The following is a 235,274-nucleotide window of genomic DNA, read 5'->3' as shown; positions in this document are numbered from 1 at the left end:
ATGGAATATTCATATGAGCAGAGGTTGAGTGAACTTTGCTTCCAAGTGAACAATCCCAATAGTCCCTTTCCCACTATTTTTTTGTAACCCTTATTCTTTCTCTCTTGTGCCCATCTCCTCTTTGATTCTTTTTGTCATAAACCCCTTCTGTGGTGGTCTTTACAGAAGCCAATTAACCTAACAGCATGTCTTTTGGATGTGGAAGGAAACCGGATTACCTTAGGTAAATCTCCACGGTCATGGGGAGAATGTGAAAACTGCACACAGCGGCATCGAAGGTCAGATTGAACCCAAGTCTCTGGAGTCATGAGGCATCAACTGACTGGCACCAATCTATTCAAGGCAATGATTAATAAAGTTATGTATTTTAGGTGATTAAGAGATTATGGGTGGAGTTGAGGGCAGAATGGAAGAGCAACTTGAAGGAATGAACTTCCCACATTTAATATATTGTTATGTATTTCTTTTTAATGCAAACTATGAACAGCCACAGAAATGAAATTGTAGCTTGTGGCCAGAAATAAGTTTACTCCAAGTAATTTAACATACACGTAACAAATTAATTGCAATTTACACAAAAATATTATATCTTTATTGCGAGTGCAAAACTGGTAGCGCAAAAAATCTGTACATTTATATATGGGCAGGTCAATTAAAAGCATCAAAGCCATAGAGTATTCCAGGAATATTTCACAAATATTCAGAAATCCATAAAACACAAGGTAACAAAAAACAAAAGTAAAACAAATCTTTCTTTGGTGTTGTTTGTAACAATTCCGAAAAAGGTGCAAGATTAATTCCATGCTGTCAAAAAAGCTGTTGCAGCTTAATGGTACCAAATTATTTTGTAGCCCAGACATTAATGTATATCATTATGAAACCCTTATCACAACTCCAAATGGTTTTGGTTTTACTTATCACTCAAGATCTGTGTGTAAATTTAGAAACTCTTAATGTACTAATATATGTTATTTAAATAATATTTATTATTTTCTTTTGCATCCAATTCATTTGGTACTTTGATTGAACCTTAAATAGTTATTTGCTAAAAATGAATATTTTTGCAACTGCAAACTCTTTACCACATTCATAATTTAGTATGGCAATTTAGGACTGGTTCTAAGTCACATCTGTTTGTATTTCAAAAATAAAATTACACTGATTGTGACCTTGAAATGCCACAGAGGGATCTCACTGCTGCAACTAATTTTTACTGATGATTAGCAAAATATTGAAGCGGAGCCAGGAATTACACAAAGCTCTTTCACGCTCGGTATTTGATAAAACTCTGGTTACATGCATTTTCCTTGTGATTTTTATTGGGCATTTCTCCCATTGAAAGTGCTTTAACAAGAAAATTTCAGTTACAATTTGCAGAATAATCAGATATATTAAAACAAAAATAGCATTGAAAACAGAATGAACTTTCTCTAAATGAATATTGTGCTTAGCAAAGTAAGTGAAGTTTTAGAATACAGCATTTTCTAATTTCAGGCGTTGTTTTGATAATAGAACACTCTTCAGTAGAGCAAAGCGCAGAATGAAACTTCCTTGCATTTCCACCAAAACGACTCACAATTGGAACTGCAAAAGATTAATCACCTTTTCCATTTCTGGGTCAGCTTTCCTCGTGACAGAATTTACACTGTTAGTTTCAATGCTAAGTTGTACATTTTACAGTAGTAAGGCTCTCCCATGAGTTTGAACTCATCGGAAATAATCTATTTATTAACCCGTTATAGCATGTTAAAATTTAGCTCACTATTCTGAAAGATCGCAACTAAATGTTGCTATGTTTTTAATACCTTAATAGTTGGCTGTTGTTATTTATTTAAAAATTGAAGGGAAGGTCCACTGTTGAAATTATTTCTTCACATGTGCTAGAAAATTCTAACGGTTGTTTAAATGAGATTCCTTTCATTTGACATTTTTTGTCATTATTACAAAAATAGAGGCACACGTCGATTGATAACACAAGTTCATTTGTCTGCACTTGTGCTGGAACCACAAAGACGATTTCATTCTCCAGATTAACAATTTCTCCATCGATCTTCTGGCCCACAAAGAGCCACTCATGGTCTGCAAATAAAAAAAACATAAAATAGAAATTAGATGCCGTATTTGAAGTTAATATCAATATAATTAACTTTATAAGATAGATAAAATATTCAAAATAAAAAATTCTGCCTCAATTAATCACCACTCAAGACCAAACTCTAAAATGCGCATGAAGTTCCCAAGGGAATAAATTCTAGGATGTTGCAACCCTTTCATTCCTTTGCTTCATTCATTATTTTTCTACATGTATTGTCTTTTTTACATTAGTTTCATTTGTTCAAGACTGTAATGCTGAAGTGCAGCACAGTAAAAATAAAATATAGGTCGAGCATCAGGTGAAAATGTAGAAGCAGAATTGACCAGTACACATCATTCAAACAGATGTGGCCGGTTCTGATGCTAGGTCAACCATCTCATCTTTTCCCTTTCTACAAACACTGTCTTATCTTCGGGGTATTTCCAGTATTTGCTTTTAGGTTTCAGGTTTCAGCAAGTGCTCTCCACTGCACGTCACACGTCACACTGTCTATTTTCTCCTTTTCTCTCTTTCTCTGTCTCACTGCCGTCATTAATCTGTTAATAAGATGACTCCGTAACTAGGGCAACACTGTCCTTACACTGACAGAAATAGTTCCTAGTATTTACTCTCGCCCCTGTCCTAAAATTCACTTTGCCAGTTCTTAGGAACAGTCTTGACTTGAAATGTAAACCATTTCTCTTTCCACATACGCTGTCTGAGCAGATGAGTTTTATTGTTCCATTTTTATTTCAAAGTTCCAGCATCTGCAGTATTTTTATTAAAAAAATATATCTTAGTCTATTATTCTGTTCTAAACCCCAACGGATATTAAACTTGAAGAAAATGTTTCTCTTGAAAAGATAAAACCTTACTGCCATTTGTGTAGGATCCGACAGATATGTCTAGGCATTTGAGATTGCTTGATAATTGATGCAGATATTTTGCCACCATTAAATATATTAAGTGCCCTGTTTACCTGCTGAGGTTGATATGGATAAACACTGTGGTGAGAAACCCAATCCCTTCTTTTCATAAACTGTGTTAAACACCTACTTTGATCACTTGAAATAGAATGCCTCCGATACTGGAGACAATCTTGTTCCACTGAGGGATAAAAGGCTTCTATTTATGTCTGGGAAAGAACTGCAGATGCTGTTTTAAATTGAAGGTAGACACAAAATGCTGGAGTAACTCAGCAAAACGTCACCCATTCCTTCTCTCCAGAGATGCTGCCTGTCAATAACAAGAGGAGTTGAGTATAGGAGCAAATAGGTCTTTCTGCAGTTGTATAGGGCCCTAGTGAGACCACACCTGGAGTACTGTGTGCAGTTTTGGTCCCCTAATTTGAGGAAGGACATTCTTACTATTGAGGGAATGCAGTGTAGGTTTACAAGGTTAATTCCCGGGATGGTGGGACTGTCATATGCTGAGAGAATGGAGCGGCTGAGCTTGTATACTCTGGAGTTTAGAAGGATGAGAGGATATCTTATTGAAACACAAAAATATTAAGGGTTTGGACACGCTAGAGGCAGGAAACATGTTCCCGATGTTGGGGGAGTCCAGAACCAGGGGCCACAGTTTAAGAAAAGGGGTAAGCCATTTAGAACGGAGACGAGGAAACACTTTTTCACACAGAGAGATGTGAGTCTGTGGAATTCTCTGCCTCAGTGGAATTCTCTGTGGAGGCCGGTTCTCTGGATACTTTCAAGAGAGAGCTAGATAGGGCTCTTAAAGATAGCGGAGTTAGGCGATATGGGGAGAAGGCAGTCTCGGGGTACTGATTGGGGATGATCAGCCATGAACACATTGAATGGCAGTGCTGGCTCGAAGGGCCAAATTGTCTATTGTCCTGCTGAGTTAGTCAGCATTTTGTGTCTATCTTCTATTTATGTCTGCTCTGTAGACCAGTAAACACATACATTATTTTACATATGCAAAATACTTGAAAGGAGAAACAAATAAATAAGTTTAACTAATTTTATCAAAGTGAATAATAACTTCATTCTCTTAAGGGGTTTACAAACCCCCCTGAAAGTTTGGACAGAAATTATATACCTAATTACACCCTTACAATCTATTATACCTGGGAACTAAGACATGCAATATTTAACATTATAACTAAACAACTATATCTTGTACACGGAAGATTGCTTATTTGCAAAATTATTGTTGTAATTAGTTTGATTGTGTGGCATAAATAACTATGATGTACTATAATGAAAACATTAAAGCATTACCTTCTGCCCAGAGAGCCCAGAAACTTGGTGCCCCCTCAGTGAGCTTTGCTCCTTCTGGAAGTTCAATTTTCAAATGGAACTGCAGTGTTTGACAAGGTCTTACAACTAATGGTGTCTGTTGCACTGAAACTGCAGATTTTGGCAACCTAGAACCTTTCTTAGGTTTTATAGATTGGGAAGAATCTACAGCATCGACGAAAGTGACTGGTAGCTATAGAAAATGAAAGATAATGAAAATTACAACCATTGCTAAGATCATCTGGGAATTTATAATACTGTTTTTAGGATAATATGACTTTAAATTCAACATTTAGTTCTTCGTATAGAAAATTGATTTATGGTTTGCCAAAAACAGTTTTGATATTCACAGAATTGTGAAAGTCTGGAACAAATAGAGCTCAGTGAGTATGGAAAGTGGGGAAAGAAAAATGTGCTGGTGAATTAAATATAAAACAAATGGCAAAAGGGGTCAAGAACTGTATGTCGGATTAGAAATTGGCAAATTACACCCCCTAGACAGGGAATCAAAGGATGCTAAACCTAGTTTCAAATATTAGTATAAATCTGATTTACGATAGTGGAATATACCAAGAATGGGTTCGGAGAGAGAGATGTGTTGGAACAAATCTATTGGTGCACGAAGAATGATGATACACAAATTCCAGAGGTAAAAAATGTTACTAAGCAAATATCTTGGTCTGATGGTTGAGGCAATAAAAAGACCTGAAGTGAAGGCATGGCTGTGGTGAAACTGGATATTGAATTTTAAGGAGAATTAGTGTTGGCCACTTTTTGCCTCCTTGAAACTAGAAGAGGGAAACAATGATTTTCAAGGCCAGGTGGTAAAGGACTGCAAACTCCTTCTCTAACAATGAGACAGCTACATCTTTGGAGATAATGGTGAAGTATTTACCACTAACCAACTACACACAATGAAAATGTATAAAGCTTTTTTCTTTGGGTCATTCAAAAGTCATTATGTGATCGTCCTTTCCTCTTCGCCTGTTGCAACTAAACTTTATGATACTTTAAACTTACGCACATCCTCAAAAATGTTAAAGGATGTTTCCTATATGTTAGGCATATTTAATGCAAGATATGAAATAATTTGGTGAGAAATATCTTACCTTGGCTGAGAAATGTAACTTACCACAGACACTGTCTCCCTTTCCAAATCCAGTACTTTAATTTGATGATTGTTGGTATCGGCTACATATAGGACATTACCATTTTCTCCAACACACACATCTCCAGGCTCATTAAATGTGGCTTGTTTGAAATTAGGACCAATTACATTACTGGCTTTGCCAGTTCCTGCCAGTGTAGTACAGTGTTTTGTTTTTGGATTTATTACTTTGATCTGTACAAAAGAAATAAATATTTATAAGTGCCCCATAAAAGGGAAACAGTGTAAAAACATTTTTTCACTGATCAACTTGATATTTTAAAAATACTTTAAGAAGTATGTGAATTGCTGTGTCCCTTGACATTCACAAAAATACATTTCTTGATCATTTTGTTTACAGGGTCTCAAACCATAAACGTCAAGATTAATAATCATTGAGACATGCAAATTTGCAGTTTTAATTTCCTTTCTGTTGATGGTAGTCTTAATTGCAATTATACCTGAAGTGGTTGCAATAAATGCAGATTTTTAAATACCAATGAAAACAAAGAAAATAATTAAAAACAAATTAAATGGTTTGGCAATAAAAACTTACCTTGTGATTGTAGGAATCAGCAACATACAGTAGTTTTGTTTTTTCATTCCAAGCCACACCAAGAGGATGCTGTAACTTTGCATTCATACCAATACCATCACGATCTCCAAAAGCAAACAGATTCTGAAAATTAACAAAAACGTGATATACTTTATTAAAATCGGCTTAAAAAATATTTAGGATCAAAATTGGATCTAGTTCTACCCGATTTACATGCCTGACAAGTTTAAGTTATCTATTTTTCAGGCAGCAGTCGAAAATCAACTTTGGCTCCTTGTATTTGGCACTGAGGGGTTTAATGCTGATTTTAAGGACCTGGCCAACTCTGAGCATTGTGAACATGCATCTCAAGATTTTCCAGGCATAAGTGCAGAGATCATTACTGAAAAGGTGAGTGTTTTTCTTTTTTTTCATGTGGAGGGAGGAGGAGAACTTGAGCTCCTTCCGACTGCAGGGCACACTTGATCATCGCTACCAACAAAATGATTGGCTTGGCATCTCCTCATCTCGATCCTTTTTCAAGTCTTTTTCATTAACTGGTTACAGTTTGGGCTTTGAAGTGGAATACCATAAAGAGTGAGGTGTCTGGAGTTACTTCAAATTATGTCTTTACTGCTACAAAATAAGTGGATTCAACTTATCACACCATTTACATGAATAGATTGTTTAAAGCTTATGAAGGAAATGCTCTTCAAAAGTATTTACTTACAAAATTGTCCACTGAGAATGCATTAGCGGGCTTGCTATCTAGGTGATATATATTTAACATAATTTTCTGTCCATTAACTCAAATACAGCTGAGCAATAATCTTCCATTACCCGATGTATGACTGGGAACAGTTCTAAATGGAGTCATGCTGGAAGATAAACTTTTCACACCACTTTAGCTTGACAGAATAGAAGATAGCGGTGAAACTCCCCTTTTCACTGTGATCAAGATGCAGTGAGCTAGCAATTGTAATCACATCAGGTCATTTTAAGCATTGATTCGGAAACCATGGTAAAATGACACTTTTACCGATCTTAGGGATATGATTAAGGCTTTCCAAACAATTTGTCCTTGGGTAGCTCACTAAAAGGGAATGTACCTTCACTATGTACCTTCACTAAAAGGGTACTTGCTCTTAAACTTAAAAGATATTCAGACTATTTCAAAAATGGTAGTAGATAATTTCTGCCCATTAAGCTTCAAAAGTTTCTTGAATAAATTTTACTAACACCATAAACAAGTTAGAAATATTGGAACTTACCAAATATATGACTTTGCATTATAGTTAAAATACATAACAGACCAAAATTGAAAGAGCTAAATAAAAATATTTTATTAATCACTAAACATACTTCTTTTCTGTCATTTTACAATTTAACAATTAAGGACGTTAAAGGAACCATCTTGTGTGAATGCACTTGTTTAACCATTTACCTAATACAGATTAATTGGATCATATCTTTGATCCAATGGTCAGAAGCCCAGAACCTTGTAAAAACCTGCCCACAAAGATTAGATGGATCTTGGTGTGAATATTCCCAATTCTAAATCAAACTGGAACAAAATCGATTTTGTAGGGTATCAGTACTATCCAGCAACAATAATGTTATTCAGCAGGCTGCTGCCAAAAGGATTGAAGAATTCTTATAAATTAAAGTCAACAATTATATTTAATGTCTTAAAACATTTTAGGAAAAAATGAAATTAAGATTAAGACAATAAACGTGGGATTACGGCTAATGGAGATACAACAAAACAGCAGAAACTGGAATCTTGCGAAACACACAGAGTTGGAGGAATCGAGCAAGTCATGAATTGAGTGGGCTTGAATTCATGTGCCACTGGTGCCTGTAATGTAGAATAGTAAGATTAAACGAGAACTTACCAGTTTGAAGTTTGATCTTTATTTTATGAGGAGGAACGTTGAGGGAATACGTGAAGAACCCCGCCTACGGCGCATGCGTGTCATTCTTCAAAGCAGCGGTGTGAGGTCACAGATAGAAAATAATGACCTAAGATAGTAAGATTATTAAAGAGATACCAGTTTAAGATATGACCATATAAGGGTGGGAGCGGAGGGCACGTATTCCCTCAACGTTCCTCCTCATAAAATAAAGATCAAACTTCAAACTGGTAAGTTCTCGTTTAATCTTACTATTTTACTTCGGAGTCACGTGAGTGACTTCGTGAAGACTTCAAAGCTCTGTGACCTCATGCCGTGGAACGAGTCCAATCTTCACAACTGCCTTGGTAGTTTGGGAGAAATTGTTACTGGTATTTAAAAAAAAAAAAAAAACACAATGATACCAACATTTTTAAGCAAAAATTGTAAATAATATTTATTAAATCAATTTATAAACCTTATAAGCTTCAGGTGTAAATTAAATAGAACTCAAAATTTTGCCCGAAAACGTTTCTTCTTTTCTAACTGGTTTGTTGTAATATGTGCGAAACGTTTTCTCTGATGACCATCCTGCAGTTCTGAGGATATTGTCCATCGGTACCTCCAGGCGATTAGCTGCTGATGTAGATGCAGCCCTGGTGGAGTGAGATTTGAATACATTAGTGTCCACTCCTGCCTGAACTAAGCAATATCTCAGCCACCGTGAAATGGTCTGAGTCGAGACTTTATGGTATGGCTTCTTATGGCTAATTAAAAGAGCCTTTTCATTGCCTCTGATAGCCTTCGTTCTGTCCATATATAACATGATGTGTTTTACTACACAGAGACGTTCATCCTGTGGATAGGCTATGAACTCTATCACCTGACCCGCTGATCCTGGTCTATTTTGCTTAATAAGGCCCTGGATCACGAAAATCAGCCTTCCTGTCGCCTCCGTCAAGTTATCCAATCTTAACTTCTGTAATGACTGGACCCTTTGCGCTGTGACCAGCGCCATAAGCATAACCATTTTCATAGTTAGATAGTTTAGCGGTAATGCCGTAGCCGGTGACCAATTCCGTAACATTTTTAGGACTACGCTCACATCCCAGATTTGGCTATATCTAGCCCTTGGTGGGTTAGTGTTAAAGATGCCTCGTAGCAGTTTTATTACTAGAGGATGTGAGCCGACACCCTGTCTTTCTGTGCCTTCCCATAAATAACTGGACAAGGCACTCCTAGCACTATTGACCGTGCTGTAACTGAGTCCTTCAAAGTGCAGGCTTGTGAGGAATTCTAGGACAGCTGGAATATCCACCTTTCTGTGGTCTAGATTGTTGTCCAGGCAGTATTTAGTCCATTTCTTGACATGACATAAATATTGTTTTTGAGTGGAAAGTCTCTGTGCTGCTGTGATCATGTCCACAGTTCTATCAGATAAACCCATATGCCGAAATGGTTCCTTCAGAGTCTACAAACCAATAAATTTAGATAATTATGGCAAGGATGGCTGTCCCCAGTCACCGGATGCACCAGCAACTGAGGACTATGTTTTAAAGTAATATATGGTGTAAGCACCAAATCCTGCAGCACCGAGAACCATGGTTGGGTAGGCCAATCAGGTACTATGAGAATCCCAGATGCCGAGTCTAGCTGAATTTTCCGTAGTACCCGATTGATGAGGCAGAAAGGAGGAAATGCATAAATGAACCATTTCCCCCAGTGCAAAGAGAATGCATCTGTAGCTTCTGCCTCAGGATCTGGTTCCCATGATATATACCTAGGTAACTGATGATTTAACCTGGATGCAAAAAGATCAATATCCGGCCTTCCGTACTTTGCTGTGATATCAGCAAATATCTTTCTGTCTAACATCCATTCCGTATTTTCATTAAATTTTCGTGACCTGGCGTCTGCCACTGAATTAAGTATCCCTGGTAGATACGTAGCCGATAACCAAATATTCCTTTGGATACACCATTCCCAAATATGGTTTGCCAATTCATCACAGGATATTGATATATTTCCACCCATATGATTTATATATGCCACCACCGTGGTATTGTCTATCTGCAATCTAACATGCTGGTTAATCATTCCCGAGCAATAAGATTTTAAACCATAAAAAGCACTCAACATTTCTAAGTAATTTATACCCTTTGTGGTAAGTAGGTTAGTTTCCTGTACATTCCATCTCCCTCCAGAGCTCGAGATGGTATCCGTTGCTCCCCAACCCAGTGCACTGGCATCTGTTTGTAATACCACAGATGGGTTTGGAATAACTATTGGGTTGGAGCTATATATAACATTTTGTTCCCACCATTGTAGTTCTTTTATAGCTCTAATTGTTAGCTCCATAGGCCTATCAAAATGGCCTCTATTAATTTTTAGTGCTCTAATTTTTTCTCTCTGTAAATTTTGGTAATGCAATCGTCCAAATTGAATGGCAGGAAACGTGGCTATAATTATCCCAATAATCCTGGCTACCCGTCTAATGGATGGTTTAACGGTATTAATAAGCTCTGTGCAATCCTTTTGGAACTCAGTGGCTTTCCCTATAGGTAAAGTCACTAACATATCAAGTGTGTTAATAGTGAACCCCAAGTAATCAATATTAGTTGCAGGTGTTAATCTTGACTTAATTGGATGGATAATGAATCCCAGCTGTTCCATCAATTTTCTTGTGGCAACCACTGCTCTACTAGCCAATTCATAAGTTTTCCCCACAATCAAGATATCATCCAAATATGCCATCACTCTATAGTTTTGTTGTCTAAGAAATGCCAAAGCTGGTTTAAGAATTTTTGTGAATAATCTAGGGGCTGACGTTAGCCCGTTTGGTAGCGCCTTGTATTGCCAAAGCTGACCCATCCAATTAAATTTCAAAAACCGTCTGTGTTCTGCTCTGATGGGTACCGTATAGTAAGCATCTTGCAGATCAATACTTGCCATAAAGTAGCCTGCCGACACTAGCTCTGTAGCAGTACTAAAAGTATCCATTTTAAAATGAGCATATTGTACAAACTTATTAAGTGTTGATAAATCAATAATTATCCGGCAACCCCCATCTTTCTTATGTCTAATGAATATATTTGAGACAAATTCCTGTTGTTCATGTTTGGTTTTTTCAATTACTCCTTTCGTGAACAACCTTTGTATTTCAATTTTTGCTTTAGCTCTGTCTAATTTGGTAAGCATATAAGTTCTGTCCGGTGTATGTTGTACTGGAGGTTCTTGTATGTGTATAAACTCTATAAGATATCCCTTAATACTGCTAAGGATATACCTATCCACAGTTAACTTACACCATGCTTCCAAATGAAATTGCAACCTCCCTCCAAGTTCTGTGCTCCTTATTAATTTTTGAGGCACAGACCCACCTACCTCCATGGTTATCGGTGGTGTTACTTTCTTGGTCTTAACCGAGGTTGCGGAGGGCCTTGAGGTTGAAAGTGGGGTAAATGTTGAAGTGGAGGCTTCCGCATTTTCCATTGTGGGCGTCCCGGGCCAACCCCTAAAAAAGGACGTTGTTGCTGGTTTCCTCTGGCCTCTCTCCAATTTTTCGTACTATACATACTAGTACTTGCTTTTTTAGTCGTCCCATAAGGATGATACCGTTTTCCGACATATCCTTTGGTCGCTTTTATTAGGCCCAACGTTTTGGCCTCTTCCTCCAAATCTTTGACCTGTTTTGATAGGTCACCCCCAAACAACAAATTTTGAGGTTTTATGGCTTTCTGTTTGCACAGGATTGCAAATTTTGGGTCTAACGTTGGCTGAATAGCCCCTTTCCTGATGTTGTTCAGTTCAAATTGAACATTGCAAAACAGTGCTAAAGCGTCTTTCATGTCATTGGACATATCCACATTTTCCAGCGTACGGGCCAAAGCTGTTATACCCGCCGAGAGTCCTTTACTAGCATTCTGTATTTTTATATCCAGACTCCGAATATCCTGCCCCACGTGTCTCCAAATGCTTCGGTTCACCTTGGGTACATTCAGAGCCGCACAATTTCGCGGAGGTAAATGTCTTGCCCATACCTCAGCTAAGGTATCAGTTTTGAGGTGATGGGTCGTCATATAATCAATGCTGGCCGCCATCCTGGCCTCTAGGTCTTTTCCAGTTTCTTCTTGCTGGAAATATGTGTGCACCATGTCCAGCAACTGTGTTCCCTCATCCTCCATATGGGAACGTGGCTCTGACTCTTGTTCAGAGTCCGAGTCAGGCAGCCCTTGAACACCCTCTTCAGATGAGGATGATATGTCCAGCAGCCTTTTCTGGCCATGCTCTGAGGGACTTACACCTGTATGTGTGCGGCTTTTATCCATTTTCTGGAGCCTGACACTATGGAGATGTTCCTCCCACAACCGCTCCAGCCGACTTTCGTGCTCTCCCGCACTAGTCGCTCGCGGGTGTTTCTTTTTAGCCCACCGCTCCTGCCGACTTTCGTGCCCTCGGGCACTAGTCGCACGCGGTTTAAATCGCAACTCGTCGCCATGCCTACCGGCTCTGGTTGCTCCCGGCCGCTGCAAACGCCGTTTTTCGCCGTCCCGGTACTCCTCCAAACAGATAGATGACGGCCCCACATGCTGCAGCCACTCGTACTGTTTTCCGAGCTCTGCAGATGCGATCGCTGCCGGCTGCTCTATGCCCTGCAGCTGGTCATCATCACTGCTATACAAGTAAGTATTTACCGGCGATTTTTCGGGCTCACTTTCCCCGCGGTTCGTTTTGCGTTTCGCCTTCCCGCCCGGTCTAGAATTAGTTTTTCCCGGCGCGGGGTTTGAATCTGGCACAGCTGGCTCAACGCAAACTGCCTGTGCCGTCGGCTGCTGCTGCGGGTCCCCGGCACCTTTACCGCCGACATCCTGCAGCTTCTTCACAGCCTTTCTGCGTCCTCTATCCATTCCTAAAAAACGGTGAAAATGCAGAATCACTTACCTGCCGTCGACCGGCTTTTTAACTCTCCCGTTCAAGGGGACGTCCTCCCCAGGTCCGACACGTTCAATGCGTGTATGCGATATGACACGCATGCGCCGTAGGCGGGGTTCTTCACGAAGTCACTCACGTGACTCCGAAGTAAAATAGGCTACAGTTTAATCAGTCTGAGACCAGCATCCTAGTGAATTGAATAATTGATTCCTGAGGTAGTAGATTGGTTGTATGAGGAGAGATTATGCATGCAATGTTTACATTCTCCTTAGTTTAGAAAAATGAGAGGTGATCTCATTAAAATGTATAAAATCTTTACAGTCCTTTACAGAATAGACACGGAGATGTTGCTTCCGCTGGCAGTAGTATTTTGGACCAAACGTCAGTCTCAAAATAAGGAGAAATGTTGTCACCAGTGATAGTGAATCTTTGATTTTCACAACCCAATTGTACTATGGCATCTCATTGCTCAGGATATTCAAGATAGAATGGCACGGATTTTTAGGTATTAAAAGTGGAGGGGAGGTGAAAGTTGCACTGCAATCTTAATGAAGAGCAGACCAGGCACGAGAGGCAAAGCTTCTGTCTCTTGTATTATTATATAGTTAAGATAGTGCTTTGAACATTCAGGTGAACTGACAACAAGCTAGAGGGATTAAATTTGATTACTAAAGTGAAAAATGACATAAGCATAGGCCCCATAGGTCAATTAGCCAACTTATTTTGTAACAACATATTGGTTATAATAATGACCCAATTGTGACTTCGTAAACAGAATCTTAAAACCCTTGCTAAAATGTGGAGGCACATTCTTGGCTTGATCTACTATTGCTTATGCGAACTGTATTAACAGAAACACACAAACATCTCGACAAACTCCAACCTTACTAATCTCTAGTTTGTACATCCCTGCTACTAAATAAAGTCAGGAAATGTGATCATTTCAAGCACAAGTTGTTAATCACTAATTTATTAGTTGAATGCATTGACACAAAGATGTGCATGGCCAAATTCAAATACCAAGTTAGAATTAATGGATGAATGGAAGGATGAACAATAAAAGTCATACACTTTATTTTCTCCAAATGGCTTTTCCACTGATGAAAGTAAAATGTCCAGTCTTAAATATAGATCAACACATAACCCATGAATTTAATCATGGTTTCAACATATATGCGCGAGAGGATTTGATTTAACTTTGCGAGCTTTGAACTTTCTCAGATGCCATTATTTTTTTCAGTTAATTAAAATCGAGCTGTTTGCTTCATCTGACAGTTATAGTACCAGACCAAAACATCTTGGGTATCATGCTTTGTTTGGCCAGTATTTTACTTTGGAGCATTATAAAAGAATGAATGTTTAAAACAAGATAAACAACACATTTTTAGTTGCCTTTCAGGGTTTATACAATCAAGATTGTTTCAGGGAAATGATGCAAAAATCTATCTCTAGAGAAAAAGAGGCCATGATTTTGCAGACAGTGATGAAACAATAGTGTTCACAACTGACCTTGAGAAAGCTGCTCACAAAGATCCAGCTAGCACTTTTCCTCTTTTCTTGTATGTTGCTTAGATTCGGTCATACAGCGTTGAAACAGGCCCTTCGACTCAACTTGCCCACGCCGACCAACATGCCCCATCTACAACAATCCCACCAGCATGCGTTTGTCCCATATCCCTCTAAACCTATCCTATCCATGTGCCTGTCTAAATGTTTCTTAAACATTGTAATAATACCTACCTCCTCCTGAAGCCCATCACATACACCCTTTGTGTAAAAAAGTTGCCCCTCAGGTTCCTATTGAATCTCCCTCCCCACCTATGGTTATAAACCTATGTCCTCTGGTTCTTGATTCCCCTACTCTGGGTAAAAGACTGTGCATTTACCCTATCTATTCTTCTCATGATCTTATACACCTCTATAAGATCACCCCTCATCCCCCTGTGCTCAGAGGAATAAAGTCCTAGTCCAAGTAATAAAGTCCTAAAGTACTTCCCAAGCTAGGAAAGATCAGGAAGTATCGCTATAAAAAAGTAAACCTGCTTGTTAAGAAGCAAAATGAATCAGGAAGCTACACTGCCCTCCATAATATTTGGGACAAATACCCATCATTTATTTATTTGCATTGTACACTGCACATTGTACATTGTACACTGCACAATGACAATAAAGTTTGAATCTGAATCTGATTTGCCTCTGCACTACAATTTGAGATTTGTAATTGAAAAAAATCACATGTGAGTGAAGTCCACATTGTCACATTTTAATAAAGTCCGTTTCTATATATTTTGGTTTCACCATGTAGAAATTACAGCAGTGTTTATACATAGTCCCCCCATTTCAGGGCACCATAATGTTTGGGACACAGCAATGTCATGTAAATGAAAGTAGTCATGTTTAGTATTTTGTTGCATATCCTTTGCATGCAATGACAGCTTGAAGTCTGCGATTCATGGACATCACCAGTTGCTGGGTGTCTTCTCTGGTGATGCTCTGCCAAGCCTGTATTGCAGCCATCTTTAGCTTATGCTTGTTTTGGGGGCTAGTCCCCTTCAGTTTTCTCTTCAGCATTCAAAAGGCATGCTCAATTGGGTTCAGATCAGGTGATTGACTTGGTCACTCAAGAATTTACCATTTTTTAGCTTTGAAAAACTCCTTTGTTGATTTAACAGTATGTTTGGGATCATTGTCTTGCTGTAGAATGAACCGCCGGCCAATGAGTTTTGAGGCATTTGTTTGAACTTGAGCAGATAGGATGTGTTTATATACTTCAGAATTCATTATTCTACTACCATCAGCAGTTGTATTATCAATGATGATAAGTGAGCCAGTACCTTCAGCAGTCATACATGCCCAGGCCATAACACCCTCACCACCGTGTTTCACAGATGAGGTGGTATGCTTTGGATTTTGGGCAGTTCCTTCTCTCCTCCATACTTTGCTCTTGCCATCACTCTTATATAAGTTAATCTTCGTCTCATCTGTCCACAAGACCTTTTTCCAGAACACTGGTTGCTCTTTTAAGTACTTCTTGGCAAACTGTAACCTGGCCATCCTATTTTTGCAGCTAACCAGTGGTTTGCTTCTTGCAGTGTAGCATCTGTATTTCTGTTCATGAAGTCTTCTGCGGACAGTGGTCATTGACAAATCCACACCCGACTCCTGAAGCGTGTTTCTGATCTGTCGGACAGATATTTGGGGATTTTTCTTTATTATAGAAAAAATTATTCTGTCATCAGCTGTGGAGGTCTTCCTTGGCCTGCCAGTCGCTTTGCGATTAGTAAGCTCACCAGTGCTCTCTTTCTTCTTAAAGATGTTCCAAAAAGTTGATTTTGGTAAGCCTAAGGTTTGGCTGATGTCGCTAACAGTATTATTCTTGTTTCTCAGTCTCATAATGGCTTCTTTGACTTTCATTTACACAACTTTGGTCCTCATGTTGATAAACAGCAATAAAAGTTTCCAAAGATGATGGAAAGACTGGAGGAAAGACTATATGCTGAGAGCTCTCTTATACCTGCATTAAGGAGGCATTTAAGCACACCTGAGCAATTACAAACACTGTCAAGCCATGTGTCCCAAACATTATGGTGCCCTGAAATGGGGGGGGGGGGGGGGGGGGGGGGGACACACTACGTATAAACACAGCTGTAATTTCTACATGGTGAAACCAAAATGTATAAAAATATCCTTTAATAAAATCTGACAATGTGCACTTTAACCATGTGATTTTTTTTCTATTACAAAACTCAAACTGTGGAGTACAGAGGTTAATAAATAAATGATGGGTCTTTGTCTCAAAGATTATGGAGAGCGCTGCAGAAATATCAGGCTGTGGAAGTAAACTTGTTTAAAAATATAATGGAATTTTTAATAGTCATCGGAAGAAATTACAACACACACAATTCTGGTGAAGTTACCACAGTATGTTGCCATTATAATTGACAGCAAATTTGAGATTTCCTCTCCTGTGTAATTTAGTATTGAAATCCCAAAGTTGCTATCACCGGCTCATCTCCGTGCTACAGGCCCCACTTCGGCGGATTACCCCAGCATGAGAAAGGGAATTCAGTGAAAATCACTTTTTTTTTTGCAAATTATTCCAACTAGGGAACTGTAGATATCCTGCGTATGTCATACTTTGGCTGCTCTGTTAGCTTGATGACATAGTCATGGAGCTAAACATCATGGCAACAGACCCGCCTTGACCATGCCAAAATAAATGACATTCTGGGCTAGTCCCGTTTCCCTGCATTTGGCACACATCACTCCAGTAATTTCTAATCCATATATCAAGGGGGTGCTTAGAGACACAAGGTTCTGTATCGGTGACGACCCTATACCAACAGTGTCTGAACAGCCAGTTAAAAGCCTGGGCAGATGGTACAATGCAAGTCTCAAGGATAAAGAGCAGGTGGAACAACTAAGGCAAGAAATTGTCAATGGCCTGGAGAACATCAATCAGACCCTACTGCCTTGGAAACTGAAGCTCTGGTGCCTACAGTTTGGACTCCTTCCTCGGACAATGTGGCCACTGACCATTTATGAAGCCCCAATAACAACTGTGGAGAAGATGGAGCGAACCATAACTTCATACGCGAAGAAATGGCTCGGGGTCCCACGATGTCTAACTAACATCGGCCTATATGGCAAAGGGGTCCTGGAACTACCTCTCACTAGTCTAACAGAGGAATACAAGTGTTCTAAAGTAAGACTTCAGATGACACTGAGGGACTCTAGAGACAAGACCATCAGTGCTGTTGCGCCGCCCCTAGTAACTGGCCGGAAGTGGACGCCATCTGATGCAGTACAGCAAGCTTCATCAGCCCTGAGATACAAAGACATCGTGGGGCAAGTCCAGCAGGGAAGAGGAGGCTTGGCCTTACGACAAGTAAACCAACTTGGCGAAAGGCCACAACATCAGAGCGGAGGACATTGGTGGTCGAGGAGGTGCGGCGACAAGAGGAGGCCGCAAGAAGTGCAAAGGCGGTCTCTCTTGCCAAACAGGGGCAATGGATGCAGTGGGAAGGTGTGGAGCGGAGGAAGATCAGCTGGAAAGAACTATGGGAAATGGAAGCAAGCAAGATCAGCTTCATCATCAGAGCGACTTATGACGTGCTTCCATCACCAAAGAACCTCCATCAGTGGTACGGCGAGGATCCAACCTGTGCCCTCTGCCCAACTCCAGCGACCCTCAAACACATCATGGTAGGCTGCAAGACCAGCCTCACGCAAGGGAGATACACGTGGCGGCATAATCAGGTACTAAAAAGCCTGGCATCAGCCCTTGAGAACAGGCGGTGTGCGACCAACTCCTTGCCTCCGAGAGCAAGCAACCCCCTCCCCCTAAGGGCAACAACCTTTGTCCGAGAAGGACAGAAAACATCTAAACATCCTTCCACCAGATCAGAAGAAGGAAACCTATGCAGGGCCCGCGACTGGAGGATGCTGGCGGACATCGGCCGACAACTAGTTTTTCCACCTGAAATTGCTTCCACCAACCTCAGGCCAGACTTGGTGTTCTGGTCCCCTTCACAGAAGACTGCTTACATCATAGAGCTCACAGTTCCATGGGAGAACTCTGTTGAGGAGGCCTATGAGCGTAAGAAGCTGCGTTACGCAGAGCTTGCAGCAGAGGCAACGCAGCGTGGCTGGAACACCAAAGTCTATCCAGTTGAAGTGGGATGCAGAGGATTTGTTGCGTCATCTACCATCAGACTGCTGAAGGAGCTTGGAATCCACGGTCAGGCTCTGCGGAAGACCATAAGATCACTCTCAGAGGCGGCTGAAAGAAGCAGCCGGTGGATTTGGCTCAAGCGGAAAGACCCATGCTGGGCCCCAAGTATTTCAGGGTGAATCTTTGGGACGGTTTGACACGGGACACGCGCTGAGGGCTGATCATCCTGCAGCGGGCCGCCCTTGTGGAGGGTGTATAGTGTTAAAAGGCCGAAACACCCAGTGATGCAAGGGTACACTACTGATGATGTGTCCTGTGCCCAACTGTCCTGAAGGTTACCCAGGCCAAGATATACGTATCCACTCCCCCACCCCCCCCCCCCCCCCCCGCCCCCCCCCCCACAGATGTTGAGCGTCTACCACTCTCAACAATCAACGAATGTCGTGAAATGCTCCCCACCTATTGGCACAAGGGACTTCTTAACATCTTGTCCTGTGTATTTGATTCTTCACAAATGTCTTTTGAAATTCATAGTTGTGTCTGCTTCTATAGCTTCCTCTGGGAACTCGTTCCAGAAATACTCTGTGTGAATCAGATGCTCTTAAGGTCCCTCTTAAATCTCTCCCCTTTCACCTTAGAGCTATGCCCTCCAGTTTTAAAATCCTCTACCCTGGGAAAAATACAGTGAGCAGTCATTTTATCCATGCACCTCATTTTTGCATACCTCAATATGGTCACTCCTCATCCTACTATGCTACAAAGATAAAAATCCAAGCCTATCCAGATTCTCCTTTTAACTCAAGCCTGCATGCTCTGGTGGTTTTCTGCGGAAACTCTTCTGCACCATCTCCAACTTAATTGTATAATTCCTGTAGCTAGTTGACCAGAACTGTACAAATACTCCAAATGTGGTCTTGCCAACAATTTGTAAAACTAACATGTTGTCCCAACATTTGTACTCAATGCCCTTTCCAGTGAAGGTAAGAATGCCAAATGCCTTCTTCACCACTCTGTCTAGCTCAATCATCACTTTTAGGGAACTATGCACCTGTACTTTTAGATCTCTTTGTGCTGCATAACTCTCCAGAGCTCTACCATTTACTCTGCAAGTCCTACCCTAGTTTAACATACCAAAGTGCAACACCTCACATTTGTCAGAGTTAAATTTTATTTTCCATTCCTTGCCCCACATTCTCAACTAATCTAGATTCTGCTATAAACTTAGATATCCTTGCTCACTGTCTACTATAGCATCAATGTTGGTGTAATTTGTAATTTTTCTCACATGAAAATTGTTAAATGTAGAGAAGAAACAAAAGTGGACTGAACACCAACCCCCTGTGGCACACTACCTGTCACAGGTCTCCAATCAGAAACACAACCTGACATCAGGGCTGTTAAGTGCCATCAGTCTCTTTGTTTTGACATTTGACTGAAACAGATATCTGTAAACATCTGATTCCCCACCTTCCCATTAAAATAACACCAAAATCCAGGCACTTCTTTTGTTGTAATCTCAGTTAATTAGGCCGGCACAGAGGCGCCAACTATTGAAGGTGATGGATGGTGGGATGGCGATGTTAATATTGGCTAAATTAAAGACACCATAAAATGGAGGATCCTGCACTTGTCAGAATTGCGTAACCCTTGTCAGCTGAACTTTACAGGCTTTGATTGGCGTCAGTCAGTCTAGGCTCAGACTGATATGCAGGATGGCAAGGGGTCCAGGTGTTCTCCCTGTTTCTCTTAAATTGATAACATGTATAGCGGTTTTGCAAACTAACCTTAAATACATCATTACTATTGGATCGCTGCAAAAGCATTATAAACTGTATACATAATGTTGCAAGATGGTCATCCTGTTAATTGATGTTTGGTCGAACTGTTGAGCCTTGGAGAAATTGTTTGAATCTCAGGGCACATGTTTCAATGTTTGTTCTTGTTAACTTCCTTCGAGAGCTTTCTTTCTTATACAATGTATTGAGCTGCTGTATTATTGGGCTAGGGAAATGTCTGTTATGTATGGGATTAATCGATATCTGTAATTGGGTTATTACGAGACCACCCCCATGTGGTTCGGCCCCTCGAGGCCCAGGGACATATAAAAGTCCGCTACCACGAGGTCCAGCGTCGATCTTCTGGGAGAGCGGATGGGAATGCGTGAACATCTGGAGTGTCTCTGTCTGAGCGATGCCTAGAGGGCTTGAACAGGCAAATACGAGGATCGAACCCGCGGTGGGATAGGTACAGTAGTTGAACTGTAATGCGTTTTGTTAAAATAAAATTTAGTTGTTTCAAATGCTTGATTCATTGCTTTTATTGAAACTAGACTGGGGGGATGCTTAGAAACGAGCAATTTACAGCGGGATTGTCATATGTTGATAGATTGGAGCGGCTGGGCATGTATACTCTGAAATTTAGAAGGATGAGAGGGCATCTTATTGAAACATATAAGATTAATAAGGGTTTGGACATGCTAGAGGCAGGAAACATGTTCCCAATGTTGGGGGAGTCCAGAACCAGGGGCTAGTTTAAGAACTAGTTTAAGAATATACTTTGCCGTGGATTGTCACCTTGTCGTGGTGGAGAAGCTTGTGTGGTCCTGATTCTGAGAGCGATGCTGTCTGGAGCTATGTTCCTGGTAGGGTCACCCATGGCGGTAAGGTCGAGGGGGAGGTCTCTGACAAAGAGCAATCCAACCAAGGCCTCAACGGTGGAACAGGTGGAGGATGATGGCTGACTTTAGTGGAACATCACAATGGCTGGGAAGGCAGATGAAGGCTGCAGCAGAAAAGGGTCACAGGTCGTCTTGGACTCCATGCCACTGGATCCTGACCCAGATCTGTAAAGGACGGTGTGGTGGCTGTCTGTGCACCAGTCTCCCCATGTTAAACAAAGTCACGCACAGTCGTCCACTGTGAGAGGACATTCATACTCGTATCGAGTGATCGCCGATGATCATGAGTTTAAGAATAAGTGGTAAGCCATTTAGAATGGAGAGGAGGAAAAACTTTTTCACACAGAGAGTTGTGAGTGTGTGGAATTCTCTGCCTCAGAGTGTTCTCTGGATGCTTTAAAGAGAGAATATCTAACTTAGGGATAGCAGAGTAAAGGGATATGGAGAGAAGGCAGGAATGGGGTACTGATTGTGGATGATTAGCCATGATCACATTGAATGGCGGTGCTGGCTCGAATGGCCGAATGGCCTACTCCTACACTTATTGTCTATTGTCTATTGAGTTGGCAAGTGATAGGTGGATCCATGTAAGGAGGGATTGATTGACAGATGAGTCAGTGGGGGAAGAGGAAGGTGCAGATAGTCACAAAAGCTGGAGGTAATCCCAAAATCAGTCTGTACATCAAAGTTGTTAAGAGTTTTATTGTGTGCAGTCTACCATTAACTGAATCATTTCCCTTCACATTTGTCCTCCCAAAGTGCAACACTTCATACTTTTCCAGATTAAAATCCATCTGCCATTTGTCTGTGTGTATCTGTGACTTTACATCCTTCTTCACTGTCCGTCAATCCACTCATTTTTTTGTGTGTCATCTGCAAATTTACTAACCAATCTATCTACATTTTCGACCAAGTCATTTATATATAATCACAAACAACAGAGGTTGTAGCACTGATTTTCGTCAATGCCCCAGCAAACTCCTTTCTTGCCTATCTCAGTAAAATGCCCAAGCATGTTAGTATAACCCACCCTGGGCTCACTATCCTCCATGACATGCTCCGTGACAAATGTTGATGCAAAGTACTTGTTTAGTACCTTGACTATGTCCTCCAACTCCAAGTATGAATTTGCTCCTTTATCATTGAGTGGTCCTACTCTTTCATCCCACTTGCCAGACATTTCAGAGCCCTTTTTAATTTAAAGATCGAGTGTGACTTAATCATCCTAAACCTTACACATGCTTCCTTTCTCTTTTTAACCAAATTTACAACTTCTCTCATCGTCCAAGATTCCCTTACCTTGCCATTCCTATCCTTCCTCCTAACCCAGAATATGCCAGTCCTGAACGCTGATCTGCTCGTCTTTAAATGATTCCCAAATGTCAGACAAAATTAACTGCAGGTGCTGGAATCTTGAACAATGAATCCTGCACTTTGTGTTATGCTCCCAGACGTCAGATGAAGACCCAATAAAAACTGCTCCCTATTGTCCCCAGCTCCTACCTAATAATTTTCCCTTCCCTAGCCTGCTACTTAACTCCCTGAACTCTCTTTGCAGCATTTAATTTTGCTTCCGGCCTGTGTCATTGGTATTAATAATGGACCACGATCGCTGGCTGCTTATCCCCCCCACCTCTCAGAATGTCTTGTGCCACTCAGTAAACATCCTTGACCTTAGCATCAGGGAATCAATACACAATCTTGGAGACTTGCTCACAGCCATAGAAATGTGTGCCTGTACCCTTAACTACAGAGTCACTTATCACTATTGCTCGCCTAGACTCAGACCTACGCTGCTGTTCAACAAAACCAGCTGAGGTGCCACTGTTCTGGCTGCTGCTGCTCTTTGCCCCGATCATTCAACAAACAATTCAGATAGAGCAGGTGGTAAAATATAGCTGCTGACATCAGACCAAAAATACATTACTCTGGGGTGGCATCTTTGAATTTTATGACCCTGAAATGTACTGACGGGATAAAAATGATGTACCTTAAGCAATCAAAAAGCTGGCAGTTATGAATAATTATTACCGATACATGGATTTATCTTCATGTATGAAGTCAAACTTCTCTTTATATCAGGTTTCAAGAATGTGATAATGATAAATTTGAAATAATGATATAACCTATTGAAAGCCTACAGATCAATCCACCAGATCAAAACATTCACTGTTTTTTAACTTTGTGATGAAAGATATACAGTGCGATACAGCATTCCTGTCTGTGGAGACTAGAGACATACATATGCAGCTTCCTGACAACAGGCTCCGATTAGCCAATTGTCCAAATATGGGTAGACGTGCAAATGCCTCAGCATATAAGTGTGCAGTGACAGTCAATAACTCCGCTGATGACTGAAAAGAAATAAGGGGAATGAGTTCAGAGCAATATATTAAATAAAGCAGAAAGAAAGATTGTTACTATGGCAATCCACAGAAGGGCCCTTTTAAACAGTTTCCTTTTTGGGTGATGAAACACCTAAAACCGTTTTGAAAATGTTCTATATTTATTCCCTCAAAGAATGAATGTCCAGCTCCTGTCCTGTCCAGGTCCTGTCAGTTTTAGGCAGCAACCAGTGCATTGAGTTTATGTCTGAATGCTAAACACCTGGAGTTTAGCTTATCAAAGATAATTTATGGAAAACCCATATTGAGCCTGGTACTTAGAGATTACCAAGCTAATACTGTAGAGGAAAGTAGTAGTTCAGATATAAATTTTGTCAAGCATTTATAAACACTATGTAGTAGACTTTAAATATTAGAGATAGCTATAATGGGAGATCCAAGCATTCAAATTTCGAAAATGGCTGGCAGCTTGTAACTGTAAATGTACCCTGGGATAGCAGCCCAGAGGCATGGTCGTCTTCAGTCCAGTAATAGGTCTGTTCTTGGTGTGAAGTGTGGAAAGCTGAGGTAACTGACATAAAGGCAACTCAGGTCGCTTCTGAGTCCCAATCCACAAAAGTGACGATAACTGTACATTCTGGACTTCCCCTTATCTAGACGATCAGAGCATAATAGGGGAAGCACAAACAACTCATGATCTTTACAGAATTGGCCTGAAATTACAAGATGGGCTACGTTTGATTGATATGGTTGAACAGCCTGTGGCTTGAACAAGTTTGTCACACCACCTCTGCTGAAGCCGTTCTTGATTGGAATGGGATGATTAAAATGTTTCTCCTTGATCCTTTTTCCACATAGTAATCCCAGTGAATGTCTACCATTATTTATTGCTTAAATAATGTAAAATCCTCTCAAAAGCTGCAATGCATTCAACATTATAGCTAGAGTCAGGCAAACATAATCTGATGCCAAGTGTAGGGCTCTGTGGTACCAGGTTCTATTTGTTGGTTGGTGAATTGGATGATCCACATATCTCTCATTCCAGTCAATACAAGCATACAAAAAGTAGGAATGCCTATCTGATTTACGCAATAGGCTCTTCCATGATTTAGGAATTGGAATTTTGGGACATGACTGAGAAGAGCAGGAGTGAAGCGGGAATCCTGCCTGGTATTCTATTGTACTTTTCCCAGAAGTCAATAATGCAGCTTACTAGGAACAAGGCAACAGCCAAGGTCAAAACTATGTATACTATGTATACTATCTAAAAGACCCGATGAAAGTTAACAAAGACGAGGACAAACGTTAAGAAAGTTGCCATATTAGAGATCTATTTTGGTTGTGAATGATAATGGATCAAAAAGTAAGCATGACTGCACTTTTCAGTGAAAAGCAGCTGTACGGCACATCAGCGCGTAGTAGAAACAAAGAACTGCAGATGCTGGTTAATACACAAATGGACACAAAGTGCTGGAATAACTATGTGGGTTAGGCAGCATCTCTGGAGAACATTTCAGGTCTGAAGAAGGATCTAGACCCGAAACGTCACCTATCCGTGTTCTCCAGAGATGTTGCCTGACCTGCTGAGTTAAGCCCCTGTCCCACTTACGTATCCTTGGCACGCTAATTACGCAACCTCGTGGTTGCGTTGAGGCGCGACGGTCCCGCGAAGGTCGTGCGCGACTTCATGCGTCCGCACAGCCGTCTGGAGCGCGTGACGTCATTTGAAGATGGACACAAAATGCAGGAGTAACTCAGCGGAACCAACAGCATCTCTGGAGAGAAGCAATGGGTGATGTTTCGGATCGAGACCCTTCTTCAGTCTGAAAGCAGGGTCTTGACCCGAAACGGCATCCATTCCTTCTCTCCAGAGATGCTGCCTGTCCAGCTGAATTACTCCAGCATTTTGTGTCTATCTTCAATCTTCTTGGCCCCGTTCTGGGAGTAGGAGTGGGGGCGGATCTGGACCGCAACGGCCGTGAGCCCCAGGCCGAGCTCAACGATCGTTTCCTTGCTTCTGTTGCTGTTGGAGGTGAGACGTTGCGTCGCGCCATGGTCTTGGGCCTGTCCCACTTTGGCTGTCAGTTACGCGACAGGCCGGTGGCGTGCGAAGATTTCGTTCGCTACAAAATTTCGGAGCGCCGCACAACTCCATACCTCTCCGCGCTTCTCAGTGGGACCGGCCCCGCGCGGCCACACGATACCCGTGCGCCTTAACGCGACGACAAGGTCGCGTAATTTGCATGCCAAGGGCACATAAGTGGGACAGGGCCTTAACTCCATCACCTTGCGTCCTTTATCAGTACATTGTGTTTTTCTTTCCAGTGTCATTTGATTGAAATTTGTTTTTTGTTTTATCTTGATAATAATCATTTTCAGATCATGTTGCATCACTCTGGAAAATCAGTAGGAAAATAGGACACTTCTAAGCATGTGACAATCGGGCCCTTGACAATATTTCTGTATCGAAAGTGCCAAGGACAGTATAATAGCTTACACAATGCCTCTTTTGCAGCACTGCAATAAAACTCTGACCATGTTTTTCTGCTTCGAACCTCTCCCCATACATCCCATAGAACAGAGCCAGAGTACATCACCCCACCCTTCCTCCTTTAATCTCCATCAACCGTAGCACAAGGCTCTTCCCCAATCAAACCCAATCCGGGTCCATGTTCACCAGCCATCCCTGACCCACACACTCCTATCTGTGATCCAATACCAAAGCAGCACATTTTTGATTGAGGAAGTATGCAATACTCATCCAAGGGCAGAACTGAAGTTTGAAGCAGGGGTTGGGGTTGCCAGAACCAGAGCAGTCTTTGGTCTCCAGGAATGCTTACTTACTCAGATTCAGATTCAGATTCAACTTTAATTGTCATTGTCAGTGTACAATACAGAGACAACGAAATGCAGTTAGCATCTCCCTGGAAGAGCGACATAGAATATGATTTCAATAAATAAATCTATTTACATGCATACAGTCATAGTGTTTTTCCTGTGGGAGGAGTGTCCGGGGGGGGGGGGGGGATTGGCAGTCACCGAGGTACAGTGTTGAGTAGTGTGACAGCCACAGGGAAGAAGCTGTTCCTAGACCTACTGGTCCGGCAACGGAGAGACCTGTAGCGCCTCCCGGATGGTAGGAGGGTAAACAGTCCATGGTTGGGGTGAGAGCAGTCCTTGGCGATGCTGAGCGCCCTTCGCAGACAACGCTTGCTTTGGACAGACTCAATGGAGGGGAGCGAGGAACCGGTGAAGCGTTGGGTAATTTTCACCACCCTCTGCAGTGCTTTCCGGTCGGAGACAGAGCAGTTGCCATACCATACTGTGATACAGTTGGTAAGGATGCTCTCGGTGGTGCAGCAGTAGAAGTTCACCAGAATCTGAGGAGACAGATGGACCTTCTTCAGTCTCCTCAGGAAGAAGAGACGCTGGTGAGCCTTCTTGACCAGTGTTGAGGTATTGTGGGTCCAAGAGAGGTCATCGGAGATGTTGACCCCCAGGAACCTGAAGCTGGAAACACGTTCCACCTCCGTCCCGTTGATGTGGATGGGGGTGTGCGCGCTGCCCCTAGACTTCCTGAAGTCTACAATGAGCTCCTTGGTCTTCTTGGAGTTAAGGGCCAGGTTGTTGTCAGCGCACCATGCTGCTAGGAGCTGGACCTCCTCCCTATAGGCCGACTCATCATTGTTGCTGATGAGGCCAATCACCGTTGTATCATCTGCATACTTGATGATGGTGTTAGTACCATGTACAGGTGTGCAGTCGTAGGTGAAGAGGGAGTAGAGGAGGGGGCTCAGCACACAGGGTTCTTTAGTAACTTGTCAGTTTCTTTGTTGAACTAAATTAAGGCGCATGTTGCAATCAAAAGCGCTTGAACAATTGGTTGGGAAGAAAGCCAAACTGGGGTGAGGGTTGAAGAAGTGTGCTTGTCTAACCTAACAGACTGGGGTCTGTTGGTTAGAAAGTCCAGTATCCAGTTGCAGAGGGAGGGGTCGATGCCCAGATCACCGAGTTTGGTGATCAGTTTAGAGGGTATAATGGTGTTGAATGCTGAGCTGTAATCGATGAACAGCATTCTTACGTAAGTGTCTCTGTTGTCGAGGTGGGAGAGGTACTCCTGTTCTTGCGGTAGGCAAACTGATAGGGATCCAATGTGGGGGGTAGGCAGCCTTTGAGGTGCGCCAGGACCAGCCTCTCGAAGCACTTGGTGATGATGGGAGTAAGTGCAACTGGGCGGAAGTCGTTGAGGCTTGCCGCAGTGGAATGTTTTGGCACCGGCACGATGGAGGCGGTTTTAAGGCACGTGGGGACAACTGCTTGGGCAAGTGACAGGTTGACGTGGGGACAACTGCTTGGGCAAGTGACAGGTTGTTCTGTTCTTTTGGGTGTACAATACATTTCTTGAGTTATTTAGTTGTGAAATGGCTTTCTCGATTTCTTGTTAGGACTAGTGGCAAAACAGAACCAAACTGGCTTTTGAGAAAAAGAGAACAGGACTTTCATGTCAAGATCTGAATTGTGGCTGAGGAGGTCTTCGAACTGTTCTTTCCTGTAGATGTTGACTGATCTCTTTGTGGTAAGTTCTTGGCTCTCAGCAGAGTGGAGTCTGTCTATAGATGACCTTGACAGTATTGAAGAATCCATGCATTTCATAGCTTCCAGTGATTTACAGGGCCTACTGTGCTCTTTCCACCCACCATTGTTTAGGTCTCTGGATGGTGGGAAAGCACAAGGTAAAATGTTATGGCAGAGTCTTGCAAATGGCAGGTGGAGTTTGATCCGAGCAAGCGAGGAGTTGTACTTTGGGAGATAAAATGTTAGGCAAAAATATACAATTGATGGAAAGACCCTTAACAGCATTGATGTACAGAGGGATTTGGGGGGCCAAGTCTATTACTCCCTTAAAATGGCAACACAAGTAGATAAATTGGTAAAGAAGGCATATGGTATGTTTGCCTTAATTGGATGGGGCCTTGAGAATAAGAGTCAGGAAGCCATGGTGTAGATTTATGGGACTTCCGTTGGGCCATATTTAGAGCATGTACTTCTGATCACCCCAAAACAGGAAGAATGATGCCTACATTAGGCATTAGGTATAGGGTGAGGTTGAATTGTTTTCTCTGGATGCCGGAGGTTGATGGGAGAACATAGATAGGATAGACACAGAACCCTTTTCCCAGGATGGAAACATCAAATACTTGAGGGCATTGTTTTAAGGTGCAAGGGGCAAAATTTAAAGATGCGCAGAGCAAGTTTTGTTTTACACAGTTGATGGTGTGTGCCTGGAACATACTGCCAGGGGTCGTGGTAGAGGCAGATATGATAGGTACACAAAAAGGCTGGAGAAACTCAGCGGGTGCAGCAGCATCTATGGAGCAAAGGAAATAGGCAACGTTTCGGGCCGAAACCTTTCTTCCTGAAGGCAGATATGATAGTGGCTTTTAAGAGACCTTTGCATGGGTACATGGATACGAAGGGAATGGAGGGATATTGGCATCATGTTCGGCATGGACTTGGTGGGCCGAAGAGCCTGTTCTTGTGCTGTATCATTCTATGATACATATTGAATTACCTGCAGGAAGTGCCCTGAGAAGGGAACTGGTTAATGGAGATGGAAGAACAAATTAGGGAGTGATGGAGAATCATTGAAATTGGCTCTGCTGTAGGTTAGGATCATTTCTTACTTGCCAACATGAACCATAAATAAAGTGGAGATGAATTTCTACAGCTAACTGAATTTGAGATGAATGGCCCACTGTTCCCTCCTATGATGGTGTAAAAGACTTTAGTAGGGATGAACATCCTCACGGTGCTGTTGTCTTCCTTTCATTTGAACTTAGTATGTGGTGGAGATCCTATCTGCTGCATCTATAAATGAATGCACTCCTTACTACAATTTGGGGATAACTCTTCAGCCACCAGGAGAAGATGGTTGAGGATCCTTGCAGTGGCACACACCAAGGAGATGTCTCAGTGGTTATCACAATCAAATTTGAATCCTTTCTTGATCCTGATTGCTGCATCACTCAGATCCTCTGATATATCCTCTTCCCAGATGTTGGTAATGAAATTCTGCATCTGTGACTGTTTTTGGTTGTGGCCAAATTTTAGATCAGCAGGGATACCATTTGCTCCCCATATTAAAAGAAACCAGGCACAGGTAACTTTCATTCTACAATCTGAAGTGTGAGACTTGGAAATATCAGAATCCTCATGGACTATACCAACCGTGACTGACCCAAAAACTCCTCTACTGTCAAAGTATAGTAATTCGGAACTTCTACATCAACATTACCAAGTTGTGTGAGGCACACTCAATGTGAGACTATCAGTTTAAAGAATAATGTGCTTTAATGTGGAGAATCACACCAGAGAACGTGAGAATCACACCAGTTTACCAATAATGCCTTAGGTCATATGATAGTAGAATTAGGCCATTCGGCCTATCAAGTCCACTCCACCATTCAATCATGGCTGATCTATCGTTCCCTCCTAACCCCATTCTCCTGCCTTCTCCCCATAACCTTTGACACCTGTACTAATCAAAAATCTATCTGTCTTGAAAATATCCACTGACTTTGTCTCCACAGCCTTCTGTGGCAAAGAATTCCACAGAATCACCACCCTCTGACTAAAGACATTTCTCATCTCCTTCCTGAAATCACGTCCTTTAATGCTGAGGTTATGACATCTAGTCCTACACGCTCCCACTAGTGGAAACATCCTCTCCACATCCACTCTATCCAAGCCTTTCACTATTTTGTACGTTTCAATGAGATCCCCCCTCAATCTTCTAAACTCCAGCACCTTAGAAAAAAAGGAGCAGCACAGTGACGCAGTGGTAATTGCTGCCTTACAGCACCAGAGACCCAAGTTCGATCCTGACTACGGGTGCCATCTGTACGGGTTTTGTAAGTTCTCCCTGTGACCGCGTAGGTTTTCTCCCACACCCCAAATACGTATAGGTTTGTAGGTTAATTGACTTCGGTAAAAGTGTAAATTGTTCCTAGTGTGTAGGATAGTGCTGGTGTACGGGGATCGCTGGACAACGCGGACCCGGTGGGCCGAAGGACCTATTTTCGCTCAAGATCTCTAAAGTCTAAAAGTCTAAAGAAGGGACGGTACCTTCAAAGAGTGAACTTTACATTGAGATTCCAGTTGCCTGTCACTTTAAATCTTCATTCCACTCCTGTATTGACTCATAAAGAGTTTTCTCATTTTACTACCTTGCAGATTTTTACGTGTAATTTATGTACAAGTTATGTATGATTTATGTTTTTGTATGTTTGTCTGAGTCTATGTGCCTGTAATGCTGCTTCAGGTAAGATTTTCATTGTACCTATATCCCACCGTACTTGTGAATTTGATAATAAACTTGACTTGATGTTTCAGATTTTTCTGAATCCATCCTTTCTGCAGCAAAAGCTAAGTCACAACTTATGAAGTTTATGATGATAATTGCTTTTTGCTTCCTATTCTCATAATTAGGATGGAGGACCTAAACATTCTAAATGTGCGAGATTTTGTCTGTTGTTTTATTTTGGTATTTTTGTAAACTATACAATTTCAGACTCAGTGGCATTATTATAGAGAACACTTTTGTTAACTTGAAATCCATGTGCATTCCAGCCAGAAATATAATGATATGTGACAATTTAGTTCACTATATGTGGTAATTGAAATATATAACCTGGGTTGCAGTGGTTAAAGTGAAATTTCTTGCTTGTTTCCTTTTTCTGAAAGATTGATAATAATTGGCTCCGACAATCAATCTCTCCCAACAATTCCTGCAAGTTATTTAATGGAATTACCTATAGTGTCTGCTAAACTGTGTAGATAGTATTGTTTCCATGCTCAAGTGTGGCATAGTCCATGCTCCAACAGACTATTATAAGGAGACTCCAGGTTGAACAATTCATCGAAAACAGCAAATCGCAAATCTGAAACATGCACTCCAAATGCGGCTGCAATCTTGCTTGCCACGTACAAGGTCCTCAGATTCTCAACATCACAAGGACAAAACTAATACTCAGTATTAAGTACTAATTAGTACTAATTAGTATTAGTACTAATACTAATTAGTACTAATACATCAACACTGACGCTAGCATATTTATTGCTGAAGTTAAAATCATTTTGATAAGAAAATCCTGATTTGAGAAAGTATTTGTTCAGAACTGTTGGGGTTTCTTCTGTTATCAATATTACTTCGACCAATAATAAAACAAAAACTGGACTTTTATGAATTAGTAAGGAAAAAAAGGTCCTACATACGTTATAGCAGTGTTCCGTTCCTGAAACCTGTTTGTAAACCCAGTGTGCAAGTCGAAAATGCAGCATTCCCACATGGCAGAAGATGCATGCTCCTCAGCAGCCAGCAAATTCATACCCAATATTCACCCCAATGTACAGGCAATGTACAATGTACAGATCGTAAGCTGGGGAGGATATGTAGGCCATTCTGTCCTTCATACGCAGTCTGCTCAATTAATGATAACAAGTGCACTTTGCCTCAGCGCCACTTTCCAGCACTCACTCATATTCTATTAATATCTTCCTGTCCAATTAAACCTATAATGGCACCATAAAGAAAAATGTGGCAAAATCATCTTATTTTGGCGATGTAGCCGCTATCCGTTCCATCCATTTGAATATTTTTGTATTTCTTTGATTGTAAGTCAAAATACCACAAGAAAATAATTGATGCAGCTGAACCTGTCTCAGATCTTGTATGTTACAGGACTTTGCTTCATCATTTTATGTACAAAATATATGTAAACTTCACTTTAAAATGTTGAACTTACTTACCATAGGATCCCTTTCTCCTCCCACCAGTTTTTTTACGGCACCATCCTTTAGTGATACAGAACGGATTGTGCTGCTCTCACTGTCTGCAACAAAAAGGCAATTCCACTCCCGGGGAGCTACACACAAGCCTGATGGCTGAGCAAATCCTGCTTTGCGAGGATAGGAATTGTTTCTATTTTCCTCATGACCATTTCCAGCAAAACGAACGCAAGTTCCCTTCTTGTACTCACTGGGAGGCACAGGTAAATTGATATGCACATTAATAAAACAAATATAAATATATAAGCTGCATTACATCATTTTAGATGTGTTTACTTAGAATGAAAATGTAAATATTTTCTTTTTTTACGAGGCTATGTAGTTAAACACAAGTTATACACAAATTACTGCAATATTTGAATTAGATCAACAGTTTAGACGATTTAAAATTTCTGTATGTGATCCAATTCAAATAATGAACAACATGTTCTCTAAAAAATAATTGGTACCTATTCATAGTGAACAACATAGCAATTTCTTTCTTCTGCATATTCCCCACTATTTTGGAAAGCACATTAACCAAGTGACACTGCCTGGAATGCATCTGAACAGACTGGCAGCAGCCACAGAGGTATGTGAATGCTTTTAGATTTTATTTTTGGTTTGGACTCCCTGGTGGATCACAGGGATACAGAAAAGCTGCATCTAAATTTCCCAGTGCTGTTCTTTGGCCTAAACCAATAGCAGAAATTTGCTGTTTAACGACATGAGGCCATGATACTGTGTTATTTGCGCATAAACTATGCAGTAACTTGCAATAGGAGTATTGTGTTCCGATTTGGTCATCCTGCTACAGGAAGGATGCTGTTCAGCTGGAAAGAGCATAGAGAAGATTTACAAAGATGTTGCCAGGACTTGAGGGACTAAGCTATAGGGAGAGGTTGAGCAGGATAGGACTGTTTTCCTTGGAATGCAGGAGGATGAGAGATGATCATATCGAGGCATACAAGATTGTTTAGTAGGGGAATCAAGAACCAGAGGACATAGGTTTAAGGTAAGATAGGAATAGTTTAATAAGAACCTGAGGTGCAACCTATTCACACAGAGGGTGGTGCGTATTTGGAATGCACTGCCAGAGAAGGTAGTTGAGGTAGTTGTAGGTACTATAACAACATTTAAAAGACATTTGGATAGGTACATGGACAGGAACGGTTTAGAGGTATATGGTCCAACACAGGCATGTGGGAGTAGTGTCGATGGAACACATTGGTTGGCATGGGTAAGTTGGGCCAAATGGCCTGTTTCCATTCTGTTTGACTCCACAACTTCAGGCGAGCTTTTTGAGATGTGTCATCTTCCTGTTAGCTACAGGAAAATGGCATCTTACTGTCTGCTTTGACATGAACTGTATTGAATGGCAGAAAGTTCCCACATGGTAGCAATGAACTAAACATAGCAGAGAAAGTCATGTCAATTTTAGTAACTACCCTTTCAGAATGTGTACGAATTACTGCCCAATCAAGTTTGCTAGCTGCGAAATCAGCGGCAACAAGTCTAAATTCCCATATATGTTAATTTTGGGTGGTGATTTAAAAATATATAACATTTAAAACTTTACACGCCCCACTGTTCTTTTCCGCTCTAATTCAGTCTCATTTTCCTTCTCATTCTCTACCATATTTTATGCCCATCATTCACTCCAACATTCTCAAGTCCGTTCACTGTTAATTTCATGATCGTTTAATCTGTCTGGTTAACTTTCCCAAATCACTCATGTCCCAAATTTCCATATTCCCTTGCAGCAACTAGGATCAGGCTAGGATTCTATTCCTTGGAGTGCAGGAAGATGAGGGGTGATCTTATAGAGGTGCACTAAATTGGGTAGATGCACTGAGTCTCTTGCCCAGAGTAGGGGAATCAAGAACCGGAGGTGATAGATTTAAGGCGGGGGCGGGGGTAGATGAGACAATTTAAAGGGAACCCGAGAGGTAACTTTTTCACACAAAGGGTGGTAGCTGTGTGGAATCAGCTGTTGGAGGAGATAGTTGAGGCAGGTACTATTGCAACGTTTATGAAACATTTAGACAGGTACATGGATAGGGCAGGTTTAGAGGGATATCGGTCAAACGTGGGCAGTTAGGACTAGAATAGTTGGGACATGTTGGCTGGTGTGGACAAGTTGGACCAATGGGCCTGTTTCCACGCTATAAGATTCTGCCTCTATAACGTGTACTTTTTGCATTAATAAAACAAGTGATTCTGGAAGCTCTCAGCAGGTGAAGCATCATCTGTGGAAAGTGAAACAGGTCCGAAAGCTTTTTTCATGCTGTGTAAGAGAGAAAACCAATTTGTTTTTAGTGGTCAATAAGATGGGAGGAATTATGAGAATTTGCCTCGCAAAAAAAAGTTTAAAAAGTCAAATATGCAAAGGAAAATTGAATTAATAGCAGACAGCATTTCAATTCACTCTCGGAACAAATTATGGCAACTAGCTTAGGCTGTGGATTGTTTCCATTAGATTGTTTCCATTCTCAAGCTTTGTTTACATTTACTGATATTTAGCAGATATAAATAGACAGCTCCACCAATTAAACCATTCCTGATATAATAGCTGAAATACTCTAGGTAAAACTATTCCTTCGCAGTCTTCCTGGTTTTTTTCGAACCAAAAAAAAAATATTTGAAAATTAGTTTCAACCTCAAAATATTTCAAAGTTTTACTCGAGCAACAATTAAAACAAGTAAAATCATGTCATTTTGATTGGATATTTAGGATACATGAACCTAATGATCAATTCTTGAGCCATATCCTTTTTGTACCGTTCCATTGAGAGGCATGATTTTTGAAAAACTCAGTTTACATTGCACCACTTCTTTTAATTACATAATCTGAATACATTACAATGCAATTAATAATTTGGCGAAACGCAGATATTTTTCTTAATGAACATTTTAATGTAGACAGAAGAAAAAATGATAACGCAATGAAAAACTGAAACCAAATATCACTACCTAAACGAGCATTCTTGGAGACTTTGGAATTCCAGCCACATCATCGCACAGTTTGTACTGGAATTTAAATCATGCAGCTTCTATAAAGAGTGTGCAATTACCACTTGACAGAAAACTATCAATGCCAATCTGTTAATTTTAACTCCAAATGAAGGTTATGTAAGTTAACTCAGTTCAATACTGCTGCAGGGTGACTTTCAGAAATTACTAAAATATTATCTTTAATGACTTACGTTCCACCTGGAAGTTTTCCATCTTCTAAAAAAATGACCCATATTTGATGAGTGCCGGCCATTGCAATAAACAAAAGATTGTGTTCAGCATGACCTGGATATAGAACAATTAAAAGTTTGGGAATTAATTTCAAAGTATAATTTTTTTGAGAGAGTTTGATAAGGTAGATTGTGAAAGATGTGAGAGTCTAGAACTAGGGATCATAACTCAGAAGAAGAGATTGATTGTTTAGGACTGAGATGAGGAAGATTACTTCAATGAGAAGAATGTAAATCTTTGAAACAGTTAATCTAGTCATGCACAAGGATATTCAAGACTGAAATCTAAATATTTTTGGGGGACTAAAGGAAGGGAAATGAGGATAACATGGGACAGCAGAATTTATGCAGGTATTCAGCCTTGATTTTATTGAATAGAAAAGCAGGTTCAACAGGCTGCACAATTTATCTACCTATACATTTAAAGAAATATGGGCATTACTTGCAAGACCAGCATTTATTATCCATCCTTAAAAAAACAGAGTTTTACAGCATTTTAAATGTTAAATACTTTTATATTCTGCCAAAGGCATTAAGATCAGTTAAGCCCACTGCGGCGACCTAATTGGCGAGTTTAGAAGAATTTAGGAGAGTTTGAAAAAGTGTCATGTTGAAGACCTCATCAGACTATATAGAAGACTTCATTTGACTATGATGAAGACTAGCTTCGACTAGCTTCGGGAAAATTGGACACCGAATAGTGGAGAGTGAAGACGACCTCCTTCGATCTTCTTCGACTATGTTGAAGACCTCCTTCGACCTCTTTCGACTATGTTGAAGACTATCTACGACTACCTTCAACTACCTTCGACTACCCTCGATTACCTACGAATAACATGCCGACCTACTACAACCTATATCGACTAAACCTATGAGTAAAAAAAATATAGATTTTTTTAATGGTGACCTTTTTTTACTCGTGTTGAAAAATACGCCGCAACCTAGCTGAGGCCTCGAGTATGCGGGGACTACTCTCAAGCATGGAGAAGAGTTACAAACACCTCCTAGGATCTCGTGTCGACCACGCTGCGAGTATGAGTCGAGGGCAAACTCTTCTAAATTCTCCAATTAGGTTGCCGCAGTGGGACAGGGGCTTTATTTTCAACATGTTTATTAAAGATCTAGAAGAGGATCATGCACTAACCTTGATTTAAAATTAGTATAATTAATCTTAAAAATAATTTGTGCAAGCATGGTTGTTGTTAATGGTTTAAACAATCTCTATCTTTGCAGGGACTTTAAAAGCATTGCATTGTAGCATTATCAAACAAATATTGACATCAAGCCACGGATAATAGGATGGATGAACATAAGCTTTAAAAGAGTTTATTAAACATTAAGAGAGAGGGTATGGTTTAGATAGATAATTCAAGAGCACAGGCCCTCAGCTGCCAGTGCACAGCCACCAAGAGTGAAGTGAATAAATTACAGCAGGAGGCTTGAATTAGAGAGCAGATATTTTAGCCAGGACTTAAAAAGATTACATATTGCGTTGAGGCGAGTTATGAATACAAGATTGAGAACGTAAAATTGAGGTATTGTTTAAATGAGCACCATATAGGTCAGAAATGAAATACAAGTAAAATGTAATCCAAGTAAAAATAAGCAGAAGAGTTTTGAGTAAAGTTTACCGAGAATAGAATAAGAAAGAGTGTGTTGCAATAGTCAAGTCCAGAGGGAAAAAAAAGTCATAGATGAGGTTTCAGCAAGAGATGAACATCCACTTGCATAATTAACTGAAATGCTGCTTCAGCGTTGAATTATAAACAAGGTAGCTGTATGAAAATATTATACAATAAGAAAGACTTGCATTTAGGTTAAGCGCAAATATTGTCAAGTTCTCCAGGAAAAAGATTGCTTTTCCTCAAAAAATAGTGCAAATCAATCTCATATCGCCGCTTTAGATGGCAAATTCACAGAAATAGCTCTTTTGGCCTAACTAATGCTACACTTAGGCTTTCTCTCTTACGTCTGAACCAATGTAATATCCTATTCCAGGACCATCAAATACCTATGTGCTTTACCCTTAAATGCGTCTTTACTATTTGCCTCAGCTACTCTGTGAGGAAGTGTGCTCCACATTCTCACCACTTTGGTTCTTCAAAATAGTTCTTCTGAATTTCCCATTTGATTTTGTAATTAGTATGTTACATTGATAAATTCTAGTTTACCACATTCCTAACTAAATATTTGTGGCATTTGACAAATATTTCATAATGTTAAAGATTTATGTATTCTCTTTTTACAAGAGAGAAGAAATGCAAATCTGTTTATCCTTTTCTGAAATACAGTATCACTGCCATTGCAGGACTTTAAATTCCTCACTGACACTTCAGTTCGGATTCTGTGCTTCAAGTCTCTGAGTGGAATTTGTAACCACGACTTGTGTCTCAGAGATATGAGCCACCACTAAACCATTACTAATTATGGGGAAATATACCGTGATATTGCTAATCCATTTGCATTAAATTTGTTGAGTTTCTTGTTTAATAATCTTTTATGTGCTGAAAAGTGCCATTGAATACTAACTTTGAATTGAACTTTTCCTGACCATAACGCCCACATAGAATTTGTATACATTCCTAAATTCAATAAATTCTGCAATAGAACCATTATAAACACAGAAACAGATCTTCAGCCCACCACGTCTGTCTTAACCAGCAATCATGCATTTTACCTGAATTCCATTTTTTTCTCTCACATCCCCATCAACTCTCCCACAAATTGTACCACTCACCAAAATGATAAGAGCAAATTAGAATGACCAGTTAGGAATCTGCATGTCTTTGGGATGAAGTAGAAAAATAGGGTACCTTAGAGATGTCTATACAAACATATGAAGAACATGCATAGTCCACACAGCCAGGGCCAAGTGTCAGGATTGAACATGGGTTGTGGTAGAGTTATGACATAACTCTACCACAGCACCTCCCTGTATCCCTTGAAATTGGCATATTTAACATGGTACATCTAAATGTAAGCTTGGCAAATCTATTTATTTACTTACATAGAAGTCCACTCAGTTCAGTGGGTCCATGCAGTTTGCAGCAAAGTCATCCCATTATTTCCACTGCCCCATTCTACTTCCTTGCACCCCGGCAACTTATTTTCTTCTAGTGCCTATCAACTTCCCTCCAAGTCCTTTAAAGTTTATCAGTACTAAGAGTTAATTTACAGAATTAACCTACCAGCACATCTTTAGGATGCGAGAAGAAACCGGATCACCTGGAGGAAACCCACACAGACGTGGGGGAAAAGAGTGCAGACTCCACACAGGCAACATGAATGAATCAGGAATGAAGCAGGTCTCTGTGGCCGTGAGGCAGTGGAGCTACTGTTGCACCACCGTACTTACTGCTGTCACAATTTGTTGTGCTCCCTGAATCACTTGCTGCATGATGTTGTGAACTATACACAACCAAAACTATTATCTGATAGAACACATGTAGTAGCAAAATAATATTATCTTCAGGAGGAAAACAATCACACACTGACACAATTAGGTTATGGTTTGAGTAGAGATTTGGTTCTCACAAGGGAATACTTCAAATACAAAACGTACAAAATTGCAAAGATGAATTAAATGCAGCACATATTGAAAAGATTAAATGGGTAGCTGTTGTCAGTGACTATTCTCCAAAATACCATCTTACAAAATAATTCCTACTAAATTCAATATTTTAGCTTTTAGGAATATCAGACTCCTGCATTAATATCCTGGATAAGTTTAACCTCTTTAATTCAGTTCCAAATCTGATGATTGTTAAAATAATAAAGTTAAATGGGACAAATCTCCTGTGGAGATCCACAATGGATCACCTGGTGGATATTGTTGGCAATATCCATATAGATTGTGGGTTGCCATTGAGGATGTCTAGGATACAATTGTATTGGGACGAGCAAAGAGCCAGTTCCTTGAGTTTGACGGTGAGTTTGGAAAGAACTGTAGTGTTGAACACAGAGCTGTGGTCAGTGAACAACAACATGACAAATGTGTTCCAGAGCTGAGGAGAAAACCAGTAAAGTCGCATCCACTGTTAATCTGTTGAGGTGGTAGACAAATTGAAGTAACTGGTGCAGGAGTTGTTTTGTATCTTAACCAACCTCTCGCAGCACTTCATCACAATGGACGTGAATGCCACCGGTTGGTAGTCACTGAAGCATGACACATTGCTCTCCTTGGGCACTGGCATTATGGATGTCCTTTTAAAATAGGTGGTGTCCTCAGATGGTAGTAGTGAGAGGTCAAAGATGTTTGTGAAAACTCCAGTTAGTTGGTCTGTGCAGGTTTTGAGAACATGGCTAGGTACACAACCAGGCCTGACGCTTTCCAAAGGTTCACCTTCCAGAAGGATCTTCAGACATTGGCCTTAAAGGCTGAGATTACAGGGTCATCAGATGCTGAGGTGGCCCATGAAGATGCATTATTATTCTCCCTTTCTAAGTGAACATAAAAAGCATTGATGTCTGAGAGTGATGTATCACTGTCACTTGAGCTACACCTCCTTTGTAAGAAATGCTGGTGTGCAAATGTCTAGCTAACTGCATAGTGGAAGATCTACCTGAATATTTTAATTGTTCAAACATTCGTCAAACTATTTTAGGATGCTCTTTGTAAAGTAAATATTTCTATTCAGCAGGTAAAAATATCAAAGGTAAAGTCAGTTCTAGTTTTGTTCTGATCTATAACAGTTAATGAAAAAATATTATTAACTCAATTGAAGTTTTGAACTAATAAAAATAGAAACGTACAAAACAAAATATAATGTTATCAAATTATTTCTGTGCTTACAATTCATCCATGAAATCAGTGCGTTTCACATCAAGAGTCAAACACAACATCCGCTTAAAAATTAAATGAGAAGGCATAACAAACTAGATTTGCCCCGTTATCTTCACAGACAGTACTAAGTGGCCATGGCTAAATAACACCTCATTATCCAATCAAACATATACACAGCTAATTTTAGACAAATTATTAGTTTCACTAAACATGATGATTATTAGATTATACTAAATTTAATCTTCAAATTGTAAAATAAATACCTCTTTCAGATGGTTCTACAATCTCATATGATCGAATGATCCAAGAAAATACAGACAGGTGTAAGTGGCACTTTGTCACTTCTTGACAGGTTGAGTAAAAGTCGTAAGTACAAAGCATCCCATTAAAGTTGTTTATCTTTAAATGGGTTGAAACCAAACAATAACAATGCCTAACAGTAGCATCCAAAAGTGTAAGAATAGAGATCTATAACTCATACCAACCCCTATTTCAAGAAAATAAATAGCAAGCATGTCATATGAATACATGCATTAGTTATTGTGTCCCTATCATGGATAACCTTAGCTTCCCCTGGAAATATTTTTCAATGTTGATTAAATAATTTAAAAATAGCCGATAAGCTTGATTTCTAATGCAGAGATTTTCAGATTTCCACAATGTTCTGCTGTCGTACTTGTATTCCTTTTATAAACAAGTGGTAAGACTTTGTGAAATTATTTAGGAATTGGGAAAATGGAGGTCATCTGAAAATGAAGGTAGTATAAAATGTATAATTAAGAGGAAATGTTTGTGAGTCTAAGTCACCGTTTTTTCCTCTACTTTCCTCCTCTTATCATACATTCCTACAATGCCAGGACTGATCAACGCTTAGCTCAGAGGCATAACTGGTGTGGAATGAGAGAGAGGTTTTGTTTAATCAGTTCAACTGCCTCCTTACAGATGTTCCTTCGCCGTGAAGCTGTTCAGTCAACTTTTAAAGCTCTTTAAAATAGATCAAGAAGCTTTTTTGGTGAACAATAAACTAATTCTAATTGTTAAAAGAGCATCAGTCAGCTTGCCTCTTCCGGCATGGTCCAGACTCAGCCTAATGCTCGGAGCCTGACTCTCTGTTTATCAGTGGGGCATAAGGTGTGGCTGGCCAATCTCATGAGACCCCACACTAGGTTATTGCCAGTTAAATTAAAGTTAAAAATGTTAAATAAATTAAAGTGTTACAAAATCAAAAACATATTAAAAAATTGAAATTATCAATGACATCAAATAAAAAGCTTAATTTACCTTTCCTGCAACAACTAATTTTGCCAATTCATTTTGATTGCTAATATCAAAGACCCATACCAACCTGGCCACATTCACTTTTCACTGTGATCATCAGGAGCCTGAGAACTATTACCTCTAAGTTCAAGAACAGCTACTGTCCATCAACTGTCAGATTCTTGAACCACTCTGTACAACCCTAATAACAACCCTACCACAGCAGCGAACCACTACCGATATTGCACTTCTATGTTGCTCTACATATTTTGTTTTTTGCACTATGAGGATCTTTTTTAAAGAATAACGGATAATTTATTATATATTCATTGTTGTTGTTGCATCTAATGTGCCTGTAAAGTTGTCACAAGCAAGAAGTTAATTGTTCTGCTTCATATCTATTGTGTATGCCTGATAATCATTCTCTTGAAGTGGCCCACTATACCTATGTTAGGTTAATGTGTAAAAACAAAGAACTGCAGATGCTGGTGTATACCATAGATAGTCACAAAGTACTGGAGTAACTCAGCAGGTCAAGCAGATTCTCTGGAGAATAAGGATAGGTGATGTTTTGCGTCGGGACCCTTCTTCAGACTTGACGTTTCGGGTCGGGGCATCTTTTGCTCCAAGATGCTGCCTGATCTGCTGAGTTACTCCAACACTTTGCCTATTTTAGGATAATGTGGTACAGGTTTGGCAGGCTTCTTTTCCAGCCAAATACCTGGGAAATCAGTATATGTTCATGCAGCTGTGGTGGATTCCACAAGGACTCCTCCAATGTGTTGCAGGTGCCTTATTGGGAATAATAAGTCATGAGCAGATCTGGGCGTAAGAATCAGCCAGTTATATTTTGGTTCTTAACTAAATAAATTGTTTCCTATTTAATCACAAGATAGAAATTAATATCCAATCATAGAACGATACAACATAGAATAAGCCTTTCAGCTAACTGTGCCCCTACTGTATTTTGAAAGAGCAATTCAATTAGTCAGTGCTCTTTTCCCTTAACTCTGCAGATCTTTCCCTTTCAAGTATTTAGCTAATTCCTTTTTGAAAGTTATCATTGAATCTACATCCACCCTTTCAAGTTTTCCTTTCCAGATCATAAACATTTAAAACTGTTTTTCCCTTAAAGCTTCTGGTTCTTTTGCCAATCAGCTTAAATCTATGTCCTCTAGTTACCGAGCCTTTTGCCACAGGAATATTAGCTTTTGTTACTCTATCATAGTCTTACATTATTTTGAACATGTGCTGGGAGGAACTGCAAATGCTGGTTTAAACCAAAGGCAGACACAAAAGGCTAAACTCAGCTGGTTAGACAGCATCTCTGGAGAAAAGGAATAAGTGACATTTCGGGTCGAGACCCTTCTACAGATGCATGTTCTGGTTAATCTTTTTCACTTGTTGGGGGGAAGTTTCTCTAGCCTTTGTTCGTAACTGCTGTGGTATTTTTCACTGTCCCGCAGCCATATTCCAGGCAGAATCTAGAGAATTATTAGTCAATTCTTCGAGTAGTTTACCACAATGATAAGTAACTAATGGTTACAAAATATATAGGACAGTGCAACATTGGTCATATATAACAAGCACACACGTCCTTCAATCAATGTGGTGGTTAGGATAGCCTGTTTTTTCAGAATTCTCACAACCACTGAATGATAGTGTGATTGGAATGGAAAATATGTTGGCCAGAATTGAGTGAGATAAACGGGCAGCATGTGAAATATTAATGTGTTTATAATTTTTGTCTTTTTTTTTGCTGATCTTGAATTCTTTAATTTCAGGTAACCTGTTATCTGTTTTTTTCTCTCCTTCTGATCTAGCTTGGATCTCTCACACAAACCCTTTTTTCCCCAATTCCATTCTAGCCCACTACAACCCAGTTTCTTTCCCCTTCCCCACCCACTTCATTTATCCACATCAACATTTCTCATTGGGCCCCCTCTCCCACCATTCCTATTTGCCCGCACTGCCTTCCTGTGTTGATTCCTTGCTTCACCTTCCTTATCTATCAGATCCCATCATCTGCAGCCTGTCATTATTTCCACCCTTCCCTCTGCATCTGTCCGCATCTGTCAAGCAACACCTCCTCGCCTGGATCCACCTATAATTTTCCAGTTCTTGCCCTACTCCCCTACCTCATCTCTTTATACTGGCTAGCTCCCCTCTATTCTTTCAAAACTGATAAAAGGATCCTGCAAAACATTGACTTTCCATTTTTTCCTCGGAGATGCTGTTTGACCCGCCAAGTTCCTCCAACAGATTGTTGGTTACTCCAGTTTCCAGCATTTGTAGCTCTTGTGTCTAAAGACACAATTCTGATGTGGCTGTCGTACTTGTCAAATTTTAAGTTGAATTTGTTGGTAACATTGTAAAAGAAGGCTATGTAATATATTTGATATGTTAATTGCTAAGGGATTAACAATTTCTGAAAGGAAGGCATCGGCTTTTTTCTGGGGGTGGTCTACACAGTGGCCTTTTCCAATGTACAGTATATTAGCCATGACATTCCATACTGAAGCCCGAGCAATTTTACTACAGTAAATAAAAATTCACACAATCATAGATTTAAGGTGATGGTGGTGGGTGTATGGAATGAGCTGCCAGAGAAGGTAGTTGAAGAAGGTACTATCGCAACATTTAAGAAACATTTAGACAGGTACATGGATAGGATAAGTTTAGAGGGATATGGGCTAAACGCAAGCAGGTGGGATGAGTGTACATGGGACATTTGGGTGGTGTGGAAGAGTTGATCATTCAAGCATCTGCAAAGCAATAATAAACCAATGATCTATATGAAATACTTAAGCTTAAATGATTTCACAAACCACAATGTGCACACAAGGAAATAATCAGAGTGGATACACAATTAAAACCATAATCAGGCCAGATTGGTGAGCTGCTTCAAGTTTGCAGGTTGCCTGGAATGAATTTATGGGCACTATCTTCTACTGGCAAGCAAATTGCATACACATTTTTTCTCGCAGAGGGTACCTGAATCACTGGAAATCACTACCCCAGAGATACAAAGGCTATTTCATTAGAAACATTTAAAGTAGAGATGGATATATTTATAAAAGACTGGTGGACTGAGGACTATGGGGGTCTGGTAGAAGAAGATCTGAGCTTTGGGGTAGAATTTCATAGTTCTGTTTGGGTTGCATATGACAATTAAACACTCTTGATTCTTGATCAGCCATGATCAGATTGTATGGAAGCAGGCTAGAAGGGCTTGGTGGTCTGTCCTGTTTCAAATTTCTTCTGGGTTCCAGCATAATGGCAATTCCCAGCATAACACACAGCCTCTGTAAGCTTGACTGGAGAATGGCGATTATAACCAGTGATGCACTAAAATATCATTAAAAACTATGAAATGTGCCCAATTTATTCAAATAATAAATAAGGTATGTTTTACTTACTTTTCTGTACACAGCCATTTCTACTTATTTGAAATTAATGGGACAGTGGATTTGTACCTAATTAATCTGGCAAAGGTTCTGTAGTCAATTTCCCCGTTTAAATACTAGGAAGTATTTGTGAGGAATCCAATAATGTTTAAGTGTCCCATGACTAGCAATTACACAAGCAGAAGTTCAGAATATCTAGCTTAATTTCAGTCCCAAATGTCTGCCCAGTTAAGTGGGTAAAAATTGGTACTTCCATCATGTTTTTAACATCATGATTAATCTGGATCACATACGCATGAGGAAATATATTTTTCCATTCACCACTTTTCCAATCCCCACATTTTAGTTAATTTTTTAATATATATTCCAAGCGTTTATCATTGTTTATTATGGTGTTCACAGAGAACTATATTTACATATCTGTTGTGCTGCTGCAAGGAAGAATTTCATTGCTCTGTTTTGGGACATATGACAATAAACCACTCTTGACCAGTCCCGTTGTGACCAGGGTTGTACCTCCTAGAGAATTTTAGTTCCCTTATCCTTAGACATAATTTCCGCTAGTCAAAATTGACCTTGGAATTTCTTTCGCTCACTGCCTACATACAGAAGTACACTCCAGCATGATTCTTCCACCTAATCTGGTGCCAACTACAAGTGTTGAAGTGAAGGCCTGTGTATTGGTTTGATATATACTCAAAGGCGTGCCACTCAGAACTACCGAGAAAACCTTAACATTTAACGTGGCCCCACTTAGCTACTAAATTGCCAGCTTTAAACAATATTGTCAGTAGAGTTTCAGAAAAATAACCTTCATTTGAAAAAGTAAATTAGTACTGAACGGAGCTAGAATCTACACTCTTGGACTGGCTTAATCACTCACTAAGGTCCCATGTATTAAGATCTTCCATGCTGTTAAATTGCCAAGTAGGTGGGATCATATAGTGATTGATTGGTAATTTGTATTTGGTTTAAGGTATTACAACTCCTATGCCTCAATTTGTTAGTTTCCATGATCTTTTCCTCAGTAAAAACGGATAAGTAATCATTTAATATCTATCCCACTTCTTGTGTTCCATAGTCGGCAATTTTTCCCTAGTTCTTGCCACATTCATAGCCTTTTTTTTTAAACTCAATTTTAAGTCTATTACTTTCAAGCCTATTAATTTAATACTCTTTTAAACTGCTCTCATTTTGAGATTCTGTGTGTTCTGATTTAGAAAGACAACAATACTAAAAGAAAGATTTTAAAATTCTATTAAGACTCATTCAGAGAATAAGTAATGTTAGGCTAATAGAATTACTCCAGGTTGCTATGGCTATGGTGTTCTATGTTGGACAAGATTTTTGACATAAACCTTTGTCTTAATCTAAATTAGTTATTACTCTACATTCCAAACACTTTACAAATGCTTCCGTTAACGATACAAACAAAAAATCAAATATTCCTTGATGTTCATGCATGCAAGATATAGAGATAAATATGCCTTCAAAAGCGAAAAACCAGAAGCCTGCCGCAGATAATAAACTAGAAGGAAACATTCAGTCTTCCTGACCCTGTGGCGTCTTTGTTCTTGTTCACACGCAATTAAAACTTTAGAGTAACAGGGTTTCAGTAGAGACAAATTCCTAATCTCTGGAAAGTTAACAACATGCATTCTAACAGTAGCAATTCAAGGGCCACTATCCACAAAACAAATCAGTGCTGAAGAGCCTCACCCCGAGTCACTTCCTGCTTTCTCTCCCATCCTGATTGATAATGCTGTACACTGTGGACTAGGATTCTATTAAAGAGGGGAAATTGCTGTTCACAGCCACTGCTCTCAAGAGAACTGCAAAATGTTGTAACATGAGAGCAACAGTCTTTCGATAAAGAGTAGAACAAGGCAAGGAAAATATTTTGGAGGAGACAAAAGAGGGAAGTAGAGTCGTGGAGATGTACAGCATACAAACAGCGGTCGGCGCACCTTGCCTATGCCAACCAAGTTGTCATTCTGGTCTAGTCCCATTTGTCTGTATTTGGTCCATAGCCCTTCCTGTTCATGCATCTATCCAAATGTCTTTCAATAAAGATATTTTAAATAAAAGAGAATGGAAATTAAATCTAGCAGTAATTTCAATTATTAAATCAGTACCAGAATTAACTCATTGCTCTCATTCCTTCAAGGAAAAGTAATATCTAATTCACTAAAGTGTTTTCCACGGAGACGTGGCATTTATTCACTAACGGTGCTAAAGTACAGATTCTCAGATTGGCTTTTAATTCTCAAATACTTATCTCTAATAATGACCTACAAATTGATATAAAAAGAGATTAAACAGCTTTGCTGACATTATCACAAATCTATGGGACAACTTACTCTTAGACACACCTATTCACATTTTGGGCTATGTTTTGAGTAATTAATTGGCATTGGAGATACTTCAGTAATCCACAAAGCCACTGCAGAAGCAATGATAGTTTGTGCAAGGATGGCTTTCATCGAATACACAAAAATGAGTTTGAGCTGGCATATGTTTTGTGGATTTATAAGCTTTCTGAACTTCCTCCACATGTGTTTTGCTTTATGTCTACAAATAGATATGATAACTTGCCATTTATTTTAGGTGCGTAGGAGCCTGGATGACATGAAAATGATAACTGATAAATAGGAACATGTATGCATATCCTGTGCTATTATACAAGATACACTTACTAATCTCTTTCTAGCATGAGTCTTGGATTGCTTTTCTTGTTTATTATTCCACTAATTAATTATTTACCTCCACTTCCATGGAACACAGTAACGTACAGCAGGGGAACATGGAACAATGTCTACACTGACTATGATGCAAACTTAAACTAATTCAATCTGTCTGCACATGAACTGTATCTCTTTATTCCCTGCCTGTTCATGTGTTTGTCTAAATGTCTCTAAGAGAAGGCTGACGTATTTACTTCTGCCACCTCTCCTGGCAGCGTGTTCTAGGCACCTACCACTCTGCAAAAAACACATCTATTCAAAGCATTAAAACAAAGTTAACATTTTTATCCTGGGAAAAATATTCTGATTATCTACCTTATCTATGTCTCTCATAATTTTCTGGATTTCATCAGATAACCCCTCAGCCTCTGATACTCAAGAGAAACCAACCCTAGTTTGTCCAACCTCTCCCTAGATCTAATATACTCCAATCAAGGTAACATCCTTGTGAACCTCTTCTCCACTACTTCCAAATCCTACACATCCTTTTTATGGTGTAGTAACCGGCAATGCTCATAGTACTCAAAAAATGTCATTTCCATTGGATTGGATTCAATTTTATTGTCATTGCACTTTTCAGTGCAACAAAATGGTTTAGCCTGCAGTCATAACATAGAATAATAACAAAACAAACACTCAACACAGTTTAAAGTCCCAAAGTCATTGTCTCTTCCCTCCTCGCTCTCCTCTGCGCCGAGGCAATCCAAGCCTCCGATGTTGCGACCCCGCCGGGTGATGGTGTGCAAGTCCCGCGGCTGAATCCGAGCTCCGCAAACAGGCCGGTTCAAACTCCGCGGCCCGGGGCGGTTGAAGTTGCCGAAGCTGCCGCCCTCCAGTACAGCTGCAGTTGCGGGAGCACCGGAAAAACAGGTCACCAACCTGTGAGCTCCCGACGATGTCGTCCACTGGCCCACGGCCAATCCTCCGAGGCTCCAAAGTCGGGTCAGAAGTCGGGTCGCACCGCAACCACAGCCCTGAAGTCGGCCAGCCTCGCGTTGGTAAGTCCTGGCTCTGCCTCTGGAGCCTCGAGGTCGGTCCCAGTTGGAGGCCGCCAGCTCCGCAATAGGCCTCAGCGCAGACGGACACGGAGATGGGAGATACGGCAAGAAAGGTCGCATCCCCCCCGAAGGAAGAGTCAAAAAACATGTTACACCCACCCCCCCACAAATACACAACTAAATAAACCGAAATAAACTGTAAAATCGGGACAAAAAGAAAACAAAAAAAAAGACAAACGGACTGCAGGCGAGCCGCAGCTGCAAGGCAGAACCGCCACTTCCGGAAAGCTTTAGACAAATGCAACATGACTTGACAACTTTTATACTCAATGGCTCGAGCAATTAAGTCAAGCGTGCCGTACGCCTCCCTTACCACCTTGTACACTTGTCTTGCTACTTTCAGGGAGGTACACACTGCACCCCAAGGTCCTTCTGTGCATCCTCCTGACATTCATTGTATACTTTCCTTTTTCATTTGACCTCCCAAAATACTGAACTTCACACTTGTCTGCCATTCCTCTGTCCAAATTTTCAACTGGTCTATATTCTATTATTTCTTTTGACAACCTTCCCTACTTTCCACAACTCCACCAATTTTCACTACATCTGCAAACTTACCGATCAGACCAAATACATTTTCAGCAAGATCATTACTATGTATTACAAATAACAGAGGCCCCAGCACTGATCCTGTTCATGAGCCTCCAGTCAGAACCACCCATAGCTACAGACGATACCAATATATTTTTAATTGAATGGCGCTGTTTTTCCTTTGTATTGCTTCTCACGTGCAAAGGAACAAGATGCTAATATGGATTTAAGAGAGAGTTAGATAGAGCTCTAGGGGCAAGTGGAATCAAGGGATATGGGGAGAAGGCAGGCACGGGTTATTGATTGGGGATGATCAGCCATGATCACAATGAATGGCGGTGCTGGCTCGAAGGGCCAAATGGCCTCCTCCTGCACCTATTTTCTATGTTTCTATGTGATTTTAAGGGAAGGAATCCTCAATGAATTATAGCTGATGATGAATTAATTAAAAAAGGGATAAAGATAAGGAGTGAATTGTTTGTTTCTGTGAATTGATAACATTCACTTATGACAGCTGTGATTCAGTGAAATGTTAAAATATATAGTGCTGTCCATAATGTTTGGGACAAAGACCCATCATTTATTTATTTGCCTCTGTACTCCACAATTTGAGATTTGTAATAGAAAAAAAAATCACATGTGGTTAACGTGCACAGTCAGATTTTATTAAAGGGTATTTTTATACATTTTGGTTTCACCATGTAGAAATTACAGCCCACTCCCCCTTTTCAGGGCACCATAATGTTTGGGACACATGGCTTCACAGGTGTTTGTAATTGCTCAGGTGTGTTTAATTGCCTCCTTAATGCGGGTATAAGAGAGCTCTCAGCATCTAGTCTTTCCTCAAGTCTTTCTATCACCTTTGAAAACTGTTATTGCTGTTTATCAACATGAGTACCAAAGTTGTGCCAATGAAGTCAAAGAAACCATTATGAGACTGAGACACAGGAACAAAACTGTTAGAGACATCTGCCAAACCTTAGGCTTACCAAAATCAACTGTTTGGAACATCATTAAGAAGAAAGAGAGCACTGGTGAGCTTACTAATCGCAAAGGGACTGGCAGGCCAAGGAAGACCTCCACAGCTGATGACAGAAGAATTCTCTCTATAGTAAGAAAAAATCCTCAAACACCTGACCGACAGATCAGAAACACTCTTCATGAGTCAGGTGTGAATTTGTCAATGACCACTGTCCACAGAAGACCTCATGAACATAAATACAGAGGCTGCACTGCAAGATGCAAACCACTGGTTAACTAAAAAAAATAGGATGGTCAAGTTACAGTTTGTCAAGAAGTACTTCAAAGAGCAACCACGGTTCTGGTAAAATGTCTTTTGCGACAGATGAGATGAAGATTAACTTATATCAGAGTGATGGCATGGGCAAAATATGGAGGGGAGAAGGAACTACCCAAGATCCAAAGCATACCACCTCATCTATGAAACATGGTGGTAGGGGTGTTATGGCCTGGGCAGGTATGGCTGCTAATGGTACTGGCTCACTTAACTTCATTGATGATACAACTGCTGATGGTACTAGCATAATGAATTCTGAAGTGTATAGACAAATCCTATTTGCTCAAGTACAAACAAATGCCTCAAAACTCATTGGCCGTGGTTCATTCTACAGCAAGACAATGATCCCAAACATATTGCTAAAGCAACAAAGGAGTTTTTCAATGCTAAAAAATGGTCAATTCTTGAGTGGCCAAGTCAATCACCTGATCTGAACACAATTGAGCATGCCCTTTATATGCTGAAGAGAAAACTGAAGGGGACTAACCACCAAAATAAGCATAAGCTAAAGATGGCTGGAATACAGGCCTGGAAAAGCATAAACCAGAGAAGACACCCAACAACTGGTGATGTCCATGAATCGCTGACTTCAAGCAGTCATTGCATGCAAAGGATATGCAACAAAATACTAAACATGATTACTTTCATTTACATGACATTGCTGTGTCCCAAACATTATGGTGCCCTGAAATGGGGGAACTATGTATAAATACTGCTGTAATTTATACATGGTGAAACCAAAATGTATAAAAATGGCCTTTATTAAAATCATGTGTTTTTTTTCTATTACAAATCTCAAATTGTGGAGGACGGAGGCAAATAAATAAACAACGGGTCTTTGTCCCAAACATTATGGAGGGCACTGTGCTGATTAAATAAAACAGGAAATAGCTTTGTTTACTCAACACAATAATGATTACATGAAATACAAAGAAGCAAATAATACTCATAATTAATTGCAGTACATAATGCTTGTAAAGAAGTAACAATCTCACCAATAGAGCCAAAAGCTAGATCCCACGGTGAACTTATCGATTGTTTGACTCCCATTTTGCCGCCTTCCTTGTCAGTTCCCTGAACTCCTGTTCCTGCTATGGTGCTCACCTTTTCAGTTGTAAGGTCAATCTAAACCAGGAAATAATGTCAGTCAAAATCCATATCTTCAGCGAGTCTACGTACAAATTAGAGACAATTGACTCTGCCCATTACATTTCACACTTAGAGGGGACATTTTAATAATTGTGCAATTGCTTTTTTAAAAGGTACTTGACAGAACGTTACAGCAGGTTGCGTAAATCTGAGGATACTATAAATGAGTGAATCAGCATGAGAGTAAGTGCATGAATAACACCGTGTGTGCATATGATAATAAACACGTCACTTGTTCACAGGATGGAAGCCCTTATGCATCAGAACACAATGCATAAATTTCAGCCCCTATTGTCCACTGTATTCCTTTTGGATTTCAGGTCAAGTAAGAGTTTAGTTCTGCTGGCCAGGGACCGTTGTCTTTGACATACTGGGTGCAAGAATTAGTGCTATTGCTGAATAGTTCCAATAATCTTAGTTCAATCCACACCTCAGGTAATCTCAGGGGAGATTCCCTGGGCTGAGTTCCTCCAACATCCCAAAGATATGTTTGTAGATTAACTGACTGCTGTATATGTAAGAAGGAATGCAGATGCTGGTTTAAACTGAAGATAAACACAAAAAGCTGCAGTAACTCAGCGGGACAGGCAGAATCTCTGGATAGAATGAATAGGTGACATTTCGGGTCGGGACCCTTCTTCAGACTGGTTAGGGATAAGGGAAACAAGAGAAATAGATGGTTATGTGGAGAGATAAAGAACAATGAATTAAAGATATGCAAAAAAGTAACGATGATAAAGGAAACAGGCCATTGTAAGCTGTTAGCAGGGTGAAAACGGGAAGCTAGTGCGACTTGGGTGGGGGAGGGATAGAGAGATGGAGGGAATGCCGGGGCTACCTGAAGTGAGAGAAATCAATATTCATACCACTGGCACTGAGATGCTGTTCCTCCAATTTGCATTTAGCCTCACTCTGGCAATGGAGGAGACCGAGAACAGAAAGGTCTTTGTAGGAATGGGAAAGAGAATTAAAGTGTCCAGCAACCGGGAGATCAGGTTGGTTCACGCGGGCTGAGCGAAGGTGTTCCGCGAAATGATCGTCCAGCCTGCGTTTTGTCTCGTCGATGTATAAGAGTCCACATCTTGAACAACGGATACAGTAGATGAGGTTGGAGGAAGTGCAAGTGAACCTCTGCCTAACCTGAAAGGACTGTCGGGGTCCTTGGACAGTTGAGTGAGGAGGTATAGTGACAGGAGTTGCATCTTCTGTAGTTGCAAGGGAAGGTACCTGGCAGGGGGTGGTTTGGGTGGGAAGGGATGAGTTAACCAGAGAGTATTGTAAATGGCCCCTGGTATAGATGAGTGGCAGGAAAAGCAGAGGGATCTTGATGGCTCATGTGAGAGTGAACAGGTTTGCAGAGAGATAAGTGAGGAATGTGATTAGAACCTAGCTTTGACATGGGGCCAAATGGTCTCTTTCAGTAATGTAAGGAAATATGAAAAATGAGATAGTTAACTATAGCTAGGAGAGACAGAAGTTCTGTCCCAAGCAGCATACTAGGTGTAATGGCAATTTCAATCCTTTCCATTGTCATTACTACACAGGCAGGGAGCGAGTGCCCAAATTTACGCAGTTGATAACAAAAACGAATTTTCCAGTCGTTATTTCCAGTTTAATTGATTCTTAATTAAAGTTGCTGTAAAAACAAAGAAGTGAACATACCACATCCTCTTTATTCTTATACAAATTGTAGCTTTCCGTTTTAAAGGGCCTGTCCCAATATACGAGTTTACCCAAGTGCTCTCCCGAGTTAAAAAAAAAAATCAAACTCGTGGTAAGTACCTAGAATGTACGTAGCGGGTACGTCGGAGCTCGGGACGTTTCTTAGCGGCTCGTAACGCTAACGGTCAGGTACTCGGGAAACGCGGTAATCTCGTGAAGTTTTTTCAACATGTTGAAAAATGTCCACGAGAGTCCCGAGTACCTACGAGCGGCTATTACTGTAATTCTCCGAGTTCAAGTCAGGGTAAACTCGGGAGAACTCTTGAATTACCTTGTGCAGTGGGACAGGCCCTTTACTATCTGAACTGGTAAAAACTGCATTATTTCTCTCCTGCTGGCTCCAGTCGATCTGACCACTCCCTGCGGCTTTGCTAGCCTAATCCGATGTTTGTCACGACCATCTACATATCAAAAGCCCACCCCAAGGGTACAAAATAATTCTTCAAGAAATATCTAGATAAAATAAAATATGCTAACAGTAACTAGCCTAACCAAAAATGGCACCGACACTAGGAAAACTTACCTGATGCCAGAATCCTGCATAATAGCATGTAAGGAGTGTAAATTAAAGAATACAAATTTCAGGCATTGTGAATTCTTTGGCAGATTAATATTTCTAAAACAATATTGAAGTTAACATACTAGGCAAAATTGGTTGGCTTTTAGAAATATATTTACCCTTTCTGAGTTAATTAATCTCAATTGGGGTGGCTATCGGAGTACATGAGTTAATCCCAAAGGGAAAAAAAATTGAGGCGCCACTAAAAATGAAATACTTCAAAAACATATTTCAGAACAATCAATCACAGAGGTTAAGTTTTAGTTTATTATTATCACGTGTACCGAGGGACAGTGAAAAGTTTCATTTTGCATACTATCCAATCAATAATACAATGCATAAATACAATCAAACCAAGTTCAAGTTCAATAGGTAGAGCAAAGGGGGAGATACGTAGTGCAAAATATAGTTCTCAGCATTGTACTACACCAGTTCCAGTGACAAAGTCCACCGTCCACAATGGGGTAGAGGTGAATTGACCAGAACACTAGCTTATGGAAGGGCCATTCCGAAGCCTGATAACAGAGAGGAAGAAGCTGTTTCTGATTCTGGTGGTGCTTCAATTTTTTTCCATTTGGGATTAACTCATATACTCTTTAACCACCCTAGTTGAGATGTATTAACTCAGAAAGGGTACAAATAGTATCATTATGCATTACTGGACAAATACCATTATCTTAAGTTGAGCTCGCACTGCAGGAATAGCTACACTACTCCAGTTCCTCCGTCATTTCTAGCTACAAGTTCACCTTAAGGATACAAGCCCCATTGTTCTCTCCATAAACTTCCCATCTCACTTCCTTTAAGAATGGGCTGATACCTACCTCTCAGATAAAGCTTTTTGTCAACTCTCCTAACACTTCTACATGTAGTTTTGATGTGAACTTTTGTATGAAATATTTACTACTACATTTTACTATACGGTACTATATCATTATAATACTAGTTTAACTATAAAAACAAACTACTGTTCTTGATAGATCTATATTGTATGCCATAAGGCTAAGTAGACTACAGGCAGTTTGCATGTGTATTAATTTATGGTATAAATTTATATTTATGTAAATGTTTTAAAACGTTTTTATCTTTCTGCAATGGGCTGGAATGACATTTCCTTCTATTATTAAAATTAATTCAAAATAATGATTATAGAAAGCAACAGAAATAATTTATACACTACCACTAGATCCATTTACATTTTTAATGTCAAGTTATGCAGTTAAACTAAATGAAACAAATAAACAATGTTACTCCATAGAAAGTAAACAGCATAAGCCCAGCACTAAAGCTTTATTTAAATATTTTTTTCCCCTTACCTTTCTAATTGCATGGTTCTCAGTATCTGCCACGTAGATTATATTATCTTTCATCAATATCCCCTGAGGCGAATTAAAAGTGGCTTCTAAAATACTCCCATCTTTCCATCCGCTCTTTTTTCCTGGTTGTTAAAAGAAAAATCTTACATACTTGATTCTTCAACAATAACATTATAAACATCTATCTGCATATATAAAGGTTATCACAAGCTTCAGAATAAGGAGCTGAAGAGAGTCGATGGAACAGATATATGAGCAGAAATGAGCCATATGGCCTCTTTGCACATTTCTGTCATCCAACATGGATACAGATTGATTTTCTACTCATTAAAACTTCTTGTTCAATTCCCATAATCCTGAATATAAAAAGAGTACTGACAGCCATCAGGGAGAAAATATTTAAGATTCACACTTTCTGATAATAGGAATTCCCAGACTTTTGTCCTCAAATCTGACAGAAGGAGAACACGTTTATGGTCGGGACCCTTCTTCAGACTGGTATCATTATCTTTATTTGTGCAGAACTCGTTGATTTCATTAATTTTAGAGGTGCAGGACTCATTGATTTAATTAACTTTACTTCTTGTTCCAAACATACATTGGCACCACCATCCCTGAACTCTTTCCCTGCTCCATCGGTGACAGCATTGGGGCTGCCTCCTGCAACCGTGCAGAACTTGTTGACTTCATTAACATTATTTCTTGTTCCAAACTTACACTGGCACCATTCCCCAACTCTTTCTCTGCTACATCGACAACTGCATCGGGGTTGCTTCCTGCACCCGTATGGAACCCGTTGACTTAATTAACTTTACATACATGCTCTTAAACTCTACAATAACTTTCAATTCCTAGGCCCCCATTGCCTCATCTTTACCATGGACATCCAGTCCCTTTACACCTCCATCTCCCATCAGGAAGTTCTCAAGACCATCCGATTCCTTCTTGAACAAAGACACGATCAGTTTTCCTCTACTAAAACTACCTAGCGGGACTTGCCCTCAAACTGAACAACTTCTCTTTTGACTCTTATTACTTTCTTCAAGTTAAAGGTGTGGCCATGTTATGCCTCCCTTTCTGTTGGTTACGTTGAACAGTCCTTGTTACAATTGTACACGGGCACCGTCCCCCAACTCTTTCTCTGCCACATCGACGACTAAATCAGAGCTACCCCAGCACCTGTGCAGAACATGTGATTAAATTGATATAACTTGAGTCTGAAGAGGAGTTCCAACCCAAAACCTATCCATGTTCTCCAGAGTTGCTGCTTGGCCTGCTGAGTTACTTCAGCACTTTATGTCTTTTTGTAAACTAGCATCTGCATTTCCTTGTAACTTTCTTCAAGTCTGATCCCTCAATGTGAGACTTTGGATCCTAGCTGAAGAATTTGTAATATTCAGACACCAAAACAGCAGGGTTGTAACTCATTCCAAGTTCAAAGTTCCACAGTATGACTGTGCTAATATAAATAATTAAACTCATAAGGAATGCTCATCGTTCTTTATCAGTTTTGTTTAGTGTAATTTTACCATCAGTAGAAATTCCTGCTTATTTTCTATCTAAAAAGACACAAATCTACTTACTGTTGGAAGGGTATCAGAGCCAGATTACTATTTTGTACTCAAGTGGAAACAATATTTTCAAATTTTTGATAAGCATTTACTGCTGAGATAATTTTCCAGAACTATTGCTTACAAGGGTGTGGTTAGTCGCAATGAATTAGGCATGAAGATATATATACTAAGAAAATAACAAATATCACTTACATTGTATTTTGTATTTAATAATATGTACCAAAAGGTGAAGGAGAATTATTATATGAAACCTTTTCTCTTTTAATATGTTCCACAAAAACTTCAATCTTTGACCAAGATTTCCTGAGTGGTGTCTTTTATAAATTAGTTTCAGTTACAATTTTATTTGAAGGGATATGCTTAGAAAAATCAATTTTGATGTTGTTAATATTTATTTCGGTAATCTTTACAATTCACATAAAAATGAACATATTAAGAGCTTATGAATTCTCATTATTAGGTATTAATAAAAAGTGATGGTTTGCAGAATTAGTTTTACATATTATGTGTAAAATAGCTGAGAAGATGAAATATTTTCTCACAAAACAGATACTTTCCTGTTGAGCTTCAAGTTAATCCAGTACAAACTACAATATTAGAATTGGCGACAGCACCTTTAGTTCTCTCTGCCTGTACATCAACCTACAAGTCTTTGGTTTTGCTTTAGTTTAGGTATAGCCTGATTATGAAGGAAAACTGTATAGTTTTGTAACTACAGCTAATTGTTTTTGCATGAAAGGATCCATCAAACTTATGTGTAAAGGTACACTAATTATTGGCCACTGAATATTGAAGTGATTGTTTTCCCATTCATTGTTAGTACAAACCCTATAATGTAAACCATATAATTTTAGTTTTATCAGCTTGATTTTCACTCAATTGATCCTCCACTGTACCATTAAAGGTGGAATGATAGGGATAAAAATATAGTTATAGATACATACAGCACAGAGACAGGCCCTTTGGCCCAACTAATCCATGCAATCAAGATGCTTATCTGTGATAGTCCCATTTACCAGTTGTTAACCCTCTATCCCTCCAAAACTTTCCTATCTATAAGAAATTAAAAAAAAACACATGTTATGGGAATCTGAAGTATTAAAAGTGCACAGTAGGATAGTTAGCTACCAAACAAATCCATTCTCACCATAACTGTTCATTGCTTGTTAATCTACCAACTCTTTTATATGTTCATCAACCTCTGGTGTATTTACAGAATTTATTTGATTTCATATCTAATAATTGTATTTCCACAAGCATGTATTATCATTTGATTATTGAATAATAATTTATCTACTCTGCTTAAAAGTGGTATATTTACTAGTATGCTTGATCAATGAAAATATATATTTACTTTAAATGTAGAAATCAGATTATAGTCTTACCTCCAATGGAGTAACGAACTTGTCCATGTTTTTCTATTACCAAAATCCTATGATGGCCAGAGTCAGCAATTGCTAGGTTACCCGTGGAATTGTCCACTGCAATTTTACCCAAAAAAAGCAAAGAAGAAGGTGGCAAAGAGTCTTTGTATAATTTCAGTTTGATTCCTTGATCCTTAATTTTGCCCTTTTCTTTGTAATATTTCAATGTCACCGAAATGAAGGAAAAAAGCTTTTCTCTGTGTCCTTCTCCAACCAGGGTGAACAGTCTATTTCCCCTTGGACCTAGAATTACAAGTGTTGGCCAACATGTCACCTGAAGTTCATGCCACAGGTTTGCATCAGCATCATTTACAACTGGATGTGTAATATTATAACGAAGAATAGCACTCTGAATGTTTTCAAGAACTTTTTCATTCGGAAACTTTGCTGAATGGACACCAACAACTACCAGTCCATCTGGAACAGATATAAACAGAAGAATTATAATAGTAAAATACAATTAGTTGAAAAAATAAGTTAAAAAAAATAAAAGTAATCAATATAAAGTGATTGAAAGAATATCAAAAATAATTGTTGTAGTCCTGCTATAATGTGATGGTTGCATTCCTCAGAAATCTTTGCATTATAGAAAACAGTCGAGTCGAAGGGGAAAAGAGGGTTGGGGCTGGAGAGTTTTAGACTCGCAATAACAAAATTTTATTTTCCTACGGACATTAAAAAAAATTTTTTTAATAGCTATACATTTATTTTTGTTACTGCAAGCTAGATACTAGAGGCTGTATGTTTGTTACATTATTGAATATCAATAGAAGTGATTGCTTGTCAATTTCTATGACCGCGTGCTAAGAGACAATGATGTCCAATTGCTGCAAGGAGGTTACAAGGAAACAGTTTATTTCTATATAAAAAATTTAAAAAAAATTTAAGATGAACTACCAATTAGTCAATGAGAAGATTCAAGACAAACAAAAAAGCTGATCACATGCATTACATCCACAAAAATAAATTAATCTGCAGGATACATAGTTATTTACTTGGCATGGTTGGCATATTAAGGTGCGTTAAGATAGCGTAATCTTGTGTTACTGAAAGCAGTGTTGATGGATCATACTCAGTACTACTTGATTGAAAAAAATCAACCCTGGAGCCTTTTCTTAATTTAGCAGTTCCCTTCTGCTATCCTACAGAAGCAGATAGGATCTGCGGGAATTTAGACACATGCAAAACCTCCTACAAAAAAAGAGCAAAACAATAGGGTATTTGAAAAAAAAAGATTTATCCGATTTAAAGTAGAAACTGCAAATTAAGTATTTTTGTGCAGCATTCTATTAGAACACTTTGTTATCCTACACATACATCCAAGTCAAAATAGCGTTTCAGTAGCAAATTTGCCTGGCCATTGAGATTTGGGTGGGATTTTCCATGCAAGAATATTGCCACCTTATTATATACTCATAAATTCAATACTTAAGATTTGGTTAAAAATAATTATATGTTCCAATATTAATTACAAACATGCACAGACAAGCACTCTCTTAGTCCGACGTAAAATTAGAGCAATGACATTTCTTCTCCATCTTTTCATATATTTCTTTATACTTTGCTATGCAATTTTCCTTACAATTCATGACCATGCACTTGGTTTCCCTACTTAACAGGTTATCCTACTTTCAAATATCTTCAGTTGACTACAAAATGCTTTCTGTCTATTTTTAGTGTTTTGGGCACCGTTGAGATAAAGTTGCAAGCAACTTGGGTGGTCAGCAGTCCCTCTTCTGATATTTTACTGTCTCACGTATTAATGTTTGCTGAGTCACCTAACCTGATCAGTTTGATTACTTTATAGGCTTTATGGAAATAAGTTATACAATTATTTTGGCAATGACAAATCTTTTGCTTGTTATGTGTCGTGAAGTCCTTTTATTCTACCATTATGCACCTTTTATGGAAATTCAAGCACGTCAGGAACATGTTTATATTTAAAAACTACCACTACATTTGAATTGTTATTCAAGAACTCATAATCTGCAATGCCTCCACTTTTAAGATTGAATTTCTTACTAGCAATTAATATCAACATATTTTTTAAATGATAATTAAGCATGAAATTAAGCTCCGTATAATTTTGGAATTGATTGTCAATTTGCGTAGTGATAAAATATATCATTTTATATGCGTCACAGTTGTTAAAAAAATTAATAATATTCTATAAGGGGAAAACTGTTAGTGAAAGGAAATATATGAAGATTTTGTCTGACAATGCATTATATATTATTACCAAGTCGGGAATGTGTTTCACTGAAAACTCATTAGACCTGCAACTGTACAACTCCTCCCCCTCTGTCGTGGGGTAGACTAGACTCCCCTTCCCCCCCTCCTCCCCCATCTTTGCACATCCCCTAAACCTGTCACTTTAATTTCATGTTTCATGTATCTTGTTGTGTTTTATGACTGTTGGCAGACCAATTTCCCTCGTGGGATAAATAAAGTACTATTATAACATATCCTATTGTAATATTTGATATTTGTGAATGTGTTGCTGGAAGGTACTTTTGATTTTAATACTACCCGGCTTTCCCTTGTTAACTACACAAAAGGTGGTATTTTGTAGTGAGAAAGCGCCACTCTGGGAATACACACACTAATTATCATGTTGTTCATAAGATTTTGAATGTTTTCTACAATGTTTTAAAATTTCAATACTTTTCCCTCAAGAATTGTGACCAAATAAAGAGTTTAAACTAATAGACGAAAAAAATCCATTGGCATGTTTAATGGTGCACCGAAGAGCTATACCATAGCTATTATGATTGTGGGGCTGTGGAGAATGCAAATGTAGATATGTGAAATCTGCAGTAGACACAAAATGCTGGAGTAACTCAGCGGGTCAGGCAGCATCTCTAGATGTATGTGAAATCTGCAATCAATGGTGGGGTCAGGGCACCACTGAGAGGAGGTTACAAGTTAAAAGATTAAAAGGGTGAGTTGAGGAATATCTACTGCTGTAATAAAAATGGAAATCACAACAGACATCCTATACAAGGGTGATTAATGACAGAAAGTACCCAGTCAGGTCCTGAGACAACGTGTAGTAATAAAAGTTCTTCCACTGAGGCAATATAGGTAGAGATCAAAAATAAGAAATCTGCATTGGGTCTGATGGGATTATATTATAGACCTCCCAATAGGCAATGGGAGATAGAGGAACCACTATGTCGAGAGATTAAATATGTAAAAGCAACCGGGTTGTCATAGTGGTTGATACTAACTTTGTCAATACTGACTGAGAGTTCATTAGTGCAAGATGCTAATGAGGCAGTTTGTTTGGTGCATTCAAGAGAGTTTCTTGATATAGCATGTGGATAGAGGAGAGACCATACTGTAGGTATGTTACAATACTTACCTTCAGCGGTGCTGCAGTTCTGCCACTGGCCGTGTGCGCGACTTTGAGGGGGGGGGGGGGGGGGGGGGGGGGTTAAAATGCAGTTTTTTCCAGCCTGTCCGAGATATATATTCTCGGGCTGCTAGCTGATGCTGCAAAATTGTTCCGACTTGCGTTCTCTGAAGTTTGTTTTTTTTAAATCGTGGGACAATTTAATCACTGGAGTAAAATAAAAAAGCGACTTCTAATGTCGTCAAAGGGACGGATCTCACATAGGGGACAAAACATAAGGTAAGTCGTTTATTTTACATATAAATTTGCTTCTTAGGATGACTTTAATCAAAATGTCATTGGCGAAAACATGATTATGTGAATATACGAACCGGCAGTGTTTTTCCTGCCGATATGGGGTTAAAATTCACCGCAAACCGCAATGTTCCAATCGATCGCGTTCCACATAAATCCACTCGCAAGATGATTAAAATGGCCATTAATTTACAGGAATTAAACATTAAATCCCTTCCATTTGGCCTATAAATTCATGACAATGAGATTTAAAAATCATGTTATATTGTGAATTCTTGTGTGAATGTTATTTGAACACTTAGGCTATTTAAAAATGTTAATCTTTTCTTAAGAAATGGATAGATGTTTAGACCTAGTAATTGAATTTTGTAATTAGCTACAATTAGGTAACTAACTAATTATATGCTTTAATTTCAGGTCATCCAAGTAAGATTGTTTCATATTTGTTTCAGAATGCTTCAATCTAAAATAACTGAAAATTACTTTCAGTTCTCTTAATTTTTAAGAAAGTTATGGGCTTTTGACTGTCCTCGATCACAGCTTTTGTGTTAAGTCAATGGAAAAGCAATAGGAAACAAGATGCTAATTTCCAAGTATGAAAATGACCATAACTTGTTTAATACTGAAGATATGAAAGTGAATTAGGTGTCAAATTAAGCTTCTTTTTATGCTTTATCTGATGGGATAAATTGCAGGCTTGATTTTAAAAATCTCAAAATTTTGTAACATTGCTACATACTGGATCTTGTATTGGGAAACTGGCCAAGTGATTGGTATTTCAGTGGAAGAGTATTTTGGGAACAGAAATTTACCTTGTACATATTTAACTTGAGGGAGTCTTTCAAAGGCCAGCTGATCGAAGTTCTGGACTGATATGTTCCAGTAAGGAGGACGGACAAGGGTGGGAAGGTTAGAAATAAGGTTAGAGATCCTTGGATCACGTGAGAGTATATAAATCTGGTCGAAAAAAGAAAAGAAATATAATGTTTGGCAAAATGAAATCTGTCAGGATCTTTGAGGAAACTAAAGCAAGAAATAACTCAAACGGGGAATTAGCAAGGCCAAACAGATCAATATATGTCATTGGCAAGTGGGATTAAAATAAATAAAATGAACATAGTTGGCCGAATGGCTTGTTTCCATGCTCTGTAGCTCTATAACTATGTATAACTCACCAGGGCCTGATGGGGGGGGGGGGGGGGGGGGGGGGGGGGGAGGGGGGGGAATCCAAGTTATTGAGAGAGGCAAGAGAGGAGATTACTGTGGTCTTCACAAATATATTTGTATCCTTTCTCTAGCCACTGGCAAGGTCCTGGAGACTTGAGAGGAACTAATGCTGTTCCTTGGTTTAAGAAAGGAAATAAAGATAACTAATTATAGGCAAGTAAACCTCACATCTGTACTATGGAAGCCTCGGAAGAGGATTAATAATAATAATACGATGTAATATATAATATTTATAATAATACAATGTAATTGCATTTGGAGGAAAATGAGCTAATCAGGGACAGTCAAGCATGGTTTTGTGTGGGGCAGATCTTGTCTTGCAAACTTGTTGAGCTTTGTTGAAGAACTGACAAAGGTGGTTGATGAAGCTATGACAGTAAATGTTAGATACCTGGAATTTAGTAAGGTTTTTGACAATGACCCTCATTGCAGGCTGATCCAGAAGATTAAGATGCATAGGATCCATGGTGAGTTGGTAGTTTTGATTCAGAACTTACAGGAAGCAGGGTGGGAAGATGTGTAGTCCAGATGGCCATGGGTGTCAGTGGGTTTGCAGTAGATGTCGGTCAGTAATCTGTTACCTGTGATGGATATAGTGAGGTATAGAAACGGTAGGGAAATATCAGAAATGGTCCAGGTGAATTTGAGTGCCGGATGAAAGTTGAGTGCCGGTGAAATGGATGAAGCCAGTGAATTCAGCATGGGTGCAGGAGGTGGCACCAATTGCAGTCGTCAATGTAGCGGAGGTAGAGTTCGGGGATAGGGCCTTGGTACGATGTCAGGGAGAAGTATGCAATAATTGTAGGACCTTTAGCAGCACTGATGTAGGGAGGGTTCGAGGTCTAAGTCTAAGACTCTAAGACTCAGAACTGCTGTAGATTTGGGAGCAACAGCAGCAGGAGTTTAGCAAGAGATACGACTGATTGGCTCTAGCCCAAGTGGGAGGAGAGAAGTGAGTCAGTGCCGGGAAAACAGTTGAAAATGAGGAATTTGGTTTGTAAATTGGTAAATCAGGCAATTTATCAGTCAATTTAAGCAAGACTGCTCTTGGGGAGCGGCAGTGAGGAAGTGCCCTGTGAGAAAAGTGTGAGTCTTTGGCTCGAGAGTCTTCGAGGAGGCTGCTGAGGAGAGGAGACCACGCAATACGCTTGAGAGGTAGAGACGAAAGAAGGAGATGTCAGGCAAGCTGATTCAGTGTGATGCTTGCAGTATGTGGGAGGTCAAGGACACCGCTGGTGCCTCTGGCTGCTACAAATGCGCGAAGTGCATCCAGGTAGAGCTCCTGAAGGGCCGTGTTGGGGAACTGGAGAAGCAAGTGGATGACCTCCGGTTCGTCCGAGAAACTGAGTCGTTCCTCGACAAGTCCTACAGTACGATTGTTACACCTAAGGTACTGGAAGAGAGAAGGTGGGAGACAGTGAGAAAGGGAGGACCTCCAGGGTTGTTATCTCCGGTTTGATTCCAGTTCCTCGTGCTGGCGAGAGCAGGAACAGGGAGATACGGGACCTGAACGTGTGGCTGAGGAACTGGTGCACGGGGCAGGGATTTAGATTCTTAAATCACTGGGATCTGTTTTGGGGTAAGGGGGAACTGTACAAAAGGGACGGATTGCATTTAACAGGTGTGGGACCAGCATTCTGGCAGGCAGGTTTGCCACTGCTACACGGGTGGTAAACTGAATAAGGGGGGTGGGGTGTCGAATGGGATAGTGGAGGATGGAGTTAAAGGGAAAGGGTTTCTTAAATGTGTGAGCGTAGAGACAGAGGGGTGTAAAATGAGGGTAGAAGCAATAGGTAGCAAGGTGAAAAGTAAAAGTGGCAGGCAGACAAAACCAGGGCAAAAATCAAAAAGGGCCACTTTTCAAAATAATTTTATAAGGGGTAAGAGTGTTGTAAAAACAAGCCTGAAGGCTTTGTGTCTCAATGCAAGGAGCTTTCGTAATAAGGTGGATGAGTTGAATGTGCAGATAGCTATTAATGACTATGATATAGTTGGGATCACGGAGACATGGCTCCAGGGTGACCAAGGCTGGGAGCTGAACATCCAGGGATATTCAATATTCAGGAGGGATAGAGAGAAAGGAAAAGGAGGTGGGGTAGCATTGCTGATTAGAGGAGCTTAACGCAATGGAAAGGAAGGACATTAGTTTGGAGGATGTGGAATCGGTATGGGTAGAGCTGCGAAACACTAAGGGGCAGAAAACGCTGGTGGGTATTGTGTACAGGCCACCTAACAGTAGTAGTGAAGTTGGAGATGGTATCAAACAGGAAATTAGAAATGCGTGCGACAAAGGCAAAACCGTTATAATGGGTGACTTCAATCTACATATAGATTGGGTGAATCAAATTGGCAGGGGTGCTGAGGAAGAGGATTTTTTGGAATGTATGCGGGATAGTTATCTAAATCAACATGTAGAGGAACCAACGAGAGAGCAGGCTATTTTAGACTGGGTATTGAGTAATGAGGAAGGGTTAGTTAGCAGTCTTGTTGTACGTGCCCCCTTGGGCAAGAGTGACCATAATATGGTTGAGTTCTTCATTAGGATGGAGAGTGACATTGTTAATTCAGAAACAATGGTTCTGAACTTAAAGAAAGGTAACTTTGAGGGTATGAGACGTGAATTGGCCAAGATTGACTGGCAATTAATTCTAAAAGGGTTGACGGTGGATATGCAATGGAAGACATTTAAAGACTGCATGGATGAACTACAAAAATTGTTCATCCCAGTTTGGCAAAAGAATAAATCAGGGAAGGTAGTGCATCCGTGGATAACAAGGGAAATCAGGGATAGTATCAAAACGAAGGATGATACAATTTAGCCAGAAAAAGCAGCATACCGGAGGACTGGGAGAAATTCAGAGACCAGCAGAGGAGTACAAAGGGCTTAATTAGGAAAGGAAAAATAGATTATGAAAGAAAACTGGCAGGGAACATAAAAACTGACTGCAAAAGTTTTTATAGATATGTGAAAAGAGATTAGTTAAAACAAATGTAGGTCCCTTGCAGTCAGAAACAGGTGAGTTGATCATGGGGAACAAGGATATGGCGGACCAATTGAATAACTACTTTGGTTCCGTCTTCACTAAGGAAGACATAAATAATCTGCCGGAAATAGCAGGGGACCGCGGGTCAAAGGAGTTGGAGGAATTGAGTGAAATCCAGGTTAGCCGGGAAGTGGTGTTGGGTAAATTGAATGGATTAAAGGCCGATAAATCCCCAGGGCCAGATAGGCTGCATCCCAGAGTACTTAAGGAAGTAGCTCCAGAAATAGTGGATGCATTAGTAATAATCTTTCAAAACTCTTTAGATTCTGGAGTAGTTCCTGAGGATTGAACGTAACCCCACTTTTTAAGAAGGGAGGGAGAGAGAAAACGGGGAATTACAGACCAGTTAGTCTAACATCGGTAGTGGGGAAACTGCTAGTCAGTTATTAAAGATGGGATAGCAGCACATTTGGAAAGTGGTGAAATTATTGGACAAAGTCAGCATGGATTTACAAAAGGTAAATCATGTCTGACGAATCTTATAGAATTTTTCGAGGATGTAACTAGTAGCGTGGATAGGGGAGAACCAGTGGATGTGGTGTATCTGGACTTCCAGAAGGCTTTCGACAAGGTCCCACATAAGAGATTAGTATACAAACTTAAAGCACATGGCATTGGGGGTTCAGTATTGATGTGGATAGAGAACTGGCTGGCAAACAGGAAGCAAAGAGTAGGAGTAAACGGGTCCTTTTCACAATGGCAGGCAGTGACTAGTGGGGTACCGCAAGGCTTAGTGCTGGGACCCCAGCTATTTACAATATATATTAATGATCTGGATGAGGGAATTGAAGGCAATATCTCCAAGTTTGCAGATGACACTAAGCTGGGGGGCAGTGTTAGCTGTGAGGAGGATGCTAGGAGACTGCAAGGTGACTTGGATAGGCTGGGTGAGTGGGCAAATGTTTGGCAGATGCAGTATAATGTGGATAAATGTGAGGTTATCCATTTTGGTGGCAAAAACAGGAAAGCAGACTATTATCTAAATGGTGGCCGACTAGGAAAAGGGGAGATGCAGCGAGACCTGGGTGTCATGGTACACCAGTCATTGAAAGTAGGCATGCAGGTGCAGCAGGCAGTGAAGAAAGCAAATGGTATGTTAGCTTTCATTGCAAAAGGATTTGAGTATAGGAGCAGGGAGGTTCTACTGCAGTTGTACAGGGTCTTGGTGAGACCACACCTGGAGTATTGTGTACAGTTTTGGTCTCCAAATCTGAGGAAGGACATTATTGCCATAGAGGGCGTGCAGAGAAGGTTCACCAGACTGATTCCTGGGATGTCAGGACTGCCTTATGAAGAAAGACTGGATAGACTTGGTTTATACTCTCTAGAATTTAGGAGATTGAGAGGGATCTTATAGAAACTTACAAAATTCTCAAGGGGTTGGACAGGCTAGATGCAGGAAGATTGCTCCCGATGTTGGGGAGGTCCAGGACAAGGGGTCACAGCTTAAGGATAAGGGGGAAATCCTTTAAAACCGAGATGAGAAGAACTTTTTTCACACAGAGAGTGGTGAATCTCTGGAACTCTCTGCCACAGAGAGTAGTCGAGGCCAGTTCATTGGCTATATTTAAGAGGGAGTTAGATGTACCCTCTTGTTCTAAGTTATTTCAATGCTACCTGACAGAAACTGATTGATCTTTCTTTTCAGATCAATTTTTGTTGTTGCAGTTAAATGTTGTATACTTTATAAAATCCAATGAATGTATGCATATCTGTGAGAAACTAAAACTAAGTATTTTATTTATCTACAATTCAAACGTAAGCATGAGGTTCAGCAATTCAACAATAAATTTTTAGTAAAATATCTAATACATTTGCACCTCGTCGAGAATTCAAAGCCAATAGGGTCCTAATGGTGGAGGTATTATTTTTAAGTTTGATATTTCACACCATCATATTTTATGTTTTACCAAAATGTAAGATGTGGTGAGAGCCATTAATTTTAAAGACTATTTCCAGAGAGCTATAAAACATTAAACTGCCGATCAAGAATACTGGGGCCATTAGTCGAGGTGTGGGTGAATCAGTCAAACACACAAAACTGCAATTATAAATAGTAAAACTATTCCATTTGTAAATTAATTTCCATTTAAATTATAGACATGTGGCGACAACAATCACAATAACTGTAAAAACATATTAGTCCTTGTACAGCCCCCTTAACTTTACTTATATGACAGATTAATTCATGTATCGCTAGGGAAGATCCATTGTGAATGATACCTTCATGAGAATATTTCTGCTCCAAAGCATGAAGATCTGGCAGCAAGTGCATGCAGTTGATACAGCAGTAAGTAAAGAAATCTAGCACCACCACTTTACCACTCAGGTCAGTGTGCAAGCGGAGAGGACCATCAGTGTTTATCCATTCCAAACCTGACAATAAAAGACACAAAATATACTATTTAACATTTGCTGACACTGAAAATAGCAAGGTGATGAAAATATACCAAAAAACATTATCCAGGAAAGATTATACCCCATGTAACACTGGTCAGGTATACAAACATAGAGTGTAGAACACAGAAACAATCCCATTTTTGCCTGTCTAGTACTGTATCTTTCTATGTCTTGCCTATTTAAGTGTCTGTCTAAATACCTCTTAAACATAGTAATTCTGTCTGATTCCACCACCTCCCCTGGCAGCATGGTCCAATATTAACCAATTACCTCCAAGTGAAAAACTTGGGTCATTCACGATTCCAAGCAAATTTATGAATGTATCTGAAGGACGCTATATTGTGCCGATGTATTCTTTACTAAAGCACGTTAGTTAATGTTACCCCATAAACAAGTAAGTAGAACAGTGCAGCACAGGAACATGCCCTTCAGCTCACAATGTCTGTTCTGAACATGATGCCAATTCTTATCTGCCTGCACATAATCCATATCCCTCTATTCCCATATTCACGTGCCTATAAAAATGTCTCTAAATGCCACTATCGTTTCTGGCTCCACCATCACCCCGTGCAATGCATTCTAGGCACTCACCACCTTCTGTGCGAAAAACTTGCCATGCACATCTCCTTTAAACTTTGCCTCTCTCACCATAAAGCTATGTGCGCTAGTATTTTATATGTCCATCCTGGAAAAAAAAGTTCTGACTGTCTACCCTATCTGTGCCTCTCATAATTTTATATACTACTATGAGGTCACCCCTTAACCACTGGCATTCCAGAGAAAACAATCAACATCTGTCCAATCTCTTCCTGTAACTAAAACCCCCATATCCAGGCATCATTCTGGTAAACCTCTTCTGCACCCTGTTCAATACCTCCACATTATACCTATATTGGGGAAACCAGAACTGTTCGCAATACTCCAAATACGGCCTAACTAAAGTCCTATAAAGCTGCATCATGACTTCCTGACTCTTATACTCAATGCCCTGACCAATGAAGGCAAGCTATACTATATTATTTACCACTTGGTCTACTTATGTTGCCATATTCAGGGAGTTAGTGACATGGGCCCCAGGATCCATCTGTATTGATTTATAGTTTCCATTACACTGAATAAGCATTATACAATTACAGTAAATGTATACTAAAATACTTAAAGGAAATGATCAGCATCTTCAGAATTATTGTTATGATTATCCTTACATAAAGCATTCATGTATTTCATTTCACAACTATCATATATTTGCTCTGTCCGAGTTACTAGGAAGTCCTGGCAGCGTCCTGGAGGCGGGGAGGGCTTGAGGCGGGGGCTATCGGGGGGGGGGGGGCAAGCATCCAGGAGCCGGGGAGGGGGAGGGAGAGGCCGAAGGTACCCAGCACAGCGGGTCCCCGCACCGGCTCCAACCCTAACCCATGGCCGGGGGGGGGGGTCAGAAATTTAAATAGAAGGAAACTTACCCGTGGAGCCGTCGGCTCGCCGTTGTGACGGGGAAAAAAAATGACCGTCTGAAATTTTGTTTCCCATTATTAATTTGTCAGCCTCATCCTCCAGAGACGATTGTTTTCCTTAGTTACTCTCATCGTATTTATACACTACTAGCTCTTGCTGTGTTTTTACATTCCTTGCTTGCAAACTCTCATTTTGTCCCTGTTTGATGTCAAATTTTAGAAACGGGTGACAATCCTTTGGCCTACCATTAATTTTTGCGGCATGATATGCCTTCTTTTCCCCATTTTGATATTATTGTTTACTTCCTTGGTTAGCTGCAATTGATTATCCTTCTCATTAAATTCTTATTTCTCAAAGAATAATCTTTGTTGAAAATCATGAAATATTATTTTTAAAGTCTGCCATTGTTGTTGGTATCTTTTACTTACATTTTTAGACACTAGATCTAAAATAGCTTGTTTACTAGTTGGCTCTACAGATTTGATGTCAAGGTTATATTGACTTTGAATTCCCTCACTAGGGGATTACTTCAAGTGGTCATACCATACCTCTGTCATGTATCGCAATTTGCTGCTCACTGTAGTATGAGAGAGGTCACCAAATGGTCTATTTGCAAAGTTAATTTTATATACTTCAGTTTTGGTGAGATACGGGTGTTATCTTGGCAGTGGGATTTGTTAACATTGCTGCGAGTGCAATTGACAACATTCATAATAACCATAAGAATCCTACTTAATTATGTGACCTCCTCAACAGAGAAGGGTTTCACTCGATCAACACATAGATGATGTATGACTATTGGAAGATGTTCTCATGTTCAAAGTCATATTTTCTGGCAGAGTCCATGGTACATACATTTTTATGGGGAGTGAGCTGTCAGATATATTCAGTGGCTATCAACGTTTAAGGTTTGGATGTTGAGTCAGAAAGGGCACACTCTCCTTCCCATCACCTCTGTGTGATTACCTAACACAGCTAAACTTTTCTCTGCAACTTCGGAGATTGACGGTAGACTCGATAGAAGTATATAAAATTAAGAGAGGCATAGATTGGGAAAGTCAGAACCTTTTTCCCATGGTGGAATGTCCAACACTAGAGGATATAGCTATAAGGTGAGAGGGGGAAAGTTGAATGGAGATGTGTGGGGCAAGTTTTTTTATTAAGATAGAGAGTGGTGGGGAAGACATTGCCACGGGTTGCGATGGAGGCAGATACGATAGTGGCATTTTAGAAGCTTTTAGATAGGAACATGGAAGTGCAACGAATGGAGGGATATGGATAAATTACAGGCAGATGAGATCAGTTTAACTTAGCATCATGTCCGACACAAACATTGTGAGCCAAAGGGCCTATTCCTGTGCTGTACTGTTCAATGTACTATGCTCGACATACACGGTGTCACTTACGCACTAGGACTTGGGACGACCCAGTGGTAGAGTGGCACCAGAGACCAGGGTTTGATCCTGACCTTGAATGCTGTCTGCATGGAATTTGTACATTCTCCCTGTGAACCGCATGAGTTTTCTCTAAGTTTCCTCCTACATCCCAAATACATGCAGGTTTGTAGGTTAATTGGCTTCCATAAATTGTAAATTGTCCCTAGTGTGTAGGATGGTGCCAGTGTACGGGATGATTGCTAGTCAGCGCGGACCCGGTGTCCAAAGGGCGTGTTTCTGTGCTGTATCTTTAACGCGTAATCCTTTTGGAGAATGAGACTGACATGCTCAAAATGTAATTCCAGTCTTTCCATCAGAAAAAAATTCCCACACTGGCATGAACAGTGTTGAACAATATTTCTCATTTAAATATGTGTTTAAAAGGTAGGATTGAGGGCAAATTTCGTGTTTTTCATTTTAAATGTGCCATAACAATGAACAATGGATAATAAGCAGTACAATTAATAACATAAATTTATGACTGTCATGGTGCCGTATAAGAAGTATTACATTTGAATTGAAATGCACTTGTGCTTTTTAAATTTTGTACGAAATACAGGAATTCTACATGGAACTGCAGGTATTTCTCTTCATCAATGTCACAAATATGGAAGTACCATTCTTGCATCAACACGTAACCGCGTAAACACGTCCGAACGAAGAGTCCTTGACCCACCCGGAAGAACATACAGGAACCCGCGACGAGGAGGCTGGGCCACCCGAACCGGCTCCAAATGGGCCGGCTTAAGGCGCGCCACGGACACAGTCTCTTGCCGGCCCCCCATGTCCAGTACAAATGTCGCTGTCCCATGCTGCAGCACCCGACAAAGGACTTTTATAGGGCCGTTGCAAGGGCGACCGGTGGGCGTCGCAGTGCAAAAAGACGAAAGGGCAGACCGCCAGCGCCGGTTGCACATGGAAAGGGCCCGAGAAGTCCGGACGGGAGACGGTGCCGACCCTCTCCTACAAGTACAGCAGCACAGAGGACGGCGGTTCCCGGGACCCATCAGTGGCCTGGATAAGTCTCCCGGGACGGTGAGCGGAGTGCCACACACCAACTCCGCCGAGGATTAGGGGCAGTATGAATCCCCAACAACACCATGGCAGCTCATCCATCCACTCCGCGCCCGTAAGGCGAGCTTTCAGGGCAGCCTTGAGACGGCGGTGGAACCACTCCACCAACCTATTCGACTGGGGATGGTATGCTGTCGAATGGTGGAGCTGCGTCCCCAGCAGGCGGGCCATCGTGGACCACAGCTCTGATGTGAACTGGGCACCCCTGTCCGGTGATAACCAGGGGAACCCCGAAGCGGGCAATCCAGTTTGCCACAAGGGGCCAAACGCACGACTGGGCAAAAGTGTCTATGAGCGGAATGGTCTCTGGTCACCGCGTAAAACGATCTACCACCGTCAGTTGATGCGACACACCTGGGGATGACGGCAGCGGCCCCACGATGTGCACATGGTCGAACCGCCGGTGTGGCACCGAGAAATCCTGTATCGGTGCACGGATGTGCCGATGTCTCTTGGACGACTGGCACGAGACGCCCGTGCCCAGCGACCGACCTGCTTCCGCAGACCGTGCCAGATGAATCTTGCCACCACCATGGCGACCGTGCCCCGGATCGATGGGTGGGCCAGGCCATGGATCACCTCGAAAACACAACGGCGCCAGGCCAACCGGCCGCGGCTGTCCCGTACACACGTCACATAAAATGGAACCACCCAACGGCACATCTTCCAGCACCAATCCGGAGTTTGAGATGGGGTAAGCTGGCATTTCCTCGTCCAAGGCGGAGTAGTCTATCCCGACAGCCGGGCATGGCCGCGATCTCCGTGCGGGGCAAGGCGTCCACCACCAGGTTGCATTTACTGGCGATATGCCGGACGTCGGTGGTGTATTCCGATATGGCTGTGAGCTGGCGCTGCTGACCAAGGATCCGAGACGTTGGCGGACACGAAGTGCCGGCCCTCCAAGAAGTACCAGAAATGCCGCACCGCGAGTTGTAAGGCGAGCAACTCCCGGTCAAAGACACTGTAGCGACACTCCGCTGGGTTCAGCTGTCGGCTGAAGAAGGTGAGAGGCCGCCATTGACCGTCGAAACACTGCTCCAGGACCCCGCCGACTGCGGAGTCCGAGGCATCCACTTTAAGAGCAGTGGGGGCATCTGTTCACGGGTGCGCCAGCATGACCGCTCGAGCCAGGACATCCTTTGCCCCTTCTAACACTGCCACAGCAACGGCGTCCCAATGGACCTCCCGCCGCTTGCCAGACAGCAATTAGAACAGCGGCCGCATGATCTTAGCCGCCGCCGGAACGAAACGGTGATAGAATGTCACCATGCCCACGAACTCCTGAAGTCCTCGCACCGCGGAAGGCCACGGGAACCGGCGTATGGCCTCATCCCTGTAGGGCAGAGACACTGCTCCGTGCCGCGTCACCCGGTGCCCTAGAAAGTCAATGGCCCGGAGGCTGAACTGGCACTTACTGAGGTTGACCGCCAGGCCATGCTCGCTAAGGCGCTGCACAACAAACAAAGGTGGGCGCAGTGCTCCTGCCGTGTGCAACTTGCCACCAGGATGTCGTCCAAGTAGGTAACGGTGAAATCCAACCCCCGACCCACAGTGTCCATGAAGCGCTGGAAAGCCTGCGCGGTGTTTTTGAAGCCGAAGGCCATCCGCAGGAATTCAAACCACCCAAAAATGGTGATGATCGCAGTTTTGGGGACATCCTCCGATCGCACAGGGATTTGGTGGTACCCGCGGACTATGTCAATCTTTGAGAAAAACTTAGCCCCGGCCAAATGGGCTGTGAAGTCCTGAATGCAGGGAATCAGGTTCCGGTCGCAGTTGTATCCTCATTAAGGCAGCGATAGTCCCCACAAGGCCGCCAGTCGCAGGAAGCCTTTGGCACCATGTGAAGCGGGGAGGCTCATGGGCTGTTGGAGTGCTGGACGATGCCCATGGCCTCCAAGTTGCGAAATTCCACCTTGGCAATTTGAAGCTTGTCAGGGGCAAGCCTGCGGGCGTGGAGCGGTGGGCCCAAGGTGAGAATCTGGTGCTCAACCCCGTGTTTCGGGCTGGCCAAGCCGAACTCCGGGGTAACAATGTCTGGAAACTCGGCCAGAAGTTGGGCGTAGACTTGTCCACCGCAAGGAAAGCGCCTCCAATGATTTCGCGTGGACGAGGCGCTGGCCCTTCACATCCACTAGGAGCTCTTGCACCCACAAGAAGTCTGCGCCCAGCAGCGGCTGGGCCACGTCTGCGACCACAAAAGGCCAGGTGAAATGGCACGCGCCCAATATAATGGGGATGGTACGGACGCCGTAGGTGCGGATGGGACTCCCTTTTGCCGCGGTCAAGAGGGGTCCCCGTTTACTGGCCCGGGTGTCCGCTCCGGAGGGAGGTAAAACACTAACGTCCGCTCCAGTGTCCACCAGGAACCTACCCCCCCCGAGTACCCGTCCCAGGCGTACAAACGATGGATTTTGCTGACCACCATGGAAACTACCGGTGGCCGGCTTCGTAGTTTCCCTGGAACGCACAGGGTTGGCGGCACTGGTAGGCCGCTGCCCCCCTGCATTGGTGGTAAAAGCACCGCATTTTTCTTTCCTGTGCCACTTGTCTGGTCTGTGGTTCTTGTGGGCACCACATCTTTCTTTCCTGTGCCACTTGTCTGGTCTGTGGCTCTTGTGGGCGTGGTCCTGGGCCACTGTGCCTTCCACGGCGCTGAATCGATCTGGTCTAGGGATTCCAGCACACCCACTTCCTGCTGGTTGGACAGTCACTGCTCGCTAGCCTGAGCGGATCTTCGAAACTCTCCCCCGAGAGCTGCCGGCGGATATCTCGCAGCAACTGCTGCAGGTAAGTGTATTCAAATAGAAGGCAGGGCCAGTGGTCACCCATGAGCGTGAGCATCTCGCTCATGAGGGCCGAAGGCTTCCGGTCACCGAGCCCGCCCGTGTTGAGGACTTGCGCCACTCGCTCCATGTGGCTCGGCCCGTAGCTCCGGAGCAGCTGCTCCTTGAGGCCTACGTACTTCCCCGCCGCCAGCGGGTTATCGAGGCACAGCACGACCCGACCGGCAGTTTCCTGGTCGAGAGCCACTACCACGTAATGGTACCAGGTCTCGTCGACCGTTACGTCGCGGACATGGAACTGTGATTTCACCTGACGGAACCATACCCCCGGATGCGAGGTCCAAAAGGTAGGCAGCTTCAGGGCTACAGGGCTACCGTGTGGAGCTCGGCCTCGTAGGTGGCAGCGGCGGGTTGAGCGCTGTACATTTTTGCATGAACTTTGTCCAGGATGCCACTCCTGGTCGTCGGGGTCACCAGTGTGGCGGGGACTCCGAGTCCAGCCAAGAATGAGGCGAAAACAAAGTTATGTGAATGAAATGGTGCTTATTACTGTCACTGTGCTGCTTCCAACTCCAACACCCGTGACCGGGCGTGACCCGACCTTAAATAACCCGGGTCAGACCCCATGACCAAACGTCTCCCACTCCGAGACGCTCAACTCCTCCCCCCTGAGCCGAGGGTTCGCTACCCAATACAATACAATACAATACAATTCAATTTATTGTCATTTGGACCCCTTGAGGTCCAAACGAAATGCCGTTTCTGCAGCCATACATTACAAACAAATAGACCCAAGACACAACATAATTTACATAAACATCCATCACATTGCTGTGATGGAAGGCCAAAAAACTTATCTCTCCCCTGCACCCCCCCCCCCCCCCCCCGATGTCAGAGTCAAAGTCAAAGCCCTCGGCGGGCGATGGCGAATTGTCCCGTGGCCATTAAAGCCACGCCGGGTGATGCAAGGTCGCACACCGGGTTCTTGGTGTTAGAGCCCCCGGCGTGCGCTCGCAGTCCGCAACCATTCCAAGCCGCGCGGGGCGGTGATGTAGGCCCCGCTCCAGGAGCTCTTCAACCCCGCAACTCGGGCGGGAGAAGTCGCCGTTGCGGAAGCCCCGAAAAGCGGTCTCCCTCCAGGGACCCGCGGGCTCCCGGTGCCGCCCGCCAAACCCGCAGTTACAGCCACCGAATCTCCGGGGGTCGGGTCGCAGCAGCGTCCACCACAGCTCCACCCGCTCTGGACTCGGCCAGCTCCGAGACGGTGAGGTGAGTAGTCGGCACCACAGTCCCCGGTCTTCCTGTTGGAGGCTGCTCCTCGTTGCAGCCCCAACGACAACGGAGACCCGACAAAGAAAAGGTCGGGTCTCCCGTGCAGGGAGAGATTTAAAAGTTACCCCCTCCCCCCCACACCACCCCCCACACACACACACATACCCCAACAAAAAATTGTGGTTAACCATCAGGTACCGCCACGTTTGGAACATTTCTGGTGATTTACATATTTCTGAATTAAACAAATTAAATTAATAGTATTTAAAATTAATTAAATAATTTGAAATGAGATTGTTTTTGTTTGTTTGTTTACATGTACTTTAAAAATTTTAAGCCTTTTATGGGGATATTAATTATTGAATATATTTTTTTATTGGTTATTGGGAAGAGGCTATTTTTTTATTTTATTTTGGAGCCAGCTTTGTCCAGAAAGTTGCTTCCTAAAGGTCTATTCTAGGATAACGCAGTTAGGAGTGGCGAGTCTATTCCGGGCATCTGTTTTCTGTAGTAACACCAGCAGCGTCTAAACCATTACAGAATTGCCACTTGTGCTTTTAAAGATTATTCGTTTTAAATTTCAATCATGTAATAAGTATTTTGTTGTGCAGGTATAAATATTAATCACTTCAAAAACCAACGATCCTGATAATTTGTGTCTGTCACCAGACTATGTTGTGCTTGACTTAAGATATTCTTGAACCTATTACCGTCAATTGAGTTTTGCTCATTTACCATGCAAAAACTTTCCAAATCAATTTGACAAACTTTTAAGTGATTTTTGTTTATTCATAAATGAATGACTTTCATACTCAATGTAATTAATTACAGCTCAGTAAAGCTTAACCATAATTTCATCAAAACTTTCAACCACAACATTTTGTGAAAGCAAAATATGGGGTTCTTAGTCAGATCCAAATTCTCTGAGCACAGCAATTTAAAATTACTCAAAATTATAAAGCTACCTTTATAAATAGTCACTGCGAGAGGCAAATACATTCTAAAGGTCAGAAAATTACTTGACACCATACTCAATTTAGTGTAGGAGGTAAAGTACATAAAGTGTAGGAGAGAGACTGGATGGTGCCATAACAACAACCTTGTTCTCAATATCAGTAAAACCAAGCAACTGATTTCAGAAAAGGGTCTGGGTATCCACAAACGTGTCTTCATCGACCGGACGGTCAAAAACTTTAAATTCCTGGGCTCTGAAGATCTGTCCTGGAATCCAGCACATTGATGCAATTATAATGAAAGACTATCAAAGCCTTTACTTCCTTAGAAGATTGTGAAGATTCGGTATGTTGACAAGTACTCTCTTGAACTTCTGCAGGTGTACAGTAGAGAGCATATTGACTGGTTACATCACAGCCTGATTCGAAAACTCAAAAATCCAGGAACAAAGATGATTGGAAAAAGTGGTGAACACTGCCCAGTCCATCACGGGCACTGCCCTCCCCACCATCGAAGGGATCTACAGGAGTTACTATGTCAAAAAGACAGTCGGCATCATCAGGAACCCACACCACCGAGGCCACGCAATAATTTCACTACTGCCATCGGGAAGGTAATATAGGAGCTTCAAAACTGTAATGGCCAGATTCAGGAACAGCCTCTTCCCAATAACCATCAGGACATTCAACATCTTTGGAATGTGGGTGGAAACCCGAGCACCCGAAGGAAACCCACGCGGTCATAGGGAGAACGTACAAACTCCGTACAGACAGCACCTGTAGTCAGGATTGAACCCGGGTCTCTGCCACTGTAAGGCAGTAACTCTACCACTGCGCCACTTTGCCATCCCCCTTAATAGGAAGCATTTTATCAAAAAGTTGGAAATATGTTAAACAATAAGGGGCCTAGCTGTGGACGAGCATGCAGAAACTCGGAAGAACGTCAAAATGTATTTTGAGTTATATAAGCTGAACAGTTTTAAAGGAGAAGCGTTTGTAAAGGTGGCTTACTTATAAATCATAATGTTACAAAAAATTAAAAAAATTGAGATCCTTGGCTTTAAGAATTTATGTACTGAATCCATTAGCAGGGAAATCATGCAAAATGTTAATTTACTGGTTGAGCCTTAGCCTTGGATCAGTATAATTTCTTGCCCTGCTATCGACACGACACCAAGGCCTTGGAGAGGGTGTATAGAAAATTCATCAGAATAGTATCAGGGATGAGGAACCTATTTAGATAGTGAAAATAGAAAAGTAGGAAAAGGAAATTTCAAACGATTTCAAACTTATGAAGGGCTTTGATATGTTTTGATACAAGAAGGGTCTTGAAATAAGAAGTTTCCATGAGTGACTGAACCTGGAATCGGAGGGCATTCATTTGATTTATTGACAGAGTGAAGAAAAGAATCAATCCTGTATGCAATGAGCAACGACAGAAGAAACCACAGATGCACTGCAGATAGCCTACTATCAGTTTACAACACAGTTTGGTTTTCGAACAGTTCCGCTCAAGACCACAATAAATTGTAGTGTTGTGGATGTAGCCCAGTCCATCACGCAGACCACACTCCCAACCTCCAGAAAGCAGCCAACATAATCAAGGAACTTTCTCACTCCGGTCACTCCCACTTCTCCCCGCTCCCGTCACGCAGAAGATACAGAAGCTTGAAAGCACATACTACCAGACTCAGGTACAGTTTCTTCCCCTCTGCTAGCAGACTTCCAAATGGTCCTTCCATGTTCTCGGATACAGTCCCAATTTTCCAACCTAGCTCATTGCAGGCATTGAACCTTTTCTCTGGAGCTGTAACACTACAATGCTGAAAACTATATTCTGTGCTCTTGTATTTTTAGAAAATACAAAAAACATCCAGCTATTTGAAAAATTAAAACTGCAAGGTCTTGACCCAAGATATCAACCATCCATTTTGCCTCCATAGATGCTGCTTGACCAGTTGAGTTCTTTCAGCAGTTATTTGTTAATTAGAGTACCAATGCTTTTCATCCTACACTTTCCTATCAGTCAATATATTTGGTGTTTTTAATAATCGAGGGATAACTTCTGATCAAAGGTCATTGACTGAAGCATTAACTCTATTTCTCATTTCTCTTCCCGCGAGTATGGTATGTGCTGCAGAGGATTTGTAGCAGTTTGTACTTTAAAATTTATAAACTATACAAATTTATTTTACAATCAGATAGTAAAGCCACAGGAGATTATTTAAATGGCTACTATTGTAAACCTCAGCAATAATTTTGGGATATCTGCTAGATGTGCTGGTAAAGCCAAACATCTATGTTATTCGTTATGGATTAAAATACAACTAGATAGTAAACTAGCAGTTAGGGCGATATATGCATACTTTTTAAACTGTAAGATAATTTGAAACCATTGCAAGATGTCAAAACAGATAAGTTGAATGACTCAAATTAATGATCATATTGAGGGAGCAATCGTGGCCTGAAAGAACCACCCACTGAAATGCCATCCCCTTCTGTGTGCATTTCACCTTTTATGGCCATTTCAATACAAGTCGTCATCACGACATTTTCAGCTGTTACTGTGTTTTCTCTCCTTTAACGACTACTTTTTCAGCAGATATTTGCAGATTCTGTGCACATCGCCATATAATTGACCCCTATATAACTTTTTATAGATGCCATAACAGTGCTAATGGACAATCCAATACTGAACACTGAATGTACAAAATGTTACGCCTGAACAGGGAATGTACTGTACTGTAAGTCTTCATTACCCCATAATTTCACTATGTTTGACTGGGCAGAAAACTGCTAACGCAATTAATTATCTTCTGGTGTTTGCCTTTTAAAAATAGATCTCAACCGGATTGCAGGCAAGAGAGCTGGTGGCTGTTTAGTCTCAGGAAGCTGAAAACCAGCACTTCATTCTCTTGCCAAAGTAGCAGCACACCCTAAATTGTCTCAACATGTTACTTCCTCCGTGCTGCCACGCCTCTTGTCCAGCCCCTGCTCTACACCAAAGATCCTATAGCGATCTTTGCTCTAAACCCTAGCCAGGGACGAATTTGTGGCATATTTATCCATCTATTCGGCTTTTCGCCTGCTGGCAGGGGGGGGTTTATTGGTCTCTACGTTATTCGAGAAGGTTGCCAGTCCAATTAAATTATTGTATTAATTTAATTATTGTATTAATGTCTGAAGGGTCCCGATCCGAAACGTCAAAACCATTCCTTCTCTCCAGAGATGCCGTCTGTCTCTGCCACAGAGGGAAGTTGAGGCCAGTTCATTGGCTATATTTAAGAGGGAGTTAGATGTGACCCTTGTGGCTAAAGGGATCAGGGGGTATGGAGAGAAGGCAGGTACAGGATACTGAGTTGGATGATCAGCCATGATCATATTGAATGGCGGTGCAGGCTCGAAGGGCCGAAGGGCCTACTCCTGCACCTATGTTCTATGTATCTATGTCACACCAGCTTTTTATGTCCATCTTCGGTGTGAGCGAGCATCTGCGGTTCCTCCCTCCCTACACTTTAATTCCCAGATCAGAACCACAGAGCCTTTCCTTACACCCTATACCTCCTCACCTTCGTCAAACTCGGGGACTGTGAAGCCGGCGCCGTCTACCTGCTCGACGTGCTGGCGGATGAGCCGCTCTGTGTGCTGCAGGTTGTGGGCGGTGAGCAGCGCGGCCTCCAGCTCGGCCTGAGCCTGAGCCTGAGCGCCCATCGCGGCAGCCATGGCGACGGACGGACGGACGGACGGACGGCGGGTGAGTGAGTGAGTGAGCGAGTGAGCGCCCGGCCCGGCCGCTGCTTCCCACATTCGCCACTGCAAACCACAATTCACAACCCGACACATTTCACAACCCCACACTTTATAACACGAATTTCCCCCCCAACACATACCGATCAGTTAGAATACTTTTTTTTTAGATTTGTTATGTTGTGGATTCGTGTACGAGATCGTGTCGAATATGCGGATTTCTTTTAGCTAATTAGTTTTTTTTTTGAACGCCCGCCGCTCTGGAGAGAGAGAGAGAGAGAGAGAGAGCGGCGCGATGGAGATTGAGGAGGATATTTGGGATTATAAATGTGTGGGCCAACTAAAGAGTCCTGGGAATAACAGAGAGGACGGCAGTCTCCCGACGGCGGTGTCTACCAGGCGGGGGAAAGCCGAGCGGAGAGGGGGGTGCAGAAGGGCGGCTGATCCGGCGCTGCGGTCCAGGAGGATTAGGAGCAGGAGGAAGAGAGGCAGCAACCGCCACACTGGGGCTGAGGACCAAGATTCTCTCTCCCCCCGGCTCCTCAGCCCCTCCGCATCAAATGCACACGATCAAGCCACCCCCAGCACCACTGCTCCTTCAACCCCACTCAAGCAATCTAAAAACTCTGATGGAAAATATACTCCCAGGAACTCTAAGCCGGTCCACGCTGGCCACTGCCCAATCTGTCAAATGCCATTTTCCTTGCTGCTGATAGAAACGCCTCGGTGGCATGTAGCAGAATGTCTGGAAACACCAGGTTGCACAGATAACGGTAAGCTGATGAATTGATGCAGGGTTTTTTTCCCACAGAATCATGACATTTAAAAAAAAATCATAGGATGTGAATGTTGATGACAAGGCCAACAAATAACTAGCATTGTAAAAGTGGTAGTGAGCAATTGCAATACATTTGGTGAATATATTCTCTCGGTGAAGTTGGCTGGAGTACCAGGATTTGATCCAGATATGAGGATTGAATAAATATAGTTGCTTAAATCAGGATGGTATGTGATTTAGGAGATACTGTGAGTGTGAGTACGTGAGGACATCTGCCTGAAGTCCTTGTTCCCTAGGGCGAATGAGATCTTGTATCAGGAGACGCTGCAGTGCATTCTGTAGATCCTACATACTGTGGTGGATGGAGTGTATATTTAAGGTTTGAATGATGTGCCACGTAAGCAGGCAGCTTATGAATGGTGCTGAGTTGCTTGTGTACTTTTCAAGCTGCACTCCTCCAGATGAGTGGAGAACATTGAATCCACTCCCACTCTTGGTTTATGCATTATGGATAGAGAAAGAGGTTTGGAGAAGAAATTAAATCACTGTCCCAGAATGCTGCCCTTTTCTTATAATCTCAGTAATAAATATAGCTAGTCCTGGTGAATTTACAACATCCTTCCAGGAAGTTGATTTTAAGGGACAATGGCGATGCCAATGGCAATGACATTGAATTCAAGAAGAGGTGCTTAGCCACCTCCTTGTTGCAGATATAAGGTATTGTTGGGGATGATCAATACCTGGCATCTGTACTGCAAACACATTCACTGCCATGTATTAGTTTGATCCTGAGATTTGTCCAAGTGCTGCTGCATGCAGGCAGAGACTGCTTCATTATCTCCTTGAATCTTCAACAGTTTCCTCAAGAGAAGAAGAGAGTCAAACTGAACAGTGTGCAAACATACCCCACTTCTGATTTTTATAGTGGTGGGAAGGTCATTGATGAAGCTGTTAAACATGGTGGGTTTGGGAGATTGGGCAGAAGATCTTCTGCATTAGTATGCATTAGTATCTTAGTGCTGAGATTGGTATCCAATGGCGACAACAATTTAAATTTATTTTATATATGACTCCAGTCAGTGCAGGTACCAAGGCATCCATTCTCACTCCTGTTAAATTCAACTCCTTCGTCCATCTTAGTTGTTTGCATTATTTTATTCACAGACATGCAAATCCCATACCATACATCCACAAAATAAGCTTGTGCTTCTCTTTCTCCAACAAAAATTGATACGTTCCCACTTGATATGCACAGCCTGCATACAATTATCAGTAATTGCTATAATTCATAATTAACAGTAAGTGGCATTTAATAATACTATTAACTCCTTCCATCACTTTGCTGTTAATGGAAAGGAGGTTTTCAAGCAGCAATTGGCTCACTTGGATTAGTGCTGTTTCAACACATGAGTATTTTTTTCTATTTTGACAAGTAGATCAAGTGTATACTAGAACCGTTGGCAAAGGATATGACAAGTTCTTGTGGAATTGGCTTCAGGAATAAACTGAATTATTGTCAGGGCCCATTGCATTTCCAGGATTCAGTGTGTTTTAACGGTTTCTGGTTACCATGATATCGTGGAATTCAGCAGTAGGCTAAAATGGGTTATCCAATTGACAGTTCCAACATAAAATGTTTACAAATGCTTCAGCTCTGAAGTTTCATACTAATGTTTCATCACTATTGGCCACAAGGATGCCATGAAGCCACCTTTTTTCATTAGTTAAAATTAAAAATTATAGCACGTGGGGGTTGAATGATTTATTACTTCTTACTCTGCAATTAGTAAGATGATAGAAAATGATCTGATAAAATAATATAAAGTGTAGGTGAGAGATAAAGAGTGGAAACAGGCCCTTTGGCCCACAGAGTCTACGCTGACCAGCAATCACTAGTTCCATCCTAGACACTAGGGACAATTTACAAAAGCCAATAAACCTACAAAATAAACCTACAAAACCTGCAAGTCATTGGGATGTGGGAGTAAATTGGAGCACCCAGAAAAAACCCACGTAAGCCGAGGCGAACTGAGCATTGTTCAGAGATCAAGCGCAGATTGGGTGACTGTGTCACTGAACACCTGTACTCAGTCCACCTATACTCAGTCCACTTGGCCTACCCAATCTCCCAGTTGCCAAACATTTTAACTTCTCTTCCCACTCCCATACTGACCTTTCTGTGCAGGGCCTCCTCCATTGTTAGAGTAAGGACACTTGCAAATTGGAGGAACAGCACCTCATTTTTTGCTTGGGCCAGGTTACAACCCAGTGGCATCAATATTGATTTCTCCAACTTCAAGTAACCTTGCATTCCCTCTCTCTACATCCCTTTCCCACCCTAGTCCTCATGCTAATTGTTTGTATTCCTTCGTTATCACCTTGTCCCCAGCCAACAATGGACCTTTGTTGGCTCCACCTTTCCTGGGTCATTGATGCAGGCTCTGCTTTGTTCTTGGCCTCCAGTTTCCCCCTCCCTGACTCTCAGTCTGATGAAGGGTCGCGACCCAAAAAGTCATCTTTTTCTTATCTCCAGCGATGCAGCCTGACCCGCTGAGTTACTCCAGCATTTTGTGTCTATCTTCAGTGTAAACCCGCATCTGCAGTTCCTCCTTACACCTCTACCACCACCCTTTTGTTCGTTCCTTAAAGCCATTTGGTATCCAATTGGCTTGCTCACCCTGGAACCCATGTGATTTAACCTTCCAGAAAAGCCTACCATGTGGTTCCTTGTTAAACATCTTGCTAAAAACCATGTAGTGAATGTCTACCGCATTGCCCTCATCAATACCTTTGGTCATCGTTTCAAAGAACTCAATCAAATTGGTGAGACACGGTTTCCCATAGAAACATAGACATAGAAACATAGAAAATAGGTGCAGGAGTAGGCCATACGGCCCTTCGAGCCTGCACCGCCATTCAATATGATCATGGCTGATCATCCAACTCAATATCCTGTACCTGCCTTCTCTCCATACCCCCTGATCCCTTTAGCCACAAGGGCCACATCTAACTCCCTCTTAAATATAGCCAATGAACTGGCCTCAACTACCTTCTGTGGCAGAGAATTCCAGAGATTCACCACTCTCTGTGTGAAAAATGTTTTCCTCATCTCGGTCCTAAAAGATTTCCCCCTAATCCTTAAACTGTGACCCCTTGTTCTGGACTTCCCCAACATCGGGAACAATCTTCCTGCATCTAGCCTGTCCAACCCCTTAAGAATTTTGTAAGTTTCTATAAGATCCCCCCTCAATCTTCTAAATTCTAGCGAGTACAAGCCGAGTCTATCCAGTCTTTCTTCATATGAAAGTCCTGACATCCCTGGAATCAGTCTGGTGAACCTTCTCTGCACTCCCTCTATGGCAAGAATGTCTTTCCTCAGATTAGGAGACCAAAACTGCACGCAATACTCCAGGTGTGGTCTCACCAAGACCCTGTACAACTGCAGTAGAACCTCCCTGCTCCTATACTCAAATCCTTTTGCTATGAATGCTAACATACCATTCGCTTTCTTCACTGCCTGCTGCACCTGCATGCCTACGTTCAATGACTGGTGTACCATGACACCCAGGTCTCGTTGCATCTTTTATGCATAAAGCCATGCTGACTGTCTCTAATTAATCCTTGCCTTTCCAAATGCACTTAGATCCTGTTTCGATATAGGCTTAACTTTAGCCACCCTCCAGTCTTCTCACATGTGGCTATCAATAATACAAATATTTCTCCCACGAGCCTGGAATTTCCTAACTTCCCACAATGTCATGGATAATCTTGATCAGGTCCCAGGAATTTAACAACCTTAATACATTTTACGATCTCTACCACCTTTTCTGTAATGTGAATTATCTTCAAGGGCATCACTATTAACTCACTCAAGTTTCCTAGCATCCATGTCTTTTTCCACAGTAAATATAGTAAACCCTCATCATAACGAACCATTGGGGGGGATGGTGTCCGTTATTACCGATTGTCCGCGACAACCGAGTAAGGGATTCACTCCAACCACCTAGTGGTCTTTCCGTGAAACAACAAGCTGTTTTCAGATACAAAGTTCTTTTTAACAGCTAAAAATGGATTTTGTTACTGCAAGCTGAAAATACTAAAGGCTGTTTGTTACATTGTTGAGTGTCAATCAGAGGGATTGCTCGTCAATTTCAATCAAAGATACTAGAGGAGCGATTTCAATAGCCTCCGCATTGTAACTAGCAACCTGTGTTCTTAAAGAGACAGTCCGCTATAACCAAAATCCGTTGTAAAGAGGTCTTTAATAATTGTACGGAAGAGAAATGTAGATTTAATACATCACCCATCTCTTGTGGCCTTGCTGGTCTTTAATGAGCCTAATTCGCTTCTGGGTTACTCTTTTCTCCTTAATATACATAAATTATCTTTGGATTCTTCTTTACCCTATCTGTCAAAGATAACACATGTCCCCTTTCTGCCCTCCTCCAATCCTCCAACTGCCCTACTCCTCAAAAGTACTCCTACACTCACATTACCTCTCGAGGGTAGATAAAAATGCTGGAGAAACACAGCGGGTGAGGCAGCATCTATGGAGCGAAGGAAATAGGCGACGTTTCGGGTCGAGACTCTTCTTCAGACTGATGTAGGGGTGGGGGCTGGGGGGGGGGTGGGAAGAAGAAAGGAAGAGGCGGAGACAGTGGGCTGTGGGAGAGCTGGGGAGGGGAAAGAAGTAGAAAGTAGGGACTATCTAAAATTGGAGAAGTCAATGTTCATACCGCTGGGCTGTAAACTACCCAAGTGAAATATGAGGTGCTGCTCCTCCAATTTAAGGTGGGCCTCACTCTGGCCATAGAGGAGGCCCAGGACAGAAAGGTCGGATTCGGAATGGGAGGGGGAGTTGAAGTGCTGAGCCACCGGGAGATCAGGTTGGTTATTGCGAACCGAGCGGAGGTGGGAATCAATTCCCTGTCAGGTCTGGAGTCAGGCAGGGTTGCCCTCTCTCTCCTGTCTTGTTTGTCTGCTGTATTGAACCTTTTGCCGAGTCCATCAGGAAGGAAGTGAGCATAAGAGTGATATTGCCAAGCAGTGTTGGCACTCAAGTCAAAACCTCCCTGTACATGGACGATGTCGCTGTCTTCTGCTCGGATCCAGGGTCGGTCCGCAGACAGATTAGTATCTGTGACCAGTTTGAGTCGGCCACGGGAGCCAGGGTGAACCGCAGGAAGAGCGAGGCCCTGCTCTTTGGCAACTGGCCCGACCGATCTTCCGTCCCCTTCACCATCAAGCCTGACTTCTTGAAGGTGCTGGGGATCTGGTTTGGGGGGGCTGAGGCGTGTAACAAGAATTGGCTGGAGCGGATAGCCAAGATGGGGAAGAAGCTGGAGCTGTGGAGGCAACGGTCCCTCTCCATAACCAGAAAAAAATTGGTCATCAGGTGTGAGGTGCTCGCGGGGCTGCTGTACTTGGCACAAGTGTGGCCTGTCCCTCCCTCCTACGCCACAGGGATCACCCGGGCCGTCTTCCAGTTCATCTGGGGTTCGAGGATAGACTGGGTGCGACGGGCCACAATGTACAAGTCAGCAGATAACGGGGGTAAATGCGTGCCCAACGCTGCCCTCACCATGATGGCTACCTTCGTGTGTTGCTGCATCAGGCGGAGCGCAGAGCCAAGGCACGTGGGCACAAAGTGTCACTACCTGCTGAGGTTCTACCTGTCCCCGGTGTTGCGAAAGATGGGCCTGGCGCAGATGCCACACAATGTGCCAGTCTGCTGGACATTGCCGCCCCATCTGTCGTTTGTGGAAAGGTTCTTCCGGACCAACACCTTTGACCACATGTCCATTGGGCAGTGGTCAGCACAGAACGTCCTGCAGGCACTGCAGGGAAAGGACTCGATGGATCCGGTGGCGTGGTTCCCAGAGCAGACTGCCCAGCTTGTCTGGCAAAATGCCTCATCGCCAGAACTCACCAACAAGCACCAAGACCTGGCTTGGCTGGCGGTGAGGGGAGCCCTCCCAGTCAGATCCTTCCTGCACCGTCGGAACCTCACTACCAGCGCACGCTGCCCACGGGACGGCTGCTATGGAGAGGAGACGGTTGCCCACCTCTTCGCAGGGTGTGGATTTGCAACAAGAGTCTGGAGAAGTATGCAAGGGTCCCTGGCACGCTTTAGCCCGAACAGCTCCGTCACAGAGGACTCTGTGATTTACGGACTGTTCCCAGGGACACATTCAGAGACTGACATTGAGTGCTGCTGGAAGGTCATCAACTCAGTGAAAGACGCCCTTTGGTCTGCCCGAGCGTTGTTCAACACCCAGCAGAGCGAGATGTCCGTCAGGGAATGTTGCCGACTGGCCCGCTGCAGACTGCAGGAGTATGTGCTGAGGGACGCACTGAAGCTCGGTGCAGCCAACGCCAAGGCTCGGTGGAGGAGGACCACAGTCTAGGGTCCTTCCGCTGCTGTACATGGGGGGCACGGTATGGTGGAGACGCCCCTCAAATGTCGGAGGATTATTTGTTGTATGTGACGGCTGGTAGCGTGGAAGGTGAGGACAAGGGGGACTCTGCCCTTGTTACGAGTGGTGGGATGGGGAGTGAGAGCAGAGTTACGGGGTATAGAAGAGACCCTGGTGAGAGCTTCATCTATAGTAGAAGAGGGGAACTCCCGTTCCCTAAAGAATGCTCCATGGCCAGAGTGAGGCCCACTAAATTGGAGGAGCAGCACCTCATTTTTCGCTTGGGTAGTATACACCCCAGTGGTATGAACATTGACCTCCAATTTTAAGTAGTCCCTGCTTTATCCATCTCTACCCTCCCCAGCACTCCACAGCCCACTGTCTCCGCCTCTTCCTTTCTTCTTCCCGCCCCCCTCACCCTCACATCAGTCTGAATAAGGGTCTCGACCCGAAACGTCGCCTATTTCCTTCGCTCCATATAGGTATGTTGCAAAGCCTACCTGAAGCGTCGCTGAAAATCTGTCGCTGCGGGTGTGCGCGATTTTGGCGCCGTTTAGAGGGGGGTGGGTTTAAAACGCGATTTTCTCTAGGCTGTTCAAATCGAAGATGTTCAGCCTTGTTAATTATTAATGAAAAATCGCTGAAAGACCCCGTCGCAAAAGCTATTATTAGTTTTGAAGGCCTTGGATAATAGTTATAGTAGTTTAAAAATCAATCTCTAAACCCGCGACCACCGACAGCCGTCAGGGTCTCATAGAGCAAACCACAGAAGGTATGTAGCTTATTTTTACATTAAAAAGGGCTTCTTAAGATCCCTTTATACAAAGTTTAATATTGCGAGTAGCTCATTTTGGGCCCATTATATCCCGCAGTATTTTTCTGGGCATTTGAGGGCACAAATCTACCGCAATGTGAATGTTCTAAACCAGCGCGTTCACAGGATCCCACTAGAAAGCTGATTTAAAATGGACTTTAATTTACAGCAATTGAACACTAAATTCCTTCCATTTGGCCTATAAATTAATGTAAATGAGATTTAAAAATCATGTTTTATTGTGAATTATTTATGAATATTATTTGCACACTTGGGCTATTTAAAAATGTTAATCATCTATCATTATAATGATAGATGTTTAGATCTAGTAATTGAAGTTTGAAATTAGCTACACTTGGGTAACTAACTAATTATATGCTTTAATTTCAGGTAATCCAAGTAAGATTATTTTATATTTGTTTCAGAATGGTTCAATCTATGATAACTGAAAATTTCATTCAGTTCTCTTAATTTTTAAGAAAGTTATGGGCTTTTGACTGTCCACGATCACAGCTTTTTTGTTACGTCCATAGAAAATCAATAGGGAACAAGATGCTAATTTCCGAGTATGAAAATGGCCATAACCTTTTTAATACATGAGATATGAAAGTGAATTAGGTGTCAAATTAAACTTCTTTTTATGCTTTATCTGATGGGATAAATTACAGACTTGATTTTTTAAATCTCAAAATTTTGTAACATTGCTACTCCATAGATGCTGCCTCACCCACTGAGTTTTCTCCAGCATTTTTGTCTACCTTCGATTTTCCAGCATCTACAGTTCCTTCTTAAACATTACCCCTCAAGCAGGGATTCATCTCACTCTAGCTGCCTGTACCTTTTTCTTGACTCTTGTCATCCAGTGTTCCCAACTCCTGCCAGCACTCTGACAGGAACATGCTCGTAGTGAACATTCACGATCACACTCTTAAAAGCTTCCTATTTGCCAGACGTCTCTTTACTTGCAAATGCTCCCCAATCAATTTTAAATTATCATGATTATCAAATTATTAGGAAAGCTACCCCAATCAAATTTAAGTTTAAGCAGTGTCCCGAAAATCTTCAGTGTTTTTTAAAGACAAGTACAAAGCAGTTTATCGCTGCAAACATGAATATGGCAATGAAATAGGTCCAAGAGGCAGGTCTAAACTTTAGCAGAAATGACTGAAGGAAGCATATTTTAAACCCAGAACAATTGTCCTACAATTTTGAGTTGTATTGGCATTCTTAGTGTATTTCTGTGCTATAGTTGTTCCAAAGAAAACAGAAGGAAAGCTGTCAAAGCTTTGAAGCTACTTGGTACTAAAAATTGAAAGCGCACCTAAGTTTTTTGAATTCTAATATGTTCCACCCAACCTTATTATGAGGCTTCAATTTACAACACTAAGTCAAGTTGACTTTGGCATTTTGACTTCTTCATGCCGCATTCCGTATGTTAAGCTAGCAACCTCGCATAAAAGATAGCGTCCAGAAATGAGTTGCCATGAGGATAGAGTGTATTTGGAATTAAAATTTGACAGCTATTACTTTATACGGTAGAATTTTCAACCCACTCACAAAAATGCTGATACTCCCTATTCATACTTAATGCATTCTTTTCTAGGGCTCAAATCACAGCTGATGTTTTTCAAAGTTAAGTGTCATAGCTTCGTAGAGCCATTGTATTACTAATGTTCTGCGTCATATTCCATGCTCGTTTAACTGATAAATGGAAGGTGTATACAAAAATGACCCAGTGACATATACCTAGTTTGCTATACTCTCTTTTAAATTGTATATTATATATTTCAATATTTTTATTTGTAATTCAGATAGTTCCTAATAGTTGCATACCAAATAAATGTTAAGCTAAAGATTTGTGATACTTGGATCAAATATCAGGCCAATTTTATCTATTCTGTGAAACAAATATTTGAGATCTAGAATTTTACCATTTGCCATGTTTGTGCATGTTCCACCTAATTCATGGCAACACAAAGCATTTTCATTGATTAAGGTAACTTATTGCCTTACCTATTCAAAGAATTAAATGATGAGACGCATTACATGAGCCGAAGCTTCAGTAAGAAATTTGCTATTGTTTAGCAGGGTTAAACATGAAGTTTAAAAAAAATCATTCAAAGTTAAAGAAGATAAATCTTAATCCTTATGTATTTCAGATATTGTCATAAATGGCAGGCTGAGTTTTGGATGACTTGACAAAAATGTAGGAGAATTAGATAAATTCTTTCCAGGCTTAGGAACAAAATATTGTAGGCTACACGATTGGGGAAATAAGTGATTAGTTTTAGTTTAGAGATACAGCGTGGAAACAGGCCCTTCGGCCCACCAAGTCTGTACCGACCAGCGATCCCCTCGCATTAATACTATTGTAAACACACTAGGAACATATTTACATATATACCTAGCCAATTAACCGTCAAACATATATGTCTTTGGAGTGTGGGGAAAAAAACGAAGATCTCGGAGAAAACCCACGCAGGTCATGGGGAGAACGTACAAACTCCGTACAAACACCCAAAGTCAGGATCGAACCTGGGTCTCTGGCCTTATAAGGCAGTAGCTCTACCGCTGCCCCGCTATGCCGCCCTACGTCCTATGTTCTTTATATGCATAACTCCATTTGTCCATGATGAGACTTTAAAGTTTTTCAAAGCCATACAAAGTGTATTAGATTTTCTGGGCATATTTTGTAATTGTCTCTTTCCTTATTCTGACAAAGAGCCTTCAATCTGAAATATGAGACCTTTGTTTCCACAGATGCAGCCTGACCTGTTGAATGTTTGCAACATTTTCTGTTTTTCTTTCAGATTTCCACATCTGCAGATATTTTTTTGATATGCAATTTGTACTTTGTTTCCAGAAATTATTTTAACTTTATTCGACAAGGTTCCGCATGATAGGCTGCTATGGAAGGTTAGATTGCATGGGATCCAAGGAGAGATAGCTGAATGGATATCAAATTGGCTCCATGGAAGGAAGCAGAGGGTGATGGTGGAAGGTTGCTTCTCGGACTAGAGGCCTGTGACTAGTGGTGTGCCTCAGGGTTCGGTGCTGGGCCCGTTACTGTTTGTCAGCTACATCAATGAATTGGATGAGAACATACAGGGCAAGATTAGCAAGTTTGCTGATGATACAAAACTGAGTGGTTTTGCAGATAGTGAAGATGGTTGCGAAAGATCATAGCAGGGTCTGGATCGACTGGCCAGATGGGTGGAGGAATGGTTGATGGAATTTAATTCAGAGTAGTGCGAGGTGTTGTATTTTGGGACAATAGAACAACATTTTGGAAAGTGAATTCAACCTGCATATTTTGCAACAAATTGTAGAAGATATAATGATTTCTATATCATTAAGGTAAAAGATCAGCTGTAATTTTATTGAATACCAAAACAGTCAAAAGGGGCCAAATGCCCTACATCTGTTTCTACAAATTGCCACCTCTGGTCTAGACACCACAACCGTCCATCAATTTTGTACATTTTGTACAATTGTCATTCTTGTCATCCTGAGATTTAAATTTAGTTTTACAAAACTCATGTCTTAAACAAAAGAAATAAAGCTCTTGTTATGGTAATCTATGGTATAACTTTTTACTTTCAATCCAAACCACTGATTGATATTCATATTTTCCAACTTTACAGGGAGAGCGTTCTTGATTTTAGCACAGGGCAATTAATGTCTGCACTTGTAGCTTTTGCAACAGATCTCATTTACAAGTTATTTTTATGATCATCAGTTGTTTTTATGATCATCAGTTTTATTTTTCCTACATTATTAAGCCACACAACTTTCGTTTTTCTTAACCTAATATAGAATTGATAATGTAGTCAAAAGGCAATGCATTCAAATAAGAGAGAACTTGAGTCTATCGTTGTAATCAGGCCTGGCTCATATTTGAATATGTTCTGAGTTCAAGTCAAAGAAACACATACAAATGTCTACGTCAGGCACGGCCCAACTAAGACAAATGGGTCAAATTTTGTTCATGAAAACTCTTGGTATGTTCTTCTGAATAACTCCCAGGATTAAACATCCTACCACAAAAGGCCCAGGTTCTTGCAATATGGAAACATTTCCTGCCATCTCCTGCTGTGTAAAGTGTGAATCGTCAAAAGAATTTTGGGCAGAGTACTCTAAAGGTCAAAGAGGGATTTGCTGCTTGGGTTTGGGATTGTGGAGGCTGCGAGGATGGGGTTGGCGAGCCATTGCAAGAGGATGAAAACCACAAATGGAGGGGATCAGTGGGTTAGCAAGAATAGAGTGAAAAGAAATTATGTTGGAAATATCAGCAGGTTGTGGAGACAGCATTTCAGGTTAAGACCCTTCAACAAGGATCTTTACCTGTGAAGAATTTAAGATAAGATGGAAAGACTTGATCTGTTTCAATATTCAAGGCATGTGCCTTACAGGCCTCATACACACTTAACATTTACATACAATTCTATCTACATGGTTTTGTATCACTGTGCATTTCGAGACGACTCCATTCACCAATAAATTCTTGCAAGTATAAAGCTTTGGGAAGGTACACAAAAATGCTGGAGAAACTCAGCGGGTGCAGCAGCATCTATGGAGCGAAGGAAATAGGCAACGTTTCGGGCCGAAACCCTTCTTCAGACTGATAGGGGGTGGCGGGGAGAAGGAAGGAAAAAGGAGGAGGAGGAGCCCGAGGGCTGAGGGATGGGAGGAGACAGCCCGAGGGCTGAGGAAGGGGAGGAGACAGCAAGGGCTAACAAAATTGGGAGAATTCAATGTTCATGCCCGCAGGATGCAGATTCCCCAAGCGGAATATGAGGTGCTGTTCCTCCAATTTCTGGTGTTGCTCACTCTGGCCATGGAGGAGACCCAGGACAGAGAGGTCGGACGGGGAATGGGAGGGGGAGTTGAAGTGCTGAGCCACCGGGAGGTCAGGTAGGTTCTTGTGGACCGAGCGCAGGTGTTCGGCGAAACGATCGCCCAACCTCCGCATGGTCTCACCGATGTAGATCAGCTGACATCTAGAGCAGCGGATGCAGTAGATGAGGTTGGAGGAGATACAGGTGAACCTCTGTCGCACCTGGAATGACTGTTTGGGTCCTTGAATGGAGTCGAGGGGGTAGGTAAAGGGACAGGTGCTGCATTTCTTACGGTTGCAACGGAAAGTGCCCGGGGAGGGGGTGGTACGGGAGGGAAGGGAAGAATTGACAAGGGAGTTGCGGAGGGAGCGGTCTTTGCGGAAGGCAGACATGAGGGGAGATGGGAAGATGTGGCGAGTGGTGGGGTCACGTTGGAGGTGGCGAAACTGACGGAGGATTACTTGTTGTATGTGACGGCTGGTGGGGTGAAAGGTGAGGACTAGGGGGACTCTGCCCTTGTTGCGAGTGCGGGGATGGGGAGAGAGAGCAGTGTTGCGGGGTATGGAAGAGACCCTGGTGCGAGCCTCATCTATGGTGGAGGAGGGGAACCCCCGTTCACAGAAGAATGAGGAGATTTCAGATGCCCTGGTGTGGAACGCCTCATCCTGGGAGCAGATGCGGCGTAGACGGAGGAATTGGTAGTAGGGGATGGAGTCCTTACAGGAAGCAGGGTGGGAAGAAGTGTAGTCCAGATAGCCATGGGAGTCAGTGGGTTTATAGTGGATGTCGGTCAGAAGTCTATCACCTGCGATGGAGATAGTGAGGTCAAGGAATGGTAGGGAAGTGTCGGAAATAGTCCAGGTGTATTTGAGTGCCGGATGGAAGTTGGTGGTGAAGTGGATGAAGTCAGTCATGTGTGTGTGGGTGCAGGAGGTGGCACCAAAGCAGTCGTCGATGTAACAGAGGTAGAGGTCGGGGATGGGGCCCTGGTACGTATTGAACAAGGATTCCCAAAGCTTTGGGAACTCCAGCTACAAGGTGACTTTCCAATGCCACATAGGTGAAGATGCTGTCAGTTGATCAAGAGTTGAAACTAATGGTTTTCAAATTTCCTTTTTTCATGTAGCCCACTTTAACCAAATGGTTCACCCTGCGTTATTGAAAGGAACAGAGATTGTGGCCCTTTATTTAAATATTTTGTATCCCCGCTTTGAAAACCAATGCTTTAAACCAAGGTTCCACAAGCCTTTACAGGTATTAAAGGGTCTCATGTAGCGGCACCAAACGTGGTGAATAAACAGTTGCTTTATTCAGGTGTTACATGCAAGTTTGATCCACTAACATAATTGTCATTGCTGCTGTACCTGAGCGAGGGTGTTGTGTCGAGCTCAGCTACCTGTTGACTCGGCTCATCTCAAGGTGAGATATGCTTATGTAGCAGGACACTCCCCTTAACCCCATGACATCACGTGACAGCCCTCGTAACCACTGACGAGGGTTCGACCATAAGTGGTCTGTCTATCAGCTGACGCCATAGGACCCTCCCAGAACCGGAGGAAGGAATAGAACGCGCTAACCTTCTACAAGAAGGTGCGCAAGCATGGTCGAGGGCGGCTCTTGCTGTGGCCCGGAGGCACCCCGGCCGTGGGTTGGGCCCGCGGGCGCAGTCGACGCTCCGGCTGTGGGCCATCCCGGCAGTATGCCGAGGGGTGCGAGGAGGCCAATGCAAAAGCCGTCGGTTGGACGAGTCAGTCGCATCTCCTCGACCAGCAGGGGATCATCCAGAGAAATACGGCACCCAGCAACGGCTGGGAGACGTCGGCAACAATGCAACCAAAGAAGAAATAAATGAATAAAAATAAATAAATAAACTGATTGCTAAACCCGGCGTGGTGATACAGTGTAAACAAAGTGAAAACAAACAAAACAAACTACAGTGGGCAATCAAGTGCAAAGTGGTAGGAAAGTTCAAATTGTCCAGTGTCCATGGTGCAGGATGGGAAGCTGTGTTGGGAAACTGGAGGTTGCAGTGACAGCCTCCGACCTGATAGTGGCACTGTTGCCGGCAGTCAGGCTGCAGGGACGGCATCCGGCCGGTAGATGGCGCTGTGGACGGCGGTCAGGCTGCAGTGATGGCAGCCGACCTGAAGGTGGCGTCTCTTCCGGCCGGCCGCGGCGGCCATTTTTGCAATCGGGGTGGCGGCCATGTGTCAGTAGGCCGCGGCGGCCATTTTAGCGGCCGGCTGAGGTGGTCTGTCTATAAGTGGTCTGTCTATCAGCTGACGTCACACTCATGACAATCTTCAAAGGGCAGCAGCTTTGCATATCTTTCATTCATTGTTCTTGATCTCTCTACATCATCCTCTATATAACTTGTTTCTCTTATCTCTAACCTTGTCCCACGGCCCGAAAATATCACCCATTCCTTCTCCCCAGAGTTGCCGCCTGTCCCGCTGAGTTACTCCAGCTTTTTGTGTCTATCAGCAGTTTTCCTTGATGGCCTAGACAGAATGTTTCATAAAACAATATTATTAATCCTTGGATATTAATCTATATTAATATATACAACCTACTTCCTGCCCCCCCCCCCCCCCCCCCACCACATCAATCTGAAGAAGGGTCTCAACCCGAAACTTTGCCTATTTCCTTCACTCCATAGATGCTGCCTCACCCACTGAGTTTCTCCAGCATTTCTGTCTACCTTCGATTTTACAGCATCTGCAGTTCCTTCTTAAACATTATTAATCTAAATGATCATTACCTTGTTGAAATTTGAGATAATTCTGCATGCAAGTTAGTAGCTGTTTTATATTACAATTATGGACAGTGCTTTAGAAGTATGTAATTGGCGGTAAATAACTAGGAATGTTATAAAGTCATGCAAAAGAAATCTCCCTTTGCAGCAGGAATTCCTAATAGCTACACAGCCTGTATATATTCAATAATCAGTGGCTGAGACAATAGATGCAGGAGTAGGCCATTCGGCCCTTCGAGGCAGCATCGCCATTCAATGTGATCTTAGCTGATCATCCACAATCTGTACCCCGTTCCTGCCTTCTCCCCATATTCCCTGACTCCGCTATCTTTAAGAGCCCTATCAAATTCTCTTGAAAGTATCCAGAGAACCGACCTCCACAGAGAATGCCACAGACTCACAACTCTATGTGAAAAAGCGTTTCTTCATCTCCGTTCTAAATGCCTTACCCCTTATTCTTAAACTGTGGCCCCTGGTTCTGGATTCCCCCAACATCGGGAACATGTTTCCTGCCTCGAGCATGTCCAAACCCTTAATAATCTTATATGTTTCAATAAGATGCCCTGTCATCCTTCTAAATACCAGAGTATACATGCCCAGCCGCTCCATTCTCTCAGCATGCGACAGTCCCGTCATCCAGGGAATTAACCTTGTGAACCTATGCTGCACTCCCTCAATAGCAAGACATGGAAAGAGTTGCTGGAGTCCTTCTTCCGCCAATAATTATGATAAATTATTGCCCTAAAACATCCAATAAACCTCCCATTTGAGAAGGAAACGCTAATCAAATCTCATATTGTTGAGCATTTGGACTATAAGGACTATAACAATGGAGGACCCAACATGGAGAGACCGCCGTGAGAGGGGATGGGACCGCCGCAAGGGAGGTGGTTAAGAAAAATTGACAATTGGGAAGGGTGGGAGAACAAAGGACAATGGGGACTCGGCGAGGAAGAACCACGGGGTGGGGGGGGGGGGGGGGCTGTGGCCTCCTGCACTGTCACAATGAAGTCAAATGCAAGCTTGAGGAGCAGCACCTCAAGTTCCTTCTGGATTTGTTGCATTCTTCCAAACTCTTCCAACAGGCAGGGTGATGGTGCGAGGGAGGAGGGGGCAGGCAGATCGAACCGGGGTGCGGTGTACTGGCTGAGATCCCATCATTTTTTTATTTTATTTTTTTTAAAGGGCTTTTAGTGTATATCAGCCTGATGTGCGTGCATGTGGTTCTCCTCAGGATTAGGTAACTGGCCAGAATGATGAGGACGAAACTCATGAAAGATAATTAAAGTTCATCTGGAACATCTCTCCCATCCTTGGGTTCATTGCAGAAACATCCAGTTTCTTAGTTACCCTGAAACAAGAATTTTTTAAAGCAAAGTTTAGCAAAATACCAAGTAAAAAAAAATTGATGTCATTAATTGATTAAATAAATTGATTTTTTTTGGATTTTTTTTTAAATTACACAAGAAAAAATTGTTGATTTCATATATTTTTTAAACTAACAGATCTCTAATAATTGTATTTTATTTTCAGAATGTCCAGATGGCTTGCTTTGTAACAATACAATTCCAAGACACTACAAACGTTATTCCCACTTTCTGCTTGCTGAAAACAGAGCTTTGAGCCAAAATGACACTCAATCTACATTTTGCAGTGCCTTGGAGAAAGACACCCTTACCACTTCACCTGACTTTAACAATAATGACCAATCCTTACAAGGTAGTCAATCTCTCCAGATTAAAGAAAGTCTTACAAGCAAAAAGCAAAATGCCCTACTGCTGCTAAAATCACCTAATAGCAAAGTAGTTACACAAAACTCAAGTAAATTCAAATTTGTAAAAGGAGCATCAGAGATTCTTGCTTCTGGAAGTGTTTCAAAGGAAATAGTATCTGCGTCATCATCTAGTAACCTTCACAGAAGATTACATCGTTCTGCATCACAATTAACAACAGAAGTAAAACCTGGGAATAATATAGATGGATTGTTTAAAGAGGCAACAATCAACAATACACCAAAGGAACTGAAGAGCTTGTCAGAGGATGAGTCTGCTTTTGCCCTTCCATCAAAAACCAATTGTGATGATAATATCAGTTACTCTCCACTTAGTAGTGATGATGAAATTCCTAACCAAAACTCCAGATGTTATCCAAGGAAGCAGTTGTTTCAAGATCAGACTATTAATCATTGTTATAACAGTGAAAATGCTATGTTTTTTGACTTAAAGCAGCTGCAGAGCATTAAACAAGAGTTAAGGTGCAAATCTGGTGTCACCAAGGACATCGTTATGCCTGATGTTTATGCTCTTGGCATTGGCCCAGATTCTGCTCTATTAACTGATAGTGTTAATACTTCAACAGCAAATGGAAAAGAGGGTGAAACACAATTACCACAGTCAAAATCTGAACCATCAGCATATAAGTGGTTTCCATTAGACAATGGAAACAATAAAGAGCTGTATAATCAGTTTGAATCTAATTTAATAGGATCAGCCTTAATTGAATTGAAAACAGAAGACTCAAATTCTAACAGTTTATTAGCACCTCCACAAATTAAAGAGGAACCAAGTGCTTCATCCTATTTTACTCAGTGTGTTGCTGCAGAAGAACCTTTTGATTATCAGAATAGAAAAGAAAAGAAAGGTAATTCTAGATGCCCTATGGAGACTTCATTGGCTGATACTCAGGACTTTGTTTTGCCCATGTTGAATATGGAGAAACAGGGAAGTATTTTTAAAAATGTAAATAGTCCAAAAAGCAGAACAAAGTCTTTTGCAATGGAATCACGAAGTTTATTGGGAAAAGGTTCCATAAACACCCCCAAGAGGACTGCTATTAAAAAGGAATTGAAACAAACTGATATTGGAGTTTTCTTTGGACTGCCACCAAAAGTTGAAGAGGAAAAACAATCTCAGAAAAATACACCTCCAGGAAAAGCAATAGAATTATTTTCAGAGGTTTCATATGTTGCCAAAAGACAAAGGAAGAGGAAGATAGATAGCTCTGTCAGTGATGAAGCTTGCCTAGGAAATGTAGAAAAAAAACAAATGGAGGCGATTGATGAGCAACAAAGGAGAACTAAAAGACAAAGAGAAATAAACCCGTATCGCAAAAATAAGCAATGCCCTTTTTACAAGAAAATCCCAGGTAAGTTATCAATCATTTGAATATTGCTCAAGACAATTTTTTTCCTATAGATGTTAGTTAGGGGTCAAATTCTAAGCAGTTCTGTGGTGGTATGCTGTTATAATGTAGAAGAATGTCTAGCCAGGATCTATTAGTTATGTTTCTGAGCTGGCCAGTAAATCAAGACCAGCCAGTCTTGTACATCTTCCCATGATAATGTGCAAATGCAAAAAACAGGAGTAAGTTTTCAAATGCTGATGAAACTAAATGTGCTTAACTGTTGTCCATCAGACAACAAGGAGCAGATGTAAATTGTGCAGCTGGCCAATACGTAATATTGCTGCTATGAAATTGTAGCTTTTTGATTAAGTACATGGAAATTACAAAACAAAAATAAATATTAAGCCCAGCCACTTCAACACCATTTTTCTTCTTTTCATGGAAATACTCCAAATTATGTTTACTCATCCTTCCTTGTATCTCCTCATACTCAACCCTTTATGTATATTTTAATATGCTTTTATGGTGCGAATCTTTGGAATTCTGTATGCCTGAATATTATGGAGGCCTGATCAATGGGGTATTTAAAATAAAATAGATACACTTTTGAAAAATAAGGGACTTGGAGACTATGGGGGAATTGGCAGAAAAGAGTTGTGGGCCATTTCAACTTGAAGGATTAAGTTGCTGAGCCTGCTATTTTTTAACATTCTAATGAATGCTGGAGTCTCAACACCTAGAGTCATACAGCGTGGAAACAGGCCATTCGGCCCAACTTGCCCACGCTGGCCCAATATGTCCCATCTACACTAGTCCCACCTGCCTGCGTTTGGCCCATATTCCTCTAAATCTGTCCTATCCATGTACCTGTCTAAATGTTGCAATAGTACCTGCCTCAACCACCTCCTCCGACAGCTTGTTCCATACACCCACCACTCTTTGTGTGAAAAAGTTACCTCGCAGATTCCCACTAAATCTTTTCCCCTTCACCTTAAATCTATGTCCTCTGGTCCTCGATTCACCTACTCTGGGCAAGAGACTCTGAGTCTTATCTGATCTATTCCTCTCATAATTTTGCACACTTCTATAAGATGACTCCTCATTCTCCTCCGCTCCTAGCCTGCTCCACCTCTCCCTTTCGCTCGAGCCCTCGGGTCTTGGTAACATGAAACAATTTTTTTAATTGAATCTTTTTCTGAGTTACTTCTACCTAACTTTTGTCGATGGCCTATGAAAACTGTCTTCTATTCTTTCTCCTCCTATTCGCTCACTAGTCTGCATTGTAATAAAAATCAATACTTGCCTTTGTTTACACTTCCTCAAACTAAGTACATTACAATGGCTGTTTTCTAATTTTAATCACTTGCATGTTGTGAAGCCCAATAGTCACGGTTTTAAATGCCCTCTACAGACTCTGTTCAGTCAAGCTTTAAGAGGAGGCTGTAAGAGAAGAAAAGCTTACAACATTATTTGCTTTGTAGAAATCTGTCCGAAATAACAAACTAAAGAGAGAAAGAGCAAAAACTGAAATGATGAGAGAAAGAACAAGGACAGAAGTGATGAGAGAACAGAAAATTAACTTGGCACTGACCTCCCAAATGTCTTATTTTCCCCAATTGGCTACTTAAGTGCCTACTATTTTGAAACATTTGTAATATTTGTGTTGCACCACAGCAAGTAATCTGCTGTCATGAATTATCTTGTGCTTTCAGGAACTAATTTCACAGTGGATGCCTTCCAGTATGATGTTATTGAGGGATGCACTGGCTACTTTCTTACTCATTTCCATTCGGATCATTATGGAGGTCTTACCAAGAAATTTGGATGCCTCATTTACTGCAACACAGTAAGTTTGTAAAAGTCTGTTTAAGAAAGCCAATAAAAAACAAGTAATAGACTATAATAACGGCTTTGATTGCAAGATTGAACCTTTGGCTTGATCTATTCATAGTAGCACGGAATAATGTTAATTATTTGTCGCATGGTTTATGGACATTGCAGATGTGGATCACTGTATTTCTGATTAGTAATTAACATTACTTTTGGCAGTGACCCTTGGATCAAACATTTATTACAATTCCATATTTTCATGCCTTTTTTAGCCCTTTTTATGAAAACTCAAGGTGATCAAGAGTTTTGTTAACCAACCTGGTATGGGTTTGGTATAGGATTGGAAGTGGGAGCACCAGCATAGTCTCAATGGCCTAATGATATTCTACATTATTTCTACAATTTTGTTTTAGTAGCATTACTACTATTCAATCTGGACTAAAGTTTATACAATCTGATTTTGCCGTTGTGTAGAATATCAACAAGTTCAGATACAATCAAAATTTAAGATAATGTACAGATGGATATGCATTATCTGATGGATGCCAGTTTTTGTGTGGCAATACGCGTTTGCTCTGTCAGTTTTTCTGTGAACACAATCCTGTTGATTAAAATGTTCCTATTTTACTCAAGCCCGAAGCTCGTGGCTCTCCATTTTAAAATTTCCATTACTCTAGGTAATTCAACTGGGTGTAGTTAACTTTTGATTCTGACCTGAGATGTCACCTATGCCTTTTCTCCAGAGATACTGCTTGACCGGCTGAGTTACTTAAGCATTTTGTTTCCATCATCAGTATAAACCAGCATCTGCAGTTCCTTCGTATGTAGTTAACTTTAAAAATCGGTCTCCCATTTGCACTCTGGGAACCTGATTTGAATGCTAATTACATGTGTACAGTGAAATAGATCCTATCACCCATGTACAAAGTTTGAAAACACTTCCCCCATTTTGAAATTTTTAACTCTGGCTCCATCCTATCTGTTGAGGTGGTATCTATCTTGTATGGAGGAAATTGCATTTGTCGCGGGATTAACATTAGAGTGATGTTTGCTCAGCTAGCTAGTGATACTCAACATTCTAAGAATTTGCTGCAAAATAGTTGTAAAGATTACTGGGAATTCTGCAGTCCCAGTGACAATTAGGTTGGTGATTCAAATCTAATTTCCCCTTTGAATTGCAGATAACACGCAATTTGGTGATATCTAAACTTAAAGTACAGGACCAATGTGTTATAAGTTTACCGATGAACACTGAATGTATTGTGGATGGAGTTAAGGTCGTACTTTTGGATGCAAATCAGTAAGTGTTTTACCACGTCCTGTTTCAATGTACTGACTTTACCATCAGTTACTATCTTACTTTCCACCTCATGTCTCCTTTAACTTTAGGTCGGGTTGAAAATGATTTTAGTCTCTCATAAGAACTCTTGACACTTTGTGTTGCAGATTCATTCTGGATGCCAATAAGAAAATTTATTGGCAAAACTTGAAATTTCTACAATCAGTAATTGAATGATTGCATGCAATATTAAATAATACATTAATCATGAATCCAAATAATGCATTAATCCATTTATAATTATATTACCCTGCTGAAGGTTATTTATTGCCATAATAGTTTTTTTTTATTACATGAATTTTTTTTAAGTTGATATGGTGCCTTTTAAACAAAAGTTAAAAATCAAAGGTGATAGTATGAAGTTCAGGCACTGTGTCGGTAGTTTACCGATTTCTTCAGAAGTCTTGGTATATTCATATGTCAACTTTTACGCAATAGTGACGCTTTTGACTGGGTTTTGGATTTGCGTGCCTTTTTAGAACTGATCTAATTTAAACAGCCAGTGCAACATTTAAAGATACTATTTAATTAAAAAGATACTGTTTGAGAAATGTAAAAATAAACTCATGGCACCTCAAAGATGAGAAGAGGCCTACTTCAGATATTCTGGCAGCATTTAGCTAACTAGTCATTCATCCCATAACTATTCATGTCATTTTACTATGCACTGATCAGTTGCTTAATTTTCCTTTAAAGCAGTGTTCAGTGGAAAAAAGATAATTAGAAAGCATCTGGATCACCTGAGATCTGAGTGTTTGAAAGCAAATATTGGAAAAGTCTTTCCTGTCTATGCCACTCTTTCTTCAATGAAATCTTAATCCACAAAAAAACTACTTGTATGAAATGAGTGAGATTCATACTCCTCATCTAATGAGATGAGTATAGAAGTCGGGATGTTATGTTACAGTTGTATAAGTCGTTGGTGAGGCTGCATTTGGAGTATTGTGTTCTGTTCTGGTCACCCTGCTATGAGAAGGATATTGAGGGGTAATCTTATAGCGGTTTGTGGGGTGAATGCAGTCTTTTACCCAGTGTAGGGGAATTAAGAACCAGAGGACATGGGTTTATGGTGAGAGGGGAAAGAATCTGAAGGGCATCTTTTTCACACAGGAAGTGGTCAGTATATGGAAATAACTGCCGGAGGTGGTGGTTGAGGCAAGATCTATAACATTTAAAAGACATTTGGACAGATTTATGGATGGGAAAGGTTTTGAAAGATATAGACCAAATGTGGGCAGGGAGCACAGGTGTATAAAGGGGCATCTTGGCTGGCTTGGACAGATAGGCCTGTGTTCTCTGACTATGACCTATTTTGGGTAGGATTTCCCCCTGTGTATGTACAAAAACCACAGGAAGTCTTTGTGCTTCTGCAGCATCTGAGGCTAGGTTTAAAGTTCAATTACATACATTTCCTCCTTCATTGGACAAATTTATGTTTCCATAGTCAAGAAAATTTCTGAAATCTCAACAATCAAAATAATCATTTAATGTTTCAATGCAATAAATTACTTCAGCATTAATGCTTATGATACAAAGACATGTTGATGCAGATTCTATCCTTGCTTTGGTCAGCAATTTTTATTTTTGTATCTTGAATTCCAGTTGATTCAGTGGTGACCAATTTGACTTGTAGGTCTAACAAAACACTGAATGAAGAAAATTAAATAGTGCTTTTCAGCGACTATAATAAGTTAGTTGTAATGAATAATATAAGCAAATTATTTTTTTGTAACATTAGTACATCTCATCATCATTGTATATGTGATGGTGTTCCTGTCTCTGCCACCCAAACCACTTTTGCTGAAACCTTGAGGTTAAGAATTGTACGCTTTATTAATAGAAAAGTGTTTTTAAATTTTAAATGAGTGCTACTACATTTACTACTCATCCAAAGACACCTAAAAATCATGTTGGTGAAATCTGATTTTTAGTCCTCGTGGTTGTGTTTCCCCCTATACTATTGGGTGAAGAACAGCAGGATTTTGCTACGTTGATGAAAAAACAGATGGACATCTTAGTGAAGCTGATGCATAACTTAGTTGGTAGTAATGGCCGGTTCTCACGGTGCGACCTGACGCAAGATGTCACCAGAGTGAAGTGGTCGTGGTCCAGCACGAGTTCCGCACGATATAACGGGGGGTAGATAAAGAGTTCCCACGGTACTCGGCAATTCTGTCATTTGTGCGAGTGACTTGTCCGTCTCCCGATCTTTCCCGTTAATCGTGAATGAACGTCGTGGACTGTAGTGTAGTTAATCACGTGGCACAAATGATGTCACTTTTTTTCACACACTATATAAATATCCTCCGTTCGTAGAATTGGCTCATTTGCAGACATGCCTATACAAAGTTGGTTTGAGTACAGGCTGGTTGTTATTTTCATTGACGCGCTGTATGCATTAGCGCAACGTGCATCGAAAACGCTTGCGTGAAGGCAGAAGGGTGAGATTAATTCAAAAGAGAATTAAGAGGAAGTCTCACTGGGTTAAGCCCATGTTTCAACGGAGACCTCAATTTGGACAATATGAGCAACTGCTTAATGTGCTGTGCGAAGAGGATAAAAGTGCATTCAAAAACTTTGTCAGAATTTCACCCGAGCTCTTTAATGAGTTAAAGAATAATTTGGGACCTCTGCTGAAGAAGACTGACACTGTAATGAGAAAGGCACTGGAACCAGGGTTGCGCATAGCAATCACCCTCCGCTACTTGGCCTCAGGCGATTCTTATAAAAGTCTATCTTACAACTTTCTTGTCGCCACCAACAGCATCTGTGGTATTGTCCGAGAAACCTGTGAGGCGATCATCCAATTTTATTCAGCTGAAGTGATGGAATGCCCCAGTACACCAGATGCGTGGAAGAGAGTTGCACTGGGGTTTGAAAACAGGTGGAACTTTGCTCACACATGTGGGGCTTTGGATGGCAAGCATGTGGCAATTCGTAAACCACCCGGAGGTGGCTCAAATTATTTCAATTACAAGAAATTCCACTCAATTGTACTCATGGCGGTGGTTGATTATAACTACAACTTCCTGTATGTGGATGTGGGCACATCTGGAAGTGTTGGTGATGGCCGGATTTGGAAAGAAACCTGGCTTGGAAAGACAATGGAAGGTGGAACAGCAGGCATGCCTGATCCAGAACCTCTGTCAGGAGAAGACAGCCCGGACATCCCATATGCGATGGTTGCTGATGAAGCCTTTGTACTACGGCCCTGGATTATGAAGCCATATCCACAGAGGAATCTAACTTGGGAACAGAGGATCTTCAATTACAGGCTGTCATGGGCCAGGAGGGTAGTAGAAAATTCTTTTGGCATCTTGGCAAACAGATTTAGATGCTTGCTCAAGACAATGGAGCAGAGGCCCAAGAATGTGGAGAGTATAGTATATGCAGCATGTGTTCTGCACAACCTGATCCGAATGAGAGGTGCAGCTGCTGGATCAGCAACATCCATCCAGGACGGTGACATAGTGGACAGTGACACAGGGGAAGTAACACTAGGTGCTTGGAGAAGTGGTGCGAACAAGTTGAAAATGGTCTCACTGCAGCGTTTGAAAGGTAACTCGGGCACATCCAGTGTGAAAGAGCAAAGAGACCATCTCTGCGCTTACTACAATTCACAATTGGGGAGTGTGCCGTGGCAGAACAGCTATATTGATGGGTAGCTGACCACAGGAACACTACTGCATGTTATAAGCTGACTTCCTAGTGTTGTCCTCTGAAAAATGCTTCCTATAAGATGTTCGTCCGCAAAACCTGCCGTTTAGAACATTGCATTGTCCCTTTAAATGCCTGAGTTCACGCTTGTAGCGGAGGTTGATGGATATAATGTGTTTTAAATAATCTCGCGTGCCTCATTTGTTGTATTTCGTGTTTGCGAGGCCCTTTTACAGACAAATGTTTTGTGTGATGCATCTCCTCTCAATATGTGACAGAATTCGTCGTCTTATATTGTCAAATAGGAATAAAGACTTTGTATCACATTTACCGTGCTGATTGTCTTATTTCATTTTCTACCAAGAGGTGAAGAACACGTTTAAATAGCTGAACATTTCAGGGTCCTGCACACTCAAAAATGTAAATGAGTGAAAATGTGATTATATCACCTTCATTAAGGTTTTTTGTGTTTCAGCATGAGAGGGATTATAACATTAGAGACATTCATCTTGTAGTGATTTATTAATGACGATTTGCAGACATCAAGCTGATAGTCAAAAATAAATTTATTTAGCAGTGGGGTAAACAAGCAATGACAATCAAAATGCTGAGGTAAAAGCTTTATCACACTTCAGGATATAATAAAATGTGGAGCCACCAACAGAAAAAAAAAATGCACAAGATTAAAGGACACATAAATTAACATACAGACATTTACAAAGGACTATAGATGTCACACCAAATGGTGAGTGGCCAAGAAATAAAATAAACTAAAACTCAAACTGTTATTTGAAACACCACAAAAAATATTCTCAGCTTCCGAGGGTTAACTGGGGTAGTTGACGTCAGCGCAACCTTCTGCCCTTTCTTGAAAAGGACTTTGTGCACGGACCTCTCCGTAAACAACAGGCAAAGGTGGATTTCGAGCAGGCTGCAGCTCTGCAAACATCAGAGGTGATGGTGAGTGTCTCTAGAAGGAAATTAAGAAGTACACGTGAAAAATTTCTCACGGACCTTACAATTGCGGGACCTTTCATTAAAGTTCCCTTTGAAGATCAGAGTTCTTCTCTTGAATCTCATTAACACAACTCATGAATAAGTTGTTGTCCATATGCAGATGCTAATGTTTATTTTTTAATTTATATCGCACTAAACACAATAGTTTACCTGTTCAGCACGGAATGGTGGATGTCCCCCCATTGCACGCGGCAATCCATAGGGCCTGTCTGTGTACTTTAGAATCACAGAGTTATGTATTAGTCAATGTATTAAAAAAAACACAGATTATGAATCAAGTTAGGGAAGCGTACATATATTTGTTAATACCTGGTCATAGAAGTGAGGCGGGCGAGGCTGAGGAACCAGTGGACGCTGCACCTCAGATGCACGTGCTTCCATTAACTGTACAGACAACACCACACATTAAAACTATGTTGCTTTATGATGTGAGAAATAAAGAGTTTTAACAGAGACGCTGAATGAAGGGAAGAATTTTAAGAATAGATCTATACCTTGTTATTTCTATAAGTGATCGCCCCATTTATCATATGCCATGCAAAATCCCATTGACCATCACTAATTTCATCTTCCATCATTGAGTGACAGAAGTCGAATGTCCTGTGCGTGAAGCCCATTGGTGTCACGCGTCCTTCCTCCAACAATCTTTCGCAGTCTCGAATAGTTTTATGGAGCTGAAAATTCAGAGCGTAAATATAAAAATCAGCAAAATGCTGGGTGGGTGCATTGTCCAATAAGCATCAAGTTTATATACTCACACTACTAATGCTGTCTACATCTGTCCCTTCTTCAGCGCCTCCGGGTGTGGTGAGGTCGATGCTTGCACTGTGCCTACTACGGTGCTGTTGGATGGTGGATGGGCTCGGTGTGGAAGTCCCTTCCAGAGGATCATCCAACGCCTGTTCAATTATGTGTTTTTCCTGTAGGAATTACATGAAGTCATTTACACATAGTGTCCAGAGCCTCAAGACCTCAAATATTTGTTGTAATAAAAGTACCTTGGGTGCGCTAGTCCTGGTCACTGCACGCACAATATGCCCTGATAGGAAACGCCACCTCTCCTCTATCCACCTATTCCTCTCTGTCTGTCTGTTTCCAGCTGACCCTGATCTGGTCCCAAGTGCGGTGATTTTTCCGTAAATGGTCCTCTGGTTAGCGAACCATTGCAAAAGTTGGTCATCTGCATTAAAGTAGAGTGCTGGAATTAAATAGAACTTCAAGCATTGGATCTATTCCGTTAAATTAAAGTTTTGGTCAGTAAAGAGAGGCCTGTTTAAGAGCATGCCCTCCGCATTTAATGTGCTATTTCTTGTTCTTCTTGGATAACAAGCGCACGTTGGTAAATACAGATGGCCTTTTTGAAGACAAGCATTACAAGTGAAAATTGCCTGCCCTCATGCATAATTTATTTTATAGCTCTTAGAGACATGATTCCTACTTCAAACAAAGAGGGTGTAAAAGCTGTCTGCCACTACTTTTACATTGCAGCTGCAGGGAACAGACAGACTTATAAGATAAATTAAATGTAACTGCAAAAACAGCACTTTTACATCTGTAGCATTGTATGTTTTTAAATCATGGATAACATTAAATTGTTCTCCTGTACATAAACTAATATATTGTTATAGATACTCACATGAGCACCCGGGATACTCCGCAGCCTTCGTCTCCAGCAGGTTGCGCTTTCTCTCCCTATTTCTATAATCCTCTCTGGATTTGTCATAGAGAATCTCATTGCATTGGTACCACTCCACCAGTTCCCCCTCTTGTTCCCTGTTGATGTTATATGGCCTTACCTTCTGCCATCTTCCCTTTATGTTATCGTCTGCTGAGGCTATTGGGGGGGCAACAGCTACTGGGGAGGCAATCTCAAATCCACCTTGATCACCCTCTCCCTGCTCCAAGGAGCCCACAGGCAGTGGTATCTCTGGCATCTCCTCTTGCCTCTCTACCTGTCTCTCTTGCTGAGTCTCCTCCTCATTTACCTGCATGGCTAAAAACTTTCTGACTTTCTTTGACCCCTTTCTTTGCGCTTTTCTGAGAGGCATCTCTGCAAGTCTTACTGTGAAAAAGATTCTCAAACAATGACAATTAGGTGGGACGTCCTCGATGGACACATGGTCCATTGGCGATATTGAGACCACCTTTTTTACTCACCTTATGTCCCCTCTGTCAAGCTTCCGGGTTTACCGTTCGCAGGAGTTCCCATGGTACCCGCAAGAGTCATTACGGATATCGCACGGATATCGCACTGGCGTCTGCATTCATACAATGTTGCAACGCTCACCAAAAAGTGCTCAAGTCACTCTTGGAGAAATTCAAAAATGTTTGAATTTTCTCCCGACCTTACAAAGTTACACGACTACCTGCCGTTAGCGCCACGGAGGTCCTCGGTGGTCCACGAATGCCGTACTGCTATCGCAGAAGGTTCCCACAATGTTAAATTCTTGTTAAGTCTTGCGTCAGGTCGCATCGTGAGAAAGCCCTTTAAAGCATTAACTTTTGTATATGGTTATAGCATTGCATCAAATTAGTTATGATTATTGCTCGTGTTTAACAGGCATAATTAAATAATAGTTACACCTATTTTTAAAATCGCTCTAAACATCTATTCTTCAGCTGTCCGGGAGCTGCAATGCTGCTGTTCCAACTTCCAAATGGCAAGACCATATTGCATACTGGTGATTTTCGAGCTAATTCCTCAATGGAGCGTTATTCCCATCTAATGGATCAAAAAATTCACATTCTTTATCTTGATACCACGTAAGGAAAGTTGCTTGTATATATTTGTGTGATAGTATCTTCATTTCAAATCGGTATTGTGCAATGTCTTTCTCACTGGCTTTGGGAATAGTAAATCAACTGCTGTCATTTTGTATATGGTTGTAGCATTCCATATTTGCTTGTTTAAGTGTCATTAATTGAAATATAGAACTTGCAATGATTGTATAGAGAGGGGAGCTGGGCCATACAGCATAGGACAGCTGGGTGACCCCATAAGACAATGAACGGTTCCTTGGAGCACACGATAGCAAAGGGTATCCACAGATATTTCCAGATAGTTTTACCATAATCTAATTCAAAATCCCTAGAGCTTGCATTTTGTCAAACAATGTAGTGCAGATTTCCAAACTTTGACAAAAAGACCAACCTATGTGCTGACCAGCCATAGATTCCTATTGTATATTTGTGTGCATGGTATTTTCTAGTAGAATTAGTATGTGGTTAAAGAGATGTTTCTGTCGCCATTGGATAAATGAGTTTAAACAAAATTAATGTGATCTGATTTGCATCAAATAATAGAATTGCATTTTACTGCAAATCAGGCAATGTGCTGATTTTGATGTCTGTTCAGTGGATGCTGGGTAATATCTACTCAGAATAATACATTGTTGATCTAGAACTGCTGTCCACTTGTGTCTGGAATATCCTTCAAAATAACAGTAATGAGAATAGAGGGCTTATATAAATTAATGTAGATATTTGGGATATTCATGTTGACCACATTGATTAAATATCTGTAATGCATTTTTTAAACTTGGTAGATATTGCAGTCCAGAATACACCTTTCCTTCTCAACAAGAAGCTATCCAATTTGTGGGAAATATTGCTTTTGAAACTGTTGCAATGAACCCTAGGACATTGATTGTCTGTGGTACATACTCAATTGGAAAAGAGAAGGTTTTCCTCGGTAAGGATTTTATCTATAATCATTGTATCCATACATGCATGTAAATGTTTTTCATTTCTCTTGCGTCCCAATACCCAAAAAACTGTTTGTATCAATCTGAAGTGAGTTAATTATATGCATTTGCAATGCAGTTTAATAGAACTCTGTATAATTTATGCTAAAGTAATAGTCAGTGCGTCTAATAAAGTTTGTTTCCATGTAAAAATAAGTAACTATTACTATACAATAAAGCCTAAATATGATTCTAGCCACATATCTGAAAATGGTGAGAGTTTGGAGACTCTGATATGCAGATCCTAATGCATAATACTAAAAAGGCCAGTATGCAGACATGGCAAATAATTAGGAAAGTTTATTATTAGGAATGTTATTCTTTGCAGAGAAGAGAAATGAATGCAAAAGTGGAGAGATTGTTTCAATTGTATAGGTCACTGATGAGATCACAGTGTAAGGTATTAGTCTTTTGTTTCATGAAGAATGTTAATATGCTGGAAGACATTTTTACTAGACTAAGAGCCCTGTCCCACTGTACAAGTTCATTCAAGAGTTCTCCCCGAGTTTGCCCTGATTCGAACTCACAGATTTACGGTAATGGCCGCTCGTAAGTACTCGGGGCTCTCGTGGACATTTTTCAACATGTTGAAAAGTCTTCCCGAGCTTACCTGCCATTAGCGAGTCTTCCCGAGTACCTGCCGTTAGCGTTACGAGCCGCTAAGAGACGTCCCCGAGCTCCGACGTACCCGCTACGTTCATTCTACGTGCTTACCACGAGTTTGATTGGTTTTTTTTTAAACTCTGGAGAGCTCTTGAATGAACTCATACAGTGGGACAGAGCCATAATGCCTAGAATGGACATTTGGTCATACAGGAAAGGTTGCGCAGGCTGACCTTGTATCGAGCTCAGAATAGTGAAAGGAGACCTGGCTGATACATCAAGATCTGTATAGGGTGAAAACAGAGGCTTTGTTTCATCTTGTGAAATAATTTAGAATTGAGACTCATTGGTTTAAACTGAGTTGCCATTTAAGAGGTTTTATTTGCATTTGACAGTTGTGTCTTTGGAACCTTTTCTCAAAGGGTGGTGGAGGTAGAGTCCTTAAATATTTTTAAGGTAGAGCTAAATTGATTTTCTATAACTAAGATGCGAAAGGTCATCGCTGATGACAGAGAATGCTGAGCTCAGTTTGCAGTGCGATAACTGTGATCTTGTTACATGCTGGAGCAGACACATTAAATTTATGAATTTTAAAATAATAAAGGAAATAATTTTGCATTTCTCTGAAATGCTTTAAGTGTTTGGGTGCATTAATTAAGTTTGATGCTCTACGCCAGTTATGCAGGAGGAAATAAAGGGATAACTGGAATAAAAAGGAAAATTGAGAGATGACAATGCAGTGAAAACTGATTTTTTTTTTTTCTTTCAAAAGTAATGATTTTATGGAAATTTAGAACGTAGTGCAAAACATGCCAATATGCTTATTCTTCCATTTTTCTAGTCCCATATCCCTCTCAACCTTTCCTGTCCATTTGCTTGTCTAAATGTATTTTAAGCGTGTGAGACATGATTTCCCACACACCACTGATTATCCCCAATCTGTTCTTGCTTATCCACATGCTGGTAGATCCTGTCTAGGTTCAGAATCCTGTTTATTACTTTGCCTATCAGAAATGTCAGGCTCATTGACTTGTCATTCTCTGGCTTGTCCCTGTAGCCTTTCTTAAGTAGAGATGAAATGTTAGCCATCCTCCAATTTTATGGCATCTCCCCCTGTGGCTAAAAATTATATTGATAGCTCTGCCAGGGGCCCCAGCAATTTCATCCTGAGCTTCCCACAATGTCTGAGGATGCACGTGTTAGCCCCAGGAGATTTACCCACTTTAATATTCTTTAAGTTTACTGGCACCTATTTTGTAATTCTGATGTGGTCCAAAAGCAATACTGCAGCAAATAATCTTGGGTCAGTTATAGCATAGATTAAATATGGAGCAACTACATTCCCTCTTCTTCCCTGTGCATTCCCCTCCATTCACCACCTCCAGTTTAAATTCCATTTGGAATATTTTGGAGGACCAAGAAACCAAGAAACACATGACTACTCATTTTCCTCATTTGTTTTGCTTCCATTACCTTCTGGGTAAGAAGTATTCATTTAGCACTCTCCTGCTGCTCGTCATATTAACAACCACATTGATCTTTAAGGGAACCTCTTTCCTCCCTTGTTACCCTTTTTCTCATAATATACCTGTAAAATCTCTTAGGATTTTCCTCTATCTGCCAGAAGAATCTCATGTCCTCTTGATGCACTCCTGACTTCCCTCTTAAGCGTTCTCTACATTCCTTGTATTACTCAAGGGATTTGTTGCCTCTTCTGACATGAGCCTCAATATTCCTCATCATCCAGGGTTCCCAAAACCTGCCGGACTCACCCTTCATTTTAACAGCAACATACTGTCCTTGAACTCTCCCAATCTCACCTTTTAAAAGCTTATGATTTGTTAGATACACCTTCACCTGGTAAACAGCATCTCCAAAACAACCTCTGCCAGTTCCTGTCTAATATTTTCAAAGTTGGCCTTGCCCCAGTTTGGAGATTACACTTGTGGATCAGTCCTATCTTTTTCCATAACTATTTTGAAACTCCTACATTTTGAAACTGTTCCCTATTGGCACATGGGTTATTTGTCTTACTTTGTTCCCTCATGGGACATCTAATGTGGAATCCTCTCCTGTAGAGCCCTGTATATCTTGTTTAAGAAAACTTTCATGGATAGACATAAGAAATTCCACACCATCCTTTTCAAGATGAGATTCCCACAATATGTCTGCTATTATGATCCTATTGTTCTTGCAGCCATCTGCAATCTCGGTAATTCTTGCTTACTATTGGGTGCTTTACAATATGGTTCCATCAAAGTTACCATCCCCTTGATATCTCTAATTTCTGGACATCCTTATGAAACCGAATGGATAAATGTGACCAAAATATCTAAATTTCTAAAGAGTGATATTTCTCTAAAATAATCTTGAGATCTGTAGGTGTGTAAAATGTGTTTACATGTGTAAATATTAGCTTGGCTAATTTGCTCTGTTTTGTAATTACTCGGTAAATAAATTCATAATTGTAACCTGCATATTTCCAAGGAATGGGGGAGGGGGGGGGGTTATTAAAGAAGCCTTACTAATTCTTGTCTGTCATTTTTCTTAAAGCCATAGCACAGGTGCTTGGATGTAAAGTCTGTATTACTAAAAATAAGCTTGACATTCTACGGTGCTTGAACTCGGAACAGATAGATTCTGTGGTCACTTTGGACTGGCAAAGCACTCAAGTTCATTTATTGCCAATGATGCAGATTACTTTTAAGGTAAGTTGCCTTGAATTTATTTTTTCTCCAAAGAATCATGGACTTTTGCCATTAAGCATTGACTGTGATTGGTTTCAATAACTGGCGACTTTAACTAGAAATTGCAACAAAAGCATGTTTGATAATTATGCAAGTGTGAGATGTTGCTCTCTAAGAAGTTGAATAAAGGGGAAAGTGTGCAAGTAATAACCTGTAACTTCCTGGTTCAGGAGTAGCTACTTCCCTAAAACTATCGGGCTATTAAATACTATAACCACTACAACTACATAGACTTGGGAGCATTATTTTTGTCTTTGAACTATTTTTGTTTATTTGTTTTTTTTATATAAGTGTGTGTATGTATAGTAGAGGCACAAACGTTGTGAATAAATGGATTCTTTATTCAGGCATTGTAGGTTGGATATACATGCACGATTAGCACTCTAACATAATAGTCATTGTTGCTGAGAGGCTAATGCCTTGTGGGCTCGGTTGAGCTCCTGCTGAGGTGGCAGAACACTCATGAAGAGATAGGAAGAGAAAGAAGCGTGAGCGGGAAGGTCGGTTCTTATATACTAGGGCACACCCTGTGACTTCTTCCCATGACTGCTGAGGATTCGCATTGCAAGAGTGACCTAACAACTAGGTGCCGTTGAATATGATAATATGTATATTGAGCTATTTTGTTTAGAACGGGTCTTGGAGTACTTTGTAACATTTAATGGAGATGGGTGGGTCAAGATTTTTAAATTGAGTGGTGGGTACCTGGAACGTTGCCACGGTTGGTGATGGAGGCATACGATGGTGGAATTGAGACTTTTGGATAGGCACATGATGCAGAAGTGGAGATATATGGACAATGTGCAGGCAGAAGAGATTAGTTTAACCTGGCATCATCATGTTTAGTGTGGACATTGTAGGCTGATGGGCCTATTTATGTGCTGTAGTGTTTTATGTTATATTGTGAACAAATAAAACTCTGTGCACAAATTAATCAGCAAGAGAATGTGAAAAAATCGAAATAAAATGTTGTTTTGTGCATGCAAATAGTTTATTTTTGTGCCAGATAACAATAGAACATGGAGCAGTTCTGCACAATGCCAGGCCCTTCGGCCACAATGTCTGTGCTGACATGATGCCAAGGCAAACTGTAATCTGCCTCCACTTAATCCTTATCCTCAATTCCCTGCATATCCAAATTCCTATCCAAAAGTCTCTTAAATGCCATTATCATATCTGCCTTAACCACATGGCCAGCAGTGTGTTCCAGACACTCGCCACACACTGTGGAAACAAAACTGCCACAGAATCTCCTGTCTGTCCTTCTCAATCGCACTGGCTGGCTTCACCCTTCCCCGCAGCATCTCAGAGACTGGCTCTGCCACAGGCCTGACTGCTGCAGCCCTCCCTGACTGGACTATTTACCCCCCCCCCCCCCACAGTCACGAGTTATATTTGATGATACGTACTGTGACTTTGCTTCTGAACTCTTGTTTAAACAAAATCTTCTGAGGGCTGTTCACTCTGCTGAAGGTGGTAGCAGATGCTTTCCTGATGATTCAACGTGCATCTGCAAGAGAAAGGCATTTGAGCAAGTCAACACAAAGATAGTTCCGTTGGCATATTTTAACTATTTGAATCCACAGATATATGCAATTAATCATTGCAAAGGTTGGAAGGATGGCACAGTGATAAAGTTGCTGCTTTACTGGGCCAGAGTCCTGGGTTCAATCCTGACTACGTGTACTGTCTGTATAGAATCTGTTCATTCTCCCCAGGACTGCGTGGGTTTACCCCAGGTTTCATCTTGCATTCCAAAGACATATGGGTTTGTAGGTTAATTGGCTTCAGTAAAGATTGTAAATTGTCCCGAGAGTGCAGTGTAGTTCTAATGTACGGAGATCACTGGTCGGTGCCGATCTGGTTGATCTGCCTGTTTCCATGCATCTCTAAACTAAACTATAAAATCTGGTTGACGTTGGTAGAAAAATGCAATGTACTACAATTATGTATGTGATAAGACTGCAGTCTAGCTGGAGCAGCCAATCTAACAACTCTGTTTAATTTGCCTGTTTAATTTTGGATGACTTTTGTCTTCAACTTTGCTGTTTGGGAGGCAGCTATCATTTCATACTGGAATCCTCTTCCTTCCTGATAATACTTATTTCTTTGTTGTCGGTAATTTGAGATATGAGTGTGTATAGGGAGGTTGCACGGCAGTCGGGTCATGACCCATGACCCGTACTGTTGCTACGCTACGCCAACTGGAGTACATGCGATGAACTATAGGTAAGCACTGACCATTGTTTCCAGCATAGTGGGCCCGTCAAAACCCACCGAAATTATAAATTTTTGCACTGTAAATAATTATGGAAATTTGGATAAGCGTGAGAGGCATTTAGCCTACTTCAGAATTCCAAAAATGAGGAGAAATGACGGTAGATAGAAGCGAGAGCTGAAGGGACAACAACCGCCAAAGTGCCTGGCGAACATTGGCTGTTTGCTCACTGCATTTCATCAACAGTAAGGCATTATTTGTGTTTTTTCTTGATTCCTTTGGCATCTAAAAAGTTTCAGAAGTGATAAATCTGGCTGTAAAATTTTAAAATCGCCCATGGTTCTCAAGTGGGTTTTTACATACAAAAAGAAAACGCCTCTGAAGCAAAATTTACAGCCAGATTTATCACTTCTGAGACTTTTTAGATACCAAAGGAATCAAGAAAAAACACAAATAATGCCTTACTGTTGATAAAATGCAGTGAGCAAACGCGATAATTCCCAATATTTTCAATTTCGATATCTGCACTGCCAATATTTGCCAAGCACTTTAAATGGTGTTATCCCTTCAGTTCTCGCTTCTCTTTACCTTCATTTCGCTTCACTTTTGGAATTCTGAAGTTGGGTACATGTCTCTCACGCTTACCCTGATTTCCACAATTTTTTACAGTGCAAAAATTCAACATTTTGGCGGTTTTTAACAGGCAAGAAAGTACGCGTTTCGTGTATTAACAACATATACCGGAAGCTGCGATGTCCTCTAGATGGATTGAGCGGCTCCGTGCGTCAAGCCCTATGACCCAGTGACATTGCGTATAACCCTTCTATAGCAAATGTAAACTGATGACTTTGCCCCTCTCTTTTCAAATTTCACACTGGATTGCATTTGTAAAATAGGAGGATCACATTTAGAGTCAAATGTGCATTTGAACCCCAAGCCTGACTGTAGCATCATTGAAACACTTTTAAAGAAAAGGTGTTTTTTTCTCTCCATACTGACTGTCCTGCCTTTCTTGCTGTCCACTATCTGTATTTATTGCACATATTTGCAAGTACATCTGGCAGTTGCCTTTTATTTTGAATATGATTGTAGCATGAGTTTCCACTTATGGCTTTTTGCTTTCCAAGAGATTAATACATTTTGATGTTTGATCCAAGTTATTTTAAGTAAGTTATTTGCATTGGATGTTTCACAAGCAACTGGGGGAATGTAGTGGATCATGATTGTTAATCAGTAATTTAGAGGTCTGGATAATGATCCAAAGATCCAATTCAGATGAAAACACTGAGGCTGTAGAATTTAAATTGGAGTTTGCTTTTCAAAATAAAAGTGTCAGTTGTGATGGTGGGGCTACAGTAAAATCCTATTTGGATTGCTAGTATCCTTTTATGGAAGGAAATCTGCTACCTTTCTCATTTTGGCTGATGTGTCCTTGTACTCCAGCACTGGGATTGGTTTTGAAATGTCCACTGGGAGCAATGACAGGCAGACATTAAATGTAAGTATGGTCAATTCTGCCCATTTATTTCTAATAAATGTTAAAGAACTGACCAGTAAATGGAAAATAATAACGTAAATAGATATTATTTAACTTCATTGAAATGTAGCCTGAGAGGATGCCAACCTTTTTTTTGCTTTGATTGTAAATATTTTTCAATTGCATTTAATAATCATCATGTTTAATTGTTTAAATCGTTGTCTTTCCCTGAATACTTAAAGAACAATAAAATATTCTAACTTTACTTTGGTCAGTGTTGTGTACATTTACATAAAGTGCTTTCTATGTAAAAGCTCTTAATTGTAATTTGTCTCCTATTTTCTATCAATATGTAACTTTGAACTAGTTCCATACCACATTTGATAAACTGCAAAAACTTATTTGACTGGGTCATTTATTTCAATTAAAAAGCATGGGCTGCATTAAATAACACATGACCAGCATTTTCCAAAATCTTCATTCTTTTATGTTTATGTGCATTTGTTATGATGACATTAATGTAAAATAAACGCATTTTGCTTTTAAAGTAGTTTTCCGTACAATCTATCCATTGCTCCGCCTCTGTAGATTGGCAACTAAGAAGGCATATATGTAATTAACTTTAGCTGTTTTTCTCAATTTATTAACTTATGGTAATATTTACTACCCGGTTCTGAAGAAAAGGATAAAGGCATCAACATTTCATTAAAATTGTTTGCTTCAGTTGAAACATTAGCACATCAAGATTGTTCATTGTATCTGGTTGCAACAGTTTGCGTGGAGTTTATTCAAAAGGTATATTTCCAAATGTGTCATTTTCTGTAACAATGAAAGATCTACAGTATCGGTATGGACAGAAACAGTAAGTGCTAAATTAGGGCCTATCAAAGTTTAAAATCAATACAATAAATGGGAAAGCTCCCACTGACAGAAAGATTGGAAGTGAAATCATAGAGCATGGAAATCTTTCAGCCCAATTCATCCATGCCAACCACTGAGAACCTTCTATATTAACTGTGCACCTCACCTGAACTCCAATACATGTACAAGGATGGCTTGAAATAGTACCATAGACTTTGCCATATACAGCTATTGCATTGATGACCATTCCTTCATATTGTCAAAATTGAGTGTCTGGTGATTGAAATGTTCTATTTTTGCACTTGCTCCAATAATGAAGCTGTCCATAACATGCAACAAGATCTGTGTATCCACAAAGCGTGGACTGATAAGTGGCAAGTAACATTATCCCCACCAAAGTTCCAGACATTGACCATATCCAGTAAATTCTCTTGGATATCAATGCGATCATATTGCTAATTGTCCTACCATCAACATTCTGGAGGGGGGTGTCTTTGACCAGAAGTATGGATGGATCATCCGCATAGTTCAATGGGTTGAGGTGGAATACTCTGTAGAAGAGAACGACCCATGTATAACTTCAAATTTTAAAATAAAACTTTAAGCACAACAATCGCACCTCACTTATTCCTACACAAGACCTAAAACGAATACCACACACTTTTTTTAATTGCTTGTATCAGTTGGGAAATGTGAACATAAAACATGATTTCACATTTTCTTTCCTAACTGATAGACAGACAGTTTGAGTGGTTGTGAAGTTGGGGCTTGTGAAGGAGGTTTGTATGGGGAGACATTTCCTATTGACTTTCAAGAATTGCCTGAAGCACGCTTGCTCTCTGGTTCAGTTGTTAATTTTTATCCGGCTTTATAAACCTAGCTCACTGCTGTTAACTGTAAAAGTGTCTTGATATCTGAGGGACAAGGATCTATTTTCATGTGTAACCAACTGAACCATGTCAAAGCAGCTAAAATGCTCCAATTAAACTTGAAGCATGTGGCACTGGTGTGATGGTTCAAATATTGTGGAATGTTATCTTTCCGCTTCCATCCTGAGAGTAAACATTCACGCCCTTTGCCCTTCAACCTTTTCACACCCTTCCCACTCCACAACCAACTTCATTCATCTTCCCTAGGAATTCGCAAGTTACCACCCTAGTTGCCTCCCTTTATTCTTATTCGGCTCTTCCTCTATGATCTTAATTCTCTGATGCGATGCGTCGTGATAATTCAGTGATTTTTTTTGTGCATAAATTGCCCAATAACAAAATATAAAGTTGAAAATTAATGACTAAATAGTTATTTTAAGGGTAAACTAATTTGTCCATCTTGCATTGTGACTATAACAGCATACACTTATGCCAGACTTAAGGGAGGAAGAGTACTGGGTGGTTGGATTTAAAGGTAATTCACTAAAGGCCATTCACCCCATAATATCCATGCTATCTAAAAATGCACATCAGTGAATTCTACTCCTGGCTCTTGTTCCATAGCACCTCAGTTTATAAATCTTCTATTGTTTATTCGTATTTTTTAGACATAATGAGGTTATAGCTTCACCACTTCCAGGGCACCACAATTTGTTGAGTGAGTTTTATTTTCTGAACTTCTCTACTTTTCAACCGATCAACTTAAATCTTTGTTTTCTGATTACTGACCAACATATTAAAGGAAATGGGTTCATTTAATTAGTTAAATTGGAAATGTGTTATTTGAAACTGCCTCTTTTCATAATTATTAAACTATTATTGTTTTCACTGAGCAGCATCCAACATGGTACTTTGACTTGAATCACAGGAGTCTTACTTGTTCAGAGAACCATGTCCGAAAGACTCACTAAAATTGTCTGTTTAAATCTAGAGGGAGAGATAATGGATTCAGAAAAAGAATCTTACAATTTGGGATGAGGCAGCTAAAAACACAGCTATCCTTGATTGAGCCGTGATATCTAGATTCCCTCTACAATGACATTTTATACTCTATTGCTGCTGTTAACTACATGGACAGTAATGAATACTTGGACTAGGCTGATATTGTGAGAAATATTTGAGTGCTAAATTAGTGTTGCCTAAATTCTGCATGAATGGGCACAATTTTCAAAGTGTTTTCTTGCAACATTTGTATTTGTATTGAAGAGGTTAAAAAGTACAGGCTGGGAATCTTGTCTCATTTGAAACAGTCTTTAGCTGGGCAAAATACTCAAGTTATTTGAATCTCCTCACGTGAGAGAGAACTTCAAATTTTACTAGTCTCTGTGGGATATCCTCCATTTACTTCCTGAGTTTGTTTTCCTGAAATAGTTGATTGTGGCTAATTAAGTTGTTTTAACAAAATAGGATATTTCTCCTATACAAAAAGGTTTTAAAAATGAAATATTAAATTATTGTTTACAATATAATTGACATTGCAAAGATGTTTGTTCAGGTTAAATGTGAAACAAATATCACTGATTTCTTCTGTAATATATTTAGGTTTTGGAAAATAGAATGCAGTTGTACAACAGGAAAAATCCTTTTGATCTGCATGATAATTAATCCAGCAGAAAAGCAGTGTAGCTGATATAAATGTTGATGGTATTTTTACAATTTATTTTATGGCGTATTTGAATCCTGCTTAAAGTTAAGTATCCCTCATTGACTCAAACTTTGACGACTATTTAAGTAAATGTGTTGTCAGTGTGCTAATTATTCCTACTTAAAAAAAACTGCAGAATTTATATTTGTATGAATCTAGACAACATGACCATATTGTCTGGAATTTGAGCATTAGCCATGTAAGGTAGCAAATAATATTTTAAATTATTTAATGAGTCATTTTATAATATGATATTGTGTTCTTTAATTGGATATCAATAGTTTTTTCTATAGTTTTTTCTATAGTTTTTTGAATATTTCACTCATTTTTAATATTGTTGATTCAGTAATTGTAAGCAGTTTGTAGATTTTAGTGTGGAATTGCTCTTTGGTAATCTAGATAATTATGGTGGACTGTACTTTATAAAGTATTGACCTCAATTTTATGATATGCATTGATCAGATCAGCTTCCCTAATTGATGGCAGCAAATATTCGTGGAATTTTCCACATTTTGATTTTTTAAAATTTATTTTGATAAGAAACAAACGATACAGCACAGCTGGTAAACCTGCTGTCTCATTGAGCCAGAGACCCAGATTCGATCCCGATGTCAGGTGCTGCGTGTGAGGAGTTTGCATGTGCTTGTAGCTTAATTGTTGAGTATAAGAGCAAAGAGGGCCTTCTGCAGTTGTACAGGGCCCTAGTGAGACCACACCTGGAGTATTGTGTGCAATTTTGGTCTCCAAATTTGAGGAAGGACATTCTTGCTATTGAAGGAGTGCAGCGTAGGTTCATAAGGTTAATTCCCGGGATGGCGGGACGGTCATATGTTGATAGAATGGAGTGACTGGGTTTGTATACTCTGGAATTTAGAAGGATGAGAGGGTATCTTATTGAAACATATAAGTTTATTAAGGGTTTGGACATGCTAGAGGCAGGAAACGTGTTCATGATGTTGGGGGAGTCCAGAACCAGGGGCTACAGTTTCAGAATAAGGTGTAAGCCATTTAGAACAGAGTCAAGGAAACACTTTTTCTCACAGAGTTGTGAGTGTGTGGAATTATCTGCCTCGGAGGGTGGTGGAGACCGGTTCTCTGGATGCTTTCAAGAGAGTTAGACAGTTAGAGAGTTAGACAGCTCTTAAAGATAGCGGAGTCAAGGGATATGAGGAGAAGGCAGGAACGGGGTACTGATTGTGGATGATCAGCCATGATCACATTGAATGGCGGTGCTGGCTCAAAGGGCGGAATGGCCTACTCCTGCGTCTGTCGTCTGTGTCGCACCTTGTGTGTGGGCAGTGGATGTGAAAATGGGATAACGTAGAATAATGAGAATGGGTGATCAATGGTGGGCTGAAGGGCCAATTTCTATGCTGTATCTCTAAACTAAATAAGTCTTTATTAATGTTTGCTGATGTTTAAAGTAGTTTTTACTGAATCAAATAGCTGTGGATTCAAGAACACTTACATTTAGAAGTCTAGATTTCCAGTCCAGTACTGTGCTGAGAGAGTACTGCAGTTTCAAAAATACAATTTTACAGGTCAAACTTTGTGTTAAAGTCCCCCTGGTATTACTTTGAAGTATAGTGGGCAAGTTATCCCAGGGCTCTAAACCAGTTCTTCAGTCAACAACCCTAAAATCAGATTGATCATTATCACTAAACTGTTGATGGAAATTTGCTGTGCACATAAACTGTGCAAAATGTATCAGTGATGATGATGCTGCAGAAGTTACAGGAAACTCTTTTGGAACATTGAGATTAGGAAAGGTGCTAAAACAATGAAAATCTTGCTGCATATTTGCACCAATTAATAGCCCACTAATAAAGAAGAAATATAGAATTTTTGTCTTTTCCTGGATTTGCAATATTTTGAAAGTTTATTCATTGAGATTTTCAATATAATGTATAAATGTACATTTGGACTATCAATAAGGGTGCTATTTTATTTTACAATGCAATACCTTTCTTTGCAATTCAACTAATTGACGCATGCTAAATCATTTGGAAAAAGTGCTTGTATTTCCATGGTTCTTACAGATGTCCTAAATTGCTACAAAGCAATTGAATTATGAAACTTTAGTTTGTAGAGAGATACTAGACTAAGTGGGACCCGTTGGGTCCTAGCATCACACAGGAGGGCTAGTCATCCAACGCAATATTCCACCTCTCCACCAATTATAATATTGGTGGCCAGTTGGGGGGGGGGCTTTCTGGAGCGCTAGTATGGGTGTTGTGGGCTGAAGGGACTGGTTTCCAGAGGGCTAGTATGCAAATTGTGCGCCAGATGGATTCTTGGGCTGGCGTCTCAGTCAATTAAGCCTGTTGTGCTGGCAACTCACTCACGGCTGGTGGGCTGGTAGTTGACTCATGGCTAATCCTTGAAATTCTATTTCAAGCAGGGTATAAGGCCACCAAATTCAAGTGCAGTTTCTTACCACTTCTAGCAGGGTGGAAGGCCACCAAATTCAAGTGCAGTTTCATACCATTTGAAGTAGGGTGCAAAGCCACTAAAGACAGCGAGTCGTGACCTCTCCCTCCTTCATCTTGCAGAGACTGAGCCACACCCACATTTCTGGGTTTTATAACCCCTCCCCCCCCCCCCCCCCCCCCCCACCGGAAAAGGTGTGGCTTTCATGGAGTGATTGACAGGAGAGAGATTCTCAACATTTAAAAAAAAACTAATAACACTTTTATTTTTCATTGATGGGAAGAATTCTCTGCACCTGCTCAGCGGAGGGGGACTGAGTAAGATGGCCAAAAATCACAGCCATAAGTGGTAGCGTTTTATCTAAAATCAATATACAGTGCAAACAGGAAGTAAGTGCATTTGCAGTAGTGCCTTTTAACTTCAAGCCAAAGCTCCCAATCCACCATTTGCAGTAAGTAGTGCCTTTCAACTTCATGCCACCATTTGCAGTAAGTGGTGTCTTTCAACTTAAAGCCACACCCAAGCCATCATTTGCAGTAAGTAGTGCCTTTCAACTTCAAGCCAAAGCAACCAAGCCGCCATTTGCAGTAATAGTGCCTTTCAACTTCAAGCCAAAGCTCCCAAGCCACCATTTGCAGTAAGTAGTGCCTTTCAACTTCAATTCAAAGCTCCCAATCCACCATTTACAGTAAGTAGTGCCTTTCAACTTCATGCCACCATTTGCAGTAAGTAGTGTCTTTCAACTTCAAGCCAAAGCTCCCAAGCCACCATTTGCAGTAAGTAGTGCCTTTCAACTTCAAGCCAAAGCTCCCAATCCACCATTTGCAGTAAGTAGTGCCTTTCAACTTCATGCCACCAATTGCAGTAAGTAGTGCCTTTCAATTTCAAGGCACACCCAAGCCAAGCAGGGGAGGGGGGGGGCGCTTTCTGGAGTGCTAGTATGAACCATTTTAGAACCAATAGACATTTTTTTGCAAGATTTAGAACCAATAGACACTTTTTGCAAGCTTTAGAACCAATAGACATTTTTTGCAAGCTTTAGAAGCAATAGACATTTTTTTTGCAAGCTTTAGAAGCAATAGACATTTTTTTTGCAAGCTTTAGAAGCAACAAAGGCACTTTTTGCCAGCTTTAGAAGCAATAGAGACACTTTTTGCAAGCTTTAGAAGCAATAGAGACACTTTTTGCCAGCTTTAGAACCAATAGACATATTTTTGCCAGCTTTAGAACCAATAGACATATTTTTGCCAGCTTTAGAACCAATAGACATATTTTTTGTTTTTGTTTAGTTTTTTTGTTTTTGTTTATTTTATTAGAAGTTAATACAATACAAAACAATACAGTGGGACCTAATTTTAGGTGCCAACTATGTCATACCGTAATCCATTCTATGTACAACCTCTAGTTTTATGTTATGAGTAAGCAAGACAAGAAAAAGAAAACAATAGAAAGGGGAAAGAGTGGAAAAATAGATGGTAGAGTGTGGTGTGGATATAAAAAAAAAAATAAAAAAGAAAAGGTGGAAAGTAGAAATAGAAGAAAAGGCCCCTTAAAAGAGAATTTTTCAAATCTATATTCGGAGATGTAGATCTATCCACGTCATGAACTGAAATCAGCAATCCTTATGGTACTGCTGCATCACATGATTCCAAAAAGTCGATGAAAGGAGACCAATTCTTAAGGAGTTGGTCATATTTATCTATTAGTCGGAGTCTCATTTCTTCAAGGCGTGCTATGTCCATCATATTCCTAATCCACATTTTAACAGTTGGTATGGTTGTATTTTTCCAAAATTTAAGTATCAATTTCTTTCCAATTATTAACCCATAATTAAAAAAAACATTTTGGTCTTTATTTAAATTGGTATCTTCTCCTATTATTCCAAATATAATCCATTCCATTTTGGGTTCTATTCTTGACTTGAAGAGCTTTGTAAATATATCAAATATATCACTCCAAAATGTATTCAACTTTGTACATCCTACAAATGAATGTGTTAAATTAGCGTTTTGAAACAAACATTTATCGCATCTGGGAGAGACGTTTGGATAAAATTTATTCAACCTCGTTTTTGAATAATATAGTCTATGTAATAATTTGAATTGAATTAAATTATCTTGTATTAATAGAACAGTTATGTGTATTCATCAAATACTTTTCCCATCTATCCTTCGAGATCTTTATCATTAGCTCATGTTCCCAATCTTCCCTTAGTGCTTCTGTTGAGGGTGATTCTCTATATAATATATTATTATAAAAGTATGATATTAATTTTTGTGAATCAGCCTTAATATTCATTGCTTCTTCTAAAGGGTCTAAAAATATAGTTTGAAATCTATGTATATATTTCTTCATAAAGTCACATACCTGTATATATTTAAAATATTGATTATCCTTCAATTTAAATTTAAATTTAAATTGTTGAAATGATAACAGTTTGCCCAATTCATACATATCCCCTACTTTCCTAATCCCCAGTCTATCCCATTGTTGATATGTGTTGTCGATGAGAGAAGGTTTGAATGCGGGGTTGTTCAATAGTGGGGTTAGTACTGATAAATTATTTAATTTCAAGGATACTTTTATTTGTTTCCAAATTCTTATTATATTGTGAATAATTGGCTTCTTCTTATATATTATACTATTCAATTTTATCGGTGAGAGCAGGATCGTTCCTATATCGTGTGGATAGCACTCCTCTTTCTCCATTCTTATCCACTCCAACTGCTGAGTGGAACTATCCAGCCAGTACATTATGTTCTTAATATGCACTGCCCAGTAGTAATACATAAAGTTAGGTAATGATAAACCCCCAACTTCTTTAGATTTGCACAATGCTTTCGTTGAATTCTATGTGTTCTGTAATCCCATATAAAATTAGTGATAGTGGAATCTAGTTTTTTGAAAAAATATTTTGGAATATATATTGGGATCGCTTGAAACAAATATATTAATTGTGGTAAGAAAGTCATTTTTATAGCGTTAATTCTACCTATCAATGAGAGCGGAAGTGTTTTCCAAAATTTAATCATATCATTCAGTTTATTTAATAGTGGTATAAAATTGGCACTAAATAATGATTTGTGTCTTCTCGTAATTTGAATACCCAGATACTTGAATTTTTCTGTTGCAATTTTGAAGGGGAATTTTAGTAAGTGTCTCGAATCCTGTGGTTTTAAAGACATAATTTCGTTTTTATTCCAATTTATTCTATATCCTGAAAAAGAGCCGAATTCCTCAATTAGTGTTAATAAGGTGGGTATACTCGTTTGTGTATTAGTAATATATAAAAGAATATCATCAGCATATAGTGAAATTTTATTCTTTAAATCCTTAGTGTTATATCCGTGAATATTCGGGTGATTTCTAATCCTTTCGGCCAACGGTTCTATCATAAGGGCAAATAGCAATGGTGATAAGGCACACCCTTGCCTATTACCCCTTGATAAGTAAAAATAGACATTTTTTTTTGCAAGCTTTAGAAGCAATAGACATTTTTTTGCAAGCTTTAGAAGCAATAAAGGCACTTTTTGCAAGCATTAGAAGCAATCGAGACACTTTTTGCAAGCTTTAGAAGCAATAGAGACACTTTTTGCCAGCTTTAGAACCAATAGACATATTTTTGCCAGCTTTAGAACCAATAGACATATTTTTGCCAGCTTTAGAACCAATAGACATATTTTTGCCAGCTTTAGGACCAATAGACATATTTTTGCCAGCTTTAGGACCAATAGAGACATTTTTTTGCCAGCTTTAGAACCAATAGACATTTTTTTGCAAGCTTTACAACCAATAGACATTTTTTTGCCAGCTTTAGAACCAATAGACATTTTTTGAAAGCTTTGGAACCAATAGACATTTTTTTTGCAAGCTTTAGAACCAATAGACACATTCTGCAAGCATTTTAGAACCACTAAGGGCACTTACATTTGAGCAGACATGTGTTCAGTGTTATTCACAGCTCAGAGAAACGTGACCCTCTGCCTTCCTCCAGCTTGCAGACACTGATTGAGGCACACCACTTCCTGGTTTTATAGTCCCTCCCCCCTGCCGCCAGCGGGAGCAGCAGAGAGAATGGGGAATTTTGTAAAAACATTAATATCTGTCATTTTTAATCGACGGGAAAAACCCTCGGCACACATGCGGCGGAGGGGGGCTCTGAGCAAGGTGGCCAAAAATGACAGCCGTAGGTGGCGGCGTTCTCTCGGAAATCGCAGCACAGATGGCCAAAACCGGTCAAGAACAGACTTTTAGTAATATAGATAGATGACAGCGCTTTCCTCACAACATGTTTTGATGGTGTTTGTTGACAGATGAATGTTGGCCAGAATATCAGAAGAACTTCCTGCTTTTCAAAGAAAGTTGTCTTTTGGAATATTATTGGCTAGACCCTGAAGTGGCATACTTAACTGAATTATGTGGGAATACTATTAGAAAACCAGGCTTGTGTCTGTGCTTTTCCATTGTAATAAAAGGACGCTCCAAGTGTGGTTAAATCTGTAATTTCAAATTTAAAGTGAAATATGCTATTTTCAGTTAGTTTCCCCCCCAGCTCCTATTGAACAAATTAGCAATGCTTTCTCAATGGAAAAAAAGCTGGTAAATGAAAAACAAAAAAACTGCAGATCCTGGAAATTTGAGCGCAGTAGAAGTAGAACAGAATCTTCCTTGTCGATGGGTTTAATAGCCATGTTAGGATTGCTGCTGAGTGAACGGAGGGCTGTGTGTTCAAATGGGATGAGATTGGAGTGGGTAAGGGGAATGGAGGTCAAAAATGTTGATGATAGTTGGAAATAAAAAGGTCCAAAAAACATAGAGGGGTGGCAGGGACGGTCCAGCAGGAAGAGAAATGTTGGGGACTAACATTGCAGGTCAGATGATTGCTTTGCGGAGCATCTGCATTTAGTTCAGAGGAACAACCTGAGCTTTGATTGCCAGCCCCTTTAATTCTCCATCTCACTTCCACCCTGACCTCTCTCTGTGGCCAATTGCACTGTTACAATGATATCCAACTGGAGCTTGAGAAACATTTTCCACCCGGGCACGTTGCAGCCTTCCAGACTTTATTGAATTCTCCTTTTTTATGGAACTTGCTATTTCTGTCTCAGACCAAACTGGCCATTTCTGCATGTCGCCCATTTGATTTGTGGCTGTTCCTTGTCCATTTTTATAGCCTGACTTGCTGAGCATGTCCCACATCCCTGGCTATTAATAATGCACGAAATGGACAAATAAGCAAAATCTGCTTTTAATTTTATATATTAACTCTCTTTGTGTCACTCCATTAGAGTTAATGCCTTTATCCTTTACACTCTTCCTCCATCTTCTCTGCATCCTGGGAGTCAACATCTCCGATGACCTCTCTTGGACCCACAATACCTCAACTCTGATCAAGAAGGCTCACCAGCGTCTCTTCTTCCTGAGGAGACTGAAGAAGGTCCATCTGTCTCCTCAGATCCTGGTGAACTTCTACCGCTGCACCATCGAGAGCATCCTTACCAACTGCATCACAGTATGGTATGGCAACTGCTCTGTCTCCGACCGGAAGGCATTGCAGAGGGTGGTGAAAATTGCCCAACGCATCACCGGTTCCTCGCTCCCCTCCATTGAGTCTGTCCAAAGCAAGCGTTATCTGCGGAGGGCGCTCAGCATCGCCAAGGACTGCTCTCACCCCAACCATGGACTGTTTACCCTCCTACCCTCCGGGAGGCGCTACAGGTCTCTCCGTTGCCGAACCAGCAGGTCCAGGAACAGCTTCTTCCCGGCGGCTGTCACTCTACTCAACAACGTACCTCGGTGACTGCCAATCACCCCCCCACCCCCCGGACACTTATTATCACTTATTATTATTTATTTAAATCATTTGCTATGTCGCTCTTCCAGGGAGATGCTAAATGCATTTCGTTGTCTCTGTATTGTACACTGACAATGACAATTAAAATTGAATCTGAATCTGAATCTGAATCTAAAACTAACATTTGTTTTCCACCCGTTCTGTTGAATAGTCTTGAACCTGAAATGTTGGGAAGTAAAAATATTTTCTGTTTTTATGGGTGTGTTGCAGTCAGATTCAAATCTTACTTTTAGATATTATAGATTTCATACTATCATGATGTATGAAGGAGTGCACAATAATCAATGAGCTGATAAAGGTCCTCGTCATGATGGCTCTGATCAGAGGTTCTGAAGGGAACTGTGAACTTCCATTTGCTCCCAGTTAATCAAATTGCAATTGAAGACCATTTATCTTTCTAATAATTGTCATCCTTAAAGCAATTATAATTTTTAAACTACTCTGAATCTCAGTGAGATTTTAAAAGCTCTAATCTATAACGTTTGACAGTAGGAAAGGCAACATTTAAAAGGACACCAAGTGCTGGAGTAACTCAGCAGGTCAGGCAGGTTCTCAAGAACATAGGGAAGTGACGTTTTGGTGAAATGTCACCTATCCATGTTCTCCAGAGATACTACCTGACCCGCTGAGATTAGTTTTGTTTATTATTGTCATGTGTGTGCTATCCAGTCAGTGAAAAGAGTATAACTGATTACAATCAAGCTGTCTGCAGTCTACAGATACAGGATTAAGTTCTTTCATTTAAGAGGCTTTCGTTTCTGTGGTACCTTAATTCATGTCAGAAAATCCCAAGACTTCATGCGGTCAATAAAGTCCTAGTCATACAGCATGGAAACGGGGCTTTCAGCTCAACTCGTCCTTGCCAACCAAGATACCCCATTTAAGCTAATCACATCTCCTGTATTGGGTTCCGACCCCTTTAAACCGTATCAATTTACATGTCTAAGTAAATGTTGTAATACCTGCCTCAACTACCTCCTCTGGCAGCTCGTTCCATATACCGATCGCCATCTGATCGGATAAAAACCCTCTCGGGTTCCCATTAAATCTATTCCCCTCTCGTCTTAAGCCTGTGTTTCCCCGGTTCTCAATTCTCCTATCCTGGGTAAATGACTGTGCATTCACCCAATCTATTCTCTGATTTTATACTCTTAAGATCACCCCTCAATCTCCTGCTCTCCAAGGAATAACCTGCCCAACCTTTCCCAATAGCTCAGGCCCTCGAGCCCAGGCAACATCCAGCTTCATGACATCCATCCTATAGCAAGGTGACCAAATTTGAACCCGATAATCCAAATGCTACATCACCAATGTTTATACAACTGTAATATAAATGTTGTACATATGAAGTGTAATCAGTAATGTGATATAAAACGTAGCGACCAATTTACTTCCACAATAAGTGTTTTTGATGATTGGATGATCTGCATTATTGTTTTGGTTGAGAATGAAATAATAAATTTAAAGCTTGAAAAACGTAGGTTCTCTCTCAAAGGTTCTACCAAGACATTCCTACATACATGGAACCCTTTCTTGGAACTTGTTAACTCTCTCAACTTGTCCCCGGACTCGAAAGAGGACTGAGTGCTCTCCACCATTGTTCTGCTCTACTGCAGCTGCTCTCCCCTTACCCCCCCCCCCTCCTCCCCACACTTATTTATTTAATTACTTACTTATTTACTGTTATTAGTGACCCCTTTTTTTTTTTAAGTACGTTTTGTTTTGTTTATCTTACCATATTTGTGTGGATGTGTACGTATGTGAGTGTTGTTTGTCCCCGTTTGGTTCCGACCTGATTCGGGTGGGTTGAAGGTGGGTAAGGGTAAGGGCTTTGAGGGTCGCTTACATACTGTTGCACAATTATGCCTTGACTGTCACTGTCTGTTATCATTGTATGTATGCAAATTGCTGTGAAATTCAAATAAAAAGATTTAAATCAGAGAATGAAATAATGGCCAGTGTACCAGAGATAACTGGCTGTCTTTTCAGTAAAATTTCAAAAATATGCACTAACGATGCAGAAATCCTGACAGTTCGGCATCTGACTCGTGATTGATATTTCCTTTGCACCCCTGGAACCTAATGAAGCACTGCTCCCTATTCACCCTTTAATCTTACTGGGACCTGGATTCTCGCACACATTTAAAACATTCCAGGGAAGTATTTGTGATTCGTAACATCTTAAACAAAGAAAAACTAATTATACGTGCATTGGGATATCAAGAGGAATAATATGCAATAGTCTAGCAAACCTGATTCTGGTACTGACAAAGTCTTGAGATGCCATTTTACTGTAATCTTTTTTTTCAGGCCCACTTGAGTAAGGCAGTCACAACTTGCTAAAGTTAGCAGCCTAGATTTTACAATCAGATGTTTGGAGTGAAGCTTTGAACTACCACATTCTGGCTTTAGGTAGTTCTTCTAACATCATTGCAATAAATAACCAAGAAAAATAAAGGAACTGTTGCAAAATAATCATTAGGGGCCAATACAGATGAAAAGCATTGCACAACAAACTTTAAATGAAACCAACAGCATTTACTTGTGTTTAAATTTTTTTGCAGGAAGGCACACTTTGTGAAAATGCTGTTGCTGGAAATTGTCTTTAGAAAATCAGTTTTAACATGCTTTCAACTTTCTAACTTTTTAATTTGCTCTTGATAATGTGTGTAAATTAACTTCCTATCAAAAATGATTAGCATGTTAATACATTTTTAATTACATTGGACAGATAATATTTGTTAATGATCAACTTCTGATCGTTTTACCATTTTGTTTCATCTGTTTTTTTCTGTTTAGAGTTTACAAGCACATATGAATAAATTTCCAGGACAGTATGACCAAATTGTAGCATTCAAACCAACTGGATGGACATACTCGAGCCAGCATGGTCCAGTTCTTAACATCAAGCCTCGTGTCCAAGGAAGGATTGCTATATATGGTTGGTACATTAGTAGTAAGCCATGTGGAAGTATTCTGTGTTATTTAAGAATTTTGAGTTTAGTAAAAGTGCAGGAGTATAGTTTTCTGTTCAGTTACAATCTACTTTTGCAATAAGCAACGTGCCAAAATATGGAAAATTAGACCCTATTTATGTTTGAATTAAGTAATGGTATAAACAGTTTCAATTTTGTCTGAAGAAGGGTTTCGGCCCGAAACGTCGCCTATTTCCTTCGCTCCATAGATGCTGCTGCACCCGCTGAGTTTCCCCAGCAATTTTGTGTACCTTCAATTTTGTTAAATTCTTGTAATTTGTTGCTCAATCTCTCTTTCTAAAAATAAGCATTACTTAATCTATGTTACAATTTCTGTGAGAAAATAAGCCAGGGTAGAGTTAAGAAACCACAATTAAACCATGGTTTACACAATTAATATGTATTGAGTGGTGTGGGGTTATCTACTATTAGTCTCTTATTAATTTGCCTTTTCCTTTTTGAAATTCCAATTTCTTGTAGGTGTACCTTATAGTGAACACAGCAGCTACCTTGAGATGAAGAGATTTGTACAATGGGTCAAACCAGATAAAATTATTCCTACAGTTAATAATGGTAGTTGGCAAGAAAGAAATGTGATGGAGAAAATATTTAATGAATGGATGATTGAATCCGTGCAAAAGAATACTGCGTGATAATTAAAAATGTGTTAATGATTTTATAAATGGCTATTTTTGAATTAAGCAAAATCTTTTCGAAAGATGTTTTGCGATTATTGAATGTACATTGAAATGTAAGAATGTAAATGTAAAGTAATTATACCATAATATTTAAAACTACACAGATTATTTGGATAAAATATTGACTGCATTGGATTGCCTTATGATCTGCTGCGAGTGAGTATGAATATCACCATGTAGGAAGATTTTAGGGTTGTTATTTTGTGAGTAGTTGTACTGTACTTGCACATGAATTATGAAAACAGACTAGATTTGGTTCAAGGTGCAATACATTTATGCAGGTGCAATACAGGTGCAAGTTCATTTATTTTAATATGATTTGATGAATAAAGACATGTGACCTTGAACTTGGTTTTTAGTTTGACTATTTCAATTACACAGGAATAGGAACCATGAAAAATAGCTATTAGCTTTTTTTTCAGCAAAGGCAAAACCTCCACATGAAGCTGAGATATTTACCACACTGGACCATTATCCTGCAGTTATAGTGTGTCTCATGCTGGTACATTTTGTTTTGCCTACAGATATTGTCTGTGGGGAAGTCTGGTATTTCAAACTGATATTAAGGATAATCCCATGAGATTTTGTAAGTACATCAAGAGGAACCAAAGAGTATGGGATGTAAAAGTAGACACAAAATGACAGAGTAACTCAGCGGGTCAGGCAGCATCTCTGGAGAAAAGAAATAGGTGATGTTTTGGGTTGGAGCCCTTCTTCAGACACCATCTGTCTGAAGGGTTCTAACCTGAAATGTCACCTATTCCTTTTCTCCAGAGATGCTGCCTGTCCCGCTGAGTTACTCCAGCATTTTGTCTTTATCTTTTGTATAAACCGGCATCGGGAGTTCCTTCCTACAGAGTAAGAGAACCCTCTGGAATGAAAGTGGGTAGCTCTGGAGCCACAGGAGATGGGCAAGGTCCTTAATGAGTATCTCTGCTCTGCTTTTATTGTGGAGAAAGACCTGCGGACTGGGGAACTTGAGGCAGTCAATTGATGCGTCTTAAGGGCAATCAGTATTACGGTCGAGTGGGTGCTGACGATCCTGATGTGTATTAAGCTGGACAAATCTCCTGGGCCTGATCAGATGTATCCGAAGATGCTGTGGAAAGCTATAGAGGAAATTATTGGCTGAGATTTGAGTCTTCATTAAATATGGGTGAGGTGCTGAAGACTGAAGGGTGGCAAATGTTGTGCCTTTATTTAAGAAGGGCTGCAGAGAAAAGCTTGGGCACGACAGGCCAGTGAGCAACATCTGTAGTCAGAAAGTTACTAGAGAGTATTCTGAGGGATAAGATATGCATGCATTTAGATGGACAATGGCTGATAAGGCATAGTCGGCACAATTTAGTACATGGGAGATCGTGTCTCATGAATCAGTTTTTTTTTGAAGATGTGACGAAAAAGGTGGTTGAGGGCGGAGTTGTGGACATATGGATTTCAGTTAGACATTTGACATGGTTCTGCATAGTAGGCAACTTCTGGAAGGCTAAATCGAATGGGATCCAAAGGGTGGGGGGGGGGGAGAGAGCTGACTGGATAGAAAATTGTCCATGGATGTATGGTGAGGATGATGGTGGAAGGTTGCTTTTCAGACCAGAGGCCTATGCCTCAGGGTTTGGTGCTGGGGGCCCCAATGCTGTTTGTCATCTATATCAAAGATTTGGATGAGAATGTACAAGGCATGATTAGCAAGTTTGCAGATGTCACAAAAGTCCTTTTGGAACTTTGGCCTTCATCAGTCAGAGCATTAAGTATAGACTTTGAGAAGTCGTGTTTCAATTGTATAAGATATTCGTGAAGCCACATTTAGTTTATTGTGTTCAGTTTTGGTCACCCTGTTATAGGAAAGATGTTAAGATGGAAAAGATTTGCGAGGATGTTGCCGGGACTCGAGGGATTTGCGAGGATGTTGCCGGGACTCGAGGGCCTGAACTATAGGGAGAGGTTGAGTAGGCTAGGAGTTTATTCCTTGGAATGTACGTGGATAGGTTTAGAGAGATATAGGCCAAGCACGGCAGGTGGCAATAGTGTAGATTGGGCATGTTGGTTGGCGTGGGCGAGTTGGGATGAAGGGTCTGTTTCCACACTCTATGACTATCATCTCTATGGCTTATTTTTCATTCCAGTAGCTGCACCTTATACCAAAGTAGTACCTAAACTGAGAAGATTTTGTTTATAAAGGATCTTAGAGGAATATTAGTATGGGTGAAGGATGAAAAGTATGGTAAAACCCATGACAGGAATTAACAACACACATAAGAGCTGGACCTCTACAGGCAGGCAAAGTACAAGCTGAGAAGAAGAATCAGAGCTGCCAAGGAAAGGTACTGAAAAGTTGAGGAGCAAGTTCTCAGCTAGTGACTCTTCAATTTGGAAGGGCTTGCAAGAAATCACCAGCTGCAAGAGGAAAGCCCCCCACAAGAGGAAAGCCCCCCCCCCTCTCTTTGGACAAACGTAAGCTGACCAACAACCTGAATGAGTTCTACTGCAGGATTGACAAGCAGAAACGTAACCCTGGTTACCACCACCCCCTTCCCCAATCAACACAGCCAGACCCCAGTCTGCAAAGACTGGACCCTAACCTATGCGAGGATTTTTGTTGATTTTAGCTCTGCATTCAACACCATTGTGCCAGAGCTACTACACTCCAAACTTTCCGAGTTGACTGCAGCATGTGAGGCTGGGAAAGCACATCTCGGACCTGCAAACCCTCAGCATAGGAGCACCACAAGGCTGTGTACTCTCCCCTCTCCTCTACTCTCTCTACATCAATGACTGCACCTCCACTGACTCCTCTGTCAAGCTTCTCAAATTTGCGGACGACACAACCCTGATTGGACTGATCTAGGATGGGTAGGAATCTGCCTACAGACAGGAAGTGACACAAAATGATAGAGTAACTCCTGGTGGTGTCCTGGTGCAATTGCAACGACCTGGAGCTCAATGCTCTTAAGACAGTGGAATTGATTGTAGACTTTAGGAGAGCATCCCCTACCCTCACCCCACTCGCCATCAACAATACCACAGTCACATCTGTGGAGTCTTAAGTTCCTGGGAACCATAATCTCCAAGGACCTTAAATGGGGGGCGGGGGGGGGGGGGCGACCATCAACCACAGTCAAAGGCACAACAGAGGATGTACTTCCTGCGGCAGCTGAGGAAGCACAATCTGCCACAGGCAATGAAGGTTCAATTCTATACGGCCATCGTAGAGTCTGTCCTAGCCTTCTCCATCATGGTCTGGTTTGGCTCAGCCACCAAGCACGACAGCCGGAGGCTGCAGCGGATCATCCGATCAGCTGAGAAGATTATTGGCTGCATCCTTCCCTCCATTGATGAACTGTACACTGCAAGGGCCAGGAAGCGGGCGGGTAAGATAATCTCTCACCCCTCTCACCCTGGCCACAAACTCTTTGAACCACTTCCCTCTGGAAGGCGACTCCGGACTGTCAAAGCTGCCACAGCCAAACATAAAAACAGCTTTTTTCCCACGAGTAGTAACTACTCAATAACCAAAAATCTGTAGCCTCCTTTTGCACTGATATTTTATTTAATTCACATGTTTAACCAATGTTTTATTATTGATGTTTAATGTTTTATGTGTCATTCTTAACTGTCACTGTATGTCATGTCACTTGCGGGCAGAGCACCAAGGCAAATTCCTTGTATGTGAATGCTTGGCCCATAAACGTATTCATTCATAAACGTATTCATTCATTCACATAAGAACTTTGAAATCTAGATGTTGTCAAATGAAATTAAATTGAAAAACATGAACTGGGGAATGCAGTGCTGAACACAAGTTAATGTATTTTGGACGTTGATTATATAGGTTGGATGAATGAACATTTAGAATAGTCCAAGCATTTTGAAAGCAGTTGACCTGATGTAGAGGAAGCATTATACACTGATACAGGAGGAAAAGCCAGCAGTCTTGGTGATCATTTGTGATCAGAAACTCGTCACTGTCAAGCTTGGGGATAGACTAGTTCAGTCTTTTGACAAGATTATGAATGACCCTTAATATTGCAGCAGGCCACCAACATGTTGTATGTATAGATTTTTTGTGCCATCTGCGCTCCACAAATAGACAAAATAGTCACCTAAGAACCAAAATGATAGATTCAGTGGCTCAAACTGTAAAGTAAAATATACAGCCTATCAGTAATTGATAAACTGCCAAGGATCGTGCTATATTCTGAGATTATTATGAATGGTGGCAGTAAGAAGCACACTAAAGTGATAAACAACCCTAAAAAACACACACAAGATGTGCACTTTATGATATATTCCGATTACATAGCATTCTTGTCCTGTGGTCAAATAATGGTTATAAATCCATGAGCATTGTCCTGGAGAAATTGTTGGAGACTGATTTTTGAGCGCTCCACCGTGGGGAGCCTACGGGACTTTAACATTGCTGAGCCTGCGATCCCTTTGCCAAGGATAGACCTCGGAGCTCCAACTGTGGGTGCTTGCGGACTTTAACATTGTGTAGCTCGCGGTCTCTGGTCAGAGAACAACTTTGGGAACTCCAAGCTGTGGGAGCTTCGACCGCCGTGACTGCGGGAGAATAAAGAGGAAGAAGATTGGACTTTTTTGCCTTCCATCACAGTGAGGAATGTGGGGAATCCTCTGTGGTGGATGTTTATGGTAACTTTCATGTAGTTGTGTGTCTTGTTGCTTTTTTTGTTCGTATAATTTTGGTAATTCGCATATCACTGTACCTTAATTGACAATAAAAGACTTTTGAAACCTTTGCACAGTGGCTTTTTATTCCTACTGGCTAACTCTGTTCAAGAGTTTACGTCATAACTTCCAGCTCCTGGCTATTCCATTGACCGATCCGATTTCTGTAACACTCCAGTTATGTCCTGAATAGATATTATCGAAATTGAAAGGATAGATCCCAATTTGTATTGTATTGTATTGTATTGTATTGTAATTGAGAATGGAACAATCTACTCTTACTCTTGCAAGACAAGATAGCGGGAAGAGAGACAATGATAAAATTACAAATAAAAGACATTTTAGAAGCAAGATAATTAGAAATTTGATTCAATCCTTCATTTCAGCTTGGTTCATCATTTACTTAAACTAAAATTCAATATTTATTTACCACCCATTTGCTGCTGTGGTTATTTGATTCCTTAATGTATTTAGATTTAAATTACTCAATGATGAAAGGATATCAAGTAACCAATAGTTGCCCTAGTAACTACCTTAGACAAACATGTTTAATTACTGATTAGGCTCAAAAGACTCAGTTGAAATTTCTTGATAAAGCAATTCTAGCCAACAGTCAACATTAATTCTTATTACTCAGGTGACACTCTTATCATTGTCTAGAAGACTCGAACAAATGCAAAGTATTCAGTGTAGTTTTATTTTCTGGACTTTAATTTTCTTCTAATAATAATAATAATAATAATAATATATTTTATTGTCATTGCACATAAGCGCAATGAGATTTGGTATGCAGCTTCCATCCGATGTCATACATAAATAACTAATAAAATTTAGATTAAGATACCCTGAGAACATGGATTGTAAAAAGAACAGTAAAATAGTCAAAACAGTTCAAACAGACTAAAGTGCAGATGTGTCTGTGCGACATGACCATCCGAGGGAGACAGTCCAGGGGGGGGGGGGGGGCACTCAGCAGGGCCGGTTCAGAGCCGCTATAGCTCTGGGAATTAAGCTGTTCCTGAGTCTGGAGGTTCGGGCGAAGAAGGCCTTGTAACGTCTGCCGGAGGAAAGTAGTTCGAACAGTCCATTGCAAGGGTGTGAGGAGTCTTTATGGATGCTGACGGCCTTCCTGAGGCACTGTGTGTGGTAGATGCCCTCCAAGTCTGGTAGCGGTGTCCCAATAATCTTCTGCGCTCTGTGAACAACGCGCTGAAGAGCTCTCCTCTCCACCTCCGTGCAGCTGAGATACCACACAGAGATGCCATACATTAATATGCTCTCTGTGGTGCAGCTGTAGAAGGTTGTCAGCAGCTGTTGGGGCAGACCAGTCTTTTTTAATGTCCTCAGGAATAACAGTCGTTGCTGTGCCTTCTTGACCAGCGCAGCGATGTTGGTGATTCTTCTCACACTCTGCAATTGTCTGTTGATAGACAAAATTAAAAAATCTATTGTGCCAATTTTCTAGTCTGGAATAGAAAGGAAAAAAACAGGAAGACTGATTTTCTCTTTGAGATATTTTTACTTTAATCAGTGCTCCAAAGAATGGATAAAATTAATCCTTGAATTTAATAAGGAACATACAATTCTCATTTAACACATAAATATTTTTTAGCTCCACTGAGTTCTTTATAAAATAAGGCTAGTCATTACATAACTGTCTGATTTAACCTAATAATTTGTTAGAAATCAATAATCATCATTTAATTTATATGGTGGCTGTTTTGAGTTCCTTTGTAGCAATGTTGCTGATGCTTTAAGTGGCACAGAAATATTAAAAAGTTATTTGATTTTTTTTAATGGTTTTCTTTGTAGATGATCAATTATAATCATTACATTGGTTTGTGTTTTTTATTACACTATTAATTTCTAAAGTGTATCCCATACATTAATATAATAATTAGACAGCATCATTATTGTCAAAGTTTGTAGTAAAAAGATCACACTAGAATAGCTGAGCTATGGAGAGAGGTTGGGCAGGCTTTACTCCTGGACACCTTGGAGGCTGAGGGGTGATCGTATAGAGGTTCAGAAAATCATGAGGGGAATAGATGGGGTGAATGCACTGAATCTTTTACCCAGCCAAACATGATGCCATAGTGCTTTGATGCCTTGGGTAATCGAAAACCAGACGGCTCACTATTTACGCACCGATTAAAAATGGCCATTAATTGCTGGTCTTGACAGTGACATGCACATTCCATACATGAGTAACAAAATGTTGTGTGGTGCTTACTCTCTTTTCCTTTAACTAAATGTGCCCTCAATAATTAACAAGTGATGAGATGACAAGAACCTGGAAATAATGTGAAAGGGAACAAAGACACAATTGCATGGTAAGTTCCTGGTGGGTATTGTTGAACCGAGGGACCTCAGAGTGTAGGGTCATATTTTCTTGAAAGTGGCAACACAGGTAGGCAGGGCAGAGAAGAAGGCATTTGGCACGTTTGCCTTCATTAGTCAGAATGTTGGACACAGGAGTTGGGATTTGTGTTCCAGCTGTACCAGATGTTGGTAAGGCCAAATTTAGAGTGCTGGTCATTTCTAGTGTCACCCTGCTACAGAATGGTTGTCATGGTTGGAAAGGGTACAAAAATAGAAGAGGTAGACAGAATTGCTGGAGAAACTCAGCGGGTGCGGCAACATGATGGCCTGTTTCCGTGCTGTAATTGTTATATGGTTATATGGTTATATCTATGGAGCGAAGGAAATAGGCAACGTTTTGGGCTGAAACCCTTCTTCAGACTGATGCAGGGTGGGAGGGGGACACGGGAAGTAGAAAGGAAGAGGAGGAGCCAGAGGGCTGAGGGAGAGCTGAGAAGGAGAGGAGACAGCAAGGAGTACCGGAAATTGGAGAAGTCAATGTTCAGGCCACTGGGATGAAGACTGCCCAAGCGGAATATGAGGTTCTGCTCCTCCAGTTTCCAGTGGTGCTCACTGGCAATGGAGGAGGCCCAGGACAGAAGGGTTGGATTCGGAATGGGAGGGGGAGTTGAAGTGCTGAGCCACAGGGAGATCAGGTTGGTTAATGCGGACCAAGCGGAGGTGTTCGGCGAAACGATCACCAAGCCTACGCTTGGTCTCAACGATGTAGATCAGCTGACATCTAGAGCAGTGGATGCAATAGATGAGGTTGGAATAGAAGGTTGGATGAGGTTGGAATAGAAGAGTGTAACCGGGACTGGAGGTTTTAAGTTATAAGGAGAGGCTGAATAAGAGTGGATAATTTTCCCTGCAGAACAAGAGGTTTCGAACTGAAGGGTCCCAATGCAAAATATCGCTTTTTCATGTTCCCCCCCAAAAAATAAACAAGATCAGAGAAACCAGATGATATAAAGTTATGAAGGGAAACAAAGGTTAAATTGTACCTTTTCTCGCACACACTATAAGACGTTAATTGCGCCAAACTTGAAGTACTTTGTGCAGTCTGATCGCCCCATTACTGGAAAGATGTGGAGGCTTTGGAGAGGGTGCAGAGGAGGCTCATTAAAATGCTGCCTGCATTTGAGATTAATATTTCAGATATAGGGAGAGGTTGGATACACTTGGATTGTTTTCTCTGAAACGTCGGAGGTTGAGGGGAGACTTGATAGTAGTATATAAAATTTTTGAGGCATATATTAGGTAGACACGCAGAACCTTTCTCCCAGGGTGGAAATGTCAATCACTAGCGGGCATAGCTGTAAGATGAGAGGGGAAAGGTTTAATGGAGATGTGCTGGATATGTTTTCTACACAGGGAGTAGTGGAGGCTTGGAATACAGTGCAGGGGTGGTGGTGGAGATGGATACAATAATGGCGTTTTAAGAGGCTTTTATATAAGCACGCGGAATTGCAGGGAATAGAGTGTTACAGATCATTATAGGTAGATCAGTTTGGCTTGGCATCATATTCTGCACAAGGGGTCGTTCCTGTACTTTACTGTTCCATGTTCAAACATATGTTTACCTCGTCCAACCCAACTGCTTCCTTTGAGCATGCATGCCTTCATCAGTCAGGATATAGGGTGCATAACATTTTCTGTACATGTTTACATTGTGGTCTGACAGTAATCTGGCATCATTTCTCAATTCTAACTTTTGTCCCTTTGCCCTTAAGGTGCAGCAGGTGATGTGCACATCCTAGCACACTGGCATAGAATTCAATAGATTGCATGCTTTGGATTGTTATTTTGAAGGGATGTGTCAGAAAAATCCTTCAACACAAGCAAGCAGGAAGACGTGAAAATAACAAGGAAGGCCAAGTGAGTTGTCCTAAGCATCAGCTCATCAGCAAGCTCTGCTGAGGAAAAGGGAAATGTAGATCATTACAAAATTTGATGCATGTACACCAGGAATTATTAGAGGCCTTGGATTGCCTGCCAAGGGATTTAAAGGTAATGTTGATTATAATAGTGAATTCTTCACAAGAAATTGCAGAGAAATGTGGACGCACTATAAACCATCACACAAACCAACCTCCCTTCCACTAACTCCATGCTGCCTTAGCAAGGCCAACAGCATAATCATGGACGCGTCTCTCTCCAGTCACTCTCTCTTCTCCCCTCCCCCATCAGGCAAGTTTTTTTATTTCAGAATAGACTTTATTCAAGAAATAAATATATACAATACATGATCCTTTCAAAACTTCATCCGACATTCTCGGAGGCTATACATACATACAATACAGTTTCCCCAAATCACAAATTTATCTCCCCCCCCCCCCCCCCGTTGCCACTCATGTTACCAACTGGCGTGGAATCCCTTCCCTTTTTTTGAGGGGTGTCTCCACCACACCCTGCCCCCATATCCAGCAGCGGAAGGACCCTAGACTATGGTCCTCCCCCACCGAGCCTTGGCGTTGGCTGCACCGAGCTTAAGTGCGTCCCTCAGCACGTACTCCTGCAGTCTGCAGCAGGCCAGTCGGCAATATTCCCGACGGACATCTCGCTCCAATGGGTGGTCAACAATGCTCGGGCAGACCAAAAAGCGTCTTTCACCGAGTTGATGACCTTCCAGCAGCACTCGATGTCCGTCTCTGAATGTCCCTGGGAACAATCCGTAAATCACAGAGTCCTCTGCGACTGAGCTGTTCGGAATAAACCGTGCCAGGGACCCTTGCATACCTCTCCAGACTCTCTTTGCGAATCAATACTCTATAAAGAGGTGGGCAACCGTCTCCTCTCCATAGCAGCCGTCCCGTGGGCAGCGTGCACTGGTAGTGAGGTTCCGACGGTGCAGGAAGGATGTGACTGGGAGTGCTCCCCTCACTGCCAGCCAAGCCAGGTCTTGGTGCTTGTTGGTGAGTTCTGGTGATGAGGCATTTTGCCAGACAAGCTGGGCAGTCTGTTCTGGGAACCACGCCACAGGATCCATGGAGTTATTTCCCTGCAGTGCCTGCAGGACGTTCCGTTCTGACCACTGCCCGATGGACTTGTGGTCAAAGGTGTTGGTCGGGAAGAACCTTTCCACGAACAACAGATGGTGTGGCAATGTCCAGCTGACTGGCACATTGCGTGACATCCGTGCCAGGCCCATCCTTCGCAACACTGGGGACAGGTGGAACCTCAGCAGGTAGTGACACTTGGTGCCCACGTGCCTTGGCTCTACGCTCCGCCTGATGCAGCCACACACGAAGGTGGCCACCAGGGTGAGGGCGACGTTGGGCACGCTTTTACCCCCGTTGTCTGCCGACTTGTGCATTTTGGCCCGTCGCACCCGGTCCATCCCTCGACCCCCAGATGATCTGGAAGATGGCCCGGGTGATCCCTGTGGTGTAGGAGGGAGGGACATACCACACCTGCGCCAAGTACAGCAGCCCCGAGAGCACCACTCACTTTCCCCATTATAGAGAGGGAGCGTTGCTTCCACAGCTCCAGTTTCTTCCCCACCTTGGTTATCCGCTCCAGCCAATTCTTGCCCCATCAAGCAAGTGGTACAGGAGTGTGAAAATGCACACCTCCAGATTCAGGGACAGTTTCTTCTCAACTGTTATCAGACAACTGAACCATCCCATCAACAACTAGAGAGCGGTCCAGAGCCACCATCTACCTCATGGGAGATCCTCAGACTATTTTTAATCAAACTTTACTGGACTTTATCTTGCACGATACGTTATTCCCTTTATCCTTATCTGTACACTGTGGAAGGTTCGATAGGAATCATGTATAGTCTTTCTGCTGACTTGATAGCCTGCAATATAGAGCTATTCACTGTACCTCTGTACATGTGACAATAAATTGAACCAACCCTGTAGAAACAAAAGTGCATATGATTATTTGGGACTCTGCAGCTAAACTTCCCCTGGCCATGATTGTATCATTAATAAACTCTATCTGCACTGATCAAGTACCTGCTTTGCACTGGACAGATGGAGCAGCAGCAGGACCTCCTCAATACTCATTTGTTCAGCTCCTCAATCATAAAAGTCAAAACACAGTGAACAGCCCTAGTCAAGGATTCCTAAAATCTCCGCAGAGAGCACCATCTTGTTGTTTTGAGGATCTAGAAAGTTAGATATCTAAGCAGTAAGACGGGTCCCGACTTGAAACGCCACCTATCCATGTCCTCCAGAGATGCTGCCTGACCCACTGTGTTACACCGGCACTTTGTGTTTGTTTTCAATTATCCACCTAATAGCCTATCATGTTGATAATGCATTTGACAGCAGAAAGGAACCAGGACAAAGAAAATAACTAATCTTAGCTGCAAGATGTTTGATGTATCAGCTGGCTGTAGATGCGGGTAAGGCTGACCTGTATTACCTTTCCACAATTACTCTTATTCTAGATTGCTTTCTGGGTCGTTTCAGGAGTAGTTAAGAATCAAGCACACTGTTACCGATTATCGGATCACATATGGACAAGACCAGATGGGGATGGCAGGTTTCCTTTCCTGAAGGATAGTAATTTTGCAGAGGTTTTTAGACAGGCACATGGGAATGGAGGGATATGGATCATGTGCAAGCAGTGGAGATTAGTTTGCCTTGTTGTCATCATGACAGGCATGGACACTGGGGCGTGTTCTTGTGCAGTACTGTTCTAAGTTCTAAACAAAACAATTGAGCGGTTTCACTATCGCCATTATTGGCACCAGGTTCTTCATCTGTCGCTCCAAGATTCAAACTCTCATCTCTGGATCCTTTAATTTACTAAGTCAGCAAATGATCGGAGATGAACGAATTGTCGATCAATCATGATTGAGTTGTTGTCAGCTTGATTCTGACAAGCTCTCATGATTGGTAGAAAAGTGTTTTAACCTGCTCTAGTCTGTTTTGGACTTCAACTGAGGGTCCTTTACAGGGCGACTAAAGCAAAGAAACATTTATTTTAGACTTTGGCGATACAGCAAGGAAATGGGCCTTTTGGCCCACTGAGTCCACGCTAACCAGCAGTCACTCTGTACACACTCGGGACGATTTACAATTTAACCAAAACCAATTAACCTACAAACCTGTACGTCTTTGGAGTGCGGGAGGAAACCGAAGAAATCCACGTGGTCACAGGGAGAACGTACGAATTCCGCGCAGGCAGCGTCTGTAGTCAGGATTGAACCCGGGTCTTTGGTGCTGTAAGGCAGCGACTCAACCGCTGCACCACTGTTCTTCCCACAAAGGGTCTCATGAAGTTTCCAATCCTCTCAATTTTGTTTCGTGGTTCCCAGTATTGATGATTTGTATTATAATCATATTACTGTCAACTAAGAAGAAATGTTTTGTCGGAGTTTACTTATTTGTTGATGCTTATTATTTCATTTAAGAACTTGGCTGACTAGTGAGTGGTGCGGTAGCCAATCTGCTGCTCCTCCTACCCAGGGTGCTGCAGTTGTGGAATTCTGACTTGCTGAGTGTTTCCCATATTCAACGTTTTTATCCCACATTGCAGCATCTGCAGATTTGTTGATTTTTCTCAGAAACGTGGTATGTGGATCCAATCAAAGTTGACAACACTACTTCCTCCATGACCCCAGCTTTTTGCAAATGCGTTCTGTTCTAAAACCTGGTATCCTCAAGGCATTTCTGTTGGAATAAGTTGACTGTCAATACCTTTTATCAAAGGGCCTTCTCATGAACTTCGCTGGAGGCAGGACATTTTTAGGTAAGTGTATCTAATCACTTACACCAAGTGTGTACATCTGTAACCTGTAGAATTCTGGCCCCATAACATCTGCTCCTATTGTTGTTATTTTCATTAACCCCATTTGGAGAAGTATTCTTCCCCCTTTATAAAATCTTGTCTAGTTTATGAATGAAACCTTCCTCTTCAAAAATGGTAATAAATCCTGTCAGTAATCTGATCTCAACTTTAATTTTCAAGACAGAAATCAATTTAAAGATATAGCAATGAATTTTGAAAGAAATAATATGTAACTGCAGTTCATCATTTAAAAAAAAACAATGAAGTAAACTTAGTGGATTTCTTATTGAGAAAGTAACAATTCCCTTTTGTTTGGTTAACAAGATAAACAAGAAATGAATGTAGACTGCTGTTAGCGTAATTATAATGGCCAATTTGCTGCTGGAGACTTTTGTTCTGTGGTCCATTTTTGATCCGTTACATCAAATGGGTCATAATTAACAGATGGCGCTGATTGATTAGGGTAAAGCAACTTCAGGCAACGCTGGAAAGAATCACAGCTTTGATACCTTTAAATCTTTTTATTTTTAAATTGAAAACTGATGTTAAAAGACTATATACAGAAATGAGCACTTAACCTAGTCTATTAGGCTGTGTTGTACGTGTCAAACAACAAGCTTCTTAAATCTTTACACAGCCTTGTGCTGGACTAATATTACTTTATGTTCTCTTGCCAGAATAGCGGCAGGGTCTGCTTAATTAATAATCCAAAATTGTCTTTCGCTGCTTGAATGCAATATAAAGACTTTTATAATCCCCACACGCATTTAAAAACACTTTCATTTTTGGTAACAATGTAAAACATTTCTACAATGATTATATATATATTTTAGTATTTAAGAGCTTATATAAATAGAATACAAATAAATGTAGGTATGTTGTGTAGTTTAATAAGTTGGAGCCTGATACTGTGTAGACAGGTTAGCTGAAAATCAACGCACCAATACTATCTGGGAACTCGGCTTTCTATGTCAAAGCTCATGGTTAGGTTAACTGTTTCACTTTGTGACATGGACATGAAATAGCTGTATCTTTTTAGATAACTTCTGAATTTAACAAAATTACATAAAGGCCGTGATTTCAATGGAGCGGAGAACAGAAATGGTTGGAGTTTCTTGGGATCAATTCTTATCTCGTTATAAAGGGATAGTTATTTCCAAACTGAGACCTCTGTTTTAATACTCTGGCAAAGTCCTCCCTCACTACTCAGAGTGATTGGTAAATGGAACAAACTGACAGAGGAGGTGGATGAGGCAGGTATTTTAATGGCATTTAAAAAACACGAACAGCTGCATGGACAGAAAAATGTTTAGTGGGATATGGGCCAAATACAGGCAAATGGGACTGGCTAAGCTGGGGCATCTTGGTTGGCATGGACAAGTTGGGCCGAAAAGACTTCTTCCATGATGTATGACCCTATGGCTCTGACAACAGTGGTAATGAAATGGTAAAATCCTTGCTATAGTGGTAACTGCCTTGTTCCAATACATCAAGGGAGTTAAATCCAAGACCTGTGATACAAGTGGTTTTCTGAATATGTTCTTCCCCCCCCCCATGTTAACACTACCCTACATGCACTTGGGACAATTTTACACTTATACCAGGCCATTTAACCTATAAACCTGTTCGCCTTTGGAGTGTGGGAGGAAAAGCGAAGATCTCTTAGAAAACCGATGCAGTCACGGGGAGAACATACAAACCCCGTACAGGCAGCACACGTGATCGGGAGCGAACATCGGTCTCTAGAGCTGCAAGCGCTGTAAGGCAGCAACTCTACCACTGTGCCACCATGCCGCCTAGATGTTTTAAGTACAATTTTAATGGAAAAAATAAAAATCCATATCCCACTTAATGAATCAAACAATTTCTGTTGGATCTGTTTAATTAGTTTCAGTTTAGTTTATTGTCACATGTACAGTGACACTGTATCACAGGTACAGTGAAAAGCTTTTGTTGTGCGCCGTCCAGTCAGCAGGAAGACAATACTGGCACATGATTACAATCGAGCCATGCACAAATACATGGCAAGGGAATAACGTTTAATGCAAGGTAAAGTTAACAAAGTCTGATCAAGGATAGACCAAGGGTCACCAAAGAGATAGATTGTAATTCAGCACTGCCTGATAACAGTTGGGAAGAAACTGTTCTTGAATCTGGTCGTGTGTGTTTTCACATTTCTGTACCTTTTGCATGATAGGAAAGGGGAGAAGAGGGAGTGGCCAGGGTGCGACTCGTCCTTGATTGGGTCAGCGTGAGGTATAAATGTGGTCAATAAAGGAAGGTTGGTTTGTGTGATGGTCTGGGCTCCGTCCACAATTCACTGCAACTTCTTACGTTCTTGGTTGGAGCTGTTCCCAAACCAAGCTGCGATGCGTCTTGATGAAATGCTTTCTGTGGCGCATCTGTAGAAGTTGGTGAGAGTTGTAGGGGACATGTCGAACTTCGTAAACCTTTTAAGGAAGTAGTAGTTTTCGCAACACCGCTTTTATAAAGAGACACAGGAACTGCAGACACTGGTTTACAAATTTACACACACAAAGTGCTGGAGTAACTCAGCGGGTTAGCCAACATCTCTGGACTACATGGTTAGATGACGTTTCAGGTCAGGATCATTCTTCCGACTCCCTGTCACAGATAGGAGGGGAACTTCTTTAAAATAGGCACAACCAGCATGTGCAGTTCCTTGTGTCAGCCAGCATTAGCAGTTCCTTGTATCTCCATGTTACTGCTCCACTGTAAAAAATTCTCAAGGTTTCCCTACTTTGGAGAGGTTCTCCTCCTCTGCCCGATGGGGGTTCTGTGAGACCCTCTCTCACTGCTCCCCCTCTGTAATTCCTGGTGCTCTCCTGCTCTTCCACCATTTCTGACGGACTCACTGCTGCGGCTTTTACAATCTTGTTTAGCTATAGAGCTAAAGAGCTAATAGAGCTAACAGTCTTGACCAGAGTTTAGTGAATGGTCAATCCACCATGTGTTTAGTGCAGTAGCTTGATCAGAACTTTTGTGCACTCACCTTGAAAATGCCACAAATATCGAACAGTGTTCATCAGCCCTTCAACGTTAGAATTGCATGTTATTTATTTGTTGATGCTCTTTGATCATTTACCGTTTACAAATTTGATAACTATTTTTCATTATTATGCGTAATCCTGTCATTCATTACCTGTATAACCATCCCTGAGCAAAGCAGTGATGGTTTTTTAACAGAATGACGATACTAGGAAAAATCATTGAGACATCTTTGTGTAGAGGCTATGTGTAGAGGCTATGGGAATTTAAAAGAAACTCTTGCAGAAACTGCAAGAAAGAAACGTTCTTTGTCTATGTATAACTACGTGCCACACTGACCCATATTTCCTTGTTGTCGTTCAGAGGAAATCTAATTTGTCTTGTGCAAATCTTTCATTGATGGGCTCCAAACATTTGGCATTGGTTCCTGCTTTGTTTTTTAAGTAAATCTTTGAAAGGGCACATAACAAATTACACAGATGTGGATTGAAGTCTGACAAAAAGCAGCAGCAAGCAAAGGGAACACAGTCGGAAAAGAAACAAAACATTAATTCTGGTCCCTTTATTAAAGTTTCAGGTGAAGAAGAACAGATGGCTCTGATTATTTTGTTTAAGAAAGAACTGCTGATGCTGGAAAAATCGAAGGTAGACAAAAATGCTGGAGAAACTCAGCGGGTGAGGCAGTATCTATGGAGTGAAGGAATAGGTGACATTTCGGGTCGAGACCCTTCTTCAGACTGATGTGGGGGGCGGGGGGGGGGGGGGGGCGGGAAGAAGAAAGGAAGAGGTGGAGACACTATGCTGTGGGAGAGCTGGGAAGGGGAGGGGAAGGAGGGAGAAAACAAGGACTACCTGAAATTGGAGATGTCAATGTTCATACCGCTGGGGTGTAAACTACCCAAGCAAAATATGAGGTGCTGCTCCTCCAATTTGCTGTGGGACTCACTCTGGCCACGGAGGAGGCCCAACCCAGCCAATAGCTCCGCTCTATTTGCATTAACCAACCTGATCTCCCGGTGGCTCAGCACTTCAACTCTCCCTCCCATTCCGAATCCGACCTTTCTGTCCTGCCCCCCCCCCCCCCCCCCCACATCAGTTGGAAGAAAAGTCTCGACCCGAAACGTCACCTATTCCTTCGCTCCATAGGTGTTGCCTCACCCGCTGAGTTTCTCCAGCATTTTTGTCTATGCTCTGATTATTTTTTATCAAAGAACAATGTGAATGCATTTGAAAAATAACAGCGATTCATTGATATGAGATATTCACTGCGGGGTCATATTTTGGACATTAAAGATTCTTGCACTAACATCCTCTGTGGTTCTGACAGTCGTTTGGCCCACTTGGCCTGCTCCAAACCTGCCCAACCTATCCCTATAGCTCTGGCCCTCAATCGCTGGCAACATCCTCGTAAATCTTCTCAGCACTATTTTCAGCTTAACTTCTTCAAAAACTCATTCAGGTTTGTGAGACATGATCTCTCAAGCACAGAACTATGCTGACTACCCATAATCAACACTTTGTTGTGGAGTTACAAGGAAATGTTCCGTTATCAGTAAAGAACTATGGAAACTAACTGCACATTTTTGTGTGCAGAGATGCAGGGAAGATGTAGAATGTACCGTTTAAAAAAAACCCCAACTCTGAACAAGCAGCATACCATGTCCCAGCTTGATATTACCTCCCATACCAAGTTTGAAAATCTCTGTTTTACACAACTTGAAACAATTATGCTATGATTTAGAACAATGGAATTCAGAACTATAACTCAACAGATTGCATTCTTAGAAATTTCTCAAAAAATGTCAATCCTTTCAGAACTTCCAGTTAATCTTTGTTGCAGTACCACATGCAATTTATCTTCCGTTCTGTGTGGCTTGATCATAGGCTATGCTTCAATATGTAGCCTGGATTTAAGTCTGTTTTATTGTTTATGCAGAAAGTAATCCCAAATGTAAGGTATTCAAAGTGGAATAAAAACTCCTTCAAGATAAGATAAACAGATAAGATGGAAAGCAACCAAGAAAAGCAGGATAAATGCCTTTTTGAACCCTCATTAAGACCGCTCCAAAATAGAACATTTTTCATACGTGCAACTGATGAGTGAGTCTTATATATTTCTAAATTAGGTGCACGAATTAGGCCTTGGAATTTCTGAGCTGAGAGAGGGGAATACCTCACTGAAGAAGAAACTGTAAATCAAATATTCTGATTTTTGCAGCCTAATTTTAAAAAGAAACATAATCTTTGGGGAGACAGAACGGAAGAGGTGCTTTACACAGCATTAAATGTGATATTATAATCACTGGCACTGCACTGTGAAATCCAGGCATGAGAAAGGGACTGGTAAAATTGGATTTACACTGAGCCCATGTGATTCATTGATGGAAGTTGAAGGTCAGGGTGATAGCTATCAGTATTGTGTAGACCTGTGAGCAGCTGTACTTCTTAAATTAAATAGGCCAGAAATTGCAGAGAGTTGTGGACGTAACTCAGTTCATCACGCAAACCGACCTCCTTTCCATTGACTCCATCTACACTGGAGATGTCGCGGCAAGGCCACCAGTTTAATTAAGGACTAGTTTCACCTCGGTCATTCCCTCTTCTCCCTTCTCCCATCGGGCACGAGGTACAGAAGTGTGAAAACGCACAGCTCCAAATTCAGGTGCAGTTTCTTCCCAGCTGTTATCAGGCAACTGAACCATCCTATCATCGACTCTAGAGCGGTCCTGAGCTGCAATCTACCTCATTGGAGACCCTCAGACTACCTCTAATCGGACTTTACTGGACATCATCTTGCATTAAGCCTTATTCCCTTTATCCTGTATCTGCACACTGTGGACAGCTTGATTGTAGTCATGTATAGTCTTTTAGCCGACTGGTTAGTACACAACAAAAAGCTTTTCACTGCACATCAGTACATGTGACAATAAACGGAACTAAAATTAAAAGGTATCACTGGAGAGCATGGATAAGTGACATTTCAACCTGATGCTGCCTGATCCGTTGAGTTACTCCAGCACTTTGTGTCCTCTTTTGTAAACCGGCATCTGCAACTCCTTGTATCCTGAAATATAATGATTTTTCTAAATTATTTATTTTTTAACATTTAAAAAAATATTAATCTTTGTGGAGAGCAATTAAAAATTAGTTTTAGGTTTATTATTGTTAAGTGGACTGAGGTACAGTGAAAAGCTATGTCTTGCATGCAATCCAAATAGATCACATTAGATATATTATACTGTACATGAATACAATCAAATCAAAGTCAAGTAGAATAGATGGAGCACAGGATGGTCTCAATTAAAGGGCAATTTTATAGCTTTACATCAAAAAAAGGTCAGATTGTTTTGCAATTGTAAAAAATACTGTAGCATGGTTAAGTAAAATCATCCTCCATATGCCTTCTACACATGCATTTTACTTGTCACGTGTATTTAAAATTAGTAATAGTATAATATTTACAAGGAAAGACAAACTTGCATTTAAAACAGAAATGATTAGATCACTGTATATTGCAAGAATTTAGGAATGTGAGAAAAATAAAGGAAAATTATCTTGAGGTCTCGTATCTGAGGAAGGATGTCTGTTGAGCTTTTGATGGCGCTGCGGTTTAGAAGGATGAGGGGGATTTCATTGGAATTTATCGAGCAATGTAAGGCCCAGATAGAGTGGATGTGGAGAAGATATTTCCAGTAGTGGCAGAGTCTAGAACCAGGGGGCACCCCCTCAGAATAAAAGGGCATACCTTTAGAATGGTGATGAGGAGGAATTTATTTAGCCAGAGGGAGGAACAGACGCTTCGGCCTACAATGTCCACGCTGAACATAATGCCAAGTTAAACTAATCTTCTCTACCTGCTTGTGATCTGTATCCTCCATTTCCTGCATTCGCATGTGCCTATCTCTAAAACACCACTATCATATCTGCCTCCAAAATCACCCTTGGTAGCATGTTCCAAGCACCCACCACCCTCCATGCAAAAGTTTTGCTCTGCCCCTCATTGCTATTGCAGGTACTATCACAACGTTAAAGAAACGTTTAGGCAGGTACATGGATAGGATAGATTTGGAAGAATATGGGCCAAATGCAGGCAGGCTAGAGTAGATGGGACATGTTGGTCAGTGTGGGTAAGTCAGGCCGATGGGCCTGTTTCCCTGCTGTATGACTATGACTATTATTGCACCAAAGCCAAGTTTGCAGTGGAGGGATATCATTAGGCTCATTTTCACCTTTCAATAAAAGTCCTAACCTAAAATATCAGAACACCATCAGCTGTCCAGAGTTGTGTTAAATGTTGCAGATCAAGGCCTTCGTACCCTATAAAGATTTTGCTCTTCGGTCCTTTGTATATGTCATGATATCATAGATTTTGGGAGCCAGGAACTAGTATTAAGCTGATGGGAATGTATGTGACTGTCCTGATGTTAATGTTCAATAAAATGTTCTGATCCTCTTGCTCTGCAATTACAATCTCTTCTAACGGTATTGAATTACACAATTCCATCTTTGGTTTGACGGTTTTGGCTTCCAAACTTGTAAATCATCAAAATTGGCTATGTCTCTTTAAAAGCTTCAAAATTCCTCAGTTATATTTCAGATCAAGCTCATGTGGAGTAGAAAATGGAGACGGCCATGAAATAGAATTCTTGATATATGGTTTATATTGGGGACGAAAAGCAATTCCCTGTTTTATTAGTAACACAAACGCTATCGTCATTTTACATCAAAGCTTCAAAAGAAAATCACTTCATATTGATCCTTGTTGACTATTTCAGGTTTATTGGAGAAATGCTGTTGGTGCTCAAAGATTCAAGGCGCCCAGTTGGCATAACAATTAAAGCAGAAGTCTCCCTGCCCTGGATGAACAAGTTCGCATTTTGGATAGAGTCAAATTCATCTCCTCTCTTGGGATGACTGGGGAAAGATATTTTGGGTCTGTTTATTCTAGTCTGATTAAAATCTATTTGCTTCTGAGGGATTTTAAATACTAAATCAGGAGATGAGTATGTTTATTTCAAACTAAGATCAAAGTAAAAAGCTCTAAACAATTGAAGCTATGCCCACTGAATTTACATAACTATCTATTTGCATGATTTTATTATATATATATATATGCCTGACTTGGACAGTCAGAACTTTTTTCTCAGGGTGGAAATGTCAAGAAATAGAGGGCATAGCTTTAGGGTGAGAGAGGGAAGGTTTAAAGGAGATATATGGGGCACATTTTTAACACAGAGTGGTGAGTACATTGAATGTGCTGCCACGGGTGGTGGTGGAGGCAGATATTATTGTGGCATTTAAGCTTTTGGATGGGGACATGAAAATGCAGGGAATTGAGGGATATGGATCATGTGCAAAGGAGATTAGTTTAATCTGGCATCATGTTTTGGACATTGTCGGTTGAAGTGCCTATTCCTATGCTGTACTGTTTTGTGTTCTATGTTCTATCTACTACATTAAATGTTTAATGCTCTATGTTCTCAGAGGAAAAGAGGCGTTTGGAAACCATTTCAACCTTTGCAACCAGTATGACGTATTCCTAGGATGGATAGAGTGGATTTAAATATGAAGCACAGCTCATATCTTCTACCCTTGTAACATACATTCACTGAATGGAAGACTTACTTGTGTTTTTGAGTATGAACACACGTTGGAGCCAATTTATATAGGCTTGCAAACAGATCTGAACATCATCCAACATCATCCAACATCTAGAAGGAACTGATTCCTAATTGAACATTTCTCAGACTATCAACTAGATGAGAAGAAATATAATTTAATCAGTGCGGGCAACATGTTTCTACGTATGAGGGGAAATGGAACATATTTTGCAACGGAAAGTGCTGGATTAACTCAGCTGGTCAGGCAGGACATGGACGGGTGACATTTTGGGTCGAGTCCATTCTTCAGATTGCACAAAGTGCTGGATTTACACAGCTGGTCAGGCAGCATCTCTGTAGGACATGGATAGGTGACGTTTCAGGTCGGAACCCTGATCCATTGAGTTATTCTAGCACTTTATGTTCTATGCAAGATTCCAGCATCTGCAGTTCCTTGTGTTTGCAACAGATTGCCACGTGCTGAAATTCAAGATGGCTGTGCACTTTAAATTCATGTGAAATGCAGCTATTGTACAACAGAATGGTTCCTGACCACTTCATGAAAAAAAAATACAATTGTATAATATTTGTTTCATGCGATCCTAATGTAGATTCTAACAAGTGGTTACACAATGTGAGCAGAGAAGCTTGAAGCAGGCCATTTGAAGCTCGAACTAGTTATTCTATTTAGAGTAATTAGATCCTCGCTTCCTCCACAACTTCTGCATTTACTCAGCCTTGATTCTTATCCTTTGACACCGTGACCTAATAAAATACGGTGAATCACAACCTGAAAATATCAATCAGCATGGCATCCCCCAGCTCCTGGGTGAAGAATTCTACAGTTTCATTACATTTTTGTAAAAGTGCTCTCTGATTTCACTTCCTACAGGCTTGGTTCTAAACTGAAGAATCCATCTTAACGTCTGCCTCCTCCCATGTCTAAGATCTCCCCACTGGAGGAAATTATTATTATTTTGTCTCTTGGAAGGAAACTGAGCTGTGAGATAATTATACTATGCAAAGTGAATGTCGACATTGAACATTGTCTCATGATGATAATATCGCAACAAGAGGAGTTCAATCAGACCATGTACTTATCCTTTTTAATTAGTTCCTGGCTGCCTCCTGTATCAACTCTGTTTACTCAGCCTTGAGACTTATTCCATGATACCCTTACCTGATATGAGACCGTCAATCACAGTCTGAAAATATCAATTGAAGTGGGCTTCATTTCATCATTTGAAAATAATTTGATTATCGTCCAACCTTTTTAAACTCAAGGGAATAGAAGCCAAGGTTATATAATCTGTCCTCATAATTTAACTCTAAGCTATGGTCTTGTGCTTGTCAACCTGTGCTTGTAACCCATCCAGGGTCCAAATATCTTTCCAGTGGTGTACTGTCCAGCAATTAATATAAAATACATCAGATGGGGGTCTAACAATTATATTCCAATCCCCCTTAAGACAATGGCGATGTTTTATTTGCTGATCCTTTCTATAAGTAACTATCCAGTATGAAATGTGAAATCAGAGATCATCCAAAAGGCCACAGTAAATCATAACATGATACCTGACTTGTAACTTAATTTAAAAAACTGTGTTTCTGTGCTGTATGACTCTAAAACGGTACAACATCACAAATTTCCGTGGGATTACTACATGAATGCAATAATGTCATAAGAGAAATGTGCAAATCTTGTAAAAATGTTCTTTAATTGTCTCTAATAGCAATATAAGAGTTGTGATTCGGCAACTCTGGAGTGCTTATTCCAGCTCCTGTTTCTTAAAAGACAAAACAGGAGCTGGAATAAGCACAACTAATGGTATTGTAGTAAAAGGGCAAAATATACATCAGCAACAGAACTCATTTACTTGAAGTGCCTAGAAATTATAGTGTTGCTTTCCTGAGGCTTCCGTCCTTCCTTAAATGTCAAGAACACTCACAAAGGATTTACAGCCACTGAAATCAGAGCAAGCTGGACTATAAATTTTACATGGCGTTCATGGCTTCTGATGGATTTGCAAGTGAGAAATCTTAAAATCTACCCAGTAATTTCTGGATAGTACTTCAAGTGCACTCTGCATAAATAATGCACTTTATTTCATTGAGATATTTTATTTGTGAATCACCATAAGATTGTTAAAAGGTGGAAGATAAAACATACAGTAATCACAAAAATTGTGCTGAAGAGTGCGACTTTTGAACCTGGCTTTATAATTTTTTTTTTAATTGCTTTTTAAAATTTTATCTCTATTATCTAATCTGGATGTTCATTCCCTATGATTGATCGTTTATTTTGTGGAGGAGAATCTCCCAACATGAATTTGTCTTTCATAATGTGGAACCCTTGCAAGGGGGAAAGAAGTGAAAATATTGCTCCAGTGATATCCGTTCTGTAGGTTATGGAAAAGGTGGAGAAGATTTATTGTGGTTCATTCATTTGCTCAGAGTCATTTTTGTCCAGAAGTGCTTTTGTTCCCTTCACAATATTTGTCCGAAGGTCTGAAGAATCAACTATATTTAGTTGATTCAATGGTTACAATGGTACTAATGGTGATGAATTCCCATGAATGCATTCAAAAAATCTGCCCCCACTGGTGTCTGGATTAGATAATTCCCAAGATTTACTGTCCTCTAAAATAAGAAATCCTCTCTCCACCCTTGTCATCAGAGATAGGAGTTTTCCCACTCTGAAATATGCCTTCTATACATCTCCATTAGGGATCCCAGCATCCACTTTCAATCTCCTTCCAACTCTGCGATGTTTCAATTAGATGGAGGCTCAGTGGTGGAGTTGCTGCCTTACAGAGCCAGAGAGCCAGGTTTGATCCTGACCACAGATGCTGTCTGTATGGAGTTTGTACGTTCTCCCTGTGACCAAGTGGGTTTTCTACGGGGGCTCTGGTTTCCTGCCACATTCGAAAGATGTGCAGGTTGGTAGGACGTGTAGGATGTAAAACTGGGATAACATAGAACTAGTGAACGCGTGATCATTGGTTGGCGCGGACTCTGTATTGCCTGTTTTTATGCTGTTTCCCTAACCTAAACTAAATTCAGATCACCTATCATTGTTCTATATTCTCTCCAACCTGCTCAACATCAAATCACAAGGTGCTGGAGGAACTCAGCTGGTCAGGCAGCATCTCTTGAAACATGGACAGGCGATGTTTCCGGTCGGGATCCTTCTTCCATTCTGAAGGGTCCTGACCTGAATTGTCACATATCTACTTCTCCCAGACATGCTGCCTGACCAATGAGCTCTTCCACCACTTTAAGCTTTGCTCAAGATTCCAACATCTGCCGTTCCACAAGTCTCTCTGCTCAACATCAACTCTTTCATCCCAGGTTAAGTCCTCTCTGCTCTACCTCCAATGCAGGAGTACAAGGACCAAAGCCTGCACTGCTCTTGGTGCAGTTTCAACAATACTCTGTAAATTTTCTGCACTAATGCTGATATTTCTTGAATTTCTGTGGCACGCAACTCTGTCCTACTACCACTGATGTGAATAACGGTGGATAATTAAACATCTGACAGGAGGAGGAGACAACAAGAACATACACATTCTCAGGAGAAGCTAAGAGATGAGTCACAGAGCTTGGGCCAAATAGCAAGTAGAATACTGTATAACTCCAGCCTGAAATTAATTGTTATTCAGCAGGTAATCGGGTAGTCCTTTGAACAGGTCCTTTAAACATCCCTGATGCCATTTTAACACAGGGCAAAACAAATGATATCTCAAGCTCTCTCTTAAAATGGCATTCTAGATTTGTTTTACACATTTGCCCGAGTTTGGTTTTGTTGGGTGAAATGGAAGCAACAGCCAGGCATTGCAGAATATCTTAGCATTACTTCACACAATATTGGCTGCAAATTGGAGGTACAGCATTTTTACGTATAGTTCAATTACCTGGGAACTCACACGTATTTCAACTTGTACAGCCCCATGTGAGAAAATAAGTACAAGCTTCCCCATCTGAGTGGGCAATAATGTGTGATAGTATCTCTTCCTTATAATTCTCAACTGGGTTTAGGATAAAAGCAAGATTAACTCACGCAGAGTGGAAATGCCAATGTAATTGCTGTTTCTAAAAATAGTTGTCAAAAGTGCCTGTTTTCCTACTGAACCAGAATCAACAGATTGTTCGTTCCCCTTTTAAACCAGCCATTCCTCGACCTGTATTTATTTTAAGTTATCGAGAAATATAATGTCAAACCCCACAGTGAACTTTCCTACTGAATGATGTGAACTGAAGTTGGTTGGATTTGCTTGTGTGGTATTAATTTCCTCCTTGAAGCTAATTAATTTTTTCACAGAGAGCGAGATTTGCAAAACTTAATGCATTGCTAATGAAAAATGCTTTGTGTGAATGGGCTTATTAGAATGAAATGCTTCACTGAGGGGTAATGAAATACTGGTGCATAATTATAATCAATGTCAAAAGATTCTTTAGTAGAATAGTTTCTTCTTTTTTTTTAAATACACTTTTCCGGATTAGTGCAATTGGGTGCTTAAGAATACTAAAAATAAATCCTTGAAAAAAATCCTGTACATAGGGTTAAAATGGGACCAACTGAATCAATGATAACACCCTTTCAATGGACATATTAGTGACGCAGCAATTTTGCTAAAGAATGCTTGATACGCCTCTGCGTTAGTGGGTCATAGGTTCAAGTCTTACTCCACAGACATGAGCGTATAATTGAAGCTGGCAATTTAGTTCTATATTGAGTGAATTATGCTGTAAAAGGTGCAATCATCTCATGAGATGTTAAATAATATTTTTTGAGATGGAGATGGAAAAAATCAGCAACAACTTTATAAATATTATTTATGGGATTTGAAAACTGCTGGTTGAAGGACATAGAATGTAGAACATAAAACATGCACATAAAACAGTACAGCACAGGAACAGTACCGTCAGCACACTGTGTCCATGCCAAACATGATGCCAAGTTAAAGTCATCTCCTCTGCATGCACATCATCCATATCTTTCCATATCCATGTGCCTACCCAAAAGCCTCTTAAATGCACTATCTGCCTCTACCACCACCCGTGGTACATTTCTCGGTACATTTCCATCCTAGGAAAAAGGCTCAGTCTGTCTACCCTACTTTTATAATGCTATATACCTCTATCAGGTCTCTTCTCAGCCTCGATGTTAAAGAGAAAACAATCCAAGTTTGTCCAACCTTTCCTTATAGCTAGTGCCCTCCAATCCATGTAGCATTCTGCTAAATCTCTTCTGCATCCTCTTCAAAGCCTCTGTATCTTTTCTGTAAAGAGGCGACCAGAACTGCACATAATACTCCAAATGCAGCCTAACCAAAGTCCTGTAAAGCTGACTTCCTGACTCTTATACTTATTGCTCCGACCAAGGGAAGGTACGCAGAGCATACACTTTCTTCACCACTCTCTCAACTTTTGCTCCCAAAATGCTCTTACACTGAAAGACCAATCACCTGACTAGGCTTGTTTCCAATACTGTGTCCAGTATGGTCCATCTTTGAGTTGCATCATCCATTGATGGACCATCTGTTTCAAGAAGCCCTCTTGGATACACCTAACACATTCTTCCTTGTCTAAGCCTTTTACACCAAGTAAGACCCAGGCAATATTAGGGAAGATGAAGTTGCCTACTATGAAAACCCTGTTGCTTTGCATATTTCCTTAATCTGTCTACACATCTGTTCCTCTATCTCCTGCTGGCTATTGAGAAGCCTAAAGTATAATGAGATCATTTTACCTTTCTTATTTTTGAGCTCTGTTGCCTGACGGGATGAATCCTCCAGTATGTCATCTCAGTGCCACCTTCACTAATCCCCGGTTACTAAAGCAACTCCTCCACCTATTGTACCTCCTTCTCTATCACATTTGAAACATCGAACCCTTGGAATGTTGACTTGCCAGTCCTGTTCCTCTCGCAACCAAGTCTCCATAATGGCCACAACATCATAGTTCCAAGCACTGATCCAGCCTCTAAGTTCAAATGCTTTGCCCACCATATTCCTTGCATTGAAATAAGCACACATCAACACATCAGTTTCAACATATTATTTAACTTCTCCTTGCCTGTCCTTACTTTGAGACTGAAGATAGACACAAAATGCTGGAATAACTCAGTGGGTCAGGCAGCATCTCTGAGAAAAGGAATAGGTGGCATTGAGGGTCGAGACCCTTCTTCAGACTCCTTACTCCTTACATAACCACTACCTTTCCATTAGTCCTTCCAGATACTGACCTTCTGTCCCGGTTCCCACCCTCCTGCCACTCTAATTTAAACCTTCCCGAGTAGTACCAGTGAACCTCCCTGTAACGATACTGGTCCCTCTCCAGTTCAAATGCAACTTGCCACTCATGTACGTCACCTCTGCCACAGATGAGGTCCCAAGTCTGATTCCTTGCCCACTGCACCAACTCCTCAGCCACTCATTCCGCCATCCTATTCTTCCTATTCCTACCATCTCTTTGTTATCTATTCCTGATGGCCCTTGAGAGAACAGGAGTAAGTAATCTTCAGATGCAAGAGTCCGCCAGGTGAAAATACACCGTTGTGCTGTTTCGAGGGTTCCAAGATTTAAACCCAGCAATTAATAAGGAACAGCACTTTTTCCAAGTCAAGATACAGCATCACAAGCAAGAGAACTTCCAACTGGTGGCATTCTGGTAAGTGTGTTACTCATCCCTTCTAGGTGGTGGAGGTCTGGAATTCTGGAGTTGCTCTCAATGAGTTGATGCAATGCAATTGATACATACTGTCAAAGTGTATTATGTAGATGATACATACTGTCAAAGTATATTAAGTTCACATCAAAGGGACTGACCATTGTCTCATCCAATCTATTCAGGTATTCTTTATGTTGCTTCGCAGATGGGAGGCATGGTGGCTCAGCAGTAGAGTTGTTGCCTTACAGTGTCAGAGACCTGGTTTTGATCCTGACTACGGGTGCTGTCTGTACAGAGTTTGTATGTTCTCCCCGGCTTTTCTCCGGGTGCTCCAGTTTCCCCACATATTCCAAAGACGTACAGATTTGTAGGCTTTAGTAAAAATAGTAAATTGTCCCTAGTGTGTATATAGTGCTAGTGTACGGGAGTATTGCTGGTCGGCGTGGAATTGGTGGGCTGACGGGCCTGCTCCCATGCTGTATCTCTAAACTCCAAATTAAATAATTCAAATTATTTCATCTCAGTGTTTTAACGGAGCTTTTTATTCATTTCCCTCCTATGTTCTTACAGTATCTGGCTTCCCAAGGTAAGTTGGCTTCTCTGTGGTCTGCCTCAGCCTCTTGATGTAGTATTGAGTTCCAGAGTGAAGAGGATACTTGAATTTCTTACTGGGTTTATTATTGACTCCTGGAATATGAATAGCGGTGCCTTCCCTGTGTCCAGGCCAACATTCATCCCTCAACCTGAGAACACTCACTCATCAAATAACCCAACAATGTATCAAAATGCAATGGACCGAGCTATGTATAATTTTTGTTACCACATTTTAGTTACTCTGCTTCAAAGATGAAGTGAGTGACATTACAAAATAAAGTTATGCTATAACTTTCCAGAGCATAATTAATTACTTAAGAGTAAATTGTAATCAAGCATGAAAAGGGCACATTAGAAATCACTTTTGGTAAAAACATCTTATAATCTTGCTGTCCCTGTTCTTTGTACTGTACTGTACTTTTGATCTGAACAGAAAACAAAATCATATCAACATCCACAATCTGATGGGATTTTCCACAAGAAATGTTAGTCTGATAGCAATCTTTTGAAAAAAAGGCTGAATTTATGCATTTGGCCTGTCTCCATCAATGTTTGTCCTATCCATATAAATATCCAATTTTTTAAAAAACTGTGATTGTATTGCCTCTTTCTCCTCCTCTGGCAGCTGCTGCCAAATATATCCCACCCTCTGTGTGGAAAAACCTGCCCCTCAGATCTCCTTTAAATATTTCCCCTCTTGCCTTAAACCTATGTCCTCTATTTGAAGACTCCCCTCCCCTTTGAAATGTCTGTGACTATCTACCCCATCAATTCCCCTCATAATTGTATAGACCTCTGTAAGGTGACCCTTCATGTTCCCGCCAATCTAAGCTTTAATTGTAGCAAAAACCATCCATGTTAGGCACCATCCCTGCAAATCTCTTCTGTCCTATCTCCAGATATACCACATCATTTTTATGGTGCTTTGTGTGTTAACATCAATTTGTTTAAACCATAATGCAGGAATTTCAAAGGTTTATTATAAATATGACAAATACATATGTATACAATAAATATAATATTTATATTATAATAGGGTAAGGATTTAACAACATGGATTATTTTACCAACCAGACCCAATTAGTGAACCAATTGAGCTCAAAGTTGTGGTTTATATTATGTATTCTCTTTGTGGAGAATTGCCATGTAATTATTTCCGATGCATCTTATGCTTGCCAACATCATACCATATTTTAATTCTGCTTTTTTGACCATGGAGCTCTCACTGTGTGTCAAGCACAGATTTCTGCCCCAAAGATGTGCTAAATGTTGTGTCAATGCCGGTTATACCCAAAATTCAGCATTAACAGGCAGTGCTTATAATAAATGCTCAGACTACAATTGTATTTTTCTTTTTTGTTTTATAAAATTTAAGATGCCATTCTTACCTGCAACAGGTACTGTACATGTGGTCTGGGAAGATTTTCAATCTTTAATCTGGTTCACATATACCATGAACATATACGAAAAGGAAAGATGATACAATGTAGGATGATGGCCCCAGGAAGGATTTTGGGGGGAAATAATTGCAGTTAAAAGAGCAAATGTTTTCATTTTGTTTAGTGCGGCTGAGTATCTGATTATGACTGAATAATTGAATGAACAAGGCTGTTCTGAGAACTCTTCCATTTGGAAATTGGTGGATTGGTCCATTTTGTACCTGGGATTCATTAGGGTTTGGTCGATAGTTGTATAAGTCATGGAGACTTGTATAAATGTTACGATGCATGTGACACACCTACGTTCAAAATTCCACAATGTTTACAAGCTTGCAATTCAATTTGCGGGAGTCTATTTTAAAATGTTATAACCTGACTCTGTCCTTCATTTGTCTTGCTGATCAGCTCCATCCATTCATGGTCAACTGCTTTCAATGCTCTGCTCCAACTCCATATTATTTTATATCTCCAGAAAATGTATTTTTCTCCTGTCTAAATGCTCCTAATACACTTCCCAAAAAATCACCCATTTACAAAAAGAGGCTAAATCCATTTCCTGCTGGTAAATCTACCTTCCATTTGATATATGTGACTAATGTGTTCTGAAAACCCCATGAACTCAAATAATAGAGTGATGATAAGTATCAGTGACGTATCGCCAAAGGCTCTCTGCAGCGGTTGCAAGGAAAGGTATAATCACTGCATTTTGTAATAATGATGGAAAGACATTTGGTAACAGGAAGTTTTATTGGTGGGTATTTTCTTTCAAATATTGCTTAACTTAAAATTTATTAGACAGGAAGAGTAATGAGAGATGTAGGAGCAAAGGTTTTAACTGTCACTTATTTTAAGTCACGAGAGAAAATTTACAATTAGTTGTGTTTCAGTTTAAGAGATGCAGCGTGGAAACAGGCTTCTTGGCCCACCAAGGCCACGCCAACCAATAGAGTAGTTCTAGTCCTACACATTAGGGACAATTTACACAAACCTGCATGTCTTTCGAATGTGGTACGAAACCGGAGCACCCGGAGAAAACCCACGCAAGCACATGGACAACGTGCAAACTCCGTACTAGGATTTGTGAGTCGTAGTAAAACGATCATTTCATTAGCTGTAGTAGATTTTACTTTTGTATAGGCATGTTGTAAATTATCCCTTAGTGTAGGTTAATGGCAAAATGAATCGCAGGAGAGTGGATAAATGTGCAAAGAATAAATTGCAGGGTTACAGCAAAATGAGGAGAGGAGAAATGGGGCTAACATGATTGCTTCCTTGGAAGCTACCTGGACTTGACCAGCCAAATGACTTCCTTCTGTGTTATTGAACTTATAAGATTAGTACTTAGTGCTGAACTGCAACTTGTGTAATGATTTTGATGCAGTAAAACATGCAAGGTTGCTTCACTGGAGAGATTGTCAAATAAAATTTGATGTTAAGTTAGTGAAACCTTTTGGGATATGTGACTGAATGTTTGCTCAAAATGGTTGGTTTTAAACCATCTTTGTGTTAGATACCAGCTAAAGGCACAGAAAGATTTAACATCAAATTTTCATTGATACAGAGGTGCATCAATAGCGGATTTTACTTTTAAGAAATAGTCGATGCATTCATGGACAGTAAGCTTATTACTCCCGGGCTCAGAAACATTTTGTTTCAGTATAATTAGCTGAGTGGAAATGTTAAAGCTCATTGAACTGGCTTCTCATATCAGCCTGTCTTGTCTGACAGTTTATTGCAAGCAAGGATAACCTTTAGAACAGACTTGTGATTTTTGGCACAAGAACTGCTTGAACTAAAACCGAGAGGAAGTCTGAAAGCATAAATGCCGATTTTACTCAAATATGGTGGTTTCTGATAGCGTCTTTACTGCTAATTACCTCTTTAAACGTATGGTTATATTCAAAAGCATTAGCCATGAAAGTTAAAGCTTTTACAAGCAAGGAGGGAAACACTTTAATAATTCTTTTTTAATTCCCTAGAATTTAAGACTAGAGTCTGCATTACATCCAGCATGACCGGAGCATTGTGTTCTTTCCAAATACATTGGAGAAAACAATGGGACCATGACAAATACATCTAAATTAAGATTAAATAAAGCGCAAGGCTAAAAGCAAACTGCTGGAGGAACTCAGTGTGTCAAGTCACATCTGTTATGGGAAGAGTCTAACTCCCTCTACAGATTCTGCCTGACCTGTTGAGTTCCTCCAGCAGTCTGTGATTTGTTTCGGTTTCCAGCAACTGCTGTCCCTTGTGCCTTCATTATGCTGAAATATAGTCGTGAGGATGCGTGCTTTTAATGATGAACCTTATTCGAGGCAGTAGAGACTTTTCCTTCTTGATATCTCTCTGAAGATCAAAATATTAATTCCAGAAATCAACATGATAAATCTCTGTTACATCACTGTTGTGAGTATGTCGTTCCTTCATTCAGAGACCAAGACTGTACGAAGCACTCCAGGGATAGTCCTGGATTTTATACTTATCAACCCCCATGGCAATAAAGACCAATGTACCATTGGCTTCCAAATTGCTTCCACGGGTGCTTGCAATCTTTCTCTGTTTGAACTTACTAAACACAACCATTCAGCCTATCGAGTCCATACCAGGTCCCAACAGTGCAAACCCAACGTTTGCACTGTTTCAATATGCAGGAACATCTACACAGACTGGGTCTCCCCAACATCTTTTTTTTTAATGGACAGAAGTCTCATTAAGGCATATAGATATAACTTTTAATATTCAGCACCACTGAAATAATTTGAAGGGTGACTGGGGCAAGACTAAACATTTCTCAGGGGCAACCTGTTATTTTGAGTGCTGCTTTCAGTGCATAGATACTGTAGTATGGAAAGTCAGTAAATGGTAAAATCTAGACTCCCAATGAAGATTTGCAGTTTATGTTGGCTAATAATAGTTTCTGTGCAGTGCACCTCCTGAAAATGCAGTTTTAATTTTGTTATTGCTTTCCAAAGTCAGAGTGTTCTATTCTTTATGTGGTGATGGTGACCACATACATAAAGGCTTCACAAGATTAAATGGATAATGTGTTGCTAACCCTTTCTTTATTTTGCTGTAGCCTGTATGTTTTGGCACTGTAATAGTGTAGGGAGAAAGCTGCCTGTCATGGCATGGACTGCAAACTGTAGCAGATGCTGAGAGTGAATACTATAAAAGGAGGAACACTTAAAACATTTTATTAGACAATCGCCTCTCCTCATCTGAATTAGCAGAGAATGCCAGTACTATGATTGAACATTAACTTGCTCCCTTTATTTTAATGGACATATCAACCTCCCTAAGTTTTCTTGAGCTTTGGAAAACAAAGCTACGGGGTGCTACATTTCAAACTGGTCTCCCAGCTGCAGTAGCGGACGTAAATAGATTCATGTGGTGCCAGTCCAGTTTGCAGTAAGCCAGTCCTTGGTATAACAGCATCAGCACACAGCTCTGTGACAAATTGTGCTGTGGCTTCCACTATTCACATGTGTAAACCACCTTTTCCAGCAATTCTCTTCTGCCATCCATGAGGTAACATGAGAGGCCTGAATCTATCCACAGTTAAATAGAGTCACTTGTTAGCTGCTGGTCTGGTGTTAAAATGGAAATTGACCATAAGGCTTTAAAAGACAAAGGCTATCAGCAGACAGGACTTCACTATGCAGTGGGTCCAACATACGATCTTCAAAGTGCATTCGAGAATCAAATGACCGTCCCATGTAAAAAAATGATTTGCTTATTGAAAGCAACAGTGGAAGTGATGGATCTGCAACATGAACATACAATGTAGAACATTACAGCATAGGAGCGGGCCCTTTGGCCCACAATGTTTGTGCCATATCTGTTGTCAAATTAAACTGATCTTATCTGCCTGTACATGATCCTTTATCCCTCTATTCCACTATTCCCTGCACTTCCACTAAAAAGGGAGATCAGAAGGGCAAAAAGGGGCCAGGAATTAGCTGTGGCAGGTAGCATTAAGGACAATCCCAAAAGATTTTATAAATACACTAGACCAAGTGGGACCCGTTGCACCGTGTTCCCCCAATGCAACCGGTTTCCACCGTTCACCCGTTCCCCCAACGCAACCCGTTCCCCAATGCAATATTCCAGCACTCACCCACAGCCCCCAACTACGCAGGCGCGACTCATTTCCCCTCATCCCCCAACACTCCCTCCCCCTCCTCATCACCCTCCCTCTTCTTTCCCCTCTCCTCCGCCCCTCCCCCACTCCCTCACCTCTACCTCCTTTCCCCTACTCTCAGTAACTCCCTCCCTCTCTCCATAACCCCTGTCCCCTCCCTACCGCCACTCGCAGCGCGAGCAAGAAGACAGCGGGGTTTTTTTCAAAAGATTTTCAGGGAGCCGAGACGGACCTGACAGCTCTAATACAGGGCCCGACTTGCTCGTTCTTCACTCGCAGCACGTGCCGCAGTCTTCAGCGATGATCTTCGGTGTTCAGTCGATGGGGCGACTTTTGAACAACGGGGAGTTGAGAGAGGTGGGAGGTGACGTCAGTCGCAGCGTAAGCAGATGGCACGGCAGGCAGGCAGATCCATTGTCACTTCATGATCGATAAAAACAGGCATTTTGAATTCAAATTTTGATCGGATTTGTGAAGATTTTTATTAATAACCCAAGAAATAAAGCAGGAAATTTTCAGGTAAGACAATTTTTGACTCCACGGGGTAAATCTCTACTGGAATATGTAAAAATGTTCCCGTTAGAGCATCGTTTCTTCGAATAGATGTGATCACACACAAACAAATAAATAAATACACACACACACACACACACACACACACACACACACACACACACACACACACACACACACACACACACACACACACACACACACACACACACACACACACCTAAGATCAGAGTTTTATTGGATGGATGGATGGATGGATGGATGGATGGATGGATGGATGGATACAGAGAGAGTGGGACCTCTTAGGAATCAAAGCTGTCACCTCTGTGTGGAGCCACAGCAGATGGGCAAGGAACTAAATGAGTATTTCTCCTCAGTATTTCACGAGGAGAAAGGCAGTAGGCCGGAGGAAGTTGGAATAGTCACTAGAAATGTCTTGAGAGCAGTCAGGGTTACTGCCGAAGAAGTACTGAAGGTACTGTCGTGTTTGAAGGTAGACACTCCAGAAGGGCCTGATCTGATATATCCGAGGACATTGTGGGAAATTAGAGAGGAAATTGCGGGAGCCCTGGTTGAAATGAGAGGTGCCGGAAGACTGGAGGGTGGCAAATGTTGTACCTCTTTTCAAGAAGGGCTGCGGGGAAAATGCTGGGAACTATAGGCCGGTGAGCTTAACATCTGTAGTTGGTAAGTTACTGGAGAGTATTCTGAGGGATAGGATATACAGGCATTTGGATTGGCAAGGGCTGATTAGGGATAGTCAGCATGGTTTTGTACATGGGAGGTCGTGTCTCATAAATCTGATTGAGCCAAAAAGGTTGATGAGGGCAGAGCTGCATATACATGCAGGGGCGGAAAACCCGGGGGGGCCAGAGGGGACACGTCCCCCCCATGTTTTGAGAGGTGGGGACACGTCCCCCCCATGTTTTGAGAGGTGGGGGACATCCCCCCCAAGTTTTTGTGATCCGACGTTTTAAAATCTCCACTTTCCGCGAGACATTGGGGGTGGGACTGCTGATCGAGGGCGCCGATTGGACGAGAGAGACGTCGGTCAGCAGGCAATGGGGGCGGGATATGATGATTCAGCGCGGTGATTGGAGGAGGGAGGAATAGAGGGGGGTGGGACTGAGGAAAGAGTGCGGTGATTGGAGGAAGGAGACGTGTCACAGACCTGCGCCTCATCCGCAGCCAGGATTGATCTCGGCCGGCTCTCCGGCGCTGTCCTGAGTGCCCCCCCACTCCCCCGCGGGTGGCCAGAGAGGCCGGAAGTCAGATGGGCGCGGTGCCCCCGGACACACAGCCAGCACAGAGAAGCTGGGCTAAACCCAGCTCAACTCTGCCTGTCCCGCCATGTTAACCCCCCTGGACTTGCGGGAAATATGGCCAGTGCGGAGAAGCAGCGCTGGTGTCCCGTCAGTCCAGACAGGGCTGTAGTTAACCCGGTGAGACAGGCAGAGTTGAGCTGCATTTAGCGCTGGATTGAGCCTCCGAAGCCTCGCGCGCGCGTGTGTGTGAGTGTGCGCATGCGCACGGAGCTGCCAAAAATTGTGTCCCCCGGTCCCCTCCATGTTTTGATAGTGAGTTCCGCTCTTGTATACATGGACTTCGGTAAGGCGTTTGACAAGGTTCCACATGGTAAGCAGCTCCAGAAGGTTAGATTGCTGGGATCCATGAAGAGATAGCTAAATGGATAGCAAATTGCCTCCATGGAAGGAAGCAGCAGGTGATGGTGGAAGGTTGTTTCTCGGACTGGATGCCTGTGACTAGCAGTGTGCCTCAGGGTTCGGTGCAAGGCCCATTTCTGTTTGTCATCGACATCAATGACTTGGATGAGAACATACAGGACATGATTAGCAAGTTTGCTGATGATGCAAAAGTGAGTGGTTTTGCAGATAGTGAAGATGATTGTGAACGACTGCAGCAGGATCTGAATCGATTGGCCAGGTGGGCGGAGGAATGGTTGATGGAATTTAATGCAGAGATGTGTAAGGTGTTGCATTTTGGGACCGAACAAGGGCAGGACCTACACAGTAAATGGTAGGCCTCTGGGTAGTGTTGTAGAGCAGAGAGATCTAGAAGTACAGGTGCATGGTTCCTTGAAGGTCGAGTCCCAGGTAGATAAGGTGGTCAAAAAGGCTTTTGGCACTTTGGCCTTCATCGGTGAGAGTATTGAGTATAGGAGGTCATGTTGCAGTTGTAGAAGAGATTGGTGAGTGCATTTAGAATATTGTGTTCATTTCTGGGCATCATGTTATAGGAAAGATATTGTCAAGCTTGAAAGGGTTCAGAAAAGATTTACGAAGATGTTGCCAGGATTAGAGGGTGTGAGCTATAGGGAGAGGTTGAGTAGGCTGGGTCTCTATTCCATGGAATGCAGGAGGATGAGGGGAGATCTTATAGAGCTATACAAAATCATGAGAGGAATAGATTGGGTAGATGCACAGTCTTTTGCCCAGAGTAGGGGAATCGAGGACCAGAGGACATAGGTTCAAGGTGAAGGGGAAATGATTTAATATGAATCCCAGAGGTAGCTTTTTCACACAAAGGGTGGTGGGTGTGTGGAATAAGCTGCCAGAGGAGGTAGTTGAGGCTGGGACTATCCCATTGTTTAAGAAACAGTAAGACAGGTGCATGGATAGGACAGGTTTGGAGGGATATGGACCAAGCGCAGGCAAGTGGGACTAGTGTAGCTGGGACATTGTTGGCCGGTGTGGGCAAGTTAGGTCAAAGGGCCTGTTTCCACACTGTATCACTGTAACTCTATGACTCTATATCTAAAATCTTCTTGAACACAACTGTCGTATGTGGCAATACAATCCAGGCCCGTACTACACGGTTTAAAAAAACTTGCCCTGCACATTTCTATTAAACGTTTCCCCTCTCACCTGAAAGCCATGCCCACTGGTGTTGGACATTTCCACCCTGGGAGGAAGGTTCTGACTGACTAAGCCTGTCATAATTTTATATACTTCTATCAGGTCTCCTCAACTTCGTACATTCCAGAGAAAACAATCCAAGTCTATTCCCCTTCTCCCTGTAGCTGAAACCCTCAAATCCAGGCAGCATTCTGGTAAATCTCCTCAGCACCCTCTCCAAAGTCCCAACATCTCCACATGGAGCAGCACGGTGGTGCAGTGGTAGAGTTGCTGCCTGCAGCACCAGACCAGAGACCCAGGTTAAATCCTGACTATGGATACTCTCTGTATGGAGTTTGTATGTTCTCCTCATGACTGCATGGGTTATCGTTGAGGGCTCCGGTTTCCTCCCACACTCCAAAGATGTACGGGTCTGTAGGTTAATTGACTTTGGTAAAAAATTGTCCCTAGTGTGTAGGATACTGCTAGTGTATGGGGATCGCTGGTCGGCGCAGTGGACCGAAGGGCCTGTTTCCACGCTGTATCTCTAAACCAAACTAAACATGTCTTTCTTACAATGGGGAAATCAGAACTGCACACAATCTTACAAATAAATTTAAGATGAAGATAGACACAAAAAGCTGGAATAACAGTGGGACATGCAGCATCTCTGGAAAGAAGAAATGGGTGACCTTTCAGGTCGAGACCCTTCTTCAGACTTCTTCTACAAGCAAACGAGGCATTAAGTAGAGAAGCCAGTTTGGAAATGTTTGGGTTTGATCTTTAACCTAAGCAGAGTTTACTAATCGCAGATGGTGTGGTGTGACATTCATAGTTAGAGAGTGGTGGCAGATGTAAGAAGTGTTCCTGTCCTTTGGTTGGCTTTTGCGCCAGACACCAATGTTTACTCCCAAGATAAACCTAGTTTCACAGTTGGAGTGGGAGGCATGATGGTGACAGGATTGTAAAGATATGAGAAGGAAATATTTAGCTGCACAATAGTGGATGACTTGCGTTTTGTGTAACCGTGGAAACCATAAGTTATCAACTGCATTTGAAAGGAGATACAAGGAACTGCAGATGCTGGTTTACAAACAAAGACACAAAGTGCTGGAGTAACTCAGTGGGTCAAGCAGCATCTCTGGAGAACATGGATCGGTAGCATTTCAGATCAGAGCCCTTCAGACTGACGTAGACTTGAGTCTGAAGATGGGTCCCAACACAAAATGTCAACTATCTATGTTCTCCCGAGATGCTGCCTGATCTGAGTAACTCCATCACTTTGTCTCTTTTTTTTATCCACTGCATACAGTGAATAGTTTAGTTACACAAAAAGCTGGAGTAACTCAGCGGGACAGGAAAGAATTTAAGCCGCTTTTAAGCCGCACCTGGCGATGAAAGGCCCCGCGAACAGGCCGATTCAAGCCCCACGATTTGGGGCGGAATAAGCTGCTGTTGTTGCTGCCACTCCCGAAAGTCAGTCACCAACCAGGGACCTGCGAGCCTCCAAAGTAGAGTCGCAGCCGCAACGCCACCACAGCCTCCGAAGTCAGCCAGCTCCGTGATGGTAAGTCCACAGGCTCTGCGACTGGAGCCATCAAGGTCAATTCCAGTTGGAGGTCGCCAGCTCCTAGATGTTAGGCCTCAGCGCAAATATATATCTATTTTAATTTACACCACTTTTGGCCTTCTTTCACTGTCTCTCAAGTCTTCCCTAGGCCTCAAGATTGTTATACCTGTAGTAACATGCGTGTAAGATGTGTGTGTGTAGGAGGAGGGGGGGGGAATGGGAGGAGATAAAATTGTTAGTTGTCAGGCACACTTGTCATCGGGCCACCAGGAAAGTGTCTGTCCCCCCCCCATGATCCCTGCACACTAACACTATCCTACACACTACGGACAATTTGCAATATTTACCAAAGACAATGAACCTACAAACCTGTACATATTTGGAGTGTGGGAGGTAACCAGAACACCCGGGGAAAACGCACGCGCCGGTGCGGGGGAGGGTCACAGAGAGAACGTACAGACAGCACCCGTAGTCAAGATCGAACCCGGTTGTCTGGCGCTATAAGGCAGCAACTCTACTGCTGCGTCACTGTGCCACTGTATGCATTGGTGTACTACTAAAGCAATTCATTTGGCGTGGCTAAAATCCTTGATGCTAATATACTTTCACTTTTATAAAGTATTTACAGTGGATGCATAAAGAGAAAGAATGAAGTGTTCCAAAACAAGCAGTTGAGTCAATTTGTACGTAATTAGCAAGTCACATAATTTGACAGTAATTGAGACAGAGGATTACGTTCAGGGTCACTTGGTGTCATTTTGAATTACACGCAAATGTCTTTTCAAGAAAACACAAAGGAATGAATAATTAGAGCTAATTCAGGCTTTAATGAGTTTTTTTATTGTAAAAATGTTTGCATATTATGTTTACATTCCACATTATTTACATGTTTTGCAATATGCAATAACTGCAGCACCTGCTGGAAATTATGAGAACTACAAGCAATTCCAATACCTAAATAGAACGCTGATTCTCTTTGGCATTACTTCCTGCAGGTTTCTTTCTTGGCAATTCTATTATGACATCTTAGGAACTCATGAGAGGATGTCATGTGGCTGACTGTTTTCATGCTGCATTCTTGTATGAATGGTATAACAAATCAAAGTCATGTAAAACAGGACAGACAACGAATTGGCAAGATAAACCTTGGCCCATGACATCATCAATAATGGTTGCAGTGTTGACATTAAAAGACTATAGAACTGATTATTAAAATTTATCTCATCAACAGCAGGCAATATGAGAGACCATCCTTGAACCTTTAGGTTTACTAACTGGGCTTTAATATGCCCTGTTTGATTTGCAACCAGCTGCTGACTTGTTGCTCCAGCTGGGTGGCGTGCTCCAAGCATTGAGCTGTTGCAATATCACTTGCCCAGACACTAATCCAGCCAGTGGGAAGCAGGCCCAGTGGAGAAATAAGGGTGAAAGCCCAAGAAGCCAGCCACGCATAGGTCGCGGTAGGTCACAGCATCATTAATCTAAAGGGGCTGTCCCACTTGGGTGACCTAATCCGCGAGTCCAGTAGAGTGCCTTCGACCTTCAAGCTCGAGGGCACTGGCCTGGAATGCCACGAGCTGGATCGACCATCAGCGATGAAACAGTGAGCTGGATTGAGCGAACACACGCACACACATAAGCATCCGAAGGAGAGTTCCAGCGACCACATAGGACCACGTGTCGACCATGCTGCGAGTTTGAAGGTCGAAGACACTCTTCTAAACTCGCAGATTAGGTCGCCCAAGTGGGACAGCCCATTAAGGCACTTTGAGTTCTTTAGACACATTAATCGGGCCGATATATAAAGATTTCCGGGAAACAAAAATGATAAATGAACATAAATGAGACAACAGCCCAACTAACACCAGTTTTAAACTTTTAAGTCCTACTTCTGCCTGCTGGAGGGTGTTTTAGTCTCTGCACCAAATTAAATATTTCATGATTGGAGGAAGGATATACGTATTAGGCATTCTCCTTCACATTACTTCAGCCACAATCTGTCCTGTAAAATACATATTTTCTTTGCTATAACTTTGACATCTTGTTCATTGTTTTCCATGATATTGGTGTTCAGTTATATCATTTCAAGGCAGGAAATGGCATAAAGTATAAATTTAGCCAACCATGTACTCAAATAGATGTCATGGAACATATTTCAATGAGTAACCATTATATTGCAGTTCAAATGTAGGAAGGTTAGATAGCAATTGCCATTAAAGTTTGAAACATTTGATTGATATCTCAACTGATCATTGAACTATAATTGAGTTCTGAATGATCAGACATAATTCTTTAAAAGGCGCCATATACAGGCGTTTGTTACATTTTCTTTCTTATAAAAAAGAATATCTTTCATGGAAATATACATAATGCTTGATTCATTTATCAATAGAAAGCATATTAAACATGACAAACCGTAGTTTCAAGTTATTAATGTGCATATAAAATCTATGCTTTACACTTTCATTGAATGAATGCCTAAATTTCAACATTTACACGTATAATACATTATTACAATAGCTACATCTTAGACCAACTGAACCTCTGTGAAGTGACTTATGGAAGACGATTATAATTGTTTACAAGTGCTATAGGTTTTGTGCCATTCTTTAGCATTTGTACTTTGGGGAATTTCCTTTGAAATGTAGTAACTGGGAACTACATTGTAACTGAATGAAAATAATACAATATCTTTCATGACCTAAAAATATCCCAAAGCATTTCACAACAAGTGAGTTATTTTGTACTGTAATTATTTGTGCGACACTGTGCTTAGTGTGTGAATAGAAGGGTTATGTATTTTGTAGCAAAATTATGGCCAGATAATTTTGTTGGAGTAATGTTGCGTAAGGAACACGCATTGTCCAGATTATCTTCTAAAATTACCATGGGAACGTTTAATACCAACGTGAGGTGTCGGATGGTTCAGCTTTTCATTTGTGCAATGATTGCTCTGGTACTGAACCAAAGTGCCAATTAACAGCATGGTGACACAAGGACTCCGAAAACAGCAGAATTCCAAATTAACGATTTGATAGTTAACCAATATGCTTGGCTGCTTATTAATCTGTTAAATTTTGAGTCTGGGCACAGAGCGATTTGATAGCATCAAGATGCACATTATTATTTTTTTGCCGAATGGAGCAAACAGCATCAGGTTTGAATCATCTCGGGACAGATGAGGGGCAGCAATTAATGATTCAATTCTGTACAACATTTCAATACAAAATCAAATTATTTCGTTATCTGAACCATGTGAAAGCATTCATGAAGGATTGTGACAATTAACTGCACATTTTACAAGGAATAATTACCATTTCGCAATACAGGGGGAAAGGTAAAAAGGTTAAACATCAAGTGCATGTTTATAGTGACGTTAAGTGTCTTACAAATGAAAGGCACATTTTGATAGGAGATATAAACACATTTTTTTTGTTCCATTAAAGTAAATGCTATAAACTGCAACAAAAATATACCCCAGAAATTGTACACTTTATATGTCAGTGCTTAATCCTCACCAACTGGTGAGTACTTGAGTGATTATCGTACTTTTTTTAGTAAATTGCATGTTCTATTTGAAATCAGTAGATCATTAATTAAGACACTGCAGTGTAACTGCCTATAAATTAGTGATGATCATACAATATAAGGAAAGATTGCTTTACATTTAATCTTAGTATTTGTATCAGAGTGAAAAAAAGAGGGGAATTACCCAGAATATTTAATATAATCAGGATAGTGAACCTATGATGGGTGTCAATGAACTAAGACAGCATGAAGGTTTCCATAGATAAGCATGGCAAAGATTTTTTTCAGCATTCATTGACAGTGATCTACAAGATCCAGAAGTGCATAGCAGTAAAATAAATAATGATGGATGGTTGCTGGATGACTCAACATCATCTGCGTTGGTTTTGATGACAGTGAATAGTTTGTTGATGGTTCTCTGAAAATTACAACCTTGTGCACAAAGAAACAAAATACAATTAATTAGCATAACTTTCTTTAAACAGGTTTTCACAATGGTTCATATAATTACATTCAATATGCAAACCGTTTTCAGGGATTTGTAAACTTTCTCTTCAGCTTGATGATATTTGTTTATCATTACCTATTATTTGCTTTCTCAAGAATCTAGGGCAGCACAGTGGTAGAGTTGCTGCCTTACAGTGCCAGAGACCCGGGTTTGATCCTGACTACGTGTACTGTCTGTAAGGAGTTTGTATGTTCAGGTTGGTGACCACGTTGGTTTTCTTCGACTGCTCCAGTTTCCTTCCGCAAATCCAAAGAAGTTCAGATTTGTGGGTTAATTGACTTCTGTAGAATTGTCCCTAGTGTGAACTAGTGATTAATGGTGGGCCAAAGGGTTTTTTTTTCAAGGCTATATCTCTAAAACTAAAGAATCCTGCCCCAAACATGGACCTTCATTATTTTATTTGAAATAAGAATTCAAGATTATTCTCATCCAGTCTTACCCATTTAACTTATTTTCTATACATTTGCTTCTATTGGCATAAAATAGAACCACTGTGCATAACTGGCAGCCTATACTTGCATGTGTATTAAGCTTTAGCAATCAAAGGGAAATTTCAATCTCAGAAGTGTACAGTCTATTCTGCATTGTCGAGTGGCATTGTGGCGCAGCGGTAGAGTCGCTGCCTTACATCACCAGAGACACGAGTGCGATCCTGACTACCGAACTACTGCTGTTTATATGGAGTTTGTACATTTCCCCTGTGACCGCGTGGGTTTTCTACAGGTGCCCCGGTTTCCTCCCACACTCCAAAGACACACACATTTGTAGATTAATTGGCTTCAGTAAAATTGTAAATTTGACCCTCGTGTATAGGATAGTGCCAGTGAATGGGATGATCGCTGGTCAGAGTTGACCGAGGGGGGGGGGGGCCTAATAGCCTGTGTCCGCACTGTATCTCTAAAGTCTAAAGCTTCCACTGTTTGGTGAATGGGAATCAACAGCTGTGAGACTTCATCCGTTGTAGCTAAACAAATTAACTAATCCTGTAATACAGCAGTTTACTGCATAATATAGATCAACCAGGACATTTCCACTGTCTAAGAAGAAAAAAAGCACTTACATTTTACTAGTTCTTTTCATAGCTATTCCGTATAATCACTGGTGACTTCGTGCTTTTGGAGTTTCGAGCTGTCGCATTATGGTGGCCAGCACCTGGGGGCGAGAATTAATTCCTTTAGCTTCCAGAAGTATATTCCAACACACTTGCCAGCATGTAAATAAGCATGATGCAAGATCTTTGAAGGTCATTTTAATTCACTTGCTTCATACTTTAGTCATCTATCATCATCGTTGAAAACATCAGCAGGCACGGTGCCTCACAATGCTATGTACGACAGTGATCGCCACTTCTACTGAAGTGTGGATGGCCATAGGCTCGCTAGGGGCTCATCCGCCCTTTGACAGGTCTTGTTTTTGGTCCTGCTGGGGGTCCACAGCCCCCTCCTCACCGGGCAAACCAGGTGGAAGAGACGGTTTAGTCGTCAACTATCCGACCATGGAGCAGGTAGCATGAGATTGCATGGATCTCCCTCCGACCCGACCTAACAGTCATCTAGCCTCATTCTAATCTTCCACCTCCAGTCTTGATGGAGAACCCACATCCCTCCTTTCTTTTGATTATAGTTTAATCTTTGGAAATCCGTTGATAAACCTCCCTCAATTTTTTCCTCAGGCTTCCACTTTTGTGGTAATGTTTCGATTACTCAATTTCCCTCCTTTGCTGCTGTGGCATATAGTTTTCATCCACATGTCTGTGAAATTATTTTTAAAGTACAAGCGAAATATAGATTGACGTCTCAAGTTTGTTTCCACTCCTCCTGTCTAATGTGCTGTCAAAATAATGCACAGCCAGTTCCCGCAGGCAGTTATGATATAATGTCCAGCAGCTGCCAGAGATGCTGCCTCACAGTGCCAGAGATCCGGGTTCGATCCTGACCTCAGGCACTGTCAGTGTGAAGTTTGCACGCTCTCCTTGTGAATGTGAAGGTTTCCTCATGGTGCTCCGGTTTTCTCCCACATTTCAAAGACATGCACGTTTGTAGGTTGTGGCCGCCATAAATTTCCCCTAGTGTGTAGAGTGGATTTGAGAGTTGGATAACATAGATCTAGTGTGAATGGGGGTGATTGATGATTGGCATGGACTCTATGGGGCACTGGGCCTGTTTCCGTGTTGGATCTACCTACCCACATACATACCTACCTACCTACCACCCTACCTACCAACCAGCCAACCAACCATCCATATTTGGTGATGTTCATTGAATAATATGTTCACCAGGAAACTGCAAAAACTTAATTTTTTTAAATAGTAACATGGCACCTTTTACATCCGTTAAGAGGACATCTGGGGTCGTGGTTTAATTCCCTTGGTACTGTACTGAGATATTCACGAGTTTCTGGATTGAGGCTAGGCTACAAATCCCTAATGAGAACTTGGCCTTTGGGCCAGAATGGACTGGTGCCCAGTGGTGTGGTGACTGCCATGAATAGCACTAATTTCTGTTCACGTCCCTTTGACACCTTGTTTACGATGGGGGTATCTAGTAGATACTTGGCGCAAACATTGCTTGTGGCATGTTGACCATTCCCATTCAGTAACAGTCGCATCAATACTATTTTAAAATCCAATATGGGCTGACATGAACTAACACATTCGAAAGCTGCTGGTAATCCTAGGCATGCATTAAGGAATAAAATATTTTTAACCAAAGTAAGATTTTATAGGGAAATTGATTATGCAGTACACACGTCATTTGCAGAGAAAGCTGGATTCTGAGATGGAGCAGTAGGAAACTGCATGCTTTGAGGTTAGAAAAGACAAGTGCCCTTTTCGTAGTTTAGTTTAGTTTATTGTCATATGTACGGAAGTACAGTGAAAAGCTTTTTGTTGCATGATAACCAGTCAGCGGAATGATTACAGATGATTATAATTGAGCAATCCACAGTGTACATATACAAGATGTAGGGACTAACGTTTAGTGCAAAGTAAAGTCCAGTAAAGTTCGATTAAAGATAGTCTGAGGGTCTCCAGTGAGGTAGATAATAGCTCAGGACCACACTCTATATAGTTGAAAGGATGATTCAGTTGCCTGATAACTGACCCTAACCTCTTGCCTGATGGGAGCGGGGAGAAGGGGGAGTAATCAAGGTGCTATTCGCCCTTGATTATGCTGGAGACCTTGCCGAGGCAGCATAAAGTGTAAATGAAGTAAATAAAAGGGAGGTACACAAAATTGCTGGGGAAACTCAGCGGGTGCAGCAGCATCTATGGAGCGAAGGAAATAGGCGACGTTTCGGGCCGAAACCCTTCTTCAGACTTCAGAATAAAAGGGAGGATGGCTTGTGCGATGGTCTGGGCTGCATTGACAATTCTCTGCAATTTCTTGCAGACTACTTACCTGTTTCTCAATGACTTTGGAGAGACACATTGTTCCTTGTGCTATTAAACTAGCAGCTGATAATGGCCAGGAATTATGTCTTCAATTTGTTCCTCAGGTGCCAGATGGTTATTTAAATTAAGACCATTGTTTTTTTTTAATCTGTTTAAAAGTTGTGAGAGAAGGATGTGGAAGGACTGGTTTCCGAATGGCCTCTCGTTGTGTAAAAATACTTGCCAGCTTCTCAGCAGTGGACTCTGGTAGCTTATCACATGAGGAAGACTGAATGCACACATCAATTATACTGTGCCACAATCTCTTGGAGACTGACGGGACTTAAGGGCCTGTCCCACTTGGTGATTTTTTCGGCAGCTGCCAGCATCATTGTCTGACGTATCAGGTCGCCGAAAAATTCACGGCGTGATTTGGCATGATGCGGCGGTGACATGGTGTGATGAAGTGTGACCTGGGGTGTTTTTTCAAGTGTTGCAACACTCTTGTTGTCGCCGCTGGATTTTGAAGTGTTCAAAATCTTTTGGCGACCATGAATCGACGCCGGCAATCGCCGAAAAAAAATCGCCAAGTGGGACAGTCCCTTTACTGTAGCAATTGCAGGATCACAACGCATGAGGCCAGGATTCTTTGGATCATTCAGTGCACTTCCGCCCTCACTCTGGCATATTTCGGTGAAAAATTTAGAAAATAGGCCAAGACTTGGAGACATCAGTCTCCAGCCTAATGTGGCAGAACTTTCCTCTGCCAGTGACAGAACCAAGCTTACGGTTGGGGCTTCTTCCGACTCTGTATGTGCTGTGAGGAGGCTCACTGAAGGTCTTGTTAGTGTGAGTGTAGACTGCCTTGGCAGCCTAGCCCTGGGAATTGTCCTAGATCCCTGAAGATCAAGATAGGTTGGACACAAAATGCTGGAGTAACTCAGAGGGTCAGGCAGCATCTTTGGAGAAAAGGAATGTGACATTTTGGGTTGAGACCCTTCCTCAGATCCCACACATAGGTTGGAGGTAATTCTCTTTCCCAAACAAAGGACCAAGTGGATTCTACTGACTGTTTTCTAGGGGCAGAGGTTATAATTTCCAGCTTTCACCCAAACTGTCCTCTAACGGTGCAGTCTGTAGCAACCTAGGGTATGTGTGTACTCACAGTGTGCTCCACTATCACCAACAACATACTGCAAAGGGATGGGACAACATACAATGGGATCAGACAAGTGTGGCTGGTGTTGGTGGTAAGGTGGTGGTATTGTGATTCTTGTATTCTTCAAAATTTCATTTTTACCAACGTGCTGTTCAACTTAAGAGCTGTCATTATTTAATACAAATGGAATGTGACGTACCTCCTCTTCCATTGACCGGTTTATTAACATGTCCACTTCCTCCACACGATAAATCTGAAGCTTGTTGATTGCCACGATCTGATCATCAGCACGGAAAGCACACTTCTCATCCGAATGAATCACACTGTCAACACAAGGGAAGAACTTTAGTACATTCTGGGAGGTAGTGAAGTAGGCCACAAGGTGGCACCATAATTCCTCATGTTGTAGGACGGAAGTGCAGATGCTGGTTTAAACCAAAGATAGACATAAAATGCTGGAGTAACTCAGCAGAGAAAAGAAAAGAAATGGGTGACATTTCGGGTCGAGACCCTTCTTCAGATGTCTGAAGAAGGATCTCGACCCGAAACGTCACCCATTCCTTCTATCCAGAGATGCTGCCTGTCCCGCTGAGTTACTCTAGCATTTTGTGTCTACCATTATTCCTCATTTCGCTGAGCCCTCTTTCAAGCTGGTTTTGTGTTGATGCCATTAGGTGCGAGTCTATTTGTCCTGGAGACAAGCATTTGGTTGGGTAGAATGCACACAGGAAACTATAAAAGAAAAGAGCTGGAATTTCTAGTCATTTATCTTTAATGGATGTAAAATCATGCAATTTATTTTGCAGTCCATGACTCTTAAGGGCCTGTCCCACGAGCATGCGACTGCATGCGGCAAGCGCGACCAAACCGGAAGCGGGGGCCGCGCGGAGGTAGAGTGATCCCCGTACAGGGCCGGTCCCACCAGCATGCGGCTGCATGCATCGAGCGCGACCAAACCGGAAACGGGGGCCGCGCGGAGGTCGAGTGATCTCGTACGATTTGACGTAAAGTTCGAGCGAAGTCCGCAGGAAGTTTGCGCGTGACTTACGGCGTCAAGCGCTGCGTACGGCGTCAAGGCGCTGTGTACGGCATTGAGACGCTGCGCACGCCCATCGAGGCGGTACGTACGGCCTCAATGTGGCTGCGGGCCGGCAGGCCGTTGCCGTGCGGGATTTTTGGACAGTGTCAGTTTTTCGGAACCCCGTGCGATGTCGGGACCAGCTCCGCACAACTCCATATGGCTCCGGCGATCGAAGTGGGACCGGCCCCGCGAGGCCGTACGGCTCAGGCGACCACGTTAGGTCGCGCTTGCCGCATGCAGTCGCATGCTCATGGGACAGGCCCTTTACTTCCTGATTTATTGTTTTCTAAGCATCGTATTGTACATCAGAACTCAGTGATGGTCTGAATTACCTTTAATTTTTGGTTGTCACTTTGGATCGAGGTTGACATGCACATTACCAATGTAAGTAATTCATAGGTGCCATTATTTGCTTTAAAAAGAAACTCAACTTTTTTCTCATTGTTGACACGGAATTTATACAGTACTTGAAATCTGCTAATGTAAGCACGTGGTAACAATTTTTGTAACATGCACAAAGCAATATTCCATGCACTGTGTCGGTGCCCCAAGTGGCAACAAACCACTGCACATAATAACAAAAAGCACAGGCTGTCATTTAGTCAGTTCTGCTCAAAAAAACAATACACACCAATGACTGGAGTAACTCAGTGAGTCAGGCAGCATTTCTGGAGAACATGGAAAGGTGACATTTCGGGTCAAGACTCAAAGAAGGGTCCTGACCCAAATGACACATCCATGTTCTTCAGAGATGCTGCCTGACCCGTTGAATTACCCCAACACTTTGTGTCTTTTTTAAATCAGCATCTGCAGTTCCTTGTGTCACTAATGCCATCCAGATCTCTCCACTGCTTTATTCCATGTTCCACTGACATACGGAATTATTCTCTTTTTGGAGCAACATTGACTATTCAAACATTTGTTTCAACTGAATAAATGCAATATATGATAAGAAGGAACTGCTGATGCTGGTGTAGTGGCCATTTGGCTTGTTTGTGTGTCATTAACTATAGCATGTGTCTTTAAATTTTAGACTGCTCATTATATTGTGGGTGGGATTTATGAGGTATTTTAGGGTGTGTTTGGAACTAAGTTTCTTGTGCAGAAGCTTAGTTTTCAGTTTAGTTTTGGACGAGCATGGGGAAGGTTCACCCTTTGACCATGCGAAGTGTAACGGAGACACGAGGAGTTTTCTAACGTTCAATGAGATAAGCTGGAGTTCGATGAAGATTATAGTGTACGAGTTGGAAGAAGTTTGGATGTACCTTATTGTTTTTCATCAACAATAAAGAATTTATTCATCAAACGACTGTGTTTTGAAGATTTATCTGTGATGAAGCTCTGAAGTTCCCCGACGGAGAGCTTGCATGTGTACAAAGACATTCCCCTTAACCATGTAGTCCATTTAGCGGCTAGAGGGAGTAATCTCTTGAACGATATAAAAATCTGCCGCTACAGCTGGTTTATACTAAAGATAGACTCAAAATGCCAGAGTAACTCAGCAGGTCAGGCAGCAAATCTGGAGAAAATAGGTAAGTGACGTTACGGGTCAGGACCCTTATACAAGTACATATTTAGTGTGCAGGGATTGCTGGTCAGTGCAGACTTAATTGGTCGGGGACCAGCTGCGGCCTCGCAGAGTCCGGGTCGGCGGAGCAGCCGAAGGAGCCCACGGCTGGGGCTCAGGTCGGCACCATGGAGGCGTGAAATGGGGTGAGACCTCCCTCGGCGGTGGTGAAGCCTCGTGACAATGGGGCCTCGGCGGTGGTGAAGCCTCACGGCGGTGGCAATCCCTCCCGGGTCGACCAGTGGTCAATGGCCGGTGAGAGCGTGGAGGACCACTGTGAGGGGGGGGGGAGGGGAAGAACAATGGGGGACCCGGCATGGAGGAAACGCCGTGAAAGATGTGGGGGGAGAACAATGGGGGGGGAACAAAGGACAATGGGGATCTGGCGTTCTTTGTAACTTTGTCAGCGCTGTAGGTGGCTGGTATTTGTGTACATAGGGTACGCAAGCAAATAATTTCACCGTTTCTAGCCACATGTGACAATAAAGTATTCCTATACTTTAAAATTTGATAACTGATCAACATCATGTTTGGCACCAACATTGTGGGCCAAATGGCCTGATCCTGTGCTTTACTGTACTCTTCTACGTTCTTAACAACGTTATATGAAATATTTACCAATCACATAGAAGGAACACTTTTATCATCTAATATTTAAGTTGTTTTAAAACATATATATTTTAAAACATTTTGGAAGAAAAGGTCAAAAGCTACTTACTAATACTTTGTCATTTAATTCCTCAAGTTCAAGGTTTTTGAAGTCATCTCGGAAAACTGTAATATCCTTTTTTTCCAACTTGATGCCTTTTGTATCTTCACTGAAAAATAAACAGATGTATAAATTCTGAGAACAATTTAGTACAAGCAACATCAAAAAAAGTCAGTGTCATGTTGACCTGACACTACATCATAAAGCTACAATGCTCTCTCCCCCTCTCTTTCCCACCCTTCCTCCACTAAAGGACATTCAACTAGTTCCACAGTTCATAACTTTGGATCCTTCTTGGGCTCACACCTGTTCCTAGTCAACAGGCAGCCTATCAGGGAACCACCTTGCCTGAGATCATCTGTTGCCGGCCCCGATTTGTCTTTTTATTTCCCCCTTCACAACCAGTTTCTTCCCCCACTCTCTCCACTACCATCAGTCTGAAGAAGGGTCCCAACACGAAACGCCACCTGTCCATGTTCTCCAGAGATGCTCCCTGACCTGCTGAATTACTCCAGCATTTTGTATCTATCTTTGGTATAAACCAGCATCTGCAGTTATTTTATATTTCATAAGGCTATGAATCTGCTTTAAAAAATTGAAGTGTATTCCTATTTCCACCAATAGCTGAAGGTTGGGGTCTCTACAACCTGCCTAAGAGTTAAGGAGCAACAAGTATCAGCCTGTATTTTTTTCCCACTAGTGTCGCTGCTAATCAGATTCAATCCAGTCCAAGGGCTCAAATTTACAATACAGGAGGCCAGTTTATCTTTTGTGTCCATGTTAGCTTCTTGGGGAGTGATCCCATCATTCTCATGCTCCAACTACTTATTTCCCTGTACCAATGTGCAACCTATTTTCACTGTGGAGATTATTGTTACAATCCCTTTAGTAACTGTGGTGAGTGATGTACAAAATGCCATATACTATCAAGAACATAAAGTGCAGGAATAACTAAGCGAGTCAGGCAGCATCTGTGGAAGGGATAGACAGGAGATATTTGGAGTTGGAATCATTCTTCAGATTGGTAGTCAACATTTTGGGGCAGGACCATTTCTTCAGACTCAATTCCGGCATCTGTGGTTCCTTGTGTGTCCCTATGCTGTCAGGAATTGGTCTTCCACTCAATGATTATCTACATTGTACTCGGCTAATGAGAACAACACTAAACACGACTGGTGAGAAGGCTGTCGTTTGGCTGCATGGGTATGCATTATTTAAATAATGGTGATTATTTGAATCCTCTTGCAGCCATGCTTCTGTAATTCCCACAACATCATACTTACCAATTTCTAACTGAGCATCAAGCTCAGTTAGAATATAGCTAAAATATGTTGTAATATGGTAGATATGGTACGAGTAAAGTACCAAGTCAAATTCCTTGTAGGTATACATACTCGGCCAATACATTTATTCTGATTCAGATTGCGATTCTGGTTCTGATTCTGATATTGCTGAACTACTGCTGGGTTCAAAGAAACCCTTGACCCGGGCAAAATGCAGCTCTGCTCATCCTACTTCAACATACCTTGGGCTTCATTATTATCAGGCAGCCGATTTTTAGTGGAACTACGAAGAAAGCAGTTCCACAGATCACAGGAGACATTTTAAAACTTTGTATCAATTGAGCATTAGTGGGAACTGTGCTCTTTTATAGGGCTTTTATAAATATCCCTTTTGATGTTTGACGCAAAGGGTTCTATAAGACACAAAACTGACGGCTTATAATAAAGTACTTGGTCCAAAGTGAAGAATCTTATTGAAGTTTTAGAAACATCCACGAAGACCATGATTTCACACACACAAGCCTGGCTATCAGAGTAAACATGCTACTTTGATGGATTTATTTTACACTTAACCGAGATACAAATTGGCACAAACTCCAAAACTAAATAATCTGGCAATTGAAATTTTTGCTGCAAAGAGCATGTTGAAAATAGAAAACTATTTGACTATTAATTTTTGAATAAGTAAAAGTATCTCAGGGCAATTAATATAATAGATAAATTATGAATTATGGGGCCTGTCTCCACTTTGTATGACTCTAAGCTAACTTGGATCCTGCAAAGGAATTGCCCATGAGCCAAAATGTCAACAATTATTTTCCCCGCATAGATACAGCTTGACCCGCTGAGTTTCTCCAGCAGTTTTTTTTGCTGCAGTGGGAAAAATAAATTGGCACTTGATGATTGCAGGTGATGAAGCAATGGGAATAGTTCCCTGGAGATAGTTGGGAATTGTGATGGGGGTCTGGAAGCATTCAGGGGGAGTTCTAGATGTGATCAAGAAGGCACAGCATTGATGCTTAGGGTAAGAGAGTCCCAATCTTCTCACCACTCTCCCGATTGGACCTTCTGACGATAAACACCAAATTATTGCAAATAAGCTTTGCTATTAGTGGGAAGTCGTGTAAAGTATTGTGGGCGACCCTAGCCTCAATCGGGATGCTGCTGATAGTTCAGGCATTGCATTTTTTTTTAAATGGAATGCCTATGTTACAGATTTAAAGTACAAATCTACTTCCAAGTGTTCTTCTTGCAGGTTAAAAGAAGCGGGTTATGATTGGGCGGAAAGGCAGTGGGACTAAAGAGACCAACCTCATATTAAATTATCTTTATCCAACATTTTCCATGTAGAGAAAATTAAAATCAAGAAATGATGTTACGACATCTTATTGAAAAAGGTTATGTCTGCGCAGAAGAGAAGAATTCTTTCTTACCCAAGCACTGTTTTCAATGACTCCATATTAATTGTACTTCCTTTGTTTGATTCTTCACGCGGTGCCCGATTTTCAGTGGTGGAAACATCTGGATTAATGTCACTCCTACAGAAAGAAAACTGTGCATCAGCCCTATGTTCATCAAACAGCCCTATGTTCATCAAGAAGTTTTTATTGGCATGCAAACCTGGATTACTACTTAATAAATTATCCTACAGATTAATTTAAGGTACATTAAATGTACATTAGAATCCCTTCACGCAAATATTTCAAAATAAGGGATCTTTAGCCAAACATATAAAATGTAAAGATAATTAGTTATGTTATTCTACATTTTACATCAACCATATACTAATAGTTGAGTTTAGAGATTCAGTGTGTAAACAGACCCTTCGGCCCACCGATTCCATACTGACCAACGATCACACATACACTAGTTCTATGTTATCCCAGTTTCACATCCTACACTCCAGGGGGGCAATTTATAGAAGCCAATTAACTTATAAATCTGCACGTCTTTGGAATGTGGGAGGAAACTGGAGCACCCAGAGAAAACCTATACAGTCACAGGGAGAACATACAAACTCCGTACAGACAGTACCCATGGTCAAGATCAAACCCGGGTCTCTGGGGCTGTGAGGCAGAAACTGTGCGATTGTGCCGCCCCCATTGCATTTCAGTCTTTATTAAGTGCCCCGTAATGTTTAAAATGAGTGAAATTAAAATTGCGCTTCTTGCTTCTTAATGCGGTGGATATGAGAGTTCATTGGTGGACTGGCTGTCATCACAATTGTTGGGTGCCAGAGGGACCTTTGAAATATGCCTGACAGCAACACGCACTGGATAAAAGAAGTCACCGCCACATTGAGATAAACAGATGTCTGGGGATCTGGTTCCTTTCAATTGCCAATGAACGCATTTGTTTTGCTGCTCACTGCAAATTCTTGGGTTATAAATGTAGATGGGTGTGTGTCAGTGCAATGGAAAAAACAATAAAATGTGAAACAAAAATAGAAAATCCCAGAGACACTCAGCATCTGTGAAGAAATTAACAGTGTCAGTGTTTCAATTCAATAAGCCTTCGCCTGTTCTGATAAAACCATTAACCTGAAATGCTGATTCTATTTATTTTCTCCGCAGATGCTGCCTGATCTGTTGAGTAATTCTGTCAGTTTCGGCCTTGGTTTCAGATAAAATCATAGAGTCATACAGCATGGCGACCGGCCCCTCACCCCAACTCCTCCATGCCAAACAAGATGCCTCATCCAAAGTAAGTCCCCAATACCCGCATTTGGGCCATATCTGCCAAACCTTTCCTATCCATGTACCTGTCCAAGTGTCTATTTTTTAGTTTAGTTATGCAGCTTGGAAACAGGCCCTTCGGCCCACTAAGTCCACGCCGACCATCGATCTCCCGTTTACACTAGTTCTATATTATCCATGCACACTCACTGCATGCGGGGGACAATTTACACAGGGCCAATTAACCGACAAACCCGCACGTCTTTGGGATGTGGGTGAAAAACAGGGCACCCATGCATCACAGGGAGAACGTACAAACTCCACACAGCAGCACCCGTGAACACGATCAAACTCGGGTCTCTACCAGCTGTGCCACTGTGCTGCCCATTTTAAATGCTGTTCTCGTACGCCTCAACTACCTCCCCTGGCAGCTCGTTCCATCTCTGAAATGCTTACATTTTCAGTATCTGCAGTGTTTGGTTTCAAGAAATTGACAAAACATGGAAATATAAAGTTCAATGTTATGTCACTACAGGGGTGGACAGATGACAAATGGAGCTCAGCTCCATAGCCTGTATCTGATTGAATGTTATTTAAAGGCTGATCAGGTGGTTCAGATCCACACTACCACTCCCTGGAATGTAAGTGGAAAAATGTCATCACATCAGAATTTCCACTGAAAAGCATATCTTATCATTTGCAAAGAATAGCATTATTACATGGTTCTATTAGTCATCCAACTCAGGTGAATTGAGGGTGTGGCAGCTTCGTCAAGGAAAAAAACAACATCTGGAATTTTGATCTCAAAGTTTAAAGTTCATTTCATGCTTTTTTTTCAGTTTTGGTCTCCTAATCTGAGGAAAGACATTCTTGCCGTAGAGGGAGTACAGAGAAGGTTCAACAGACTGATTCATGGGATGTCAGGACTTTCATATGAAGAAAGACTGGATAGACTCGGCTTGTACTCGCTAGAATTTAGAAGATTGAGGGGGGATCTTATAGAAACTTACAAAATTCTTAAGGGGTTGGACAGGCTAGATGCAGGAAGATTGTTCCCGATGTTGGGGAAGTCCAGAACAAGGGGTCACAGTTTAAGGATAAGGGGGAAAACTTTTAGGACCGAGATGAGAAAACCATTTTTCACACAGAGAGTGGTGAATCTCTGGAATTCTCTGCCACAGAAAGTAGTTGAGGCCAGTTCATTGGCTACATTTAAGAGGGAGTTAGATGTGGCCCTTGTGGCTAAAGGGATCAGGGGGTATGGAGAGAAGGCAGGTACAGGATACTGAGTTGGATGATCAGCCATGATCATATTGAATAGCGGTGCAGGCTCGAAGGGCCGAATGGCCTACTCCTGCACCTATTTTCTATGTTTCTATGATACACTAAAATTGTTGTAAAGCTAGCAAGACAATTTAGCAGAATTAGATAGCTTTATCCTGAGATCCATCCACTATATGCAAAATGTAATAATAGCTGCCCTTTGTTCTTTGCTTTTCAAATGCATTTTCACTTAAAAAATGTTGTCTGAAATATTTTTCCTATCGGCCTGAAACTAAACTGAAGCCAGATTGGCAATTCTCCACTAAACCGAGTTGCTCATCTGAGCAGAGTGAAAACTGACTAAATGGCACCTTTTATCGCAGCTAAATATTTACTAGGTTTTGGAAGTATTAAGATTGCATATGACTAGCAGAAGGAGTAGAATGGAGAACAGGCAAGGTGTACTTAGTACTTTGACATCAAAGATAAACTGAAGCTTAAGGTTGGTGCTAAATTCTCGCATATTTATGCTAGAAGTACATACTTTGCCATATTATTGTCTTCAGGTAAATGCTCAGAAGATGCAGAACAGTCGATTGATGAAGCTGAACCACCACACTCTTTACTGCCATAAAAAAAGGGAAAAGATTAAATTACCAAAGACATAATTTTCCATTTTTAGTTTTTTTTTAAATGAGTAAAATGCAATATGGAATTCAAGGTACGAATACTTATTTCTAACATACTTTTAGTCAGTCTTCACTCGTTGGAATTTAGAAGGATATGGGGTAACCTCTTTGAAACTTACCAAATATTGAAAGGCCTGGCGAGAGTAAATGTGAAAAGGATGTTTCTACTAGGAGAGTCTAGGACCAATGCCATAGCCTCAGAATAAACGAAAATGTCTTTAGAAAGGAGATGAGGATGAATTTACTTAGTCAGTGGGTGGTGAATCTGTGGAGGCCAAGTCAATAGCTGTGGAGGCCAAGTCAATAGATAATTTTAAGGCGGACATTAACTGATTCTTGATTAGTAAGGGTGTCAGGAATTACGGGGAGAAGACAAGATAATGGGTTTGAGAGGAAAAGATAGATTAGCCATGATGGAATTGCTGAGTAAACCTGATGGGCTGAACGGCTCAATACTGTTCCTATCACTTATGAACTTCTCAATGAGATCTCAATTCCGTCAAATCTGGCAGGCAGTTTAAAAGATTTAGGAAAGCAATTCTCACAGCAGCCAGCGATGTGTATACATTTCCCAACACGCACAGCAGCAGAATGCCATCATGGTTCTGAATGTAATCTTTTTCTCTTAAAACCTGATAGAGGAAGAATCCTTACACAACAGTGCCAGATGTAACCTCCACAGATACTGGATGCTGTTTATGAGTGCCAAGCTTACAGTTATAACTTATTCAGCATTTATGTTCATAATTCTCCTGTCATGGAAGAACGTTTTAGCCCATCAAATCTCACAGATCAACGCCACTCCACCACTGCTTATCCCTGTAACCTGTTCTACCCGCATTCTCAACAATTCCTCCCACCCCAACCCCCCCCCCCCCCCCCCACCACCACACACACACACACACACACACACACACACAGCTGTACCATTCACGTAGATACTAGCTTTAGGTTAGAGTTTGAAGATATTGCATGGAAACAGATCCTTCGGCCCACCAAGTCCACGCTGACTACCTATTCATTCCAGTTCTATGTTATCCCACATTTTCATCCACTTCCTGTATGGCAAGGGCAATTTTATAGAGGCCAATTAACAACAACTCCATGTGTCTTTGGGATGTGGGAGAAAATCGGAACACTCCTAGAGGAAACCCACACTTTCACAGGGAGAACATGCAAACTCCAAAGTATGGCCACTACATTGTGATTTTGTAGATTTTTACCAAGAGGGCAGAGGGTCCACTTTCAGTTTATAATGAACTTAAGCTTCCAACAGGTAAGGCAAGTTATGGAAAGATGCTGTTTGGACATCATAAAGAATAGGTACAGTGTAGTCACATTTCTGGCCCATCAGGCAATTTGAAACAGAATCTTTATGAAAGTTACAAAACACATTTGGATCAACTCTCTACACAATCTATGATACAAGAGGCTTGCAATGTATGAGAGAAAGGTACTCTTCCAAATTATCTTTCAATATACTATCTTTCAGTATATTTTTGTCTATTACGCTGCCATTCAAATGATCTTTTATACTCACGTTGCGGCCATGAACTCATAGATCCCCGAGTCAGCTGACACTACTTTCCTACTTCTCCAATTCTAGATTTGTTTAATAAAAAAAACATTAGCTTATAGGAAAAGAGCCATATTGCATATTCAAACACAACATTTTTTAATCTCCAACTACATAAAAAACTAGATTGGTGGGCTGGAGATACAAATAGACTGGATCAGGTAAGGATCGCAGGTGTTCTTCCTTTGAGCATTCCATTCCATTCCATTCCATTCACCGTTAACCATTCACAGCAATCCAAGAGTCTCACAGCCACCATTAACATTACCATCACCAATAACAACCTCCATCCCTATACTCCTTATGCACCCACGAGTGTGAAGCCAAGTACAAATCCAACTCAATTTACAAATTCACGGATGACACGACGCAGTGGGTCAGTTGTCAAATAATAATGAGACAGAGTATGGGAAGGAGATTGAGAATTACGTATCCTGGTGGCAAAACAACAACCATTCTCACAATGCCAGCAAGACAAACAAGATAGTGATCGACTTCAGGAAAAGAAACAGTTCACATACATTGACGGCCCAAAAGTAGAGATGGTTGAAAGCTACAAATTCTGATGAGTAAATATCACCAGCAACTTGTCCTAGACTTGTCATATTAAAGCAATGACCATTAAAGGAAGTCACATCAACACCTCTAATTCCAGAGAAGGCTTAGGAAATTCAGCATGTCCCCAACAACTCTCACCAACTTCTACTGATGCGCCGAAGAAAGCATTTTAGCGGGATGCATCACAACATGGTTTGGGAACAGCTCCATCCAAGACCGCAAGAAACTGCAGAGAATTGTGGTCGCAGCCCAGACCAACATGCAAACCAACCTCTTTTCCATTGACTGCATCTACAATTCACACTGCCTCGGCAAGGCGACCAGCATAATCAAGGATGAGTCACACCCTGGCCACTCCCTCTTCTGCCCTCTACCATCAGCCAAGAGGTATAGAAGTATGAACACCTCCAGATTCAGGGACAGTTTCTTCCCAGCTGTTATTAGGCAGCTGAACCATCCTATCACCAACTAAACTACCATCTATCTGATTGGAGACTCTCGGGATATCTTTAATCAGACCTTACCTTGCACTGAATGTTATATCCTTTATATCTGTACACTGTGGATGGCTTGATTGTAATCACGTATCACCTTTCTGCTGACGGGATAGCCCATAACAAAAGCTTTTCACTGTGCCTCGGTAGTCTGACATTAAACTAAACTAAACTAACAATACAAGGTTTTTTTTTCATTTGACTGGCTGAAAATAAATTATAATAAATGGCTTATGTCCTTGGTACTAGTTCAGTAACTTAACTAATATGTCAGCAAACTACCAGTGTAAAACAAATATATTAGTAGGTAAAAAGCAGGAATTATTATTAAAAATCTCTGATAAACTTACTTCCATCATAATCTTCCTGGGTACATCGTAGATGGAACATGACGTGTCTGGCAGTGAATAACTACGTGGCTTTTCTTGAATATTAGGTTGTCGTGTAGGCTGCAAATGATAAAATCTGAATGAAACAACTTATTGTTCTTGTCACAACTTAATATTGCCGATATCAATATTATTAGCATGTTTCCACTACGCCTTTTTCTGCATCTAGAGTCTTGATAGCTGTAAGCAAGGTCTCCAGTATTGTGAGTGTTAAATTTGGAGATTCAATTTAAGGGCAAAATTAGCACGGCTTATTGCAGAGATTGAGTGAGGTGAGGCAACGGAAGAATTTGAAAATTAGACTGAGAATTTGAAAATCAAGATGGTGCTTAATAGGGAGCCAATGTAAGGCAAAATGATGTGGTGTTGGGTGAAGAGGAGATGATTTCAGTTATGGTCTGTGCAACAGATTTCGAGATGGCAGCATATTTGAAGTCAATGGATTTGAAGTTGCAGAGACCGTGTAGTAGGCAAATTCTGTAAGATCATGGCTACTCTCACGGCTTACCAATAAGGGACTTTATGTGATGCTTTACTGAAATCTGCATTGTTGATTATTTTAGGGACGAATGGAAAAGGAGAAGACCTGTAGCCTAGGGCTGTTGACATCATCCTGTCCTATCTCGTACCTTGGCGGTCAAGGGGCAGCCGGATGCTTTTCTAGTGTGCTCTCACATTGAACAAAATTCAATGAGTCATCACAATATATCCAGCAGAGGAAACAGCCCATTTGGCTCACCAAGAGCAGCACAGTGATGCAGCAGTAGCCTTGCAGCGCCAGAGACCAGGGATTGATCCGGACTGCAGTGCTGTCTGTAGGGAGTTTGTACATTCTCCCTGTCCCTGCCCATGTGGGTTTTCTCCGCGTGCTTCGGTTTCCTCCCAGGTTTGTAGGTTAATTGGCTTAGGTAAGAATTGTAAATTGGCCCTAGTATGTCGGATAGTGCTGGTGTACGGGGATCGCTGGTCAGCATGGACTCAGTGGGAGGAAGGGCCTGTTTCCTCACTGTATCTCTAAACTAAACTAAACTAAACAGTCCATGCCAACCATCAAACAGTCATTTACACTAATGCTATGTTATTCTCCTCACATGTGCAACAATTTGCCGCAGATCCCACCAGCCATCTCTACCAGCAGCAATTTACAGTGGCCAAATAACCTATCACACCACACTCGAAGATTCGGGAAGAAGACAGGGTACTCAAGGGGAAAATCGCAAAGAGATAGTGTTGAACTAGAGTCATGAAGCAGCAGTTCTATCACGGTGGCAACACTTTATAATGAGGGCATGAATATTACCTGTGACAACCTGTGGGGGAACTGGGTGTGCAAATCATAACTGTCTTCTGTCGTTTCTGAGAATGTATGTTCGACAAATGGCATTGCACTTTCTTGTTTATTAGCCTGCAAACAAAGATACATTGGTAATCGGTTAATAAAGTCTGATCGTCCATCAAATGCAGTCAAATCTGTAGCATCTTATGTGCTTCCTGCACCAGGTCAGCTAGAAATGGCTTTACTGTCAGATATGTTGCCTCATGATTGCAATACTTCCCACCACATCTTTCAATTTCACTTTCAAAGCATCACTTTAGATTTTTTAATTTATTTTTTATTTCAAAATATACTTTATTCGAGAAATAAATATATCCAATACATGATCCTAACAAGATTCCATCCAACTTTCGCGGAGGCTCTACATACATTCAATAATGTTTACACAAATTACACAAATTTATCCCCCACCCTTGCCACTCATGTGGCCCACTGGTGTGGAATCCTTTCCCTTATTTTGAAGGGTGTCTCCACCACACCCTGCCCCCCATGTCCAGCAGCGGAAGGATCCTCGTCAGTGGTCCACTTTAGACTTGAGATACAGCGTGGATATAGGCTCTTCGGCCCACCACCCTGACCAATGATAACCCCGTACACTAGCACTATCCTACACACTTGGGACAATTTACAATTTGCCAAAGCCAATTAATCTACAAACCTGTACTCCTTTGGAATGTGGGAGAAAAACCCACGCGGTCACAGGGAGAACGTAAAACTCCGTATAGACAGTACCCATAGTCAGGATTAAACCTGGGTCTCTGGTGTTGTAAGGCAGCAACTCTACTATTGTGCCACTGTGCTGCCTCGTCCCAGTTACAATCATTCATGACCTCTCAATCAGTTGAACAAAAATGTCCATGTTCATATACATGGAGGTATTTCAGATTAGGCAGTCTCAATGATTCGCTGTCAAAGATCATTTTGGACTGTGAGATAAATTGACAATTTGGCCTTTTGTATTATCTTGGTGATATCTATCTACAATTGTTAATAACAATCTGTCCACAACACACAACATAAATGCAAACAGTTAGTGTTCTAATACTGTTGTTTTAAAGTTTATGGCATGAATCGTTGTAGACAAACTTGTAGTGGTTATCCTTTTGGCATCAAAATGCAGAGGTGCATTAGATTCCACCTTTTAATCAGCTATTGAAACTTTTTTGTCATCCTCAGTTCTTGTTCTCATGATTTAGAAATTGTTTATATCATTACAAATGCATAAAACTAATCCATGAAGTGGAATTGTAGTGGAGAACACGTTAATATTGTTATTTTTACTGGATGAATTTTCTAATTGTTTGGTTTAGCAAGGCACATGACTAGAAATGTTTACTCAATTACTGAAATATGCTTTGGAAATCCATTCAACTGAATACAATGGAAAAGAAATTTCAAATACAGTGAAATACACTACTGGAATTTTCTTTAACTAATTTTATAGGAAATGCACTAAATTAATGTAAATTGCATATTTTTAGTTCATTTTGAAGATACAGTGTGTAAACAGACCCTTCGGCCCAACAAGTCCATGCCGACCAACGATCACCCGTACACTAGTTCTACGTTATCCCAGTTTCACATTCTACACACTAGGGGCAATTTACTGAAACCAAGTAACCTACAAAGTTGCAAATCTGTAAGATATGGGAGGAAACCGGAGCAACTGGAGAAAACCCACGGGGTCAGAGGGAGAACGTATAAACTCCATAAAGACAGCAGCCGTAGTCGGGATCGAAACATGACCTCTGGTGCTGTAAGGCAGCAACTCTACCGCTGTGTCACTGTGCTGTCCTCTAAATAAAACCTTCCAAATGTTCTATATGAAATGGTGATTGGTTTTTGAGGCATTCTCAAAATATCTACTTACTACATATAGGTTTTATAACACAAAAGGAACTTTTGACTCAACTAATCCATGACAATCTATGACACTCAAATCTTCTTTTATCTTTCCTCATAACTCTTTTGCCTCCCCTCTATTCCCAACACCCTTTTTCTAAACCAATTTGTCCTTTAATATGCCTTTAATATTCTTCTCAACCAGACCCTCTGGCATCATATTCTATATTTGCATTACTCTGGGTAACGATGCTTAATCGGAATTCCCAATGTGAGTTTTTGATGATTACTGTCTAGGTTTATTTTCTCTGTAGTGAAAAGCACTTCAGAATAAATAGGCTGAATGCACAGTCTTTTACCCAGAGCAGGGAAATCAAGAATCAGAGGACATAGAGTAGGTTTAAGGTGAGAGGGGAAAGATTTAATAAGAACCTTTTCAGTTGGAGGGTGGTGGGTATATGGAACGAGCCACTGAGGTAATTGAAGCATGATATGCTATGGAAGGTAGTTAAGGCAGGTACAATAACAGAATTCAAAGGACACTTGGAAAGGTATAGGGATAGGACAGAGGATATAGGACAAATGCTACTGGCTTCGATGGGGCACTTTGGTCAGCATGGACGAGTTGGGCCGAACGGCCTGTCTCCATACTGTATGACTATGACACACTGGGAGCCTGCTCTTTCAAAAACGTTCAGTTTTAAATATTTGAATTAGATCACTACCCCTCCCCCTGAACTTTCACCTAAACGTCATACATGCTGTTAAGATAATGTTATCAAATTTAAAACTCTAGTTATTCAATTACTTTGAATATATGTTTAATGGAATAGCGTTAATGTTATAGTTCAACATTGCGATACATGGTGCTTTTTATCGTGTGTGCATTTCCTTCCCCACTCCCATCATCGTCCTGCAATGCAGTTCAAATGCTGCCTATGATTACACTGTATTACCTCTGCTTCCAGGAGCACTTCTTTGATTGAGGCGTAAATTGGTTCGGCTTTGTTCCATGAGGGAGCGTCTCGTTGTTGGTTCGGCTCAGTTTTCACAGGTTCAATGGAAGTATTCTAGAAACAATAAGTATTTAACTATTGAAAACCAAGCATCCAATAAGTTGGCCAGGCCTGCTCATTCAATTATTGATTTGTCAGCAGTATAGGACACAGTGGGATCACATAACTCTAACTATGCTTTTCTGAACATGGTGTAACCTGCATTCAAAATTACATCTCAGGTATGAAATCAGATCCAATTTGTTTTAACCAATAATTCAGTCAACTACCAGTATTTATTAGATGATAGATACATGTTGCAAAAGTTATGAAAGCAAGTGCCACATTTGAAATGCTGTTTAGTTGATTCTAATGCAAGTGTACATTTGAAAGTTTGGACATCGAACATTACAGCACAGCAACAGGCTGAACATGATGCCAAATTAAACTATCTCCTTCTCCGGCATGTGATCTATATCCCACTATGTCTTGCATTTCCGTGTGCTTATCTGAAAGCCTCTTAAATGTGATTATTGTATCTGCCTCCACCACCTCCACCCACACCAGTGTATTCCAAACCACTCGCTGTGTAAAAACATTTTTCCCCTCATATCTGCTTTAAACGTTGTCCCTCTCACCTTAAAGCTATGCCCTCCAGTCTTACCCAAAGAAAATAAAGGTTCTGACTGTCTACCCTATCCATGCCACAGTTTGTTTTGTATGCATCATGATAATTATATATTTTTGATGATAATGTCAACGTTTCATTACCTGACTTTTGATTTCAGATGGAAAGCCTTGACGCAGATTTGCGATTACACCGTGCAGTGATCCTATAGAATTTCTGAGGAGGAAAGAACACAATAAAAAGTGTAAATCCTGGAGGAAATGCTCACCATTTGCACATGTAATATATTCCACACGTTATCTGGTCAATCTCACAACTTTGTTTATTAACAGTCTTCTTGCAACTTTACGTTACATTAAAACTTATAAAGTTTAGCCAACAGAAGATTGTGTGTACTACCAATGTTTTTTTTCCCCACAAATACAAGTGTATTTTTCTGTTACTGTAATTCTGGATGTATACCCTGGGATTGCTTGCTGCCTGCGTAGGGTTTGAAAAACTGGAAAAATGTTGCAAGAGAATGGCAAATGGAATTTAACTCGGGCAAGTACAATGTGATGTATTTTGGGATGTTAAAGCAGGTCAGGACATACGCAATAATACGCAGAACCCTGGGGAATGATATTGGACTCTTGTGTGCTATCTCAGTGTGATGTATTATTTCTACACTCTTGTACTTGTGCCTATGTACATTAAGATTTTTACTGAACTGTGTGCAAAAAAGGAATTTCACTCTACCTGCACACATGTGACAATAAAGTAGCATTGATTGAATCATTAAACAGTGAGACCTTGGGGTACCACATAGTTACCTGAAATGGCGATGTTAGTAGTGAAGAAGGCATATTGTATGCCCGCCTTTATTGGCAGAGGCAATGACTATAGAAGTTGAGATATCACATTACAGTTGTGCAAATCATTAGCTCAACTACACTTTCAGTACTGTGTGTAGTTCTGGTCACCTTGCTAAGGGAGGATATCATTGTTACCCCAGGTCTGAGGGCTTGAGTTATAAGGAAAGACTGGATGGGTTAGGACTCTTTTAGACTTTAGAGATATAGCGTGGAAACAGGCCCTTCGTCCAACTTAGTCCACCCCGACCAATGATCACCCTGTACAATACCGCTATCCTACGCACTAGGGACAATTTACATTTTATACCAAAGCCAATTAACCTACAAACCTGTGCATCTTGGATTGTGGGAGGAAGCCGAAACAGCCGGAGAAAACCCACGCGGTCACAGGGAGAATGTACAAACTTCATACAGACAGCACCTGGAGTCAGGTTCGAACCCACGTCTCTGGTGCTGTAAGGCAGCAACTCTACCGTTGTACCACCGTGCTTCCCTCTCTTTAGTGAAGGAGGCAGAGGGGCGACCTTACAGAAGTTTATAAAATCATGAGGGGCATAGAAAGGGGAAAGTGAGATAGTCCTGTTCCCTGAATAGCAGAATCTATAACTTAATAGGTTTAAGATGAGAGAGGGAGGAATTAAAGGATTCTGAGGGACACATTTTTCACTCAGAAAATAGTGTGCATATGGAATGAGCTGTCAGAGTAGAGGGAGGTCAATTACAACCTTCAATAGCTATTTAAAATAGTTTTTACTATGGGTAGTAAAAGGTTTAAATGGATATGGGACAAATGCAGGCTAATTGGATTAGTGTAGATAGACATCTTGGTCAGCATGGACAAGTTGAGCTGAAGAGCCTATTTCTATGACTCTAAGTGTGACTATGAATCTAACTCTGTTAATTTATTGTCAATTCCCACCATGAGCTGTTTAGATCAGAGCTTCTGAAAGAGGGCAATGCAAAAAGATGAACAAATCTTATCTGATTATCCCTTACACTTTTTGGCCACCAAAAGCGTCACCAAAAGTGCGGCACAGTTGTGCAGCGGTAGAGTTGATTCCTTACAGTGCCAGAGACTCGGGTAAGGGTACAGAATTTGTACTCCCTATGACCATGTGAGTTTTCTCCAGGTGCTCGGTTTCCTCCCACATTCCAAAGACCTGCAGGTTTTTAGGTGAATTGGCTTCTGTCAATTGTAAATTGGCCCTCGTGTGGAGGGCAGTGTTAGTGTATGGGGTAGTGCTGGTTGGTGCGGACTCGGTGAGTCGAAGGGCCTGATTCCACGTCGTATTACTAAAGTCTAAAAAGTATAGGCGCTGGTAAACAAACCACTCATTTTTCTTCCTAGCATTTAAATTACTAGGCAGAAAAACAAACATATACTGTAAAATTCCAAACAAATATAAAGTGAGGAACACTCTAAAAATTACTTCTTGTTCATATTTTAAGAAGTCCTTTGCCTTCCAAAGTATTCCTTGCATTTGATCAATAGATCAATTGCTCCAAAAATTAAGAAGCAATTAACTATTGTGTCCTAATCAATTCCTGCTTTAGATTGGAAAGTTATAAAGAACTTCGGATTCTGTAATCTTGAGCAAAACACAAAATGCTGGAGTGATTTAGTGGGTCAGGCAGCATCTGTGGCAGGAATGGATTGGTGATGTTTTGGGTTTGACCCTTCTTCAGTCTCATTTCCAATCAGGACCCTGCTTTAGATTAGTTCATTTCAGGATAAAACACATTCACTTCATTTGTTCTTTTTATTACACATATTTTCATTTTAGTATTTGTCATTCTTATTTCTTCAAAGCATGGGATACTTAATCAATTATTTGTCTATTTCTTGACTTCACGTTAGTTTAGTTTTCATGCCTCAGATATGAGCTCTGCTGAGGGTTTGAAGCTGAAGGAAGTTCTTAATCCCTACAACATGTGGTGGGCCTGTTTTCACTAACATATTTAGAAGTCCCTGGAGAGCTAATAGGAGATAGAAAGGATCAAAGACTTTATGTAATGTAATTTATTAGTACCTCTGTTAAATTGCAACCCACTATGTTTCAGGATATTAATCCCAAGGGTGTTCTGTTCAGTGTATTTAGATAATCATAGGTATACTGTGTTTTCTCACTCAAAATATTCAGCATTTGTTGATATTTAGAACACCAAATGTAAATATTTTAGTCCTGAATACTCACCCATCTCCAATAAAAAAGTATCCTCTTTCTTCTGTCTGCACAAGAAGAACGTTTTCAGAAGAGTGGATTGAAAAATGTTTCTGAAGCACATTCCAATTGGGATGGTATTCTGGTCTTATGCATAATTCTGTAATTCTGTTTAAATAAAGAGGAATATATTGAAGGCAAGCTGTAAATTTAAATATATTTGAAGTATTATCGTTATTGAATGCATTAATCACGTGTTAACAAGTAAAAGCAGTTATGAAATGTTAAAGACAAGTCCCAACTTCCATTGGAGCTGCACCATTCCAGGTTAAAGGTAAGTATTCTCTTGATTTAGATTTTTAAGTGACAGAGAATTTGAGAGGGCAAGAGTTTCCCTGTTGAAATGGTGAAACCCACTGGGATATGATCAATGTTGTCTCCAGGGATACTGATGGAAGAATAATTGCTTATAATGCCAACAATGAAGGCTAAGAATAGTAGATTTAGCCAGATGTGATTTGTCACTTATCAGTCCAAATCTGTATGCTTTAAGAAGGTATTGTCATAAGGTCATAAGTGATAGTAGAATTAGGCCATTCAGCCCATCAAGTCTACTCCGCCATGGCTGATCTATCGCTCCTAACCCCATTCTCCTGCCTTTTCCCATAACCTCTGACACCTGTACTAAACAAAAATCTATCTATCTCTGCCTTAACAATATCCACTGACTTGGCCTCCTCAGCCTTCTGTAGCAAAGATCTGTGGCACAGATTCACCACCCGCTAAGGAAATTTCTCCTCATCTCCTTCCTAAAATAACGTCCTTTAATCCTGAGACTATGCCCTCTAGTCCTAGATTCTCCCACTAGTATTGTGCTGTCTACAGTAGCTTATCCATGAACTACTCACAGATGAATGGGCATGAATGAAACAACAAAAAGAGATTGAGTCAACTTCACACGCCAGAGGAATTATGCACATGAGTAATGTTATCTGATTTTCGATAACCACAGCCACCTTGATTTGTGTTAAGAAGATAGACACAAAATGCTGAAGTAACTCAGCGGGACAGGCAGCATCTCTGGAGAGAAGGAATGGGTGATGTTTCGGGTCGAGACCCTTCTTCAGACTGGTTTGGGATAAGGGAAACAAGAGATATAGATAATGATGTAGAGAGATAAAGAACAATGAATGAAAGATATGCCAAAATGTAACGATTACAAAGGAAACAGGCCATTGGTAGTTGTTTGTTGGGTGAAAATGAGAAGCTAATGCGACTTGGGTGGGGGAGGGAGAGAGAGAGAGAGAATGCCGGGGCTACCTGAAGTTAGAGAAATCAATATTCATACCACTGGGCTGGAAGCTGCCCAAGCGAAATATGAGATGCTGTTCCTCCAATTTGCATTTAGCCTCACTCTGACAATGGAGGAGACCGAGGACAGAAAGGTCTATGTAGGAATGGGAAGGAGAATTAAAGTGTTTAGCAACCAGGAGATCAGGTAGGTTCAGACAGACTGAGAAAAGGTGTTCAGCGAAACAATCACCCAGTCCAGGTTTGGTCTCGCCGATGTATGCGAGTCCACATTACTTGTGACACAGCCATTTCCCTCTGGCCTCTATTGGTTTCAGCTTTTTTACGGCCATTCAATGTCATCATTGGGTACAAGTTGGCAATGTCCTTTCCTCAGGCTCTCAGGTTTTTCACAAAATTCATGAGTATACTGGGAGCAAATTAATTTAAATTTAAAGAATTGTAGGAAGTTGGAGATGGGACGAATGGCCTATTTACTGCTTGGGAAAAGGACAAAAATATATATCATGGAACTTTTTAGGATCCATCATTTGGTCTAGAAGTAGGGAATGAATCAATCGTATTGCGCCCTTTGCAGTGTGAATATTAGGTAGATCAGAATTGTGACTGACATTGAAAACTGTTTGAGGTACCATTCTCAACTAACACAAAGTTAGCAGTGCCTTTAATATTGCTCTCTTTTTGCAAAAGTAGTTTGATTAGCCAGGCAAATTAATGAAAGGCAAATTATTCCAAAGAGAACTCTGCATAGATAATGTGTAAAACAACTGGAGACCTTCAGTGCATGAAAAATAATCAAAAATGAATTAAGGAATGCAGTGTTCTTACTTTCTTATAGATATTTCTCCCCGTGAAGGTAATTTCCTGCTTGATTCTTGTTTTGTGAAATAAAACAAGAAGTGTTCATCGTTTGATTTTCCCAGCACAAAATATCGCCTTTTCCATGATTTCTGAGAAAAAAAAATAAAAAAATTCTGAATACTACCAAACCAACACCAAGAATAAGCACAATATAAATACTATGTAAAAATACGTGTGGTCGGTTGGTAGCATTGTGCTAACAGGCCAATACCCATGAGGATATGTCATGAAGATTGATGTTGGCAAATGCAAATTTTACATCATGTTGAAGTAAGTAGATCCTATGTGTTCATATTTTTGTCCAATAGTTCTCATTCTTAGGCAGTCCCCTGGTATTGAGAATGACTAGCTTTCACTCAGGTTTTATGGGTTCTTAAGTGGGTGATGAACCTCATTTCGGAAACCATGAACCGTTCCACAGATGGGCAGAAGGTGGCAGATAGGGAGTAGAAACATACTGTAGAACTGCAGACGCTGGTTTTTAGCAAAGGTAGGCACAAAGTGCTGGAGTAACTCAGTGGGTTTTTGGTAGGTAGGGAGGTGGTTTGTGAGATGATGTGCTTCCTTCCCACTGATGCAGGCTATTCTTGTGCCTCCTGATGTACGGCCTTGAGGTTTGTCAATACCATCCTGAGTAAGAATTCCTTGAGGGGATTTTGCAGGAGAAAAGAGAACTTGTTCAAAGTAGACATACTTTGAGGAAATTTTGCAGTGGAGCTGGAGAACTTCTTCTAAGTAGGCATACCTTGAAGAGATTTTCCCATGGATTGGAGAAGACCTTCAAAGTAGACATACCTTGAGGAGATGTTGCTGTGATGTGAGAAATTCTTCAAAATAGGCATACGTTGAGGAGACTGAGTAATCCTTCTCCAATTTGGGTGGTCGTAGGCCAGGGGTTGTCAGCAATCAGCAGGAATGTTGAACTTCAAGGAAACATTGAGCACACCCTTGAATTTCACAATTTTCTGCATGATAATCTCTCTCCATAGAGCTCGAAATAGAGAGTCTGTTTTGGGAGTCTGGTCCCAAGCATGCAAGTGACATGGTCTGCCCAATGCAGTGGACTTTGTGTCACATGGGCCTCAATGCTGGGCATGTGGCTGGGAAAGGATGCTGACATCGGTTCACTTATCCTGTCGGTGAATTAGGAGGATTTTGTAGAGATAGCATTGTTACTATTTTCACACGTTTTTGAGATGCCTGCTGCAGGTGCTCCCAGTCTCAAAGCAGAGGGCAGGGCAGCGGCCACTTATGCCTGGAAGACCAAGTCATGCCCGGTGCGAGATCAAGTTTTAAAGCTATCACAAAAATCACTTTGTGATTCAATGTAAATACTGTACCTACATAGCAGTGCTAATGATTATCAATCTCCTGTGTCTTGTTTGAAATGAGATTTTTAGACATTTTTTTAGAAATAATGTTTATTTAAGTTTTAGTTTACTAATTTTTATCTGTTTCCTTCACTCTATTATCAGACATAACTCAAGAAAGTAATTAGACCGAATTTCACTCAAGTTGGACAATTCAAGTAAAATTATTGTATTATACTAGGCCATTCTCCTGATTTTTTCTATTCTGTAACAAGTTTTTTTACAATGTAAATATATAGTCTTTTACCCAGAGTAGGGGAATCGAGAAACAGAGAACATAGGTTTAAGGTAAGGGGGGGGGGGGGGGAAAGATTTAATAAGACCCTGAGGGGTAACCTCTTTACACAAAGAGTGGTGGGTGTATGGAACGAGCTTTCAGAGGAGGTAGTTGTAGCAGGTACTATTGCAATGTTTAAGAAACATTTAGACAGGTACACTGATAGTTTAGAGGGATACGAGCCGAACACAGGCAGTTGGGACTGGTGTAGAAGGGACATGTTAGTTGGTGTGGGCAAGTTGGACTGAAGGGCCTGCTTCCTGGCTGTATGACTATGATTAACAACTGTGTAAGGCAGTTCCAACTCAACTTAAAAGAAAGTGTATTTACTACAGATATATAACCTAATCAAACACATTAATTTCAATATACATGTTGGGCCATGGCTTATTAGAACATACACTTCAAAATTTTCAATAGCGCTTTTCTAAATTTAGTTTAGTTTTAGTTTAGAGATATAGCGTGGGAACAGGCCTTTTGTCCCACTGAGTCCACACTGTCCAACAATCACCTGTACATTAGTTCTATCCTTCAGACCAGGGACAATTCTGTAGAAGCCAATTAACCTACACACCGGCATGTCTTTGGAATGTGGAAGGAGACCAGAGAACCTGGTGAAAATCTACGCTGTCTCAGGGAGTACGTCAAACTCCCTTTCTATGTTCATTGCTAGAAATGTTGATAAAAAATTATGCTTTCCTCCATTTATAAAAATGTCCATACATGAAATCAAAATGATTGTTAAATTTAAGAATTTGTGTAAACATTTCCGATATTGCATTATGTTTATATGGATTGTTGTTTAGGAATTAGCAAAACCATCAATATCTTCATGAGTGCATAAAAAATACTAATTTCTGACATTTCAAATATTATTCTGAATGTACCTTTTGTTCAAACTGGTACACAGGCGGTGATTTTGTTAAATACCCCTCAAAGAGAATGTCTTCCTCCTTGATGATATTCTCGGTGTAAAATATTGAAGACCGGGATCCTATTATGAAATATGGTAGTATCAATTTAATTGTATTTCAGAATCAGAATCACACTTTATTCGCCAAGTATGTTTTGCAACATACGAGGAATTTCATTGGCCAGGTCAGTCATACAATTAAAGGCAACAAATCACTCAAAAACACATTTTAACATGAACATCCTCCACAGTGACTCCTACACATTCCTCACTGTGATGGAAGGCAAAATAAATTTCAAGTCCTTCCTCATGTTCTTCCTCGGTCAGGGGCCCCGAGCCCTCCGTTGACGGGATGGTCTTAACTCCCGTAGCTGGCGGTGTTCGGGCCCTCCGCATCGAGGCGTTCAGCTCCTGCATCAGGGGAATGTCAGCTCCCCCATGCCGGGTGATCGAACCTCGCGTCGGGGCTGGTGGAACCTTCCGCGGCGTTGGAGCTCCTGACTAGCCTCTGCCGAGACTGCGAGCCCTCGATGGTAAGTCCACGGTGGTCGCGGTGGGAATGATCCCAGGCAAGGGATCCGCTCCGATGTTAAGTCCGCGCCCAGCGGTGGGGCTCACGACAGTCCGAGGCGGCTTCCAGCTCCAGCGATGGTAGGCCGCAGAGCCCGGAGAATGTGATCCGGAAATTGATCACATCTCCGGGAAGGTAGGAACTTGAAAAAAAAAATCTCCCAATCCCCTCCCCCCACATAAAACAAACCGAAGAACATTAAAACAAACTTTTAACAAACTAAAAAATAACAAAAAGAAAGAAAAAACGAACAGACTGCCGGCAGGGCTGCCATCTCCCCGACCCCCCTGGTGGTCTAATTTAATCGGATAAACCAAGTGTTAACATTATAAGAAATATAATATATATTAGAAAACATGAAATCAGTGCAAAAAATACTCACAAGGAGTGAACAGAGTATTATATAAAGTGTTTCAATGATTTACTTTCATGATAGTGCAGTTCCCAAGGAACAGAAGGCCAGGTCAAGGAATAAGCCATTGTGATCCCAAACTAATTATATTAGGGGGATGAGGAGTGATCTTACAAAGGGCTTTAATATCATGAGGGGAAATAGATAGGGTGAATGACACACTTTTACTATACTACTAGACCGTTGGGCCTGTTCCCCAAGGCAATATTCCACCACTGAGCCATAGCCCACAACTCCGCAGGCGCAGCTGACGGGTTCCGATTGTGACGCCAGAGATACCCATTGTTACGCGAGTCACGTCAACCCTCCCCCAACTGATCTGGTGCAGCCGGCAAGTGGGAGCGCGACTGCGACGTTTTTAGAGTTCAAAATGGTAATAACCTGTAAAATATAAGATCAATGTGAACGCATCTCACTCTTCCTCTTCAGTCCCCTATTCCCCTCCTCCATTATCCTCTCTCCCCACCCTACACCAACCCTCCTCTGCATCCTCCCCTCATCCCCTTCCTCCCCTCCTCCATTACCTCTCCATCCTTCTTCCTACCCCTATCCTCTTCCATTCCCCCTCATCCCCAGCACTCCCCCTCCTCTTCAGCCTCATTCTTTCCCCTTTCCTCCTCCCCCACTCCATCCCTCACCTCTCCTTCCCCTTACCCTCAGCCACTCCCTCCCACCTTAACACCTCTCCCATTCCTACCCCCTCCTCTCCCTCTATCCCCCTGCTCCCCCACTCCTCACCTCCCCTAATCCCAGCCCCACTCTCCCTCCTCACCTCCCCCACTGCCCTGCTATCCCTCTACCCCCAGTCCCTACCTCCTCCACTCCCCGCTCCTCTCCATCTCGCCCCCATCCTCCGCCACTTTCCCCTCCCTCTCCCACCCTACCCCATCCTCTTTCTCTATCCCCCTGCTCCCCCACTCCTCACCTCCCCCCTAGCCTACCCCCGACAATGAAAAACAAGTTTTTTTAAATGAAACCTCCCCCTATCCCACCCCCCACAATGAAAACTGCGATTTGTCATTAAAATATCCTAAACACTATGTTAGGTGTTAATCAAAATGGAAGAATTTGATTAAAACAGAGTTTTTTGGAAATTTTTGATATTTTAATGTTAATGAGATTTGGGATCCCATTATGACATCATTGTGACATTGAATGCTGCTGACGAGCAGGGCAAGTGGAAAAGTAGTTTGAAAAGTGATTTCTGTAAAGTTTAAAATGTCAATAACTTGTAAAATATAACATCAATCCGAACAAAACCTATTTATTTTACATCCCAGGACAATGTTGAGTAAGGTGGGCAAAAAATTGTAGCGCTATCGTGTACCATTTTGGCGGGGTTTTGGAATATTGCGCACACGCACGCACGCATACATGCAAACAAACAAACAAGATGAGAGATGTGGTAATATATAGATAGATAAATGATAGGAGTAAAATTCGGCCATTCGGCCCATCGTCTAATCCGCCATTCAATCATGGCTGATCTATCTCTCCCTTCTAACCCCATTCTCCTGCCCTCCGCATAACCTGACACCTGTACTAATCAAGAATCTATCTATGCCTTAAAAATATCCATTGACTTGGCCTCCGCAGCCTTCGGTGGTAAAGAATTGCACAGATTCACCACCCTTTGAGTAAATAAATTTCTCCTCATCTTCCTGAAAGAACATCCTTTAATTCTGAGGCTATGACCTCTTATCCTAGAATCTCTAACTAGTGGAAACATCCTCTTCCACATCCACTATCCAAGCCTTTCATCATTCTGTATGTTTCAATGAATTCAAAGGTTCAAAGGTTGATTTATTGTCACATACACCTAGATGTAGTGAAATTCCTTTTGCCAATGCAGCACATAAAAAAGAATACAAACATAACAATAATAAATAGCTTTAACATAAAAACATCCCCCCACAATGGTTCCCATTATGGGGGAAGGCACAAAGTCCAGTCCCATCCCCAATGTCCACCCATAGTCGGGCCTATTGAGGCCTCCACAGTTGCCTCTACGGAGGCCCGATGTTCCAGGCCGTCCTCACCGGGTGATGATGTTCCGGCTTCGGGAGAGTCCTCTCAGCGGCATGGGAACCCTGGAACGGCCGCCTCCCTACTCGAGACTGTGGCTTCCAGAGCCGACAAGGCCGCGCCGAATGGAGCTCAACTGGCGATCTCGTCGCGAGATCCCAGGCTCCCGATGTAAAGTTCAGCGCCGCCGCCCGCAGCTCCGCGAGGTTTTAAACGCCGGTCCCAGCTCACCGGAGTTCCAGCGCGGCGACCCAGGCAAGGCACCGCCCGCCCCGCAATGGCGCTCCAGCACAGCACCGCCGTCCTCACACCCGCAGCTCTGCCGCCGCCGATGCCGGTGCCGGTGCCGCCGATGCCGATGCCGAGGCTCTGGGCGGTCCCCTCGCTCCTCGGACCCGCAGCTCCGCAGCCGCCGCCGCCGATGCTCCGGGCGGTCCCCTCAGGAAATACCGCTCCAGGCCCGCTGGTAGGCCGCGAGGACGGGTCGAAAGTGCAGCCCGGAGAAAAGCTGCATCTCCGACCAGGTAGGGACTCTGAAAATTAGTTTCCCCCTCCCCCCCCCTCCCCACACATAAAAAAGCTAGAACTCCTTAAAAACAAAACACTAAACTAACTAAAAATAAGAAAAAAGAAATGAAAAACAGACAGCTGCAGGCTAGGCAGCCATACCCCCTACAGGTCGGCGCCTCATTCTTCTAAACTGCAGCGAGTACAGGCCCAGTGCCATCAAACGCTCATCATAGGTAAACCTACTCATTCCTGAGAAGCAAGGAGGGGCACTACTAATCTTTAAACTTCTAAAGGTAGACAATGCAAGTTCTATTAAGAAACCATTTAATTGTTTTATGTTGCATTGCACTGATAAAATGTCCATGTTGGAATAATCTGGAATTGCTAATGCAGATGGCTTATCATCAAGGGTTTTACCCCCTCCCAAAGATTTCAGTCCTACTCACAAATGAGATAATCAATTCTTTTTTGAAGCATTAGTTGTCCAGAATGAGAGTCAACCCCTTTGGAGCAAATTACTTGCATGCAACTGTGGGAGAAGGTTTATTTCTCTTCACCAGTCACGTTCACATTGTTTTTGTCAAGTCATTTGAGTGTAGGATTTCAACACAAGCTAAGTAATGCAATCATGTATGGGTAACTTAAAAAAATGGAAGTCATTTGGAAATGTAAAATACATACCTTTTTTATTCATTTTTCAAAAAAATCTTCACAATCAGGACAGGTCTGCTTGGAGAAAAATAAATCATATGTCAAACTCACTTGAAATTGCAATGAAGTAAAATAAAAATGCACTTTAAAAGAAGTATTTCAAGCTCTATTCAGTGCCAAAATGTCAGTGGCTAGCAGCACATCACTAAAGAACTGAACCTACTATTGTATTGGCTCCCTACTAACACTCACAAACACTTGGATATCTTTCAACTTCAATTAAAAAAAATAAAACGTTATCAGTTTCGTACCGCAACCAGCGTGGATTCCATTTAAGATCAGCTCCTTGGGAATTAAAACACACGAGCCCAAGTAGAAGTCATGACTGTGTAGCCAGGCACAACTCCAGCAGCATCTTTAATGTCACTGTGATACCACCATTGTTGGATGGACAATGGGTCGTGATGAGTCAGAGTACAGGAGGGTGATTGATAATGGAGCCAGAACAATAATGTTGCTCTCAACGTTAGAAAGACAAAGGAGCTGATTGTGTCAGAAAGAACAGCAGATGCTGGTTTGCACCGAATATGAAGTGTCTGAAGAACCCTGAAGAAGGGTCTTGACCTGAAACGTCATCTATTCTTTTTTTCCCCAGAGAAGCTACCTGACCCGCTGAGTTACTCCAGCATTTTGTGTCTATCAAAGGAGCTAATTGTTGACTTCAGGAAGGGAGAGCTAAGTATTTGGTGGAGATAATCAACAGCTTCAATTTTCTAAAGATCTGTCCTGGGCCCAGCACATGGATGCAATCACAAGGAAAGCTCATCAATGCCTCCACTTTCTTAGAAGATTAAAGAGATTTGCCATCAGTAACATGCCAAATCCCCTGAATCTCCTTCTGCAGGTATACAGTAGAGAACATACTGACTGGTTGCACCAAGGCCAGGTTCAGTAACTTGAATACCTTGGAATGAAGGAAGCTGTAATATTGCCTGGTCCTTCATGGGTATTAACCTCCCTGCCATCGAAGGGGTCTACAGGAAGTACTGCATCAAAAAAGTCATCTAATATCATAAATGACCAACACCAACCTGACCACACTCTCATCTTGTTGCTACTGTCAGGAAGGAGGCACGGGAGTCTGAGAAACTTGCCCTCTAGGTTCAAGAACACCTTCTTCCCAGGAAACAACTGGCTCTGGAGTTTAATTCAGATGAGTATGAGGTGTTGAATATTGGGAAGTCAAACCAGGGAAGGACCTTCACAGTGAATGGTGGACCTCTGGGGATGTAGTAGAGCTGAGGGATTGAGGAATACACAATTCCCTGAAAATTACATTGCTGGGAGAAAGGTTGGCGAAAAAGGCTTTTGGCACACTGGCTATCACCAGTCAGGGATTGAGTATGGAAATTGGGAAATCATATTACACGTGTACAAAACATTGGTAAAGCTGCATTTGAATTGTTGTGTTCAAAAGGGAACTGCAACAACATTTGAATTGTTGTGTTCAGTTTTGTTCAATCTGCTAATGAAAGATGCTATTAAGATGGAAAGATTTATGGGGATGTTGCCAGGATTTGAGGGCTTGAGCTATAGGATTGGGTAGGCTAGAACTTTATTCCTTGTAGCGCAGAAGACTGAGGTCTTCTTGCCTATGGTGTGCACAGCCTAAAGCTGTAGGACAACTTGTTCTATTTGATCTTATTTGATTGTGCACGCCAGGTTGATTGCATTCATTGAAACAGGGCGGATCACATGAAGATTGCAATTTCCCACCCCAAGACTGAGGTAATAGAGCCTTACAAAATTACAAGGGTAATAGATAGAGTGAATACAACATCTTTTTCCCAGGGTAGGGGAATCAAGAAATAGAGGACATATATTTAAGGTGAGTGGAGAAATATTTAACAGAAATCTGTGGGGTAACTTCTTCACACAGATGATGGTAGACATATGGAACAAGCTGCCAGAGGAAGTACTTGGGACAGATGCAAAAACATTTAAAATACATTTGGACAGGTACATGGATAGTAAAGGATTAGAGGGACATGGGCCAAACACAGGCAAATGGAACTAGCTGAGATGGAACATTTTGGTCTGAGTGGATAAGTTGGGCTGAAGGACCCGTTTATGTGTTGAATCAGTCCCTGATTCTTGAACCACAATGCACAATTCTGAGGACAACCCTACCTCAGCAACCCAATCTGCTTCTTCTTCTTTCGTGTGGCATGCACAGCCTAAAGTTGTAGGACAACTTGTTCTATTTGATACCAATCTGCTCTGGACTTGGTTTTGGTTGTACTCCATACTTCAGCTATACATTATTACAGTTATCTGGTACAACTGATTATTAATTTATGGTATATGTATATGAAAATTAAACACTCTTGCCTCCCTTTAAGTCCTTGAATGATGGAGTATTGCGTTGATGAACTGCACAATGGCTTCCATTCTGCCTTTGGATACAGCCGGGAGAGTGTTTGACTATTCACCCCGAGACAGAGAGGGATTTCCCCAGTGCATTTAATAACAGCCGATGGCCAAAGATCAGTCCACAACCCGTAGACACGCTTACGGTTCGATCGCCTACTGTAAATCATCCGTAGCCGAGTGGGCGGCCGGCGAGTTAATGCAAAGCCACGGGAATGTGAAAAGTAGGTGAAATAGGAAATAAATGAGGGGACGGGGACGCTCTGGGAGCTGGCATAGACTTAATGGGCCGAGCGGCCTCCACTGAGGTAACAAGGAAGTGATAGCTACGCAGCAGTCATAAAACATACACATTCGAGCAAATAGAAATAAATATACAGGAGTGCACCAATTGAATAACTACTTTGGTTCCGTCTTCACTAAGGAAGACATAAATAATCTGCCGGAAATAGCAGGGGACCGCGGGTCAAAGGAGTTGGAGGAATTGAGTGAAATCCAGGTTAGCCGGGAAGTGGTGTTGGGTAAATTGAATGGATTAAAGGCCGATAAATCCCCAGGGCCAGATAGGCTGCATCCCAGAGTACTTAAGGAAGTAGCTCCAGAAATAGTGGATGCATTAGTAATAATCTTTCAAAACTCTTTAGATTCTGGAGTAGTTCCTGAGGATTGGCGGGTAGCAAACGTAACCCCACTTTTTAAGAAGGGAGGGAGAGAGAAAACGGGGAATTACAGACCAGTTAGTCTAACATTGGTAGTGCGGAAACTGCTAGAGTCAGTTATTAAAGATGGGATAGCAGCACATTTGGAAAGTGGTGAAATCATTGGACAAAGTCAGCATGGATTTACAAAAGGTAAATCATGTCTGACGAATCTTATAGAATTTTTCGAGGATGTAACTAGTAGCGTGGATAGGGGAGAACCAGTGGATGTGGTGTATCTGGACTTCCAGAAGGCTTTCGACAAGGTCCCACATAAGAGATTAGTATACAAACTTAAAGCACACGGCATTGGGGGTTCAGTATTGATGTGGATAGAGAACTGGCTGGCAAACAGGAAGCAAAGAGTAGGAGTAAACGGGTCCTTTTCACAATGGCAGGCAGTGACTAGTGGGGTACCGCAAGGCTCAGTGCTGGGACCCCAGCTATTTACAATATATATTAATGATCTGGATGAGGGAATTGAAGGCAATATCTCCAAGTTTGCGGATGACACTAAGCTGGGGGGCAGTGTTAGCTGTGAGGAGGATGCTAGGAGACTGCAAGGTGACTTGGATAGGCTGGGTGAGTGGGCAAATGTTTGGCAGATGCAGTATAATGTGGATAAATGTGAGGTTATCCATTTTGGTGGCAAAAACAGGAAAGCAGACTATTATCTAAATGGTGGCCGACTAGGAAAAGGGGAGATGCAGCGAGACCTGGGTGTCATGGTACACCAGTCATTGAAAGTAGGCATGCAGGTGCAGCAGGCAGTGAAGAAAGCGAATGGTATGTTAGCTTTCATAGCAAAAGGATTTGAGTATAGGAGCAGGGAGGTTCTACTGCAGTTGTACAGGGTCTTGGTGAGACCACACCTGGAGTATTGCATACAGTTTTGGTCTCCAAATCTGAGGAAGGACATTATTGCCCTAGAGGGAGTGCAGAGAAGGTTCACCAGACTGATTCCTGGGATGTCAGGACTGTCTTATGAAGAAAGACTGGATAGACTTGGTTTATACTCTCTAGAATTTAGGAGATTGAGAGGGGATCTTATAGAAACTTATAAAATTCTTAAGGGGTTGGACAGGCTAGATGCAGGAAGATTGCTCCCGATGTTGGGGAAGCCCAGGACAAGGGGTCACAGCTTAAGGATAAGGGGGAAATCCTTTAAAACCGAGATGAGAAGAACTTTTTTTCACACAGAGAGTGGTGAATCTCTGGAACTCTCTGCCACAGAGGGTAGTCGAGGCCAGTTCATTGGCTATATTTAAGAGGGAGTTAGATGTGGCCCCTGTGGCTAAGGGGATCAGAGGGTATGGAGAGAAGGCAGGTACGGGATACTGAGTTGGATGATCAGCCATGATCATATTGAATGGCGGTGCAGGCTCGAAGGGCCGAATGGCCTACTCCTGCACCTAATTTCTATGTTTCCCGTTAAGTTTACTATTTTCCAAGAACGCCAAATACCTTCAGTCGGGATTTTCACCCTGCATCCAAGTTTCCAAGCTGCGTGTAAACAGACTGTGGTGTTCAGCGAGCAGTTAGAGACGCCAGTGTCAAGCGTCTGAAGAAGGGTTTCGGCCCGAAACGTCGCCTATTTCCTTCGCTCCATAGATGCTGCTGCACCCGCTGAGTTTCTCCAGCATTTTTGTGTACCTTCAAGCGCACTGCCTGGTCTATCCCCGAGGTTAAGAGCAAAGATCATAGAGCAGAGGGCTTTGGTTAAAAGCTACCGCACTGCCTCCTCTGGCATTTGTCCACACTTTGCCTCTCCCCAACCACCACGTCCGGCTGCCTAGGAGCAGGGCCGGCCTTAAGCCGATTTGACCGATTGCCCCCCAATTGGGCCCCGCGCCTAATGGGGGCCCCGCACTAATGTTCCGTATTTCGTACGGAAATACGAATTCTCTTTGTTAAATAAAGATTTTTTTTTTAAACGACCATGTATAACAACCGCTGCACGGCCATCAGACACAAACGATTTGTTAACTAGTACTGTTAGCACTTCTTAACATGAAGTAGTTAACAAGTTGTTATATCAATCTGCATCCATCCCTTTGAATAAAATTCACGCGGCGTCATTAATACTTGTTTACAGACAGACAATTACATTTACTGAGGAATGTAGATCGATGACACGTTGAGAATTTATTTAAACTCACCACCATGAGTGAGGGCCCCGGACCGCGAGAAGGGGCTTCTTCCTGGTGTGCAGGTTAGTCATTCACCTACCGACCCACGTTGTGTGTCTCTGTGTTTTGCACTCTATCTCCCTCCCTCCCGCGCTCTCTCTCCCGCTCCCCATCTCGTCTCTCTCTAGCTCTCTCACCCTGTTGCCTCAGCATTCCCGGAATCATTGACGTTTAGCGGTAGACAAAAATGCTGGAGAAACCCAGCGGGTGAGGCAGCCGCCTGGCCCGCTGAGTTCCTCCAGCACTGTGTTTTTTGTTTGGCTCTGAAGTTGAAGGCAAAGATCCTATATATATATATATATATAAGATCTTTGGTTGAAGGTGGCTCAGCAGGACGGGCAGCGGCTCTGGGGAGAGGGTTGCGTTTCTGGTCGAGACCCTTCTTCAGACAATCACAAGTACTCTCACCGACGAGAGTTCAATTCAGTCTGAAGAAGGGTCTTCTCTCCAGAGTCGCTGCGCTGCCTGTCCTACTGAGTTACTCCAGCTTTATGTCTATCTTCAATTTCAGAGAAATACAATTTCTCACGGGGGGCTTATAACATCTATAAACCCCTCTGGGACCCTCTGAACACCTCTAAACCCCCTATTTCCCTCTACAACACTTCTGAACCCATCTGAAGCCCTCTAAACATCTCTAAACCGTTTAAACCCCTCTAAACTAGTAGGCTACAAGGTGACTTGTATAGGCTGGGCGAGTGGGCAAATGCATGGCAGATGCAGTATAATGTGGATAAATGTGAAGTTACCCACTTTGGTGGCAAAAACAGGAAAGTAGACCATTATCTGAATGGTGGCCGATTAGGAAAAGGGGAGATGCAATGAGACCTGGGTGTCATGGTACACCAGTCATTGAAAGTAGGCATGCAGGTGCAGCAGGCAGTGAAGAGAGCGAATGGTATGTTAGCATTCATAGCAAAAGGATTTGAGTATAGGAGCAGGGAGGTTCTACTGCAGTTGTACAGGGTCTTGGTGAGACCGCACCTGGAGTATTGCGTACAGTTTTGGGCTCCTAATCTGAGGAAGGACATTCTTGCCATAGAGGGAGTACAGAGAAGGTTCACCAGACTGATTCCTGGGATGTCAGGACTTTCATATGAAGAAAGACTGGATAGACTCGGATTGTACTCGCTAAAATTTAGAAGATTGAGGGGGGATCTTATAGAAACCCACAAAATTCTTAAGGGGTTGGACAGGCTAGATGCAGGAAGATTGTTCCCGATGTTGGGGAAGTCCAGAACAAGGGGTCACAGTTTAAGGATAAAGGGGAAATATTTTAGGACTGAGAGGAGAAAAACATTTTTTACACAGAGTGTGGTGAATCTCTGGAATTCTCTGCCACAGAATGTAGTTGAGGCCAGTTCGTTGGCTATATTTAATAGGGAGTTAGATGTGGCCCTTGTGGCTAAAGGAATCAGGGAGTATGGAGAGAAAGCAGGTACAGGATACTGAGTTGGATGATCATATTGAATGGCTGTGCAGGCTCAAAGGGCCGAATGGCCTACTCCTGCACCTATTTTCTAAGTTTCTATGACTGCGTCCAACTGCTGTCTGGTTCGTTGATCGATTTGCTAGGTATGAACTGTTTTTGGAGAGAAAAATGCTCACGGCAGACCAAACGTGTTAAACAGAAATTGGTCAGATATTGAGCTTTACACAGTAAGAAATCATGTGAAATAATCACTGAATTTAATTTTAAATGAATGTACCTGCATGTTATACTGTTTAGTTTGGAGATACAACCAGATAGTCCACTGAGTTCGCACCGACCAGCGATTTTTGTTACAGATTTGACAATTTTATTTGGCGGCCAATCAAACGCTGTCTCTAAGGGGATTACATCCAATCACCAACCAGCTTGCTTTAAAATTCCCGTCCAATCAACAAATAGGTCTCCTGCCGTCCAATCAGCCGCTGTCTCCAAGGACATTGTGTCCAATCACATAACTAGCAGCTACGGTGAAGGTTGGAAGCCAGCGGAGCTACTGACAGGCAAACGGGAGGGAGCAGGATGGATTCACACAGTGTATAATCCGTAGCACCTAGTGTACAATTTCATTATATATACTAAATAACTGGGCTGACAGACCCTGGCTGGGAACCTGGGGCCCACCAAAATTGTTCCCAATTGGGCCCCGCACATCCTAAGGCCGGCCCTGCCTAGGAGATCGTTCTGAACACACCTGTGGCGGCGCAGTTATCACCTGTGGCAGCTCCCAGCAAAGATTATAGAGGAGCTCCTCTAGGATCTTTGGCTCCCAGTGCCTCGACACCACACTCAGTCTGCGCCCTGCTTGGGCAGTTAAACTCATCTTGTAAATCCTGAGCGAAGTGTTTCGTGTTCAGGTGGAACGAGGTTGGCTGGTACAAAAAAAAATGCCCAACCCGCCTAACCCGCCCTGGCTATGTGCTAAAGAGCTAAAGATCCACTACACCACAAAAGGGAGACCATTCGGCCCGTGTTAGCAATCTGTGGTGTAATCCACTCGCGTTCATTTTTTAGAGAGATCCAGCGTGGAAACGGGCCCTTTGACATACCGAGTCTGCGCCCACTTAAACCACCCGTGCAATAGTTCCACACGCTAGGGACCCTTTACAGAAGCCAATTAACTTATAAACCTACAGCCTCCAAACCTACAACATATGAATGCATGTATGTGGCTTATGTACGGATATATGTATTTATGTTGTATGTATATGCTTGTGTATGTGTATATATAGATATGTAGATAAGATAAAGTTTGTTGATTAATTGACGAGTTGGGAGAAGGGGCAGGAATAAATAAGTGTATACTTCCTCCTACTTTTTGAACATGTAAGATTTAATTTGTGATGTTTATGAGGTTATGAGTTGTGTATAGGTTTACTGTTCATTTCATTTTATTGTTATTTTGCTTTGTTTTTAACTTTTTTTGTTTTACATGTTCGAAATACAATATACTACTACTACTATTTTAGGATTTGGGAGGAAACCGGAGCACCCGGAGAAAACCTACGCAGGTCACGGGGAGAACGTATAAACTCCACCCAGACAGCACCCAAGGTCAGGATCGAACCCGGGTCTCTGGCGCTGAGTTGCATGTTTTTAATTCACCATTTATTCACCCAATAAAAACTATTTATTTAACTGGAAATCATAAAATTCTCTCTCCCCTCCCCGCTCTCCTCGCTTACTCTTTCCCCATAGCCCTGCAAGTTATTCGCAACCATCTCCCCAAATGTCTTTTGAAAGTCCTGACTAATTCTGCGTCCAGTATTCTTATCTGTCAGACAGATACAACAGCAGATACACTTAGCTTCTTAATCGCACCGGGGCTCGGATTGAAAGCAAATTGATCCCGATCTTTACCCACGATTACCCAATTGTTATGGAGAAACTTCCAACACATAAAGCACCATCTACTACTATAGACACACAATGCTGGAGTAACTCAGCGGGACAGGCAGCATCTCTGGATACAAGGAATGGGTGACGTTTCGGGTTGAGACCCTTCTTCAGCCTCGGCGAAGAGGGAATTACAGAGATAAGGAGTATAAGGTGTGAAAACTAGACACCAGGGGGACTGTTCAAGGGAAATGTGCAATAGATCACTATTAGCTCGGAGATGGAGACAACGAAACAAAGAGATAAAATGTAATCGGGGGGACAGTTCGACTGGTCAGCGAACTAGGAAGGAGGAGGGATGGAGAGAGAGGGGAAGCAATGGTTACTTGACGTTAGAGAAGTAAATACCATCAACTACTTATTGATTCTGTGTTTTGCCCCATTATTTAATTCGTGAAACATTTACAATTGAAATTAAATTCTGCCTTCATTTTTGTTAAGGGACATTCTATTTATAGGAAAAGAGACACAAAATACTGGAGTAACTCAGCTAGTCACTCCAGCACTTGTTGGCTTTTTTTTTGTTGCAAAGTAGCATCTGCAATTCCCTGTGTCTCCATTCTGTTTGTAAAGTCCACCAAAGCCTTGTGTCCCTTTCAACCCACCTGGTGAGGAGTTAACAATTGAAGTAATGATTTGACGCCACTTACTGTGCTTTGAGTCTTTGGCTTTCTTCACTGTGGCCGGCGTGTCCCGCAGTGTGTTCAATGTCTCGGCGTTGCAGTAGGCTAGAACCGGCAGAGTCGTTCTCGTTGACCTTCACTGCGGGCAGACTTTTTAAGCTGCCCCAAAGGGGCATTCCACCCGGATATCACGCACTGCGGTGTTTTCCTTGCCTCGCCCCGCCCTTTATTCGACGTAAGATGCGGTTTATCCAGGCGAGGACTTTCCATTAATTATAAAAACCAGTAACCCAAGGATGGGTGATTTGGTCTCCTCCATTAACGAGCAGGAAATGGTTTAAAGGTTCCAGTCATAGTTTTGTGAACTCGGGAGCGGCCATAATCTCATTTCAAGTCGCATGGGCTTTCTTGAAGTTTGCTTATGGTCTGAGGTGACCATAGAGTCATATAGAGCCACACAGCGTGGACTCACGCCCTTCAGCCGAACTATCCCATGCTGGCTAACATCCCCCATCAACACTAATCCCACCTGCCTGCTTTTACTTCATATCCCTCTGAACATATCCTATCCATGTACCTGTCTAAATGTTTCTGAAACATTGTGATACCACCTGCCTCCACTACACCTGCCCCCCGGGTTCCTACTAACACCAGTCAGACAATATCAACCACGAAAATAGTCTGCAACGTCATTCGTTCCACTTTTGGCAAAGTCAGCTTCAATAGTTGAGTGAAACATTCTAAGGTGCGTCTGCACAGAAAAAAAACTCAGAGCAAACTGGAAAGTCTGTAACAATGGAAAATGAAGAAAACTCAGCAGATGAGATGAAACCAGTGCTGCCTTCTGTCCTTGGAGATGGTGACCAAGCTGCAGGGTATAGCCATCATTCTTTGCAACATCATCTTCACACTGCATGCTGATTAAATTATTGCAGACCACTACATTCATGATAACAATAGAATATTACACGTGAAGTTGTTGAACGTCCTATTCATTACTGTCATTTCTTGCTGGGAATACTATTGACTTTGAATCCAAAGATTATCCTTCCAAGTTCATTCTAACTTCACCAAACCAAGGTTCTCTTATTGTGCTGTGTAAGTGACTGTCCTGGAATGCAGGATTTGTTTTAACTCCTACTATCAGTTGTTGTAACATCAATGCTGACCATATGCCCATGAAAAGGTTAGAGGGGGCAGTCTATGACAATTTGTCTACTTGAGTTTTGTTGTACAATAACAACTAGGACACGAAGGGAGTTTCCACTGGTGCAAACAAAAATGATCAGAACTTCCTTCTGTAATCTGCCACCAACTATTTGAGTTGAGATTAGTTTATTGTCACTGGTACAATGAAAATGTTTAGTTACGTGCTAACCAGTCAGCGGAAAGACAACACATGATTACAATCGAGCCATCCACACTTTACAGATAGTATAGTTAAATAAGGAATGCTGCTGTTGAAGTCGCGGTTTAAAAGAGTGGAGCGAGTGTAATGTGTGATTGCAGATCCACTTCTGCACACAAAGAGTCGCCTGGCTTGGTCGTCTTCTTGAATCTGTCCATATATTGTAGCTCAGAAACTGCTCCTGTATGGTCTCTGATGAGATTTTTTGTTGATAATGGGAGGCAGATACTTGCTATGAAATGGAGAGTCTCTCCCTCAATAGTTTTCTTTGAATGGACCCATGATTGTGGCATGTCTCCCATCTTGCATTGAATTGGTGTGATGAGTTTGTGAAGTTCATGATGGAGATTTCTCTTCCGTTAAATCTGAGACAACTTTGTTCAGCAGTTTTGTTATGCATTTGATGGTGAAAGTATATGTGACCGGTTACAGTGACACATCTAGCGTCGACTCTCTATCCATGTAGAATCCCAAACTCCATCATGTAGTGGATCAAGACCACGGCAGCACCTTTTCTCTTGCATTCCATGTGGTTTCTATGAGCTTTCAATCTGAAGAAAGAGCCCAACCTCAAATGTCACCTATCCATGTTCTCCAGGGATGCTGCCTGACCTGCTGAGATATTTTTAAATCTATGTGTGTATTTTTTTGTAAACTTGTTTCTGCAGTTCCTTGTTTCTATATCTTCACCTTTTCCTTGGTTCTAAATGGTGGTGGTGGACACTGTCCCCATTATAAGCACTGTCCTTGAACAATAAACATCCTAAAGCATGAATGAATGAATGAATGAAGTTTATTGGCCAAGTATTCACATACAAGGAATTTGCCTTGGTGCTCGGCCCGCAAGTGACAACATGACATACAGTGACAGTTAGGAATGACACATAAAACATTAATAATAAAACATTACCGATTAAACATGTGAATTAAATAAAATGCCAGAGCAAAAAGAGGCTACAGATTTTTGGTTATTGAGTAGAGCTACTACTCATGGAAAAAAATCTGTTTTTATGTCTGTCTGTGGCAGCTTTGACAGTCCGGAGTCGCCTTCCAGAGGGAAGTGATTCAAAGAGTTTGTGGCCAGGGTGAGAGAGGTCACAGATGAAAACCTTTTTTATCTCTTTCCTCGACGGAGATCTGACTTTTTCATCGTATCTCCGTCTGCACTGCAGCTTTAACATCGTGGAGCTGGTGGTCCCTTTGTTAGGGATCGACTGCGGGAGCTCCATCCGCAGGATCTTCGACCGCCCCGATCGCGGGCGTTTCGATCGCCGACTGCGGGAGCTTCGATCACCCCGACTGCAGAAGTTTTGATTGCCCTGACCGCGGGAGAAAAGGAGGAAAGAAGGTATAGGTTATTTGTCTTCCATCACAGTGTGGAATGTGAGGTCATCGAAAAAACAAGATGAATGTGCTGCCTGCACTAGTAAGGACTCAGACTGAGTGCCGTGAGTGCAGTGATCTCGGTATTTTGCGGGGACATGGCTCCATGAGGACATCCCGGAGTCTAGTGCGAGTGCGGACGGCTTTCTGACTGTTCAGGCAGACCGGGACTGCAGAGAGAGTGACAGCGGTCGGTACAACTCTGGTCACATCACGGTGAAGGAGCGTGTGTGTGGGCTGGACATTGAAATGATGGCTGTGGGTCTCCACTTATGCTGTGTGCTCTGGGGATTCTCATACGCTGTTGTGGTGGCTGTTTAAGTCTATGTTTAATTTTGATGTGGTTAAGTATCTTGATGCTTTTTTGTAGGACTGTTGGCAAGTCAAAGTCCTTATATGTTTACATTTTTGGCAAAAGGATTAATTACAATTACAATTAATTACAATTAAAAAGGAGTAAATAACATGTACAATTATCTTCACATTACTCTTGGAGATTCGGCGACTTTGCAGCATTTACAGTGAAGACTTTACAGAGATTTTAATAGACATTGACTGCACTGTGATCAGAAGTCAATATATTATTGTCAAAGTATTATTCAATTATATTTTCTGGCATTTGTCCTACTTTGATAACCATTAACACATAGAAATATTGCTTTCTTTATACTTAGAAGTATGTAAGTCTGACATATTTGCTAATTTCCGAAGACAAAATGTCTAAGTTTTTAACATGAATTGATTTAATTGTTCAGGTAAGGAATTTTTCTAAATTCCGAGGACCACAACCATGAGCCTGATCATTCCATGGAAAGAGGAACAGAGTTAATGCTTCATGTCAAAGACCCTTCATTAGAACTAGCAAAGAGAGAAATAAAGTTAGATTTAAGTTCCAGAGAAGGAGTGGGAAGGATGGACAGGACAAGGGGAATACCTGTGATGAAGCAAGGCAAGGGTGGCTGCAATGATAAGACCTTGATGAAGTTATGTGTTTGATGAAGGCAGTCAGAGAATGAGGAAAAACAAAGAAAGGAATGTGGACAAGACATGAAATGCAAATGAGCGTGTGGCAAATGGCCAACAGGTTAGGCATTCTCGCAATTGAACAGCATCTAACTCCTCTAACTCCGCTCACCTTCCCCAGATCAAAGGTGGCAGGCAGCTATGGAATCTCAAATGGGTCCAAACTATGTCAGATTCTTTGTGGAAAACATGGAGCAGTCCTTGTTCCAGTACTACTCCATACCCCACCCTCAGCTCTTCAAGGGTGTATTCACATCTGTGTTGGTGCTACTGATATACAAAAGCGAGTGGTTTTGCAGATAGGGAAGAGGGTTGTGAACGATTGCAGCAGGATCTGGATCGATTAGCCAGGTGGGAGGAGGAATGGTTGATGGATTTTTATACCGAGTAGGTGAGGTGTTGCATTTTGGGACATCGAACAAGGGCAGGGCCTGCACAGTAGATGGCAGGTCTCTGGGTAGTGTTGTAGATAGATAGATAGATATAATTTATTGCCACACAACCAGGGTTGGTGGAAATTTGGGTTGTCAGCAGCAGTACAATAATAAAGAACACACAATAAAACTGTAACACAAACATCCACCACAGCATTCATCACTGTGGTGGAAGGCACAAAAATGCCTAGAGCAGAGGGATCTAGCAGTACAGGTGCATGATTCCTTGAAGATTGAGTCGCAGGTAGATAAGGTGGTCACAAAGGCTTTTGGCACTTTGGCCTTCATCAGTCAGAGTATTAAGTATAGAAGTTGGGAGGTGAAGTTGCAGTTGTATAAGACGTTGGTGAGACTACATTTAGAATATTGTGTTCAGTTCTGGGCAAGGATCCTAGATAGTCCACTCGACGAAAAAGCCGTAGTAGGTCATGGGTTATCTTTAGCGCCATTACCGTAACCGGCTTCCATCTCCACTCTAGTATCTTTGCTTTGGTCATGGCGTCTTCATACACAAATCATCTTTTTTTTTCTCAGCTGCAGGTGATCATTTTGATATTCTTGCCTAGTCTTCCTTATTAACTTTGAACATACAAAATATTGCCATTAGGAAGGAGCTCCAGAAAATCCTGCACCCACTCAAGCCATCCTCCCCCCCCCCCCCCCCTTCCCTCCGACACGGACACGGAGCGATTGCTGGCCCCCCTTTTTTTGTTAAACATCTATTTCCTTCGGGTGTTTTAAAAAAAAATTCTTCCATTACCATTTCAGTACTTTTCCGATAGCTGCCATGACCCGTTTGATGTCATCCTTCTCCCTGCTTTTGGTCTCGGCCCACGCCGATCTGCTGGACATGCTGTGTGTGTGTGTTTTTTTGACGGAGTCTGAAGGGAGAAGCGCCGGCACCAAGAGCGAGCGAACGCGTGGACAGACGGACGAAAGCAAAGATCATAGAGCGGGATAGGTGACATTTCGGGTCGAGACCCTTCTTCAGACTGACAGTCAAGGGAAAGGGAAATGGGAGATAGGCATATCTTCCATTCATTTGTCCTTAGTTCCATCTATATCTCTTGCTCCTCTTTCCCCTTTGCCTTTTGCATAAAACTCCATAACTTTTGGAAAGGAATCTTTGAAATGTTCTCAAAATTATTACAAACAAAACTGGACCCCCATACAGAACTGATTATTTTCAGAACAGCAGGAGCCTGCTCTGAGCTATCAATATTTCAAAGACGTTTCCTTAACTATGGTCTGATAAGGGCGAATAAACGTATACTTAAATTTTGGAAAAATACATCTCCTCCAACTCTTAAAATGTGGATCACAAACATGTCTGAGACGCTACATCTTGAAGATATGAGACTTATCTTAGCAGGAAAATTAGAGCAATTTTCAAAGATGTGGTCTCCTTTCATTGATTCATTACAAGGATAGTATGGTGCAACACAACTTTGGAATTAAACCGATTTACAGCCTGGGTGATGGGTGTGGTGAGAAATGAAACAGGTATATCAACACTTTTTGTCTTTGTTTTTTTCTTTTTTTCTTTCCTTTTTTTTCGTTTTTGTCTTTTTATTTTTATTTTTTTAAGTTTTTACTTACTCACTCTTTGGTTACACTCATTTGGTAGTTTAGGGGTTCTATTGTTGCACATTCACTTTCTCTTCCACTTCCTTTCTTTCTTGCTCTTTCTCTCTTTTTCTATTTCATCTTTGTAAAATTAAAAAGGAAGCTGTACAATAAATGTATTTTGTCATATGCCGCGGTTTATACTTTTGTACACTGCTTCTAATAAAAATATAAATAAAATTAAAAAAATAAATAAATAAATAATTGATATGGTCAGGATGGAGACAGGAATGTATGTTTGAATGCCAGAATGTTCTCCAAAAGAACAACTGCCTTTTAAAAAATATATATGCACACTTATATAATAGATGCCAACAGCAGAGAAAGTATAAGAGAGACAAAATCTTTGCAAAATGTTTGAGACCGCCAAGTCTCACATCTAAGCCCCACTTTTGCGCATTTAATTCCTTGGGCTGTAATGTCAAGAGTTTGGGATGAAAATGTCAAATTTCTCTCCCCAATGCAGACGGTCCGTGATTGGGGGCAGATATATGCAGCGTGATATTTACACCCACACTTCAAGAAAAAATTCTTATTGCAAACTAGATTGGGATGGGTTTTTTTTTTAAACGAGAAAATATCGCGTTAACAGGAGTGAGTCTCCTCAACCTTTGCTGGGTTTGCAACTTTCCAGAGTTAGGGAGAGGGCGGAGAGAGAGAAATTATAAAAAACAGACAACAAAAAATGTTTACTGCGAGCTAAGACACAGTCAGGCAGCTTGTCGTCTACTTTCATTTAATGTCATGCTAAGATTGATTTTGGATGATCAGCCATGATCATATTGAATGGCGGTGCTGGCTCGAAGGGCCGAATGGCCTACTTCTGCACCTATTTTTCTATGTGTCTATGTAATATATAAGATGGCTGTTGACGAACACAAAGGTTTTTTTTTGCAGCATTCGGGTCCCCCTCCCCTCCACCCGTCCGGGGAAATGAAAGTGTTTATTTTTTTGTAATAAAGGAGAGAGGAGGGTAAAATCGCTCAGTAACGTATCATGGCAGCTATCGAAAAAGTTGACCCGAAATATCACCTATTCCTTCTCTCCAGAGATGCTGCCTGATCCGCGGAGTTATTCCAGCCTTTTGTGTCTGTCTTCGGTTTAAACCAGCATCCGCAGTTCCTCCCTGTAGAAGGTATGTGCCGTTTTAACTGAACGCATAACTGAAGTTGGGTCGGGTCAAAGATAGAGTCGGGTATACTGAAATGGGGGATGTTACACTCCTTTGCGCTCTGTTGCATACTACTCGTCAGTCCATTGGATTTTGCAGGAGTGGTCTATTGTGCTCCGCTCTTGGATCTTTGGTTTTGGGCACCATGTTATAGGAAAAATATTGTCAAGCTTGAAAGGGTTCAGAAAAGATTTACAATAATGTTGCAAGGACTAGAGGGTGTGAGCAATAGAGAGAGGTTGCGTAGGCTGGGTCTCTATTCCATGGAGCGCAGGAGGATGAGGGGTGATCTTATAGAGGTGTACAAAATCATGGGAGGAATAGATCGGTTTGATGCACAGTCTCTTGCCCAGAGTAGGGGAATTGAGGACCAGAGGACATAGATTCAAGGTGAAGGGGAAAAGATTTAATAGGAATCTGAGGGGTGACTTTTTCCACACAAAGGGTGATGGGTGTATGGAACAAGCTGCCAGAGGAAGTAGCTGAGGCTGGGACTATTCCATCATTTAAGAAACAGACAGGTACATGGATAGGACAGGTTTGGAGGGATATGGACCAAGCGCAGGCAAGTGGGACTAGTCAAAAGCTACAACCACAACGTGATAAATAACACTAAATAAAACTTAGGCAAATAAAGGCAAACAGAAGAACTAACCTTGAAGGTGAGAGAGAAAACAACACACATAAACTTTTAAAAATTCATATAACATCCTAAATGACATACAAATTAATAAATAACATGGGTGGACAAAAATGCTGAAGAAACTCAGTGGGTGTGATGCTGCCACACCCGCTGAGTTTCTCCAGCATTTTTGTCTACCTTCAATTGTTCCAGCATTTGCAGTTCCTTCTTAAAATAACGTGGGTGATTGACTGTACATGCACAGCAGGAAGAAGCCCGTGCTCGCGACTCGGAGTCCTTAATGACAGTAAGTTTTAAGAAATTCTCCCGTGAATTTCATTCAAAGGAATGTGGCGTCATTAATACATGGTCAAAACACAATTACATTTACTGAGGAATGAAAAACCTTGGTTTTGTTTCTGACAAAGTATCTTGAACCTGAAATATTAACTGTTTCTCTTTTTGGAGATGCTGCCCGAATTTCCTTTATGTCTCTCCCGTCAGTAGGGTTTAGAGATACCGTGTGGAAAGAAGCCCTTCGGCCCCACCAAGTCTGCACCGACCAGCAATCACCACGTATACTTGTGCTAGCGACAACTTACAATTTTACCAAAGCCAATGAACCTACAAACCTGCACGTCTTTGGAGTGTGGGAGGAAACCTAAACACCCTGAGAAAACCCACTCGGTCACAGGGGGAATGTACAAACTTCCATCCAGACAGCACACGTGGTCACACCAGGGTCTCTGGTGCTGTATGGCAGTAATGCCACTGTGCCACCCCATCTATCAGGCATTCATTTTGCAGTCCACAAGGATGATCCTGAGCTTCCAGTAGCCTCTCATGTTAATTCTCCATCCTGTTCCCACTGACACCTCAGTCTGTGGTCTCCAACACTATTGTAATGCGGATCAATGTGTGTTTGAGAGAGAGCACCTTATTTTCTATCTGTATACATTGCAGTCTTCCTGAATCAATATTGAATCCAACAATTTCAAGTAACATGCTTTCTGTTTGTCTCAGAACTGCCAAGCTCTCTTATTGATCATTCATCTGTGCTATTGACCTAATTTTTCTTTCTCCATTAACATCGACTGACTTAACATTTCATAGCTTTGGTGTGTTCCTTTGTATATTTTCTTTCTCCAACTGCCCTCATTGACCTACCAACCAAATGGCTTCATGAACAGCCTATCACAATGATAATCCTGAACATAGTTAGAATTATTCCCTTTGCCTAGCCATCTTTTCCTCGGCCTCTGTAACTTAAAAGTAACATTTTCTCTCTTACAACCCAATGGTATGAACATTGAATTCTCCAATTTTATGTAACACGCCCACTTTATTTCCACTCTCCTTTATTAGCCCCCCCCCCCCCACCTCAGTGTGCACCCATTTCTCCCACTATCACACCTCCTCTTCCCTCCCTCTGAATTTCTATTTCACTCCTCCATTCCTTATCTGAAACCCTTTTGTCTCCTGTTCATCTCTAGTCTTTTGTCCATCCATTAAGCCCCCCTCACCTGTATCCCCCTATCACTTGCCAGGTTGTGTTCAACCCCCACCTTATCTTCCCCCTACTGCAATTGGTCTGAAGATGGGTGGCAACCTGAAATGCCTCCCATCCATGTCGGCCTGATGTCGAAGAATCTTGTGTTTGCTCAAGGCCCCAAGAAAGGGACTTTGTAGAGTACCTTCATGATGGATTCTTAGAACAGCTTGTATTGGAACCTACCAGGGAGAAGGCAATTCTGGATTTAGTGTTATGTAATGAACCGAATTTGATAAAGGACCTCGAGGTTAATGAGCCATTAGGAGGCAGTGACCATAACATGGTCAGGTTTAATTTACAATTGGAGAGGGAGAAGGGTAGATCGGAGGTGTCAGTGTTGCAGTTGAATAAAGGGGACTATGGGGCCATAAGGTAGGAGCTGGCCAAAGTTGACTGGAAAGATACACTAGCAGGGATGACAGTGGAACAAAAATGGCAGGTATTTCTAGGAATAATACAGAAGGTGCAGGATCAGTTCATTCCTAGGAGGAAGAGAGATTCCAAGGGGAGAAAGGGACGACTGTGGCTGACAAGGGACGTCAGGGACAGTATAACAATTAAAGTGAAGAAGTACAACGTAGCAAAGATGAGCGGGAAGCAAGAGGATTGGGTAATGTTTAAAGAACAACAGAAGATAACCAAAAAGACAATACGGGAAGAAAAGGTGAGGTACAAATTTTATCCCAATTTTTAAGAATGGCGGGAGAGAGGGAATTTTAGACCAGTTAGCCTGACATCGGTGGTGGGGAAGATGCTGGAGTCAATTATAAAAGATGAGATAGCCGAACATTTGGATAGCAGTAACAGGATAGGCCCGAGTCAGCTTGGATTTACGAAGGGGAAATCATGCTTGACTAATCTTCTGGAATTATTTGAAGATGTAACTAGGAAAATGGACTAAGGAGAGCCAGTGGATGTAGTGTACCTGGACTTTCAGAAAGCATTTGATAAGGTGTCACATAGGAGATTTGTGGGCAAAATTAGGGCACATGGTATTTGGGGCAGAGTGCTGACATGGATAGAGAAGTGGTTGGCATCAAGAAACAAAGAGTAGGGATTAACGGGTCTCTTTCAGAATGGCAGGCAGTGACTCGTGGGGTACCGCAAGGCTCGGTGCTGAGACCGCAGCTATTTACAATATACATCCATAATTTGGATGAAGGGAGTCAAAGTAACATTAGCAAATTTGCTAGGTGGCAGTGTGAACTGTGAGGAGGATGCTATGAGAATGCAGGGTGACTTGGACAGGTTGGGGGAGTGGGAAGATGCATGGCAGATGAAGTTTAATGCGGATAAATGTGAGGTTATCCACTTTGGTAGCAAAAACAGGAAGGCAGATTACTATCTAAATAGTGTCAAGTTCGGAAAAGGGGAAGTACTACGGGATCTGGGGGTCCTTGTACATCAGTCTATGAAAGTAAGCATGCAGGTACAGCAGGCAGTGAAGAAAGCGAATGGCATGTTGGCCTTTATAACAAGAGGAATCGAATATAGGAGCAAAGAGGTCCTTCTCCAGTTGTACAGAGCCCTAGTGAGACCACACCTGGAGTATTGTGTGCAGTTTTGGTCCCCTAATTTGAGGAAGGACATTCTTGATATTGAGGCAGTGCAGCGTAGATTTACAAGGTTAATTCCCGGTATGGCGGGACTGTCATATGCTGAGAGAATGGAGCAGCTGGGCTTGTACACTCTGGAGTTTAGAAGGATGAGAGGATATCTCATTGAAACATATAAGATTGTTAAGGGTTTGGACAGGCTAGAGGCAGGAAACATGTTCCCGATGTTGGGGGAGTCCAGAACCAGGGGCCACAGTTTAAGAATAAGGAGTAAGCCATTTAGAACGGAGACGAGGAAACACTTTTTCTCACAGAGAGTGGTGAGTCTGTGGAATTCTCTGCCTCAGAGGGCGGTGGAGGCGGGTTCTCTGGATGCTTTAAAGAGAGAGCTAGATAGGGCTCTTAAAAATAGCGGAGTCAGGGGATATGGGGAGAAGGCAGGAACGGGGTATTGATTGGGGATGATCAGCCATGATCACATTGAATGGCTGTGCTGGTTCAAAGGGCCGAATGGCCTACTCCTGCACCTATTGTCTATTGTCAGTATCTGCAGTTCCTCATGTCTCACATTATTTTCTCTCTTTTCTAGTTTCAAGGATCGGTCTTCAACCTGAAGTGTCTTGTCCCTCTTTCTACAGGTGCTCCCTGATCTCCTCGGCTTTGGCACTATGTTGTTTTTATTTCAGATTCCCAGTATCTGTTTTCAGTCACTGTTCATTACAGTTTGGGCCAGTAACTATAAAACAAAGACTTGATGTATTGACGTATCTCCTTTGACAACATTGTGATATTCCGAAGCACTCGTAGTGTACTCTCTGTTATTATGTTGGTTGAGTTTAATATTTAATGAGATTCATGAGTCAAGATAATAACAGAATGCCACTATTTACTTGATTGAGTGTTGTTTCAACAGCAGTGAAAAAGGAGGTGTGTCAGCCTATTGGAATGTTGCAAAGCAAGACTGAAAAGATACTGGTATCACTTCCAGTCATTAACCAGGTATTGTTTGTTTTGTGGAGGTGGCATTTAAAACAAAATTTCTTCAAAATTGTTATTTTTTCCTAATTTTATTGACAGACATAATTTGCCAGAATTTTCTATAACAGAGTGTGTGCTTTTACATATTTCACGTATTCTTGCTATTGAGGGAGTGCAGCGTAGGTTTACAAGGTTAATTCCCGGGATGGTGGGACTGGCATATGCTGAGAGAATGGAGCAGCTGGGCTTGTACACTCTGGAGTTTAGAAGGATGAGAGGATATCTCATTGAAACATATAAGATTGTTAAGGGTTTGGACACGCTAGAGGCAGGAAACATGTTCCCGATGTTGGGGGAGTCCAGAACCAGGGGCCACAGTTTAAGAATAAGGAGTAAGCCATTTAGAATGGAACCGAGGAAACACTTTTTTTCACAGAGAGTGGTGAGTCTGTGGAATTCTCTGCCTCAGAGGGCGGTGGAGGCGGGTTCTCTGGATGCTTTAAAGAGAGCTAGATAGGGCTCTTAAAAATAGCGGAGTCAGGGGATATGGGGAGAAGGCAGGAACGGGGTATTGATTGGGGATGATCAGCCATGATCACGTTGAATGGCTGTGCTGGTTCAAAGGGCCGAATGGCCTACTCCTGCACCTATTGTCTATTGTCAGTATCTGCAGTTCCTCATGTCTCACATTATTTTCTCTCTTTTCTAGTTTCAAGGATCGGTCTATTGTCTATTGTCTACGTAGACTTATCCTGGCATCTTACTCAAAACAAAGTTACCTATTAAGTTACTGAAAATACCAGCGGATAAGTGCGTGGAAAGGAAGTTGAGAAACTCAAAACCAGACTGATCAGGTCAGGTGTACTATTAATCTACACATGGAAGGGTTTTGAAGGGAACGATTGTTCTGGAAAGAAGAGTGAATGAATTATAGTCAAATCAAGTACAAAAACAAAGATTAAAAATTGCAAAGTTTCCTGTTTCCACACTGTATAAATGTTTGACTCTCTCTTTGTGATTCTATGAGAGAGAACAAGGAAAATCAAGAAAAACATGAGCAATTTGTAAACATCCCTAACTATCAAAAACATGCAAGAACAAGAATCCGTATTGCAGTTAATTTTCATTTGGCAGTAGTTATCACATCAATGTAAAGGTATTGGCATTTCTAATTAATACTATGTAATATTTGCACTTGGTTTAGTTTCTGTCTCGTGTAAATGCAGTGGCTTGGTGACATTCAAAACATTTTAATTGTTCAAAGAGCAGCAGAAAACTGTTTCTGCATTGCTATTTCTGCCATAGCGGCAAGTTTCAGAAAGCGGATTTTGGATATTTTCACATTACATCTGATTATCTGACATTGCCATACTGTTTCTTTATAAATAACACAAAGCAGCATTTTAAAGTGGGACAGGCCCTTAAAATTATATAATGCTGCTTCGTGTTATTTATAAAGAAACAGTATGGCAATGCCGGATACTCAGATGTAATGTGAAAAAAATCCAAAATCTGCCTTGTTGCTGGTAAGGGGACAAATTCTGTCCTGGTGCTGCCCGCCATTGTTTTTGAAGAGGAAAAAAACTACTGGCGGGTGTGAACTTGCAAGTCTGGTTTTTACCAACGTGATAATTACAAAAGATGTAGGCCAAAATGAAATCGGTGTTTTCTAGGGGAACTTTAGCATGAGCACTTTAAACTTGGGGAAGTGGAATATTAATTATTAAATAATTTTTTATTGCATCTTTAATAAATGATTAAAAATAGAAATTTAAAGCTATTTTAATAATGTTTAATCATCTTTGTAGGGGTAAGGTGTAAAAAGGAGACATCAAAGGGGATGAGGATTATGGAAAATGTAGATCCTAGTTAGCTCGGGGAAGACTTTAAATTAAATTTTATCTTTGTATGTTCCTAAATAAATTTTATCTTTGCATGCTTCGTTGTCACCTTCCCCTAGCTAACAATGATCTATTCTACATTTTCCGTGACCTTCGTCTCCTTTGATGTCTCATTTTTACACCTTACCCTATCACAACTCTGTGTCTCCCCCTCCCCTGACTTTCACTCTGAAGATCCGAAGCATCACCCATTTCTTCTTTCCAGAGATGCTGCCTGTCCCGCTGAGTTACTCCAGCATTTTGTGTCTATCTTCAGTGTGAACCAGTATCAGCAGTTCCTTTCAACACACTAAAACATCTCTGTATATCAAAAACATTTAAAAACTGTCACAAAGCTTCGGAGACTTTGACAAGGTTAGTCTCTGGCCCCAGCCTGTCGGGATGTTACAGGAATGGGGGGCGGGGGATTTCAACAGTGTGCGGATGGAGGCTTAGTCACCCCCAAGTAATGCTACACCTCGCCAACGATTCTAGGATCAAGAGGCTCAGGATGACTGAACTCATACATGCACACATGGTTAACATGTGTGTAAATAAAGATTGGGGATTACTCTGAGCAGTGTCTATATCAGCTTTCCACATGACTTAGGTATGGAAACATGAAAGGTTTAAGGATGCTGTTTTGTATTAAACTATATTTATGCACTGAATTTGGTTCACTTTACTGGCCCCATCTATTGATGAATATTGCAACAATCATAAAGTCTTGCATGATTATGAATTTTATCACTGAGGTAAATGGCAAAAAATATATATATTTTGGATCATTGGTTTAAAGAACAAAATGAATCATATAAAAGGCGGATTTTCAACAAAATGCAGAAACAAATCTCTGCTCACTCATAATAATCCCAAAATAATTTGGTCCCAGATTGGTTGAAATATGGGACTGGTGCATGTGTTTGCTGACATTTATGTGTGATTACTATTAAGGACAACTTTATTGTCAAACTTTTTACTATAATATTGGTGGATGCAGTTTCAATCCTGCAAAATGGAGGTAGGGTAGACAGTAGATGGTAGCCCTATTTGATTTTATGTTAAGATGAGTTGAAGTCTCAATAAATGTCAGGCTGTCAAACAAAAACTCATATGTCAGGCTGTTATTCATTGATTACAGCTCGGCATTTAACACAATCATCCCCTCCAAACTGGTTACCAAACTCGCAGAACTGGGTCTCTGCGCATCCCTCTGCAACTGGATCCTCGACTTCCTCGTCCACAGACCACAGTCTGTTCGTATTGGTGGAAATGTGTCAGCCTCAATAACAATCAGCACGGTAGCACCTCAAGGCTGTGTGCTCAGCCCCCTGCTGTACTCACT

At 41.4% G+C, this 235,274-nt stretch overlaps 3 protein-coding genes and 2 long non-coding RNA genes across 8 annotated transcripts; 1 reads left to right on the top strand and 4 right to left on the bottom strand.

Moving 5' to 3' along the window:
• Positions 1 to 521: 521 nt before the first annotated feature.
• Positions 522 to 81,477, bottom strand: nhlrc2 (NHL repeat containing 2). Its single transcript, XM_033033915.1, has 11 exons — positions 81,289 to 81,477; positions 68,570 to 68,722; positions 58,388 to 58,843; positions 55,429 to 55,550; positions 51,678 to 51,807; positions 35,567 to 35,660; positions 32,343 to 32,571; positions 6,036 to 6,158; positions 5,465 to 5,674; positions 4,315 to 4,525; positions 522 to 2,079 (listed from the first exon to the last, which is right to left on the bottom strand). The coding sequence occupies exons 1-11, from the start codon at positions 81,440 to 81,442 to the stop codon at positions 1,832 to 1,834; spliced, it is 2,130 nt and encodes a 709-aa protein (XP_032889806.1). The 5' UTR covers positions 81,443 to 81,477; the 3' UTR covers positions 522 to 1,831.
• A 232-nt stretch (positions 81,478 to 81,709) lies between these two features.
• dclre1a (DNA cross-link repair 1A) lies at positions 81,710 to 134,560 on the top strand. The gene is made up of 9 exons (XM_033033914.1): positions 81,710 to 82,239; positions 98,601 to 100,211; positions 101,903 to 102,036; positions 103,202 to 103,320; positions 110,653 to 110,796; positions 111,579 to 111,724; positions 114,933 to 115,087; positions 133,340 to 133,481; positions 133,996 to 134,560. Exons 1-9 carry the CDS (start codon positions 81,762 to 81,764, stop codon positions 134,166 to 134,168), a joined length of 3,102 nt encoding a protein of 1,033 aa, XP_032889805.1. The 5' UTR covers positions 81,710 to 81,761; the 3' UTR covers positions 134,169 to 134,560.
• LOC116981134 lies at positions 107,788 to 108,413 on the bottom strand. Its single transcript, XR_004414172.1, has 3 exons — positions 108,343 to 108,413; positions 108,184 to 108,249; positions 107,788 to 107,986 (listed from the first exon to the last, which is right to left on the bottom strand). It is a non-coding gene; the product is annotated as an uncharacterized LOC116981134 (long non-coding RNA).
• Positions 109,031 to 110,445, bottom strand: LOC116981135. Its single transcript, XR_004414173.1, has 2 exons — positions 110,400 to 110,445; positions 109,031 to 109,213 (listed from the first exon to the last, which is right to left on the bottom strand). It is a non-coding gene; the product is annotated as an uncharacterized LOC116981135 (long non-coding RNA).
• A 41,560-nt stretch (positions 134,561 to 176,120) lies between the features above and the next one.
• On the bottom strand, positions 176,121 to 220,565 carry plekhs1 (pleckstrin homology domain containing S1). Of its 4 annotated transcripts, none has more exons than XM_033033910.1 (16): positions 220,324 to 220,565; positions 211,002 to 211,046; positions 206,777 to 206,883; positions 204,210 to 204,331; positions 202,104 to 202,238; positions 199,198 to 199,270; positions 198,388 to 198,501; positions 195,554 to 195,658; positions 194,215 to 194,313; positions 192,777 to 192,838; positions 191,092 to 191,172; positions 188,043 to 188,147; positions 185,337 to 185,435; positions 182,169 to 182,292; positions 178,501 to 178,592; positions 176,121 to 177,364 (listed from the first exon to the last, which is right to left on the bottom strand). In XM_033033910.1, exons 2-15 carry the CDS (start codon positions 211,012 to 211,014, stop codon positions 178,536 to 178,538), a joined length of 1,296 nt encoding a protein of 431 aa, XP_032889801.1. In that variant the 5' UTR covers positions 211,015 to 211,046; positions 220,324 to 220,565; the 3' UTR covers positions 176,121 to 177,364; positions 178,501 to 178,535. The 4 variants fall into 4 exon arrangements, with proteins under 4 accessions (XP_032889801.1, XP_032889803.1, XP_032889802.1 ...); XM_033033912.1 differs by having other exon boundaries at positions 211,002 to 211,049; positions 220,324 to 220,414; XM_033033911.1 differs by lacking the exon at positions 220,324 to 220,565 and adding an exon at positions 215,564 to 215,655 and having other exon boundaries at positions 211,002 to 211,049.
• Between the last annotated feature and the right edge of the window lie 14,709 nt (positions 220,566 to 235,274).

This window comes from Amblyraja radiata, chromosome 15, assembly GCF_010909765.2.
Source record: "Amblyraja radiata isolate CabotCenter1 chromosome 15, sAmbRad1.1.pri, whole genome shotgun sequence".
NCBI lineage: Eukaryota > Metazoa > Chordata > Chondrichthyes > Rajiformes > Rajidae > Amblyraja > Amblyraja radiata.
This window is presented reverse-complemented; position numbering and strand designations above follow the sequence as displayed.

What these genes read in the sequence shown, in the direction of transcription:
- nhlrc2 (XM_033033915.1), bottom strand. Translation starts at nt 81,442, where the DNA reads ATGGCTGCCGCGATGGGCGCTCAGGCTCAGGCTCAGGCCGAGCTGGAG. An exon ending in AGTTCGTTACTCCATTGGAG is followed by an intron (nt 55,551 to 58,387) that starts GTAAGACTATAA and finishes TTTAACAACCAG; the next exon opens with GAAAAAAGAGCGGATGGAAA. An exon ending in TCTAGCTTTTGGCTCTATTG is followed by an intron (nt 35,661 to 51,677) that starts GTGAGATTGTTA and finishes TTCTATATCCAG; the next exon opens with GTCATGCTGAACACAATCTT.
- dclre1a (XM_033033914.1), top strand. Translation starts at nt 81,762, where the DNA reads ATGGAGATTGAGGAGGATATTTGGGATTATAAATGTGTGGGCCAACTA. An exon ending in GCCTCATTTACTGCAACACA is followed by an intron (nt 102,037 to 103,201) that starts GTAAGTTTGTAA and finishes TTTGAATTGCAG; the next exon opens with ATAACACGCAATTTGGTGAT. An exon ending in ATTCTTTATCTTGATACCAC is followed by an intron (nt 110,797 to 111,578) that starts GTAAGGAAAGTT and finishes TAAACTTGGTAG; the next exon opens with ATATTGCAGTCCAGAATACA.
- plekhs1 (XM_033033910.1), bottom strand. An exon ending in TCCCCCACAGGTTGTCACAG is followed by an intron (nt 194,314 to 195,553) that starts GTAATATTCATG and finishes TATCATTTGCAG; the next exon opens with CCTACACGACAACCTAATAT. An exon ending in TCATTGAAAACAGTGCTTGG is followed by an intron (nt 185,436 to 188,042) that starts GTAAGAAAGAAT and finishes TTTATTTTTCAG; the next exon opens with TGAAGATACAAAAGGCATCA.